This window comes from Salvelinus alpinus, chromosome 13, assembly GCF_045679555.1.
Source record: "Salvelinus alpinus chromosome 13, SLU_Salpinus.1, whole genome shotgun sequence".
Lineage (NCBI taxonomy): Eukaryota > Metazoa > Chordata > Actinopteri > Salmoniformes > Salmonidae > Salvelinus > Salvelinus alpinus.
The window spans coordinates 38141022-38429379 of record NC_092098.1 but is presented as its reverse complement, the minus strand read 5'-3'; the positions used below and the strand labels follow the sequence as shown (position 1 = coordinate 38429379).

The window sequence follows — 288358 nt, the reverse complement described above, 5'->3', positions numbered from 1 at the left end:
GGCACTACGGGGTGCCTGAAGATATAGTGTCTGATCGGGGTCCCCAGTTCATGTCTAGGGTCTGGAAGGCATTCATGGAACGTCTGGGTGTCTCGATTAGCCTTACTTCAGGTTTTCACCCCGAGAGTAATGAGCAGGTGGAGAGCGTGAACCAGGATGTGGGCAGGTTTCTACGGTCCTATTGCCAGAACTGGCCGGCGGAGTGGGCGGAGTTCGTGCCCTGGGCCGAGATGGCACAGAACTCGCTCCGCCACTAACATCTCTCCCTTTCAGTGCGTACTGGGGTACCAGCCGGTTCTGGTGACTTGGCATCAGGGTCAGACTGAGGTTCCTGCGGTGGACGACTGGTTCAGGTGCACGGAGGAGACATGGGAAGCCGTCCGTGTCCACCTTCAGCAGGCTGTGACGCGCCAGAAGGTTAATGCAGATCGCCACTGCAGTGAGACCCCGGTGGTCGCACCGGGGGACCGGATCTGACTCTCGATCCGAAACCTGCCCCTCCGCCTGCCCTGCCGGAAGCTGGGTCCGCGGTTTGTGGGGCCATTTAAAGTACTGAGGAGAGTGAACGAGGTTTTTTATAGGTTACAGCTTCCACCCGATTACCGTATTAACCCTTCGTTCCATGTGTCTCTCCTCAGGCCGGTGGTGGCTGGCCCGCTCCAGGAGTCTGAGGTGCGGGAGGTTCCTCCACCCCCTCTGGACACCGGGGGGGCCCCGACATACTCCGTTCGCTCCATACTGGATTCGAGGCGCCGGGCGAGGCGCCTTCAGTATCTCGTGGAGTGGGAGGGGTACAGTCCGGAGGAGAGGTGTTGGACCCATCTATGCTGCAGGAGTTCCACCATCTTCGTCCGGATCACCCTGCGCCTCGCCCTCCGGGTCGTCCCCGAGGCCGGTGTCGACGCGCGGGGTGGTACTGTCACGACTTCCGCCGAAGTTGGTCCCTCTCCTTGTTCGGGCGGTGTTCCGCGGTCGAAGTCGTCGACCTTCTAGCCATCGCTGATCCTCTTTTCATTTTCCTTAGGTTTTATCTTGTCTTGTATCACACCTGGTTTCAATCCCATTCATTACATGTTGTGTATTTAACCCTCTGTTCCCCCTCATTGTCCTCGTCCTTGTCGGTGATTGTTTGTTTGTAAGCATTGTGCAAGTTATGTTTCGTACCCACTTGTTTTTATTTTGTATATTTTGGTTTTCTGAGTTTTGAGCACTTATTAAACTGCTCCGTTTATACCAAGTTCGATCTCCTGCACTTGACTTCCCTGCCACCAGCACACACCCTTAAAGAGCGATAGTAGTACATGCCAAATTCAATATTTTATTTTAAAAAATATGATTTTTTTTTTATACCTACAGCGGCCCTAAAATTCCAAATCTAATATCTAAATGATCCATAGTATGACCATATCAAAACAATTCCATATGTTAGCTTAGTAGACTTGGGAAAGTTACCAGAATGTTGCTACCCTAATTCTGCTGAAACTCTCACCTCCTCTCTGGGTTTGTCTTCCTTCATTCTCTTGCGAGTCATGTGACCACGGAAGCTGGCCTGGATCTTGGCAGCAGCCTTATTGGCCTCGGGGTCATCCAGGGGGATATCCATGATGTCATCCTCGTGGGTCCTGGGACACCCGTCCTGAGGGGGAAAAACACCGGGTTGGGGTCGGTTCCATTTCAAATGAATTTAACTGGATTTGTTTATTTTTTATTCTCTTTGAAACACCAAGGCCAATGTCAGCTGTTCTCATCCCATTCACTGACTGACTATTGTACAATGTGAAAGCTAGCTTGGGTGCCATGTCTGTCTCTGCTTTAGCCAACTTGTTGCTGTCCAGCCAATCAATGGAAGGCAAATTTTCTGTCATTCTGAATACAGTAACAGATACAGGCTATAAGAAAGCTCATTTGATTTGGCCAACCATCTGTATAGGGCAGATGTAACTTACTGTAGTCAACTATATAGATAGCTCATAAACTTTTAGGTGCTATCTAGCTCTTATAACATGGTTTGATGGTCCGATATTAGAAGTTCAAAAATGTATGGTCTGCATGTAGGAGAGCTGGGCAACAAGTATGGCTATGACTCAAGTGGACCAAATATGCTACTCCAAGTAATGAGGTATCATTTCAAAACAATTTGATACAAATGAAAGTGAAGGACAAATGGTGCTCAAAATTCACTGAAAATAGAAAAAATAAAAGATTGACAAGGGTTAGAACACAGTATAGGTATAGTACATATGACAAGGGTTAGAACACAGTATAGGTATAGTACCAGTACATATGACAAGGATTAGAACACAGTATAGGTATAGTACATATGACAAGGGTTAGAACACAGTATAGGTATAGTACATATGACAAGGGTTAGAACACAGTATAGGTATAGTACATATGACAAGGGTTAGAACACAGTATAGGTATAGTACATATGATAATGGTTAGAACACAGCAATGATGTCGCTCTTGCTGCTGGTGATTCTCTGATCCACCTCTACGCAGACGACACCATTCTGTATACTTCTGGCCCTTCTTTGGACACTGTTAACTAACCTCCAGACGAACTTCAATGCCATCCAACTCTCCTTCCGTGGCCTCCAACTGCTATTAAATGCAAGTAAAACTAAATGCAGGCTCTTCAACCGATCGCTGCCCACACCTGCCCGCCCGTCCAGCATCACTACTCTGGACGGTTCTGAATTAGAATATGTGGACAACTACAATCACCTAGGTGTCTGGTTAGACTGTAAACTCTCCTTCCAGACTCACATTAAGCATCTCCAATCCAAAATTAAATCTAGAATAAGCTTCCTATTTCGCAACAAAGAATCGTTCACTCATGCTGCCAAACATACCCTCGTAAAACTTACTATCCTACCGATCCTTGACTTCGGCGATGTCATTTACAAAATAGCCTCCAACACTCTACTCAGCAAATTGGATGCAGTCTATCACAGTGCCATCTGTTTTCTCACCAAAGCCCCATATACTACCCACCACTGCGACCTGTATGCTCTCGTTGGCTGGCCCTCACTTCATATTCGTCACCAAACCCACTGGCTCCATGTCATCTATAAGTCTTTGCTAGGTAAAGCCCCGCCTTATCTCAGCTCACTGGTCACCATAGCAGCACCCACCGGTAGCACGCGCTCCAGCAGGTATATTTAACCGCCTTTCCTTCCAGTTCTCTGCTGCCAATGACTGGAACGAACTGCAAAGATCACTGAAGCTGGAGACTCATATCTCCCTCACTAGCTTTAGGGTTAGAACACAGTATAGGTATAGTACATATGACAAGGGTTAGAACACAGTATAAGTATAGTACATATGACAAGGGTTATAACCCATTATAGGTATAGTACATATGACAAGGGTTATAACTCAGTATAGGTATAGTGCATATGACAAGGGATAGAACCCAGTATAGGTATAGTACATATGACAAGGGTTATAACCCAGTATACAGTTGAAGTCGGAAGTTTACATTCACTTAGGTTGGAGTCATTAAAACTTGGTTTTCAACCACTCCACAAATTTCTTGTTAACAAACTACAATTTTGGCAAGTCGGTTAGGATAATTTTTCCAACAATTGCTTACAGACAGATTTCACTGTATCACAATTCCAGAAGTTTACATACACTAAATTGACTGTGCCTTTAAACAGCTTGGAAGTTTCTAGAAAATGATGTTATGGCGTTAGAAGCTTCTGATAGGCTAATTGACATAATTTGAGTCAATTAGAGTTGTACCTGTGGATGTATTCCAAGGCCTACCTTCAAACTCAGTGCCTCTTTGCTTGACATCATGGGAAAAACAAAATAAATCAGCCAAGACCTCAGAAAAAGAAATTGTAGAATTCCACAAGTCTGGTTTATCCTTGGGAGCAATTTCCAAACGCCTGAAGGTACCACGTTCATCTGTACAAACAATAGTATGCAAGTATAAACACCATGGGACCAAGCAGCCGCCATACCGCTCAGGAAGGAGACACGTTCAGTCTCCTAGAGATGAATGTACTTGTGCGAAAAGTGCAAATCAATCCCAGAACAACAGCAAAGGACCCTGTGAAGATGCTGGAGGAAACAGGTACAAAAGTATCTATATCCACAGTAAAACGAGTCCTATATCTACATAACCTGAAAGGCGGCTAAGCAAGAAAGAAGCCACTGCTCCAAAACCGCCATAAAAAAAAGCCAGACTACAGTTTGCAACTGCACTTTTTGTACTTTTTGGAGAAATGTCCTCTGGTCTGATGAAACAAAAATAAAACTGTTTGGCCATAATGACCATCATTAAGCACGGGGGTGGCAGCATCATGTTGTGGGGGTGCTTTGCTGCAGAAGGGACTGGTGCACTTCACAAAATAGATTGCTTATTGAGGAAGGAAAATTATGTGGATATATTGAAGCAACATCTCAAGACATCAGTAAGGAAGTTAAAGCTTGGTCGCAAATGGGTCTTCCAAATGGAAAATAACCCCAAGCATACTTCCAAAGTTGTGGCAAAATGGCTTAAGGACAACAAAGTCAAGGTATTGGAGTGGCCATCACAAAGCCCTGACCTCAATCCCATAGAAAATGTGTGGGCAGAACTGAAAAAGCGTGTGCGAGCAAGGAGGCCTACAAACCTGACTCAGTTACACCAGCTCTGTCAGGAGGAATGGGCCAAAATTCACCCAACTTATTGTGGGAAGCTTGTGTAAGGCTACCCGAAGCTTTTGACCCAAGTTAAAGAATTTAAAGGCAATGCTACCAAATACTAATTGAGTGTATCTAAACGTCTGACCCACTGGGAATGTGATGAAAGAAAGAAATCATTCTCTCTAATATTATTCTGACATTTCACATTTATAAAAGAAAGTGGTGATCCTAACTGACCTAAGACAGGGAAGTTTTACGAGGATTAAATGTCAGGAATTGTGAAAAACTTAGTTTAAATGTATTTGGCTAAGGTGTATGTAAACTTCTGACTTCAACTGTAGGTATAGTACCAGTACATAGGCTACAACAGAGACCTGCTTATCCCTAATGATCAGTCTGCACATGTAAAATACGAGAAAATCAACGTTAATAAACTATACCCTAATAAAAAAAAAATTAACTGAATTTTTTTGTGTGCTTATAAGTCAATTTATCATTCTATACCAATAACATACAGTGACATTGGGCATTGTATTGTCATATCATTGTGGAGTGGATAAACAGACTCAGAGCGCATTGTTCACCTCTAAGGAATAGGCTAAGGAACAAAATCCCTTGTCAAAGAAAATAGCTTCCTGTGCTTTGTCTGTGCCTCTCCAGCCAGGTCCTATGGGGACTTGAGTTTCATCTGCACATCTATTTTTTCTTGGCTGTTAGGGGATGACTGTGTCCCAATTGCCATCCTATTCAGTGTATAGTGCACTACATTGACCAGAGCCCTTTTGGCCCTGGTCAAAAGTAATGCACTATATATGGAATAGGGTGACATTTTGGACACAGCTGATGTTTGTTATAGGTCAGAAGCATTCCTTGTCTAATGAAGCTTGCTAGTCAATAATGGTAGTTTACTGAAATTAAAGCAAGATCCTCAGGTGAATTTCATGCCAAGGAATATATTCCTGAGGCCTAAACTATCTGACTTTCACAGAAGTAAATCGATAGGCCACTCTAGTGGGTGATGTTTTTTTCCCATCTTTAGATAATGGCCTCCAACACTTTACCATTGTCTTACATCTGACAAGGTAAAAATATTTCGTTCTACCCCTGAACAAGGCAGTTAACCCACTGTTCCTAGGCCGCCATTGAAAATAAGAATTTGTTCTTAACTGACTTGCCTAGTTAAATAAAGGTAAAATAAAAAATAAAAAAATGGATTCTGCCTGCACGGATCTGTCTCGTATCTCGCGAAGGGTAATGGGATAAATCAAAAGTAGTCTGGCTACAACGGGCTGCCATAACATTAGAAAGTATTACCATCAAATCTGAATACGAGTTCCACGTTCGACAAGACAGATCAGTTTGACGGACGAGCGTCACGGAGGAGTGACGCCATCTGACGAGAGACAATGAAACTTTACTTAAGGACAAAGGCCATAATTCATTATGATACAGTAATAATGCATAATCATTATGCATTATTGATATAAGCACATATTACCCCGTATGATATCTTACCATTATTCCTGATTCATCCTGAATAATCAGCCCTAGGCATTAATGAGTCCGGCGCCGGAAAGAGATGGCTGCCTCGCTTCGTGTCCCTTGGAAAATATGCAGTATTTTGTTTTTTTACGTGTTATTTCTTACATCGGTACCCCGGGTAATCTTAGGTTTCATTACATACAGTCGGGAGGAACTACTGAATATACGATTAACGTCAACTCATCATCGTTCCTACCAGGAATATGACTTTCCCGAAACGGATCCAGTGTCTTGCCTTCCACACAATACAATGGATCTGATCCCAGCCGGCGACCCTGTGCGACGCCGAAAAAGGGGAAAACGTGGCGGTCTCGTGGTCAGGCTTCGGAGACGGGCACATCGCGCTCCACTCCCTAGCATACTACTCGCCAATGTCCAGTCTCTTGACAATAAGGTTGATGAAATCCGAGCACGGGTAGCATTCCAGAGAGACATCAGGGATTGCAACGTGCTCTGCTTCACGGAAACATGGCTAACTCAAGGGACGCTAACGGAGTCGGTGCAGCCAGCTGGTTTCTCCATGCATCGCGCCGACAGAAACAAACATCTTTCCGGTAAGAAGAGGGGCGGGGGGGTATGCCTTATGATTAACGAGAAGTGGTGTGATCATCATAACAACACACAAGAACTCAAGTCGTTCTGTTCACCTGATCTAGAACTCCTCACAATCAAATGTCGACCGCATTATCTACCAAGGGAATTCTCGTCAATCATAATCACAGCCGTATACATTCCCCCACAAGCAGACACGTCGATGGCCCTGAACGAACTTTATCTGACTCTTTGTAAACTGGAAACCACACACCCTGAGGCTGCATTCATCGTAGCTGGGGATTTTAACAAGGCTAATCTAAAAACAAAACTCCCTAAATTCTATCAGCATATCGATTGTGCTACCAGGGCTGGAAAAACACTAGACCATTGTTACACTAATTTCCGCGACGCTTATAAGGCCCTCCCCCGCCCCCCTTTCGGAAAAGCTGACCACGACTCCATTTTGTTGATTCCAGCCTACAAACAAAAACTCAAACAACAAGCTCCCGCGCTCAGGTCTGTTCAACGCTGGTCCGACCAATCTGAATCCACGCTTCAAGACTGCTTCGATCACGCAGATTGGAATATGTTCCGCATCGCGTCCAACAACAATATTGACGAATATGCTGATTCGGTGAGCGAGTTCATTAGGAAGTGCATTGACGATGTCGTACCCACAGCAACGATAAAAACATTCCCAAACCAGAAACCGTGGATTGACGGCAGCATTCGCGTGAAACTGAAAGCGCGAACCACTGCTTTTAACCAGGGCAAGGTGACCGGAAGCATGACCGAATACAAACAGTGTAGCTATTCTCTCCGCAAGGCAATCAAACAGGCCAAGTCTCAGTACAGAGACAAAATCGAGTCGAAATTCAACAGCTCAGACACAAGAGGTATGTGGCAGGGTCTACAGTCAATCACGGATTACAAAAAGAAAACCAGCCCCGTCGAGGACCAGGATGTCTTGCTCCCAGACAGGCTAAACAACTTTTTTGCCCGCTTTGAGGACAATACAGTGCCACTGACACGGCCCCCTACCAAAACCTGCGGGCTCTCCTTCACTGCAGCCGAGGTGAGTAAAACATTTAAACGTGTTAACCCTCGCAAGGCTGCAGGCCCAGACGGCATTCCCAGCCGCGTCCTCAGAGCATGCGCAGACCAGCTGGCTGGTGTGTTTACGGACATATTCAATCAATCCTTATCCCAGTCTGCTGTTCCCACATGCTTCAAGAGGGCCACCATTGTTCCTGTTCCCAAGAAAGCTAAGGTAACTGAGCTAAACGACTACCGCCCCGTAGCACTCACTTCCGTCATCATGAAGTGCTTTGAGAGACTAGTCAAGGACCATATCACCTCCACCCTACCGGACACCCTAGACCCACTCCAATTTGCTTACCGACCCAATAGGTCCACAGACGACGCAATCGCAACCACACTGCACACTGCCCTAACCCATCTGGACAAGAGGAATACCCATGTGAGAATGCTGTTCATCGATTACAGCTCAGCATTTAACACCATAGTACCCTCCAAACTCGTCATCAAGCTCGAGACCCTGGGTCTCGACCCCGCCCTGTGCAACTGGGTCCTGGACTTCCTGACGGGCCGCCCCCAGGTGGTGAGGGTAGGTAACAACATCTCCACCCCGCTGATCCTCAACACTGGGGCCCCACAAGGGTGCGTTCTGAGCCCTCTCCTGTACTCCCTGTTCACCCACGACTGCGTGGCCATGCACGCCTCCAACTCAATCATCAAGTTTGCGGATGACACTACAGTGGTAGGCTTGATCACCAACAACGACGAGACGGCCTACAGGGAGGAGGTGAGGGCCCTCGGAGTGTGGTGTCAGGAAAATAACCTCATACTCAACGTCAACAAAACAAAGGAGATGATTGTGGACTTCAGGAAACAGCAGAGGGAGCACCCCCCTATCCACATCGACGGGTCAGTAGTGGAGAAGGTGGAAAGTTTTAAGTTCCTCGGTGTACACATCACGGACAAACTGAACTGGTCCACCCACACAGACAGCGTTGTGAAGAAGGCGCAGCAGCGCCTCTTCAACCTCAGGAGGCTGAAGAAATTCGGCTTGTCACCAAAAGCACTCACAAACTTCTACAGATGCACAATCGAGAGCATCCTGTCGGGCTGTATCACCGCCTGGTACGGCAACTGCTCCGCCCACAACCGTAAGGCTCTCCAGAGGGTAGTGAGGTCTGCAGAACGCATCACCAGGGGCAAACTACCTGCCCTCCAGGACACCTACACCACCCGATGTCACAGGAAGGCCATAAAGATCATCAAGGACAACAACCACCCAAGCCACTGCCTGTTCACCCCGCTATCATCCAGAAGGCGAGGTCAGTACAGGTGCATCAAAGCAGGGACCGAGAGACTGAAAAACAGCTTCTATCTCAAGGCCATCAGACTGTTAAACAGCCACCACTAACATTTAGCGGCCGCTGCCAACATACTGACTCAACTCCAGCCACTTTAAAAATGGGAATTGATGGAAATTATGTAAAAATGTACCACTAGCCACTTTAAGCAATGCCACTTAATACAATGTTTACATACCCTACATTACCCATCTCATATGTATATATACTGTACTCTATATCATCTACTGCATCTTGCCATCTTTATGCAATACATGTACCACTAGCCACTTTAAACTATGCCACTTTATGTTTACATACCCTACAGTACTCATCTCATATGTATATACCGTACTCTATACCATCTACTGCATCTGCCATGCCGTTCTGTACCACCACTCATCCATATATCTTTATGTACATATTCTTTATCCCTTACACTTGTGTGTGTGTGTAAGGTAGTAGTGTGGAATTGTTAGGTTAGATTACTGTTGGTTATTACTGCATTGTCGGAACTAGAAGCACAAGCATTTCGCTACACTCGCATTAACATCTGCTAACCATGTGTATGTGACTAATAAAATTTGATTTGATTTGATTTGATTTGATGAGTGCATAATTAAACATGATAAGGGCTCATACCTACTTACAACAAGTTATAATGCATTATACCTGTTGACCTGAGTTATTTCAATGATGTGGTCACAAAACAAAAACCAAAAGACGAGGAGTGGTTTGCAAGGTGGTTACCACTGAAATGGCAGTTACATTTGCCAAGACCCATTGTTCAGCTACCAAACACATCTTAGGCGGTATACTATGAGCAGAAACAAGATTGAAGAGGGAATATTTAGGTCAAGTGGCACCCAATATCTTTTTAATATTCAAATAGAATGCCCTGTTGTTGGGCAGAAACATAACAGAAATGTACCCTAGCTCAAAATATCCAAGCTACGTGTCAAGATATATACTTTTTATGTAATTATCAATCATTGACCAAGTCATCTCTGACATAACGGATCTTCAAATTATGCAGGTCAAATGATTGGTGAGAGTTAGTATACAAATTACCATCTGTCTACTCTATTCACAAGCACATGATAGCAAGTCTTCAAATTATACACAGATAATGGAAGTTTCTTGAAAGTCTGGGGTCTTCCTTCAAACACACAACTTTCAAGCCCACACAGTTCAGCAAGGATGAGTTGTGTAACGTACCAACTGCTTCTATCCCTACCGGAAAAAAATGAAAGCCAAACACTTTGCATGAAATCATCCACCCCAACTGAATATATCTCTCTTTGCTCAAATCCCAATAGAATAAGTTGTCAGTGTTGGATTGCTTTTGAAGATCTCCTTTTCTAAAATGATTCACAGAGTGAAGTTCAGTGATTATGCTACACATTATACAGCTGCCATTGTAGCCCTTTCCTGCAGTCAAATGACCTAGTGACCTTATGGATGGAATGTTATTAATAATTTTCATAATTTCATAATGAATAAGAATTATTTTGAAGAGAAAAACGACGAAAATATGGCGTTTCTATGTCAAACAGTTTTGTTATATTTCAGTCTTCTATGATATAAAGTATATAAAGTGTAATATTGGGATGCAAACTCAATATGTAATACATTTCAACTCTATATCTGCCAGGTTTCTTCTTTTTTCAAGCCCATAACCATATGTGTGAGGTGTATACCTTTGTTTCAAAGTAGATTTGTTTAAGACTACCAAGAAACCTGATGTGTGACCCTGATTTAGTCCACTGCAGTAAAAGATTAAGCTGTCATGTTACTATGCCATAGGAATCAAGAATCTACAACTGAACTGGTTACAGTACACAGGGCAGCCTTGTGTACTGTAAAGGCTTGTGCAGACACCAGGTGAAGGCTTGTGCAGACACCAGGTTATGAACTTCGTGGTATTCAACTTAAAGCCTGCAGGTATAGTGCTTTATAACTTGTTATAACAATGTATAAGCCTTTATAATGTATTATAAACAAGGGATGTGTTATGTCTCAATGTGTCCACATTTCATTTAAACTAACTCAAAGTGGCTGGTATTTAGCCAAGGTCCTTGTGAGATGATAAGACATTATAAGGGGTTATACATGCTTATGACAAGTCTTACGATGCATTATACCTGTGTTACACTATATATACACACAAAAGTATGTGGACACCCCTTCAAATGAGTGTATTCAGCTATTTCAGCCACACCTGTTGCTGACAGGTATATAAAATCAAGCACACAGCCATGCAATCTACATTGGCAGTAGAATGGCTTTACTGAAGAGCTCAGTGACTTTCAACGTAGCACTGTCATAGGATGCCACCTTTCCAACAAGTCAGTTCATCAAAAAAAAATTGCATTGGATATATTTACCATATCATATGGAGACAGAAACAAACATTTTACCTTATCATAAGTAGATATAATTGCAAATTATTAAATCCTTCCAATAGAAATGTAAAAAACAATTTAGTTACAAATTGAAATTTAATTAAATGAGTTGACTCTTCACATGGGATGATTTCATTGAATAACAAAAGAAAGGGAATATTGAATAATCTCCAATGATCCATCGCATCTCCCAAAAACGTTTTCAACATTAATCTGTAAAATGAAACTAAAGCTTTGGTTGTCTTCCTCTCAGGCTTCCATGTCTTCTCCCTGGACCTCCTGAATGTCCACCTCTTGAACATCAGACTCTGAGGCCTCATCTTCACTGTCACGTTCCAACCTTGTTGAAGATGGCTTGTTGTCAGGCTCAAAAAGCCTCAAATTTGGCAACCAATATTTCAACCCTTGTATTGGTCAGCCTTTTGCGTGCTTTGGTGTGTATTCCAAACAAGGACCAGTTGCGCTCTGATGCGGCTGATGTTGGTGGGATTTGGAGGATGATGGAGGCAACAGGGGAAAGAGCCTCAGATCCACAAAGTCCCATCCACCAGGTGGCTGATTAGATATGTTGGCACGACTGCCATATTGCATCTCCATCCCAAAGCCCTTTCTTGAAAGTGCACTTTGCCAGACTGCCAAGAACCTTTCCCTCACCCCGGCCAAGGTGGCGAGACACGGTAGTGATGACACCATAGGCCTTGTTGATCTCTGCACCAGACAGGATGCTCTTGCCAGCATACTTGGGGTCCAACATGTACGCTGCGGTGTGTATGGGTTTCAGGCAGAGGTCTTCACGCTTTTTGATGTATTTCAACGGCAGTTTCCTCTGCTTGGAGCAACAGTGAAGTGGGCAGGGCAGTACGGGTTTCTTCACTTACATCTGCAAGCAGAGTCTGAACATCAGACAGGATGGCATTGTCTCCCTCAATCCGTGCAATGGCTACTGCTATAGGTTTCAGGAGTTTCAGGCTGCTTACCACTCTCTCCCAAAACACATAATCCAGGAGTATCCTTTTGATGAGGCTGTCCATGTCGGCAGACTGCGATATGGCCATTTCTTGGAGAGACTCCCTCCCCTCCAGGAGACTGTCAAACATGACGACAACCCCCCCCCCCCCCCCCCCCAATGGGTGTTGCTGGACAGCTTCAATGTGGTGCTCTTATTCTTCTCACTTTGCTTGGTGAGGTAGATTGCTGCTATAACTTGATGACCCTTCACATACCTAATCATTTCCTTGGCTCTCTTGTAGAGTATATCCATTGTTTTCAGTGCCATGATGTCCTTCAGGAGCAGATTCAATGCATGATCAGCACATGCATTGAATCCACTTTAGACCAAGCAGCCTTCATGTTCGCAGCATTGTCTGTCACCAGTGCAAATACCTTCTGTGGTCCAAGGTCATTGATGACTGCCTTCAGCTCATCTGCAATGTAGAGACCGGTGTGTCTGTTGTCCCTCGTGTCTGTGCTCTTGTAGAATACTGGTTGAGGGTAGGAGATGCTGTAGTTAATTATTCCTTGCCCATGAACATTCGACCACCCATCAGAGATGATTGCAATACAGTCTGCTTTCTCAATGATTTGCTTGACTGTCACTTGAACTGTTGAACTCTGCATCCAAAAAATTAGTAAATAAAGCATGTCTGGTTGGAAGGATGTATGTTGGGCGAAGAACATTCAAAAAGCTCTTCCAATACACATAGCCTGTGAGCATCAGAGGTGAATCAGTTGCATACACAGCTCGAGCAAGACATTCCTCAGCATTTCTCTGACTACGTTCCTCCATTGAGTCAAAAAAACTTCTGATTCACAGGGACCATGTGCTGGTGCTATCGATAAGGTGTCTGATTCATCATTTTCACCTCGAATAGAAGTAGAAGGACTTTCGTCAGAGGTTGCTTGTTGTGAGCGCTGAGGGAACTTTATACACTTGGCCAGATGATTCTGCATCTTTGTTGCATTCTTCACATATGATTTGGCACAGTATTTGCAAATGTGCACAGCTTTTCCTTCTACATTAGCTGCAATGAAATGTCTCCACACATCTGTGGCATTTTCTTGTAAAGATTAGATTTTTTTTTGTAAAAAAAACCCAAATACAATTCCATGTACAGATAAATAGTTAAGCAGTTAGATTAAACAACTCCTTTGTAAATGTTGTCAAATTAATCATGTATGGAAACAGGTGAATAAACACTCCTTAGTTAGCAGCCTCAAGCAAGCTAAAACTCACATGGTAGCAAAAACTAACTAGCAGAAATTGTTAACAAGTTATAAATGATTTAAACACACTTTGCTGTAGGCTACTATTTACTAGTTAACAAAAAATGATGTATGTCATATAAAATATATTCACTCCAGTATTGTAATTGTAATCATCCAGTATTGTAATCAAAACTTACCAGAAAGCATGTAGTTCTTGACTCAGACAGTGTAGTAGTGTGGGCTCAATAGCATCTCATTAGTGTGCAAGATCTTGCGAATCAGCTGTACATGTGATGGAAGAGTGCACTGCACATGTGATGGAAGAATGCACTGTGCATGCAGAGGGTTGCAATAGTTTAACCAAAATATTCCACAAGACCTAGAATTGCCTTATGTGTATCCCACAAAAAATATTCACTGATAAAGTTAGCTTATATGATGAATTTAAGCAAAATTCCCCAAATTCCCGTGCTTAACTTCTCATGGAAAATATCCATAAACATTCTGGAAATTTAGCGGAAAGTTTCCGAACACTTTGCCAACTGTAAAGTTTGGTGGAGGAGGAATAATGGTCTCGGGCTGTTTTTCATGTTTTGGGTTAGGGCCCTTAGTTCCAGTGAATGGGAAATCTTAAAGCTACAGCCTTCAATGACATTCTAGACGATTCTGTGGCAGAAGTTTGGAGAAGGCCCTTTCCTGTTAAAGCATTGCAACGCCCCTGTGCACAAAGCGAGGTCCATACAGAAATGCTTTGTCGAGATCGGTGTGGAAGAACTTGACTGGCCTGCACAGAGCCCTGACCTCAACCCCATCGAACACCTTTGGGATGAATTGTAATGCCGACTGCGAGCCAGGCCTAATTGCCCAACATTAGTGCCCAACCTCACTAATGCCTTGTGGCTGAATGGAAGCAAGTACACACAGCAATGTTCCAACATCTGGTGGAAAGCCTTCCCAGAAGAGTGGAGGCTGTTACAGCAGCAAAGGGGGGACCAACTCCATATTAATGCCCATGATTTTGGAATGAGATGTTTGACGTGCAGGTGTCCACAGTTTTGGTCATGCAGTGTATAATGCATTATACCTGCATTACTGCACAAACCAGTCATTGGAGTACAGGTAATACAGTAGTTAACCAAATGTTTGTCCTCATTCTAGCCTGGATTTTCCTGAGTGATTTGCATGTGCCTGTGCTTATTATACCGAAGGTCAGTAAGGTTAACGTTATCTGTTGGAACCAGTCCAAACACAAGATCTTTTCACCACCCTCAATCAAATGTTGGCACCATGGCGATTTTTGGCAGTCTGGCAATTTTGGAAAATGCCAGAATGGCCGGACCATCTTTTATTGGGGTGGGCTGGTCGAAATATTAAATATAATAAATATTAAATCATAATTTAAAAAACAAACATTATGACACTGCCGGCAGCCCATGGACCTGCTTTTTTATGACATTTGAGCAATTTGTCATGATAATCTATATTGAGCATTTGGCTGACCATTGGGGTACAGGCATTGGATTGCGAGTGGCACCGATGAGATGTGGGCTGGTGTAGCTGAATATTTGTCCCAGTCCGCCCATGGTTGGCATTATCATCATGTTTTAGCATAGTTTTAAATCTTTCCAATAATTATTACGCAAATGAACATTGGACTGAAAATGACATACAGCCGAAAACACAGTTTACTAAAACAGTACAAAAACTGTTGAAAATATAAATTACATCTGATGAGTTAAACACATTATCTGTCAACAGTTCTATGCACTACTGATTTGAAATCAATCAAATAATGCCAGTCTGAGCCTGCAGCTGCTCTCCCACCTCCATGATTAGAAGGCTAGCCGAACCAAAGAATTACTTTGTCTCATCATCTCTACATGGATCCGAATTCTTTGTGCAATTTTGTGTTGAGTCTCTGGTCAGCTTTTGTTTTGGAGTAGTTTTCTTTTCATAAACGCACCAAAAACACATTGACTTTGGAACGTCAATTCTGTTGTACGCATTTCGGTGCCTTGGAACGTCATGTCAATGTCTGAATGTCGTTTTATCAGATTGATTTACTATATCCATTAGTTTAACCTGTCTCCCGTTATTTTCATTATGAAATACATCTAACAAAGTAGCCTAAAACGTAAGACTTTAGGTTCAACATTTCAAATTTTGACAAATGTAGCCTAGAGTTCGATACTTACATTTCGACATTCCATTGCGAGAGAATGGAAAATAAAAATCCTATACTGAAACGTAACGTTCACTACTCAGACTTGTTTGATATTTTTGAACAATAAACTTCGTCCTCTTCGTCACGTCTTTCCCGTAACTATTTTACTCCTATGTGGCAGTATGCATGCAAATCGGAATTCATTCTCCAATCAGCTGATAGCACATGAACGAGCTCTGACGTTATTCCTTGCCCTGCTCTCCGAAATCACAAAACATGACAGAAGTGTACGAAAAGGTTGTGGCAATGACTCATGATAGCAATGACGTGTATATCTATTGTACAATGCATTTTCCCTCGTTATCTTCATAATATTACATACTGACAGCCTGTAAATTCCCCACTGGCCAAACCATGTCATTTCAACTTAGAAATGTGGTTAATATTTGGTTGAGATGTTGAACAATGAGACTTCAACCTTTATTCAACCACTCAAAAAGACAGCCAGTAGTTGAATTCCCGACTTGTTATCACTATACATCTAGAAGCACAACCAAATTCCAATGGAAAACAATGTCAGACGTTTGGTTTAGTTGTCATCAAAATGTCTTACCACTGCACTTTCATCCATTTAAATGTACAACAAATGTTCAAATGGATATGCAATGTCAGATATTTTGTATTTTATTACAACAACGTGTTTTCACTAACCTTCATTTAATAGTGCAACCCAGCTAGCACATTATGGTTCCTTGGAAGTTGTGTTTTTGGTTTGACATTGGTTGTGAGAACAAAGCCATAAGTTTCCTGAATGGTAAAACTTAACGTGTTTTCTGAGAACAGAAGTGAAAGTTTTGCCTGTTCTAGGAATGTTTATTTTTAGGTTGCAGGGAGTAGAGGTCTTCTCGAATCCCGAAATTGAGATCTGAAGCGAATTGGATCCGTGAAATCCCCAATCGAGACCGACAAAAATCAATACCCAATCCGATTTGGATCCGAGGTGGACCAGATTCAGCCCAAAATATGTCCCAGACGAGGGAGAATCGGATCCAAATTGGGTCGAAAAATTTTAAAAATCTGTTTTATTGCCACGAAAATGAGTAAAATTGTTTTGACTTGTCTGGCAGTGAACGTCAACAACCACGTCAACAAGCAGAACGGAGCTAGTATGCCGTGTTTTTGTTACGCTTACAAAGCTGTTCATTTTAGGCTATTCAAACAGACCCCATTTCAAAGACAAGCACTCATTAATCAGAACAACAGTTTTCAGCTGTGCTAACATAATTGCAAAAAGGTTTTCTGATGAACAATTAGCCTTTTAAAATGATAAACTTGGATTAGCTAACACAACGTGCCATTGGAACACAGGAGTGATGGTTGCTGATAATGGGCCTCTGTACACCTATGTAGATATTCTATTAAAAATGTTATTTTAATGGACAAACAATGTCCTTTTCTTTTAAAAACAAGCACATTTCTAAGTGACCCCAACCTTTTGAACGGTAGTGTACATGAGGCGTGCCCACAAACTTGGCATTGTTTATTTTGAACGATCAACACACAGTAATCTCAGATCTTCTCTAGGCAAGATTTTGTTTTAATGTTAGTTTTTCACTACATTGCTCATCATGCCCTTGTGATGTTCTGTGTCTGGCTGTGCTAACTAAAAACAAGTGCGAAAATGTGTTATCTTTCACCGTTCTACCTAACAGAGACTTACCCCAATGATGCCAGTGGCTTGTGGCTATCAAGAATTATGCTTGCGGTGACCAAAGATTATCAGAGGGATTTTCAAGCTGAACTGATGGGGAATCCATTTCGACAACTGCTGAGAAATGATGCGATACCATAGTTTTTTTCCTTCACAACAAAATTGAATATTTGCGATTAAAGGTAACGTAACATTAGTTAGCATGCTAGCCTAGCTGGACTTGGTAAGTTAGCTAGTTAGCTAACGTTACTGTCACATTGTATAACGATCGGAGACAGGCGCAGGAATACGAAAATCGTTTTTGGTATTTCTCTACCCAAAATAGCGTACGTCATGAACATGACGGGGACAAAGCCCAAAATAAACATATATATATATATATAACACAGGACAGTAACCCAAACAAAGAGCGAGATGTAAACCTCTAATAAACACACGGGATGAGACCTGTAATAACAATACACGGGACAAGACCCGTAATAACAAGTGCACACTAACACGGTAACACGCAAGCCGATACAACAGAGCACAGGTACTCACAAGACCAACGGGCATGAAACAATAACCAAGGACAATGGCGAACAGAGGGCACACATATAACCATACTAAACAGGGGGAATGTGAACCAGGTGTGCGTAATGAGACAAGACAGTCCAGGGTTGGTGGTAATGATCCAGTTCAGAGACGCCTAGAAGGCCGGTGACGTAGACCTCCGAAGCTGGTGAACGGGATGAGCAGCAGTACCGGGGGAATCCATGACAGTTAATTTTATTTATTTATTTATACCTTTATTTATACAGGTTTTTTCTGTATTAAGAGAGACCTGGTCCAATAGCAGCAGAGGGAACAACGTTTTAGACAAAACAACTAACATACACTAACACAACATTAAACAAAACTATAAACACACATACAGTACAACAAAAATATTGTACATTAAAAACACAAACGTCTTGACTAAAAACAGCTGGCTAAAAACAATTACACTCTTCTATGTGTGATACATCGATGAAGTGTTTAAACTCCACCAACGAAACTAGATCATCACATTTTAAAATGTTCAGGAGAGAATTCCAGGACCACAGAGCTAAGTAACTAAAACTATTTCTACCATGTCCTGTTCTAATTTTTGGTACTGTTAGATGCAAATCAGAATGGGACCGTAATTTATATTTATTTACTGACCTGACTAAAAATGAACAGAGATAAAATGGCATTTTACCCAATATGGCCTTATAAATCAGTGTATACCAGTGAGATCAATAAGATCACCAATGTTGTTGATATACAAAATGAACAACAGTGGGCCCAAAATAGAACCTTGCGGAACACCTGAGCACACCTCTATGGACTCAGATTTACAACCATCCGCCATTACACATTGTGTACGACTTGATAGGTAATTTATAAACCAATCTAGAGCATGACCAGTATTTCCACAACATTTTAACCTTTGCACTAATACAGCATGGTCCACGGTGTCAAAAGCCTTCGACAAATCAATAAAAACAGACACACAATGTAACTTCTTATCAAGAGCACAGTGGATGCCACTTAAAACCTTCAATGTTGCTGAAACAGTGCTGTGGCAAGACCTAAAACCTGATTGCATTCCATTTAAGATGTTGTTTTCTTGGAAGTAGGCCTTTAGCTGCCTACTAACTAAGGACTCCAGTACCTTTGACAGTACAGACAATTTTGATATGGGTCGATAGTTGTCAAGTAGCGAAGGATCTCCACCTTTTAGGAGAGGCAGTACAAAAGCAGATTTCCATAACTTGGGGATTTCCTTTATATCAAGCGTGAGGTTAAAAATACATGTTAAGGGGGGAGCAATGATGTCTGCAGCTAGGTGTAGGAGGCGGGGGTCTAGTTCATCAGGGCCAGAGGATTTTTTAAAATCAATTTCTTTCAGGGCTTTACACACTTCTGAAACAGAGAAGGATGAAAAGGAGAACCTGGTGAAGGAGTGCACAGGGGTGTCAGGTAAATTCATAGGGGGCTCAATTATACCTTTGACCTTTTCAAATAAACTGCCTGCATCTAAAAAATGCATATTCAAGGCTTTCAGAATGGAGCTCCTCTCAGTTACAATCTGTGTATCGACCAACAATTGTTTGGGAAGCTGTGTATCTTTTTTGCACTCCAAACCCTTCACTACTTGCCAAAATTTGGATGGATTATTTAAAATTTGTGATGTAGATTTCAGGTAGTGGCCTGCTTTCAATTTACGGATCATAGCCACACCCATATTTCAAAGATGTTTAAAAGCCTTCCAATCATCTGCCAAACCAGTCCCTCTTGCTTTAGCCCATATAGCGTTTCGTTCCCTTATGATTTCAGTAAGATCCTTAGTAAACCAAGGGTTCTCTCTGCCCTTAATCCTGAATTTTTTTAAAGGGGCATGCCTATTGCATACATCCTGGAATGCGTTGTGGAAGTAAGAAAAGGCTAGTTCAACATCAATGATTAATTCCATTCTATTCCACTCAATGCTAGATACACCATGTAAAAAACCTTGAATATCAAACCGCTTCCAGTTTCTTTTTGTAATAACACGTGGAGATTTCTTAGGAATTTTACCATCTCTCACACAGGCAATAGCACAGTGATCACTTATGTCGTTTGCAAAAATACCAGAAGCATTAAAACGATGGGGAGTATTGGTTAAGATCAAATCAATCAAAGAGGATTGAGTTACAGTCCTGTATTGAACTCTGAAAGCCATCAGCTGAATCATATAACTAGCTAGTTATCTTTTGGATACATACTGTCAATCAATTTAGCTTATGCCATGGTAGTCACTGCTAGACTGATACTTTCAGCAGAGTAAACATGTTTGTTTGTTCATTCTTAAGCTAGCTAATGTTAGCAAATAACAGTCGCTCAATCTGGTAGCCATCTATTCCACCCTTCTCTGGAAAACACTCTGTTATTAAAATTTTTTGAATTGTAACTCACTCACTCTGTTTGTGTGTTGGTAGCAATGGTGAATGTGTATGAATTGTCTCTGGTTGGTTAATTGGATTTCAGTTTGTTAGCAATCTTGCTGCCAATTAATTGACGCTAGCTAACAGCAAGCTGACAATAATGAAATGTCCATGTTAGGTGTGCTAAGCTAGCCAGTCTAACAGAGATCAATACAATTAGTCGGGTGGTTCAATTGTGTATTGTTGTGTGTTTTGGATACACAAGCATGAGGGCGGGGACACACCTTGCGGCTATGGAGCACAACAAGATTGTGGGACAAAAACCAGCAAGGGACACTGAAAGATATAAAATCGAGACAACAACAGTAATGACACAACCACCTCATTCTTCTCTCTGCAGATTCTCAAAACACAATACCAGTGGTGTAAAGCAACTAAGTAAAAATACTTTGAAGTACTACCTAAGTCCTTTTTTTTCAGTATCTATGTTTTACCTTACTTTTACTCCACTTCATTCCTAAAGGAAATATGTACTTTTTACTTTTACCCCCATAAGTTTTCCCTGACACCCAAAAATACTTGTAACATTTCAAATGCTCAGGCAAAACGGTATTATGGTCCAATTCACACACCTACAGGTATAAATATAACCCCATTCACAGGGTTGGTTAACTCCTTAGATTCTTCGGGTCTCCACGGAATTAGGTAAATCTGCTTTTGCACGTTCCATGTTTTTGGAATCACTTACACAATTCATTACATTTGGATTCCCTGCTGCCAGTAGAGCATTTTAAAACCCTGATAATAAATTAGTTCACTGAGGTGTGCAATTGTATTGATTGATTGATTGATTTAGTAACTTGTTTATGGAATCTGTGATGTTGGTGATGTTCTAGTGTAGTGTACTTGTTATTATATATTTTTAAGTCTTTTGCTTTGTGGTCTCAGGGCACCATTGAAAATGAGACCCTGGTCAAATACTGCATTTGTAAATTTGTAAATTATGTCTGAGTGTTGGAGTGTGCCTCTGACAGACACCTTTCTCAATCAATGAGAGAAGACTTGAAAGAGACAAGATGGCAGCGTACACATTATTGGATTACTTCATGGAGCAAAATAAATATATATTTTAATAATGGAGCGTTTTCTAAATTCAAACTGACCCCCTGCAACTGGACACAGACATGTTATGAGACTCCTGTTTCCACAAATCGAGGATGAATCAAATCAAATCAAATCAAGTTTATTTTATAAAGCCCTTCGTACATCAGCTAATATCTCGAAGTGCTGTACAGACACCCAGCCTAAAACCCCAAACAGCAAGCAATGCAGGTGTAGAAGCACGGTGGCTAGGAAAAACTCCCTAGAAAGGCCAAAACCTAGGAAGAAACCTAGAGAGGAACCAGGCTATGAGGGGTGGCCAGTCCTCTTCTGGCTGTGCTGGGTGGAGATTATAACAGAACTATGCCAAGATGTTCAAAATGTTCATAAGTGACAAGCATGGTCAAATAATAATCATGAATAATTTTCAGTTGGCTTTTCATAGCCGATCATCAAGAGTTGAAAATAGCAGGTCCGGGACAGGTGGCGGTTCCATAACCGCAGGCAGAACAGCTGAAACTGGAATAGCAGCAAGGCCAGGTGGACTGGGGACAGCAAGGAGCCATCACGCCCGGCAGCCCCGACGCACGGTCCCAGGGCTCAGGTCCTCCGAGAGAGAGAAAGAGAGAGAGAAGGAGAGAATTAGAGAGAGCCAAGATTTTCAAAATGTTCATAAATGACAAGCATGGTCAAATAATAATCAGGAATAAATGTCAGTTGGCTTTTCATAGCCGATCATTAAGAATTGAAAACAGCAGGTCTGGGACAGGTAGGGGTTCCATAACCGCAGGCAGAACAGTTGAAACTGGAATAGCAGCAGGGCCAGGCGGACTGGGGACAGCAAGGAGTCATCATGCCCGGTTTGCCGTGACGTATGGTCCTAGGGCTCAGGTTCTCCGAGAGAAAGAAAGAAAGAGAGAACGAGAGAATTAGAGAGAGCATACTTAAATTCACACAGGACACTGGATAAGATAGGAGAAGTACTCCAGGTATAACCAACTGACCCTAGCCCCCCGACACATAAACTACTGCAGCATAAATACTGGAGGCTGAGACAGGAGGGGTCAGGAGACACTGTGGCCCCATCCGATGATACCCCCGGACAGGGCCAAACAGGAAGGATATAACCCCACCCACTCTGCCAAAGCACAGCCCCCACACCACTAGAGGGATATCTTCAACCACCAACTTACAATCCTGAGACAAGGCCGAGTATAGCCCACAAAGATCTCCACCACAGCACAAACCAAGGGGGGGCGCCAACCCAGACAGGAAGATCACGTCAGTAACTCAACCCACTCAAGTGACGCACCCCTCCTAGGGACGGCATGAAAGAGCACCAGTAAGCCAGTGACTCAGCCCCTGTAATAGGTTTAGGGGCAGAGAATCCCAGTGGAGAGAGGGGAACCGGCCAGGCAGAGACAGCAAGGGCGGTTCGTTGCTCCAGAGCCTTTCCGTTCACCTTCACACTCCTGGGCCAGACTACACTCAATCATATGACCTACTGAAGAGATAAGTCTTCAGTAAAGACTTAAAGGTTGAGACCGAGTCTGCGTCTCTCACATGGGTAGGCAGACTATTCCATAAAAATGGAGATCTATAGGAGAAAGCCCTGCCTCCCCTGTTTGCTTAGAAATTCTAGGGACAATTAGGAGGCCTGCGTCTTGTGACCGTAGCGTACGTGTAGGTATGTACGGCAGGACCAACTCGGAAAGATAGGTAGGAGCAAGCCCATGTAACGCTTTATAGGTTAACAGTAAAACCTTGAAATCAGCCCTTGCCTTAACAGGAAGCCAGTGTAGGGAGGCTAGCACTGGAGTAATATGATCAAATTTCTTGGTTCTAGTCAGGATTCTAGCAGCCGTATTTAGCACTAACTGAAGTTTATTTAGTGCTTTATCCGGGTAGCCGGAAAGTAGAGCATTGCAGTAGTCTAACCTAGAAGTAACAAATGCATGGATAAATTTTTCTGCATCATTTTTGGACAGAAAATGTCAGATTTTTGCAATGTTACGTAGATGGAAAAAAGCTGTCCTTGAAACAGTCTTGATATGTTCGTCAAAAGAGAGATCAGGGTCAAGAGTAACGCCGAGGTCCTTCACAGTTTTATTTGAGACGACTTTACAACCATCAAGATTAATTGTCAGATTTAACAGAAGATCTCTTTGTTTCTTGGGACCTAGAACAAGCATCTCTGTTTTGTCCGAGTTTAAAAGTAGAAAGTTTGCAGCCATCCACTTCCTTATGTCTGAAATACAGGCTTCTAGCGAGGGCAATTTTGAGGCTTCACCATGTTTCATTGAAATGTACAGCTGTGTGTCATCCGCATAGCAGTGAAAGTTAACATTATGTTTTCGAATAACATCCCCAAGAGGTAAAATATATAGTGAAAACAATAGTGGTCCTAAAACGGAACCTTGAGGAACACCGAAATGTACAGTTGATTTGTCAGAGGACAAACCATTCACAGAGACAAACTGATATCTTTCCGACAGGTAAGATCTAAACCAGGCCAGAACTTGTCCGTGTAGACCAATTTGGGTTTCCAGTCTCTCCAAAAGAATGTGGTGATCGATGGTGTCAAAGGCAGCACTAAGGTCTAGTAGCACGAGGACAGATGCAGAGCCTCGGTCTGACGCCATTAAAAGGTCATTTACCACCTTCACAAGTGCAGTCTCAGTGCTATGATGGGGTCTAAAACCAGACTGAAGCATTTCATATACATTGTTTGTCTTCAGGAAGGCAGTGAGTTGCTGCGCAACAGCTTTTTCTAAAATTTTTGAGAGGAATGGAAGATTCGATATAGGCCGATAGTTTTTTATATTTTCCGGGTCAAGGTTTGGCTTTTTCAAGAGAGGCTTTATTACTGCCACTTTTAGTGAGTTTGGTACACATCCGGTGGATAGAGAGCCGTTTATTATGTTCAACATAGGAGGGCCAAGCACAGGAAGCAGCTCTTTCAGTAGTTTAGTAGGAATAGGATCCAGTATGCAGCTAGAAGGTTTAGAGGCCATGATTATTTTCATTATTGTGTCAAGAGCTATAGTACTAAAACACTTGAGTGTCTCCCTTGATCCTAGGTCCTGGCAGAGTTGTGCAGACTCAGGACAATTGAGCTTTGGAGGAATACGCAGATTTAAAGAGGAGTCCATAATTTGCTTTCTAATGATCATGATCTTTTCCTCAAAGAAGTTCATGAATTTATTACTGCTGAAGTGAAAGCCATCCTCTCTTGGGGAATGCTGCTTTTTAGTTGAAGACAGAATCGCCAAGCTAAGATTGTCGAAAATACCTATCCTGTAACTCCCAGTAATGAATACAAGAACTGTTTGGTTAAATCACATCATCTGGTGTAACAATCTGTAGCTAAGAGAACTGGTGATCAACAGATGATGGGAGAGGTGGTCATGATGAAATTGCCATTCACACAGAAACATACAGTAAGAAAATACAGTATGATAGGTGTAGTAAAGTTTAGGGAATACTTGTACAGCTGTCATGATCAAACTGCCATTCAGCTCCTCTTGAGTCATCTTCTGCTTGAAATCCAGCATAATGTCCAATCTATTGAGAGGAATACAGTTCACGGGATTCTGTTTGTCTCCATCTAGAATCCACTCCAGGAAAAATCCTAGGTGCCAGACATCAACATTAGGGAAGAATAGTTGAACATGCATACATGTGCGCAGTCACAGAGATGACATTTAGCACAATATCTAGCCTAATAGAAAGAAATATGGCATAACCCTCAACCTTTGCACAGTGACCAGACCGTACAAATGTACCTAGGTAGGTAGGCAGACAGTATCTAGCTACAGCCATGTCTATCAGGCATGCTTAGGCAAATCTTTTAATAGTAAAACCAGCTTATCAGTTTAGAATTTACAACAGTAAATTGTACTATTTTTCTCATCACTGTTAGCTAGTAAACTTAGCTAGCTCGCTAGCTGGATAGCCAATACATTTGTTTGGATGTAAAAATCCTATTTTGCGTCATGCCGATCATTTTATGAGAATGAAATGCATCCACGGTCATAATCATAACCAATGTCAACCCTGGTCAATTATGTTACATAGCTAGCTAGTAAAATTATTTGCAGTTGTTTTTGTTACACGTTTGCTAACAAGTTACAAACGTGGAGCGTGGCACATAAATTAGCAGGCACCAGGCTAACTAGCTAGCCAGCTCCAGTCATGCTAACGATTGCTGGTAAACCTAGCTTTAGGTGGCTGGTTGTAACATTGTAGCTTGCTGTTTAGTAACCATATCTACGACTAAAAAGAGTAGAAGTTTTACAATCGAGATACAATAGATCTCCGATTGTAAAACCTCTTCTATTTTTTGTCATAGATATGGCTCACTGTAGTTGTTTAGCTAACTTAGCTAGCTAGCTACCTACCTAAGTTAGCAAGCAGAAAAATTATTTGATTTCCCGCCACTGTAACAGAGTAGTATGTTTGCCAGCAATACACAATATGGGTTTCAGTAGATAAACTAAAGTAAGCTAGATAGCTAGGTGGCTTGCAGGAAAATGTACTTACTTAGTTAGCCACTGTATTTGTCATCTTCCCTCTTGGTGCTGGCATCAGTTGTAGCCGAGCTTCTAGATAAATCTAACCCTTTGTTTCGAATCCTCTTCGCTATTTTCCAGTTGAAACATGTATGATTGCATGTCACCATGTAGCAAATAGAACATAAAAAAATGCTAAATTTTCGAATTTGTGTTGATGAGAGGAATCCCTTGAAGCCATTGCGGTCTGGTCAATTCTTTCAGTTTTGCCCAAAGGATTGTGTTAGTCTCCGCCTCCCTTTAAAAAAAGCTCCCCTTGGGGGAGGGACGGGGCAAGAGCACAAAGCACTGACCCACACAAGTTGTAGTCCCTCATCAATACACCGGAAGCCATCATAGGGTGTATCATTCAGCGCACGAAGCCTAGACCTGCCTTGCTCCTGGGAAATGATGAGTGACACACATCTCACGGACATAGAAATGCCTGAATGATGAAAACAAGCCCAGATTCCCTCAGGGTGAAATTCCCCTTTAAATCGGCTTGAACATCTATGGCAATACTTGAAAATGCCTGTCTAGCAAAGACCAACAACCAACTTGGAAGAGCTTGAAGAATTTTAAAAATAATTATGTGCCAATATTATACAATCCATGTGTGCAAAGCTTTTAGAGACTTACCCAGAAAGACACAGCTGTAATTGCTGCCAAATGTGATCCTAACATGTATTGACTCGGGTGTGTGAATACTTACAGTGCTTTCAGAAATTATTCATAACCCTTTACTTATTCCACATTTTGTTGTGTCACATCCTGAATTCAAAATTGATTAAATTGGGGAGAATATCTGAAATACAGAAATATCTCATTTAAATTTCTCAAATATTACCGTTTTCTTAGTGAGACTTTTGCCGCCCAAAACTCTAACGTCCAAAAAGTGTATAATAAAGAATGTGGGGAATGGTCAGTGGGGAGATGTGGAAAACTAATGTCATATTGTTTTTCATTTTGTGATGTAATTAGAAACTGTATGGACGAAATACTGTAACTTGGAAAGGATACCCCCTTTATCAGTCAAGTTTCCATCCAATGCGTTATGATATGAGCATTTATGTTAAGATAGGAGTGTGATTATAGGAGATAACTTCCAATCATATCCTTTGCGCATTAAGTAGCCACACCCCAGGTGAGGTCAGAAGAGCGTGTGAGACGGACGGAGCAGTCCCCTTTGGCCAGAGTGCATATACACCTTATAATGTTTAATTTGGGAGATGGTAACTCTTTAAACAACCTCTTCCGTTTTGCCCAAAATCTTAATGAGTTAATTGTTACATGATTAATTTAATCGGATAACAATTAAACATAGTTAGTTGATTAAATTAATAACAGTCATCAGATTAATGAAAGTAAAGTCACGACAGTTGTATTGGATTTGCCCCAAACAAAACACTTTGTATTCAGGACAAAAAGATAATTGCTTTGCCACATTTTTGCAGTACTACTTCAGTGCCTTAATGCAAACAGGATGCATGTTTTGGAATATTTGTATTATGTACAGACTTCCTTCTTTTCACTCTGTCAATTAGGTTAGTATTGTGGCGTAACTAGAATGTTGTTGATCCATCAGTTTTCTTCTATAACAGCCATTGAAATCTGTAACGGTTTTAAAGTCACCATTGGCCTCATGGTGAAAATCCCTGCGTGGTTTCCTTCCTCTATGGACCCCTATATCTTTGTAGTGACTGGGTGTATTGATAAACCATCCAAAGTGTAATTATTAATTTCACCATGCTCAAAGACATATTCAATGTCTGCTTTATTTATTTTTATCCATCTAACAATAGGTGAAATTCTTTGCGAGGCATTGGAAAACCTTCCTGGTCTTTGTGGTTGAGTCTGTGTTTGAAATTCACTGCTCGACTGAGGGACCTTACAGATAATTGTATGTGATGTGTATAGAGATGAGGGATCATTCAAAAATCATGTTAAACACTATATTGCACACATGCAACTTATGTGACTTGTTAAGCACATTTTTAGTCCTGAACTTGTTTAGGCTTGTGATAACAAATTAATACTTATTGACTCAAGACATGTCAGCTTTACAATGTTTTATTCATGTTTTAAAATTCCACTTTGACATTATGGGGTATTGTGTGTAGGCCAGTTACAACAAATCTCAATGTAATACATTTAAAATTCAGGCTGTAACACAACAACATTTGGAAAAGTCAAGGGTTGTGAATACTTTCTGAAGGCAAATTAGATATTTCTGTATTTAATTTTCAAGAAATTAGTTTTCACTTTGTCATTATGGGGTATTGTGTGTAGATGGGTGTGAAAAAAATTATATTTAATACATTTTGAATTCAGGCTGTAGCAAAACAAAATGTGGAACAAGTCAAGAAGTATGAATACTTTCTGAAGGCATTGTTGATTTTTCTGGACCAGGTCCAAATCCCCGACACTCAAAGAAGGAGGAGACGGTGCTATAGAGGCCGGAAGGCGGACACCCTGATGAGACTACGGTAGTGAGTGAATAAATTGCATCTACCCTCTGTTCTTTTGGCGAATGTGCAATCACTGGAGAATAAACTGGACAAGCTCTGTTCGAGACTATACGATCAACGGGACATTAACCTTTCACGAGCCTCTACCCCGGGTCCGGGATCACCCCCCACCCCCCCCACACACTGATTAGCATAGCTAGCATAGCTTCACAAGTAGATAGTAGCATCTAAATATCATTAAATCACAAGTCCAAGACACCAGATGAAAGATACAGATCTTGTGAATAAAGCCACCATTTCAGATTTTTTAAATGTTTTACAGGGAAGACAAAATATGTAAATCTATTAGCTAAACACGTTAGCAAAATACACAATTTCTTTGTCCACCATTTTTTCTCTCCACCAGTAGCTATCACCAATTCGGCTAAACTAAGATATTGATAGCCAATAACCTATAAAAAACCTCATCAGATGACAGTCTGATAACATATTTATGGTATAGGATAGGTTTTGTTAGAAAAAAGTGCATATTTCAGGTAGAAATCACAGTTTACAATTGCACCGACCATCACAACACGACTAGAATTACTATAGAGAGCAACGTGTATGACCAATTTACTCTTAATAAAACATTTCATAAGAATAGACAAAGCATAGCAATGGAAAGACCCAGATCTTGTGATTCCAGACAATATTTCAGATTTTCTAAGCGTTTTACAGCGAAAACACAATAAATCGATAAGTTAGCATACCACATGTGAAAACGTTACCAGAGCATCGATTCAAGCCAAAGAGAGCTATAACGTAATCATCGCCAAAATATATTAATTTTTTCACTAACCTTCTCAGAATTCTTCCGATGACACTCCTGTAACATCATTTTACAACATACATATACAGTTTGTTCGAAAATGTGCATATTTAGCCATACAAAACCGTGGTTACACAATGAAAATACTAGGAAATCAAGCCTCAAAATGTCGGACGTCATCTTTCAGAGTGATCTAGTTTAATTGAAAGCTAATCATATACTTGACTAAAAAATACAGGGTTGACAGGAATCGAAAGACACATTAGTTCTTAATGCAATCGCTGATTTACATTTCTAAAATTATCCTTACTTTCTTATACAGCGTTCGCCAAGAGAAGCTATAACAAACAAAATGGCGTAATATGCGTTTAAAATATTTCGACAGAACAACGATTTATCATATTAAATATTCCTTACTATGAGGTGATTTTCCATCAGATTCTTGGGCAATGTATCCTTTCTTGGGTCTAATCTTCTTTTGGTCGATAGATGTCCTCTGTCCTTCGAAATATCCACTAACGATCGAACGGGACCCCGAAACGTGCCCAAAGTTTCAGAGTGCACGACAAAGAAATTCCTCAAAATCGCACTAAACGGATATAAATTGCTATAAAACGGTTCAAATTAACTACATTATGATGTTTTTAACAACTATAACGACTAAAAACATGACCGGAGAAATATCACTGTCTAAACAACCATTTGGAAAGAGGCAAGTCCGATGTTCATCTTGCGTAAAACGCGCGAAGGGAAAGAACGGTACTTCCACGTTTTGTTGTTTTATAGTGGCTCTGATTGCGCAATCGACTCCATTCAAAACGTCATGACGTACTGACACCCAGAGGAAGACGTAGGCAGTGTCGGTTTCTCCATAGCATCTACTGGCACCTTAAAACCGATCCCAGATCAGGGGTAAAAATTTCTGAAATCTGACTCCCTGTCAGGAAAAGTGCTGTAGAAGTAGTTCTGTACCACTCAGAGACAAAATTCCAACGGCTATAGAAACTAGAAAGTGTTTTCTATCCAATAATAACAATAATATGCATATTGTACGATCAAGAATTGAGCACGAGGCAGTTTAATTTGGAGACCAAAAAATGCTAATGCGGAACAGCACCCCCTATAGTTGCAAGAAGTTAAGAACAGTAATATACTATGCTTTTCGGAGTCATGGCTGAATAAGGACATGGATAATATACATCTAGTTGGTTTTGCTATGTATCGGCAGGACAAGAGTCCGGTAAGATCGGGGGATGGTGTGTGTCTCTGCTGGTGCGCGATCTCTAATACTAAGGAAGTCCCAAGATTCTGCTCGCCTGAATTAGAATTCCTCATGATAAGCTGTAGACCATACTATTTACCAAGAGAGTTTTCATCTGTATTTTTCGTAGCTGTCTATTTACCACCACAAATCGATGCTGGCACTAAGACTGCACTCAACGAGCTGTATAGGACCATAAGCAAACAAGAAAATGCTCATCCAGAGGCGGCGCTACTAGCGGCTGGGGATTTTAATGCAGGAAAACTGAAAACCATTTTACCTAATTTCTACCAGCATGTCACCTGTGCAACTAGAGAACAAAGACTCTAGATCACCTTTACTCTACACACACATACAAAGCTCTCCCTCGTCCTCCATTTGGCAAATCTGACCATAACTCTATCCTCCTATTCCTGCATTCAAACAAAAACTCAAACAGGAAGTACCAGTGACAAGCTCAATACTGAAGTAGTCTGACTGTTTTGTATCACACTATTATATGTTCTGGGATTCATCACGATGGCATTGAGGAGTTTACCACATCACATCAGCTTCATTAATAAGGGCATTGATGACGTTGTACCCAGAGTGACTGTACATACATATCCCAAACAGAAGCCATGGATTACAGGCAACACTGAGCTAATGTAACGATCGTCGTCCTCGTCTGATGAGGAATAGGAAAGATCGGACCAAAATGCAGCGTGGTACGTGTCCATGTTAAATTTTAATAAATAAACTGAACACTGCAATAACAAAATAACAAAAGTGAAACAACGAAAATCGAAACAGTCCTATCAGGTGACACAACACAAAACAAGAAACAACTACCCACAAACACAGGTGGGAACAGGCTACCTAAATATGGTTCTCAATCAGAGACAACGATAGACAGCTGCCTCTGATTGGGAACCATACCAGGCCAAACACAGAAATACAAAACATAGAACAAAACATAGAATGCCCACCCCAACTCACGCCCTGACCAAACCAAAATAGAGACATAAAAAAGGAACTAAGGTCAGGACGTGACAGCTAAAGGCTAGAGCTACCGCCTTCAAGGAGCTCTGACGCTCGTCGGACATGTCGGGTTTGCAAACTATCACGGATTACAAGGGGAAAACCAGCCGAGAGCTGCCCAGTTGCCCAGAAGAGCTAAATGCCTTCTACGCTCTCTTCAAGGCAAGCAACACTGAACCATGTGTGAGAGCACCAGTTGTTCCAAACAAATGTATGATCACTCTCTCCGTAGCCGATGTGAATAAGATCTTTAAACTCTTATGGGCAGGTGGGACGGTAGCGTCCCACCTAGCCAACATCCGGTAAAATTACAGAGCCGAAATTCAAAAATACCAAATTCAAATATTTAACAGTCTTGATAATATATGTGTTATACATCAAAATAAAGCTTAATTTCTTGTTAATCCAGCCACTGTGTCAGATTTCAAAAAGGCTTTACTGCGAAAGCAAACCATGCGATTATCTGAGGACAGTGCCCCGCATACAAACACATGAAAATCATATTTCAACCAGGCAGGTGCGCCACAAAAGTCAGAAATAGCCATATAATGAATGCCTTACCTTTGAAGATCTTCTTCTGTTGGCACTCCAAAATGTCCCAGAAACATCACAAATGGTCCTTTTGTTCGATAATGTCCTTCTTTATGTCCCAAAAATGTCAATTTATTTGGCGCGTTTGATTCAGAAATACACCGGTTTCAACTCGCCCAACATGCTTACAAAGTATCTAATAACTTACCTGTAAACTTGGTCCAAACATTTCAAACAATGTTCCTAATCCAACCTCAGGTACCCTAAAACATAAATAATCGATAAAATTTAAGACGGAATAAACTGTTTCTAACACCGGATAAAAACAACGTGAAGCGCGCTCCAGTTCACGTGCACCAAAACAGTAGAGTCCACCTGGAGTGACACTTACAATGAATAGGACTACTTCTTAATTTCTCAAAAGAAAAACATTGAACAATTTCTAAAGACTGTTCACATCTAGTGGAAGTCATAGGAACTGCAACCAGGTTCCTAATAATAAGGGTATCCCATAGAAACCTATTGGAAAATCCTATGACCTCAATTTTTTCCCCCTGGATGGTTTGTCCTCTGGGTTTCGCCTGCCATATCAGTTCTGTTATACTCACAGACATTATTTTAACAGTGTTAAAAACTTTTGAGTGTTTTCTATCCAAATCTATCAATGATATGCATATCCTAGCTTCTGGGCCTGAGTAACAGGCAGTTTACTTTAGGCATGCTTTTCATCCGGAGGTGAAAATACTGCCCCCTACCCAAGAGAAGTTAAACAGGTTAACCACGGTAGTCCCTGTGCCCAACAATGGCAAGGTAACCTGTCTAAATGATTACCGCCCCGTAGCACTCCCATCTGTAGCCATGAAATGCTTTGAAAGGCTGGTCATGGTGCACAACAACACCATCATCCCAGAAACCCTTGACCCACTCCAATTTGCATACTTCCCCAATAGATCCACTGATGAATCAATCTCTATTGCAGTCCACACTGCCCTTTCCCACCTGGACAAAAGGAACACCTACATTGGTTCTTCCTTTAAAAATGACGAGCTTATGCTGCGACTGTTTGTGGTAGATGGTGGCATTCTGTCATTGCACCACATTATCACAAGGGGGAGTTAGAACCATGATCTATCGGTAGTCTAAACTGTAGCAATTAATAAAGCCGTTTTCAGTCTGAGAGTCTCTCCTTGGGCACTAGAGTCCTGCATCAGGCAACAACAACAAAAACTGTCGGTGGTCCTAGAATTAAGCGAGAACTTGGGTAAGTACAATGCGGGAATTTCACTTGACATGTGGACTGACGATTTTCCAAAAAATAGGCATGGTGGGCTTTTGGTTTCTCTCCCTCTAAAAACAGAAATAAATCATTCTAAATAACAAACTGGCTTTATTTACAAATTAGCAAGAATGTCTCACCACATGTTCAAGAATTGCCTTTTTCCCTTTATTCAGATTACAATCGCTTATTCAGATTACAATCGCGGTTATTTGAAACAAAATCATTTCCAAAATATCATAATTTTTTAAAACAAGCCATAGAAAGTTAGTTGCAATTTCAGTTAAAAAAAAATAAGGAACTTGTCTGTCGGCCCTGCATTAAAGACCAAAATTGGTTAAAGAAAATTGTGATAAATAAAAATATATACCGCCGTCTCTATACCATGTAATTTTCCTTTCATAATGCGTCCTTATTTACAAAGCAAATATTATTATTATTAACCCTGCATTATAATTATTTAAAAGACCCTTAGCTCCTGAGTATTCTTAAATCAGGAGACCTACATGTAGAGATGAAAAAAATATTTTTAGATATACTGTAGGCCTACAGTAGGTGACATGAGTCTCACTAGTGTTGAGTATTGTGCTGTTAAAAGTGTTGTAGGTATTTTATTTATTTATTTTTATTGAACCTTTATTTTACTACATAAAGGTCATCTTACTCTGCTGGCGTCTTGACCCAGTTTATGCCCTCATTTGCAATGCAAACCATAACAAATTACTATGGGAATAAATGGAAGTGTAAGGGAGAAAACATAAGGAAATTCTCTGTCGGCCCTGCATGGAGGCCTTTTGAAAACACGTTTTCAAACACTTGTTTTTCACAAGGGCTATTAGCAGGACAATAGACACGATGTGGTCCCAAAAACACCTCTCTGACATAGGGTCCAGCATATCTCTTGATGATGTCATTGAATGTCTCACCAGCTTTGATCCATGCCTGGGCCTGCAGATTTGTCAGACAAATCATTTAGTCGAAACTACAGAACAGTACAAAACAAGAGAACACACATGGTTACTGTTCTGAAAAAAATAATATTATAATAATTATATATATATATATATATAATGTCTTACAGAGCCTTATCTTCAACTGTCTTCTGACTGTGATTAGAGCGATGTTGATTGCCTTTGCCGATCGCTCATCATCTTACCGAGTCCAGCGGCATGTTGCGGTTCATCTGATGAAGGTCACATTGGTTGGAGATTATAAGAGTGCATGGCCGTAAAGGCTAGATCATTTTTCAAACATTCATAGATGACCAACAGGGTCAAATAATATAAACAGTGGTTATAGAGGGTGCAACCGGTCAGCACCTTAGGAGTAAATGTCAGTTGGCTTTTCATAGCTGAGCATTCAGAGGTCAAGACGGCAAGTGAGAGAGAGAGAGAGAGAGAGAGAGAGAAAGAGAATCGAAACACACAGTAACGCAGTAGCGCGTGTTAATGAGTTCCGAGAGACAATCTGTTATTGTCACACCCTGACCGTAGATTGCTTTGTATGTTTCTATTTTTTGTTTTGGTCAGGGTTTGATGTGGGTGGGCATTCTATGTTTTGTTCTATGTTTTGTATTTCTAGGTGATTGGCCTGGTGTGGTTCTCAATCAGAGGCAGCTGTCTATCGTTGTCTCTGATTGAGAACCATATTTAGGTAGCCTGTTTTCCCACTGTTAGTTGTGGGTGGTTATTTTCTGTTTAGTGTTTTCACCTTGCAGGACTGTTTTCGGTTATTCCTATTGTTATTTTGTATTTAGTGTTCAGTTCAGTAGATTAAAGATGAACATGTACCCCGCTGCATTTTGGTCTGACGATTCCTCTTCTTCTTCCGATGAATGCCGTGACAGTTATCCAACGATTAGTTTAATAGCCCGGCTTCTGTAGGTGTGAAAATCCCCCCAACAAGCAATAGCCTACCCGCGTGTGGCCAACTATTTCAGCACTGTTTCTCGCTGCTCTGAGACAAGCAAGACTACTTAATAAACATATACATTTTAAAACAGTTTTTTAAAATTAACCCTGCATTATAGTTGTATAAAAGCCCCTTAGATATTAATTTAGAATCCTCTAATTTGAATTAGATATACTACTGTACAAGGACATTTTATTGGATCTGATAGTATTTTCATTTAGAGATTCCGGTCAACTCTTTCATGTTTCCTTTTATGTCTCCTACCAATTATTATTGGATTATTCACCATGGCAACCATGATATTGGTGCATTTTTGACCAAATGTAAGTCAGAACAAATACTTATTTCATTTTTAGAATATTCCTGTTTCTATTGTTATATGTACATATATGTACATCAAGGCGGTGACCCGTTCCTGTAGGTTCATGCTCTACAACATTCGCAGAGTACGACCCTGCCTCACACAGGAAGCGGCGCAGGTCCTAATCCAGGCACTTGTCATCTCCCGTCTGGATTACTGCAACTCGCTGTTGGCTGGGCTCCCTGCCTGTGCCATTAAACCCCTACAACTCATCCAGAACGCCGCAGCCCGTCTGGTGTTCAACCTTCCCAAGTTCTCTCACGTCACCCCGCTCCTCCGCTCTCTCCACTGGCTTCCAGTTGAAGCTCGCATCCGCTACAAGACCATGGTGCTTGCCTACGGAGCTGTGAGGGGAACGGCACCTCCGTACCTTCAGGCTCTGATCAGGCCCTACACCCAAACAAGGGCACTGCGTTCATCCACCTCTGGCCTGCTCGCCTCCCTACCTCTGAGGAAGTACAGTTCCCGCTCAGCCCAGTCAAAACTGTTCGCTGCTCTGGCACCCCAATGGTGGAACAAACTCCCTCACGACGCCAGGTCAGCGGAGTCAATCACCACCTTCCGGAGACACCTGAAACCCCACCTCTTTAAGGAATACCTAGGATAAGATAAAGTAATCCTTCTAACCCCCCCCCCCCCTTAAAAGAGTTAGATGCACTATTGTAAAGTGGTTGTTCCACTGGATATCATAAGGTGAATGCACCAATTTGTAAGTCGCTCTGCTAAGCGTCTGCTAATTGACTTAAATGTAAATGTCTGTAAATACAAGAAATATGTATGTAGAGGGGTAACTTTCTTCACCAGTTCTGTTACCATTTTGTACAATTGTGTGATTAGCCTACCAGTTGGTGTAACTGTAATGTTAATTCTCTTGAGAGAAATTTTGCTCTTCACAATCACAATATTAAAAACTTTCAAATGCACTCATGAATTAAATCGCTTTAGCCGACATGTTGCGGTTCATCTGATGAAGGATTGACTCGCTCTATAAGCCCAGGACGATAGTAAAACGGGCAATAAGATACACTACAAGAAAGGGAACACACATTTATAACCGTAGAAAACAGTTGCAGGTCGGAGGGCCATCAAGCTTTGTTTAAAGTGCGTGTGGGCGACCTCATGCAACCGCAAAATGTCGCATGAAGCATATACTGAACAGTATTTCTTCATCGACATCTTTATGCTCTCATTAATAAAATAATGATAAAAATACTCTTTCAGAATGCAGATGTATATTTTGTTATGGATCCATAATGAATTACTATGGGAATAAATATCACTGAATGACAGAAATATTGGAACATAGTAGGCTAATGAAGGTAAACAAATTGTTGCTTACTGGAAAACCCCAAATCATCCAATTGTTATAAACTACAGAACAATACAAAATAAGAGAACGCACATGGCTAATGTTCAGAAAATATGTACCGTATGTATATTTATTGGTCATATTGGTCATGGCTCCCGAGTGGTGCAGCGGTCTAAGGCACTGCATCTCAGAGCAAGTGGCATCACTACAGTCCCTGGTTTGAATCCAGGCAGATCACATCCGGCCGTGATTGGGAGTCCCATAGGGAGGCGCACAATTGGCCCAGCGTCATCTGGGTTTGGCCGGGGTAGGCCGTCATTATAAGTTAGAATTTGTTCTTAACTGACTTGCCTAGTTAAATAAAGGTTAAATAAAATAAAATATATATAATATGTCTTACAGAGCCTTTCCATAAGTTCACTCATGTTTCTTCAACTGTCTTCTGACTGTGATTAGAGCGATGTTGATGTTGTGCTGTGAGACCAGCAGATTCCAGACTGCATTGGCTTGAATAGTCTCACTGGAAATGGAATGCAATGTAAAAATGTGCAGAATACAGTAAAGACCAGCAGTCGATTTATTTAAGCATTATTTTTAGCATTATTAGGCCTACTTTACAGTATTGTAGCCTACTCTACCTGTTCATTTTCCTGGGATGTTCGGTGTAACACAGGTGAAAAGCACTGTCCGTGACCATAATCTTTTGCCGACATGTTTAATTATTCAAGGCTCCTTTCTCTTCTCTGTGCTGGAGTTTTTTTAAGAATACTTACTGGAACACCCAAAGTCATCCAGTTGTTAAAATAGGATTTGAAGCAATAGCCTACCCGCGTGTGGTGGGTTGTTTTTAAACTTGTTTTTAAACTCTCGTAAGAATGTTTCAGATGAACTACATGTTAGCTCATTAGATGATTCTCCAATCGAACATGCTCACGCATATAAATACTTAGGCATTTGGATTAATATGGATTTGACGTTTAAAGAGCGTATAGATGTGCTGGTTACAAAGCGAAGATTTAATGTAGGCTTTTTCTACAAAAACAGATCATGCTTTCTCTTAGAGGTAGGAATCAGATTATTCAGTCAACCTTTTTATCTGTTCTTGATTATGGTGATATTATTTATTAACGTGCAGCTGGTACTATTCCTAAACCTTTGGATGCTATCTACCATAATGCCCATTGTTTTGTTACAGGTGACAGTTTTGATACTCATCACTGCATCCTGTATCAAACGGTTGGCTGGACTTCGCTAAAGATCCGTAGACCTCTACATTACTCCCTTTTTGTTCACAAGGCCCTACTTCATAAACTTCAGTTGTATCTAACTTTGCTGTTGAAGTAGAGACACCTTAGTTGCCTAACCTATTCACAGGACTGTTTAACTCTTGAGGTTCCTAGGGTCTCCACCGAGCTAGGTAAATCTGCTTTTAGTTATAATGCACTGTATTGCTGGAACAAAATTAAAAATACATTTAATTTTGATGTTCGGGTGCGTTCGTGCAATTTAAAGTACGAATTGGGGACTTATTTAATATCTTATGAGGGTAGGCAACAACACATCCGCCACTCTGATCCTCAACACAGGTGTTTGTACTTAGTCCCCTCCTGTATTCCCTGTTCACCCATGACTACGTTGCCAAACAAGACTCCAACATAATCATTAAGTTTGCTGACGACACAACAGTGGTAGGCCTGATCAACGACAACGATGAGACAGCCTATAGGGAGGAGGTCAGAGACCTGGCAGTGTGGTGCCAGGACAACAACCTCTCCCTCAATGTGAGCAAGACAAAGGAGCTGATCGTGGACTACAGAACAGGCCCCCGTTAACATCGATGGGGCTGTAGTGGAGCGGGTCGAGAGTTTCAAGTTCCTTGGTGTCCAGATCACCTACGAACTATCATGGTCCAAGCACACCAAGACAGTCGTTAAGAGGGCATGACAACACCTTTTCCTCCTCAGGAGACTGAAGAGATTTGGCATGGGTCCCCAAATCCTCAAAAAGTTCTACAGCTGCACCATTGAGAGCATCCTGACCAGTTGCATCACCGCCTGGTATGGCAACTGCTCGGCATCTGATCGTAAGGCGCTACAGAGGGTTGTGCGTACGGCCCAGTACATCACTGGGGCCAAGCTTCCTGCCAACCAGGACTTATATACTAGGCTGTGTAAGAGGAAGCCCAAAAAATTGTCAGAGACTCCAGTTACCCTAGTCATAGACTGTTTTCTCTGCTACCACACGGCAAGCGGTACCGGAGCGCCAAGTCTTGGACCAAAAGGCTCCTTAACAGCTTCTACCCCCAAGCCATAAGATTGCTGAACAATTAATCAAATGGCCACCGGACTATTTACATTGACACACCCCCACTCCATTTGTTTTGTACACTGCTGCTACTCGCTGTTTATTGTCTATGCATAGTCACTTCACCCCTACCTACATGTACAAATTACCCCGACTAACCTGTACCCCCGCATATTTACTCGGTACCGGTACCCCTGTATATGGACTCGTTATTGTTATTTTATTGTGTTACTTTTAATTAGTTTTTACTTTAGTTTATTTGGTAAATATTGTCTTAACTCTTTCTTGAACTGCGCTGTTGGTTATTAAGGGCTTGTGTAACAGTCCTGACCTGTTTTATGTTGTTTTTATGTGTTTATGGTCAGGGCATGTGTTTTGGGTGGGCAGTCTATGTTATTCGTTTCTATGTTGGTTTTGGTTTGCCTGGTATGGCTCTTGATTAGAGGCAGGTGGTTTGCGTTTTCCTCTAATCAAGAGTCATATTTAGGTAGGGCATTCTCACTGTTTGTTTGTGGGTGATTGTCTCCTGTGTCTGTATGTATGTTCGTACCACATGGGACTGTAGCGTTTGTTTGTTTCGTTTCGTTTCGATGTCGTCTGTTACCTGTACGTAAGTTTATGTTTAGTTATGTAAGTTTATGTTCAGGTCTCGTCAACGTCGTTTTGTTATTTTGTAGTTTGGAAAGTGTTTTGTTTCGTTTCGTGTGCCATCGTAATTTATAATAAAGATGGCTTATTTCCCTCAAGCTGCATTTTGGTCTGAAGATCCTTCTCTCCTCACCTCTTCCGAGGATGAGGAGAGCGACACCCGTTACAGAATCACCCACCAACAAAATGTGACCAAGCGGTATGGGAATGCTCGACGGAGCAACAAGGACTTTTGGACTTGGGAGGAGATCCTGTCTGGTAGAGGACCCTGGGCGCAAACTGGAGAATATCGCTGCTCTCGTGAGAAGAGTGAGGCAGCCACAGCCCAGGAGCGGTGGTTTAAGGAGGCAGCTAGGAGATGTGGATGGAAGCCGGAGAATCAAGCTCGAAACCGGAATTATGAGGGGACACGTCTTGCACGGAAGCCCGAAAAGCCCGTGAGTAACTCCAAAAAATTTCTTGGGGGGGGGGCTAAAGGGTAGTGGGCCAAGGGCAGGTAGGAGACCTGCGCCCACTTCCCAGGCTTACCGTGGAGAGCGGGAGTACGGGCAGGCGCCGTGTTACGCAGTAGAGCGCACGGTGTCTCCTGTACGAGTGCATAGCCCAGTGCGGGTTATTCCACCTCCCCGCACTGGTAGGGCTAGATTGAGTATTGAGCCAGGTGTCATGAGGCCGGCTCAACGCGTCTGGTCTCCAGTGCGTCTCCTCGGGCCGGCATACATGGCACCTGCCTTACGCATGGTTTCCCCGGTTCGCCTACATAGCCCGGTGCGGGTTATTCCACCTCCCCGCACTGGTCGGGCAACCGGGAGTATTCAACCAGGTAAGGTTGGGCAAGCTCAATGCTCAAGAGAGCCAGTACGCCTGCACGGTCCGGTATTTCCGGCGCCACCTCCCCGCCCCAGCCTAGTACCTACAGTGCCTACATTACGCACTAGGCTACCAGTGCATTTCCAGAGCCCTGTTCCTCCTCCACGCACTCTCCCTATAGTGCGTGTATCCAGTTCAGTGCCTCCAGTTCCGGCCCCACGCACTAAGCCACCTGTGCGTCTCCTAAGTCCTGTACACACTGTCACTTCTCCCCGTACTAGTCCTGAGGTGCGTGCCCTCAGCCAGGTGCCACCAGTGCCGGTACCACGCACCAGGTATAGAGTACGCTTTGAGAGTTCAGTGTGCCCTGTCCCTGCTCCACGCACTAGTAGGAAGGTGCTTATCATTAGCCCGGTGCCTCCAGTTCCGGCACCACGCACCAGGTCTACAGTGCGCCGTATCCGGCCAGAGCCATCCGTCTCCCCAGCGCCATCTGAGCCATCCGTCTCCCCAGCGCCATCTGAGCCATCCGTCTCCCCAGCGCCATCTGAGCCATCCGTCTCCCCAGCGCCATCTGAGCCATCCGTCTCCCCAGCGCCATCTGAGCCATCCGTCTGCCAGGAGCCTGCAAAGCCGCCCGTCTGCCATGAGCCTGCAAAGCCGCCCGTCTGCCATGAGCCTACAGAGCCATCCGCCAGACAGGAGCCGCTAGAGCCGTCAGCCAGACAGGAGCCGCTAGAGCCGCCCGCCAGACAGGATCTGCCAGAGCCGCCAACCAGACAGGATCTGCCAGAGCCGCCAACCAGACAGGATCTGCCAGAGCCGCCAACCAGACAGGATCTGCCAGAGCCGCCAATCAGACAGGATCTGCCAGAGCCGCCAGCGAGCCATGAGCAGCCAGAGCCGTCAGAGAGCCATGAGCAGCCAGAGCCGTCAGTGAGCCATGAGCAGCCAGAGCCGTCAGTGAGCCATGAGCAGCCAGAGCCGTCAGTGAGCCATGAGCAGCCAGAGCCGTCAGTGAGCCATGAGCAGCCAGAGCCGTCAGAGCGCCATGAGCGTCGAGAGCCGTCAGCCTGCCATGAGCGTCGAGAGCCGTCAGCCTGCCATGAGCGTCGAGAGCCGTCAGCCTGCCATGAGCGTCGAGAGCCGTCAGCCTGCCATGAGCGTCGAGAGCCGTCAGTCTGCCATGAGCGTCGAGAGCCGTCAGCCTGCATGGACCTGCCAGAGCCGTCCAAACAGGACCTGCCAGAGTCCTTCAGCCGGGATCTGCCCCTTGTCCCGGTGTTGCCCCTTGTCCCGGTGCTGCCCCTTGTCCCGGTGCTGCCCCTTGTCCCGGTGCTGCCCCTTGTCCCGGTGCTGCCCCTTGTCCCGGTGCTGCCCCTTGTCCCGGTGCTGCCCCTTATTCCGGTGCTGGTCCTTATCCTGGTGCTGCCCCTTGTTCTGGTGCTGCCCCTTGTCCCGGTGCTACCCCTTGTCCCGGTGCTGCCCCTTGTCCCGGTGCTAGCTGTTTATTTAGGGGAAGGTAGTGTTAGGGTGGTCAGTAGAAGGGGTAGACAGAAGAGGGGAGTGACTATGGTGGTATGGGGACAGCGTCCTGAGCCGGAACCACCACCGTGGTCAACTGCCCACCCGGACCCTCCCCTGGACTTTGTGCTTGTGCGCCCGGTGTGCGCATCTTGAGGGGGGGGTACTGTAACAGTCCTGACCTGTTTTATGTTGTTTTTATGTGTTTATGGTCAGGGCATGTGTTTTGGGTGGGCAGTCTATGTTATTCGTTTCTATGTTGGTTTTGGTTTGCCTGGTATGGCTCTTGATTAGAGGCAGGTGGTTTGCGTTTTCCTCTAATCAAGAGTCATATTTAGGTAGGGCATTCTCACTGTTTGTTTGTGGGTGATTGTCTCCTGTGTCTGTATGTATGTTCGTACCACATGGGACTGTAGCGTTTGTTTGTTTGTTTCGTTTCGTTTCGATGTCGTCTGTTACTTGTACGTAAGTTTATGTTTAGTTATGTAAGTTTATGTTCAGGTCTCGTCAACGTCGTTTTGTTATTTTGTAGTTTGGAAAGTGTTTTGTTTCGTTTCGTGTGCCATCGTAATTTATAATAAAGATGGCTTATTTCCCTCAAGCTGCATTTTGGTCTGAAGATCCTTCTCTCCTCACCTCTTCCGAGGATGAGGAGAGCGACACCCGTTACAGCTTGTAAGTAAGCATTTCACGATAACGTCTACACTTGTTGTATTCGGCGCATGTAACAAATAATGTTTTATTTATTTATTTGTGGAGAAATGTAACTGTTTTCTGGGAGATTTGTGATGTTTTATTTGTGCTTCACATGAATGTGTTTTGGTATTTCAATGTGTGTATACTGTATACTGAACAAAAATATAAATGCAACATGTAAAGTGTTTCATGAGCTGAATTTAAAGATCACAGAAATGTTCCATACGCACAAAAAGCTTATTTCTCTCACATTTTGTGCACAAATTTGTTTACATTCCTGTTAGTAAGCATTTCTCCTTTGCCAAAATAATCAATCCACCTGACAGTTGTGGCATATCAAGAAGCTGATTAAACAGCATGATCATTACACAGGTGCACCTTGTCCTGGGGACAATAAAAGGCCACTCTAAAATGTGCAGTTTTGTCACACAACACAATGCCACAAATGTCTCAAGTTTTGAGGGAGTGTGCAATTGGCATGCTGACTGCAGGAATGTCCACCAGAGGTGTTGCCAGAGAGTTGTATGTTCATTTCTCTACCATAAGCCGCATCCAATGTTGTTTTAGAAAATTTGGCAGTACATCCAACCAGCCTCACAACCGCACACCACGTGTCACCACTCCACCCCAGGACCTCCACATCCGGCTTCTTCACATGCGGGATCGTCTGAGATGAGCCAACAAGACAGCAGATGAAATGTTGTATTTCTGTCTGTAATAAAGCCCTTTTGTGGGGGAAAACTCATTCTTATTGGCTGGGCCTGGCTCCCAAATTGGTGGGCCTAGCCCCTTCCATGCCCACTCATGGCTGCGCCCCTGCCCAATCATGTGAAATCCATAGATTAGGGTGTAATTTATTTATTTCAATTGATTTCCTTATGTGAAAGTAAAATCATTGAAATTGTTGCATTTTGTGTTTATATTTTTGTTCAGTGTAAACAGTGCCTTCGGAAAGTATTCAAGCCCCTTGACTTTTTCCACATTTTGTTATGTTATAGCCTATTTCTAAAATGTATTAATACGTTTTTTTCCCCCTCACAAATCTACACACAATGTCCCATAATGACAAAGCAAAAACAGGCTTTTAGAAATGTTTGAAAGTTTATTAAAAATATAAACCAAAAATATCACATTTACATAATTATTCAGACCCTTTACTCAGTACTTTGTTGGAGCACCATTGGCAGCGATTACAGCCTTGAGTGTTCTTGGGTATGATGCTACAAGCTTGGCACTGTACACTGCTGCTACTCTGTTTATTATATATCCTGGTTGCCTAGTCACTTTTACCCCTACCCATATGTACATACTGTATTACTTCAATACCTCAACTACCTCGTACCCCTGCACATTGACTCGGTACTGATACTCCTTGTGTATAGCCTCGTTATTGTTATTTTATTGTGTTACTATTTATTTAGCAAATATTTGTATTACTTTTTAACTCTGCGTTTCACTGTAAAGTCTACACCTGTTGTATTCAGCACGTGACCAATACAATTTGATTTGATTGTCTATTTCTTGTTGAATTCTGGGTTGAATTGAAAAACAATAGCTGCTGATGACTTTGCAAATGCTATATAGGCCTATATGAGTGAAATAAGCTATGGTCATACTGTATTTCATTTGCTCTGTTAAGCCTACCCTTTGGAATGAGTTCAATAGCAACAGTTAATTTATTTCATTTTTAAGTGGAATTCTCTCAACAATCATTCTCAAGATAGCACATTGGTAATAGTCAGTGGCAAATATCATAGCTAAGCATGGCTTGGTTAAAATCCTGGATGGGAGACCAAAGGGTAGCTGTAAAAAGATAAATTCTCCAGTAAGAGGTACTGCCCAGCCTATTGTTTTTCTGATAGTGGATATAATGTTGAAGATCTGACGTTGTTTCAAAAGCACAAATTTAACATATTTTATACAAGGATTGTCTATGTTTAAATTTGGATACCATGATGACAAAATCCTGTGGTTGAAATTACCCAGTTTACTTTGATGCCTTTTTAAAATCCAATGTATTTTCCACGTCACAAGACGTTGACAAATTACATTGAAACGTTGATTCAACCAGTTGGTGTCTAGTGGGAAATGTCTGCCAAATACTGTAAATGTCATCATTAGGTAGTTCTATAACTTCTCTTAATTGTCATATTATTACAAAAAACTAATGGATAAACAAAATATGTGGGAAAAGTAACCATTTTAAATAGTGCCCTTTATTCATCTGTTCTTTATGCATCTTATTTGCTGATAAATAAATACAAATTCTCCATGATATTGGATAATCTTAATAAACAGTTATTTATTGCCTTCATCATACTTATACCATACTGTATCTAACATGTCATACTTTGTTCAGGCAGAACAGTACCATAGCAGATGTGAAAACCTTGTTTCCTGTAGGATCTTTCCAGTCTCTGTAGGCTGTTCATCATGAGTAATGTTGGCCCTATGTTCCTCCTCTAACTTCCCTACCATGTGTGTCAGGACCCGGTGCGAGAAACAGTCACTAATAATCGTCAGAACCCAGAAGATGAGGCAGACACAGCAGTACTAGAGATGGTGGTTTAATTAAAGAACAAAATCTTCAGGCAAAGAAACTAAATCCACAATGTCCAAAAATAAAGCCAAAAGACACAAAATGGAAATCCTCCAAAATACAAAAGAAACTCCACAAAGTGGTAAAAAACAGCAGGGAAAAACAAACCTCAAAAGACTACTCAAATAATACACAAGAACTAAACCAGAGAACCTCTGGAAAATCCAACAAGAGAAATATCAGAATAAAACAAGGCTTGGGCTGGGGCTGGGTGCTAACTTACAAACACTGAGCAAGGAACTGAGGAACACACAGGGTTTAAATACTAACAAGGGAATGACCTACAGGTGCAAACAATAATTAGAGCAAGAAAAACAAAAGGTACAAAAAAGGTGCAATGGGGACATCTAGTGACCAAAACCCGAACAGTCTTGGCCAAAACCTGACAGAATCCCCCTCCTAGGAACGGCTCCTGACGTTCCTACCAGCCTTCTCAGGGTGGAGGGTCCTGAACTGACGAATGAGGTCAGGGTCCAGTATGTCCTTGGCAGGAACCCAGGAGCGCTCCTCGGGACCGTAGCCTTCCCAGTCCACCAGATACTGCCAGGACCGCTGCACCCGGCGGGAATCCAGTATCCGGTGGACGGTATAAGCCGACTGGCCACCGATGACACGGGGCGGAGGGGGAGGTCTGCCTGCCGGGATAAGGGGAGAAAAAAAAAAAGTTTTAATAAAGAAATGTGAAATGTTGGATTGATCTTAAGGGATCTGGGTAAGTGCAGGCGAAAAGTAACGGGATTGACTCTCCTGGCAATCTTAAAGGGACCGATGAACCTCTGGGACAGCTTGCGAGACTCCACCCGTAGTGGTAAATTCTTAGTTGAGAGCCATACTCTCTGGCCGGGGTACAGGGTAGGACCGGGACGGCGACGTCTGTTGGCTTGTCGTTGGTACTGCTGAGAGGAACGCAGAAGATTAAGACGTGCCTTCTTCCACGTAAGCCGACAGCGTCTGATGAACCTCGAGGCTGAAGGCACTCTGACTTCTGCCTCCTGGTCCGGGAACAATAGAGGCGCATAGCCAAACTGACACTCATGCGGGGATATACCAGTGGAGGAGGAGCACAAGGTGTTGTGCGCGTACTCGGCCCAAACAATGAATGATGACCATGTGGACAGGTTGTTGGAAACCATGCATCTGAGGGTGGTTTCCAGCTCCTGATTCATCCTCTCAGTTTGGCCATTGGACTCCGGATGGTACCCTGAAGATAAACTGGCCGTGGCCCCTATGAGTTGGCAGAAGGCCTTCCAAAACCTTGAGGCGAACTGGGGACCTCTGTCGGAAACCATATCTTGCGGAATCCCAAAGACTCGGAACACATGGTTAATCACCAACTCAGCTGTTTCCTTGGCAGAAGGTAATTTGGTCAAGGGAATAAACCTGGCCGCCTTAGAAAACCTGTCGATGATGACTAGGATCGTAGTATTACCATGGGACGGAGGAAGGCCAGTAATAAAGTCCAACGAGATATGGGACCAGGGTCGGTGGGGAATAGATAGAGGGTGAAGGAGTCCTTGAGGGCGGAGGTGAGAAGATTTGCCCTGGCAGCACACGGAACAGGCCTTGACGAAAGTGGCAACGTCTTCTTTTATGGTGGGCCACCAGAACTTACGCTGGATGAACTCCAAGGTGCGACCTACGCCCGGGTGACAGGTGAGGCGAGAGGAGTGCCCCCACAGAAGGACTTGGGACCTAGCTGCCTTGGGAACAAACAACCGATTAGCAGGACCTCCTCCAGGGCCCGGTTCGATGGCTTGAGCTTGTTTCACGGTATCCTCCACTTGCCACGAGATCGGAGCCACGATCTTAGCGGCCGGAAGGACAGTCATGTCAGTATCTTCTCGAATGGCAGGAGAGTAGATTCGTGACAAGGCGTCCGGTTTGAGATTCTTCGACCCGGGTCTATAGGTGAGGATAAACTGAAATCGGCTGAAGAAAAGAGACCATCGAGCTTGTCTGGAGTTCAACCGCTTCGCCTGCTGGATATACTCCAGATTTTTGTGGTCCGTAAGCACTTGAAACGGTTGAGAAGCCCCCTCGAGCCAGTGTCTCCATTCCTTCAATGCCATCTTAACCGCTAGGAGTTCACGATCCCCCACATCGTAATTCCTCTCGGCCGGGGTAAGCCGGTGAGAGAAGAAGGCGCAAGGATGAAGCTTCTTGTCTTCACCCCTCTGAGACAGGACAGCTCCAACCCCAACCTCTGATGCGTCTACCTCCACCACAAAAGGTTCATCCGCCGTTGGTAGTGTCAGGATGGGAGCAGAGAGGATGCGCTGCTTGAGTCCTTGGAAGGCCGTCTCAGCTTCTCTTCCCCACAGAAACCTTGTGTTGCCACCCTTGGTTACAGCTGAGAGAGGGGCTGCCACCGAGCTGAAGTTCTTGATGAACTTGCGGTAAAAGTTGGTGAAGCCCAGGAAACGCTGAACTTCCTTAACGGACTTGGGGGTGGGCCAATCCGCTACCGCCCCTACCTTCTTGGGGTCCATCTGGACTCGACCGGGTTCCACTATAAATCCCAGGAATTGTACTCGAGAGGAATGGAATTCACACTTTTCCGGCTTAACGTACAAATGGCTGTCTAGGAGGCGTTTGAGCACTTGTCTGACATGCTTAGTGTGTTCTTGAAGGGAGCTCGAAAGATGAGGATGTCATCCAAGTAAACAAACACGAAGATGTTAAGCATATCCCTAAGCACATCGTTTATGAGCGCTTGGAACACAGCCGGAGCGTTGGTCAGGCCGAAGGGCATCACCGAGTATTCGTAGTGACCATTAGGCGTGTTGAAAGCGGTCTTCCACTCGTCCCCGGGTTTGATCCGCACAAGATGGTATGCGTTCCGCAGGTCAAGCTTAGTGAAGACAACTGCTTCCTGGAGCAGCTCAAAGGCTGTGGCCATAAGGGGTAGCGGGTAGCGGTTACGGACGGTTATGGCATTGAGTCCCCGGTAGTCGATGCAAGGTCGTAATCCACCGTCTTTCTTGGCCACAAAGAAAAACCCTGCTCCCGCTGGCGAGGTAGATGGACGCATGAGGCCTGCTGCCAGAGCGTCCTTGATGTAGGTATCCATAGCAGCTCGTTCGGGAGGAGAAAGGGAAAAGATCCGACCCCTGGGAGGGCAGGTCCCCGGAAACAGGTCGATGGTGCAATCGTAAGGTCTATGGGGTGGTAGTTTGGTGGCCCTCTGTTTGCTAAATACCAGTTTGAGGTCATGGTAACACTCGGGAACTCGGGACAGGTCGATGGATTCTAGAGACTCGGAAGGGGAACTCGGGGAACTCGGGAAGATACAAGTGGCTTGGCACGTAGGACCCCACTGCTTGATAGTGCCCACAGACCAGTCGATGTGAGGGTTATGGCTGTGAAGCCAGGGATAACCAAGGACGAGAGGGAACTCGGAACAGGAGATCAGATGAAAGTTCATCACTTCCTGGTGTTGGGAAACTGAAAGTCGCAAGGGGGTAGTGGCACGAGTGACAAGTCCAGATCCCAAAGGGCTTCTATCCAACGTAGTAATGGGGTCACTCAGAGGTTCAGAACGAACGCCATTCTCTTTCGCCCAGACCCCATCCATGAAGTTACCTGCGGCTCCAGAGTCTACCAAGGCTTGAAGAGAAAACTCGTGGTCGTCCCAGGAAAGGGTAACTGGAATGAGCAGGCGGGAGTTGGATGGATGGGAGGAGGTTATGTTTCCCGTTACAGTCCTCCCAGGCCTGCACGGGAGAGTGCGTTTCCCTGGAGCCCGGTACACGTGGAGCGGAAATGGCCCGGTTTGCCGCAATATAGACAGCATCGCTCCCTCATCCGGCGGTCTCTCTCAGCCTGGGAGATGCGTCCAACCTGCATGGGTTCTGGTGGAGCCAGCGAGGATAAAGGTGGAGACTCGGAGCTGGAACCGATAGGAGCTAGGGTGAGCGGTCTACGGTTGAGTTCTCTCTCTCTCAGACGCTGGTCTATGCGTGAAGCCAACTTGATAAGGGACTCGAGGTTGTCCGGTGGTTCCCGAGTGGCCAGTTCATCTTGGATGGTGTCAGAAAGACCCTTCAAAAAACACACTGTGAGCGCCTCGTCGTTCCAGCCACTTGCTGCTGCCACAGTGCGGAACTGGATGGCATCCTTCTTCTACAACCCCAAGAACCCATCCCAAACGTGAAGCATGGAGGTGGAAACATCATTCTTTGGGGCTGCTTTTCTGCAAAGGGGACAGGACGACTGCACCGTATTGAGGGGAGGATGGATGGGGCCATGTATCGCGAGATCTTGGCCAACAACCTCCTTCCCTCAGTAAGAGCATTGAAGATGGGTCGTGGCTGGGTCTTCCAGCATGACAACGACCCGAAACACACAGCCAGGGCAACTAAGGAGTGGCTCCGTAAGAAGCATCTCAAGTTCCTGGAGTGGTCTAGCCAGTCTCCAGACCTGAATCCAATAGAAAATCTTTGGAGGGAGCTGAAATTCCGTATTGCCCAGCGACAGCCCCGAAACCTGAAGGATCTGGAGAAGGTCTGTATGGAGGAGTGGGCCAAAATCCCTGCTGCAGTGTGTGCAAACCTGGTCAAGAACTACAGGAAACGTATGATCTCTGTAATTGCAAACAAAGGTTTCTGTACCAAATATTAAGTTCTGCTTTTCTGATGTATCAAATACTTATGTCATGCAATAAAATGCAAATTAATTACTTAAAAATCATACAATGTGATTTTCTGGATTTTTGTTTTAGATTCCGTCTCTCACAGTTGAAGTGTACCTATGATAAAAATTACAGACCTCTACATGCTTTGTAAGTAGGAAAACCTGCAAAATCGGCAGTGTATCAAATACTTGTTCTCCCCACTGTATGCTATCTTGGACCGGTCGGTGGGAAACGACGATGGTTGCAGCTCAAAGGAGAGAGAACATTGGGTGAAAAACCCCTTACAAACACTCGGATCCCCTGAGAACCGTTGGGGAGGCGGTAGACGAGGTTCAGCCAGGGGGTTAACTGCCAGGGGCACTTGAATCTGATGAACTGGAGCAGAAGCGGTTGCCGGGGAAAGTCGATCCGAAATCTGCTTTATGGAAGTCAGCATCTCTGACAGAAGTTGAGAATGTCTAGCCATTAAGGCCTCTTGCTGAACCAGTGCAGCTTCGTGGCGTTGGACAGTCCCCTTGTGGTGGGACAGCATGGAAAAAAGATCCTGGGTACTGGCTGCCTCTGGGTTCATTATAATGGCTCAGTGTTTCTGTCAGGACCCGGTGCGAGAAACAGTCACTAATAATCGTCAGAACCCAGAAGATGAGGCAGACACAGCAGTACTAGAGATGGTGGTTTAATTAAAGAACAAAATCTTCAGGCAAAGAAACTAAATCCACAATGTCCAAAAATAAAGCCAAAAGGCACAAAATGGAAATCCTCCAAAATACAAAAGAAACTCCACAAAGTGGTAAAAAACAGCAGGGAAAAACAAACCTCAAAAGACTACTCAAATAATACACAAGAACTAAACCAGAGAACCTCTGGAAAATCCAACAAGAGAAATATCAGAATAAAACAAGGCTTGGGCTGGGGCTGGGTGCTAACTTACAAACACTGAGCAAGGAACTGAGGAACACACAGGGTTTAAATACTAACAAGGGAATGACCTACAGGTGCAAACAATAATTAGAGCAAGAAAAACAAAAGGTACAAAAAAGGTGCAATGGGGACATCTAGTGACCAAAACCCGAACAGTCTTGGCCAAAACCTGACAATGTGGTGTTATGATAATATGCTTCCACATCTTTGTTCATTTCTTTTCTTCTGTGGTGTTATTTTAAGAGCAATCATCACACAACTCCCTCAGACAGTTCAAATACAGTATGGTCTGTCTGAGTGGGCAAATTATCACTTTAACTTCTCACATAATGGAATAAATATTGATGAGAATTGCATTGCGGGAATGGTATGTCATACAGGACCTATGCAAAAAGGTTATATCCAAAGCTTAACTGTGCATAATTAGCCTACAGTGTCTACTCTGTGTGTAAGCATATGCTTTTGTTGAATCGGTTTTCAATTAAAAAAAAAAAATAGAAAGGGTACACATCAAATACAGTGTATGAAATAAAACGGAAGTGACAGGTTCATCCAAATATAGCATTCTCCCTTGAGAACGCAGACAGGCAATATCACTTGGTGATGCTCACGCAATCCCTAGAATTGTGTGAGTAAAGGGGATAGTGTCTTGGTAGTGTCTTGGTCACACAGTATAATATATAGTATACAATAGAACAGCAGTGTTGACTGTGTGTGTGTGTGTGTGTGTGTGTGTGTGTGTGTGTGTGTGTGTGTGTGTGTGTGTGTGTGTGTGTGTGTGTGTGTGTGTGTGTGTGTGTGCTTGTGTGTGTTAATGTGTGGTTGTGTGTGTGTTTATGTGTGGTTGTGTGTGTGGTTGTGTGTGGCTGTGCTTGTATGTGTTAATGTGTGGTTGTGTGTGTGTTTATGTGTGGTTGTGTGTGTGGTTGTGTGTGGCTGTGCTTGTGTGTGTTAATGTGTGGTTGTGTGTGTGTGTATGTGTGGTTGTGTGTGTGGTTGTGTGTGGCTGTGCTTGTGTGTGTTAATGTGTGGTTGTGTGTGTGTTAATGTGTGGTTGTGTGTGTGGTTGTGTGTGGCTGTGCTTGTGTGTGTTAATGTGTGGTTGTGTGTGTGTTAATGTGTGGTTGTGTGTGTGTTTATGTGTGGTTGTGTGTGTGGTTGTGTGTGGCTGTGCTTGTGTGTGTTAATGTGTGGTTGTGTGTGTGTTAATGTGTGGTTGTGTGTGTGTTTATGTGTGGTTGTGTGTGTGTGGTTGTGTGTGGCTGTGCTTGTGTGTAAGGGTTGGACGTGTGGAGAGTCAGTGCAGATAGTCTCTGAGGTGCAGTTCTGAGCAGGTCGACAGCTAGGGTTACCTGTTTAGCAGTCTGATGGCCTGGTTGTAGAAGTTGTCTTGGAGCCTATTGTTCCGAGACCTGATGATCCGATACCATTTGCCAGATAGTAGCAGAGTGAACAGTCCATGCGTGACGGAGTCCTCAACAATCTTCGGGCCTTCCTCAGACGCCGCATGATATTGCTATTGCTTACTAGCCATTTAATAGTTAGAGTCCTATTTCATTAGATAGGAAAATGGCTTGTGGCAGTTAAAACATTGTATAAACGAAGTGTTGAGATTTCACTTCAGGAGGAATTTCTTCACTCTGCAGGTATCCATGGCAACATACTCACAAGAGTAACCCAGTCCCTCATTGTTACCTGCCAATTTCAACAGAGTTTACATCAGATGCCTGGGAAAAATGTTCACATTTGAGAATACAAATTGGTTGAATTGGATTCAAACGGTTTTAGAAACTAGAGAGTGTCTCTCTCTCGAAATGTCAATGTATGTGACAATCAGCACATCCACATTGAACTCACCTTTTCTCAATAGGGGGGCGCCATTTCGACTTTGTAAAAAAACGTTCCCAAATTAAACTGCCTCGTACTCAATTCTTGCTCGTACAATATGCATATTATTATCACTATTGGATAGAAAACACTCTCTAGTTTCTAAAACCGTTTGAATTATATCTGTGAGTAAAACAGAACTCATTTTGCAGCAAACTTCCTGTCAGGAAGTGAGAAATCTGAAATCGGGCACTCTGTTCCAGGGTCAGTTTATTAATTTGCATGTAATCTATGGGTCGACATGCACTGCATACGCCTTCCCCTAGATGTCAGTAAGCAGTGAGAATTGGAATGGGGTGTCTAGGTAGATCTGAGGCAGTACAAAAGCTCTTGGAACCGGGTGTGCAGTCTTTTCAACGTTCGTCATGGCGCAAGACAGACCTCAGGATTGCATTCTGAAAAGCTCTCGTTAATGGCGTTAGATATATCCGGCTCTGATTTTATTCGATATAGGTGTTAAAAACATCATAATGTAGTTATTTTAAACCGAGTTATATCAGTTTATATCAGTATATTGCGATTTTCGGTATTTTATTTGTGCTGCGTTATGGTGAGTTGGACACGTCTTCGCCACATGGCTAATGTTTGCTGCTAATTCCAAAGTTGAAGACGACAATCTACAACCGAGCAACGATTATTCTGGACAAAGGACAACTTGCACAAGATTCTGATGGAAGCTCATCAAATAGTAAGAACTATTTATGATGGTAATTCGTATTTCTGTTGAAAAATGTTAAACTATTATTCCGCCATTAATTTCGGTGCGGTCTCGCTTTAACGCACGCTGTATGTCGTAGTAACGTTAAATTTAAAAATCTAACACAGCGGTTGCATTAAGAACTAATGTATCTTTCATTTGCTGTCCAACCTGTATTTTTTAGTCAAGTTTATGATTAGTTATTGATTAGATTAGGTGCCTCTCCCAAGATTTCTCCTGACATTTTGTTTGCAGTTTGGCTACTATTCTCATTGTATAACCACGATTTGTGCCGCTAAATATGCACATTTTCGAACAAACCATATATGTATTGTGTAATATGATGTTATAGGACTGTCATCTGATGAAGTTTTGAGGTTAGTGAAAAATGTAATATCTTTTGCTGGTTTATTCGCTATCGCTAACGTGCATGAATCAATGCTGCTGTGTGGTTGGCTATTGTAGTAAGCTAAAATAATGCTATATTGTGTTTTCGCTGTAAAACACTTAAAAAATCTGAAATATTGGCTGGATTCACGAGATGTTTGTCTTTCATTTGCTGTATGCTGTGTATTTTTCATAAATGGTTTATGATGAGTATTTATGTAATTCACGTTGGTCTCTGTAGTTATTCTAGCTGCTTTGGTGAGATTTTGTGATGGTGGCTGCAATGTAAAACTATGATTTATACCTGAAATATGCACATTTTTCGAACAAAACATATGCTATACAATAAATATGTTATCAGACTGTCATCTTAAGAAGTTGTTTCTTGGTTAGTGACTATTTATATCTTTATTTGGTCGAATTTGGGATAGCTACCTATGCAGTAAAAAAATGGTGGAGAAAACAAAGTTGGGTCTTTTGCTATCGTGGTTAGCTAATAGAAATACATATTGTGTCTTCCCTGTAAAACATTTTAAAAATCAGAAATGATGGCTGGATTCACAAGATGTGTATCTTTCATCTGGTGTCTTGGACTTGTGATTTCATGATATTTAGATGCTAGTATTTACTTGTGGCGCTATGCTAGGCTATGCTAGTCAGCTTTTTTACTGATGAGGGTGCTCCCGGATCCGGGATGAGTACCAAGTAAAAGTTAATGTGCCAGTGTTGGAACCACAAGTTATTTCTGAGTACAGCTTCTCTTCATTTGGGTGTGAGCGAATCATATCAGTGATATGATATCACCCAATGCACCATGGGTTGTATATGTATCGATCGTTTCCGAGTAGGAGTAATGTTCTTGGATTAGTTCCCTCCTGTCCATATAATTGTATCAATTGTGATCTAAAAGGCAAAACTGTTCCTAAGTCAGCACACCTACTCTGAGACGCTTGATACATATACAGTAGATGGGTTGGTTGTTTAGCAACAAAACCGACGCGTGTTCAACTATGGGGCAAAACAGACGGGGTTGGCTTAGACTGTTGAAAACAAATACATTTGCACATTGAGCACTTGTTGTTTCTAAAATACGTTGTTATAGTTGTTAGCTAGCTAGTGAATTTTTGCTATATTAGCATAGACATGACATCATTGCTTAAGTCGTAAATCGGGAGGTGGGCTATAGAGGGTTATATTGGTCCGCTAATACAGGACTAGTAAAGGCCGAGTGCAGTACCCCTGTGAAAAAAATATTTTATAATGAATATTTATTTTTTATTACGATTTTTCAGGGGGTGCTGCAGCATCCTTAGCACCCCTACTTCCCACGGCTATGCTCGAGACTTTGGCAGAATCTTTTTTAATACCACTCAAATGACACAAATGGCAGGCTACTTTGACACTGACAAACTGAGATCAGGAAAAACGACCTTGTCTTGAATCAATCAATAGCTTAGGCCTAGGAGTGTGAAGACTACAATATGAGGAGGAAATTATAGTCCTAAAAAATGCTTTCCAGTTTCACTGACTCACCAATGATGCGCCGCTCACTGGCGGGTGATGGCCGAAGTGCTGAAATTTGAAATTTGTGACAGTCTCTGCAGTTCTATAGCTATCAGAGATCACTAATTTAGAGAATCTTCGATGCTATAGATGCGTTTCCTTTTACTATATGCTATGGCAGTGTTTTTCGTAGATGCAGTCCACCCATTTTAAAAGTGCACATTCACTTCCACAACATTTGTTCTAGGCTACCAGCATGAAAGATGAACATGCACAATAACACAGGATACCCGTAAAAAAAATCCACTGCCATTAAAATGCAGTAACTCTGCAGTACAATGAAATAATGGTTGTTTAATTAAGGAATGATATCTGGTAGCTTGCTGTGTGTGTTGGCTTATAAAGATCATCTTTTTTTTATGTTAATTGCACTGTTTATTGTGTTGCACATTTTCTTCTGTTCCACTGCCTGCAATTTTGATGTTCTATTATGACTAACTACATTTGTTTTCAGAATTTTACAAATAACACATAGGCCTATGTCTTTTACTTCAATATCCTACTACAATCCACCAGGATTTACAAAAAAAAAAAATTCTACAATTTATTTCCATCAATAATTAGTAAAACATTATTGCACCTGAACTTGAAACTGAGAATATGACAATTATATTTTCCCTTAAAGCTTTTAAGCAATTAATATAATGCGTGCAATAATTACATTTTATTTTCAGTAGCTAAATAAGGAGTTAGGCATATCAGTTCCAGCTAAAACTTGGATTGGAATCTGTGCCTCGCGTAGCAATACATTGTAATTTAAGTAATCTTCTGCTGTATTTTTCGAGGTATCTGTACTTTACTATTTATAGTTTTTAATTACTTTTACTTCATTCAAATCAATCAAATGTATTTATAAAGCCATTTTTAAAAGCACAAAGAAAGGTGAAACAAACCAAGGTGTGACAGTGCCCCACCCCCCCTCTAGGGATGCCACCTGGCGCATACCTGGTTGACCGGGGTGCCGGCAATGGAACTCAGTGATGAGGGCTGGATCCAGGATGTTCCTACCGGGGACAGGAAGAGGTTGAAGGAGGCCAGCCGGAGCTTGCTGAGGAGTCTTGTTCTGAGCACAGACGATGCAGGCGGCGAAGAACGCAGAGAAATTCCAGAACCATGGTGGGCCACCAAAAGCATTGTCGCACAAAGGCCAGGGTCCGACGGGAGCCGGGGTGGCAGGCAAGCCTGGAGGAATGAGCCCATTCCAAGACTAAACATCGCGTTAGCAGGGCACCCCCCCGATTCGGCTGGGAACGCTGGGCCTCACCTGGATCTCTATTCCCCAGACAATGGTAGCCGCCAGGCACAAGGTAAGAAGAATGATCTCAGGGTTCGAGGGTGTAGAAGCGAGGCAATAGCGGTGTGAAAGTGCGTCCGGCTTAACATTCTTAGACCTGGGGCGGTAGGAGATGGTGAAGTTGAACCGGGTGAACAACAGGTCCCATCGAAGATATTCCAGGTTCATGTGATCCGTCCAGACTATGAATGGAAGTTCCGCCCCCTCTAACCAGTGTCTCCACTCCTCCAAGGCCATCTTCACGGCGAGTAGTTCTCGGTTCCCCACATCATAATTCCTCTCCGTGGCGTTAAGGTGATGGGAGAAGGTTCAGGGATGCAGCTTAAGGTCCAGGGCAGAATGCTGGGACAGGATGGCAGTCATAAGGTCGATGCGGAGGAGGCAAAGTGGCCCGGGCCTTGCTGAAAACCTCCTAGGATCCTGAGATCCTGGTACTCCGTGGGAATGCCGGAGAGGTCCGAGGCTTCTTCCGAACCCACAGGAAGACATCCCGGGGCAGGCTACGCCGATTTCAGGCAATGGCCATAGCAGAAGAGGCTCCAGCCCACGATAGTACCAGCAATCCAGTTGATACTGGGATTGTGGAGCTGGAGCCAAGAAAACCCCAGTACCACGGGAACCTGAGGAGACTTGGTGAGCATAAACTGTATAGATTCACTGTGGTTCCAGAACAAATGCAGGTGGATAGGAGTAGCATTGTGGGTGACCCTACATATAGAGCGCCCATCCAGTGCTCTAGCATCCAGGTGGCTGGAAAGGGGCTGAGTGGGGATGCCCACCTCAGACACCAGGGTAGTGTCCATGAAACTTTCGTCGGCCCCAGAATCAATGAGAACACGGAGAGATTTAGACTCGTCACCCCACTCAGAGAAATGACAACTTGTCCGTGTAGACCAATTTGGGTTTCCAATCTCTCCAAAAGAATTTGGTGATCGATGGTGTCAAATGCAGCACTAAGGTCTAGGAGCACGAGGACAGATGCAGAGCCTTGGTCTGAAGCTATTAAAATGTAATTTACCACCTTCACGAGTGCAGTCTCAGTGCTATGATGGGGTCTAAAATTGTTTATACATTGTATACATTGTTTGTCTTCAGGAAGGCAGTGAGTTGCTGTGCAACAACTTTTTCTAAAATGTTTGAGAGGAATGAGAGATTCGATATAGGCCAATAGTTTTTTTTAATTTTCTTGGTCAAGGTTTGGCCTTTTCAATAGAATTACTACTTTATTACTGCCACTTCTAGTGAGTTTGGTACACATCTGGTGGATATGGAGCCATTTATTATGTTCAACATAGGAGGGCCAAGCACAGGAAGTAGCTCTTTCAGTAGTTTAGTTGGAATAGGGTCCAGTATGCAGCTTGAAGGTTTAGAGGTCATTGGAATAGGGTCCAGTATGCAGCTTGAAGGTTTAGAGGCCATGACTATTTTCATGAATGTGTCAAGGGATATAGGATTAAAAAACTTGAGTATTTTCCTTGATCCTAGGTCCTGGCAGTGTTGTGCAGACTCAGGACAACTGAGCTTTGGAGAAATACGCAGATTTAAAGAGGAGTCCGTAATTTGCTTTCTAATGATCATGATATTTCCGTCAAATAAGTTAATGAATTTTCACTCCTGAAGTGAAAGCCATCCTCTCTTTGGGAATGCTGCTTTTTAGTTAGCTTTGCGACAGTATCAAAAATACATTTTGGATTGTTCTTATTCTCCTCAATTAAGTTGGAAAAATAGGATGATCGAGCAGCAGTGAGGGCCCTTCGATATTGCACGGTACTGTCTTTCCAAGCTAGTCGGAAGACTTCCCGTTTGGTGGAGCGCCATTTCTGTTCCAATTTTCTAAGCTTGCTTCAGGGCTCGGGTAATTTCTGTATACCAGGGAGCTAGTTTCTTATGACAATTTTTTTGTTTTTAGGGGTGCGACTGCATCTAGGGTATTACGCAAGGTTAAATTTAGTTCCTCAGTTAGGTGGTTAACTGATTTTTGTACTCTGACGTCCTTGGGTGGGTGGAGGGAGTCTGGAAGGGCATTTTGGAATACTTCACTACATTCCTAAAGAAAATAATGTACTTTTTACTGCATCTATTTTTCCTGACACCCAACAGTACTTGTTACATTTTGAATGTTTAGCAGGACAGGAAAATGGTCCAATTCACACACTAATCAAGAGAACATGTGGTCATCCCTACTGCCTATGATCTGGTGGACTCTCTAACACAAATGCATAGTTTGTAAATAATGTTGGAATGTGCCCCTGGCGATCCATAAATGTTCAAAACAAGAAAATGTTGCCATCTGCTTTGCTTAATATAAGCAATTTGAAATGATTTATACTTTTAATACTTAAGTATATTCTAGCAATTAAATTTACTTTTAACACTTGAGTAGATTTAAAACCAAAGACTTTTTGAATTTTACTCAAGTAGTATTTTACTGGGTGACACTTTTACTTGAGTCATTTTCTATTATGGTATCTTTACTTTTACTCAAGTATGACAATTGGGTATTTTTCCATCACTGTAAACATTGACAGTTTCTCAAAATGTAAACAAAAAACATATTGATAGTGAAGTGGTACTCCCTGTTCTCCTGCATTCTTAATAAATGTTTCTAAGTAAAGCAGCGCTTTGTTAGGGAGAAAAACGTCAAGAAAAGTTTTGCTAGCTAACTAGCTAGCTGGCTAATTTTAGCTAGCTAATTATAGCTCTCTGGCTAATCCTCCAAGGACATTGTAAGTACATTTTTACCTGTTGTTTCTAGCTAGGTAGCTAACGTTTTGACATTTTGATATCTGTTTAGTCAATGACAGTAAATGTGTGTAGCTATGTGTGTGTTTCTTTCTCTCTGTGTGTGTGTGTGTGTGTGAGTGTGTGTGTGTGCATGAGAGAGAGATGATAATGACAATAACTATAGAAAAGGTCTGTACTTTTTGGGTAATACGGACTTTCAGCTCCCTCCAAAGATTTTCTATTGGGTTCAGGTCTGGAGACTGGCTAGGCCACTCCAGGACCTTGAGATGCTTCTTACGGAGCCACTCCTTAGTTGCCCTGGCTGTGTGTTTCGGGTTGTTGTCATGCTGGAAGACCCAGCCACGACCCATCTTCAATGCTCTTACTGAGGGAAGGAGGTTGTTGGCCAAGATCTCGCGATACATGGCCCCATCCATCCTTCCCTCAATACGATGCAGTCGTCCTGTCCCCTTTGCAGAAAAGCATCCCCAAAGAATGATGTTTCCACCTCCATGCTTCACGGTTGGGATGGTGTTCTTGGGGTTGTACTCATCCTTCTTCTTCCTCCAAACACGGCGAGTGGAGTTTAGACCAAAAAGCTCTATTTTTGTCTCATCAGACCACATGACCTTCTCCCATTCCTCCTCTGGATCATCCAGATGGTCATTGGCAAACTTCAGACGGGCCTGGACATGCGCTGGCTTGAGCAGGATGACCTTGCGTGCACTGCAGGATTTTAATCCATGACGGCGTAGTGTGTTACTAATGGTTTTCTTTGAGACTGTGGTCCCAGCTCTCTTCAGGTCATTGACCAGGTCCTGCCGTGTAGTTCTGGGCTGATCCCTCACTTTCCTCATGATCATTGATGCCCCACGAGGTGAGATCTAGCATGGAGCCCCAGACCGAGGGTGATTGACCGTCATCTTGAACTTCTTCCATTTTCTAATAATTGCGCCAACAGTTGTTGCCTTCTCACCAAGCTGCTTGCCTATTGTCCTGTAGCCCATCCCAGCTGTGTGTAGGTCTACAATGTTATCCCTGATGTCCTTACACAGCTCTCTGGTCTTGGCCATTGTGGAGAGGTTGGAGTCTGTTTGAATGAGTGTGTGGACAGGTGTCTTTTATACAGGTAACGAGTTCAAACAGGTGCAGTTAATACAGGTAATGAGTGGAGAACAGGAGGACTTCTTAAAGAAACAGGTCTGTGAGAGCCGGAATTCTTACTGGTTGGTAGGTGATCAAATACTTATGTCATGCAATAAAATGCAAATTAATTACTTAAAAATCATACAATGTGATTTTCTGGATTTTTGATTCCGTCTCTCACAGTTGAAGTGTACCTATGATAAAAATGACAGACCTCTACATGCTTTGTAAGTAGGAAAACCTGCAAAATCGGCAGTGTATCAAATACTTGTTCTCCCCACTGTATATCAACGAATTGGCGAGGGCACTAGAACAGTCTGCAGCACCCAGCCTCAACCTACTAGAATCTGAAGTCAAATGTCTACTGTTTGCTGATGATCTGGTGCTTCTGTCCCCAACCAAGGAGGGCCTACAGCAGCACCTAGATCTTCTGCACCGATGCTGTTGGACCTGGGCACTGACAGTAAATCTCAGTCAGACAAAAATAATGGTGTTCCAAAAAAGGTCCAGTTCCCAGGACCACAAATACAAATTCCATCTAGACACCGTTGCCCTAGAGCACACAAAAAACTATACATACCTCGGCCTAAACATCAGCGCCACAGGTAACTTCCACAAAGCTGTGAACGAGCTGAGAGACAAGGCAAGAAGGGCTTTCTATCCCATCAAAAGGAACATAAAATTCGACACACCAATAAGGATCTGGCTAAAAATACTTGAATCAGTTATAGAACCCATTTCCCTTTATGGTTGTGAGGTCTGGGGTCCGTCCGCTCACCAACCAAGAATTCACAAAATGGGACAAACTGTCACGCTCGTCGGAAGAAGACCAAGGTCAGCGTACATTTTCTTTTATTTAGTAAAATGTCGCCAACAAAACAAGAAATAACAAAAACGACCGTGAAGCTTACAAGGGCTATAGTGCCCCTAACAAAGACAACTTCCCACAATGACAAAAGGGAAAAAGGCTGCCTAAGTATGATTCCCAATCAGAGACAACGATAGACAGCTGTCCCTGATTGAGAACCATAACCGGCCAACACATAGAAATACAAAAACATATAAATCAGAACATAGAATGCCCACCCCAAATCACACCCTGACCAAACCAAATAGAGACATAAAAAGTCTCTCTAAGGTCAGGGCATGACAACATGATTTTTCTCTCCCAGAGCTCACTGGGGGGAGTGAGCCTCCCCGGGGGGAGTGTCACCTGACAGTCCAACCGGCCTCACAACTGCAGACCACATGTAACCACGCCAGCCCAAGATCTCCACGTCCGGCTTCTTCACCTGCGGGATTGTCTTAAAACAGCCACCGGACAGCTGATGTAACTGAGAAGCATTTTGGACTGTAATAAAGCCCTTTTGTGGGGATTTTTTCCCCTGATTGGCTGGGCCTGGCTAGCCAGTGGGTGGGCTTATACCCTCCCAGGCCCACACATGGCTGCGCCCCTGCCCAGTCATGTGAAATCCATAGATTAGGGCCTAATGAATTTATTTAAATTGACTGATTCCTTAAATGAACTGTAACACAGTAAAAAAATTGAAATTGTCAAATGTGATATTTGGCATTTCATTAGGATCCCCATTAGCTGTTGTGAAAGCAGCAGCTACTAATCCTGGGGTTCACACAAAACACAAACATGACATAATACAGAATATTAATAGAAAATAATAGCTCAAAGACAGAACTACATAAAGGTAAAAATGGCACACATAGTCTACATATCAATACATACACACAAAATATCTAGGTCAAATAAGGGACAGGCATTGTGCCTGTTAGCTGCTGTTTTATCTGGGGGGTATTCAAAACCATATTTGCTGTTCATTTGAGCAATTTGAGATGGAAAGGAGTTCCAAGCAATAATGGCTCTATATAACACTGTACACTTTCTTAAATTTGTTCTGGATTTGGGGACTATGAAAATTCCCTTGGTGGCATGTCTGGAGGGGTAAGTATGTGTGTCAGAGGTGTGTGTAAGTTGATTATGCAAACAATTTGGAATTTTTAAAACATTCATGTTTCTTATAAAAAGAAGTGACACAGTCAGTCTCTCCTCAACTCTTAGCCAAGGGAGACTGGCATGCATAGTATGTATATTAGCCCTCTTATTACAATGAAGAGAAAGGTGTGCCGTTCTGTTCTGGGCCAGCTGCAGCGTAACTATGTCTTTTTTTGCAGTACTTGACCACATGACTGGACAATAATCAACGTATGACAAAACTAGAGCCTGCAGGACTTGCTTTTTGGAGTGTGGTGTCAAAAAAACAGAGCATCTCTTTATTATGGACAGACTTCTCCCCATCTTTACAACCATTGAATCTATATGTTTTGACTATGACAGTTTACAATCTAAGGTAACTCCAAGTAATTTAGTTTCCTCAACTTGTTCAACAGTCACACCATTCATTATCAGATTCAACTAGAGGTCTAGAGTTAAGGGAACGATTTGTACCAAATACAATGCTCATGAAAAGAGGAATTTGTGGCGGTGTTGAAGTAGGAAAATGTGATTATTTCAAGCCCTCAGACAATCTGCTATCTGTACACTACTGCAGTATTGCAAACACATTGGCCAAAATGGATGTATGGCCACCTAGTGGTATTAAAATGCAAGGGCAAGAGTAAAGTCCTTCTCAGCAGCGGCATATTTGTTCAAAATAAGTTACATTTCATTATAATTATAATTAACAGGGAGAGAACAACACAGCGATTATAAGGTAAAACCAATCTAAAACAAGTGTAATTTCTATTTATAATTCCTTTATCCAAACGGATTACTCCTTTACACTACCGTTCAAAAGTTTTAAATTATAATTTTTTTAACTAGGCAAGTCACAAATTATTATTTACAATGACGGCCTACAGCAGCCAAACCCTGGTTGGCGTTCTGCATCAGATGACCTTGCCAATTGTGCGAAGCCCTATGGGACTCCCAAACACAGCTGGTTGTGATACAGCCTGGATTTGAACCAGGGTGTCTGTTATGATGCCTCAAGTGCTGAAATGCAGTGCCTTAGACCGCTGCGCCACTCGGGAGCCCAAGAAACAACATAATAGTGAAGACATCAAAACTATGAAATAACACATATGGAATCATGTAGTAACCAAACAAGTGTTAAACAAATCAAAATATATTTCATATTTGAGATTCTTCAAATAGCCACCTTTTGCCTTGATGACAGCTTTGCACACTCTTGGCATTCTCTCAACCAGCTTCACCTGGAATGCTTTTCCAACAGTCTTCAAGGAGTTCCCACATATGCTGAGCACTTGATGGCTGCTTTTCCTTCCTTTTCCAACCCATCTCAATTGGGTTAAGGTCGGGGGATTGTGGAGGCCAGGTCATCTGATGCAGCCCTCCATAACTCTCCTTCTTGGTAAAATAGCCCTTACACAGCCTGGAGGTGTGTTGGGTCATTGTCATCTCTATGGGGTGCCACAGGGTTCACTTCTTGGGCCGACTCTCTTCTCTGTATACATCAATGATGTCGTTCTTGCTGCTGGTGAGTCTCTGATCCACCTCTACGCAGACGACACCATTCTGTATACTTCTGGCCCTTCTTTGGACACTGTGTTAACAACCCTCCAGACGAGCTTCAATGCCATACAACTCTCCTTCCGTGGCCTCCAACTGCTCTTAAATACAAGTTAAACTAAATGCATGCTCTTTAACCGATCGCTGCCTGCACCTGCCCGACCGTCCAGCATCACTACTCTGGACGGTTCTGAATTAGAATATGTGGACAACTACAAATACCTAGGTGTCTGGTTAGACTGTAAACTCTCCTTCCAGACTCACATCAAACATCTCCAATCCAAAGTTAAATCTAGAATTGGCTTCCTATTTCGCAACAAAGCATCCTTCACTCATGCTGTCAAACATACCCTCATAAAACTGACCATCCTACCGATCCTCGACTTTACAAAATAGCCTCCAATACCCTACTCAATAAATTGGATGCAGTCTATCACAGTGCCATCCGTTTTGTCACCAAAGCCCCATATACTACTCACCACTGCGACCTGTACGCTCTCGTTGGCTGGCCCTCGCTTCATACTCGTCGCCAAACCCACTGGCTCCAGGTCATCTACAAGACCCTGCTAGGTAAAGTTCCCCCTTATCTCAGCTCGCTGGTCACCATAGCAGCACCCACCTGTAGCAAGCACTCCAGCAGGTATTGGCTCTGGTCACCCCCAAAGCCAATTCCTCCTTTGGCCGCCTCTCCTTCCAGTTCTCTGCTGCCAATGACTGGAACGAATTGCAAAAATCTCTGAAACTGGAAACACTTATCTCCCTCACTAGCTTTAAGCACCAGCTGTCAGAGCAGCTCACAGATTACTGCACCTGTACATATCCCATCTATAGTTAAGCCCAAACAACTACCTCTTCCCCTACTGTATTTATTTATTTATTTTGCTCCTTTGCACCCCATTATTTCTATTTCTACTTTGCACATTCTTCCACTGCAAATCTACCATTCCAGTGTTTTACTTGCTATTTTGTATTTACTTTGTCACCATGGCCTTTTTTTGCCTTTACCTCCCTTATCTCACCTCATTTGCTCACATTGTATATAGACTTATTTTTCTACTGTATTATTGACTGTATGTTTGTTTTACTCCATGTGTAACTCTGTGCAACTGGGTCCTGGACTTCCTGACGGGCCGCCCCCAGGTGGTGAGGGTAGGTAACAACATCTCCACCCCGCTGATCCTCATCACTGGGGCCCCACAAGGGTGCGTTCTGAGCCCTCTCCTGTACTCCCTGTTCACCCACGACTGCGTGGCCATGCACGCCTCCAACTCAATCATCAAGTTTGCGGATGACACTACAGTGGTAGGCTTGATTACCAACAACGACGAGACGGCCTACAGGGAGGAGGTGAGGGCCCTCGGAGTGTGGTGTCAGGAAAATAACCTCACACTCAACGTCAACAAAACAAAGGAGATGATTGTGGACTTCAGGAAACAGCAGAGGGAGCACCCCCCTATCCACATCGACGGGTCAGTAGTGGAGAAGGTGGAAAGTTTTAAGTTCCTCGGTGTACACATCACGGACAAACTGAATTGGTCCACCCACACAGACAGCGTCGTGAAGAAGGCGCAGCAGCGCCTCTTCAACCTCAGGAGGCTGAAGAAATTCGGCTTGTCACCAAAAGCACTCACAAACTTCTACAGATGCACAATCGAGAGCATCCTGTCGGGCTGTATCACCGCCTGGTACGGCAACTGCTCCGCCCACAACCGTAAGGCTCTCCAGAGGGTAGTGAGGTCTGCAGAACGCATCACCGGGGGCAAACTACCTGCCCTCCAGGACACCTACACCACCCGATGTCACAGGAAGGCCATAAAGATCATCAAGGACAACAACCACCCAAGCCACTGCCTGTTCACCCCGCTATCATCCAGAAGGCGAGGTCAGTACAGGTGCATCAAAGCAGGGACCGAGAGACTGAAAAACAGCTTCTATCTCAAGGCCATCAGACTGTTAAACAGCCACCACTAACATTTAGCGGCCGCTGCCAACATACTGACTCAACTCCAGCCACTTTAAAAATGGGAATTGATGGAAACTATGTAAAAATGTACCACTAGCCACTTTAAACAATGCCACTTAATATAATGTTTACATACCCTACATTACCCATCTCATATGTATATACTGTACTCTATATCATCTACTGCATCTTGCCATCTTTATGTAATACATGTACCACTAGCCACTTTAAACTATGCCACTTTATGTTTACATACCCTACAGTACTCATCTCATATGTATATACCGTACTCTATACCATCTACTGCATCTTGCCTATGCCGTTCTGTACCACCACTCATTCATATATCTTTATGTACATATTCTTTATCCCTTTACACTTGTGTGTGTATAAGGTAGTAGTTGTGGAATTGCTAGGTTAGATTACTTGTTGGTTATTACTGCATTGTCGGAACTAGAAGCACAAGCATTTCGCTACACTCGCATTAACATCTGCTAACCATGTGTATGTGACTAATAAAATTTGATTTGATTTGATTTGTTGTTGTATGTGTCGAACTGCTTTGCTTTATCTTGACCAGGTCGCAATTGTAAATGAGAACTTGTTCTCAACTTGCCTACCTGGTTAAATAGAGGTGAAATAAAAAAATAAAAAAATAAAATGGTTCTGTTGAAAAACAAATGATAGTCCCACTAAGCGCAAGCCAGAGGGATGGCATATTGCTGCAGAATGCTGTGGTAGACATACTGGTTAAGTGTGCCTTGAATTCTAAATAAATCACAGACAGTGTCACCAGCAAAGCACCCCCACACCATAACACCTCCTCCATGCTTTGCGGTGGTAAATACACATGCGGAGATCATCTGTTTACCCACACCGCGTCTCACAAAGACCTGGCGGTTGGAAACAAAAATCTCCAATTTGGACCTCAGACCAAAGGACAAATTTCCACCGGCCTAATGTCCATTGCTCGTGTTTCTTGGCCCAAGCAAGTCTCTTCTTCTTGGTGTCCTTTTAGTAATGGTTTCTTTGCAGCAATTCGACTATGAAGGCTTGATTCACACAGTCTCCTCTGAACAGTTGATGTTGAGATGTCTCTGTTATGTGAACTCTGTGAAGCATTTATTTGGGCTGCAATTTCGGAGGCTGGTAACTCTAATGAACTTATCCTCTGCAGCAGAGGTAACTCTGGATCTTCCATTCCTGTGGCGGTCCTCATGAGAGCCAGTTCATCATAGCGCTTTATGGTTTTTGCAACTGCATTTGAAGAAACTTTCCACGTTTTTGAAATGTTCTGTAATGTCTGACCTTCATGCCTTAAAGTAATGATGGACTGTCGTTTCTTTTTGCTTATTTGAGCTGTTCTTGCCATAATATGGACTTGGTCTTTTACCAAATAGGGCTATCTTCTGTATACCCTCTACCTTGTCACAACACAACTGATTGGCTCAAACGCATTAAGAAGGAACAAAAATTCCACAAATTAACTTTTAAGGCACACCTGTAAACTGAAATGCATTCCAGGTGACTACCTCATGAATCTGTTTGAGAGAATGCCAAGAGTATGCAAAGTTGTCATCAAGGCAAAGGGTGGCTACTTTGAAGAATATAAAATATTACTCCAAATCTTAAAGACGTGTTCATTAAAAGTATATGCCTTTGCTCACTAAGATTTAACAGGACCTGATTAACTGGTCTACCCTACCAAACTCTCTTTTTGGCAGAATGAATGTCCTTCCTCAATTCCAAAATATCCCCTGCAATCTATCTCAGTCGTTTTTTTCAGAAAATGAATGCCAATATATCTAAATATATCTGGAACAATAAGAAACCTAGAACCAAATTTACCAAACTAATTAAGCCGAAGGATTTAGGAGCAGTCTCTTTGCCAAATCTGCAACTATATTACCGGTCTGCTCAGATCAAACACATGATTAGTTGGTGCCTAGACAGACACCACTCACTTTGGGTTTGGATGGAATCAATAGCATGTCATCCAAGTGCATTAGCCTTATCTGACAATTATCTGACAGTACATAATACACTCATAGCTTTGGAAAGATGCAAGGACGTACTTGCAGATTCCAGACCATATATCACTCTGGTCACCGATTGCCCTTAATCCAGACCCAGACCCCCCCCCCCAAAAAAAGGAGTATTGGACTTCTGGACTGGAAGACGAAGGGTATTGCTGACCTTACGTCTTTATTTACTCAGGACACTCTTAAGTCGTTCCAACAGATAAAAACTGAGTTTGACTTACCCAACAAATCTTTTTTTAGGTACCTACAACTTAGACACTTCATAGAGGGTCAGAAGAAAGTTGATGAACTATACAGACTACAAACACAGGAGGCAGATGGTTGGGGTCTTATAATGTTTATTAATCCAAAGGGGTAGGCAATAGAATGGTCGTGGACAGGCAAAAAGGTCAAAACCAGATCAGAGTCCAGGAGGTATAGAGTGGCAGACAGGCTCGTGGTCAAGGCAGGCAGAATGGTCAGGCAGGCGGGTACAAAGTCCAGTAACAGCCAAGGGTCAAAACCGGGAGGACTAGAAAAAGGAGAATACCAAAAGCAGGAGAACAGGAAATCCGCTGGTTGACTTGGAAACATACAAGACAAACTGGCACAGAGAGACAGGAAACACAGGGATAAATACACTGGGGAAAATAAGCGACACCTGGAGGGGGTGGAGACAAGGGCAGGTAAAACAGATCAGGGCATGACAGTTTTCAAATGACTGAAGTTGAAATACTATTTACGAATCCTACTGTTCGGAGAGGTTTATTCTCCGACATATATTCTATTTTATTGAACAGAAGTGCCTCATCCTATGATGCGTTGAGACATGTTTGGGAGAGAGACATTGGACATGCATTCTATCTGCGAAAGGGTCTACCCCAAATGCACCTCCATAAACATCCAATAACTATATTTCAATGTTTTAATAGAACCTACTTTACACCTGTCCACCTTCACAGAATGTTTTCCAATGCATCATTTATGTTTCAAATGTAAACAGGATACTGGCACCTTCATGCACGTTTTTTGGTAATGTAGCAGAATCCAGTCTTATTGAAATTATATTCATTTACACATCCAGAAGATCTTGGGTAGACAATTTGCTTTTTCACCTTATATTCGCTCTACTTTGATTGTAACGTTGTGTTTTGACTCTGAACATCTGTTCAATACCTTTGTTTACTTAACCAAAACAATAATTGTAACTATGGTCCACACCTGAAGTACCATCTGCGAGAATGCGGCTTTCTCAAGCTTCTGCTATTTTACCCCTAGAGAAACTTAACTTTTATTTACACCAGAAATCTGATATATTTAGGATAATCTGGTCTCCATTGTGGTCCTATGTAGAAAACCTATCAGTTGGTGTAGCACTTGCGAGGCACAGCTCAGCATACATTTAAATAATTGGCAAATAATTGTATTTTTATTTTACTGGAGTGATGGTACAGTGACAGCATCTGATGGTCATGGTGCTTTCAAGACTGTCACGCCTGCTCCCGCTCCCCCTCTCTGGCGCTCGAGGGCACCAGGTTGCCCATCATTACGCACACCTGTCACCATCGTTACGTGCATCAGCGCTTCTTTGGACTCACCTGGACTCCTTCACGTTTTTGATTGCCTCCCCTATATCTGTCTATTCCTCAGTTTCATCCCCGTGTGAGCATTATTGTCGTTATGTTTCCTTGTCCAGACGCTGTCCTTGTTTCGTTTCATGTCCATTATTCATTAAATGTTCACTCCCTGTCCTCACAAAGACAACTCGGAATAAAACAAGATCAAATCATGACATCAGTTATCTTCAAGTCGGAAAGTCGGAGCTCTAGAAAGATGCCCAAGTTTCCAACTTGGAATTCCGAGATGGATGACCGTTCAAAAGGATTTTTCCCAGTCTGATCAAATTTTTTTCTGAGTTCCCAGTTGTCTTGAACTCACTGAAGTCAGCTATTTCCGAGTTCCCAGTTGTTTTGACCATGGCATTATTCTCAGCTGTGAGACTGACCAGAGAGGGGACACCTTCTTCCACCTGATGGCGAAACTCAAGTCAAGTCAGCATTTGCCTCATGCACAAATTCATGTTGTTCCTATGACCAGAGAAAGTGAAATATGAATTGATAATTTATATGAAAATAGACATGACGAGCTGCTAATAATAATAAAAACAGAAGGCTTTCAATACACTTGTCTACTCATTCATTGCAGCTGTAGCGCGAGTGGAACTAGGGAGAAGCTAGTTCTGTTTTGTGATAGTGTTGAAAAAAAGTGTTGACAGTGCAGAATAAAAACTTAGGCATGAACTCATTCATAAAAACAGCAGCTCTGCAGTATTCTTTGACAGTCTCTCTGGTCATTGTTTTAAAAGTTACAAAATATCAGGCTAGTATTAAACTTTACTGTGGCCGTGGTCCCTGTAGGCACGGTGATTTGTGCTATCCGATTGGCCAGCGCAGTAGACACACTCGATTTAGCCACAGATCTGCCAAGTAGGCAGAGTTTGTCTTACAGACAAATGAAATGGTTCAGAATGGGAACACTTTGCCTACCCTTAATTTTAGCATTAAAAGACTCCAAAAAATTGCCAATAATATCAGTTCCAGTACCATCGTTGGGCCGCGGGTGTGAAAGATTCAGCAGACTGCTGGCATTACACATCTGGCTAAAAGACTACTGTATCTCTGCTGGAGTCACTTTTATTGATAACTTTGACAACTTCTGGAAACAGAAGATACTCTACAAGAATGACGGAGTCCATCCAAATCATCTTGGCTCCTGGACTCTGTCCACGCATTTCAAGGCTGCTTTGAAACAATGACTGGTAAATGACCCAAGACCAGCTCAGTTAATCCCTACCATTGTGACAATGAGTCTTCATAATGCTGCATCAAATGTACAGTACATGATCTTAGGGGCATTAGCAAACACAATGTAAGTAATTTAATTTATGTACCCCCAATTGCACCAAATATATCTGTTTATCCTACAGTTATTGTAAGCAATAATCATCAGCCTATAAAACAGAGTTACACTGTTAGCACTGAGGCAGTGTGCAATAGTAGGAAGACCACTTTATACAGCTCACCCTGCACTATCAGCTCCAATGTAAATAACATGAGTAAGTCTACCTCTGATAAGCTTCCCAGTAGAGCGTTAAAAACAATCAAGCAACCCAGAAAAGTGCTAAAAATAGCCCATATTAACATATGTAGCCTAAGAAACAAGGTCCATGAAGTCAATAACTTGCTGGTAACAGATTTATATTCTGACTATCTCTGAAACTCACTTAGATAATACCTTTGATGATACATTGGTAGCAATACATGGTTAAAACATCTTCCAAAAAGCGGTTTTCGCTGTCTATATTCAGAACCACATTCCTGTAAAGCTTAGAGATGATCTAATGTTAAATACTGTTGAAGTAATATGGCTACAGGTTCATCTGCCTCACCTAAAGCCCATTCTTGTGGGAAGCTGCTATAGACCACCAAGTGCTAACAGTCAGTATCTGGATAATATGTGTGAAATGCTTGATAATGTATGTGATACCAACAGAGAAGTATATTTTCTGTGTGATTTAAATATTAACTGGCTATCATCAAGCTGCCCACTCAGGAAAACATTTCAAACTGTAACCAGTGCCTGCAACCTGGATCAGGTTGTCAGTCAACCTACCAGGGTATTTACAAACAGCACAGGAATTAAATCATCATCATGTATTGATCACATTTTTACTAACGCTGCAGATATTTGCTTTAAAGCAGTATCCCAATCCATAGGATGTAGTGATCACAATATAATAGCCATATCTAGGAAAACCAAAGTTTCAAAGGCTGGGCCTAATATAGCATATAAGAGGTCATACAAGAAGTAGTGATTTGTAGTGATTCATATGATGATGATGTAAAGAATATTTGCTGGTCTGTGGTGTGTAATCAGGAGCAACCAGACAGTTAAATCCCCTTGGATTGATGAGGAATTGAAAAATTGCATGGTTGAGAGGGATGAGGCAAAAAGTATGGCAATTAAGTCTGGCAGCCCAACTGATTGGCAAACGTACTGCAAATTAAGAAATCATGTGACTAAACGAAATAAAAATTAAAAATAAACTACACTATGAAACAAAGATAAATTATATAAAGAATGATAGTAAAAAGCTTTGGGGAACCTTAAATTAAATTTTTTGGGAAAAAGCCAACTCGGCTCCTTCATTTATTGAATAAGATGGCTCATTCATCACAAAGCCCACTGATATTGCAAACTACTTTAATGACTTTTTCATTGGTAAGATAAGCAAACTTAGGGATGACATGCCAGGAGCAAACCCTGACACTACACATTGAAGTATATCGGACCAAATTATGAAAGACAAGAATTGTACTTTTGAATTCCGTAAAGTCAGTGTGGAAGAGGTGAAAAAATAATTGTTGTCTATCAACAACGACAAGCCACCAGGGTCTGACAATCTAGATGGAAAATTACTGAGGATAATTGCAGACGATTTTGCCACTCATATTTGTCACATCTTCAATTTAAGCCTACTAGACAGCGTGTGCCCTCAGGCCTGGAGGGAAGCTAAAGTCATTCCGCTACCCAAGAATAGTAAAACACCCTTTACTGGCTCAAATAGCCGACCAATCACTCTGTTACCAACCCTTAGTAAACCTCTGGAAAAAAATGTGTTTGACCAGATACAATGCTATTTTACAGTAAACAAATTGACAACAGAATTTCAGCATGCTTATAGGGAAGGACACTCAACAAGCACAGCACATACACAAATGACTGATGATTGGCTGAGAGAAATTGATTATAAAATGATTGTGTGGGCTGTCTTGTTAGACTTCAGTACAGATTCTGACATTATTGATCATAGTCTGATCAATTATTGATCATAACACGTATGTGTTATGGCTTTACACCCCCTGCTATAATGTGGATAAAGATGTACTTGTCTAACAGAACACAGAACACAGTTCTTTAACGGAACCCTATCAAAAATAATCCAGTTAGAATCAGGATGTCCCCAGGGTAGCTGTTTAGGCCCCTTGCTTTTTTCAATTTTTACTAACGACATGCCACTGCCTTTAGTAAAGCCAGAGTTTCTATGTATGCGGATGACTCAACACTATACACGTCTGTTACTACAGCGACTGAAATGACTGCAACACTCAACAAAGAGTTGCAGTTAGTTTCAGAGTGGGTGGCAAGGAATAAGTTAGCCCTAAATATTTCTACAACTAAAAGCAATGTATTTGGAACAAAACACTCACTAAACCCTTGTCACGCCCTGGCCTTAGTTATCTTTGTTTTCTTTATTATTTTAGTTAGGTCAGGGTGTGACATGGGGGATGTTTGTGTGTTTTTGTCTCGTCTAGGGTGTTTGTATTGTCTTGGGGGTGTTTGTAGAGTTCATGGGGTTGTGTTCATTGTAGGTGTTTATGTAAGTCTATGGTTGCCTAGATTGGTTCTCAATTAGAGACAGCTGTCTATCGTTGTCTCTGATTGGGAGCCATATTTAGGCTGCCATAGTCATTAGGTAGGTTGTGGGTGATTGTCTATGTGTAAGTTGCTTGTGTCTGCACTTATTGTTTATATAGCTTCACGTTCGTCGGTTTGTTGTTTTGTTTAGTTTGTATAGTGTCTTTCGTTTCGTGTTCGTCTTCAATAAAAGAAGATGTATCATTATCACGCTGCGCCTTGGTCCTCCTCTCTTTCACCATACGACGATCGTGACAGAATCACCCACCAAAACCGGACCAAGCCGCGTGGTAACGGGCAGCAGCGGCAGCAACAGCAGCAGCGAACACAGGATTCATGGACATGGGAGCAGAATCTGGACTACACTACATGGGAGGAGATAGACAGGTGGGCGATCGACCCAGGGAGAATGCCGGAGCCCGCCTGGGATTCTCTGGAGCAGTGTGAGGAGGGATACCGGCGAATGGAGGCAGCACGGCTGGAAGCCTGAGAGTCAGCCCCAAAAAATTCTTGGGGGGGGGCGCTAAAAAGGAGTGTGGCGAAGTCAGGTAGGAGACCTGCGCCAACTCCCCGTGCTTACCGTGGAGAGCGAGAGTACGGGCAGACACCGTGTTATGCGGAAGAGCGCACGGTGTCTCCTGTACGTGTGCTTAGCCCGGTGCGGTACATTCCAGCTCCACGTATCGGCCGGGCTAGAGTGGGCATCGAGCCAGGTGCCATGAAGCCGGCTCAACGTATCTGGTCTCCAGTACGTCTCCTCGGGCCGGTGTACATGGCACCAGCCTTACGCATGGTGTCCCCGGTTCGCCAGAACAGCCCAGTGCGGGCTATTCCACCTCGCCGCATTGGCCTGGCTACGGGGAGCATTAAACCAGGTAAGGTTGGGCAGGCTCGTTGCTTAAGAGCTCCTGTACGCCTTCACGGTCCGGTATATCCGGCGCCACCTCCTCGCCCCAGCCCAGTACCACCAGTGCCTACACCACGCACCAGGCTTCCAGTGCGTCTCCAGAGCCCTGTTCCTCCTCCACGCACTCGCCCTGTGGTGCGTGTCTCCAGCCCGGTACCACCAGTTCCGGCACCACGCACCAAGCCTCCTGTGCATCTCCAGAGCCCTGTGCGCCCTGTGCGCCCTGTTGCTGCTCCCCGCACTAGCCTTGAGGTGCGTGTCCTTAGCCCGGTACCACCAGTTCCGGCACCACGCACTAGGCCTACTGTGCGCCTCAGCCGGCCAGAGTCTGCCGTCTGCCCAGCGCCGTCGGTACTGCCCGTCTGCCCAGCGCCATCTGAGCTGCCCGTCTGCCCAGCGCCATCTGAGCTGCCCATCTGCCCAGCGCCATCTGAGCTGCCTGCCTGCCCAGCGCCATCTGAGCTGCCTGCCTGCCCAGCGCCATCTGAGCCGTCCGTCTGTCCCGAGCCTTCAGAGCCGTCCGTCTGTCCCGAGCCTTCAGAGCCGCCCGTCTGTCCCGAGCCGTCAGAGCCGCCCGTCTGTCCCGAGCCGTCAGAGCCGCCCGTCTGTCCCGAGCCGTCAGAGCCGTCCGTCAGTCAGGAGCCGCTAGAGCCGTCTGTCAGTCAGGAGCTGCCAGAGCCGCCCGCCAGACAGGAGCTGCCAGAGCCGCCCGCCAGTCAGGAGCTGCCAGAGCCGCCCGCCAGTCAGGAGCTGCCAGAGCCGCCCGCCAGTCAGGAGCTGCCAGAGCCGCCCGCCAGTCAGGAGCTGCCAGAGCCGCCCGCCAGTCAGGAGCTGCACGCCAGTCAGGAGCCGCCCGCCAGTCAGGAGCCGCCCTCCAGTCATGAGCCGCCCGCCAGTCATGAGCCGCCCGCCAGTCATGAGCCGCCCGCCAGTCATGAGCCGCCCGCCAGTCATGAGCCGCCCTCCAGTCATGAGCTGCCCTTCCGTCCGGAGCTGCCCCTCAGTCCGGAGCTGCCCCTCAGTCCGGAACTGCCCCTCAGTCCGGAGTTGCCCCTCAGTCCGGAGCTGCCACTCAGTCCGGAGCTGCCCCTCCGTCCAGTGGCGCCCTCTACGATGGTCTTCAGTCCGGGACTCGCTGCAAGGGTCCTCGTTCCTGGGAGGCCACCTAAGCGGGTATTGACTATGGTGGAGTGGGGTCCACGTCCCGCACCCGAGCCACCGCCGTAGGAAGGCCCACCCGGACCCTCCCCTTCTGTGTCAGGTTTTGCGGCCGGAGTCCGCACCTTTGGGGGGGTTCTTCTTACTCTTCCGTTTCGTGTTCGTCTTCAATAAAAGAAGATGTATCATTATCACGTTGCGCCTTGGTCCTCCTCTCTTTCACCATACGACGATTGTGACAACCCTGAACTTCAACTAAGTCTTGTAATAAATAATGTGGAAATTGAGGAAGTTGAGATGACTAAACTGCTTGGAGTAACACTAGATTGTAAACTGTCATGGTCAGAACATATTGATGCAATAGTAGCTAAGATTGGAAGAAGTCTGTCTATAATAAAGCGATGCACTGCCTTCTTAACAACACTATCAACAAGGCAGGTCCTACAGGCCCTAGTTTTGTCGCACCTGGACTACTGTTAAGTCGTGTGGTCAGGTGCCACAAAAAGGACTTAGGAAAATTGCAATTGGCTCAGAACAGGGCAGCACGGCTGGCCCTACACAGAGAGTGAATATTAATAATATGCATGTCAATCTCTCCTAGCTGAAAGTGGAGGAGAGGTTGACTTCATCACTACTTTTATTTATGAGAGGTATTGACATGTTGAATGCACCGAGCTGTCTGTCTAAACTACTGGCACACAGCTTGGACACCCATGCATACCCCACAAGACATGCCACAAGAGGTCTCTTCGCAGTCCCCAAGTCCAGAACAGACTATGAAAGGCACACAGTACTACATAGAGTCATGACTACATGGAACTCTATTCCATATCAAGTAACTGACGCAAGCAGTAAAATTTGATTTAAAAAACAGATTAAAAAAAACACCTTATGGAACAGCGGGGACTGTGAAGCAACACAAACACTGGCACACACACACACACACACACACACACACACACACACACACACACACACACACACACACACACACACACACACACACACACACACACACACACACACACACACACACACGCACACGATAACATACGCACTATACATACACATGGATTTAGTACTGTAGATATGTGGTAGTGGTGGAATAGGGGCCTGAGGGCACACAGTGTGTTGTGAAATCTATTCTAATGTTATAAAATTGTATAAACTGCCTTAATTTTGCTGGACCGCAGGGAGAGTAGCTACTACTTTGGCAGCAGCTATTGGGGATCCATAATAAATACAAATACAAATACCCTGATGCACAGGGCTTCAAAATCAAGTGCCCCTATCTCCAACAGTGCAACAAAAAAATAAAAAATAAAAAGGAGCAAGCCTTTATCGTTGGTTTTTCAGAAATATTTGGTGATCGAATAGGAATGACTGGATGGTGACCACTGCTGTAGACCATTCCACAAGCAAGTGGAGATGGAAGGGATCTCCAGAGTTAGCCATCTCTGAGACAGTGTCTGATAGGTTGTAATTCTGTAGGTTATCAGAGAAGTGTTTTGTAAAACCCATGAATAACTTCGTAAAACCCACAACCTTCTGATTGGTGGTGTTAAAATGATTTTCATTTTTCAGATTTTTAAGACCTGGAACGTTCTAATCTTGTTGCTGGAAAGTTTACTTTAGATTTTCATCTGTGTGTTGGTTGGTCTGTGAAGTGCTGCTTCTGCAGCTCAGGTGTGCATAATGTAGTGTACCCAAGCACTATAGGGTCTCTGTTTAGAGTCTTTAGATATCCTTTTATATCATGATGCCACAATTTAATGGTACATTTCCACTCCCTGTAAGCACTCCATTGTTACCCTGGTGAAGTATAATCTTACACTCCAAATGTGCAATAAAGATTTGTTGATGCATGACGCTACAGTATAGCATGTTTCCACTTCCTGGGAGCAGTGTTTGTTTGTTGCCAACCTAGAACCGGTAACGAGCTCTAGCTCCAACAGATATCTAAAAACTTTTGACAACTTCAGACACTGCTTTCTAAGTTTTGAGTTTGTGCAATAAACTACTTGAGGGAACTGCTACTTGTAGGAAACGTCTGTCCACTAACTAACCACAGGTTGTTGTTTCACAGTGTTCCGTTATTTCCTTCATATACTTTGAGTTCCAACCAGTCTTTAAGTAGAGGTTTCTTTGATCTCTCTGTGAAACTGCGAATGTGCAGACCGTTGACAAGCAGGTGGTATGGCCTCAACCAATCAAAAGCAAAATAATTAGGTCTCTGAGTGGTTCTTACTCTAGCACACGTTCTGTACCAACTGAGAACTTTAAAGTAACTTTACATGTCTCTTAGGATTTTAGCCAAATTAAATACTAAATCTGAGAGTTGTGTGCGCATCATATTTTAGCTTTATTAGTTGTGGATCATGTCATTTAGAGTGATAGATGGATCAAAATAATTACATTGTTGGGGGGAAATGGTATCTTGTAGAAAGGAAAGAGTTGTGGTTTTGGCACTTGTGAACTGCTTAGTTCTGCAGTGGGTGTTTTCCTCCATCGGACAGGAAGACATGACAGGGAATGTGAGTGTTTGTGTGAGTGTGCATGCGTACTTGCATTCACGATCAGCTAGTGTGTCTGAAAGACATACAGACATACCGGTACACAGAGTCTTTGGCTAGAGGGTGTAGGTCTGCCTGTTCACAATGCTGTTGCCACAAGCTTTCTCTCTCCTAACCACCCTCACCCTCTCTACCCCATTTACCGGTGAGTATTTCTGTCTTATTGTTGCATTTTGGTTGGTGCATCTATTAGTTGTACAGTTCTACAATGATTCATTGTATAAAATTGTAAGTTACAGTAGTATTTCAGGGTGATTAGTCCATTCAGTGGTTTAGTTGTCTGAATCAACATACTGTAACAGTTGAAAACCAGTTATTTATTGACCAGTCAATGTAGATATGAATATTATATTGTAACAGCTATTTGGGTTTGCTTTGTTTCAGTAGCGGTCGGTGCTGTTTTTTATGAGGATGGCCTTATTTCTATTACAGCATATTGGATGACTGTCATTCATATTCCATTCACCCAGCTCAATGTAACACCGATATGTTTATGCTACTACATGATACAAAAATGTTCCCTATACCCATCATGAGGTTGCTTCCATCTGTCACGTTCGCTGGAATAATTATCGAACCAAACTGCAGCGCGATATGGTTTCCACATTGAAAACGCACAAAACAACAAAGAAAGAACGAAACAAACAACGAACCGTTACTACAGAGGTGCTACGTGCACTAACTCAAAACAATATCCCATAAAACACAGGTGGAAAAAATGCTACTTAAATATGATCCCCAATTAGAGACAACGATAGCCAGCTGCCTCTAATTGGGAATCAAACCAAACACCAACATAGAAAAACGAAACTAGAACCCCACATAGAAAATAATAACTAGAAACCCCCCCCAGTCACGCCCTGACCTACTATACCATAGAAAAGCAAAGGCTCTCTATGGTCTGGGCGTGACACCATCTAGCCTATGAATTCAAGTTTACAACGTAGGTGCACAAGTTGTGAGAAAAATGAGAGTAATCAAGGTGACCGACAATTCAATACCGCTTTGCACACTCTTGCCTGCATCTAGCTTATCTACGGTGTAATCAATAGTACAAACAGTTGTAAACGAGAGTTTGTATTGGACAAATTGAGGTACTGTATGTTTATCCCCATTCCGTTTGCTTCCGTTTAAGAAACGTTTTTCAACAGAATCGTCGGAATGAATACACCCCTGTTCACCTGCACACACAGTTCACTTTCAATACAGCGACATACAAACAGCATGATCACTTTTATCATTGTATAATTTTCCCTTCGCTTGTGGACTTCAGTGCACAACAAAACAGCTCTCTGTGAGCAGGCGAAAAAAACTTTCCAAGCCAAACCTTCATACCATAAGCGCTCAACTCTACACACAGCCTACTTCAATGTCACCATATTAGCTAATGTCATAGTCAACATAGCTTAAAAAATGAATGTGTTAGTAAACCCCTTCCTCTGAGGAGCCTTGGTTTGCTTTGGTTGCATTAATCTGGAACATCAACTTTGAACCACTTCCTATAGCTATTTTCAGTACTGGAAGTACGTAAATAGTATGGCCTAATATGGCATGATCTTAATATGGGATGAACTCAAGTTGTTATTACCATTATTTGTATTTTTGTTCATTTCCTTTACTCTCACGTAGTATCATGAGTGTACAGTATCCTGAATATGAGTGAGCACATAACCTGTGTCCTATTTTATTGTGTTAACTTTGGATTGAAAAAAAATCCTGTTTGATTCCGCAGGTGTTAAGGAGATCGTTAGAGCAGCCAAAGGCAGTCCTTCCCACCTTCCTTGTCCCTCACCCTTTGGATTTGATGGCAAAGTTGTTTTTAAATGGACGAAAATTGGAAGTCCTGGCATTATTTGCGAATACAATGTGAATAGAGAAATCAGTTCAGTCGTATCCTGTAAATCTCAATTCAAGGTAACCGGAACACCTCCTGAGCTGTATGTTACAGAGCCAAAGAGCACTGACTCCGGTCTATATACCTGCTTAATATCAAGAGTCATACCACCACCAACCATTGAGGAATCCTCCAATGTCGATCTTCAAGTTACAGGTAATTTATCTCGTTGAAGATATCACTTTATAAACACGTGTTTACTGGTTTTTATGTCTCTAAATCAAAGCATACAGTAGGATATTAGAATTGCATTTAGAGTCTTTTCACTGTCGTTCTAGTTCCAGTGCTATTCTCTTCTGCAGTGCTTCCAGGTCTAGTCCTAGAGAGGCAGAACAGCAGTGATCCTGGCTGCATCCAGCTTCTCTGTACTTTGGAGGGCCTTGACGCCCAGGACGTCAACTTCACTTGGACCCGACAAGGTCAGGATTCACCGGAGACACCGTTGACCAACCACAGCCTCTCTAAACAGAGCAGCTTTCTGACATTGTGCCAATCAGTGTGGAGAGAGGGTGACACGATCACCTGCAATGTCAGACTCTTAGCCAATAACACCGACCTGAGTATCAGACATCCCAAAAGTGAACTAGGTGGGTGACATTCAGACATAATCAATGTACTGTTAAGTAGTGCAGTCTACTTTTAATAGTAATTAACTTCTGCTTTTGTTATTTGTCTCCCTCTAATTCATTGGTTGACTGTTAAGTGTAACCTGACAAGATTCTTGACACACAAGGTCATAGAAAAACTGTGATAAACAGATACTGAACAGTGGGGTTAGCTCCATCAGGTTGTTATTTTGCCCCAAGCTTCACAATCACATATGGCAGGCTGGACACTTTGATTGATGACACTATCTATAACGGTAAATCTCTGACCCTTGATGGTCTTGTTGTTTCAGAGACCTACTATGAGAAGAACCTTCTGACTATCATCTGTGTCAGCACATCCATCGGGGTTGTGGCCATCGTAGCTGTCACCATAAGTATTTACAAATGTAAGTCTTGTAGTCTATTGTGATTTTTTGGTTCAGTGCTTTCTTAAGCTTACACAATTTATACATATTTTTCTATTTACACAAAAGGCCGTGTAAGTTCCGTGGTCAATATTCACAGGCTTGAACATTTGAGGTAACTCTCAAGTCACTCTGGTCTTGTAACCAGTTCACTTTAAATTGTGGTTTGTTGTTTGGATTCACTGGAATCCTGAACAAAGAAAGCAGAAGTGGACCATTAATTACAGACAAAATCTTGGCCACAGCGTCACCTTACATTTCAAAGTGATATTTACTCTCATTGGAGAGAAATTCAGCCCCCTCATACTCAAAGAGGAAATGAAAATACCTTCCCACCACCCCTGCTGTTGACGCCTTTGCCTGCTGTCTTGTGTTGACATCCTGGCTTGTAGGCTACCAATTTATGGACTAAACCACGAATCACATCAGCTTCCATTTTAGGACTCATTATATTATTATATTACATTATATTATAATTTGTAGCTATAGTTGTCTTTCTTTTACCACCACACAATGATAAGTCAGTGTGAATTTTGCATAGCTTAGTTTACAACTGTTTCAGCATATCGAACACAAATCTTGAAGGTTTAAGACTGTATAGTCTAAACTGTCTTTTGTGTTTGTGATTTAACTGGGATTCTATGCAGGGCATGCAACTACAGGTGAGTCATTTTCATTTCCACTAGTCAGCATATGGACTCTGTGAGGTCTCTGCATAGACCTACAGTTCCTTCAGAAAGTATTCATACTCCTTGACTTTTTCCACATTCTGTTGTGTTACAGCCTGAATTTAAAATGGATTAAATTGAGATTGTGTGTCACTGATCTACACACAATACCTCATAATGTAAAAGTGGAATTATGTTTCCAGACATTTTTACAAATTAATAAAACATGAAAAGCTGAAAGGTCTTGAGTCAATAAGTGTTCAACTCCTTTGTTATGGAGTAAAAATGTGCTTAAAGAAATAGGGGGCGCCATTTCCACTTTGGGAAGAAATCGTGCCCAAATTAAACAGCCTCGTACTCTGTTCTAGATCATACGATATGCATATTATTATTACTATTGGATAGAAAACACTCTGAAGTTTCTAAAACTGTTTGAATTATATCTGTGAGTAAAACAGAACTCATTTGGCAGCAAACTTCCAAACAGGAAGTGAAAATTCTGAAAATGGGTCTCTGTGTAAGGCCTTGCCTATTCAATTGCCTTTTATTTATGGATCTGTATGCACTTCATACGCCTTCCACTAGATGTCAACAGGCAGTAGAATGTTGAATGGGGTGTCTAGCTTGATGTGAGACCGAATGAGAGCTTTTGGAGTGACAGGTCCACCATATTGGCAGTATTTTGCTGCGCACCAGAGAGCACCGTATTGTTTTCTGCAATGCGTTTGGTAGACACGACGAAATGCTCCGTCTTGGACGTTATTGGATACATATGAGAAAAACATCATAAAGATGGATTTTCAACTGAGTTTGACCAGTTTATTCAACGTTTATTATGACTTTTGGAATTTTTCGTTCCATGCGCCAAGAGTTCATGGACATGTGCGCTCCATGATCACCATGCTAGCCAAAGTTGCTAATTCGACAGAAGAAATTGACATTCTAAAACAAAACAACGATTTATTGTGGAACTAGGACTCCTTGCACTACATTCTGATGGAAGATCATCAAAGGTAAGAGAATATTTATGATGTTATTTCGTATTTTTGTGGAATATGTTGGCTCCAACATGGCGGAGAATGGCTGGGCACTGTCTCAGATTATTGCATGCTGTACTTTGTACTAAAGTTATTTTTTTAAATCTAACACAGCGGTTGCATTAAGAGCCAGTGTATCTTTCATTTGCTGTACAACATGTATTTTTTAGCAAAGTTTATGATGAGTTTTTTGGTTAGATTACGTGACTGTCCAAAATTTCTCCGGACAATTTGGTGCATTTTGGCGCCATATTCACAATGTAAAACCAGGATTTGTAGCTATAAATATGCAAATTTTCGAACAAAACATAAATGTATTGTATAAAATGATGTTATAAGACTGTCATCTGATGAAGTTGTTCAAAGGTTAGTGATTCATTTTATCTCTATTTGTGGGTTTTGTGAAAGCTACCTTTGCGGTGGAAAAATGGCGGTGTGTTTTTGGATATTGTGGTGAGCTAACATAAATATATGTTGTGTTTTCGTTGTAAAACACTTAAAGAATCTGAAATATTGGCTGGATTCACAAGATGTTTATCTTTCATTTGCTGTACAACATGTATTTTTCATAAATGTTTTATGATGAGTATTTATGTATTTCACGTTGCTCTCTGTAATTATTCTGACTGTTTTGGTGCTATTTGTGACGATGGCTGCAATGTAAAACTACGATTTATACCTATAAATATGCACATTTTCGAACAAAACATAAATGTATTGTATAACATGATGTTATAAGACTGTCATCTGATGAAGTTGTTCAAAGGTTAGTGATTAATTTTATCTCTATTTGTGGGTTTTGTGAAAGCTATGTTTGCGGTGAAAAAATGGCGTTGTGTGTTTGGTTATTGTGGTGAGCTAACATAAATATATATTGTGTTTTCGCTGTAAAACATTTAAAAAATCGTAAATGTTGGCTGGATTCACAAGATGTGTATCTTTCATTTGCTGTATTGGACTTGTGATTTCATGAAATTATATTATATGATATCCCTGTGGCGCTAGGCTAGGCTATGCTAGTCAGCTTTTTTGATGAGGATGATCCCGGATCCGGGAGGGGGGGTCCGTAGAGGATTTAAAAAGTCACATAATAAGTTGCATGGACTCACTCTGTATGCAATAATAGTGTTTAACATGATACACACATACAATTATCTGTAAGGTCCCTCAGTCGAGCAGTGAATTTCAAGCACAGATTCAACCACAAAGACCAGGGAGGTTTTCCAATGGTTCGCAAAGAAGGGCACCTATTGGTAGATGTGTAAAACAAAAAAAAGACATTGACTATCCTTTTGAGCATGGTGCAGTTTTTAATTACACTTTGGATGGTGAATCAATACACACAGTCATTACAAATATACAGCGACCCTTCCTAAGTTGTCAGAGAGGAAAGAAACCACTCAAGAATTTCACCATGATTTTAAAACAGTTACAGAAATGAAAGGCTGTTAGAGGACAAAACTAAGAATGCATCAACAACATTGTAGTTACTCCACAATATTAACATAAATTAGTAAAAAGAAGGAAGCCTATATAGAATACAAATATTCCAAAAAGTAATACTGACAAAAAAAATTGCTAAGAAATAAACTTTTGGTCTTGAATACAAAGCGTTATGTTTGTGGCAAATCCAACACAACACATCACTGAGTACCACTCTTCATATTTTCAAGCATGGTGATGGCTGCATCATATGTGTAGGCCTGTCATCGGCAAGGACTAGGATGTTTTTTAGAATAAAATGAAAGGGAATAGAGCTAAGCACAGGCAAAATCCTAGAGGAAAACTTGGTTCAGTCTGCTTTCCAACAAACACTGGGAGACAAATTCACCTTTCAGCAGGACGAATACTTTCTGAACATATATCAGTATTTCCATACTATGAGGTTGGAATAATACTGTGAAATTGTGAAAATTATTATAATGCCCTTTTAGTGCAAGAGCTGAAATATCAGCCTGTTTTGGTGGAATGGAGTTTTGGCCTGACTGGTGACATCACCAGGCGTTAAATTAATTAATAGACCAATAAGAAAAGGAGTTTCAAACCTCTCTGCCAATAACAGCTAGTTTTCAGTTTTCCCTTCAGACCACTCCCAGACAGTCTTAGCAAAATTGTTGCTTGAGAAATTGCTCTTCGCTAGGAAGCTATTTTTTGTTTATTTTTGACCATTATAATATAAATCAATCACAGTAAGGTTCTTAATTTTTACCCGGAAATGATTTGATATTGGACCTTTAACCTTTAACACGACAAAATGTTATTTTCCATTCACCACATATCAAAATGATGAATCACTTATAGACTTTAGATAAGCGCATTGAAGTTGCTGTGTGTCACACCGGCACTATTTTTGGCAAAATGTTTTGATTTAAGAGGGTTTTAATTAGCCTTTCATGTCCCCGGAACACCAGTTGCCCAATCCTTCTCTAGAAAACAAAATGGGTGGCCCTGAGCTCAGCACAGCTCAGATCAAATCTCAATATGACCTTATAGTTCCCACAAACTTGTCATACAACACAACAGAGGTGTGAAAAATGAAGCTAAATTTAGAGTCACCAATGTTTTTCAAGGGTAGTAAGGTATCAATCAGCCCACATGCAAAATGCAAAATATTGGATACAAATACATTTATGGTGTTACAGCTCTGTTACAGCTCTGTTTAAAAACTGTAATTTAATTTGATTAATCTGTGCTATTTTGCACCCACCACAAAAATGTTACCTGTGATGCCAAACACCTCAATAAGTATTTTGTAACTTAGAGTAGGCAACTATTCAGCATAAGAGTCAACACAAAATGTGATTACTTGATTGGCCTTCTCCCCATGCAGGTCGGCAGAGGACCAATGATGAAGGTGATTCCGTCTCATACAACAACAAGGTGTACGAGAACTTCAGTTTCAGCACACAAACCCAACAGAGACAGACGACCACTGCATCCATCCAGGAACAATGCATTTATGAGAACTAGACAATCTTAATCGCACTTTGACATCCTTGTTCCTCTTTTCATCCGAGTTCATAGATGTGACATTATGACATTGTCAGCAGTAAGATTTAGCTTGATTTCCAAAAAGACAAGGCCTGTAGCTTTCAAATGATATGTCAATTTCTATTTTCTGATTATTATTTTTGGGGGTTCAGAGTTTAACAGATTAAAATACACTGCTCAAAAAAATAAAGGGAACACTAAAATAACACATCCTAGATCTGAATGAATGAAATATTCTTATTAAATACTTTTTTCTTTACATAGTTGAATGTGCTGACAACAAAATCACACAAAAATGATCAATGGAAATCAAATTTATCAACCCATGGAGGTCTGGATTTGGAGTCACACTCAAAATTAAAGTGGAAAACCACCCTACAGGCTGATCCAACTTTGATGCAATGTCCTTAAAACAAGTCAAAATGAGGCTCAGTAGTGTGTGTGGCCTCCACGTGCCTGTATGACCTCCCTACAACGCCTGGGCATGCTCCTGATGAGTTGGCGGATGGTCTCCTGAGGGATCTCCTCCCAGACCTGGACTAAAGCATCCACTAACTCCTGGACAGTCTGTGGTGCAACGTGGCGTTGGTGGATGGAGCGAGACATGATGTCCCAGATGTGCTCAATTGGATTCAGGTCTGGGGGACGGGCGGGCCAGTCCATAGCATCAATGCCTTCCTCTTGCAGGAACTGCTGACACACTCCAGCCACATGAGGTCTAGCATTGTCTTGCATTAGGAGGAACCCAGGGCCAACCGCACCAGCATATGGGCTCACAAGGGATCTGAGGATCTCATCTCGGTACCTAATGGCAGTCAGGCTACCTCTGGCGAGCACATGGAGGGCTGTGCGGCCCCACAAAGAAATGCCACCCCACACCATGACTGACCCACCGCCAAACCGGTCATGCTGGAGGATGTTGCAGGCAACAGAACATTCTCCACGGCGTCTCCAGACTCTGTCACGTCTGTCACATGTGCTCAGTGTGAACCTGCTTTCATCTGTGAAGAGCACAGGGCGCCAGTGGCGAATTTGCCAATCTTGGTGTTCTCTGGAAAATGCCAAACGTCCTGCACGGTGTTGGGCTGTAAGCACAACCCCCACCTGTGGACGTCGGGCCCTCATACCACCCTCATGGAGTCTGTTTCTGACCGTTTGAGCAGACACATGCACATTTGTGGCCAGCTGGAGGTCATTTTGCAGGGCTCTGGCAGTGCTCCTCCTGCTCAAAGGCGGAGGTAGCGGTCCTGCTGCTGGGTTGTTGCTCTCCTACGGCCTCCTCCACGTCTCCTGATGTACTGGCCTGTCTCCTGGTAGCGCCTCCATGCTCTGGACACTACGCTGACAGACACAGCAAACCTTCTTGCCACAGCTCGCATTGATGTGCCATCCTGGATGAGCTGCACTACCTGAGCCACTTGTGTGGGTTGTAGACTCCGTCTCATGCTACCACTAGAGTGAAAGCACCGGCAGCATTCAAAAGTGACCAAAACATCAGCAAGGAAGCATAGGAACTGAGAAGTGGTCTGTGGTCACCACCTGCAGAACCACTCCTTTATTGGGGGTGTCTTGCTAATTGCCTATAATTTCCACCTGTTGTCTATTCCATTTGCACAACAGCATGTGAAATTTATTGTCAATCAGTGTTGCTTCCTAAGTGGACAGTTTGATTTCACAGAAGTGTGATTGACTTGGAGTTACATTGTGTTGTTTAAGTGTTCCCTTTATTTTTTTGAGCAGTGTATATCTGACAATCACCCAAAAACTCTTTCCAAACATTTACTCTAGGCATACATTGGGTGGTTGCCATTGATATCATTAAATTGTATATAACGTTTTCCTCTTGCTGTCCTTTTTAATGTGATATAAAACCTTACTGTGCATGTGTGAATCACTCTGGATAAGAGTGTTTGGGCCAATGACTACTGGTAAATGAATGTAATGTCCTCAACACCTGCTTGGGATTTATTTTGTATGAGATTTACATGTTCTGAATTTTCTAACTTGGAGATGAATAAAGTCAAACCTAATATATCAATCCTGTGGACATTCATTGCTAAATGAACATGTAGGAAACTGATTTAATGTACTGGTTATCTGCGTTGCACCTGCAGATTCATGACTTTTCTTGACTTGTTCTGTTATTACAAGTACACATTGGTTGTTCCAGAAAAGGTTGAACAACTCTGAGTTCCTGTTTTAGTGCCAACATTGGTGTCAATGCTATGGTCTGCTTTCACGTGACTGGAAACAATTATGGGGCAGTCTATCACGTTCACCACTCAGCAATGTTGCTGTCCACTTCTGCAGGCCCCTCAGCCATTTTCGCCATAATTGACTGCCGTATTCTTTTTGATGTGGAGTTTTTTTCACAGTTTTATGACTTTAGCCAGTCTTCAGAGTGAACAACGCATCATTTCTAAAGGTCTCTTTTTGCTCACCAAAGCCACAGAGTATATACAGTACCAGTCAAAAGTTTGGACACAGCTACTCATTCAAGGGTTTTTCTTTATTTTTACTATTTTCTACATTGTAGAATAATACTGAAGACATCAAAACTATGAAATAACACATATGGAATCATGTAGTAACCAAAAGATGTGAAACAAATCAAAATATATACTGTATATATTTTTGTCACGACTTCCGCCGAAGTCGGCCCTTCTCCTTGTTCGGGTGGTGTTCGGGGTCGACGTCACCGGCTTTCACACACCTGGTTTCAATTCCCCTATCATGTTCCCTATTTAACCCTCTGGCATGCATTTCTGTTCTGTCCGTGATTGTTTGTGTCGTTAGTGGTTGTTGTAGGTGCATATGTGTTTGTTATTATTCCTATGTGGAATTTTGCTTGCATTTTGAGTAAACTCCGTTGTTTTGCTCAACACCTGTGTCCTGCGCCTGACTCCGCTACATATCTGCACACAATCGCTGACAGAATCACGGACCTTTCAAATGGAGTCAGCAGGTGCAGCCAGCCCTTCTCTCCCAGTAGAGGAGCGCGTCCAACAGCACGCGACCATGTTACACAGTCTAGGGACAGCCATGGATCGTGTGCTGCAAACAATGGACAGATGGGAGAGAGGAGGTTTTCCGGTCAATCCTACCCCATCACCTCCGCCCGTACCTCAGCCTACACCGATGTCCACCCCTCCATCGTCAGGACCCAGTGGGATTCGGCTCTCGCTCCCAGGAGCGTATGACGGAACAGCTGCCGGGTGCCAGGGGTTCCTACTACAGCTGGAGCTCTACCTGGTGGCTGTTCAGCCGTCCCCTTCGGGCCGCGAGAAAGTGGGCGCCCTCATCTCCTGCCTGACTGGTAAAGCCCTGGAGTGGGCCAACGCCATCTGGGGAAGGGAAGGCCAAACTCTGGATGACTATGAGGATTTCTCTCGCCGCTTCCGGGCAGTCTTTGATCATCCACCTGAAGGGAGCGCGGCGGGAGAGCGATTGTTCCATCTGAGACAGGGGATGAGGAGCGCTCAAGAGTTCGCACTGGACTTCAGAACTCTGGCAGCTGGTGCGGGATGTAATGAGCGGGCCCTGATCGATCACTACAGGTGTAGTTTACGAGAGGACGTTCGTAGGGAGCTAGCCTGCAGGGACACCACTCTCAACCTGGACCAGCTGGTGGACTTGTCTATCCGGCTGGATAACCTGTAGGCCTCCCGCGGACGTCTAGATCGGGGTCCGCCCGTTCCATTACCCAGCACCTTGGATCCAACACCGATGGAGTTGGGAGGGGCTGCTATGAGGGGGACCGGAGGGGGGACCATTACCTGCACCAACTGTGGCCGCAGAGGGCACACTGCTGGTTGGTGCTGGGGTGTTTCTCCTGGAAGTCGAGGTAGCAGGCGGAGCACTGGTGGGTCATCCCAGGTGAGTAGGCACACAACTCACCCAGAGCCCCCTGTTGCACACATGTGGTTACCTATAGAATTTCCTGAGTTTTCCCCGCATCCCCAGCATAAGGCGCTAGTAGATTCAGGCGCAGCTGGGAACTTTATTGACCGCTCCTTGGCACATAGATTAGGGATCCCTATTGTTCCTGTTGATGTTCCCTTCCCTGTACATGCCTTAGATCAGGGGTGTCAAACTCAAATACCCAGTGGGCCAAAATGTAAAACCTGAACAAAGTCGCGGGCCAACATTGAACAAATTAACCTTTTAATATGGACCCAAACAAGTTTTGCTTTAACATTGAATATGGAACAAGCATCGCTTATTACCATACAATATATAATTTAATAGTGGAGACATGCAAAATCGAATTTCAAATGAAAAAACACATCAATGGCATTCATTTATTAAATAAATAAAATGTAAATAAAAATCGTATGCCTCTTTTCTATTTGCAGCCTTCTGATTTAAATACCAAAATAAACTTTTTCCACTGGCTAATAATTTTACAAATAAAATGATAATAAATCAATCAACCATTCAAGCCCATGCCTTGTAGCAAGAAAAAGTGCACAAAGAAAACGTTAATTATTGCACACTGATCTAATCTGATGTGCCCAAGCCAGCACTTTGTGATGTGGCTTTTTTGAACATATTCTGTTGTGAAACCAAACTTATTTTCATCTCCTCTACTTTCTGGCTCCTTTGAGTCATGTCCAGGTCCTTGTATTTGTCAATGGTGTTTCGTTTCATAGTGTCGTCTAATGTTGTACTCCTTACTTACAGCCACGTTGACGCCACAAACAAGACAAACAGGTTTGTCTTTTACATATGTAAACAGATATTCTGCCTCCCACTTGTTCAGAAAGCTCCTGTTTTCTGCCTTTCTTTTCGCCATTTTTGGGAAGGGATAGCGCGCTGACAGTTGTAGCGTCTATGTTGCTATGACTACTGTCACAGAGGAGAGGGCGTTTCTGGGTCCTGTCCTGATTGGCGTGCGAAAACAACAGCAGAGCATTATGGGATTCGTAGTATTAGCGGTGAATGCGCTGTATAATACCGGCGGGCCAGCTCTAGTAGTAATTTGGTATTGTCTCGCGGGCCAAATATAATTACCCCGCGGGCCAAATTTGGCCCGCGGGCCAGAGTTTGACACCCATGCCTTAGATAGTCGTCCTTTGGGGTCGGGGCTGATTGGGGAGGTCACAGCGCCCATTGCTATGAGAACGCAGGGGGATCATGAGGAGAGAATTAGTCTCTTCCTGATCGACTCTCCTGCGTTTCCTGTGGTGTTTGGTCTTCCCTGGTTGGCCTCTCATGATCCGATTATTTCGTGGCAACAGAGGGCTCTCAAGGGATGGTTCTGTCAGTGTTCAGGGAGGTGTGTAGGTGTTTCCTTAGGTGTGGCACCTATGGTTGAAAGTCCAAACCAGGTTTCCACCATGCACATTCCCCCCGAATATGCCGATTTGGCACTCGCCTTCTGTCAAAAGAAGGCGACTCAATTACCACCCCATCGACCGGGGGATTGTGTGATAGATCTCTTGGTAGACGCTGCACTTCCCAGGAGTCACGTGTATCCTCTGTCACAGGAGGAGACGGTGGCTATGGAGACATATGTCACCGAATCTCTGGGACAGGGATACATTCAGCCTTCCGTCTCACCTGTCTCCTCAAGTTTTTTTTTGTGAAGAAGAAGGATGGAGGTTTGCGCCCGTGTATTGATTATCGAGGTTTAAATAAGATCACGGTAAAATACAGTTACCCGCTACCACTCATAGCCAGTATGACCGAGTCATTACACGGGGCGCGCTTCTTCACAAAATTGGACCTCAGGAGCGCTTACAACCTGGTGCGTATCAAGGCGGGAGATGAGTGGAAGACAGCATTTAGCACCACTTCTGGGCATTATGAGTACCTCGTCATGACGTACGGGTTAATGAATGCTCCATCAGTCTTCCAATCCTTTGTTGATGAGATTTTCAGGGACCTGCACGGGCAGGGTGTAGTGGTGTATATAGATGACATTCTAATATACTCCGCTACACGCGCCGAGCATGTGTCCCTAGTGCGCAGGGTGCTTGGTCGACTGTTGGAGCATGACCTGTACGTCAAGGCTGAGAAATGTCTGTTCTTCCAACAGTCCATCTCCTTCCTAGGGTATCGCTTTTCAGCGTCAGGGGTAGAGATGGAGAATGACCGCATTTCAGCCGTGCGTAATTGGCTGACTCCAACCACGGTAAAGGAGGTGCAGCGGTTTTTAGCGTTTGCCAACTACTACCAGAGATTTATCCGGGGTTTTGGTCAGGTAGCGGCTCCCATTACCTCACTGCTGAAGGGGGGACCGGTGCGACTGCAGTGGACACCTGGGGCGGACAGGGCTTTTGGTCACCTGAAGGCTCTGTTTACCTCGGCTCCCGTGCTGGCTCATCCTGATCCCTCCTTAGCATTCATAGTTGAGGTGGACACGTCCGAGGCAGGGATAGGGGCTATGCTGTCTTAGCGCTCGGGTACGCCACTAAAGCTCCGCCCCTGTGCATTCTTTTCGAAGAAGCTCAGCCCGGCGGAGCGAAACTATGATGTGGGGGACCGGGAGTTGTTGGCTGTTGTCATGGCTCTGAAAGCGTGGAGACATTGGCTTGAGGGGGCTAGACACCCTTTTCTCATTTGGACTGACCACCGCAATCTGGAGTACATCCGGGCGGCGAGGAGAATGAACCCTCGCCAGGCAAGGTGGGCCATGTTTTTCACCCGTTTTGTTTTCACCCTTTCCTACAAACCAGGTTCCCAGAACGTTAAGGCAGACGCACTGTCCCGGCTGTATGATACAGAGGAGCGGTCCACAGATCCCACTCACATAATTCCAGCCTCTCGCCTGGTGGCACCGGTGGTGTGGGAGGTGGACGCGGACATCGAACGGGCGTCACGTGCAGAGCCCACTCCACCTGACTGTCCAGCTGGGCAACTGTATGTCCGCGATCGTTTGATCTGTTGGGCTCACACGTCACCCTCCTCTGGTCATCCTGGCATCGGTCGGACGGTGCCCTGCCTTGCTGGGAAGTACTGGTGGCCCACTTTAGCTAAGGACGTGAGGGTTTATGTTTCCTCCTGTTCGGTATGCGCACAGTGCAAGGCACCTAGACATCTGCCCAGAGGGAAATTACAACCCCTTCCCGTTCCACAGCGACCGTGGTCACACCTATCGGTGGATTTCGTGACGGATCTTCCCCCATCGCGATCCTGGTCGTTGTGGATCGGTTTTCTAAGTCCTGCCATCTCTTTCCTTTGCCCAGTCTCCCTACGGCTCTACAAACTGCGGAGGCCCTGTTCACCCACGTATTCCGGCACTACGGGGTGCCTGAGGATATAGTTTCTGATCGGGGTCCCCAATTTACGTCTAGAGTCTGGAGGGCGTTTATGGAACGCCTGGGGATCTCGGTCAGCCTTACCTCAGGTTTCCACCCCGAGAGTAACGGGCAGGTGGAAAGAGTCAACCAGGATGTGGGTAGGTTTCTGAGGTCCTATTGCCAGGACCGGCCGGGGGATTGGGCGGTTTACATCCCCTGGGCGGAGATGGCCCAAAACTCCCTCCGCCACTCCTCTATCAACCTATCACCTTTTCAGTGTGTGCTGGGTTATCAGCAGGTCCTGGCACCATGGCATCAGAGCCAGATCGAGGCTCCTGCGGTGGATGAATGGTTTCGGCACTCAGAGGAGACATGGAACGCTGCCCATGTGCGGCTACAACGGGCCATCAGGAGGCAAAAGGCGAGTGCCGACCGCCACCGCAGTGAGGCCCCGGTGTATGCACCGGGGGATTGGGTCTGGCTCGAAACCTGCCCCTTCACCTGCCCTGCCGGAAGCTGGGTCCGCAGTTTGTGGGGCCATTTAAAGTCCTGAGGAGACTGAACGAGGTTTGTTATAGGTTACAACTCCCCCCTGATTATCACATTAACCCCTCGTTCCATGTGTCTCTCCTCAGGCCGGTGGTGGCTGGTCCGCTCCAGCAGTCTGAGGTGCGGGAGATTCCTCCGCCCCCTCTGGACATCGAGGGGGTCCCGGCGTATACCGTACGAGCCATCATGGACTCAAGGCGTCGGGCGAGGGGCCTTCAGTACCTCGTGGAGTGGGAGGGGTACGGCCCGGAGGAGAGATGCTGGGTACCGGTGGAGAACATTCTAGATCCTTCAATGTTACAAGAGTTTCACCGTCTCCACCCGGATCGCCCTGCACCTCGCCCTCCGGGTCGTCCCCGAGGCCGGTGTCGGCGCGCGTCAAGGGGGGGTACTGTCACGACTTCCGCCGAAGTCGGCCCTTCTCCTTGTTCGGGTGGTGTTCGGCGGTCGACGTCACCGGCTTTCTAGTCACCACTGATCCATGTTTCAGTTTCGTTTTGTTTTGTCTGTATTACACACACCTGGTTTCAATTCCCCTATCATGTTCCCTATTTAACCCTCTGGCATGCATTTCTGTTCTGTCCGTGATTGTTTGTGTCGTTAGTGGTTGTTGTAGGTGCATATGTGTTTGTTATTATTCCTATGTGGAATTTTGCTTGCATTTTGAGTAAACTCCGTTGTTTTGCTCAACACCTGTGTCCTGCGCCTGACTCCGCTACATATCTGCACACAATCGCTGACAATTTTAGATTATTCAAAGTAGCCACCCTTTGACTTGATGACAGCTTTGCACACTCTAGGCATTCTCTCAACCAGCTTCACCTGGAATGCTTTTTCCAACAGTCTTGAAGGAGTTCCCAGTTAGCTTGGGTGCTTGACTGCCGTTGAACGCTGGATCAACCCTACTCCTCGGCCAAAGCATCCAGTGTGTGCTCTGAACGCTCCGAGAGTGAAACGCTCAAAATTTACAAACGGACAATCTGACAACACTCTGGATTTACGAACGCCCAGAGTGCACTCTGGCACTCCAGATTGAATTCACGAACACACCCAAAATCGTAAAATGTCTAGCTAGTCATTTGCTATGCTAACAAGCTAGCAAGAGGTTGAATAGCAACAGCATCAACTTCCGGTAGACAGGCGAAGCACTAGTACGCTCAACTGAAACGATACTGTTCGTTTACAGTATATTAAAATGAACTAATAGTATATAGTATGTAGTATACAGTATGTTAGTATGGGTATTCGAACACAGCTGAGGTGATGTACGTGGGTATTTTTCTGTTTTGCTTGAAAACTTTAACATACCAAAAATGTGCCGGAAAAATCTTGACTGTCACGTTCTGACCATAGTTCTTGTGTGTTTTGCTTGTTTTAGTGTTGGTCAGGACGTGAGCTGGGTGGGCATTCTATGTTGTGTGTCTAGTTTGTCTGTTTCTATGTTTGGCCTAATATGGTTCTCAATCAGAGGCAGATGTTTTGAGTTGTCTCTGATTGGGAATCATATATAGGTGGCTTGTTTTGTGTTGGGATTTTGTGGGTAGTTGTTTCCTGTCTCTGTGTTTTCTCTGCACCAGATAGGGCTGTATCGGTAAGCCAGGTTTGTTATTTTGTTATTTTGTATTTTGTAAGTGTTCACTGTTTAATCGTCATTATTAAATCATGTTGAACACGAGCTACGCTGCGTCTTGGTCCGATCCCTGCTACACCTCCTCTTCAGACGAAGAGGAGGAAGGCTGCCGTTACAGAACCACCCACCAAACTCGGACCAAGCAGCGTAGCAACGGGCAGCAGCAGCAGCAGCGGGACCAGGAGAAATGGACATGGGAGGACGAGCTGGACGGAAAAGGACCCTGGGCAGAGCCAGAGGAATATCGCCACCCCAAAGCATAGCTGGAGGCAGCAAAAGCGGAGAGGCGGCGTTTTGAGGAGCTAGCTCGGCAGCAGGAGCCGGATCTGGGTTACACCACTTGGGAGGAAATAAACAGGTGGTCGGTTGACCCAGGGAGAGTGCCGGAGCCCGCCTGGGATTCGATGGAGCAATGTGCGGAGGGATACCGGCGAATGAGGTTAGCACGACGGAGCGGTAGGAAACCCGAGAAGAAACCCCAAAAATTTCTTGGGGGGGGACTAAAGGGTAGTGTGGCGAAGTCAGGTAGGAAACCTGCGCCCACTTCCCATGCTTACCGTGGAGAGCGGGAGTACGGGCAGACACCGTGTTATGCGGAAGAGCGCACGGTGTCTCCTGTACGTGTGCTTAGCCCGGTGCGGTACATTCCAGCTCCACGTATCGGCCGTGCTAGAGTGAGCATTGAGCCAGGTGCCATGAAGCCGGCTCAACGCGTCTGTTCTCCAGTGCGTCTCCTCGGGCTGGCATACATGGCACCAGCCTTACGCATGGTGTCCCCGGTTCGCCAACACAGCCCAGTGCGGGTTATTCCACCTCCCCGCACTGGTCGGGCGACGGGGAGCATTCAACCAGGTAAGGTTGGGCAGGCTCGGTGCTCAAGGGAGCCAGTACGCCTGCACGGTCCGGCACCACGCACCAGGCCTACTGTGCGCCTCAGCAGGTCAGAGTCGGCCGTCTGCCCAACGCCGCCTGCACTGCCCGTCTGCCCAGCGCCGTCTGAGCTGCCTGCCTGCCCAGCGCCATCTGAGCCATCCGTCTGCCCAACGCCGTCTGAGCTGCCTGCCTGCCCAGCGCCGTCTGAGCTGCCTGCCTGCCCAGCGCCATCTGAGCCATCCGTCTGCCCAGCGCCATCTGAGCCATCCGTCTGCCCAGCGCCATCTGAGCCATCCGTCTGCCCAGCGCCATCTGAGCCGCCCGTCTGTCCCGAGCCGTCAGAGCCGCCCGTCTGTCCCGAGCCATTAGAGCCGCCCGTCTGTCAGGAGCCGCTAGAGCCGTCCGTCAGTCAGGAGCCGCTAGAGCCGTCCGTCAGTCAGGAGCCGCTAGAGCCGTCCGTCAGTCAGGAGCCGCCAGAGCCGTCCGTCAGTCAGGAGCCGCCAGAGCCGCCAGCCAGTCAGGAGCCGCCAGAGCCGCCAGCCAGTCAGGAGCCGCCAGAGCCGCCAGACAGTCAGGAGCCGCCAGAGCCGCCAGACAGTCAGGAGCCGCCAGAGCCGCCAGCCAGTCAGGAGCCGCCAGCCAGTCAGGAGCCGCCAGCCAGTCAGGAGCCGCCAGCCAGTCAGGAGCCGCCCTCCAGTCATGAGCTACCTCTCTGTCCTGAGCTACCTCTCTGTCCTGAGCTACCTCTCTGTCCTGAGCTACCTCTCTGTCCTGAGCTACCTCTCTGTCCTGGGCTACCTCTCTGTCCTGAGCTACCTCTCTGTCCTGAGCTACCTCTCTGTCCTGAGCTGTCTCCTCAATCTAGTGGGGACCTTGGTGAAGATTCCTAGGCCAAGGTCGGGGGGCGAGGGTCGCCACTCAAAGGACGCTAAGGAGGGGGACAAAGACAATGGTGGAGTGATGGCCTCGTCCTGCGCCGGAGCCACCACCGCGGACAGATGCCCACCCAGACCCTCCCCTTGAGTTTTAGGGGGTGCGTTCGGAGTCCGCACCTCAGGAGGGGGGTACTGTCACGTTCTGACCATAGTTCTTGTGTGTTTTGCTTGTTTTAGTGTTGGTCAGGACGTGAGCTGGGTGGGCATTCTATGTTGTGTGTCTAGTTTGTCTGTTTCTATGTTTGGCCTAATATGGTTCTCAATCAGAGGCAGATGTTTTGTGTTGTCTCTGATTGGGAATCATATATAGGTGGCTTGTTTTGTGTTGGGATTTTGTGGGTGGATGTTTCCTGTCTCTGTGTACTCTCTGCACCAGATAGGGCTGTATCGGTAAGCCACTTTTGTTATTTTGTATTTTGTAAGTGTTCACTGTTTAATCGTCATTATTAAATCATGTTGAACACGAGCTACGCTGCGTCTTGGTCCGATCCCTGCTACACCTCCTCTTCAGACGAAGAGGAGGAAGGCTGCCGTTACATTGACTAACCTTTAACCTAACACTAAAGTCTATAGACTTTCTTGGCTTAGTCTTAATCTGAAAAGTATTTTTAGCACCTAACTCACTATTGCTTTATTTCCTGCCTTGATTCTAAATGTATGTTGTTTGTATTGTATATTTTCTTGCCAAAGTAGAGCTTTAAGATAACTCTGTAATGTTATTATTTAAGTCACATAAACTGTACTCTGTTTCAATTCAACCTATAACCTGAGTATCTGCATACTGTTTCACTGTTTTATTATAGTATGTGAAAGGCATTTCTCAAGCTAATATAGATGTTTGTGTATTTTAGAATACAACTACAACTTAGACTGGTGAATCCAGAATGAATGCAACATCCACTAATGTTGATTGAAAAATAGTGAAAATAGCTAATTCTGGATTCACCATGCTAACAACAACTTGGGCTACAAGTTAAACCATTATCAGTAGTTAAACTCAATGGTGAAAAAAATCACATGAGATGAACTGGGCAGTTGGGTCTGTAAATGTCACTGTTGTGTGGTAGACGGTAGCTAGCACCCACCTTCGAGCTAACCTTTCCATGCATGTTTGATACAAGTCACACTTTACGTGCTGTATCTCTTGTAATCACAGGATGTGTAGCTTGAAAAAAAAACCCACTGAAATTAACTGTTGAAGTAACTCTTTTCTTTGTGTCGTTGCTCTTTTTGGACCAGATGTCGGTGTCCTACTCTTCTGCTCTGCATTTGGCAACACTTCAGAGTCTCCACTCAGGTAATTTGAAATGCTTTGACCAAACCTATTCATACATGATACATTTAGAGACTGCACTTACTATGAAAACTTTGGACACTTAAGGTACAGTTTTGTTCTAAGGGGGAGGGGTGGGGGTGGAGTATCGTAGGTCAAATTATAATTTATGATTGCATAAGACAGAATCAGTGCCTTTACAATTGAATTATGAAAATTACGTAACTGAAATGAAAAGTGATTGCTGAGAGACTTGCTGTTTGGTTTTACACTTGTGGTAAATATAGTAGACAGACCCTACATTTATTAATGTAATACATTTGTCCCAGCCAGTATGGAGCTGGGAAGTGAAGTGGCTTAAAATAGTTTTACAATTGTCATGTGTATCACCACCTGAACCAGTTCATCACCTGTTTTCTCAGACTGATCAACACTGGTCTCCTTTTCTACAGGTTTACAGAACCTAACTACACTGTCAAATCCAACAGCAGTCATATTACACAAAGGAAATTCAGTGACGATCCACTGCACCCACAATTTACCCAATGACATTGAAATATTTACAGTAACTATAAAAGGAACAGAGGTGCTGTGCTTTTCTCAGTTTAACAGACAAGAATGGCTGGTGTCGAAGACATGTAAAGAAAGCATACAAATTAATTGGAATAATGAGACTGAAGAGATATTCTTTTTAAAAACTTGGATGCATTTGCTGTTTGTTTTGGTTGCGTTTCACATCATGCTGCGCCCAATATGAATGGTAAATAATGTATGGTGTTATTTTGGAGCCACTTTTGTAAATAAGAATACATTTCTAAACACTTCTACATTAATGTGAATACTACCATGATTATGGTGTCACGCCCTGGCCATAGAGGTTTTTATTCTCTATTTTGTTTTGTATTTCTATGTTTTGGCCGGGTATGGTTCTCAATCAGGGACAGCTGTCTATCGTTGTCTCTGATTGGGAATCATACTTAGGCAGCCTTTTTTCCTTTGGTGTTTGTGGGTAGTTGACTTTGTTAGTGGCACTATAGCCTTAGTAAGCTTCACGGTCGTGAAGTCAGGTTGGCTGAGTCAGGTTGGAGACCTGAGCCAACTCCTCGTGCTTACCGTAGGGAGCGTGGTCCTGGTCAGGCACCGTGTTATGCGGTGGAGCGCACGGTATCTCCAGTGCGCACTCATAGCCCGGTGCGCTATATTCCAGCTCCGCATCGGCTGGGCTAGAGTGGGCATCCAGCCAGGAAGGATGGTGCCAGCACAGCGCATCTGGCCTCCAGTGCATCTCTACGGCCCAGGATATCCTGCGCCGGCTCTGCGCACAGTGTCTCCGGTGAGTGTCCACAACCCAGTATGTCCTGTGCCAGCACCCCGCAGTTGCCGGGCTAGGGCGAGCATCCAGCCAGGATGGGTTGTGCCAGCTCTGCTCTCCAGACATCCAGTGCGCCTCCTCGGCCCAGTGATGATCCATGGCACGAAGCCTCCAGTGATGATCCATGGCACGAAGCATCCAGTGATGATCCATGGCACGAAGCCTCCAGTGATGATCCATGGCAGGGAGCCTCCAGCGACGGCCTCCAGTCCAGAGCCTCCAACGACGGTCCCCAGTCCGGAGCGTCCAGCGACGGTTATATCAGCGACAGCGACAGCTGTCTATCGTTGTCTCTGATTGGGAATCATACTTAGGCAGCCTTTTCCTCTTTTGTCATTGTGGGAAGTTGACTTTTGTTAATGGCACTTGCCCTGTAAGCTTCACAGTTGTTTTTTCGTTTGCTGTTTTGTTGGCGAAATTTACTCAAATAAAAGGAAAATGTACGCTCACGACGCTGCACTTTGGTCCACTTCTTCAGACGAGCGTGACATGCTCACTGTTGCTATTTTACTTGGCTTGATTCTTCATGTGTGTTTGTATTCTATGTGTTTTGCCTAAGTAGAGCTTTAAGATAACTTTGTAATAAAAAGCGTTATACAATGGTATTATTATTTAAGTGTGTAGAAAAAAATCTGGTCAAACATAAACTGTAATTTCTCTGTTTCAATCCAACCTATGACCATGGGTGGGCTGAGTATCTGCATGCTGTTGCAAACGGTTTCAATGTTTTCTTATAGTATGTGAAAGGTATTTCTAAAGCTAATATGGATGTTTGTGTATTTTAGAATACAACTACAAGACTGATGAATCCAGAATGAATGCTACGTTCACTATTGTTGATTGAAAAATAATGAACATAGGAAATTCTGGATTCACCATGCTAACTACAACTAGGGTTAGAAGTCAAATCAAATCAAATTTTATTAGTCACATGCGCTGAATACAACAGTGAAATGCTTACTTACGAGCCCCTAACCGACAGTGCAGTTTCAAAAAATACAGATAAGATTAAGAGATAAAAGTAACAAGTAATTTAAGGAGGAGCAGCAAACAATAACAATATATGCCGGGGGTGTGCCGGTACAGAGTCAATATATACAGGGGGTGCCAGGGGCACCGGTTAGTTGAGGTAGTATGTACATGTAGGTGGAGTTAATTAAAGTGACTATGCATAGATGACAACAGAGAGTGGTAGCGGTGTGGAGAGCGGGGGCATTGTGAAAAGTCTGGGTAGTCATTTGACTAGATGTTCAGGAGTCTTATGGCTTGGGGGTAGAAGCTGTTTAGAAGCCTCTTGGCCCTAGACTTGGCTGTAAGGGGTGCGTAACTGGTGGCAGGGAAGTCAGACGCAGGAGAGCAGAACTAGGTAATAGCCGGAGCAGTTTAATTCCAAAACCAATGGCATCAAGAAAATAACAACTTGGGTACAAAACCCGACGCGCACCAGTCAACATGTGCACAAGCACTTACAAACAAACAATACCACACAAAGACATGGGGGGAACAGAAGGTTAAATACACAACACATAATGAGGGAATGAAAACCAGGTGTGTGGGAAAACAAGACAAAACAAATGGAAGGTGGTAGTCATTTAGGCAGGTTACCTTAGTGTTCTTGGGCACAGGCACTATGGTGGTCTGCTTAAAACATGTTGGTATTACAGACTCGGACAGAGAGAGGATTATTTGTGAGGATAACATTGAGAAGAGTAGCCTTTTCTGGGTGTTTGGAGTCATACCGTGTGGGATTGGTAATAATCTGAGACAGATTTAGGGAGTCTCATTGCTTTTGGACTTGGTCAGGTGGTTAAGGCCTAGCAGGACAAATTCAGACTTAGTGTAAGGGGCCAGGAGAGAACTTAAGGCAGGTAGGGTACAGGCCGGTGCTGATGGTGGACTATAACACCCAGCAACAGTCAACAAAGAGGTATTTGAAAGTTTAATGCTTAAAACCAGCAAATCATATTATTTGGGGACAGACTTGGTGGAGACAACCGAGCACTGAAGGTGATCCTTGGTAAAGAATGCCACTCCCCCACCTTTGGGAGATCTGTCTTGCCAAAAAAGGATATAACCAGAAAGGTTAACATCAGTGTTCAAAACACACTTTCTTAACCACGTCTCAGTAATGACCAACACACGTGCAGAAAACACACGTGCAGAAAACCCAGGCTTTAACAAGAGCATAAATCAGTGAAACAGATTGGGGCTAGCAACAGTAGATGGGCCAGGGTGTACATGCACATTTCCAGATATCATCAGCAGTAATACAATCAGGGCACGGCAGAGGACAGGGAGAGCTCTGCAGTGCTGATTTATGACAGTTGAATGTGCATCAGATGGCAGCAAGATCATATTGTACAGAACTTTCATCAGTTAACATGAATACAAAGCCGGCGAGAGGTGGTTTGAATAGGATGGCAGGCCAAGAATCGGTGTAACCCAGGCCTGGGCAAAGGCCGGACCAGGGGCCATATGCGGCCCGCGACCTGATTCAATACGGACAGCAGAATCATGCTCAGATCACATAAAGAATTTGTGATAGTAACATTTTGAAAAATGTATTTATTATTCAAATGAAAAGCACAATGAATATTCGCCTTTGTGTAATGATTTAACTCCCACAGTTTGTGGGACATTTATTTTGAAGGCACGTATAAATAACAACTGCACGAGGACAGACAGTGACTGACAGGCTGACACACACGTCACAGTTACAAATAGTAGCTTGCTAGAAATTGTGCAAAAATTAGTTTTTCAAAGATTTCACACCCTGATCTGTTTCACCTGTCTTTGTGCTTGGCTCCACCCCCCTCCAGGTGTCGCCCATTATCCCCAATGTATTTATACCTGTGTTCTCTGTTTGTCTGTTGCCAGTTTGTTTTGTCCGTCAAGCCTACCAGCGGTTTTCCCCTTGCTCCTGTCTTTTTTCTATAGTTTTCGTTTTTGCGGTTTTGACCATTGTACCTGCCCTTAGACTGCCTCCTGTTCTGTACCTTGTCACACCGCCCTGGATTATTGACCACTGCCTGCCCTAACCCTGAGACTGCCTGCCGTTCTGTACCTTTTGACTCTGATCTGGATTACTGACCTCTGCCTGCCCTTGACCTGTCGCTTTGCCTGCCCCTGTTCTATTAATAAACTTTTGTTACTTCGACACTGTCTGCATCTGGGTCTTCCCTAAAATGTGAAAGTAATATGATTCTGGCTCGCAATGGCAAAAATATATTCTAATGTGGCCCTCCATGGAAAATAATTGCCCAGGCCTGGTGTAACCAATAGAGATTCAGAGTCCTGAGTGTAGGAACAAACAGGCTGTCCCTCAGTTGGGTAAACAAGCAAGTTCATAGTCAACAAAGCACACAGGAGTCATGAGGCAAATAGCATAGAGCACAAGAACAAAATAGAACGACTTGGGGCTAGCCATTGTAAGTTCAAAGAGTCACTGCCCCAACAAGATAACTTGAGAGAGTAGCTTTCTATGAGTCCAGTAGGCTATAAAAGTATGAGATAAAAGCTTACATAATAAGCTTCACTGCAGGAATGACAGCAGGAATGTCCATCAGAGCTGTTACCTGAGAATGTTATGATAATTTCTCTACCATAAGCCGCCTCCAACATCGTTTTAGACAATTTGGCAGTAGGTCTAACCAGCCTCAAAACCGCAGATCACGTGTGGGGAAGCGGTTTGCTGTTGTCAACGCTGTGTTAACAGAGTGCCCTATGGTGGGGTTAGGGTATGATCATGCATAAGCTATCAACAACGAACACAATTGCATTTTGTCAATGGCAATTTGAATGCACAAAGATACCGTGACAAGATCATGAGGTCCATTGTCGTGCCATTCATCAGCCACCATCACCCCATGTTTCAGCATGATAATACATGGCCCCATGTTACAAGGATCTGTACCCAATTCCTGGAAGCTGAAAATGTCCCAGTTCTTCCATGGCCTGCATACTCACCAGACATGTCACCTACTGCGCATTTTGGGATGCTCTGGATTGGCATGTACGACAGCATGTTCCAGTTCCCGCCAATAGCCAGCAACTTCGCACAGCCATTTAAGAGGAGTGGGACAACATTGCACAAGCCACAATCAACAGCCTGATTAGCTCTATGCGAAGGAGATGTGTTGCTCTGCATGAGGCAAATGGTGGTCACACCAGATACTGACTGGTTTTCATATCTGGTCAAATATACCTTTTTTAAGGTATCTGTGACCATCAGATGCATATATGTATTCCCAGTCATGTGAAATCCATAGATTTGGGCCTAATGATTTTATTTAAATTGACTCATTTCCTTATATGGACTGTAACTCAGTAAAATCATTGAAATTGTTGCATGTTGCATTTATATTTGTGTTCAGTAATACTTTGGATTCACTGGAATCTGGAACAGAGAAAGCAGAAGTAAACCCTTAACCCAGAGACAGATATCTTCTTATATTTCCAAGTGATATTTACTGTCATCGGAGCAAGATCTAGCCCCCTCATGAAGTCAGAGGAAATTACTACCTTCCCACCACCCCTGCTTTTGACGCCTTTGCCTGCTGTCTTGTGTTGACATTCTGTTTTATAGGCTACCTATTTATGGCACTAAACCACAAGTCACATTAGCTTCCATTTTAGGACTTAGTGTGTTATGTTACATGATGTTATTTGAATCACAACTGTTTCATCTCATCCAACAGGAGTCTTGAAGGTTTAGAACTGATTGGATATTCTAAACTACCTTTTGAGTGTGATATAACGGGTTCAATGAAGGCCATGCAACTACATGCTTAATTTTTTATCTCCACTAGAGGTCAGCAGATGGACTCTGTGAGGTCTGTGCATATACCTGTGTGTGAGTCTGTCTTCATTTCAGGACATAATTGTATTTTCCATCACCAATTGACATTTTGAATCAGGACTTTTATACTTTATTTTAGCGCAGCAAATATGCAGTATGTCACACCGGCACCATTTTTGCCACCATATTAGATTTGTGAGTGTTTTAATGATCTTATATAAAAATGTAAAGGTGCAAAATGCAGAATTTGCTCTGTCATTTCCTGGTCATCAAAATAATTAGCCTAATTTCAGGTTTATGTTACAAAACAAGCACTCAGAGTGTAGAGAACCATTATACCATCTAAACCTCTGTGAAATATATTTTAAATAACCATAATAAACATTGTATTTTCAGCTGTTTGAACATAAAACGTGAAGCATAGAAATAGCGCACATAGAACAGATCTACCGCTTCTTAGACTTGCTTTCAATGAGAATGACAGATCTATAACTCACATTTCAGTCCAGATACAAGGCAAGGTTGGGTTGTTTCCGGCACCTGGGCTGACAGTTGTCCAACCCTGCTCTAGAAAAAAATGGCCCTTGAGCTCAGCACAGCTCGCCTCAGACCTTAATATGACCTTATAGTTTCCACAACCTTGTCATGCAACACAACAGAGGTGTGAAATTTAAAGCTGAGAGCCACTAATGTTTTTCAAGGTATCAGCCCACAAGCAAAATGCAATTTTAGTATGAGCTTTATTTAACATGTTGTATGATAGTCTACCAAACACTTGGATACAAAATAGCGTATTCACTTATGGTGGTACAAAATTGTCAGCTCTGTTCAAAAACTGTCATTTGATTTAATTTTATACTTTTCTGCACAGATCTGTGTTATTTTGCACCACAAAAATGTTGCCTGTGATGCCAAACACCTTAACAAGTCTTTTGACACTTAGCAGTAGGCAACTATTCAGCATGAGCTTCAACCCTAAATGTGATTAGTTGATTGGCCTTCTCCCCATGCAGGTCGACAGAGGACCAATGATAAAGGTGATTCCGTCTCATTCAACAACAAGGTGTTTGAAAACATCAGTTTAAGTATGCAAACCCAACAGAGACAGGCGACCACTGCATCCATCCAGGAACAATGCATTTATGAGAACAAAACCATTTTAATCTCACTCTGACATCTTTTTTCCTCTTTTTATTTGAGTTCATAGATATTTGTAGCCTTTAGCCAATTTTCAAATGTGGTAGTAGTGTTGTATGATGCTTTACTATCCCAGATCAAGGTATTGTTGAATCCATCAAACATTGGACCAGTGTGTCTTGAATACTAGCTCACTTGAACATTTCCAAGCTACAGAAATAGTTATTTAGTATATCTGACAATCACCCATAAACTCCTACCCTACATTCACTCTGGAAATAAATTGGATGGTTGCCAGTTATATAATTACATTGTATATAACGTTTTCCTCTTGCTGTCATTTTTAATGTGACATAAAACCTTAATGTGCATGTGTGAATCACTCTAGATAAGAGTGTTTGGGCCAATGACTACTGGTAAATGAATGTAACGTCCTCAACTGCTGCTTAGGACTTATTTTGTATGAGCTTTGCATTATATACATTTTCTGACTTGGAGATGAAAAAGTCAAACCTAATATATCAATCCTGTAAACATGTATTACTAAAAAAAAATCAGGAAACGGGTTTAATGTACTGTTCATCTGCGTTACACATGCAGATTCATGACTTTTCAGTTATATATAAGTACGCATTGGTTGTGCCAGAAAAGGCTTAACAACTCTGACTTCCTGTTTCAGTGTCAACATTGTTGTCAATGCTGTGGTCTACTTTTACTTAACTGAAAACAACTATGGTGCAGCCTCTCACAACCACCACTCAGTACTGTTGTGTCCACTTCTGCAGTTTTCTCCATCGTTGACTGCAGTATGCTTTTTGATGTGGAGTTTTTTTCACAGTTTCATGACATTAGCCATAGTCTTCATAAATTCTCAAGTCCCCTCTGTTCACCAAAGTCAGAGAGAAATGATCTAAAAGGTAGGATAAGAGGGTGTGAGAATTGGAGGAGAGGTGGTGATGCATGTGGGTATTTTTCACATTTTGTTTTATTGGACAAAATCTTAAAACTAATCTTAAAACCTAGCTGCCCATTATAACCTTTCTTGGTCTAGTTCTAATCTGAAAATAATTTTTAACACCTAGCTAACTATTGCTATTTTACTTGCCTTGATTCTAAATACATTTTTATTGTATGTTTCTTGCCAAAGTAGAGCTTTAAGATAACTATGTAATGAAAAGCGTTAAACCATAGTATTATTAAGTGTGTAAAAAGAAACAGATTCACATGAGCTGTGAACCCTCTGTTTCAATCCAACCTATGACCATGGGTGGGCTGAGTATCTGCATGCTGTTGCAAACTGTTTCAATGTTTTATTATAGTATGTGAAAGGTATTTCTAAAGCTAATATGGATGTTTGTGTATTTTAGAGTACAACTACAACTTAGACTGGTGAATCCAGAATGAATGCAACATCCACTAATGTTGATTGAAAAATAGTGAAAATAGCTAATTCTGGATTCACCATGCTAACTACAACTAGGGCTACAAGTTAAACCATTATCAGTAGTTAAACCCTGTCACGTTCCTGACCTTATTTCCTTTGTTTAGTCTTTGTTTAGTTGGTCAGGACGTGAGCTGGGTGGGCATTCTATGTTTTGTGTTTCTATGTTGGGTTTGTTGTTTGGCCTAATATGGTTCTCAATCAGAGGCAGGTGTTTGTCAGTGTCTCTGATTGGGAACCATATTAAGGTAGCCTGTTTGCACTGTTGGTTTGTGGGTGATTGTTTCCTGTCTTTGTGTTCTGCACCAGATAGGACTGTTTTCGGTTTTCACATTTATTGTTTTGTTGCTTGTAGTGTTCACGTTATATTCTTTATTAAATCATGTTGAACACTAGCCGCGCTGCGTTTTGGTCCTCTCCTTCATCCCAGGAAGAAAGCCGTTACAGAATCACCCACCAAACTCGGACCAAGCAGCGTGGTAACGGGCAGCAGTGGCAGCAGCAGCAGCGAAGTCAGGAATTATGGACATGGGAGCAGAATCTGGACTACACTACTTGGGAGGAGATAGACAGGTGGGCGATCGACCCAGGGAGAATGCCGGAGCCCGCCTGGGATTCTCTGGAGCAGTGTGAGGAGGGATACCGGCGAATGGAGGCAGCACGGCGACGTGGTAGAAAGCCCGAGAGACAGCCCCAAAAAATTATTGGGGGGGGGGGCTAAAGGGGAGTGTGGCGAAGTCAGGTAGGAGACCTGCGCCAACTTCCCGGGCTTACCGTGGAGAGCGAGAGTACGGGCAGACACCGTGGTATGTGGAAGAGCGCACGGTGTCTCCTGTACGTGTGCTTAGCCCGGTGCGGTACATCCCAGCTCCACGTATCGGCCGGGCTAGAGTGGGCATCAAGCCAAGTGCCATGAAGCCGGCTCAACGCATCTGGTCTCCAGTGCGTCTCCTCGGGCTGGTGTACATGGCACCAGCCTTACGCATGGTGTCCCCGGTTCGTCAGCACAGCCCAGTGCGGGCTATTCCACCTCGCCGCACTGGCCTGGCTACGGGGAGCATTCAACCAGGTAAGGTTGGGCAGGCTCTGTGCTTAAGAGCTCCAGTACGCCTTCACGGTCCGGTCTATCCGGTGCCAACTCCTCGCCCCAGTCTAGTACCACCAGTGCTAACACCACGCACTAGGCTTCCTGTGCGTCTCCAGAGCCCTGTTCCTCCTCCACGCACTCGCTCTGTGGTGCGTGTATCGAGGCCGGTACCACCAGTTCCGGCACCACGCACCAAGCCTCCTGTGTGTATCCAGAGGCCAGAGTCTGCTGTCTGCCCAGCGCCACCTGCGCTGCCTGTCTGCCCAGCGTCGCCTGCGCTGCCCGTCTTCCCAGCGCCGCCTGCGCTGCCCGTCTTCCCAGCGCCGCCTGCACTGCCCGTCTGCCCAGCGCCGTCTGAGCTGCCCGTCTGCCCAGCGCCGTCTGAGCTGCCCGTCTGCCCAGCGCCGTCTGAGCTGCCCGTCTGCCCAGCGCCGTCTGAGCTGCCCGTCTGCCCAGCGCCGTCTGAGCTGCCCGTCTGCCCAGCGCCGTCTGAGCCGCCCGTCTGTCCTGAGCCTTCAAAGCCGCCCGTCTGTCCTGAGCCTTCAAAGCCGCCCGTCTGTCCTGAGCCTTCAGAGCCGCCCGCCAGTCAGGAGCCGCCAGAGCCGCCCGCCAGTCAGGAGCCGCCAGAGCCGCCCGCCAGTCAGGAGCCGCCAGAGCCGCCCGCCAGTCAGGAGCCGCCAGAGCCGCCCGCCAGTCAGGAGCCGCCAGAGCCGCCCGCCAGTCAGGAGCCGCCAGAGCCGCCCGCCAGCCAGGAGCCGCCAGAGCCGCCCGCCAGCCAGGACCCGCCAGAGTCGTCAGTCAGCCAGGACCGGCCAGAGTCGTCAGTCAGCCAGGACCGGCCAGAGCCGTCAGCCAGCCAGGATCGGCCAGAGCCGTCTGTCAGTCCAGAGCTGCCCCTCTGTCCAGAGGCACCCATCAGTACAGTGGGGTTATTTTGGAGGGTCGCCATTCCGAGGAGGCCAGGGAAGCGGGGATTAACTATGGTGGGGTGGGGGCCACGACAGATGCCCACCCAGACCCTCCCCTATAGGTTCAGGTTTTGCGGCCGGAGTCCGCACCTTGGGGGGGGGGGGGGGGGTACTGTCACGTTCCTGACCTTATTTCCTTTGTTTAGTCTTTGTTTAGTTGGTCAGGACGTGAGCTGGGTGGGCATTCTATGTTTTGTGTTTCTATGTTGGGTTTGTTGTTTGGCCTAATATGGTTCTCAGAGGCAGGTGTTTGTCATTGTCTCTGATTGGGAACCATATTAAGGTAGCCTGTTTGCACTGTTGGTTTGTGGGTGATTGTTTCCTGTCTTTGTGTTCTGCACCAGATAGGACTGTTTTCGGTTTTCACATTTATTGTTTTGTTGCTTGTAGTGTTCACGTTATATTCTTTATTAAATCATGTTGAACACTAGCCGCACTGCGTTTTGGTCCTCTCCTTCATCCCAGGAAGAAAGCCGTTACAAACCCAATGGTGAAAAAATCACATTGGGTCTGTAAATGGGTCTGTAAATGTACATAATGTCACTGAAGGCGTGTTGTGTGGTAGAGGGTAGCTAGCACCCACCTTCAAGCTAACATGAGATTTTGAGCACAGACGCACTAGACTCACACACATTGAACCTGCTCTGTGAGGAAATTGACACGAGAGATGCAATGGTGATATAAATGATAGTGGTTCACATAGCAACACAGAGGACGTAAGTACAGTGCATATCTTGAGGATTTGGATGCAGGTGTCTTTAACTAATAGATATGGTGTATTCAAACAGATTTGTTCATTCCATCTTAATTAAAAAATGTATATTTTAATGTTAAAAATTTTATTATTTTAACTGCACTATGGAAAATCAGTCGAATATGAGAACGGAATGCTTCTTGAACGGGGCAGATTTTGTATTCATCTTCTGTTAAATCTATGCCCTGAGAGACGTGCATATGCTTTAGGTCCACAAGACTCCACACTTCTGTGTCAGAATCTTGCAACAAAAACTGCGATAGAACTGCAATACTCAACATACTTTAATGTCTAGCATTCAAAATAAAATGTATTTAATTTGGAAACTACACAAAAAACATTCCTGTCATTCCATGCATGTTTTCAGTGTTTGATACAAGCCACACTTCACGTACTGAACCTCTTGTAATCACAGGATGTGAAGGTTGAAAAACTACTGAAATGTAGTGTTTAAGTAACTATCTTATCTTTGTCGTTGCTCTTTTTGGACCAGATGTCGGTGTCCTACTCTTCTGCTCTGCATTTGGCAATGCTTCTGAGTCTCCACTCAGGTAATGTGAAATGCTTTGACCAAACCTATTCATACATGATACATTTAGAGACTGCACTTACTATGAAAACTGTGGACGCTTAAGGTAGTTTTGTTCTAAGGGGGAGGGGTGGGGGTGGAGTATCGTAGGTCAAATTATCATTTATGATTGCATAAGACAGAATCAGTGCCTTTACAACTGAAATATGAAAATTATGGAACTGAAATGAAAAGTGATTGCTGAGGGAATTGCTGTTTGGTTTTACATTTGTGGTAAATATAGTAGACAGACCCTACATTTATTGACTTAATACATTTGTCCCAGCCAGTTTGGAGCTGGGAAGTGAAGTGGCATAAAATAGTTTTACAATTGTCATGAGGCGTATCACCACCTGAACCAGTTTATCACCTGTTTTCTCAGATCAACATTGATCTATTTTTCTACAGGTTTACAGAACCTAACTACACTGTCAAATCCAACAGCAGTCATACTACACAAAGGAAATTCAGTGACGATCCACTGCACCCACAATTTACCCAATGACATTGAAATATTTACAGTAACTATAAAAGGAACAAAGGTGCTGTGCTTTTCTCAGTTTAACAGACAAGAATGGCTGGTGTCGAAGACATGTAAAGAAAGCATACAAATTAATTGGAATAATGAGACCAGAGAAATCTTCTTTTCACTGATGAAGCTACAGATAAATGATTCTGGACTTTACTCTTGTGAAGTGAAAAGAGCTGCACCTCCACCTGCACAAGTTTTCTCAAAAAACATAACTATTTGTGTAACAGGTTAGTGATCTCTGTCACGTTCCTGACCTGTTTTCTCTTGTTTTTGTATGTGTTTAGTTGGTCAGGGCGTGAGTTGGGGTGGGCATTCTATGTTATGTGTTTCTATGTTTAGGTTCATTGTCTGTTAGCCTTATATGGTTCTCAATCAGGGACAGGTGTTATTAATTTCCTCTGATTGAGAATCATATATAGGTAGGCTGTTTCACACTGTTTGTTTGTGGGTGAATGTCTTCCGTGTCTGTATGTATGTTCGTACCACACGGGACTGTAGCGTTTGTTTGTAGTCTGTACCTGTTCGTGCGTTCTTCGTGTATTTGTAAGTTCTCATGTTTTAGGTCAGTCTACGTCGTTTATTTGTTTTGTAGTTTGTTAAAGAGTTTTCGTGTTTCGTCGTTCCGTTAATAAATTTCATTATGTATTCATCACCCGCTGCGCATTGGTCCGCTCATTCACCACAAGACGACCGTTACAATCTCAAATACTTGTTAGAACTACAATCTACATGTAAAACCATTATGACCCTGTGATCACATGATATGTGAATGCTACTTGCCTCCAAATTGAAAATAATTTGTCTACAGTTTAAACTCTTTGTTTACACTTATTTCTGCATCGGCAACTTTCTGTTTGTGCATCCAGCCCCTCCTGCAGTGTCTGTGTCTGACGTAAAGGAGCCCAGTAGTGGACTTCCTATGTTGCTGTGCTCCTCTCAGGGGTTTTACCCAAAGACCATAGAGCAGGTGTGGTTTAGAGATGGTCAGCTCCTCAACACCAGACTTTCAGATAGGCAGAGAGAGGACAACACAGATGGTTCCATCACCGTCCACTCCTACCTGCCTCTGTCTTCAGGACCCAGCAAGGCTGGCCTCTATCTCTGCTGGGTCAACCACTCTTCCCTCAGCCACCCCATCACTGTCAATCACACAGTCATGTCCAATGGTGAGAGCTAAGTGTTAATAAATCAGGATTACTAGTTGACAATGTATTCGGTTGATTTCTATATCTATGTAATATAATGTTGGTGCTCTACACAACTTTTCCATAATATCTTGTGATAGAGTATACTCAAAGTATTGGGACACTGACATATTTTTGTGGTTTTGGCTCTGTACTCCAGCACTTTGGATTTGAAATTAACTGTTTAGAAATTACAGCACTTTTTGTACATTGTCCCCCTATTTTACAGGACAAAAAATATTGGGACAAATTCACTTACATGTGTATTCAAGTAGTAAAAAGTATTTGGTCCCATATTCGTATCAAACAACGACTACATCCAATTTGTGACTCTACAAATTTGTTGGATGCATTTGCTGTTTGTTTTGGTTATGTTTCAAACGGTTCACCCGATATGGATGAAAATACCCTCAGATTAAATCTGACAATCTGCACTTTAACCTTATATTCACTGTATAATTTCAAATTCAAAGTACTGGTGTACAGAGCCAAAACAACAACAAATGTGTCACTGACCCAATACTTTTGGAGCTCACCACCATTCAATCACCATTCTAAGAGGATGGGGGATCCATTTTTCAATATACTGATCTAACTTCTATTCTTTCTGGCAATAATTATGTTTTGGGGTACTGTATGTCAATAATTATTTCTCATTATTTAATGAATATCACACACTTTCCCTGATGTTTTTTAGGTTTCCCAGTGAGTTGGCTATTTATTGTGGTCAGCATTGGAGCAGTCTTGATTCTAGTGGTCCTTATCGTCATGATCTTCAAGTGTACACATTTCAGTGAGTAATTAGCTTTCCTGTTTCGCATGCTTGACATCGTGATAGCATGATATGATATATTAAAGATGCACTCTGGGATCTTAAGCTCAACAAATTCATAACATATTGCACGAATGAGGTTTGTAACATCACACAAATTGCTAAATTCATATGATATAATACGAATTGCAAAATTCGCAACATGACACAAAATGTATGATGTTGTACACAATTGGATGACGTAGTACACAAAAAACAGGGACCCGTTTTGGCTCGTGAGCACCACTTTCAAACTACTGGCTGAAATTATACAAGAGTTTGAGAGTGCATCTTTAAGTATCAAGCACTAGATGTGTAATGCATTAGAAAACAGTAAAAAATGTTATCTATTAGTTCACATTTCCAATTACAGTACAAGTCATAAACATACAGTAATGTTTGGGAGTCAGGCTTTTTCTAGGGGAATTATTTGTGACATATTTCCCAATCGAACATATTTTGTTACAGTGCATTTGGTCCAGTTTATCAATGTCAAATTGATTTTTGTCCAGAGAGAGTCAAACACCTTTTTCCTCTTGGAACATCCCAAGAACCTGTCCACACTGTCTCCTCCGTGACTGAGAACATCATCTACTCAACACTGGGAGACCATCATCCAATCACTCTCTCCACTGCTATACCAACATAGACAAGGGATCAACAAGCAGTACTGTACCAATAGGGCCATAGACAGTACCACCTGATGTACCAAATCCTAGGATGGGATCCTAGCTGCAGATGAATCATGTAGGACTTTCTCAGAACCACCATGTTTGGAACACTTGACTGGGGAATACAAAAATATGAATTTGCTTGTAGGCTATTTATTCTAATGATGTGTATAAAAACAATTTGATGTTGAATGGTTGTCCAAACTGTAATGCCTCTTATGTTAATCTCAGATAATCCAGTGACGACTGTCATTGATACCAGTAATAGTCTCTCTATGTCTGGGTAGCAGCCCAGTACAATTCCTCCTCCCAGCTGCCCACTGCACTGAGGCTAGGAAACACTGTCACCACTGATAAATCCATGATAATTGAGAATTTCAATAAGCATTTTTCTACAGCTGGCCATGCTTTCCACCTGGCCACCCCTACCCTGGTCAACCACTGCGACCTGTATGCCCTCGTTGGCTGGCTCTCGCTTCATATTCGTCGCCAAACCCACTGGCTCCAGGTCATCTATAAGTCTTTGTTAGGTAAAGCCCGCCTTATCTCAGCTCACTGGTCACCATAGCAGCACCCACCCGTAGCACACGCTTCAGCAGGTATATTTCACTGGTCACCCCCAAAGCCAATTCCTCCCTTATCTTACCTCATTTGCACACATTGAATATAGACTTCCTTTTTCTCTATTGTGTTATTGGCTGTTGGTTTGTTTATTCCATGTGTAACTCTGTGTTGTTGTTTGTGTCGCACTGCTTTGCTTTATCTTGGCCAGGACGCAGTTGTAAATGAGAACTTGTTCTCAACTAGCCTACCTGGTTAAATAAAGGTGAAATAAAATAAATACACAAATAAAATTTAAAAAGTGATATGCCATTAAAAAACATATTACAGTTTATTTCCGTGAAATGTATTTTTGATGGAGACCTCCCTTAGAGAGCAACTTGTATAAACACAGCATACTATCATACATTTAGGACATGTAGCAACAAAGCAATATTTATTTTTTTGTGTAAATTTACAGTATTACTGGATGCGGAACCATATAATAGTAGAATGAAAAGTACGTCGGAAGCATTTTTGTGAAGCTCTCTCTTTCATGGACTTTCGCTGACAATCAAAATACTGGAGTAAGTGGATTAACTTTTAAATTTCTTTTGTATTGAATCTTTGATTTCTATTTCCATGAAGTGTCTTGTCAGTAGGGTATTGATGTTGGATGTATATCCATTAGTAATGAAGTGAAGATGACAAGTTAGTGTGATGATGATTGAAGTGATGATGAAACAGCCAGCTTGTCACTAACATCCGGAGGCTCAGTTAGCTACGTTAGCTAGGTAAATAAGGTTGTGTAATGCATATTCTAGTTATTGCATTGTCGTTGTCGACACCTTTTCCATAAACACGTTTGTCTGTTTTGTCAGCTACCTGCTTCGTATTTTATATAAGGTTGAATTTTGCAATAGCTAGTTAGGTAGGCTAGCAAAGTTACTACCTAGCAAGCTAACTAGCAAGCCTGTACAGGGGGTGTAATTATCGTGTAATAGCTAACCATATAATTATATCCTAGCAAGCTAGATAACTACTTTTACAACTCGCCAATAAAGACATTGGATTGCTAGGTAATTTCTGAGGGCTGAACGTACTCAACTATCTACAGTTCTGCAATGGTCGATATGCAATGTACTCTGTACTTGCATGTACTGTTTATTTACTTATGTCTCTGATGGGTTTGGTGTTTGACTGTATTTACAGTTGATGTTGGCCAATTTGTCAGCCATGATGACCCATGGGTTTAAGAGCAGTAAGCAAGACTTCATATTTGGACCATGGAAAGTGACTGCAGCAAAAACCCACATTATGAAGTCTAAGGACATTGAACGGTAAACTGTTCCAAGTATTTTGCCGATTTTTGTGTCAGACTAAACTTTTTCTTTAATGTTGTCTGTTTAGTATTCTTAAGGTTTAGTCTACATTGGGGAGCTTGTTTATCGACTTGGTCTTACTTTAAATATTTGCACACCAACATTAATCATTCAAATCTTGTCATTGAGGTTAGTTGTTCAGGTTTCAATCTTGACAGTTTTGTCCCAGGTTAGGGGAGGAGATGCACATGCCCTCACTCCCAGAGATGCTGTTTGGGGACAACGTTCTACGCATTCAGCACACAGACGGCTATGGCATTGAGTTTAATGCCATCGATGCCCTTAAGAGGGTCAACAACATGCAGGACTCTGTGAAAGTGGCCTGTGCACAGGAATGGCAAGAGAGCAGGTACAACCACTATCATAATACCACTGTGATAACACTATCCACCTTCATTGTCTATATGCTTGTGAAATAAAAATTTGCATTTTTAAATTGTTTCGATAAAAAGTGTTGAATAATCAGTCAATTACCAGTCCCGTTATGGAGAATGGATCTGAGACTGTTGTCATGTGGTTGTATTCCCAGGGCCGATTCTGAACACTCCAAAGAGGCTGTGAAACACTACGACTGGACATATACCACAGACTACAGAGGCACTTTGTTAGGAGAGGACCAGCAGATGAGGGTGAAAGGCCTTTCAGTTCACACTGTGGATACAATACAATATCACAAACAAACACATTACAAAATAAGGGGCAAATCTTAATTTGAATTTAAGTCAAAATTTAATTTAGTCTCACATTGATACATGATTAAATGTATATTTGACATACAGTACCGGTCAAAGGTTTGGACACACCTACTCATTACAGGGTTTTTCTTTATTTGTACAATTTTCTACATTGTAGAGTAATAGTGACGACATCAAAACTATGAAATAACACATATGGTATCATGTAGTAACCAAAAAAGTTAAACAAATCAAAATATTTTATTTGAGATGCTTCAAAGTAGCCACCCTTTGCTTTATGAGGTAGTCAGCTGGAATGCATTTCAATTAACAGGTGTGCCTTGTTAAAAGTTTGTAGAATTTCTTTCCTTAATGCGTTTGAGCCAATCAGTTGTGTTGTTACAAGGTAGGGGTGGTATACAGAAGATAGCCTTATTTGGTAAAAGACCAAGTCCATCTTATGGCAAGAACACCTCAAATAAGCAAAGAGAAAGGACAGTCCATCATTACTTTAAGACATGAAGGTCAGTCAATGTGAAAATGTCAAGAACTTTGAACGTTTCTTCAAGTGCAGTCGCAAAAACCATAAAGCGCTATGATGAAATTGTCTCTCATGAGGACAGCCACAGGAAAGGAAGACCCAGAGTTACCTCTGCTGCAGAGGATGAGTGAGAAAGGAATTCGATTCCTATGTGTTCGTTAACCAATTTAATTATAACAAAGCAAACACTCTGTCCATTTCTAAGAATTTGTAAGATTCTTATTTGCATAAAATAGACAAAGACCAGCCACCAAATTAATCAATAGCTTTATTCTCGAGAGAGCTCTACTCAAAATACCATGTACATTAGTTTATATATCACACATAGCGTCCTAAAATGTCCCTCCTCTCCGACAAAACAAAGCTGATTCCAAAGTCCATTCCAACACACTAACCCACATACATTACACACTATATCTGGATTATCTCCTGAAGTCTCACCACACTTTATTACCACTTAGCTGACAGTTCCAGTCCCCCCCAGATACGGAAAACCTGGAGGGGCTCTCGCTGTCTTGTCTTATCTCCACATAGTTATAGCTGGGTCGGTTCAAACATAGGTTAATGATCCACTTAGTTTTCTTTAGGCACACACATACATTCCTCTCTTCCCATGTACATGCTACATAACCTCTTTCTTATGAACTAACATTATTTATCAATATAGAAAAACAGGGTAGAATTCAATTAGTTCTACTTAAATGTATACATCGTTTAGTCATTTATTCATAAAATTCATAACAATGAGTTACCAGCCTCAGAAATTGCAGCCCAAATAAATGCTTCACAGAGCTCAAGTAACAGACACATCTCAGAGGAGACTGCGTGAATCAGGCCTTCATGGTTGAAATGCTGCAAAGAAACCACTACTTAAGGACACCAATAAGAAGAAGAGACTTGCTTGGGCCAAGAAATGTGTGCAATGGACATTCGTCTGGTGGAAATCTGTCCTTTGGTCTGGTGAATCCAAATTTGAGATTTTTGGTTCCAACCGCCATGTCTTTGTGAGATGTGGAGTAGGTGAACGGATGATCTCTGTGTGGTTCCCACCGTGAAGCATGGAGGAGGAGGTGTGGGGGTGCTTTGCTTTGCTGGTGACACTGTGATTTATTTAGAATTCAAGGCACACTTAACCAGCATGGCTACCACAGCATTCTTCAGCAATACGCCATCCCATCTGGTTTGTGCTTAGTGGGACTATAATTTGTTTTTTAACAGGACGATGACCCAACACACCTCCAGGCTGTGTAAGGGGTATTTGACCAAGAAGGAGAGTGATGGAGTACTGCATCAGATGATCTGGTGTCCACAATCACCTGACCTCAACCCAATTGAGATGGTTTGGGATGAGTTGGACCGCAGAGTGAAGGAAAAGCAGCCAACAAGTGCTCTGCATATGTGGGAACTCCTTCAAGACTGTTGGAAAAGTATTCCAGGTGAAGCTGGTTGAGACAATACCAAGTGTGTGCAAAGCTGTCATCAAGGCAAAGAGTGGCTACTTTGAAGAATCTCAAATATAAATATATGATTCCATATGTTATTTCGTAGTTTTGATGTCTTCACTATTAATCGACAATGTAGAAAATTGTAAAAAAATAAATTTAAAAAACTGTCCAAACTGTTGACTGGTACTGTAAGTGGAAGACAGGATTCACCCCCAAGTCATTGGCTGCGTTTCAGGTCGTCTATATTGCAAACGCCTGCCAGATCTCTCGGTGATTAACATATCAACTAACCACACCATATGGTGTGTCAGTCTCTGACGCCCGACTGCACCGTCAATGATGTGGAACACAACCATCGGCTGATGCAATGCAACAACTGCAATATAGTACGCCTGGAAAGCAATTTTTCTTTCGCATAGGCATAATATTCATTATCTTATCTCAAGCTGACTATTGCCTTATTCATTAGGAATCAAATTGAGGCAAACATGCCGAAACAACGAGAGACCTACCTACCTGAATGTGTCCAATAATTAAAAAAAAAAAAAATTCTGTTGCAAAACGTTTTGTTTTTTGCTACGGTTTGCACTAATAAATACACCTCTTTCTTCCATCAGGCGACAGAAACGTTGGAGCGCATCGACATGGAGAAGCTGAAGGCTCGAGAACAAATCATGTTCTTCGATGACGTGCTGCTGTTTGAGGACGAGCTTCACGACCACGGCGTGTCCATGATCAGCGTCAAAATAGTGAGTGCCACTTTCAGACAGGAACTGACACTTTATGATGATGCACATTCGCCTCATATGATGTCTGTGGCTGTGTGACAAGCACCAAAGGACATTTTCTTGCGGGGGCTGTAAGACTAGGAATAAAAAAAGCCTTTTTATATTCACCTATAGTACTTATGTTTAATGGATTTTCTTAAACGCTTGCATCATTTGTTCTGAGGAGATTTTGAAGAATGACTTACTCTCTTGTTACCCACTTATGTGTGATACAGAGAGTGATGCCCACCAGTTTCTTCCTGCTTCTGCGGTTCTTCCTGCGAGTGGATGGAGTTCTGATCCGGATAAATGACACGCGGCTCTATCACGAGGCAAGTGTGACTGGGCTTTCCTGGGAAATGGCAATCGATTAACGGTAACCACCAGAATGGATGTGCATTGGAGTCAAATTCTGTGGATAACTTTAGAAGGAAATGGACATCACTATGTAACTTCAACTACATAATGGCTATGCCTACTTATGAAATTACTCATCGCTTACAAAGGTTTTCTTTACAGACTGGAAAGAATTACATGATCAGAGAGTTTAGCACTCGGGAAAGCAAAATTTCAGAATTGAAGGTGAGATTTTTCTTCTCTGTTTGAAAAGTACATGTGTAGCGGAAGTCCGCTGGCAAGTCAGAGCAAGCTCAGCATCGTGCAGTGACATCACTAAAATATTGTCCAAAACATTCATGCTACATGTGTATATGTCACTGTGCAGCTGATGCAATCATACCACTATTGTAAATGGAGAACAATTAGTCAATGGCAATATCTAGAAAAGACAACGGCATTTAGTTTCTCTCTCTTTGCCTTCCAGAACGTCCCTGCTGCTCTGTATACTGACCCCAACGAGATCGCCCAGCACTTAACTCTGAAGCTGACCGAGTGCGAGAAGTTGGAGTTCCCTGAGACAGGCCCCCATCCAGGGGACACAGAGGCCCCCCAGTGATGGAGAGCAGGCTGGGTCCTGTGATTGGACATCAAATTCTCCTGTCTGGACTTAAGATGAGCGTCGGCCAACCAGGGCAGAGTTCATCCTCCCTCCGCTCTACAAAGAAATACATTGTTTTTTTAAAACCCGAAAAACACTGCACCTGCCTCCCTACACAGGAAAAACAACAGTTAATGGAACTTAATTTTGGCATTTTCAAGTGGCCTCTTATTTTTTGCTTTATTTCACATTTCGTCAACGCAAATATTTTGGTCGGAAAATTGTGATAATTGCGTCTTTTATATTAGAACTCCACATAATGGGTTTGTTGAATTCCACATAACGTAGTCTGATATTTGAATGTTGTGCTATGTTAAATACACCCAGACTTGGTTTGGCTATCACAGAAATAGCTATTATAGAGATCCATTCCTCATGTTATCAAAATGTTGAAAGAGCCAGTGTAAATAAATTAACTTTTTGTATGTGTTTAATCTTTTACTGGACATTGGATCTTGATTAGAGGAGAGCTCACTGCTGAAGTCGAGGAGCCCCTCTGTTGTGCATCTCACTTTAATGACATCTCACTACCTTTCCCCTTTTTCAAACTAAGATTTTGATCTAGCTAGCTGTTGTAATAGAACGGTCTCCTTACAGAACCTGCTCAGCTCTGCTTGTTTTATTGTATTCAAGATAAATGTCAACTAATAAAAGTCTTTAGCCTTAACATGCCAACATTAAATGTTGTAATACATTTTATTGTAGTTGTTGCGTATCATTTCTGTATTGAATACAATTTCGAAATAATCCACACTAGAGACATGAATCACCAGAGCGGAATGGAAAGTACTTGTTTACCTTCGGACATTTTATGCTGCAGGACAGAACACCATTCTCACATGTGTAGCTATCAAACCAAGCTGATTTGGGCAAAGGGAAAGTTTATAGCTAATATGTGTTAAATCCGAATGTGGGAACATAAGCAAAACAGGTAATGTTAGCTATGTTTTAGCATTATATAACGTTAGCTACAGTTTGCAAGCTAGCTAACGTTAATCAACGTTAGCCCATAAGCTATGCTATTAGCTAGCTAACATGTATCTAAAGCTTGCTACAGTAACTACATAACACCAAGTATTTGCTATCGAACGGGCTATTCCAACTGCATAACTTCACCAAGGGCACTGTTAAGCTTAATTTGATATCAATGCAAAATTGAAACTGCTAACTAGTTATCTTCTAATCTAATGCCACTGATGTAACGTTAACGTTCTCTATCAGCTAAAGATGCCCAGGAACGGAAGAAAAGCAGCAGCCGGAGATGAAGAGGTCGCTCCCAAACATAGGAAAACAGACTCCAATGGCGTCCCCTCTCCTTTCTGCTTCGACACCCCAGACACTGTCTTCCAGAGCATAATTTCCCCAGTGGGACAGGAGGAATTTTTCACTGACTACTGGGAGAAGAAGCCCCTCCACCTCCAGAGGTCTGACCCAGGCCTGGCCTCCTACTACAAGTCTCTGTTCCAGCTCTCAGACCTGAAGGGGCTGTGCGCCCAGGGCCTGATGTATGCCAGAGACCTCAATGTGTGCCGCTGCGTCCAGGGCAACAAGACTGTGTTGAACAAGGAAGGCCGTGTCAACTACAACCAGCTCAAGAAGGACTTCAACCAGAAGGCCACCATCCAGTTCCACCAGCCTCAGAGGTTTAAGGTGAGAGTAGTGGACATGTGTTTATCCACAGTGTTTTGTACTCCTGAATCGTGGGTTCTGGTCTGTGATAGTATGAAACACGAGAACATGTTTTGTGCCTACTGAACTTGACTCTGCTCCTGTAGGGCCACAGTATGTGGGGAAGGGTTTTGTCCCAGTCTAGCATTATTACCTTCACACCTGATTCAGCTTGATTGTATTAATTATGACTGTTGATCAGTTGAATAAGGTATTATTAGATCTTGGCCTGCCAAAACTGCATCCCTGTAGAAAAAGGAGTGACGGTCCTAGTTAATGCAGCACTGTGGCAGTGGCTCTGTGGTAACAGAAAGGGACTGGTAGTGACAGATATCCTTTAGCTAAGATGTTGTTTAGCTCAGATTCAGATTTGCCTATTTTAAATTTGAAAGCCTTGAACTAGGATATGTTGGTGAACACAACAGGAATTAAAATCTATTGCACAGAAATATCTGAAGATCTTGATCATTCCATATTTGTGCAGAGCTGAACCCAATACTATTCTATTTGGAGATTCTAAGATGCCAGCTCTCTAACTAACTGTGTGTCTCCAGGACGAGTTGTGGCGGATTCAGGAGAAGCTGGAGTGTTTCTTCGGCGCTCTTGTGGGCTCCAACGTCTACATCACCCCACAGGATTCCCAAGGGCTACCCCCACACTACGACGACGTGGAGGTACAACACTGAACTGGCCCCAAAATGGTCCACATCAGGGTAGTGTTCAGTGGGAACCAAAACATATCATAGCTACCCATAAGAAACTAAAATTTGTACTTTACGTTTCAAATAATTTTGCTACGGTGTTCCCTACTGAACATAATCCTGGCTGCAACGTTTGTAGTATAGTTTGAGGGTTAGACAATATTTAATAATGTTTTACCCACTTCATATATATATGCTGTATTCTAGTAATCCTATATAACTACTGCTGTACATAGCTTTCCTATTCATATACTGTCCATACTGTCTACACACCATCATATATATATATATACTGAACAAAAATATAAACGCATCATGTAAAGTTTTGGTTTCATGAGCTGAAATAATGGATCTCCGAAGTTTGTGTTGTACATATGTGTTTACATCCCTGTTAGTGAGCATTTCTCCTTTGCCAATATAATCCATCCACTTGACAGATCTGGCAAGCTGATTAAACAGTATGATCATTACACAGGTGCACCTTGTGCTGGGGACAATAAAAGTCCACTTTAAAATGTACAGTTTTGTCACACAACAAAATGCCACAGATGTCTCAAGTTTTGAGGGAGCATGCAATTGGCATGCTGACTGCAGGAATGTCCACCAGAGCTGTTGCCAGAGAATTGAATGTTAATTTCTCTACCAGAAGTGTCGTTTTAGACAATTTGGCAGTAGGTCCAACAAACCTCACAACGGCAGTCATGTGTATCCACGCCAGCCCAGGAGCTCATCCAGCTTCTACACCTGCGGTATGGTCTGAGATGAGCCACCCGGACAACTGATAAAGCTGTGGGTTTGCACAACCGAAGAATTTCTGCACAAACACACAGACCATCTCAGGGAAGCTCATATGGGTGCTCATCATGCTCTGGAACTCTGAAACTTCACACAGCCATTGAAGAGGAGTGGGACAACATTCCACTGCCCTCAATCAACAGTCTGATTATCTCTATGCAAAGGAGATGTGTCACTCTGCATGAGGCAAATGCTGGTCACAGCAGATACTGACTGGTTTTCTGATCCATACCCCTACTTTTTTTTATTTTTGGTATCTGTGACCAACAGATGCATATCTGTATTCCCAGTCATGTGAAATCCATAGATTATGGCCTAAAGAATGTATTTCAATTGACTGATTTCCTTAACTGTAAATCTTTGAAATTGTTACATGTTGCTTTTATTTTTGTTCAGTGTATATATTTATATTCTGGACACAGACATGGCTCATTATGCTATTTCTTCATTTCTTTCTTAGAATTTTGGGGATTTGTGTGTATTGTTTTGTAATGTTCGTTATTACTGTTTGAGCTAGAAACAAGTATTTTGCTGCACTTGCGATAACATCTGCTAAATATGTGTATTTATCCCCAGGTGTTTATCCTCCAGTTGGAGGGCGAGAAACATTGGCGTCTGTACAGCCCCACGGTGCCCCTGGCCAGAGAGTACTGCGTGGAGCTTGAGGAGCGCATCGGCAGCCCCACACACGACATCATACTGAAGGTACGTTAGGAGCAGGGTGAAGCTGCCCGTAATCTGGGGTCGGTTTGCATTTATTGGGGGAAATTGCGACATACATTTTGGGACTTTTAAATTAATGATATATAGTCTTGGCCAAAAGTTTTGAGAATGGCACAAATATAAATTTTCACAAAGTCTGCTGCCTCAGTGTCTTTAGATATTTTTGTCAGATGTTACTATGGAATACTGAAGTATAATTACAAGCATTTCATAAGTGTCAGGCTTTTATTGACAATTACATGAAGTTGATGCAAAGAGTCAATATTTGCAGTGTTGACCCTTCTTTTTCAAGACCTCTGCAATCTGCCCTTGCATGCTGTCAATTAACTTCTGGACCACATCCTGACTGATGACAGCCCATTCTTGCATAATCAATGCTTGGGGTTTGTCAGAATTTGTGGGGTTTTGTTTGTCCACCCGCCTCTTGAGGATTGACCACACGTTCTCAATTGGATTAAGGTCTGGGGAGTTTCCTGGCCATGGACCCAAAATATCAATGTTTTGTTCCCCGAGCCACTTAGTTGTCACTTTTGCCTTATGGCAAGGTGCTCCATCATGCTGGAAAAGGTATTGTTTGTCACCAAACTGTTCCTGGATGGTTGGGAGAAGTTGCTCTCAGAGGATGTGTTGGTACCGTTCTTTATTCATGCCTGTGTTCTTAGGCAAAATTGTGAGTGAGCCCACTCCCTTGGCTGAGAAGCAACCCCACACATGAATGGTCTCAGGATGCTTTACCGTTGGCATGACACAGGACTGATGGTAGCGCTCACCTTGTCTTCTCCGGACAAGCTTTTTTCCGGATGCCCCAAACAATTGGAAAGGGGATTCATCAGAGAAAATGACATTACCCCAGTCCTCAGCAGTCCAATCCCTGTACCTTTTGCAGAATATCAGTCTGTCCCTGATGTTTTTCCTGGAGAGAAGTGGCTTCTTTGCTGCCCTTCTTGACACCAGGCCATCCTCCAAAAGTCTTCGCCTCACTGTGCGTGCAGATGCACTCACACCTGCCTGCTGCCATTCCTGAGCAAGCTCTGTACTGGTGGTGCCCCGATCACGCAGCTGAATCAACTTTAGGAGACGGTCCTGGCACTTGCTGGACTTTCTTGGGCGCCCTGAAGCCGCCTTCACAACAATTGAACCGCTCTCCTTGAAGTTCTTGATGATCCAATAAATGGTTGATTTAGGTGCAGTCTTACTGGCAGCAATATCCTTTCCTGTGAAGCCCTTTTTGTGCAAAGCAATGATGACGGCACGTGTTTCCTTGCAGGTAACCATGGTTGACAGAGGAAGAACAATGATTCCAAGCACCACCCTCCTTTTGAAGCTTCCAGTCTATTATTCCAACTCAATCAGCATGACAGAGTGATCTCCAGCCTTGTCCTCGTCAACACTCACACCTGTGTTAACGAGGGAATCACTGACATGATGTCAGCTGGTCCTTTTGTGGCAGGGCTGAAATGCAGTGGAAATGTTTTTTGGAGATTCAGTTCATTTGCATAGCAAAGAGGGACATTGCAATTAATTGCAATTCATCTGATCACTCTTCATAACATTCTGGAGTATATGCAAATTTCCATCATACAAACTGAGGCAGCAGACTTTGTGAAAATTGATATTTGTGTAATTCTCAACTTTTGGCCACGACTGTACAGTGCCTTCAGAAAGTATTCAGACCCTATGACCTTTTCCACATTGTGTTACGTTACAGCCTTATTCTAAAATGGATTAAATGAAGTGTTTTCCTCATCAATCTTCACACAGTACCCCAGAATGACAGAGTTAAAACAGATTTTTAGAAAATGTTATTTACATAAGTATTAAGACCCTTTGCTATGAGACTTGAAATTAAGCCCGGGTGCATCCTACTTCCATTGATCATCCTAGATGTTTCTACAACTTGATTGGAGTCCACCTGTGGTAAATTCAATTGATTGGGCATGATTTGGAAAGGTACACAACTGTCTATATAAAGGTCCCACGGTTGACAGTGCATGTCAGAGCAAAAACCAGGCCTTGAGGTCGAAGGAATGGTCCGTAGAGCTCAGAGACAGGATTGTGTCGAGGCACAGATCTACATGGCCAGGCACGACTCCAACACCATCATTAAGTTTGCAGACAACACAACAGTGGTAGGCCTGATCAACAACGAGACAGCCTATAGGGAGGTGGTCAGAGACCTGGCCGGGTGTTGCCAGAATAACAACCTATCCCTCAACGTAATCAAGACATAGGAGATGATTGTGGACTACAGGAAAATGGAGGACCGAGCACGCCCCCATTCTCATCAACGGGGCTGTAGTGGAGCAGGTTGAGAGCTTCAAGTTCCACATCACCAACAAACTAGAATGGTCCAAGCACACCAAGACATTTGTGAAGAGGGCACGACAAAACCTATTTCCCTCAGGAGACTGAAAAGATTTGGCATGGGTCCTCAGATCCTTAAAAGGTTCTACAGCTGCAACATCGAAAGCATCCTGACAGGTTGGATCATTGCCTGGTATGGCAACTGCTCGGCCTCCGACCGCAAGGCACTACAGAGGGTAGTGCGTACGGCCCAGTACATCACTGGGGCCAAGCTGCCTGCCATCCAGGACCTCTACACCAGGCAGTGTCAGAGGAAGGCCCTAAAAATTGTCAAAGACTTCCGCCACCCTAGTCATAGACTGTTCTCTGTTACCGCATGGCAAGCGGTACTGGAGCACCAAGTCTAGGACCAAAAGGCTTCTCAACAGCTTTTACCCCCAAGCCATAAGACTCTTGAACAGGTAATCAAATGGCTACCCGGACTATTTGCATTGTGTTCCGCCTTTGTGGTAGAGTGGCCAGGCGAAAGCTACTCCTCAGTAAAAGGCACATTACAGCCCACTTGGAGTTTGCCAAAAGGCACCTAAATATTCTCTGGTCTGATGAAACCAAGATTTAACTCTTTGGCCTGAATGCCAAGCATCACGTCTGGAGGAAACCTGGCACCATCCCTACGGTTGAGCATGGTGGTGGCAGCATCATGCTGTGGGGATGTTTTTCAGCGGCAGGGACTGGGAAACTAGTCAGGATCGAGGCAAAGATGAACGGCGCAAAGTACAGCGAGATCCTTGATGAAAACCTGCTCCAGAGCTCTCAGGACCTCAGACTGGGGCGAAGGTACACCTTCCAACAGGATAACTCCCCTAAGCACACAGCCAAGACAATGCAGGAGTGGCTTCGGGACAAGTCAATGTTCTTGAGTGGCCCAACCAGAGCCTGGACTTGAACCCAATCGAACATCTCTGGAGAGACCTGAAAATAGCTGTGCAGCGACACTCCCCATTCAACCTGACAGAGCTTGAGAGGATCTGCAGAGAAGAATGGGAGAAACTCCCCAAATACAGGTGTGCCAAGCTTGTAGCGTCATACCCAAGAAGACTCGAGGCTGTAATCGCTACCAAAGGTGCTTCAACAAAGTACTGAGTAAAGGGTCTGAATACTTATGTAAATGTGATATTGCATTTGTTTTTATTTTCTTTACCAGTATCACAGACTAGACTCTTTGGTCCTGTAAAAACTTGCTATATGTCAAATATTGTGTGCTTGGAAAATAAAGAAATGTGACTCTGGATGACAACATGATGATGTTTATTTCTAATAGTAGGGCTGTTTTCCTAAAGAAGTTTTACCCGCTTCGTGTTTTGTTTCCTTGCCACGATACTGAGTATCGCGCTACTGATGTTGTCCCGGCCCAACTATAAATGCCTCATGAGCTTAGATTAACTGTCATACACTATCAGAACCCAACATGTAAGCCTGTTTTACTTCATTGTTTGCAAACAATGTAATTGTAAACAAACACTGTGTAGCTTCAAAACAAGTTTTAACCATTTTAATACCATGGACGGTCAGTCCTTGCATCCATAGCTTTGTCTATGAATTTGACCAAAACTGGCAGGGTGGCCATGCATTGATATTGTTTGAACTGCAGATTGCCACTTAAAGGTTAAGCTTGAGAGAAAGGAAGCTGATCCTAGATCTGTACCTAGGAGAAACTTCACCCCAGAGCACGTACTTTACACACAGCACAGGGTCAGCAACATGGGTCCCAGGGACAAGGGTCAAGCACTACTGAGCTTTAGTGAGAGAAAATGCATGAGAAGACACACTTGTCTGATAACAAGTACAACCAACCGGCACCATTAATTCACCAACTATTGGTTCTGAATCACAAACCTTTTTGTGCTGTGACCAGGCTAGAGCTTTAGGGGTTTCCTGTCGACTAAACAAAACCAATGTCTCTCTAGGCAAGACCAGTCAAAGGCCACAACCCGAAAGTAATCCGCAGTAGTGCACTTATGAGTCTTGATCCACATTTGGAAAATGCTTCATTGGAGTATTTTTGCAACATAGTGTGGCTTGAGCTATTTGAGGTTAAGTGAGGGGGGTGTTTGTTCTTTCTTTCCATAGGCAGGTGATCTGCTCTACTTTCCCAGAGGAACCATCCATCAGGCGGACACCCCCGTGGGAGTGGATCATTCTACCCACCTGACCCTCAGTACCTACCAGAACACGTACGTGAGACTCACTGTGGCACCTAAGAAATTGATGCCAGCGACCCTCTGGTTGCGAACTCATTCCTTGAAAAGTAATACGCGCAATGCTCACTATTAAAAACCTGATATTTTATTTATACAGCTATTAGTATCATGATGTTTCAGCCATCAATGGCCTTAGTCAGAATTTGCCAACTCGTAGCCTGACAGATCTTCCCCTGGGTTTCGAACTGGCTATACCTCTCTAACCTCAACGCTATCTCAGCCCCACCACTTCTTCATTCTCTAATTTGAAACAATGGAAATTCATAATCTTGATGTGTAAAGTTACTTCAACTTTTTTCACCTCAGGTCATGGGGAGACTATCTGGCCAACGTGTTTCCCAATTTCTTGTATGACTCCCTAAAGACCAGTGACATCACCAGGAGGGTAGGCATGCCCAGGAGAATCTTGATGGTGAGATCCACCTCCGTACTCTGTTCCAACACTTAAACATTTCATCCTTCCTTCTGTCCTTCCTTGAGGGAAACACTCATCTGCCATGGTCAGATTGGTGAATGTGAGTGATAACTTACAGTTCAGTGATTTACCTAAAGGAGGAATAAGGAATTTGCACTGAACGATGAGTTGAATGTTTAATGTCTAAACTTTAGTTGTCACTATGGTTGCATGTTCTGCTAAATTCTGCAATTTCGTTTCATCATAGAAATTACAATGTATGCCTATTGAAATAGTGGCCTATCTGTGTAGTTCAGTCTTATCTACTGCTATCTATTAAGCACTATAACATTGTGTCTGTACCAGGGAGCCAACGCAGCCCCAGACACAAGCAGGCAGTTGGCCTCATTATTGAGGAGCGTGGCAGATCAGATGGAGAGGGGTGAACACGAACTCCGTGCCGGGGACATGAAGAGGGACTTTGCCCTCCACAGACTGCCACCTTACACACCAGAGCAAGATGACATCACATCGTCAGGTGTGTCTTGCTGAATAATATTTAAAAGTCCAATGAGTAGAATGTTTATTACAGACAGTGTGTTGCCCATAGAATGTGAAACAGTAACTGGCACAGCCATATTCTGAGATATAAATGAATTTGAATGAAAAATGGACAGTGGTGTTTTTCTACTAAGAAGTGATGTTTCTGTACAGACTACAGATATGCATTTAAATAGTGATGTGCATTGATACTTTAGAATACACCTCTTAAGTTTTTCTGACAGACTTAACATATTTGTTAACATCTGTCCGGACGCTTGCTGAATCTGAGCTAAGCAGGGAGAGTAACATTTATAGTAAGGTCTGGAAAATAGGCATTGAATATGGATAGGTACAGTATCGCTAGCCACTTTGTTCGGGATCTGGGTCTTTCTATAAATAATGGGGCCAATGTGTGACATTGGGATCAAAATTTTAAACTGGTTTGAAACAAATGATTTTCCATGCAGCTCATGTGTACTTAGAGGAATATATGCAAATTGATCCATAACTCCACCTATACAACATAGGCCTAGGACTATACATCCTTTAAGCAGGGTTCATACAGACATTGGCAAGTCAAATTCATGGACTTTATCAAGCACTTAATTGTAAGGACATCAATGTTATACAATTGTGCGGCAGGTAGCCTAGCGGTTAAGAGCATTGGCATTGGGCCAATAACCGAAAGGTTGCCGGTTTGAATCCCCGGGCAGACTGAAAAATATGTCTGTGCCGTTGAGCAAGACACTTAACCCTAATTGCTCCTGTCAGTCGCTCTGGATAAGAGTGTCTGCTAAATGACTAAGATGTAATAATTTAGATTTATGTACAGTTGTAGTCGAAAGTTTACATACACTTAGGTTGGAGTCAATAAAACTTGTTTTTCAACCACTCCACAAATTTCTTGTTAACAAACTATAGTTTTTGCAAGTCGGTTAGGACATCTACTTTGTGCATGACACAAGTAATTTTTCCAACAATTGTTTACAGACAGATTATTTCACTTATAATTCCCTGTATCACAATTCCAGTGGGTCAGAAGTTTACATACACAAAGTTGACGATGCCTTTTAAACAGCTTGGAAAATTCCAGAAAATGGCCAATAAGTGGCCAATGTCATGGCTTTAGAAGCTTCTGATAGGCTAATTGACATAATTTGAGTCAATTGGAGGTGTACCTGTGGATCTATTTCAAGGCCTACCTTCAAACTCAGTGCCACTTTACTTGACATCATGGGAAAATGAAAAGAAATCAGCCAAGACCTCAGGGGGAAAAATTGTAGACCTCCAAAAGTCTGGTCCATCCTTGGGAGCAATTTCCAAACGCCTGAAGGTACCACGTTCATTTGTACAAACAATAGTACGCAAGTATAAACACCATGGGACCACGTAGCCTTCATACTGCTCAGGAAGGAGACGCGTTCTGTCTCCTAGAGATGACGTACTTTGGTGCGAAAAGTATGAATAAATTACAGAACAACAGCAAAGGACCTTGTGAAGATGCTGGAGGAAACGGGTACAAAAGTATCTATATCCACAGTAAAGATGAGTCCTATATCGACATAACCTGAAAGGCTGCTCAGCAAGGAAGAAGCCACTGCTCCAAATCCGCCATAAAAAAGCCAGACTATGGTTTGCAACCAGCTCTGTCAGGAGGAATGGGACAAAATTCACCCAACTTATTGTGAGAAGCTTGTGGAAGGCTACCCAAAACATTTGTCCCAAGTTAAACAATTTAAAGGCAATGCTACCAAATACTAATTGAGTGTATGTAAACTTCTGACCCACTGGGAATGTGATGAAAGAAATAAATGCTGAAATAAATTGTTCTCTCTACTATTATTCTGATATTTCACATTCTTAAAATAAAGTGGTGATCCTAACTGACCTATGACAGGGATTTTTTACTAGGATTAAATGTCAGGAATTGTGAAAAACTGAGTTGAAATGTATTTGGCTAAGGTGTATGTAAACTTCCGACTTCAACTGTACATGTGGCTCTGGGAAAAAATTAAGACCACTGCAAAATTATCAGTTCCTCTGGTTTTGTTTGGGTGAAATGAACATTTTTGTTATTAACTTCTGACAACATTTCTCCCAAATTACAAATAAAAATATTGTCGTTTAGAGCATTTATTTGCAGTAAATGACAACTGGTCAAAATAACAAGAAGGATGCAGTGTTGTCTGACCTCGAATAATGCAAGACAACACAATACTAATGTTTTAATTTAGGAAGAGTTCAGAAATCAATATTTGGTGAAAATCTGGGTTATTCCAATCACAGCTTTCATGCATATTGGCATGCTCTCCACCAGTCTTTCACATTGATGTTGGGTGACTATGCCATTCCTGGTGCAAAAATTCAAGCAGCTCGGCTTTGTTTGATGGCTTGTGACCATCCATCTTCCTCTTGATCACATTCCAGAGGTTTTCAACAGCTGTAATAAGTTGTCCAGCGTAGGAAATCCTCACTGGTATCCTAGTTTATAGAAAGACCAGTCACCATCTTGCTGAAACCAAGCCTTTTGGAACCAATGCTTGCGCTGTAAATAATAAAGGAAGGAGACTTATTCCATGGTCAAAGCCTGCTCTTGTAGATCTGAAAGATTTAACTCAGTAATATGGTACCTGTCATGGCCAAAGGCGAAGAAAGCAGCACAAAACTTTAGTACCTTCCTTCAGAACCAAGAGTATTAAGTTTCAACTCCCGAGTTGCGCAGCGGTCTAAGGCACTGCATCTCAGTGCTAGAGGCGTCACTACAGACCCTGGTTCAATCCCGGGCTGTATCACAACCAGCCGTGATCGGGAGTCCCATAGGGCGGCGCACAATTGGCACAGCTTCGTCCGGGTTACGGGTTTGGCCGGGGTAGGCCGCCATTGTAAAATAAGAATTTGTTCTTAACTGACTTGCCTAGTTAAATTAAAGGTTAAAAAAAATATATATAATAAGTAACAAGAGTATTAAGTAACTAATATGGTACAACTTATAGCTATCCAATCCTTTCAGAGCTACAAGAAGTTCCCAGGAGGAGTTTAATGTGCAATTGGGCATGAGTGTACATGTATTAGCCTAGGTCCTTCTCTCTAGTTCAAATCTGTGTGTGTCTGTGTGTGTGTTCTTCACAGCTGGAAAGATGCCTGCTTTAGAAGATACGGTGTGTCTGAGGTTTAAAGACCACATCCTGGTGTCTTTAGAGACGTGTCAAAGCTCATCAGTAAGTGCCTTCAGTTGTAACAGTTTACATACACTGCTCAAAAAAATAAAGGGAACACTTAAACAACACAATGTAACTCCAAGTCAATCACACTTCTGTGAAATCAAACTGTCCACTTAGGAAGCAACACTGATTGACAATAAATTTCACATGCTGTTGTGCAAATGGAATAGACAAAAGGTGGAAATTATAGGCAATTAGCAAGACACCCCCAAAAAAGGAGTGATTCTGCAGGTGGTGACCACAGACAACTTCTCAGTTCCTATGCTTCCTGGCTGATGTTTTGGTCACTTTTGAATGCTGGCGGTGCTCTCACTCTAGTGGTAGCATGAGACGGAGTCTACAACCCACACAAGTGGCTCAGGTAGTGCAGTTCATCCAGGATGGCACATCAATGCGAGCTGTGGCAAAAAGGTTTGCTGTGTCTGTCAGCGTAGTGTCCAGAGCATGGAGGCGCTACCAGGAGACAGGCCAGTACATCAGGAGACGTGGAGGAGGCCGTAGGAGGGCAACAACCCAGCAGCAGGACCGCTACCTCCGCCTTTGTGCAAGGAGGTGCACTGCCAGAGCCCTGCAAAATGACCTCCAGCAGGCCACAAATGTGCATGTGTCTGCTCAAACGGTCAGAAACAGACTCCATGAGGGTGGTATGAGGGCCCGACGTCCACAGGTGGGGGTTGTGCTTACAGCCCAGCACCGTGCAGGACGTTTGGCATTTGCCAGAGAACACCAAGATAGGCAAATTCGCCACTGGCGCCCTGTGCTCTTCACAGATGAAAGCAGGTTCACACTGAGCACATGTGACAGACGTGACAGAGTCTGGAGACGCCGTGGAGAACGTTCTGCTGCCTGCAACATCCTCCAGCATGACCGGTTTGGCGGTGGGTCAGTCTGGTGTGGGGTGGCATTTCTTTGTGGGGCCGCACAGGCCTCCATGTGCTCGCCAGAGGTAGCCTGACTGCCATTAGGTACCGAGATGAGATCCTCAGACCCTTTGTGAGACCATATGCTGACACATGCACATTTCAAATCAAATCAAATTGTATTAGTCACATACACATGGTTAGCAGATGTTAATGCGAGTGTAGCGAAATGCTTGTGCTTCTAGTTCCGACAATGCAGTAATAACCAACAAGTAATCTAACCTAACAATTCCACAACTACTACCTTACACACACACACAAGTGTAAAGGGATAAAGAATATGTACATAAAGATATATGAATGAGTGGTGGTACAGAACGGCATGGCAGATGCAGTAGATGGTATAGAGTACGGTATATACATATGAGATGAGTACTGTAGGGTATGTAAACATAAAGTGGCATAGTTTAAAGTGGCTAGTGGTACATGTATTACATAAAGATGGCAAGATGCAGTAGATGATATAGAGTACAGTATATACATATGAGATGGGTAATGTAGGGTATGTAAACATTATATTAAGTGGCATTGTTTAAAGTGGCTAGTGGTACATTTTTACATAATTTCCATCAATTCCCATTTTTAAAGTGGCTGGAGTTGAGTCAGTATGTTGGCAGCGGCCGCTAAATGTTAGTGGTGGCTGTTTAACAGTCTGATGGCCTTGAGATAGAAGCTGTTTTTCAGTCTCTCGGTCCCTGCTTTGATGCACCTGTACTGACCTCGCCTTCTGGATGATAGCGGGGTGAACAGGCAGTGGCTTGGGTGGTTGTTGTCCTTGATGATCTTTATGGCCTTCCTGTGACATCGGGTGGTGTAGGTGTCCTGGAGGGCAGGTAGTTTGCCCCCGGTGATGCGTTCTGCAGACCTCACTACCCTCTGGAGAGCCTTACGGTTGTGGGCGGAGCAGTTGCCGTACCAGGCGGTGATACAGCCCGACAGGATGCTCTCGATTGTGCATCTGTAGAAGTTTGTGAGTGCTTTTGGTGACAAGCCGAATTTCTTCAGCCTCCTGAGGTTGAAGAGGCGCTGCTGCGCCTTCTTCACAACGCTGTCTGTGTGGGTGGACCAATTCAGTTTGTCTGTGATGTGTACACCGAGGAACTTAAAACTTTCCACCTTCTCCACTACTGACCCGTCGATGTGGATAGGGGGGTGCTCCCTCTGCTGTTTCCTGAAGTCCACAATCATCTCCTTTGTTTTGTTGACGTTGAGTGTGAGGTTATTTTCCTGACACCACACTCCGAGGGCCCTCACCTCCTCCCTGTAGGCCGTCTCGTCGTTGTTGGTAATCAAGCCTACCACTGTAGTGTCATCCGCAAACTTGATGATTGAGTTGGAGGCGTGCATGGCCACGCAGTCGTGGGTGAACAGGGAGTACAGGAGAGGGCTCAGAACGCACCCTTGTGGGGCCCCAGTGTTGAGGATCAGCGGGGTGGAGATGTTGTTACCTACCCTCACCACCTGGGGGCGGCCCGTCAGGAAGTCCAGGACCCAGTTGCACAGGGCGGGGTCGAGACCCAGGGTCTCGAGCTTGATGACGAGTTTGGAGGGTACTATGGTGTTAAATGCTGAGCTGTAATCGATGAACAGCATTCTCACATGGGTATTCCTCTTGTCCAGATGGGTTAGGGCAGTGTGCAGTGTGGTTGCGATTGCGTCGTCTGTGGACCTATTGGGTCGGTAAGCAAATTGGAGTGGGTCTAGGGTGTCCGGTAGGGTGGAGGTGATATGGTCCTTGACTAGTCTCTCAAAGCACTTCATGATGACGGAAGTGAGTGCTACGGGGCGGTAGTCGTTTAGCTCAGTTACCTTAGCTTTCTTGGGAACAGGAACAATGGTGGCCCTCTTGAAGCATGTGGGAACAGCAGACTGGGATAAGGATTGATTGAATATGTCCGTAAACACACCAGCCAGCTGGTCTGCGCATGCTCTGAGGACGCGGCTGGGAATGCCGTCTGGGCCTGCAGCCTTGCGAGGGTTAACACGTTTAAATGTTTTACTCACCTCGGCTGCAGTGAAGGAGAGCCCGCAGGTTTTGGTAGGGGGCCGTGTCAGTGGCACTGTATTGTCCTCAAAGCGGGCAAAAAAGTTGTTTAGCCTGTCTGGGAGCAAGACATCCTGGTCCGCGACGGGGCTGGTTTTCTTTTTGTAATCCGTGATTGACTGTAGACCCTGCCACATACCTCTTGTGTCTGAGCTGTTGAATTGCGACTCGATTTTGTCTCTGTACTGGGACTTAGCCTGTTTGATTGCCTTGCGGAGAGAATAGCTACACTGTTTGTATTCGGTCATGCTTCCGGTCACCTTGCCCTGGTTAAAAGCAGTGGTTCGCGCTTTCAGTTTCACGCGAATGCTGCCGTCAATCCACGGTTTCTGGTTTGGGAATGTTTTAATCGTTGCTGTGGGTACGACATCGTCAATGCACTTCCTAATGAACTCGCTCACCGAATCAGCATATTCGTCAATATTGTTGTTGGACGCGATGCGGAACATATTCCAATCCGCGTGATCGAAGCAGTCTTGAAGCGTGGATTCAGATTGGTCGGACCAGCGTTGAACAGACCTGAGCGCGGGAGCTTGTTGTTTGAGTTTCTGTTTGTAGGCTGGAATCAACAAAATGGAGTCGTGGTCAGCTTTTCCGAAAGGGGGGCGGGGGAGGGCCTTATATGCATCGCGGAAATTAGTATAACAATGATCTAGGGTTTTTCCAGCCCTGGTAGCACAATCGATATGCTGATAGAATTTAGGGAGTTTTGTTTTTAGATTAGCCTTGTTAAAATCCCCAGCTACGATGAATGCAGCCTCAGGGTGTGTGGTTTCCAGTTTACAAAGAGTCAGATAAAGTTCGTTCAGGGCCATCGATGTGTCTGCTTGGGGGGGAATATATACGGCTGTGATTATGATTGAAGAGAATTCCCTTGGTAGATAATGCGGTCGACATTTGATTGTGAGGAGTTCTAGATCAGGTGAACAGAATGACTTGAGTTCCTGTGTGTTGTTATGAGGATCACACCACTTCTCGTTAATCATAAGGCATACCCCCCCGCCCCTCTTCTTACCGGAAAGATGTTTGTTTCTGTCGGCGCGATGCATGAAGAAACCAGCTGGCTGCACCGACTCCGTTAGCGTCCCTTGAGTTAGCCATGTTTCCGTGAAGCAGAGCACGTTGCAATCCCTGATGTCTCTCTGGAATGCTACCCGTGCTCGGATTTCATCAACCTTATTGTCAAGAGACTGGACATTGGCGAGTAGTATGCTAGGGAGTGGAGCGCGATGTGCCCGTCTCCGAAGCCTGACCACGAGACCGCCTCGTTTGCCCCTTTTTCGGCGTCGCACAGGGTCGCCGGCTGGGATCAGATCCATTGTATTGGGTGGAAGGCAAAACACTGGATCCGTTTCGGGAAAGTCATATTCCTGGTAGGAACGATGATGAGTTGACGTTAATCGTATATTCAGTAGTTCCTCCCGACTGTATGTAATGAAACCTAAGATTACCTGGGGTACCGATGTAAGAAATAACACATAAAAAAACAAAAAACTGCATATTTTCCAAGGAACGCGAAGCGAGGCGGCCATCTCTTTTCGGCGCCAGAAGTAGTCACATTTGTGGCCTGCTGGAGGTCATTTTGCAGGGCTCTGGCAGTGCACCTCCTTGCACAAAGGCAGAGGTAGCGGTCCTGCTGCTGGGTTGTTGCCCTCCTACGGCCTCCTCCACGTCTCCTGATGTACTGGCCTGTCTCCTGGTAGCGCCTCCATGCTCTGGACACTACGCTGACAGACACAGCAAACCTTTTTGCCACAGCTCGCATTGATGTGCCATCCTGGATGAACTGCACTACCTGAGCCACTTGTGTGGGTTGTAGACTCCGTCTCATGCTACCACTAGAGTGAGAGCACCGCCAGCATTCAAAAGTGACCAAAACATCAGCCAGGAAGCATAGGAACTGAGAAGTTGTCTGTGGTCACCACCTGCAGAATCACTCCTTTTTTGGGGGTGTCTTGCTAATTGCCTATAATTTCCACCTTTTGTCTATTCCATTTGCACAACAGCATGTGAAAATTGTCAATCAGTGTTGCTTCCTAAGTGGACAGTTTGATTTCACAGAAGTGTGATTGACTTGGAGTTACATTGTGTTGTTTAAGTGTTCCCTTTATTTTTTTGAGCAGTGTATTTTACCTAGCTGCTCTTGGACTAAAGTGTGTGTTTGTGTGTGTTTAGGATGGGTCGGTATCGTTGGTGGTTGATGTGATGCACTCTCTGAGGAACAGAAGGGAGAAACACATGATGGGACAGAGTGGTGATGATGATGATGATGATAGTGGTGGTGATGATGATAGTGGTGAAGAGGAGGAAGATGCACCCTCTGAGGTAACCTGGCACATTTTGCATAGACAATGTATTTAGTTGACAATACAATATTATGTATGGATATAGGATTTTAGTTAAAGTACCTCTACCATTTGGATATTATATAGGATTCTTAAAGTAGATTATACACTGCCAGTCAGCCAGGATTTGAATGGTTTATGAATGAAGATGTTTTTGTTACTGTAATTCATATTGACCCTCATCAAAGTATTGAATCAGAAGCTATATGTCTGTAGATAAGGCCCAATTCCTGATATTTTGATTACACAGGCAAAATGCATTGTCATGTCTGAAGCTGTTTGTAAAGTTCTGTCTGTCGTCGTATCTCTCCGCCTATCTCCTAGACCCCCGGCATGACCTTCCCCTTCGAAGACCTCCCGGCCATCAGGCAGCTGCAGGCGGGACAGCCCATCCCTGTGTCTCAGCTAAAAAGGCAATTGGACAATGACAAAGTCCAGATGGCCCTGGTGCTCTGGTCGGAGGGCCTGCTGGAGGTGTGCTAATACCCCAACAGCAATACTCTGACACCAACAACCACTGCTTTCCATTTGGTCACACAATAAATCAAGAGTCCTTTATTCTACGGTTTACTTCATCTCGTTTAAACGTGTGTGTGTGTGTGTGGTATGCGTGTGTGTGGTGTGTGTGTGTGTGTCTGTTTCCAGATCTGAAACACAATATTACATTTACAGTTAACACACTATCGACTGGAAACGCATCAAATACATCAACATTGCTTGGGCAAAGCGGGGGAGTAGACACAGGGATGTGGTTTGCTCGATCTGAGTGCTCACAGGCTCTTAACACCCCCAGAGCTTCCAATGCAAAGTGGCTGTATGCAAACAGACTTTCTTGGTTCCACAGGTACACTGTAGTTGAAGAGATCTGTGAACTTAGGCTGGATGATATGTGTTCTGAGGAGAGCAGCAGTTATCAGACCTGGCCTTTCTGCCACCCATGCATGACAAAAAACATTTCCCCCTTCCCAAAAAAATAGAATAGTCCCAGTAAGCAAGTTTGAAAATATTTATTTTCCAGAAGTTGAAGTTAGTTTCAATTTAGGTTCTGAATGAAAGTTGAAACCTGAACCAAACAAAGAAGTATATAGCCCAAATCAAGGCTTGTCCAGACTGGACAAAATGTAGACGTCTATGATTGGTTCAGATTTGGTCAGGACTAAAAACCAATGTGGAAATCTAGGCCGGTATGGACAGGACCCCAAAAATATGTCAAAGGCATCGGTCTGTGTGTACTGGGGTGTAGCCTACAGTGTCTGCCTGCAATTTAATTTTATGAATGCCCATCAATGTGGTAGGCGTAATGTTTGTAAAACACCAAAAGCTGCAAAAAATACGCCTAAAAGACGTCTGCGTCGGTCCTTGCTTACACTAGGGTTTAGGCTGCATGTCTGGTTGCAGTGGAATTTTATGAATGCCCATCTGCGGTAGGCCCACCGTTTGTTAAACAGGCCGTTGCATTGGCTTTAGTCCCGATTCCTGTGACGAATGAATCTGGCTATTTATAAGATCAATATCAGCAGCTACTCAACGTTATCAGGAGTTATCCTGGGCCTATTTGCAATGAGAATCAATGTGTGTACACAGTGGGAAATGCAGATGTATTTTATTTTTCGCTATGTTCATAAAAAATGGATGGATACAAACTTGAAACCATCATGACTACTTAGCCCACGGGGTGAACCCTCACAAAAAAATTGTTATGAAACTGCAGTCGACTGGTATTTTGGACGCAGTGATTGCAGAATACCTGCAGTTACACTGCAAAATTACTGCAGTAAAACATTATTTTGGACGCAGTATTTGCAGCATACTACAGTTAGTCATACTGCACTCTGACTGCAATCTTTTTTCGTAAGGGAAACTCCTGGACCGCAGTTGTGAGTAGCCTGATTGTCCATTTTACTTTGACATGTCCTGTTTTTGGGGGATGTTTGTTAATATTTTTTTTGATTGGGTGCCATTTAGGTTAGGCTATTTGATCGGAGAAACCTGCATGATGTAATCTATATCTGCTACATGATTTATGTTAAAATATTTTGGGGGGATGACAAGTTGGTGAAGCCTCGCGTCTCCAATAGCACCCTGGAGAGGCGTGCTCGGAAAGGACAAGCGAAATATTTTGCGCTATTGACAGTGACCACTGCTTATCACAGGACGGCATCAGCGCTCACCTAACAAGCCCACATGCCACCGGTTGAGCTAAATCGTCTTTGTTTTTTGCCAAAATAATGTGAGGTTTTATGTTGTTGGAGTTGCGTCTTGGTCAGTTCAGAAATGTCCGCCCTCGTCAATCTTCGCTTCGACGAGAAGGGATGAGCTCGACAACCTCGCTCTAAAAGATTGGCCGCTTCATGGACGTAGGCGTGAACCTATTCAAGTAAGTAAATACAAAAAAATTTAAGTATTTTTAGCTAGCTGTGTATGCTATTGAGCTGCTTGTTAGCTAGCTAGCCAACTTTACAGAACTAACTGAAATATCACCAACTAACGTTAACTTCATATTAGCTTGTTATCTTGACGTTTGCCTATTTATCATTGTAAATTAAATATTCATGCTCCAAATGCATTTGTACTGAACAAAAATATAAATGCAGTGTTGGTACCATGTTTCATGAGCTGAATTAAAACGTTCCAGAAATATTCCATATGCACAAAAATATTATTTCTCTAAAATGTGCACAAATTGTTCACATCCCTGTTAGTAAGTTTTTCTCCTTTGTCAAGATCATCCATCCACCTGACAGGTGTGGCATTTTTTATTTAAAAAAGGCAATTTAAATAGCCGATCATTACACAGGTGCACCTTGTGCTGGGGACAATAAAAGGCCTCTCTAAAATGTGCAGTTTTGTCACACAACACTGCCACAGATGTCTCCAGTTTTGAGGGAGCGTGCAATTGGCTTGCTGACTGCAGGAATGTCCACCAGAGATGTTGCCAAGTAATTTAATGTTAATTTCTCTACTATAAGCCGCCTCTGTTGTTTTAGAGAATTTGGCAGTACGTCCAACCGGCCTCACAACCACAGATCCTGTGTAACCACGCCAGCCCAGAACCTCCACATCCGGCTTCTTCACCTGCGGGATCGTCTGAGACCAACCACCCGGACAGCTGATGAAACTGAGGAGCGTTTCTGTCTGAAATAAAGCCCTTTTGTGGGGGAAAACCATGGCTGGGCATGGCTCCCAAGTGGGTGGGACTATGCCCTCCCCTGCCCAGTCGTGAAAGCCATAGATTAGGGCCTAATTTATTTATTTAAATTAACTGATTAAGTAAAATTGTTGGAATTGTTGCATGTTGTGTTTATATTTTTGTTCAGTATAGATAACAGCAATGGAAGAGGGTGAAAGGATTTCCTGCTTCAGCTGTCTTAAAAGGGTGTAGGTAGACTAGTTAATATAGGGTGGGATGACAATATGAAAATATTCTCCAGTTTTAGTCCCTAGAGAGGAAAACTGAAGACAGACAAAGAGATAATAGTCAGGGCTGTCTAATTGTAATAAAGTGAAGCCTGTTTCTTTGTGATGTCTGTCCTCACATATGGAGAGCTGTGAAAGCATGTCTGCAGATGAAGTGTGCCCCTTGTCATTGTACAGTGCATGTCACAAGAGACTTCTGGCACATCGTTGTATGCCTTGGGTTGTATGTGCACTTATGGTAGCAAATGTTTTATTCAACAATACATTTACAAGTCATACACAACTTAGGCTACAAACGTATTACAACTGTAGCAAGACGATCCTCCTCCTGGAGGTGTGCAGGCTTCTGTTCCAGCCCAGCACTAGCACACCTGATTCAACTTATCAAACCTAATGAGTTTATGATAATGTGTATTATTGCTGGGCTGGAATAGAAGTCTGCTTACCCAGTAGATCAGGGAATGGAGCAAGGTTGATCACCTCTGGTATGGACTTTTTTATTCATCTGAAATTATGTTCACTAAGATGTCTAATATTTACAAACAAGTTAGATTATTTGTACATTTTTTTTATTAGGTTTTTATTCATTCAATGTTGATTCATTGAAGTGTTTAACTTGTTTTGATTCTTAACTTAAAATCATTATTCAAAATGAACGAGTGTCAATGTTCATTCATCACAGATCACAATTCTGCAATAAAAAGGTGTGAAGGGGATCAGTCTCTAATTTGTCTGTTTGTTACTTTCTCAAATTACATTACCTTTTTGTCCAGTTGTGAGCTCTCCAATTGGTTTTATTTGATTGTCACTGTCTCAGGATATCAGCCATGTGAACACATTTAGCAGCTTATCATAGTGACATGCATCACCAATGCAGCCAAAGGCCTTCAGTATGATGGCATAACTGGCCTAATGGGCATGTGCAATCAATGTGCCCCTTGTCATTGTACATCTGAAGCAGAGAATAGCTAGACTCACACAACATTTGCATATTGACATTAAATTGTTTACTGCAAATGCAACACTTGTATAGTGCAAATGAAACCCTTGTATTCTAGGTACAGAACTGTATATGAAAATAAGGAGCTGGCAATTTGTAGGCTAATGAAAAATGTCAAAAGGAAATGTGGCATGGGGAGCGTTGTAATTCTATCTTGTTTATTTGCTGCGAATGATTGTAGAATACAGATACAAAATCAGAAGGTCAATGGCATGGAGGATTGCAGAGATGTTGATAGTGGGTAAAGAGAGATTTGCACAACAATGTTTGCAAGTCAAAGCCACTATCCTTTACCCAAAACCCATTCATGTATGTAGGCCTATGTGTTTTACAGGAAGTTGGCTATAATCGTCAATGTCATGACACCAGTATAATGAAAGAGCTATAATATGAGAATCAAGATACCATAATACCATTGGTGGCATATTACATGGACAATTCATGCTTAGTGTATCATTTACAATGTTTTTAATTTATGTTACTGGTGATTTCTATCCTTTGGTGGGACATTTCACAATTTCAGTGTTGAGGTTTAGGTTGCTCGATGTTCATAGCTAGCTAGCAGCACAAGCAAACATTGTTGTGCAAATCTCTCTTCACTCAGCATCAACACCAACAATCTCTGCAATCATGCTTTTGACCTTATGATTTTGACTCTGTATTCTAGCAAAGTAAAACCATATAGAATTGGAAAACCAGACACAGCGTGGATTGGCTTTCCTCCATCTCTTTTGGTTGTGATTGCCTAGAACTATGTTTCATGAATGGAAGACTTTCAAGCAAACATCTGCTCAATAAGAAGGGTTCGCCAGCTCACCTTCCCACAATCCCCTGCCCATTTCTTCGAGTGCTCCCGTTGAAATTAAATGGGGCGGGACTTCGTTTGGCAAATTCGGAAGTGGTGGAAACCCTACGTAATGAGCGGGCCGGTCCTGGCAGTTATGCATGGACAGGCCCATAACTATACAGAGGAAGGCTCTTTAGGGGCCACGGGATGTTTAGCAGTAGACACTTGAGTTAGGGTCTTATCACTGAGTCAATTTATTATGGCTGCTACCGATTCTCTACCCTTCTCCAGAAGTGTGCACTCGTTCACTCCCCCTTATGTGTTGTCAACCTTGTAGTGAAATGGCTCGCTGCTATACAGCTGCAACGGCGCCATCTAACGGAAAAGTAGCAACCACACAGCTTGGCAGTGAGCCACAAAACGTGGTCTGTCTCATTTACCTTATTGGCCAGAATTAGCATGCATTTCGTAGTGTTGTACAAGGGGTTTGAAACTCTTTACGATTGATTACAAAACAAATTGTCAATATTTTCTACCGGTGCAGGCAAGACAGTGTGAAGGTAATTCTAGTTTTGAAAATTTGTTTCAAAGATACAAAATAGTTATTTGTAAATGGGCTGTTGTGCCATTTGTTTACATGAGAAAATTGCAATTTGAAATAAACTGATACAATTGTAACTCAATTCGTTTACAATAGAAACTCTTATGAAACTATATAGGCCTAATTGAACTCATACAGAGACATTCATTATGAAATAGGAAGTAGTCTACTTTTGTTATTAGAAAAATGTAAAGCCCATTTAGGTAACCTATGCTGGACACAGTGTTTATTTTTGAAGTCCATTACATCCCATCAAGATGTTGAAAGTAACAGAATTATGGGGCAACCAACCATCCACTACCAATTGCCATGAATGTCCAGCTAGGCTACTATTCCCCCTCACTTGAAAAGTGACCCATGTTCAAACCTCAATGCAACCAGAGGCAGACTTTAGGCCTACTTCTAACAGCATTGTAAGGACTGAGAGGGAACCACTGGAGTGGAGCTTGAACTAACAATCCTGCAGGGTAAGCGTACATTCCTCAGTGCTGTAAAGGTCCACTCCAGACATCTTGGCAATGGACTAATAATGCACAGACTGGTTATCATGACATCATGTACAGTGCATTCGGAAAGTATTCAGACCTTTCCCTTTTTCCACATTTTGTTACTAAAATAGATCAAATATTTTTTTACTCATCAATCGACACACAATACCCCATAATGACAAAGCGAAAAACAGTTATTTTTCAAAAATTTTGCAAATGTATTAAAAGTATTCAGACCCTTTGCTATGAGATTTGCAATTGAGCTCAGGTGCGTCCTGTTTCCATTGGTCATCCTTGAGCTGTTTCTACAACTTGATTGAAGTCCACCTGTGGTAAATTCAATTGATTGGACATTATTTGGAAAGGCAAACACCTGTCTATACAAGGTCCCACAGTTGACAGTGCATGTCAGAGTAACAACCATGCCATGAGGTCGAAGGAATTGTCCGTAGAGCTCCGAGACAGGATTGTGTGGAGGCACAGATCTGGCGAAGGGTACCAAAAAAGGTCTGCAGCATTGAAGGTCCCCAAGAACACAGTGGCCTCCATCATTCATAAATAGAAGAAGTTTGAAACCACCAAGACTCTTCCTAGATCTGGACGCCCGACCAAACTGAGCAATTGGGGTGAAGGGCCTTGGTCAGGGAGGTGACCAAGAACCCGATGGTCACTCTGACAGAGCTCCAGAGTTCCTCTGTGGAGATGGGAAAACCTTCCAGAAGGACAAACTTCTCTGCAGCACTCCACCAATCAAGCCTTTGTGGTAGAGTGGACAGACGGAATCCACTCCTCAGTAAAAGGCACATGACAGCCAGCTTGGAGTTTGCCAAAAGGCACCTAAAGGAATCTCAGACCATGAGAAACAAGATTCTCTGGTCTGATGAAACCAAGATTGAACAGCCTGGAGAGTGGAGACCCCACCAACACTTTTTAGTTCACTCACTGTCGATTTTTGAGAAGCAAGCACATCAACAATAGAATACCAGGCATCCATCTGGGATCTCCACACTACAAATGGCCAAGAAGAGACAACACATTTCATTTAACCAACACAATAATACATGCATCTTTATTGATCCATTACCAAAAAAAAACCATGGCTGTTTTCATGTTATCTAGAGTGTTGGTTATCTAGAGTGTTGGTGACTGTAACCGTTGCCACGTTTACTGACACCTGCCATATTCAATGTGTGTTGAGCGTTGGTAAATTCATCAGTTATTCTGCGCTCTGGCACGCTCTGACGAGAGTGCTCTGAAATCGGAGTAGATAGCCAGAGTGCATTTACGAACGGACCCTTAGTATTGATGGGAAACCGAAGCTTTCTTAAAGCTACGTGTCCTTTCACCAAATTGTTGCTGAAAAAACGGTTCATTACTCAGAGCATCATTATCTGTTCATAATATTCATTAGTGACATCTGCTGGTCAGCAATAAATAGCAGCGTGTGATGTTCAGATATACGTTTTTTTCCTCCGCTGTTTTCATACATACTCCGTGGCGCAGCGATAAGTCGTTGGCCTTACACAGAACCCAAACTGGCTGCGCGCGTGCGCCATCGTGCATACATTTATTTTGTCTCCCTACACCAAACGCGATCACGACACGCAGGTTAAAATATCAAAACAAACTCTGAACCAATGACATTAATTTTGGGACGGGTCGAAAAGCATTAAACATGTATGGCAATTTGGCTAGTTAGCTTGCACTTGCGACCGGCAAAACAGTTAGTCTTTCAATCACTCATGTGGGTATAACCAATGAGGAGATGGCACGTGGGTAACTGCTTCTATAAACCAGTGAGGAGATGGGAGAGGCAGGACTTTCAGCGCGATCTGCGTCAGAAATAGAAAGGAGTTCTATTTTAGCATCGCAGACGCTCGTTGGCGGGCAATAATTGAATAACATGGATTTCTAAATTTATTTTGCAACGTGTCCGGTCTGGTCAGCATGTTAGTAGTTTATAATCAGTTGGAATACTAGGTTTACATCATGCTTCCCCTTTTTTTGCCTTGAAGTTGACTATTTTTCAAAAACTGAATCTATGGCATTATTTAGGATGCTTAAGACAGAAGCTTTTACTATACTAAATAAAACAAATTATTTAAACATTTGCATAAACATATTATTCTCTAACATAAACATAAATATATAGCCAATTTTATATAAAATCATGAAAACAGTAATAATGCAATTTAGAAAGTAATATTTCATGATCAACCGTGTCCAACGCTTTGGATAAATGTAAAAAAAAAAGATTGTTGTTCAGGGCTGTAAAGATTTGATCCACAAGTTGCAAAAGAGCCATATCTGTGGAGTAGTTTTTACGAAAACCATATTGGTGCTCATATAGAATACAGTGTCGATTTAAATGTTTCAACATTCTCTTAATCACCAATTTTTCAAGGATTTTAGAAAAACATGCCAGTACAGATATTGAGCAATAATTTGTAAAAGATCTGGGATCGCAAGATTTATAGAGGTGAATAACTTTGGCAATTTTCAAATCTTTAGGAACAATAACAGTTTGCATTGATTTGGTGGAGATATATTTTAGAGGCTCAGTAATCGAGGAAGACACTGATTTCCCCAGAGGAACCAATCTCGTCATGACCTGCTGCTGATATCTTAAAGTTAACAATTATCTCCATCACCTCCATTACATCAGGAGGATCAAACTGAAGAGAAGGGAAATGTCCCTTAATGTAATACAAAGGATTTCCATCAGTTTTTTGTTTGACAGAGAGGAACCTACATTCACAAAAATGTTACACAATTAACATGAAATAACATCAGGATCACTGTAGGTCCTCTTTTCAACAATAAATTGAGATGGAATAGTTGTAGATGTCTTTTTATTCAAGAGTTGATTGAGGATTTTCCAAGTTGACTTTATTATTTAAGGATTTTTGGAATTTGTTTGTAAAATAATTTTGGGGGGATATCCAAAGTAGATGAGTAAATTTGTTCTTATACTTTTTGGAATTTGCATAATTTATACAGGATTTTAACTGAGGATTTTTTAAAACCGGTTGTAAACCAAGGTTTCCAGAACCCATCTGCTGTTCTCTTACGTGATTTAACTAAAGGAAAGCTGTGGTAAAATACAGAATTGAAAGATGTGAGGAAAGTATGGTAAGCAGACTCTATATTATCAATAAGGGTGGCAGATGAACTGGTCACTCTTGTGGGCTTATAGATGAGGGGATACAGATAGCTGGAGTATAAAGTATTAAAACATCAGATGTCAGTGAGTGGTTCTTACTTTTAAATAAGTTTATGTTGTAGTCACAAAATAGAAAACAAATCTAACCTTCATTATTAATCAAATCCAAAGTTGATGCGAGGATATCAATGAAGCCTCCCGAGTGGCGCAGCGTTTTAAGGCACTGATCAGTCCTAGAGGTGTCACTACAGATCCGGGTTCGATCCCGGCCGCGACCGGGAGACCCATGAAGCGGCGCACAATTGGCCAGCGTCGTTCGGGTTAGGGAATGGTTTGGCCAGATGGGATGTCCTTGTCCCATTGTGCTCTAGCGACTCCTTGTGGCGGCTGGGTGCATGCACGCCGGCTTCGGTTGACAACTGCACGGTGTTTCCTCCGACACATTGGTGCGGCTGGCTTCCGGGTTAAGCGAGCAGTGTGTCAAGAAGCAGTGCGGCTTGGTTGGGTTGGGTTGTGTTTCGGAGGACGCATGGCTCTCGACCTTCGTCTCTCCTGAGCCCGTACGGGAGTTGTAGCGATAAGACAAGACAGTAACTACTAACAATTGGATACCATGAAATTGGGGAGAAAAAGCGGGTCAAAACATTTTTTTCCCCCATTTTTAACAGGTATGGAGGCAATGTTGACGGAGTCACAGCAATGAATTGGCATGAGATCACATTTGTTAAGTTTGAGAGTCAATACAGAGGCCATTGAAAATGTCTTGATTCTGTCAATAGCCAAGGGAATAGCCGCTCTATACTTTAGGAAAAGGGCAGTATCATCTGCAAATTGACTGATATTTATATCTTTACCAAAAATACGTATCCCTTTTAAATTCTCAGATTTGTTAAGAAATACGGCTAGTAAATCTGTGGCTAAAATAAATAAAAGAGACGAGATTGGACAACCATGGTAGAGTTAGGCCTACAAAAAGACGCCATTACTATTTATTTATATTGACTGAAGACACACAAGCAGAACAATTACCTCTTTCTCCAGTAGAGGGAACTAAAGGTGTCTCTTCAGATTCAATACATTGACCTATTTGTGTGTCTGTGAACTCTGAACATTAGTCTTATTTTTTTGAGAATATCTACACTTTGACATTACTCAGGTCAGGTTTATGGCTGATACAGCGAGACATGGAGATACTTTTCACTGTTTATTTCAGAGCCATACAAAGCTATATATGGCTCTGGATTATATTAAATATATAAAAACATTGCGTCATAAAATGTTAGTTTCTTCTGTTCCTGATAAGCATGATGTGTGATGAATCACAGTTATTCCATTATTCCAGTGTGTTCATAGGTCCTATATGCCCATTTGTGTAACACTGGGGATTTTTTTCATCAATGCGTTTGGGAATTGTATTTAGTCATTTGCACAGTATTTCTCCACAACATTTTTTTGTCATCATCTGTAAAATCGACTTTTAAAAAGTGTTTTCTTTTGAGAGTTGATTGACTGTTCTTTTAAATTGCGTCACTTCCTCAACGAAGGGGGTGGGTCTTTGAGTGTCACCTAATATTTCCACTATAGTAGATATTACAGCCATAGCTGTAAACTATATCGTAAAATATCTTATTGGTCTTAATATAAAGTTAGCAGTGTGGTTAAGGTTACGGTTAGGCTTAAAATCATATTTTAACAAGAGAAATTGTAGAAATAGGCGGGGTTTATGACTTTGTGGCTGTTGTAACTAGTGACGACCCTTACCTAACCGAACGAAAATAACAAACATTCGAAGTGAACGACAGAGAACGGTAAGTGGAATCGAATTATATATATGTCAATGGTCTGACGGCGCAGGTATATTTCCCGATGATTATTGTTAAGGACCATTGTTTTAGGTTACAATATATTCCCTAAATCATAGCTACAGTAAATGAGCATGTATGTCCCCGTAGTATTGTACAAGTAGCCTACAACCTGTTACTTCAAGCACATATCATTGTCGCAATCAAAGAATAATCCATTGATCATATCGATTTATACAGCTTGGTTTCAAAGCAATGTAGTTTGATGCATTTTGGGTGTTTTTATTCACTGTCGATTTTTCTTTTTTGGAGTCATTCTGATTTCGGGGAATGTTTTTCTCAATTCAAAAAATTTGCTACGGCACAGCATGAAAACCGGTTCAGAATACAGAAACGTATAGAACTGTGCAAGTTTTCTATACATATATATTTTTAAATCCCCAATAACTTTACTTGAATAGTTTATTCAAGTAGAATAGCAAGTTTTCTAACAATGTAGGAAATCCCCTGCAATTACGTCACAGTCACATTGGCCACGTTCAAGAATGATTAACTAATTGTTATATCTTGTTCTAATGCCCCCGACCCCCCCCCCCCCCTATATTACGCGTTTGGGCACAAAGGTGTTGTCATGGCAGCTGTGCGCATGACCCCTACCCCCTTCTTCTCCCATAGGCCAACCATGTACTCCGCTCTTCATTAATATACCCTACCGAAAAAAATTAAAATACAAAATAATAATAAATATACATGCATACATATACCCTACCGGTAGTCTTTTGTAATGGAAGTCGTGCTCACAGGCTATAGGAGATTATCGTTCAGTTTTGTCACATGTAACCTTGACATCCAAAACCTGTTTCTGTTGTGTCCTTATGATATGGCATATGCTCATGTTTTGAGGTAGTAGCCTATGTTTGAGCATACAGTAAGCCTAGTGGTTACAGAATAATGTTCACTTTGTCAACAAGTGTGTTAAAGAATTTGAGTTATGCTCTTCAATAATAACTGGAGTTATCTCAAGTTTGGCTGACTTGTCAAGGCAAGCAGGCTATGGTTGTGGTTTAGAACCCCAAAAATCACATTGCTATAGTCTATTTTATCGGACAAACTTGAAAATACCAGCCAAGATCGCTTGGTAATGTACCTATAAACTAATGTTGCACCTGTAGTACCACTGTCACTCTTTTGGCCCTTACAATGAGCTAAAATACCCATGACTATCAGGGCTAATCTTCCTGGATTCATACTCAAACACAAAGTTATCTCAGTGTAATCCCAGTTTGCCATCAGAAGCACCTGATCTGGGCTATTAGGAGACACTTCTTTGATCCCAGGTGTATCGGAGATTGAAACCAGAGGGTCTCTGATATGGGAAACCTTCTCTAACTGGACTTCACACAGGTTCTTGACAGAACCCTGTCTGTATGGTGTCATCATGTTGTCTCAGACGGCTCAGGGCTGGGAACAAACCACTTGAGATATGCCTACTGGTTTATTGGCTGTTTTACACTACTGAGCCAAGCTTAACTGCGCTGGCCTGGTTACGTATCCACCATAGTGCTGGAAAGGGCAAAGTGAAAATAAAATAATTGAGTTAGGCTAGTTCTGTATGGTTCGAGTCAGCATGATGGTGTGAAAAGGGTAGGTTGTTAGTTCAGATGGGTCCAGGCCAGAGAATCAGTTTGCAGACAGACAGAGCTTAACCCAACCAGATAGCGAAACCGATAAGTCTGATCATTTAGGAAGCACTGTAAGAATCCGACACCTGCTCAGACACCTGTGTCCTTACGAAAGGGATGACAGATCTCTAACTTCATACCTGGAGAGCCACTGAGAGTGTAGGCTTTTGTTCCAGCCCAGCAGAAACAGACCAGGCCTTGATTCAACTAATTGTGGTTCAGAGTCAGACTGAAGACCATCATTAGTTGATTATTTGAAATTGAAAAAAAATATTGCAGCAAATACTGCATCCAAAATGTGTAACTGCAATTACTGCATCCAAAATACCACAGTCGACTGCAGTTACTGCCCTTTTTACTGCAGTTTAAAAAATGAAATCTTTTTTTGTAAGCTTTCACTAAAGCCTGTGTACCCAGTAGCACTCCATGACCATTGGAGTTGGAGAGAGTGTATGGACTTTTCTTTTGACTCAACAAATAGACTGTTGCGTAAACCTTATGCAGGCTAAGTGAACCACAAATGTTAGAGATCAGTGATTTCTGTCAGACTAGTATTAAATCAAACGAGAGTTCAACAGGATAGGTTAAAGAACATTAGAGTAGAGTGAATCATTGTTACTTCTATTGAAAAGGTCATTATATATCTATGGTTACTTCATTGAGATGATGTCACAATGTGGAAGGATAATGGGGTCACTCTTTTAGCTCATGTGACACGCGCTCTCTTTCTTTTTCTCCCCCCCTCTTGGGCCCTCTCTCTCTCCCTAAGCCGCAGTGTACCAGGCCTGTGCTGCGTGAGCCCCTGGCACTGCCTCCTCATCCACCAGGCTGCTCCTCATCCACCAGGCCTGGCCGGTGCCAGAGGGGGAGAGAGACAGCACCTCCTCACAACACTACAGCCCAGAGGTGTCTGCCTGTGGTCCACACCAACTTGTGGCCAACTTGTGGCCTGTGGTCCACACCAACTACCCCTAGAGGAGTCATATTTGTGAGTCAATATTTCAAACATTCTCTGCTAACCTTAAGTCAATGTTTTGGTAAGTGAACAAGATTTGACTTGTTAGCATGTATGCTAGCAGTAGACAAGTCAGTTGAAAGGGCATGTAACTAAAGCCATGTGCTTTATCTGTAAAGTCCTATAGTAGCCTCTATATGCTATACCAAGTGTTTCCAAGTCTGATTGGCATAGACATGTGGTGTACCCAACAAGTCCTACTGTACTTTGTAACCATACCCCTGGGTGTAAGCCTCTCACTCTCTCTGATCAGACAGTTGGGGCCATGGAGTCCTCTGATGAAGAGGAGGGGCGCACCTTCGTCCAGGTGGTCAGTGAGAAGTACAACCCAGAGAATTTCCCATACTGTCGTGGGAACGGCATGGGTGTCGTGGTACTGTCTAGTTCACAGGGGTCGCCCATCAAAGGTCAGAGATTAAGGTGTTATAGATCCGTAGCTTATGCTGCCTTCAAATTCTCCTCGCAAGTAGGAAATACGAGGTTCCGACTGGACAACAACCACTTCCGAGTGGTAATGTTGGAGATAATTTTACACTAGTTGTGACGATTATAAAGCAAATACATTTTTGACATTGTCAAACTTATCAATGTAGATAGTGTAGCTAGTTTGACCATATTGGCAACGTTAAACAAGTTAGCTAACTTTATCATTACCAATGTTAGCTAGCTCCTCTAGCTAGATAAAATCTCATTGTTTGAGGAATTATTCTGACTTCAAAACCACTTGAACACAGTCATGTCGGACTTATGACTTCATAACTGTGAAGTTTCCCAGTTCCGACAAGCATTTGAAGGCCGACTTAGTGCGCTGACTTTGAGTAATAACTCAGGGATATGGTGGCCTATGCATCTTTTCTCTGTAGCATTTGTTATGTTACCTGCTAAACTGAGTTGGTGGGTGCGATGTGATTTATAGTCTAATGAACTGAAAAAGTTGTTATTTCTAAAGGTAGAAGAGTCAAGGGCCATACTTTACAGCCTACTTTCTGTTTTACAAAAACACCTGAATTAAGCAGTAATAACTCCATGTAGGCTTACTTGCATGTGTTATACAGGGAAATCACACAAGTTATCATCTTCTAGTTACCCAGGAATACTGTAAACTCCATGTAGGCCTACTTACACTATATCCCTTATATAGGGTATCTACACATCATGGGTCATTCTCTAATGCCTTAGCGCCCCAAGGATACTGCCTATGTAGTGATGCCAAAATAAGTAATGACAATAAGTGATACCAGGTTGTTGTCCCCTGTAATGTGAATGTGATTCTTATTGATGGTACAGTTTGATTCAATAAAGAACAATTATTCACTAGAAAGATTGTTGTCTCGCTCCAGATCGTCTGAACCTGCCCAGTGTGCTGGTCCTGGACGGTTGTGGCATCAGTAAAGCTGGGGACAAGGCTGAGGTGGCCACCTTCTGTGCCCACGTGGTGGAGCTGGACCTGTCCCACAACCAGCTGCAGGACTGGGGGGAGGTGGGTACTGTAGTTCTTCTTATCCTCCTCACCCTTGCTACCATGTTATGCACCATCTATTTATTAGCAGCTAGTTATTAGCACGAAGGCTGGCAGTACACGGCCAATATTACACATTTTTCATTGTTTTCATAATTTTCAGAGATTGTTAACTTTTTTGATAAAAGTTTGCCTTATTTTCTACACATCTAAGGTGTTGTTTTATCTGGACAGTTTTTTAAAAGTCCAATAGTTGGTTATTTGTCATGTCCAGCACCTCTTGGCTAGCATTAAAGAAGCATGTAGCAAATGGACAGTGTCCACTACCATAGCACGCAAAACAAAACGGCACCAAAAACAATTAGTGTCATTGAACAAACAAATCCAACAAACAAGACTTTCATCTGTCAATCAGTGCCAATGCCCACATAAAAAATAGTACCGTTTACTATAGTAGTACAGTTTACTATAGAATTATATAGTATTCTGTAGAATACTGTAGAATACTATACATCATGAGTCATGTATACTACTGAATACTATATAATTCTATAGTAAAATGTAGTCATTAAAACTCGTTTTTCAACCGATCCACAAATTTCTTGATAACAAACTATAGTTTTGGCAAGTCGGTTAGGACATCTACTTTGTGCATGACACAAGTACTTTTTCCAACAATTGTTAACAGACAGATTATTTCACTTATAATTCACTGTATAACAATTCCAGTGGGTCAGAAGTTTACATACACTAAGTTGACTGTGCCTTTAAACAGCTTGGAAAATTCCAGAAAATGGTGTCATGGCTTTAGAAGCTTCTGATAGGATAATTGACATCATTTGAGTAAATTGGAGGTGTACCTGTGGATGTATTTCAAGGCCTACCTTCAAACTCAGTGCCTCTTTGCTTGACATCATGGGAAAACCAAAAGAAATCAGCCAAGACCTCAGAAAAAAATTGTAGACCTCCACAAGTCTGGTTCATCCTTGGGAGCAATTTCTAAACGCCTGAAGGTACCACGTTCATCTGTACAAACAATAGTACGCAAGTATTAACACCATGGGACCACGCACCCGTCATACCGCTCAGGAAGGAGACGCGTTCTGTCTCCAAGAGATGAACGTACTTTGGTGCGAAAAGAGCAAATCAATCCCAGAACAACAGCAAAGGACCTTGTGAAGATGCTGGAGGAAACGGGTGCAAACGTATCTATATCCACAGTAAAATGAGTCCTATATCGACATAACCTGAAAGGCCGCTCAGCAAGGAAGAAGCCACTGCTCCAAAACCGCCATAGAAAAGCCAGACTACGGTTTGCAACTGCACATGGGGACAAAGATCGTACTTTTTGGAGAAATGTCCTCTGGTCTGATGAAACAAAAATAGAACTGTTTGGCCATAATGACCATTGTTATGTTTGGAGGAAAAAGGGGGAGGCTTGCAAGCCGAAGAACACCATCCCAAACATGAAGCACGGGGGTGACAGCATCATGTTGTGGGGGTGCTTTGCTGCAAGAGGGACTGGTGCACTTCACAAAAGAGATGGCATCACGAGGAAGGAAAATTATGTGGATATATTGAAGCAACATCAAGACATCAGTCAGGAAGTTAAAGCTTGGTCGCAAATGGGTCTTCCAAATGGACAATGACCCCAAGCATACTTCCAAAGTTGTGGCAAAATGGCTTAAGGACAATAAAGGCAAGGTATTGGAGTGGCCAAAGCCCTGACCTCAATCCTATAGAAATTGTGTGGGCAGAACTGAAAAAGCGTGTGCGAGCATGGAGGCCTACAAACCAGTTACACCAGCTCTGTTAGGAGGAATGGGTCAAAATTCACCAAACTTATTGTGGAATGCTACCTTAAATGTTTGACCCAAGTTAAACAATTTCAAGGCAATGCTACCAAATACTAATTGAGTGTATGTAAACTTCTGACCCACTGGGAATGTGATGAAATAAATAAAAGCTGAAATAAATCATTCTCTCTACTATTATTCTGATATTTCACATTCTTAAAATAAAGTGGTGATCCTAACTGACCTAAGACAGGGAATTTTTACTAGGATTAAATGTCAGGAATTCTGAAACTGAGTTTAAATGTATTTGGCTAAGTTGTATGTAAACTTCCGACTTCAACTGTACATGCCAAGTGTAGACTAATATATTGTGCTCCATACAAGTTATAGAAAAAGAGCAGTAGTGCTGAACCTAGCCGTTCAGACCCCAGTCCGACCTACTTTTTGCTCTTTTAGTATTTGTTCAGGAGGTTTCCTTGAAGAAAGACCCAAAAAGATAACAAAAAATAAAACTATAGTAAATACTACAGGAATTCAAAACCGGTCAAGGTGTGTAGAAATGTTCGATGTAAAGTATAAGGCTATATACACTGCTCAAAAAAATTAAGGGAACACTTAAACAACACAATGTAACTCCAAGTCAATCACACTTCTGTGAAATCAAACTGTCCACTTAGGAAGCAACACTGATTGACAATAAATTTCACATGCTGTTGTGCAAATGGAATAGACAAAAGGTGGAAATTATAGGCAATTAGCAAGACGCCCCCAAAAAAGGAGTGATTCTGCAGGTGGTGACCACAGACCACTTCTCAGTTCCTATGCTTCCTGGCTGATGTTTTGGTCACTTTTGAATGCTGGCGGTGCTCTCACTCTAGTGGTAGCATGAGACGGAGTCTACAACCCACACAAGTGGCTCAGGTAGTGCAGTTCATCCAGGATGGCACATCAATGCGAGCTGTGGCAAAAAGGTTTGCTGTGTCTGTCAGCGTATTGTCCAGAGCATGGAGGCGCTACCAGGAGACAGGCCAGTACATCAGGAGACGTGGAGGAGGCCAACAACCCAGCAGCAGGACCGCTACCTCCGCCTTTGTGCAAGGAGGTGCACTGCCAGAGCCCTGCAAAATGACCTCCAGCAGGCCACAAATGTGCATGTGTCAGCATATGGTCTCACAAGGGGTCTGAGGATCTCATCTCGGTACCTAATTGCAGTCAGGCTACCTCTGGCGAGCACATGGAAGGCTGTGCGGCCCCACAAAGAAATGCCACCCCACACCATGACTGACCCATCGCCAAACCGGTCATGCTGGAGGATGTTGCAGGCAGCAGAACGTTCTCCACGGCGTCTCCAGACTCTGTCACATGTGCTCATGTGCTCAGTGTGAACCTGCTTTCATCTGTGAAGAGCACAGGGCGCCAGTGGCGAATTTGCCAATCTTGGTGTTCTCTGGCAAATGCCAAATGTCCTGCACGGTGTTGGGCTGTAAGCACAACCCCCACCTGTGGACGTCGGGCCCTCATACCACCCTCATGGAGTCTGTTTCTGACCGTTTGAGCAGACACATGCACATTTGTGGCCTGCTGGAGGTCATTTTGCAGGGCGCTGGCAGTGCACCTCCTTGCACAAAGGCGGAGGTAGCGGTCCTGCTGCTGGGTTGTTGCCCTCCTACGACCTCCTCCACGTCTCCTGATGTACTGGCCTGTCTCCTGGTAGCGCCTCCATGCTCTGGACACTACGCTGACAGACACAGCAAACCTTTTTGCCACAGCTCACATTGATGTGCCATCCTGGATGAACTGCACTACCTGAGCCACTTGTGTGGGTTGTAGACTCCGTCTCATGCTACCACTAGAGTGAGAGCACCGCCAACATTCAAAAGTGACCAAAACATCAGCCAGGAAGCATAGGAACTGAGAAGTGGTCTGTGGTCACCACCTGCAGAATCACTCCTTTTTTGGGGGTGTCTTGCTAATTGCCTATAATTTCCACCTTTTGTCTATTCCATTTGCACAACAGCATGTGAAATTTATTGTCAATCAGTGTTGCTTCCTAAGTGGACAGTTTGATTTCACAGAAGTGTGATTGACTTGGAGTTACATTGTGTTGTTTAAGTGTTCCCTTTATTTTTTTGAGCAGTGTATTTAAAGGTGCACTCCACCATTTCAGTTTGTGACAAAACAAGCAATTATAGTGTAGAGAATCATTGTACCATCTAAACCGCTGTGAAATATATTTTCCATAACCAAAAATATTGTATTTTCAGCTATGGTGTACAAAAGTAAAAGACTATAAAACTGAATGTAATAATGGGAAGCATATAACTAGCGCACGTAGAAAAAATCTACTGTTTCTTAGACTTGCGTTCTATGAGCATGACAGATCTATAACTCACATTTATATGTGGGTCACCCAAAAAGTTACATATTGCTGTTTCAAAGGTTTAATAGAGCGACATAGACAGGTATATGCAAATGAGAAAACAGATACCTTCCTCTAAGGGGTTCGCAGGGCAGACCTATACGCTCTTGTATTATCTTTTTGCGCTTTCAGCCTTCCATGCCTGGGGCCAAAACATTAAATCAAGGCTGAGACCTAGGGTTTGAATAGACTATACATTTCAAATTTCTTAATTGCTTAAGGACACCATGACCTAGTTTATGGTTCAAGGGCCCAGGCCTTCCAATCGGGAATGTTCATCAGTATATCGTTCTTAACACAGTACACTACAGTGTATACAGCTTCTACCCCAAAGCCATAATACTGCTGAACAGTTCATCAAATGGCCACCTGGACTATTTGCATTGACCCCTTTTTTTTCTTGCTCTGGCTCTATGCACACTCACTGGACTCTACCCTCACATTCACACATGCTACTTTGACACTCCAGCACACACTACATACGTTCTCACACACACACACAAGTGCATATTGATGCCACAGACACACTTTCACATTCCACATATGTTGCTGCTATTCTACATATTTATTATCTATCCTGATTGCCTAGTCACTTTTACCCCTACACACATGCAATGTTCCCTCAAAGCTGCACGCGCACCTTTGACCAGAACTGGCCGCGCACCTCCTCCAGGACTGCCACGCAGAAGAAATGCGATGCGGCACAGAGACGCACGAGATTGAACTTCACTGAGTTCGCCCCATTAGTTTGCACTATATTATCAACGTTTTTTCTGTGGTCGAATCAATGTTATATCAGCCCCTTTTAAATGAAACAAACCAAAACCAATGTTATTTTGTGTTACTATTTAATTTTTTATTTTTTTGCTCATCCTTCTTTTTTAACTCTAAGTTATAGCGAAAGTCTACACCTGTTGTATTTGGTGCATGTGACAAATACAGTGTGATTTGTGTATAATATCTCCAATCTGTCTTTTGGGTTGCCAGATCTGCACGATTGTGTCTAACATCCCCAACCTGGACTTCCTTAACCTGAGTATGAACCCTCTGAGTGGGATTGAACTGGAGCCAGGCCTGGCTGAGGTGTTCTCCCGAGTCCGCCGCCTGGTCCTCATCAACACGCGTGTCACCTGGGACACGGTACACACACTCACACGCCAGACCCCTGAGTAAGTCATGACAGATAGTGGACTGTGAATCACAAACCAGACACATGGCACACGTGAATACAATTTGCTGCCTTTTAAGAAGTGTAACTTGGTCCAAAATATATTTTTAATTTCACCTAATTTTAACATTGTCATAAAGAGGACATGTTCAACTTCATAAACACGGTTTTCAATCTCAAGAGGTACAAAAAAAGCACTAGTACGTGCCTGTTAAGTGCCAAATAAAGTACCAGGGTTGACCTCACCTGTTTTTACACTATGATTTGACTATTACATGTTCAATGTTTGTTCTGAAAAAAAAATATTTAAAAGGTATAGTTATACAGTATTAAAATGAGAGATCAGTTCACGTAACAGCGATGACCATAAAACGAGGAACAAATGAATCACTAATCGCATTAAATAAATAATCATTTTCAGAAATTACTTTGTCAAAGCAACACAATAACTATGGCTTTACAATGATGGTAAAAACCCGGATACATTTTGGGATTAAGTGGGTTGAAACTTCCTAGAAGTGGCACAGGGTTGACATGTCAAAATGCAGAACTTTATATATAAAAAATTATATCTGTTTATTGAATTCTCTGTGTGGTCTATATTAAAGGGCACTTCATTTAACATAACAGGTTTTTAAAATTCAATATTGGTGTACAAGTTTTACTTAAAATATCAAAGGGATGCAAAAGTCACTCTTTGTGGAACGACCCAGCTACCTCTGATTCTCATACTATCTCCCCCTGCAGATTGGAGGAGCTCTTCCTTTGTCTGAATGATTATGACCAGGTTGCTGAGTCCCCAGTCCCCTGCCCTTCCCTGCGCCTGCTCCAGATCACAGACAACCAGCTACAGGAGTGGAGTGAGGTCCGTAAGTTTGGGCCGATGTACCCGTGCCTGGACACCCTGGTGTTGTCCAACAACAGACTCAGCTCTGTGGAGGAGGACACACCTCAGGACACACTGCAGCGCCTGTTTCCTAACCTGCGCAGCATCAACCTCAACAACTCAGGTTTGCGAAGGGAGTCTCATACACATGCAAACACACACACACACACAGGTGCGCACACACACAAAGCAGGAGCATACCTAAGTGATAATGCTCGAGAAGCCGGTGTTTGGAGGATATATTGGCATGGGTGTTGTTAGGCTGGAAAACCGGGCCAATATATCCTCCAAACACCGGCTTCGAGGGCATTACCACTTTTTTACAATGGGTTACCAACATATTCAAATAAAGATTTAAAATATGTTCATATTTTAAAATATATTTGATAAATTTATTCATAGTATTTCATCCTTCCACAAGATATAGTCCCAACACAAATCTAGGGTTGCTACTCAAGCCGGCTGGTCTAACATTCTATTGGTTCGTTTGCCAGAGATGCGACCCAGTCGTTCATTTTAAATGTTCTATTGCCATACTGGCTGCCAACGTTCTTATCCCTTGCTTGCTAGTCAGCCAACTACGGCTAACTTACAGTGACGTAAAACAGTGCAGCCAGAATAACAGCAAAGTAGCTGCATTTGCGTTGGTTTAAGCTGTTTTCTTGTGACATTTATTTGGATACATCCGTAACAATGAGATAAAGATGCGCGATTTCGCCCGGCGTAAAAAATTTGCTCTCTCGTCCGGACACTTATTCAGAGGAGTTAGCCAACAACACAACCACTTAAACTGAAGATGGAAAGACAGCAAACTAGCTGCACTTTTTTGTTTTACCTCTTTTCTATTGATAGTTCTTTGTACAGTCATGGCCAAACGTTTTAAGAATGACACAAATATTAATTTCCACAAAGTTTGCTGCTTCAGTGTCTTTAGATATTTTTTTCAGATGTTACTATCGAATACTGAAGTGTAATTACAAGTATTTCATAAGTGTCAAAGGCTTTTATTGACAATTACATTGATGTTGATGCAAGGAGTCAATATTTGCAATGTTGACCCTTCTTTTTCAAGACCTCTGCAATCCGCCCTGGCATGCTGTCAATTAACTTCTGGGCCACACCCTGACTGATGGCAGCCCATTCTTGCATAATCAATGCTTGGAGTTTGTCAGAATTTGTAGGTTTTTGTTTGTCTACCCGCCTCTTGAGGATTGACCACCGTTCTCAATGGGATGAAGGTCTGGGGAGTTTCCTGGCTATAGACCCAAAATATTGATGTTTTGTTCCCTGAGCCACTTAGTTATCACTTTTGCCTTATGGCAAGGTGCTCCATCATGCTGGAAAGGCATTGTTCATCACCAAACTGTTCCTGGATGGTTGGGAGAAGTTGCTCTCGGAGGATGTGTTGGTACCATTCTTTATTCATGGCTGTGTTCTTAGGCAAAACTGTGAGTGAGCCCACTCCCTTGGCTGAGAAGCAACCCCACACATGAATGGTCTCAGGATGCTTTACCGTTGGCATGACACAGGACTGATGGTAGCGCTCACCTTGTCTTCTCCGGACAAGCTTTTTTCCGGATGCCCCAAACAACAATTGGAAAGGGGATTCACTTTACCCCAGTCCTCAGCAGTCCAATCCCTGTACCTTTTGCAGAATATCAGTCTGTCCCTGATGTATTTCCTGGAGAGAAGTGCCTTCTTTGCTGCCCTTCTTGACACCAGGCCATCCTCCAAACGTCTTCGCCTCACTGTGCGTGCAGATGCACTCACACCTGCCTGCTGCCATTCCTGAGCAAGCTCTGTACTGGTGGTGCCCTGATCCCGCAGCTGAATCAACTTTAGGAGACGGTCCTGGTGCTTGCTGGACTTTCTTGGGCGCCCTGAAGCCTTCTTCACAACAATTGAACCGCTCTCCTTGAAGTTCTTCATGATCCGATAAATGGTTGATTTAGGTGCAGTCTTACTGGCAGCAATATCCTTTCCTGTGAAGCCCTTTTTGTGCAAAGCAATGATGACGGCACGTGTTTCCTTGCAGGTAACCATGGTTGACAGAGGAAGAACAATGATTCCAAGCACCACCCTCCTTTTGAAGCTTCCAGTCTATTATTCCAACTCAATCAGCATGACAGAGTGATCTCCAGCCTTGTCCTCGTCAACACTCACACCTGTGTTAACGAGAGAATCACTGACATGATGTCAGCTGGTCCTTTTGTGGCAGGGCTCAAATGCAGTGGAAATGTTTTTTGGGGGATTCAGTTCATTTGCATGGCAAAGAGAGACTTTGCAATTAATTGCAATTCATCTGATCACTCTTCATAACATTCTGGAGTATATGCAAATTGCCATCATACACACTGAGGCAGCAGACTTTGTGAAAATTCATATTTGTCATTCTCAAAACTTTTGGCTACGACTGTATATATCCATAAAAATGATGCTGATTCATGAGTTCGACTGGCTGAGAAAAGTTGCATGCCTGTGTCTCGTCCCAACTCCCGAAATGTTCATTACTATGGAGGGACATCTGGTGATTGAATTTGAATATTTGAACAATGTTGCAAATGTCGGAGAGACAGACGGCAAGGTTTATACAAATCTCCGCTGTTGAAAACAACAATGTGAGATAATGTCTAGATACTTTTTTATAGTGGTGATTAGACAGCCTGGCTGGGCTGATGAGACAGTGGATTGCTCAGTCAGATGGAACAGAGAAAATAGGCATTTTAACGTCATAAATTTAGCTGGTGTTAACTTGTGGAATAGACACCTTCTGGAATGCGGTTTCAATCTACATTCAGGATTAGACCCACCCGTTGTATAAACACAAATATCCCTCTTTCCTCTACCTAATAACTCTCCATCCACTATTCCTGTTTTCCTTCCCTTTTCTCCTGTTCTTACTCCTCTGCTTCTGTACCTTTTTCATGCAGGACAGGGAACCCTACTGAGAAGAGCTCAAGTTCTGTTACATTCCAATGTATTTTAACACTACGTTTTAAAGGCATTTTACCCCCTTATATAGGCTAAATAAATGAAACTAATATACACACTCATTCAATCACTGAAAGAGCCCTCTATGATCTGTCTGATGTGAAAATAGATTAGGACTATGTATTGTATTGTACTACTTCTGTACGCCATACTCAATACTGTATCCTGGTCTTCCATAGAGAATGAGTGCTGATCATTTCCGTATCCGTGGGTGTGTGCATGCATGCGTGTGTTTGCACATGTGTGTCCTAAAGGGCTTAACCGATGGGAGGACATAGAGAGGCTGAATTTCTTCCCTAAGCTGGAGGAGGTGAGGCTGATGGGGATTCCCTTACTGCAGCCTTACACCAACAAAGAGAGACGCAGCCTCACTGTGGCACAGTGAGTACACACACACACACACATTTACATTTTAGTCTTATCCAGAGTGATTGAGTTAGTGCTTCATCTTAAGGTAGCTAGGAAAGACAACCACATATCACAGTCACAATAGCAAGTAAAAAAAATTCTTCAATAAATCAGCTATCGGCAAAGTCACTACTAGTGAGAAAAGGCAAGTACAGGTGTTAGTGCAAGTACAATGGTAGGGTGTTAATAATTTATTTGTTTGAGTTGGGGGGGGGGGGGGGGTATTCAAGGTTCACACAAACACAATTGAATACACACCTGTTTGATTTGTGTAAATGTGTCACACACACTCATAATCTTTGTCCTTTTGCAGGTTGCCATCTGTGACTGTGTTGAATGGGAGTGTGGTGACGGAAGGAGAGAGGGAAGACGCTGAGAGGTTCTTCATCAGACATTACCTGGACTGTTCTGAAGAGACGCTGCCTCAGAGGTACTGTTGACACACATACACACTCCAGTCTGTTGAGGTAGAGCTACTGTATGTCAGAGGAACTGTAAACACACGCACACATTTTTCTTCTGATAAGAACAACCTCCATCTGGTTCATAATAGCACTAGCATTCCTCTGAGACAACAACCTCAACAGCGGACAGGAATCACTTTGAGTCAGTACCTCTCAGATACCGCCTACCTCTCTCTGCTTATGTTAACACTCCCCTCAGTGTTCTAACGCACCTGACATCCCGTAACATATTGTCATCTCAGGACTTCCCATGATGGGAATTTTATTGGGGGGGGGGCATGCATAAAAATGAATTGGCCCACGCTTTTTGCCAGCCACATTCCACTTAACCTTAGGAGAATGCGAGGGAAGGGTTTTCGGGGGGGAAAGCGCGCTCCCTGACTGGGGGAAAGTAACCTTTGCGAGACAATGGCACCAGTCACTGCCTACTCAATGACTTCTTTGTGCCTCTGAATACTCAGATCGGAAAACCGATACACAAGGTGGCAGGTAGATTATTTTTTTGACCTCCTCCTCCTTCACTCGTTCATTCGCTCTCTCTTTTCTTTTCCCTTAAGGGGGGAGATTGAGAGCTTGAATCATTTCCCTGTGTAACCAGACCTGTTGTAGCTCGGCTCTGTGTGAATATTGTCCTCCTAATTATGTGGGGAAAGTGCCTTTTTTGGTGGGGGGGTGCTTGGGTTTTCTTTTTCTCTGCAGGTGTGTTTCTGCCAGTGGAACAATGACTCCAAACCAACACAGCGTCCCCCACAGTGTCTCAGATTAATCAGGGTACTGCAATGGAAGTGTTTCAAAGCCGCAAACCGCTTTCTTGGTTTTCTTTTGCTCACTTTTCCTCTGTTTAATTATATTTCTCTCTCTCTCTCTCTCTCTCTCTCTCTCTCTCTCTCTCTCTCCTTGCTTTTAAACAGCATTTACTTGCTTTTGGGTCTTACATGCTGACCAAACCGGACGCACGCACGTTGATTTTGTTCACCCACACCAGAAGAGATCACGACACGCAAGTTGAAATATCAGAACAAAATATCAAAACTCTGAACCAATTATATTAATTTGGGGACAGGTCAAAAAGCATTAAACATTTATGGCAATTTAGCTAGCTAGCTTGGTGTTGCTAGCTAATTTGTCATGGTATATAAAAATTGGGTTGTTTTATTTTACCTGAAATGCACAAGGTCCTCTATTCCCGACAATTAATCCACAGATAAAATGGTAAACCTAATTAATCTCTCGTCATCTCCTTTTAATGCTTATTTTTCTTCTTTGTACTTTATATGGCGGTTGGCAACCAACTTTACAGCATTACTACAACCTACCGGAGTGTGGACCTAAGTTCATCTTTCATTCACCCACGTGGGTATATGCTCCTAAATCCAATGAGGAGATGGCATGTGGGTATATGCTCATAAAAAACAATGAGGAGATGGGAGAGGCGTGTTGAGCGTCACAAATAGAACCAATTTGTATTTTAGCGCCTGGCCACGCTGACGCCCGCGAACAGCGTGGTTAGCCTGTTTCTTTGAGCGGGGGGGATGTGTGTGTGTGTGTGTGTGTGTGTGTGTGTGTGGGGTGTATGGTTTTGAGCTGACCAAGGCTGCTGCGTGTGCACGAGTGTGTGTTGGATGTGGACAGGACTTAGGCGGCCGGGCTATCCCCTTTCGGGTCCAGAGTAACCCATGCCTGCCCCCGGCTCCCCTCAGAGATCAGAGCCTGGGGAGCGGGTCACAGCCTTCCAGGTGAACACTGGTGAACACGGCAGCCTGCACAGATTTGACAGACAGCTGCCTTTGAATAACCGTAGCCTTGGCTTAGTCTCTCAGTCTTAGTCATAGCTATAGATATACAGATCACCTAAAAATAATTTATTATTATACTAATACAATTGCTCAGAGAAAGAGATTCTGTTTGCAATACTGTAGCACCCTCTCCTTGCGAGGATAACGACACAGCCTTTTTCTACAATGTTTTATGAGATTGGAGAACACGTTGGGAGGGTTCTTAGACCATTCCTCCAAACAGAATATTTCCAGATCCTTGATAGCCTTCGTCTGCTCTTAAAGACTGCCCTCTTCAATTCAAACCACAGGTTTTCAATGGGGTTCAAGACCGGAGACTGAGATGGCCATTGCAAAATGTGGGTTTTGTGGTCAATTAAACACTTTTTTTGTGGATTTTGTCTTGCTGCAAGACAAACGTGTGGCCAAGTGTCAGTCTCATGGCAGAGGCAACCAGGTTTTTGGCTAAAATGTTCTAGTACTTAGTAAAGTTCATGATGGCGTTGACCTTAAGGGCCCCAGGGCCAGTGGAAGTAAAACAAAAATTTATAAAAATCCCCATAACATCAAAGATCCACCACCATATTTTTGTATGAGCTACTTTTCTGCATATGCTTCTGTTTTTCAACACCAAAACCACTGCTGTTGTGCGTGGCCAAAGATAAATATTTTCATGTCAACTGATCATAGTTTGGAGTTTGATAAACGGAATTGGCACTTGGATTTGAACCAGTGCTATGGTCAGGTGACATGAAAATAGAGCTCTTTGGTGGTCGTAAGCGGCTTTCTGAAACAGCTTGGGAAGATTGAAACGATGCGAGGCTGGAGAGTGGAGAGACTGGGGAGGCTTGGGGTAAGGAGAGAGAGGGGAGGGGTTTACAAGAGGGGTGTGGTGTGGAGAGAGGAGTGCACTTGAGGTAAGGAGAGAAAGAAGGGGCTACAGAGGGGTCTGGGTAAAGAAGGGGGGGTTATATAGAGGAAGGGGCTTGTGATATGTAGAAATGGGGCTGGGGTCATTATTAAGAGACAGAGGAAGGGGCTTGTGATATGTAGAGATGGGGCATGGGGTCATTATTAAGAGACAGAGGAAGGGGATTGAGGGCATACCGGGGGAAGTGAGGAAATGCAACGTAACACAAACCTTTTAGCATGTCATCTCTCAACCAGGCAGCTGAGGAGGATTAAAGAACAGGGAGTGAGAGAGGCATGAAATGCCAGACGATAAGTCCCTAAGAGATCTAGGGTAGATACAAGGTAAGGTATTAGCCCCAATACTTTTGGCCGTGTATAGAAACACGGGTATTAAATGAATGCCACAGCTTTTTTTCAGGCACCACACTAAGCTAGGACCATTAAAAATGGCATTTAGCGTTACCATACCTCCATTATCTCTCGCAATTTTATACAGAGGTGTACGAGTGGTTAGTTACCACATTAAATGAGACCTTTAAGTGAGAGTAGAAATGGGCTTCTCACAGAATGGCACTTTGTGCACTGACTGGGGCCTTGGAGTAGAATTCCCATGGCGGTGGCACACACACGCACTGAAACCCTGGCCAGGCGGGGTTTTGAGGGTGGGAAGGGGAAATTGCTTTGATTGGCCCAGATGGTATATTAGCTTTGAAAAGAGAAAGGCTTTTTCTCTGGGATTTTATTTAATCGTTCCTTATCTCTACCTCAGTGTTCCCTTGAGGGTTGGGGGGGGCTTTCTCACGGCTGAGAGAGGGGTAGAGGGTTCACTGTGTTTTCCGAACGAGCACACCACTCTTAGCGAGCACACACTCATTCACTAACACATTTGTCCCAACTTACCCCCACAGTGTTAGATAAAGCATTTTTCTTAGATGGCGATTAGACTATTAAAAACTGCAAACCTTTTCACTGTTTTTGCTGGTGTTATCTTGCAGATATATTCATTGTGTATTAAACTGAAAAAGAATATGCTTGTTTGAGAGTACATCACAACGTCTGCAAAACATGTGGGATTAAAATGGTCTGTTTCCCATAATGTAGAGTGCTTTCAGAAAGTATTCATACCCCTTGACTTATTCCACATTTTGTTACAGCCACGAATTCAGAATTGATTTAAATAAATAAAAATTCTTCACCATTCTATACACAATTACCCCATAATGCAAAGTGAAAATTTGTTAGTATGAACTTTTGCAAATGTATTGATAATTAAATACGGAATTATATAATTTACATAAGTATTCACAACCCTGAGCGAATACATGTTAGAATCACCATTGGCAGCAATTACAGCTCTATGTCTTTCTGGAGAGCTTTGCACACCTGGATTGTACAATATTTGAACATTTATTATTTAAAAAATTCTTCAAGCTCTGTGAAGTAGGTTGTTGATCAGTGCTAGACAGACATTTTCAAGTCTTGCCATACATTTTCAAGCCGATTTAAGTCAAAACTGTAGCTAGGCACCTCAGGAACATTCAGTGTCGTAAGCAACTTCAGTATATATTTGGCCTTGTGTTTTAGGTTATTGTCCTGATGAAAAGCTGATGTCTCCCAGTGTTTGTTAGAAAGCAGACTTTTCCTCTAGGATTTTGCATGTGCTTGACTCTATTCGGTTCCTTTTATCTTAATAAACTCCCTAGTCTTTGGTGATGACAAGCATTCCCATAACATGATGCAGCCACCACCCTGCTTGAAATATGAAGTGGTACTCAGTGATGTGTTGTTGCCCCAAACATAAAGCTTTGTATTCAGGACCTAAAGCTAATTTCTTTGCCACATTTTTTAAAAGCTTACTTTAATGCCTTATTGCAAACAGAATGCATGTTTTGGAATATTTTTATTCTATACAGGCTTCCTTCTTTTCACTCTGTCATTTAGGTTAGTACTGTGGAGTAACTACAATGTTGTTGATCCATCCTCGGTTATCGCTTATCACAGCCATTAAAGGACGCCTGTATCTTTGTAGTGACTGGGTGTATTGATACACCATCCAAAGTGTAATTAATAACTTCACCATGCTCAAAGAGATATTCAATGTCTGCTTTTTTTAACCCATCTACCAATAGGTGCCCTTCTTTGCGAGGCAATGGAAAACCTCACTGTTCTTTGTGATTGAATCTGTGTTTGAAATTAACTACTCGACTCGGGTACCTTACAGACAAGTCTATGTGTGGGGTACAGAGATGAGATTGAATTGAATTTATTTTGGCTAACAGACATACAACAAAATGTACAATGTGGACCCAGAGGATATCACTTAAAATTATTAATTAAAACGCTTGTTTCCAACGTGGTCCTCGATTGGCAAATACAATAACACAAAAAATGAATAAAAGGATAGACAAAATTACAAACGACCATAAATACATTCATTTATATTGACATCCTAAAAAGTGGCACTATTCACTGCACTTTTCCCTAGCCTTAAAAATCAACCATATTCATTTCACATTTCAACCTTAAAAAACAATCTTCATTGCACATCATACCTATCATTCAAATAAATACACCTGACCAGCAGTAGGGGGCGCAAGGGGCAGTGGAGTGGTTTCTCTTACTTACACCTTGCCCAAACCGGCTGCGCGCGTGCGCCACCGTGCATAAATTTATTTTGCACCCCCACACCAAACGCAGGATCACGACACGCAGGTTAAAATATCAAAACAAACTCTGAACCAATGACATTAATTTGGGGACAGGTCGAAAAGCATTAAACATGTATGGTAATTTAGCTAGTTAGCTTGCACTTGCTAGCTAACGTTAATTTGTCCTATTTAGCTAGCTTGCTGTTGCTAGCTAATTTGTCCTGGGATATAAACATTGAGTTGTTATTTTACCTGAAATGCACAAGGATCTCTACTCCGACAATTAATCCACACATAAAACGGCCAACCGAATCGTTTCTAGTCATCTCTCCTCCTTCCAGGCTTTTTCATCGTTTAAATTATATGGGGATCGCATCTAAACTTTCATTGTATTACCACGACTACCTGCAAAACAGTTCGTCTTTCTATCACCCACGTGGGTATAACCAATGAGGAGATGGCACGTGGGTACCTGCTTCTATAAACCAATGAGGAGATGGCACGTGGGTACATGCTTCTATAAACCAATGAGGAGATGGGAGAGGCAGGACTTGCAGCGCGATCTGCGTCAGAAATAGGAATGAGTTCTATTTTAGCCCTTGGCATCGCAGACGCTCGTTGGCGTGCGCAATAATTGAATAACATGGATTTCTAAATTTATTTTGCGACGCTCGCGCACGCGACGTGTACGGTCTGGTCAGCATGTTAGACAACCTTGTCCAAATGAAAAACCTTTGCCTGCTTTTTAAAGCTTATACTTTTTCTTTGCTTGATCTCCAAGGGAAGGCTATTCCATAGACAAATGCCTGTATGAAAAAACGTGCTCCTCGCAGTACTGTTTACTCTTGCGATTTTACAAGACATAACACTAGCTCTGGTATTGTGACTGTGTTGGTTAAAGACCCATATCAATGTGGTTTTTCATATAGCCTGAAGCACGATAATTTAAGATGTCAAACATATGATTAAATTTAAGTTGGTCCACTCTGCACTTCAAAGGTAACAAGCCCACCTCTCAGAACTCCTGTACCCCTATATGTGTCCTAGAGGGGACATTAAGCATATAACTGATAACATTATTTTGCATGACCAGCATTCTCTTTTTCAACTTTGTTCATAGCCCACTATACCAAGCAGAGCAGGCATAATCAAAATGAATCAAGGTTGAGACCAGCAGTTTCTTAACTTTAATGTTAAAATATCTAGTGTTATGATTTAAAAAATGTAAATTTGTACACCATTTTAGAAATAATTTTACCAGGGATTGATGTAGGGACAGACCATGATAAGGTACACTTGTTTTAGATTCACTCTCCTTGCCTGCACAGTTTACCTTTTATCTTGTCAGCCCTAAGCAATCTAAGTTTTGTTCCAAACAAAATCGATTCAGTTTTTCCTAAATGTAGCGACAATTTGGTGTCAGTCAGCCAATCTCTAACAAAATGCAAATCCTTACTCAGGGTCTCCTCTATGTAAACTGTATCCTTCCCTGATACCAGTATGGCTGAGTCATCAGCATAAAATAGTAGTTTACACTTTACTGTTTCTGGCATACCATTAACGTATATAAGAGGGGCCCTAAAATTGATCCCTGCGGTATTCCACAGGATATTTCTTTGGCCTCTGACAGAACATCACCAACATTACATACTTGTGTTCTGTTGTTCAGATAAGACCTATACCAATTCACTGCTCCATCATTTAGACCCATGCATTTTCACTTTCATCAGGAGAATATCATGGTCCAGTGTCAAATGCTTTCTGCAAGTCTAACATGACCATACCTGCATAGTTCCCCTTCTCACTTTCCTGCTTGATGCGGTCAAAAAGGTGGATAAGGCAAGTATCAGTGGAATGAGCTGTTCTAAAGCCAGATTGGAGTTCATAAAGAAGTTTGTGCTTGAAGGTATCCCTCAAGTTGATTTTAAAAACAAATCTCTCAACAACTTTGGATAAGGTGCTGAGGATCGACACAGGCCTGTATTTTCCTAAATTTGTCTTACTGCTCTTCTTGTGGAGTGTAACCACCCTGACTATTTTGAGATCATTGGGAAATGTACCAGCACTAATAGAAAGGTTTACAATATGTGTTATCATTTTAGCAGTGACACAAGCGCTATCCTTTATGAATCTTGCAGGAAGGTTATTCAGCCCATTTGCTTTGTTTGTGCTCATTAAGCATAGTAGATTGGAAACTTTGTCCTCTGTTACCATGCATGGCTCAAACATACCTTTGCTATGGTAAAAGTTGTTAATGAAAGACTGGCCATAGTGTCCAGAGCAGTCATAGCATAAAACATAATCAATATCCAGGCCAATATTACAGGATTTTACCTTATGGGGAGTTTGAGCCAATGTTCTTAAATTTACCACAGTTTACGAGGCTGGTGTAAGTTGTCATTAACAATGTCTATATAATGTTGGGATTTGGCCTTATCCGTTTTGTATCTTGCCTATAGTTAATATAACCATCATAATCGTTTTGTAGATTTGTCCTTTTGAATTTGGCCAGGTAGCGATCCCTTTTCCTTATGAGGTCTAAGATCTCGGAGGTGATCGATTTCTCTGACCACTGTTTGATTCAAATTTGTTTCATCGGAGCCAGAGAGTCGAGTGCAGACAAACAGATCTTTAAATAGATACCAAGCTTGATCAACATCACAGGTTAGTACATGAGACCAATCCAAATTCCCAAGTACTTCTACAAAACGTTCCTTTAAGTATTGTTTCATAGACTGTACCTTCATGTAGTTATTACCTGGCTCAAGCAGCATTTTGGATTGCTTACAGGTACAGTAGGTTACCATATGATCACTAAAACCAATATTTAAAAGTCCTGACTGACATATGTTCTCTTGGTCTGATACAATAATCAAGTCCAAAGTTGATTTACTGTCAATACTCACCCAGTTTGGCTCAACAATCAGTTGTTTCAGTCCAAATAACTGATTAAAGTTATATAGGGCATTTACTTGTGTACTGTTCTTAGGTGATAACTGCATATTTGTATTAAAATCACCAAGCAGAATACATTCCTTATCAGCAAATACATTGTGATCACATCGATTCAAGTAAATTCTAGACATTATTCTGCTCAGGAGGCCAATAGCAGACACCAACAGTGACAGGACGACATTTAGGAAGAAGTATATCTACCCATGCAACTTCAATACCTATTTTCAGTTATAAACAAGGGTTAAAAAACACTTAATACCTAGTAAAAACACACCGCCACCGTTTCGGTGAATTCTATGAATGCTATAACCCGTTAGCTCAACCTCATTGTCCTCAATTGACCCATCAAGACATGTCTGTCACAGCAACTATTGCAGCCCAGGTGTTAGAAGCGAGGAGTTTTAATTCCTCTCATTTCGGTTGCAGGCTCCATGCGTTCACATGGATACAGTGAAGTCCTCTCCGATTAAACCAGTCAAACATGTCATTTTCTGTCCCCACTACTGACAAGTCGACTATCTCATCTAGATTGCACTCATCATCCCTGCTTGTGTCCAGCAACCCAATGTTTGGCACCGCATTTAAGCAGCATACATTGCAAACAAGTTAAATGTTACTTTGAGACTTTACAGGTTCATTATATGACAAGGGTTGGATATCTCCACACTTTATGTGAACAAACAAATCACAAATGTCACAGGCCACCGCTTTTGAGTTCTTCGGTCTTACCACAGTTTGGGCATCGTTTTTTAGCTTGTTTGGACCAGGACAGCGGTGTATATTGCCACAGAGTAGCAGACTGAAAGTAGCAAGCAGCTAGAGATGGTCATTAAAAGATAATCTTAAACACTTATTGCAACAGAGTGAGTCAATGCAATGCAACTTATTATGTGACTTGTTAAGCACATTTTTACTCTTGAACTTTATTTAGGTTTGCCATAACAAAGGGGTTGAATACTTATTGACTCAAGACATTTCAGCTTTTCTTTTTTAATTAATTTATACAAATTTCTAAAAACATAATTCCACTTTGACATTGTGTCACTGGCCTACACATAATACTTCAATCTCAATTTAATCAATTTTAAATTCAGGCTGTAACACAACAAAATGTGGAGAAGGTCCAGGGGTGTGAATACGTTCTGAAGGCATTTGGAAAGTATTCACACCCCTGGACCTTCTCCATATTTTGTTGTTACAACCTGAATTTAAAATGGATTAAATTGTCTTTTTTCCCCCTCATCAATCTACAAACAATACCCCATAAGGACAAAGCAAAAACAGATTTTTTGAAATGTTTGCAAATCTATTAAAAATAATAAACGGATATCACATTTACATAAGTATTCAGACCCTTTACTCAGTACTTTGATGAAGCACCTTTGGCAGCGATTACAGCCTTGAGTCCTCTTGGGTATGACGCTACAAGCTTGGCACACCTGTACTTGGGGAGTTTCTCCCATTCTTCTCTGCAGATCCTTTCAAGCTTTGTCAGTTGGATGGGGAGCGTCGCTGCACAGCTATTTTCATGTCTCTCCAGAGATGTTCGATCTGGTTCAAGTCCGGGTTCTGGCTGGGCCACTCAAGGACATTCAGAGACTTGTCCCGAAGCCACTCTTGCATTGTCTTGGCTGTGTGCTTAGGGTCGTTGTCCTTTTGACAGGCGAACCTTCGCCCCAGTCTGAGGTCCTGAGAGTCTCTGGAGCAGGTTTTCATCAAGTATCTCTCTATACTTTGCTCGGTTCATCTTTGCCTTAGTCCTGACTAGTCTCCCAGTCCCTGCCGCTAAAAAACATCCCAGCAGCATGATGCTGCCACCACCGTGCTTCACTGTAAAGATGGTGCCAGGTTTCCACCAGATGTGATGCTTGGCATTCACGCCAAAGAGTTCAATCTTGGTTTCATCAGACCAGGGAATCTTGTTTCTCATGGTCTGAGAGTCTTTAGGTGCCTGTTGGCGAACTTCAAGCGGGCCGTCATGTGCCTTTTACTGAGGAGTGGCTTCCGTCTGGCCACTGTACCATAATGGCCTGATTGGTGTGCAGAGATGGGAGAACCTTTGGGAAGGAAACCATCTCCACAGAGGAAATCTAGAATCTGTCAGAGTGACCATCGGGTTCTTGGTCACCTCCCTGACCAAGGCCCTTTTCCCCGATTGCTCAGTTTCACTGGGCGGCCAGCTCGGGAACTTTTTATATAGACAGGTGTGTATCTTTCCAAATCATGTCCAATCAATTGAATTTACCACAGGTGGACTCCGCTGAAGTTGTAGAAACATCTCAAGGATGATTAATGGAAACAAGATGAACCTGAGCTCAATTTCGAGTCTCATAGCAAAGGGTCTGAATACTTATGTAAATAAGGTATTTCTGTTTAATTTTTTTTATTCATGTGCAAACATTTCAAAAAATCTATTTTTCACTTTGTCATTATGGAGTATTGCATGTAGATTGCTGAGGATTCTTTTATTTATTTTATCCATTTTAGTATAAAGTTGTAACGTACCAAAATGTGGAAAAAGTCAAGGGGTCTGAATACTTTCCGAAGGCACTGTATATACAAGAGTGCCTGTCAAATGACCAATCACCACTATTCTCGAACGAATGACCAATCCCAACCTCCCATCCATCCTGTCCTATCTCAAAAGGTACCACGTCCTGGTGTCCAAGTACGGGCAGCTTGCCCCGTTGGCAGAGGTGGACCTGCGTCCGCCCTGCACGGCCACCCTGGAGGTGCGCTGGGGCGAGCGGACGGAGGAGCTGAGCCTGCGGCTGGAGCAGACGGTTGGGGAGCTCAAGAAGGAGCTCAGGGCGCTGGTGGGGCTTCCAGCCAACGGCATGCGACTGTACTACATTGCCCGCGAGCTGGGCTCTGCACTGGGACCTGAGGAGATGAAGTACGGCAGCCGGGCACTCCACTCGTACATGATCCAAGACGGGGATGAGATCCTGGTGGTGCCCAAAACCAAGAGCCGCACCATCTCATCCACCTCCTCAGACTCCTAAGAAGTGGTGTGTGTGGAGGACTCAGAACTTAATTACAGACTGACCAGCTTCTGGCCACCAACTTTCTATGCAGTCTCTTTTTTTTTAATGGTTTTATTCTGTTTCCTAAAGTACATTGATTGTAAAGATGTTTATTAGCAAAGCCTCTTACTGTATACACACACGACTCACACATGTATGCTACACGCACACTATCACACTGAGGGGTCAAGTTATGGCTAGGTGCGAAGCACCGCTATTGTCACCACTGTGATTTTCCATTGCGTTTGGTCTGTCAAAAGAGAGCACAGAAGAGTGTTTTATCAGAAATATTTATGGTTTTTAAGTTAATGTTAACACAATAGCATAGTCCCCCTCTCTCCCACTCAGTCTTGAACCACGTGCTTCAGATGTCCTGAGATAACCTCTGAGTCAGAATTGGAGGGTGGTGCACTGAGAGACTTGCTCCATTGAGCTTTGAGGATAATAGAGCTTGTGACACAGAGACCACACGGAACATCACTGACCTCAACTCACACAGGTGACCTGGCGGAAAGAGGAGGAGGGGAGGTGCACTGCGCTCAGGTTGCTTCAGGTCGTCTTGCTGTCTGTTTCCTCATGAATGGAGCAGCTCTCTACCCCCTTGCTGAGGGGAGTGGGGATGGGATGTGAGGGGGAGTGGGTGTTGGAAGGAGAACCCCAGGCCAACCTCACTGGGTAACCACACACCGGCCACTGTGTCACGGTCACTTCCTCTGTGCTTGGATTTCAATTGGTTCGCCCAACAGGCTGTGGCCTTCCTCACCTCTCTCTATCGCTCCCTCTCTCGTCCTCTCGCCCCGTCTCACACCTGCACTGGAACCAGTGTCCATTGTTTTAGTCGACCCTGGGTCAATGATGCACCCCCAGAATTTGTGCTCTCCCATTGGTGCATTTTGTCCAATAGGTGTCTTCTGATTCAGAGACATTCTCCAATTGGCAGATAGATGTGAGAAATGACCAATGGGAAATCACATCTTGTTGTTGCCCAGTCCTATGGTTCATTTCACTCAACGTTTGCATCAGGGAGAGGTTATCTACTCTTATAGATTGGAGAAATCAGTAAACCAAGGTGAACCACATACTGGGTTTATTTACCAATTACTCTACCAATTACATTTCCCTTTTTAATCTAAATTCCTCTGATGTTTTTACGTTACATATTATGTGGAAAAACTTAAGAAAATAACGTTTGCAAAAGCTGAATAAACGTGACTATCTGTCACAGCTAGGCTTTGTTTAAATAACTGGAGGACTTTTGTCCTTTGGGAATTATTTTAGGTGAATCTCAGGTGCTTCTTGATCCTTTAATATGTTGTGTTTGCATGATTGGTAATGGTAAAGTGTGTAATACTGTATGTGGGCTGGGATCATGGATTTTTTTTAGTGGGCCATTTAATATTTGGGATTGCATGGACTTTTAACAAATTAGAGGGACCTACGCTAAAAGTGTATACTATAGTACATATGTGTTTATCTGATGTTACATTAAGTTATTGGAGGATGATCAGATCGATAACTATTGTTTAGTGATTAAGATTTTTTCTGAAAGCATCAATGCCTCCAGTAAAAAAAAAAAATGTTATTTTGTCTTTGGCTAAAATCAAATTAAATACACACAAATAGATCATTTATGTACCAATGTTTTCCTGCAGACTGTTAAATCTGACTTCGTAGCACTGTAATTCACTTCTGTCTACAACCTTTTACCATCGCCTTGATATCTGGAAATAAATGTTTTAGATACTTTGGTTTTATGAGGACGTTTTGCTTTATTATGGTGATGTTTTATGGTTTTCTCTTTTATTTTGGCAATGCTTTATTTTACAGCCCTATTTCACATCCTATTTACCTAGAACTTCTTGTATTACGTGATAACAATGGATATTTTCTGCTACTTACTGTATGTACTTCAAGGAATTCAATATAGTTGGTAACTTCCACCAAATGGTAGAAGTGTTCTTTGTATCAATGAATGCCAAAGAAACCAGGAGGAAATTGTTATATAATTAGGTTTGTTTTATATTATTTACAAGTAAATATTGGACTAAGGAATAAAGTATTGCGTGTTTCTTTGACTTTTTAAATGAACTGTATGCTAACATAAAGAGGCTAAGGACCATATCGTCACATGGTTGTTTTTAATGTTTATTTTTTATTTCACCTTTATTTAAACATGTAGGCCAGTTGAGAACAAGTTCTCATTTACAGCTGCGACCTGGCCAAGATAAAGCAAAGCAGTGCGACAAAAACAACAACACAGAGTTACACATGGGATAAACAAACTACAGTCAATAACACAATAGAAAATCTGTATACAGTGTGAGAAAATGAAGTAAGGCAATAAAGGCCATAGTGGCAAAGTAATTACAAGTTAACAATTAACACTGGAGTGATAGATGTGCAGATGAGGATGTGCAAGTAGAAATACTGGTGTGCAAAAGAGCAGAAAAACAAATATGGGGATGAGGTAGGTGGGCTATTTCCAGATGGCCTGTGTATAGCTGCAGCGATCGGTAAGCTGCTCTGACAGCTGATGCTTAAAGTTAGTGAGGGAGATATGTCTCCAACTTCAGTGATTTTTGCAATTCGTTCCAGTCATTGGCAGCAGAGAACTGGAAGGAATGGCGGCCAAAGTAGGTGTTTGCTTTGGGGATGACCAGTGAAATATACCTGCGGGAGCGTGTGCTATGGGTGGGTGTTGCTATGGTGACCAGTGAGCTGAGATAAGGCAGAGCTTTACCTAGCAAAGACATATAGATGACCTGGAGCCAGTGGGTTTGGCGACGAATATGTAGCGAGGACCAGCCAAAGAGAGCGTACAGGTTGCAGTGGTGGGTAGTATATGGGGCTTTGGTGACAAAACGGAGGGCACTGTGATAGACTGCATCCAATTTGTTGAGTAGAGTGTTGGAGGCTATTTTATAAATGACATCGCCGAAGTCGAGGATCGGTAGGATGGTCAGTTTTACGAGGGTTTGTTTGGCAGCATGAGTGAAGGATGTTTTGTTGCGAAATAGGAAGCCGATTCTAGATTTAATTTTGGATTGGAGATGCTTTAATAGGAGTCTGGAAGGAGAGTTTACAGTCTAGCCAGACACCTAGGTATTTATAGTTGTCCACCTATTCTAAGTCAGAACTGTCCAGAGTAGTGATGCTAGTCGGGCGGGCAGGTGCGGGCAGCGATTGGTTGAAGAGCATGCATTTAGTTTTACTAGCGTTTAAGAGCAGTTGGAGGCCATGGAAGGAATGTTGTATGGCATTGAAGCTCGTTTGGAGGTTAGTTAACACAGTGTCCAAAGAAGGGCCAGATGTTTACAGAATGGTGTCGTCTGCATAGAGATTGATCAAAGAGTCACTCGCAGCAAGAGCGATATCATTGATATATACAGAGAAGAGAGTCGGCCCGAGAATTGAAACCTGTGGCACCCCCATAGAGACTGCCAGAGGTCCGGACAACAGGCCCTCCGATTTGACATACTGAACTCTATCTGAGAAGTAGTTGGTGAACCAGGCGATGCAGTCATTAGAGAAACCAAGGCTGTTGAGTCTGCCGATAAGAATGTGGTGATTGACAGAGTCGAAAGCCTTGGTCAGGTCGATGAAGACGGCTGCACAGTACTGTCTTTTATCGATGGCGGTTAAGATATCGTTTTGGACCTTGAGCGTGGCTGAGGTGCACCCGTGACCAGCTCGGAAACTGGATTGCATAGCGGATAAGGTACGGTGGGATTCAAAATGGTCGGTGATCTGTTTGTTAACTTGGCTTTCGAAGACTTTATAAAGGCAGGGCAGGATGGATATAGGTCTGTAACAGTTTGGGTCTAGAGTGTCACCCCCTTTGAAGAGGTGGATGACCACGACTGCTTTTCAATCTAGAATTCTCAGACGATACGATGTAAGCACTTCCACTGACGATTTTGTAAACGCTGCCTGCTTCAAATCCAGCCAATGCAGCTCCATTTCATAGGCTGCAGTAGCCTTGTGGGCTCGGTAAGGTAGACACGTCAGGTCCATTCCACAAACCTAGGTTCTCTCCTGCATTCATGTTTAAGCTGCAGCTATGTTTCCATTCCATAGGTGTCAGGTGTTGGGTTTCTGGGGATTCCCCTCTCTACTCCCATCCTTCACTTCCCACCAAAATGTATTTAATCCGGAGCCTATGAGTGGTATAGCTATGTCCACCACCACAAGACCCCTTCTCAAGGCAACTCCAGTGCAACACTATCCCGGTGAAGGGTGTCAACTGGAACTCAAGACCCATTAGGGACTTCAGATTAGGGTCAGAGGTGCTTCTCATATCCCAAATGGGTCCACATTTAGTGGGATAGAGGTTATACAGGTCTGGGTGTGACTTGACAACTCTGTGGCATCTGAGGATATTCACAGACATGTATCATGTCACGTCATACCTTATTCCCTTCTATCGAAATGGGAAACCTTCCTCCTCAGGTGCATTCTCGTTGGCCTCTCACCTTTGTAAATTGAGTTGTCGGTTCCTGATGCAAATGATGTATGCACTCTTGTTGGCTGGTGTCTTTCTAACTATTCTTGTTGAGCCGTGTCTGCAAGACCTATCAAATTGTATTAGTCACCTGCGCCGAATACAACAGGTTTAGACCTTACAGTGAAATGCTTACTTACGAGCCCCTAACCAACAATGCAGTTTAAATAAAAATACGAATAAGAAATAAAAGTAACAAGTAATTAAAGAGCAGCAGTAAAATAACAATTGCAAAACTATATACAGAGGGGTACCGGTACAGAGTCAATGTGCGGGGGCACTGGTTAGTTGAGGTAAAGTGTACATGTAGGTAGAGTTATTAAAGTGGCTATGCATAGATAATAACAACAGAGAGTAGCAGCGGTGTCAAAGGAGGGGGGCATTGCAAATAGTCTGGGTGGCCATTTGATTATGATCCACTGGCTTTAGGTAAGTCATCATTTATAGTTTTGACTGATCGGAAGTATTGCTTTCCTGACCTGCTGTTTTGTGGGAGTACTGAAAAAGCCAACTAATGCAGTCACCACCACGGAGCTCAAGTCTTCCAACTGGAGCCAGTCCCACAACCGCCTGGATCACTGCAACAACTTGGCTGCAAAATAATCAGGCTTAATTGGTGTCACCCAGCCTGGAGGTGCCGAAAGCTCCTCCTCCCCTCACTCCCCATCCTCCAGGCATGGTGTGACTGTGAACCACATGAGACACATTTGGCTGATGCCATCACGACCTCCCTCAGCCAATTCAGCTGGCCGGCTTTAAATCCCAACTTCCAGCCCCAGCAGAAGCTCTGTCACTAGGCAGGGGTTTGGGCTGAGGTCTCCTTGGCCTGGGCCTTCTCTGACTGGAGCACCAGGCCCACCAGTTCCAGTTCCTCCACAGAGGGAAGTCTAGGCTTCTGGAGACAAACAGGCTGGTGATGGGGTTACCAGGCTGTGAAAACGAGGCTGCCCCGCTAATGCAGGGTCACGCCGAGGTTGGGAGGTGGTGGGGGGTGAGTTGTTGCGTTACCTCTTCACGCCCTTGTCCCGTATCTAAGACCTGGCCGGGCAGGCGGTATCCTGATCTCCCCCATTGCATTATGGAGCTGGACCAAGGGCAGTTTGGGCTGAACGGAGCCCATTGTGTGCCCAGGAGAAGGAGTCTTTAGGGAAGGTGGATTTGGGTTACCACAAGGAGGTTCTACATTGTGGAGGAAAGAAGAGGAGAGGAGGGCAAGGCCAACTGCTGGGCATAGGGGGAGGTTAGAGTGTTGATATGGAGTGGCCCCCTCTGGGGATTGGGTGACTTGCGCTGAGCTCACCCAGAATCCATTCCAGGATAAAAAATAAATAAAAAAATGGGGGGGGGGGGGGGTCAAGCTTGATGGGCTCTCCAGAACTTCTGATGTTTGATACGCCCGACTTTGTTCTCACCTGTCACTGTGGTCCCACATAAACGGTTGATGTAATGCTTTTTTACTTATTGAGGTAACTGGATCAGTCCGTTTCAACCATGACTGTTTTATTTTCTCAACTTTTTTACAATTGAAACGACAATCAGACCATTTAGTCATAGGTCAACCTCCTTAGCAAGACTATGTTCCTGGAAATATCTATGCCCTCCTGTCCTCCATTTCGGCATAGATGTGTACACACCTTACATGGGGCAAATATGCAGTGTCACCTCAGCTGAGCTCAGTATGTAACAACCAATTTGATTATACAACACTGTCCCCATTCCCAGTGAGCTAAATGGAGAGGGAGCGACCATTATCCTCTCACTATCATGTCCTTGTTGTCTAAAGAATTTTGTTTGGGCAGATGAGAGTGTGAGTGAGTCCATGCGAGAGAGAGAGGTTCAAGTGAAAATCAGGCCTATCGTCCCCATCTCAATTTCTCCCACTTCTCCTTGTCCTCGACATTTCCCAAAACACTGACCGCTAGCACAGGAGGATCCCGGTCCCGGCAGGCCCACTGGGATCATGTTGTTTTTTGTCCCCTTTTGTGTGTCGCTCTCTTTCACAGGTTGGTTAAGAGTATGTGCATTTTACACAACAAGGTATGGGAGGTGTAAAAGAATCCTCCACAGAGAGCCCCTACACTGGTCAATGGGAGCCCCGGGTCGACCCTCAGTCCTGCAGCCTTTCACACATCCTGCTCCCACCTCTCCAGTTACCTCCACTGTCCCCCTTACAACAAAGACCTGACTGACTCCCCTCTCCTTCCCAGACCCTATCAGGACGCATCCACCTACGATTTCCCTTATGCCTAATCTCTCCAGGATCTATGGAAATGAGGTGCGCTGTGTGTCCCTGTAAATGAGGCCGTCCCTAATTAAAGAGAAGCACACAGTGTGTTCTAAGTGACTCATGTTAATTCTGTAACTCAAACTACCCAAGGTCTTGAAAAAGCAGGGTTTTAGTCTGTGTGTTTCTCTCTCTCTCTTTGTGTCCATAAAATAACCCAGAGTGAGACTGGGCTGCTTTGGCTGGGTCTGAGTCACTCCGGTAGAAAGCTTTAGCCATACATAGACAGACCCTGTCGACAGGGCTGATGGGGGTGATCAGGGCCCAATCCAAGGGGCTGACATTTATGTCCAAAATCCTATTTGTTTAAACCGTTTTGCCTTCCATGCTTGGAGGGAAATAAGGTCTAGTTTCAATATTTTGCCTTTGCTTGTGTAGTCTTTCCTCCCTCATTTACAGGATCTCTTATTTGCTCTCTCCCTCACTTTCTACACACTCTCTCTCCCTCTTTCTGCACTCTCAAAGTCCCCCTCCGCACTTTCCCCTTTCCCCAAACACTGATTTCTGATTAAGTTGAACACTATCCCCGGTAAAATTTGCACCTGCCTCTTTTAGTAAAGTTCCTTCCAGAGCTTCGGCAGGGGCTTACACTTTCTCTGCTTCTCTCATTCAAGTATTCTCTTTCTCCCTGCTCCTTTTGAAATCCATTGGATGCCCTAGGCGAGGATTCGGCTGTTTTCTGGGACTCCCATTATTACAGTACCGTTAATCCTGCTGGAAGTGGACGAGAAGTGCTCCTCTGTTTGGATGTCCACCCCCCTCCTCCCCTCCCACCATCACCACAACAACCACCACCCCTCAGTCTTTCTCCAGTCCTCTCCTCACTTCTTTTAAACTCTGTGGATGTTCCCAGCTGGATGGAACACAGCTGTGTACTGGAGGCAGCCTGGTGAGAGTGGTGAGGAGCTAAATGTCCATCTTCTGAAAGCAGGTGAGTGGTCAATCTATCTACCTCTTCCTCTATCTCTCTTTCACTCCAGCAGGTGCATCACCGACTAGTGGACAGGTAAGGTGCACCTGAATCTGACTCCTGGATAGGTGTGTGTTTGTACTTGTTTACCCTTGGCATCTCATAGCTTTTTGAAGATAATACAGGAGTGTGTAACATGGTGGATAATCCCTGTTACTGATAGATATGGTGTATACAGCATTTAAGGTATCAGGGCATTTCACCCATTTCAGCTCTTAGGAAATATGGACATGAGAGTATAGAGGACGTCATATTGCTTAATGAGCATGTGTATGGTGATGTCTCACAGGGAAGATGACGGAGCTATCCTTGGCATTTGGTCTTGGAATAATGTAATGCCTTTCTTTCATTAGTTAATACTGTATTAAGATTATATGTTCAATGTTATAACATTGCCTACTGCTGAGCATCTGGCAATATAGTTTGACTTGACAAGTATGTGCTAATGAAGATGTGTGTTTAGAAGTTAACCAGTCTGTCGTTTTAATAGAATTTCAGTAACATTAGCCAACAGTCCCTAATCTACTTGTGTCTTCAGATACATGGCAACAATTATGCTATATTTGAATGTTCTGCTAGCTGTATTATTTCATGATTTGGATACTCCTACAATTGTTTTTGTTCTATTAGTTGCAGCTAGAGTAAACTCCTCCTGATACAGTCAGAAGTTAAGGGCACTGGAGTGTGAGCCCAGAGAGGTTGTGTTTACACCATTAGAAGAGCTCTTTTTTTGAAAGTGCAGTCCCTGAGTGCATTCCCGGGCTTTATCTCCATTGTTCTGTTGGAACATTATGGAGTAAATGTCTGTCAGATAGCGTGGGGGGAACTGAAGGAGTGAAAATAGCAGTTGTGGTAATCTCTGTGTTGACAAAGCATGACGACAGGGCGATGACTGAACGATGATCCCCTCTCACCAGGGTCCACTAACCTTGGCACACCTGAACACAATTTACCATCAGGCTGAATACTGTACACGCATTAAAGAGATGACAGTGAAGATTTGGGAGAGACATACTTCATTCACATCACATTCCCCAGAGATCACATTGAGGATAACTGGGCACACCACATCATTTCAACATGAACATTTGGGTAATATTTGGTTGAGACGTTGTTCAATGAGATTTCAACCTTTATTCACCCACTCAAAAAGACAGGTCAGAAGTTTGTTGAAATCCCATTGTGTTATCACTGGGCTTTCAACCATTTAAAAGCACAACAAAGTTAAAATGGAAATACATTTTATCACTGTGCTTCATCTCATAGCACAACTAAATGACCTGAATTGCAGTTGAGATTGCATTAAAAGTACATAATGCAAGTGATCCAAGCTGTTTGAGATTCTGCGCATATTATTATAGCAGTTGTGAAGATCTCCACAGACCAGCGACCTGCATGCTATCTTGATTATGATTACATAAGAAGTTACTGTAGGCTTAACTCAAAATGTGGCCATGGATGTGTTACTCATTTTAATGTTGAATAAATACTGTTACATTAGTTTGTAAGATAGCCTTAACTTTTTATGTGAATCCAACATCAATTATTAATTTGTAGATTAACTGAATATTGATTTCTGTTTGGTTGAAAACGCAACCAAATATCAACATTTTAAAGGATATCCAACATATCAATTATTTATTTGTAGACAAGATGGAATTAAAGCAAGACTAAGTCACTGGCACAGATGGAACTATCCAAGCAGAAGATTAATCTCCTTCAAATGTTGGTAATTGGTTGTGTTGACAACCAAACACAATTCAATATCAAGTCTGTCTACAAATGAATAATTGATGTTAGATTCATGTCTCCATCTCAACCAAAAATCTGAGTTAAAGAATTGGACTACATTTAAGGACTAAACTTACATTTTTGGTTGAGATGGAGACGTGAATCCAACATATTAATGATTTACTTGAAGATAACATTTGAAATCAACCAAAGCTTGAAACTTTAGGCCTATATGTATTGTCTGTTTTCAATTGAAATGAAAGCTGTTGATGACTTTGCAAATGCTATAAAGGCCTCATAAATAGTATCATTGATGATATGAGACTTATAAAGTATGGTAACATTTAATTTGCTTTGTTAAACCTACCCTTTGGAATGACTTCGATAGCTGGTGGTGCCTCCACTCATCTCACCCCAGTCTCTCGGTGGACCCACTCTTCTCACGTAGAGCCCCCCCCCCCCCAGCCGCTATACATAAGGGATAAACGGCAACATTCTGTGCATTACCTTGGAATAATGGACAACGCAACGGGACGAGGTGGAGCCCAGTCCCTTTGCAGAGTTAATTTTTCCAAGATAATGTACAGAACAGAGGCGTTTATCGTTAAATAAAGGTAAAAATGTCTTTTACATTTTTTTTTAAATAAATCACGCTTATTCCACATTTGCATAAGAAAATAATATGAAAGCACTAGTTTACCGGTATAAATACTTTTTTAGTTTATATTTTTTATAAGCAACAGGAGGGACCAGAGAAATTCATGTTCATCACTCACCATGTTAGGTCATCAGATGCTCCAAAAAAAAGTATCTTCAAAAATTTATTAATGCTAGTTAGCTAGCTACGTTTTTTCCTTGTTGGACCTGCGTTTACAATGTATCCAATTTTGGTTTGTGTGGTTGTTGGTTTAGCTTTCTGTAACTTGTAGCAAGTACGGCCTGCATGTGAAGGTGCTTATTGTGTCATGATTGCAAGGTGTCCCAATGTCTTTTCCAACTGTCCCAATATCTTGTTTTAATGTACATTCTAACCAATCAAAAACAACCATTCAATAATGCTGTGGTATAATTTAATTTAATTCACAAGGTATTACAAACTGGCCACAGTATTTAAGTGTCAGTCTTTCTCCAATTCATTTACAATGACATAATCCACATATTTTTGGTACGTTAGGGGAGGAGTAGGAGCTTAAAAGCCCTAAAAAGGCATAACGCCTCAAAGTACAAATACAGTTGAAGTTGGAAGTTTACATACACTTAGGTTGGAGTCATTAAAACTCGTTTTTCAACCACTCCACAAATTTCTTGTTTACCAACTATAGTTTTGGCAAGTCGTTTAGGACATCTACTTTGTGCACGCTTTTTCAGCTACTTTGACACAGGTCATTTTTCCAACAATTGTTTACAGACAGATTATTTCACTTATAATTCACTGTATCACAATTCCAGTGGGTCAGAAGTTTACATACACTAAGTTGACTGTGCCTTTAAACAGCTTGGAAAATTCCAGAAAAGTATTTCATGGCTTTAGAAGCTTCTGATGTTGCTTGACATCAGGGGAAAATGAAAAGAAATCAGCCAAGACCTCAGAAAAACAATTGTATACCTTCACAATTCTGGTTCATCCTTGGGAGCAATTTCCAAACACCTGAAGGTACCACGTTCATCTGTACAAACAATAGTACGCAAGTATAAACACCATGAGACCACGCAGCCGTCATACCGCTCAGGAAGGAGACACGTTCTGTCTCTTAGAGATGAACGTACTTTGGTGTGAAAAGTGCGAATCAATCCCAGAACAACAGCAAAGGACCTTGTAAAGATGCTGGAGTAAACAGGTACAAAAGTATCTATATCCACAGTAAATGAGTCCTATATCGACATAACCTGAAAGGCCGCTCAGCAAGGCAGAAGCCACCGCTCAAGAACCGCCATAAAAAAAAGCCAGACTACGGTTTGCAACTGCACATGGGGACAAATATCGACTTTTTGGAGAAATGTTCTCTGGTCTGATGAAACAAAAATATAACTGTTTGGCCATAATGACCATTATGTTTGGGGGGGGAAAGGGGGAGGCTTGCAAGCTGAAGAACACCATCCCAACCGTGAAGCACGTGGGTGGCAGCATCATGTTGTGGGGGTGCTTTGTTGCAAGAGGGACTGGTGCACTTCACAAAATAGATGGGATCAAGAGGAAGGAAAATGATGTGGATATATTGAAGCAACATCTCAAGACATCAGTCAGGAAGTTAAAGCTTGGTCTCAAATAGGTCTTCCAAATGGACAATGACCCCAAGCATACTTCCAAAGTTGTGGCAAAATAGCATAAGGACAACAAAGTCAAGGTATTGGAGTGGCCATCACAAAGCCCTGACCTCAATCCTATAGAAAATTTGTGGGCAGAACTGAAAAAGCGTGTGCGAGCATGGAGGCCTACAAACCTGACTCAGTTACACCAGCTCTGTCAGGAGGAACGGGCCAAAATTCCCCCAACTTATTGTGCGAAGCTTGTGGAAGGCTACCCGAAACGTTTGACCCAAGTTAAACAATTTAAAGGCAATGCTACCAAATACTAATTGAGTGTATGTAAACGTTTGACCCACTGGGAATGTGATTAAATAAATAAAAGCTGAAATACATCACTCGCTCTACTATTATTCTGACATTTCACATTCTTAAAATAAAGTGGTGATCCTAACTGACCTACGACAGGGAATTTTTACTCTGATTAAATGTCAGGAATTGTGAAAAACTGAGTTTAAATGTATTTGGCTAAGGTGTATGTAAACTTCCGACTTCAACTGTAAGTATTGCTTTATGTAATTTGTGTTCTTGTTAAATGTTTGCTCAGCCTACATGTTCATACGTTTTATATACAGTGGGGCAAAAAAGTATTTAGTCAGCCACCAATTGTGCAAGTTCTCCCACTTAAAAAGATGAGAGAGGCCTGTAATTTTCATCATAGGTACACTTCAACTATGACAGACAAAATGAGAAAAAAAAATCCAGAAAATCACATTGTAGGATTTGTAATGAATTTATTTGCAAATTATGGTGGTCAATAACAAAAGTTTATTTCAATACTTTGTTATATACCCTTTGTTGGCAATGACAGAGGTCAAACGTTTTCTGTAAGTCTTCACAAGGTTTTCACACACTGTTGCTGGTATTTTGGCCCATTCCTCCATGCAGATCTCCTCTAGAGCAGTGATGTTTTCTGGGCTGTTGCTGGGCAACACGGACTTTCAACTCCCTCCAAAGATTTTCTATGGGGTTGAGATCTGGAGACTGGCTAGGCCACTCCAGGACCTTGAAATGCTTCTTACGAAGCCACTCCAGGACCTTGAAATGCTTCTTACGAAGCCACTCCTTCGTTGCCCGGGCGGTGTGTTTGGGATCATTGTCATGCTGAAAGACCCAGCCACGTTTCATCTTCAATGCCCTTGCTGATGGAAGGAGGTTTTCACTCAAAATGTCACGATACATGGCCCCATTCATTCTTTCCTTTACACGGATCAGTCGTCCTGGTCCCTTTGCAGAAAAACAGCCCCAAAGCATGATGTTTCCACCCCCATGCTTCACAGTAGGTATGGTGTTCTTTGGATGCAACTCAGCATTCTTTGTCCTCCAAACACGACGAGTTGAGTTTTTACCAAAAAGTTATATTTTGGTTTCATCTGACCATATGACATTCTCCCAATCTTCTTCTGGATCATCCAAATGCTCTCTAGCAAACTTCAGACGGGCCTGGACATGTACTGGCTTAAGCAGGGGGACACGGCTGGCACTGCAGGATTTGAGTCCCTGGCGGCGTAGTGTGTTACTGATGGTAGGCTTTGTTACTTTGGTCCCAGCTCTCTGCAGGTCATTCACTAGGTCCCCCCGTGTGGTTCTGGGATTTTTGCTCACCGTTCTTGTGATCATTTTGACCCCACGGGGTGAGATCTTGCGTGGAGCCCCAGATCGAGGGAGATTATCAGTGGTCTTGTATGTCTTCCATTTCCTAATAATTGCTCCCACAGTTGATTTCTTCAAACCAAGCTGCTTACCAATTGCAGATTCAGTCTTCCCAGCCTGGTGCAGGTCTACAATTTTGTTTCTGGTGTCCTTTGACAGCTCTTTGGTCTTGGCCATAGTGGAGTTTGGAGTGTGACTGTTTGAGGTTGTGGACAGGTGTCTTTTATACTGATAACAAGTTCAAACAGGTGCCATTAATATAGGTAACGAGTGGAGGACAGAGGAGCCTCTTAAAGAAGAAGTTACAGGTCTGTGAGAGCCAGGAATCTTGCTTGTTTGTAGGTGACCAAATACTTATTTTCCACCATAATTTGCAAATAAATTCATAAAAAATCCTACAATGTGATTTTCTGGATTTTTTTTTCTCATTTTGTCTGTCATAGTTGAAGTGTACCTATGATGAAAATTACAGGCCTCTCTCATCTTTTTAAGTGGGAGAACTTGCACAATTGGTGGCTGACTAAATCCTTTTTTGCCCCACTGTATGTGATGTATACTATAACCATGTATTCATACTATGAGTCTTCCATATCTATGGGATTTCCACCGCCCTCATATGAATTGTCTGCTAAAATGTTTTATCTGGTTCTTCAATGAGAGACCGAACAAACATGGTTAACTTTGATTCTATACAAGTAAACACCAACAAAATCCAACTGATTACATAGAATGTGCACAGGCTTCATGATGGCAAAAAAAGCATAAGGTTCTTGAATATTTAAAGAGATTGTCAGTAGATGTGATTTTTATGCAAGAGCTAAACCTCAAAAAAGGATAAATGTAATATTTAAAGAGAATCTTGTTGGAGAGGCCTATGCTGCTACCTACTGTAGTAACAGCAGAGGTGTAGGCATCCTGATAAATAGGAATACACCTTTTTCCATTACTGTATATCCCAGCATACATACCAAGAAGGACATTTTCTAATTTGAAAATGGGAGGAAATATTTCCTCCCAGGTGCAAACCTGGTGTTTTTAGATATAATTCAAGCTATATTAGATCAACCCCAGACTGGAACTATTATTTTAGCAGGTGATCAAACCTTTAGCAAGTTAGACAGATATGGCAATAAAAAAAGTGAAATTCAAGGAACCTCCAGAGGCTGAACATTTTCATCTCTTCAAATATTTTACAGGATACCTGCAGATTATTATTCCCAACTACAAAAGACTACTCCATTTTGTCTCAAAGTAAGGAAAGCTATTCAAGAATTGGCTACATTTTGATTTACAAAAATGCACTCAACAACATACTGGGTTTTAAAATACATGATACGGTGCCTTTGGAAAATTTGCAGACCCCTTGACTTTTTCCACATTTTCTCTCTCTCAGTAATCTACACACATTACCCCATAATGACAAAGCAAAAACAGGCTTTTAGAATTGTTGCTAATCTATACAAAAAATGAACAGAAATACCTTATTTACGTAAGTATTCAGACCCTTTGATATGAGACTCGAAAGTGAGCTCACGTTCATTCTGTTTCCGTTGATCATCCTTGAGATGTTTCTACAATTTTATAGGAGTCCACCTGTGGTAAATTCAATTGATCGCACATGATTTAGAAAGGCACACACCTGTTTTTATAAGGTCCCACAGATGACAGTGCATGTCAGAGCAACAACCAAGCCATGAGGTCGAAGGAATTGTTCGTAGAGCTCCGAGACAAGTTTGTGTCGAGGAGAGGCACAGATCTGGGGAAGGGTACCACAAAAGGTCTGCAGCATTGAAGGTCCCCAAGAACACAGTGGCCTCCATCATTCATAAATAGAACAAGTTTGGAACCACCAAGACTCTTCCTAGAGCTGGCCACCCGGCCAAACTGCGCAATCGGGGGAGAAGGGCCTTGGTCAGGGAGGTGACCAAGAACCCAATGGTCACTCAGATGTTCATAGAGCTCTAGAATTCCTCTGTGGAGATGGGAGAACCCTCTAGAAAACCATCTCTGGAGCACTCCACCAATCAGGCCTTTATGGTAGTGGCCAGACGGAAGCCACTCCTCAGTAAAAGGCACATGACAGCCCGCTTGGAGTTTGCCAAAAGGCACCTAACGACTCTCAGACTAAGAAACAAGATTCTCCGGTCTGATGAAACCAAGATTGAACTCTTTGGCGTGAATGCTAAGCGTCACATCTGGAGGAAACCTGGCACCATCCTTATGGTGAAGCATGGTGGTGGCAGCATCATGCTGTGGGAATGTTTTTTAGTGGCAGGGACTCAAATCAAATCAAGCTTTATTTGTCACATGCGCCTAATACAACAGGTGTAGACCGTACCGTGAAATACTTACTTACAAGCCCTTAACCAACGGTGCAGTTAAAGAAGAGTTGACCAAATATTTGCCAAATAAACTAAAGTAAAGAATAATAAAAAGTAACACAAAATAACAATAACGAGGCTATATGCAGGGGGTACCGGTACCGATTCAATGTCCAGGGGTACAGGTTATTAAAGGTAATTTGTACATGTAGGTAGATGTTAAGTGACTGCATAGATAATAAACAGCGAGTAGCAGCAGTGCATAAAACAAATGGAAGGGGGGGGGGGGGGGGGGGGTGTAAATAGTCCGGTGGCCATTTGATTCATTTGTTCAGCAGTCTTATGGTTTGGGGGTAGAAGCTGTTAAGGAGCCTTTTGGTCCGGACTGGGAGACTAGTCAAGATCGAGGCAATGTGCAAACATTTATAAAAACCTGTTTTTGCTTTGTCATTATGGGGTATTGTGTGCAGATTGATGAGGGTGGAAAAACAATTTAATACATTTTAGAATAAGGCTGTAACGTAACAAAATGTGTAAAAAGTCAAGGGGTCTGAATACTTTCTGAATGCACTGTATAGTGATATTGGATCATTATCCTGTATCATGCTTAATTGTACCCACAGAAAATACACTTAGTGACAGAATATGGAGAATGAACAGATTGCATCTTCAAGACCCAAAAGGTATTAAATATGTAAATGAAAACAAAAATACATTTTGCATTACAGATGTAGACATAGAGGACAGAGAAAAGCTGACCCCCGACATAATTTGGGATGCTTTTAAGGTATCCTTTAGGGGAATGATAATCTCATACTCTGCAAAAGTTAAATCTGAGTTAGTGATTTATTTGTATTTAATTTCTATCTTAGAAAAAATATAACAAATCTTTACACGGTAAAGAAAATAATACAGTTTCTGAACTTAAACAGGAATATGATATTTACTTTTGAAGAGAGCCAACAACTTCAGGTTAAACTCAAAGAAAGCATACTATTTTATGCCAAATAAACCTGGTAAACACCTCACAGCCCTCACAAAATGAGTACACGCCAAACCAGTTTATAATTTTTAAAGATACAAATGCTTTAATTAAGAAACAACAATGTCAGAGTCATGTCTTAAGTGTAAAACTAACAATAACTCAATAATTAATAACTTCTGCGAGTGCTATCAAGTCCAAAAGTTAAAGGCAGAGTTAGAAAGTTGGATGTCAGAAGTTTGACAATGTAAATTGACTTTTAATCCACCCATCTGCATATTTCAAGACATGGCAAATGGGGGTGGACAATATTTGACAATATTATTTTTGTGACATACTGAAGATGCTCTTACTTAAATACTGGGAGTCAAATGATACTCCAACGTTAAGAGAATGGAAGAATATAATGCTTCATTATTTAAGACAGAAATAAAATACAATTTGTCATATGGGGTAGAGTCTTACAAGTATTAGAAACAACACTGAGTGTGGATGTGATGGGAACTTGGGTCTGCGCAAGTGTGACGTCAAAAAAATAAAATACAATATATCAAAAAAGGAATGACTTCGATAGCAACAGTGAAATATATTCATTTATTAAGAGATCTCTCAATAATCATTCTCACAATAGCACATTGTTAGTAGTGACAAACCTAAACCAGGGCTTGGTTAAAATCCTGGATGAATCGCCAAACAAATAGCTGTAAATAGATCAACTCTCCAGTAGGATGTGCTGCCTAGCCTATTGTTTTTTATCTGATAGTGAATATTACATTGAAGATCTGACATTGTTTCAAAGGTACAAATTCAACATATTTTATACAAGGTTTGTCTATGTTGAAAATTGGTTACAATGATGACATAATCCCGTGGTTGAAATTCCACCAGTTTACGTTGATGACTTTTTTCAAATCCAATATATTTTCCACATAGATTCCACGTCACAATATGTTGTAAAATTACTTCGAAACAATGTTGGTTCAACCAGTTTGTGCCCAGAATGTTGCATATGATACTGTATCTCTCATTCTTAGCAAAAAGGTCAAGAGCCACATTAACTAATACATTAAATTCAAATTTACATAGATCTAGTTTTATAAATGAATGTTTTTTAAACTATATCTACAAACGCTTAATTTGGATTATGTAGAACAACGGGCATGGATATCAATTAACATTGTCCATTATGAATAAAACATGCTATTCTCTGTGATCACTTTCAAAGGCAATTAAAAAAACACCTATGCAAAAAAAGTACCTTGAGTTTTGGTTTTTCAAATCAGTAATGAAGTCCCCTTTGGGACTTTCTCCAAACGTCTTACATACACAAATCAGAGTGGACACAACGTTAAATGGTGTTTTTACATTCAATTGACGACAACCATTGAATCAACATGCAGCTACCATTCAATCAAATGTTGAATTGAATTAGATCAGGAATTTTCCCTTGGATGGACTTGGCTGTACATTCTGGTTTGGCAATGGGAAGCCGGCCAAGCCAGGCACCGACGCAACCCCAGAGGGCCACAGTAAGAACCCTAGCAATTCAAGCCTGCTCAATTAAAGCCATTAGGGCTCCACTGTTTACGCTCCCCTCTCTTTAGCCAACAAGACATGGCTCCCAAACAGACGTGGTAATGAGCTCCCAGGCCCAGCTCCCATCAAGGAGACTCTGAGGCGGAGAGGCTTGGGTTGGGCCGCAGGGTCCATGGCTTTGAGAGGGCACAGCCCCACCGTGGTCCACTCACACGGGACCGCAAGGCGAATGTGATCCTGACACATTGTTCCTGAATGCATAATGGGGCCTTTTCAGGGCTCCTTTAACGGGGATAGGGGGGACCTCCCAAGGGAGACATGGGAGACTGATTTTAAAGAAGTTACGTGTCGTCGTCGTCGACCGGCTGGCCGGTACTCCCTTGCTCCCCAGTGCTCTTGTTAAATGCTCTTGTTTATGAGAAGTTGTCTCTGTGAGTAATTTTTACCCTTCTTTGGTATCAGCCTCCTAGAAGACATAGGGTTCTAGTTGCTGGCGCTGTTGTTCATGAGGTTTTGGGGGTCTATGTGTAACGGATGTGAAATGGCTAGCTAGTTAGCGGTGGTGCGTGCTAATAGCGTTTCAAATCGGTTACGTCACTCGCTTTGAGACCTTGAAGTAGTGGTTCCCCTTGCTCTGCAAGGGCCGCGGCCTTTGTGGAGCGATGGGTAACGATGCTTCGTGGGTGTCAGTTGTTGATGTGTGCAGAGGGTCCCTGGTTCGCGCCCGGGTCGGGGCGAGGGGACGGACTAAAGTTAAACTGTTACATATGGCTATGGAAGAATCTGAAAAACTCAATCAACAAGCCCTTCCTGAATAACTCTCGTTAAATGCTTTGTCCTGAATTAACTATTCTCACTCTCATTGTCCCCAGTGGACTTACTTCAATCCCCTCTTTCTCTTTCCTCCATCTAGGATGCTCAGGCCAGGCACTCCAGTCATTCTGTTCCACCTCTTTAGCTTCTTTACTCAGAGAGAAGGTGAGTGACGTGGATCCCATTCTGATTCACATGTTTTCTGTATCTTATATAGAGGTATCAGAGCAAATTACTCAAGGACCACTGTCTTATAGACCGTTATGAAAGAGTGAAAGTTCAGTATGTTTAGAAGGCATAAGTTATTTTCCCTTTCTTTCTGGTTAAACAAGCAAGACATTGATCTTATCTTGATTGAATTCTCCTAAATGTCTCAGATGACATGAGTAGTCTATCTAAAAATTTGACCAGTTGTTCTCCCTTCTTTGCTAGATCTGTTACAATTGTCTCCCTCCTTCTTCCTTCAGCTCTTTCTCAAGAGATCATGTACCCCTATGGGCCCGTCCACCGAGATCTGGAGACACCCAAGATGGATGATGGAAGTTCCACTGAAATAATTATACTCATGCCATTCATTTTCTTTAATAACCCCTATCGCTCAATCTATGTAAGCTCCTATATACCCTTCTTTCCTTCAATAACGGCAAATATCTCAGAGAAATGTTAATCCACCATATCATTCACCTAACCATTAATTGTTCTTTTTATCATAAATCTGTTCATCAACACATCAATCGGGACCGTGCCTCCCTCTCAATCTCTGCAGGTCAACAACAACGGTGTGATCTCCTTCAACGTGCAGGTGAGCCAGTTCACCCCCGAGGCCTTCCCCCTGAGTGACAGCAGATCCTTCATCGCCCCACTATGGGCAGACGTGCACAACGGCATCCGCGGAGATGTGTACTACCGCGAGAGCGCAGACCCAGAGTTACTGGAGCGGGCCTCACGAGACATCCGCAAGTACTTCAAGAACATGCCCACCTTCACAGCCACCTGGGTCTTCATCACAACCTGGCACCAGGTCACCTTCTACGGAGGCAGTCAGACCACCCCGGTAAAATAACCACAATCACTAATCACAGGGATTATTATGCTCCACACTCAAAACACCTTTAGGCACACGCACAAGAAAAGAGATGGTACCTGAATTGGTGTTCTACAGTATGTGGCCTTAGTTGACGATGGCCACTGACATTACCATTTATCCCAGAAGAAATGTAAAAAATCATGTGTGTCTGTGATCTTTAGCCAGAACTGAAGGTAAATGTTCATATGTTGTTGCCTCAAATAGAAATCTCATTGAACCTCTAGGTAAGTATTTGTTTAGTCTAATAGGTGGTTATTTGTTTAGGTTAAAAGGTCAGTTCTGCCAGGTGGTGAATCTTTGTTTAGTCTCACTCAGTGTTTTTCTTTTCTCTCTCTTTGGGCTCATATTGAACTTACTATACCTGCATATTCTCACCTCTCTATAGGTTAACACGTTTCAGGCTGTATTGATATCAGATGGTCTGTCATGCTTTTCCATGTTCAACTATGGAGAGATCAACTGGAGCACAGGCACTGCAAGTGGAGGAGACCCTCTGACTGGTTTAGGTGGAACCACAGCACAGGTAGTCCAATCATGATAACCTACATATACCACCAACGGCACACATCAAACCAATCACATTTCCCTATGTACCACCCCTAAAACACATCAAACCAACCAACCAACCATGATGTCCCATATACCTCCCCTAAAACCATATCAGACCAATCATGAAGTCCCACCTATGACCTCTAAAACACAGAAGGCCAACTCCCCAGATATAGCTCAAATACAGCAGACCAATCTTGATGCCTCCCACCTCTAAGTAAGTGATAACCTCCTTGCTTGCCTTTCCCCATCTCTCCCATTTCCAGTCAGGTTTTAATGGAGGAGACATTGGTCACTTTCTCAACCTGCCTGGGTCCCGCTCCAATGACGTGGTTGAAATCGAGCAGACGACCAATGTTAACCTGCCTGGCCGCTGGGTCTTCCGTATAGACACTGCCCTGATAGACCCAGCCAATGGCTGCAGTTACAATGGTGAGTATGAAGTGGAACATAACAAAGACTTGACACAATGGACCAATATCTAGGTTCGGGAAGACCCCATAGTTATTAGGAATGTCCATATCTTCTCCTAGGGCGGTTCTATCGCCGCGGCGAGATCTTCTGGCTGTCTGACCAGTGCTCCCAGCGGTGCCGCTGCCTAGACATGGACAACGAGGTGCTCTGCCAGGAGGCGCCATGCGGCCAGCTGGAAACATGCGAGCAGCAGGAGGGTGCCTTCTACTGCCAGCCCACGCGCACCAGCACCTGCGTGGTTTTCGGTGACCCACACTACCATACCTTTGACGGCTTCCTCTACCACTTCCAGGGCACCTGCTCCTATTTGCTTGCACGGCCATGCTGGGAGGTGGCCGGCCTGCCCTTCTTCAGCGTGGAGGCAAAGAACGAGAACCGCGGCGTGGCCTCCGTATCCTGGTTGAGGGACGTTACTGTGGAGGTGTACGGCCACCGCGTCACCCTGCCTAAGGGCAGCCAGGGCACTGTACAGGTGAGGCTAGGTACATAACAGTGTTCTGATCACGTAGTTTGACAGGTAAGACCAGCAGATTCTGTGTACCGCTCTATTGGTTATCGAATATTGTGTTTACGTGGTACTAAACTCCATAATCCGCCCTGAATCTACTAGCTCTTTCTTTTCCAGGTGGATGGGCTGGTAAAGACACTGCCAGTCCAACTCCAGCTGGGTGCGGTCAGGGTGTACCAGTCAGGTGTTGCTGTCGCCCTGGAGACCGACTTTGGCCTCCTGGTGTCTTACGACGGGCAGCACTATGCCTCTATCTCCCTGCCCAGCTCCTACTTCAACAACACATGCGGCCTGTGTGGTAACTATAACGACGACCCTGCCGACGACCCCGTGCTGCCCGACGGCTCGCTGGCCGAGAGCGTGGTGGAGCTAGGTGGCAGCTGGCGAGCAGAGGACGCTGACTGGCGCTGCACGGATGGCTGCGCCCAGAACTGCAGTATCTGTGACCCGTTGACCGAGGCGTTCTACTTCCGCCCGGACTACTGTGGACTCATCAACAAGACAGACGGGCCTTTCAGGGACTGCAGGGCAGTGGTGGACCCCACGGCCTTCGTCTATAGTTGTGTCTACGACATGTGCAGCAACAGGGACAACATTACCACCCTGTGTCAGGCCATCCAGGCCTATGCCTTAGCCTGCCAAGCCCTGGGGGTCACTATACGACCCTGGAGATCACGCACCTTCTGTGGTAGGTGCTCTTCTGTCCCACATGTATCTATATGTCGGGGTAGGAATGGTTTTGTTTGGACATGAAAGGGACTCATAGCTACTTATCCCTAAAATAAAGATGTAACTTGCTGTTTCTGTTAGATGTGGTTAATATTGCTTACTCCAACAGCTGTCTTGCCCCCACAATATCATAATACAACTTACAGTAGTAATCATTTAACACATAACAGCATAACAATGTTTCATTAATATAATTTGTATTATAACATCCTCTTTCTCCTTTGATTTGCTGCCAGCCCTGACATGCCCTGAGTCCAGCCACTACCAGGTGTGCACCAGTGCCTGCCCGGCCTCCTGCTCAGACCTCACCGCTCACCTGTACTGTGCCCACCCCTGCACCGAGGGCTGCCAGTGCGACCCGGGCTACGTGCTGAGTGGCAGCCGCTGTGTCCGGCGGCAGGACTGCGGCTGCGAGCGTGACGGCCTATACTACCCCCTCAACGACACTTTCTGGGCGGGCCCCACTGGCGAGGCCAGAGAGTGTACCCTGCGCTGTGTCTGTGGGCCCAACGGCGAAGTCTCCTGCTTCAACGACTCGTGTAGAGAAGGCGAGGTGTGTGTGGCGGAGGTCGGCCTGTTGGGTTGTTACCCCCGCAGGGAGGGAGTGTGTTCTCTGGGCCAGAACGCTGTGACGGCCTCCTTCGACGGGGCCTCCATGCTCTTTCCGGACGACAGCTCCTACTACCTGCTGAGGTCGTGTGGGCCGACGCCGGCCAACGTGTCGGCTGTGGAGGTGAAGATGGGCCGGCGGTTGGTGAACAAGGGTCCGGCCTGGATGAGGCCCGTGGTGGTCAGGGTGGCCAACCTGGAGGCCCAGATGGGTGGATCGGACTTTGACACAGTGAAGGTCGGTATTTTAGCCTGGTGCTCCAGTCTGTTTGTGCTATCGCCAACTTTTCTCTGTGTTTGTTCATTGTCATGCAAAACATACAGTATGGGACCAGGCTATTTTGGTACTACCTCAGTCTTATGATTGAGAGAAAACGTATGAGTCTCCAGACAGATAAAGAGATCTATAAAGATTCTGTTGAAAATGTATTCAGAAAGCATCAGTATTGTGGGCCTCGTTGCCGGTCGGTTTTCCAGACCTAGGCTAACTTTACTTCTGGACTAAGAATCACTTCCAGTGGAGAAACTCCATTTAACATAATTTTACACCAGGGGTAGGCTAAATATGAGTCTGGGAAACTGGCCCTGAAAGTCTAATGTCATCATGCGATACCTTTCTCATGCTCAAAGTAATTTAGCTGGAATATGTATATCCCAACACTACATTACAGTGATTGAATGTTGCTGCTGGGTAAATCTATTTGAATTAAATCGCTTTTTGGCAGCACCCATTTTGATTTGAATGAAACCTTCCATACATATTTGCCAATGGTAGAAGTGCTCAGAAAGGGACATATTGGAGATAAAGGTGCTCAAAGTTGACCTATTTTTTATACCCCACAATGTCATGTCGTCATCACTGGAAAAGATAAACGGTTGAGATTGATTTAAAAGCTTACAAACAGGGTTGTCAAACTATTTGATCATTTTTCTTGGACATGTTTTTTGTCTTTTTTTTAACCTTTAACATCAATTATCTAAAAATGCATGAACTAGAGTTTTCATATTCGCATATGTTGTAGCTTACACTTCATTTTACATCATCACCTTGTGTTGTGCTCGCCATCGGTTGCTCTCAACAAGCTCTTGAATATGGGTGTCATGCTCAGGATGGGTGTCATTTACAAAAATGTTAATAACATTTACATTTCAACTTTCAAATGGTACCACAAAGATGGTTGGAGGTCCACACATCAGAGAATGTTGACTTGGATGGGAATATCTTTTGTTTCAAATAATACTGTCAATCTTCCATAGGAAACCTATTGAAATCATAGAAATATAGATAATAGAATAGACATGACCATTTAAGTTGACATTCAACGGTGGGTGATTCGGCGGCCATCTTTGTTGTAGTAATTCGAAGTAAAAATGTAAATTCAATTTCAATGGTGTACTAGCTAAATTGCAGTTGTCTGAAGGGATAGGTCCAATTTATGAATTACATTTCTATGATCGAAATGACACCCACCCTGTATTCAAGAGCATGTTGTATCAACAAATGGCAGGCACAAAAAAAAACTCAGATGATGTAAAGTTGTAGTCTAAGCTACAACATACGCGAATATGAAAACAATCAGAATTGACACATTTTTAGATAATTGACATTTAAGGTAAAATAATGCCATATGTGTGTGTATATATATATACACACACATATATATATACTTGAAATAAATTATTATATAATAGTTTGACAAACCCATTTTTTTTTACTTTTAAATGATATCAAACTCAACCATTTATCTGGGTCTCCCGGGTGGCGCAGTGGTCTAGGGCACTTTTTGTGCTAGCTGCGCCACCAGAGTCTCTGGGTTCACGCCCAGGCTGGGCTGGGTTCGCGCCCAGGCTCTGTCGCAGCCGGCCGCAACCGGGAGATCCGTGGGGCGACGCACAATTGGCATAGCGTCGTCCGGGTTAGGGAGGGTTTGGCCGGTAGGGATATCCTTGTCTCAGTATGTAAAAAAAAAAATGTAAAAAAATGTATGCACTCTACTGTAAGTCGCTCTGGATAAGAGCGTCTGCTCTTGGCCGGTAGGGATATCCTTGTCTCAGTATGTAAAAATGTAATAAAATGTATGCACTCTACTGTAAGTCGCTCTGGATAAGAGCGTCTGCTAAATGACTAAAATGTAAAATGTAAATGTATCTTTTCCAGTGATAAAGACATGGTTGTCTCAGGGTATGGTGGGATATGCAAAATGGTTCAACTTTGAGCACCTTTATCTCCTGAATGTTTTTGCATTCAGGTCCAATAAGTAACTTCCTGACCACTTCTTCCATGGGCAAACATGTATGGAAAATCTTGTTTAAATCAAAAAGGATGCTGTCAAAAAGTGATAGAATTCAAATGAATTTACCCTGCTATTACCAGTCTGTGACACAATGTTATGATGTCTCTAATTCCCAGCTGAACGGTGAACCGGTACTACTACCTTATATCCACCCTCTGGAGACCCTGATGATCTACCGCGCCCCGGGCAACGCCACTGTGGTGGAGTCCAGCGGATTGGTCCTAGTCCGCTACACCCGCCAGGGCTTCCTCAACATCTCCCTCTCTACCCTCTTTTACAACGCCACCTGTGGCCTGTGCGGCCTCTTCAACGGAAATGCCAGCGACGACCTCCGTCTACCCAACGGCCGTCTGGCCGAATCCCCCGAACTCTTTACTGAAGGCTGGCGGGCCATCGCTGACGACCTGACATGTAACGGCGATTGCGACGACCTGTACCGCATGTGCACGGACCTGCGGCTCTACCAGAGCCCATGGATGTGTGGCAACATCAACGACCCGGGGAACAGCTCATTCCTGGCGTGCCATGGTGCCGTCAACCCCTCGCCGTTCTTCCGGAACTGCCTGTACAACATGTGCGTGCGTGAGGGAAACCGCTCGGCGCTCTGCTCTTCGCTGCAGGCGTATGCCTCAGCCTGTCAGGACGCCCAGGTGGGCCTTGCCGCCTGGAGGAGTGCTACCAATTGCCGTGAGTTAGTCCCCCCACCACCACCACCTTGGAATGTTGTTGAGTAATTGACTAACCATGTATTTTTCATTTATGAACCACGCATTGAATCTGCTAATTCTGAATTTCCCTTTCTCTTGTTTCTGTCTCTGTTCAACATCTGTCTTTATCTCTCTACTTTTCTCTCTTTCTTTCACCATCCCACTTTCTTTCTCATCTCTCTCCCCCACCTTTCTCTCTCTCCTTCCTGCAGCCTTGCCCTGTCCGGAGAACAGTCACTTTGATGAGTGCACTAGCGCATGCCAGCTGACCTGCGCCGGCCTTGACGAGCCCGACGAGCCGTGCCCACTGCCTTGTCAGGAGGGTTGCCAGTGCGAGGAGGGCTTTGCGCTGCGCAATGGCCAGTGCGTGGCACGCAGTGACTGCGGCTGCCTCGATCTTGGCAGCCGGCAGCTGACCACCAACCAAACCTTCTGGACCGACTGGGAGTGCAAAGAGCGCTGCTACTGCAACGGCTCGGACAACAGCGTCTACTGCACGCTGGCACCATGCGGGGAGGGCGAGTACTGCCAGGAGGGCCTTGAGGGCCTCTACTTCTGTCAGCCGCGCACCGAGGCGCTATGCGTTGCCGCCGGTTACAGCCACTTTCTTCCGTTCGGTGGTGTGCCCTTCGAGCTACAGAGCAGCTGTACCTTGAGGCTGGCTACGACGGCGTGCAACGGCGGGGTGGTGGAGGAGGATGATGGGGATCAGAGCCCCGCCACCCAGCCTGGGACGAGCAGCAGCGCCACCTTCCCTCACTTCAAGCTGTCAGCCCGGAACGAGGAGAGGGACACAGGGCAGGCCATCTGGGTGAGAGGGTTCGTCTTGGAGGTCTACGGCTATGAGATTGAGGTGTCTCGGAGCTACAAACACACCATCACGGTGAGTGGATTATACCCTTTTCACACTACCTCTCCATCCTGAACCAAACTGTACTGGCTCTGATATATCACATTGTCCTTTGTGAAATGCTCAGTAAAGCTTGGTTTGGTTTGAGTCAGTAGTGTGAAAACTCTTAGGCACAGTCAATCTTGCTAGACTTTATTAGTAAGAAACACCTGTGGTAAGTAATGGGAACATGCCAATAATCCTACCAATGCCTTTCAGAGAATCCAACTGAAAAGTGACAGGGGAAATGTGTTCTTATTATGTCTTAATTTCAGTGCGTATTCATCCTTCAAATGTGACTGATGTATTGTGAAGGTCACAGTGGTTGGACGTGTAAGGGAGAGTTATTTGCTAATCAAGCCTATAGAATAACGGAGCAAAGAGTGAATTCCTCTTTGATTGGCTCAGGGTGGATCTTATTTCAATCAACATCTTTTATCGGGCTGGATTGGGCTCAGAGGAACGGCTGACCTGAGCGACATTTGGAAAGGGTTCACAAACCAACCCAAAGATCTGAGAAAAACCACAATACACACACTTGATCCTATACTCACACTTACACCCACTAGATATAACACACACACACACACACAAACAAACAAATACAAACAAACAGACATACAGAGGCATCATGACCATAGGGGGCACAAGGGCACGTGCCCCATTATATTTGTCCTGTTAAACAAAACAAAAATATATATATATACACATACAGTACCAGTCAAAAGTTTGGACACCGGCTCATTCCAGGGTTTTTCTTTATTTTTACTATTTTCTACATTGTAGAATAATTGTGAAGACATCAAAACTATGAAATAACACATATGGAATCATGTAGTAACCCAAAAAGTGATAAACAAATAAAAATATATTTGAGATTTGAGATTCTACAAATAGCCACCCTTTGCCTTGATGACAGCTTTACACACTCTTGGCATTCTCTCAACCAGCTTCACCTGGAATGCTTTTCCAACAGTCTTGAAGGAGTTCCCACATATGCTGAGCACTTGTTGGCTGCTTTTCCTTCACTCTGCGGTCCGACTCATCCCAAACCATCTCAATTGGGTTGAGGTCAGGGGACTGTGGAGGCCAGGTCATCTGATACAGCACTCCATCACTCTCCTTCTTGGTCAAATAGTCCTTACACAGCCTGGAGGTGTGTTGGGTCATTGTCCTGTTGAAAAACAAATGATAGTCCCATTAAGCACAAACAAGATGGGATGGCGTATCGCTACAGAATGCTGTTGTAGCCATGCTGGTTAAGTGTGCCTTGAATTCTAAATAAATCAGACAGTTTGCCCTGACAGCTTTGCACACTCTTGGCATTCTCTCAACCAGCTTCATGAGGTAGTCACCTGGAATGCATTTCAATTAACAGGTGTGTCTTGTTAAAAGTTAATTTGTGGAATTTATTTCCTTCTTAATTCATTTTGAGCCAATCAGTTGTGTTGCGACAAGATAGGTGTCGTATACAGAAGAACGCCCTATTTGGTAAAAGATCACATCCATATTATGGTAAGAACAGCTTAAATAAGCAAAGAGAAACGACAGTCCATCATTACTTTAAGACATGAAATTCAGTCAATCCGGAAAATTTCAAGAACTTTGAAAGTTTCTTCAAGTGCAGTCGCAAAAACCATCAAGCGCTATGATGAAACTCAGGGAGTTAGGAAAGCTAAGGCTAGCTTTTTCTAGCAGAAATTTGCATCCTGTAGCACAAACTCAAAAAAGTTCTGGGACACTGTAAAGTCCATGGAGAATAAGAGCACCTCCTCCCAGCTTCCCACTGCACTGAGGCAAGGAAACACTGTCACCACCGATAAATCCACTATAATTGAGAATTTCAATAAGCATTTTTCTACGGCTGGTCATGCTTTCCACCTGGCTACCCCTACCCCGGTCAACAGCCCTGCACTCCCCACAGCAACTCGCCCAAGCCTCCCCCATTTCTCCTTCACCCAAATCCAGATAGCTGATGTTCTGAAAGAGCTGCAAAATCTAGACCCCTACAAATCAGCTGGGCTAGACAATCTGGACCCTCTCTTTCTAAAATGATCTGCCCGAAATTGTTGCAACCCCGGTTACCAGCCTGTTCAACCTCTCTTTCGTATCATCTGAGATTCCCAAAGATTGGAAATCTGCAGCGGTCATCCCCCTCTTCAAAGGGGGAGACACTCTAGACCCAAACTGCTACAGACCTATATCTATCCTACCCTGCCTTTCTAAGGTCTTCGAAAGCCAAGTTAACAAAAAGATTACCGACCATTTCGAGGTCCAAAACGATATCATAACCGCCATCGATAAGTGACATTACTTTGCAGCCGTATTCATCGACCTGGCCAAGGCTTTCGACTCTGTCAATCACCACATTGGTTTGGTTTCTCAAATGATTGCCTCGCCTGGTTCACCAACTACTTCTCTGATAGAGTCCAGTGTGTCAAATCGGAGGGCCTGTTGTCCGGACCTCTGGCAGTCGGCCCGAGGTTTCAATTCTCGGGCCGACTCTCTTCTCTGTATATATCAATGATGTCGCTCTTGCTGTTGGTGATTCTCTGATCCACCTCTACGCAGACGACACCATTCTGCATACTTCCGGCCTTTCTTTGGACACTGTGTTAACTAACCTCCAGACGAGCTTCAATGCCATACAACTCTCCTTCCGTGGCCTCCAACTGCTCTTAAATGCAAGTAAAACTAAATGCATGCTCTTCAACCAATCACTGCCCGCACCTGCCCGCCCGTCCAGCATCACTACTCTGGACGGTTCTGACTTAGAATATGTGGACAACTACAAATACCTAGGTGTCTGGTTAGACTGTGAACTCTCCTTCCAGACTCACATTAAGCATCTCCAATCCAAAATTAAATCTAGAATTGGCTTCCTATTTCGCAACAAAGCCTCCTTCACTCATGCTGCCAAACATACCCTCGTAAAACTGACCATCCTACCGATCCTCGACTTCGGCGATGTCATTTATAAAATAGCCTTCAACACTCTACTCAACAAATTGGATGCAGTCTATCACAGTGCCACCTGTTTTGTCACCAAAGCCCCATATACTACCCACCACTGCGACCTGTACGCTCTCGTTCGCTGGCCCTCGCTTCATACCCGTCGCCAACCCACTGGCTCCAGGTCATCTACAAGTCTCTGCTAGGTAAAGCCCGCCTTATCTCAGCTCACTGGTCACCATAGCAGCACCCACCCGTAGCACGCGCTCCAGCAGGTATATCTCACTGGTCACCCCCAAAGCCAATTCCTCCTTTGGCCGTCTTTCCTTCCAGTTCTCTGCTGCCAATGACTGGAACGAACTGCAAAAATCACTGAAGCTGGAGACTCATATCTCCCTCACTAGCTTTAAGCATCAGCTGTCAGAGCAGATCACAGATCACTGCACCTGTACATAGCCCATCTGTAAACAGCCCATCCAACTACCTCATCCCCATACTGTATTTATTTATTTATCTTGCTCCTTTGCACATCTACCATTCCAGTGTTTAATTGCTATATTGTAATTACTTCGCCACCATGGCCTATTTATTGCCTTACCTCCCTTATCTTACCTAATTTGCACACACTGTATATAGACTTTTTAAAATGTATTTATTTATTTCTAATAAAAGAAAATCTACTGTATTATTGACTGTATGTTTGTTTATTCCATGTGTAACTCTGTGTTGTTGTATGTGTCAATCTGCTGTGCTTTATTTTGGCCAGGTCGCAGTTGTAAATGAGAACTTGTTCTCAACTAGCCTACCTAGTTATATAAAGGTGAAATAAATATAAAAAATAAAACTGGCTCTCATGAGGACCATCACTGGAAAAGGAAGACCCAGAGTTACCTCTGCTGCAGAGGATAAGTTCATTAGAGTTACCAGCCTCAGAACTTGCAGCCCAAATAAATGCTTCACAGAGTTCCAGTAACAGACACATCTCAACATTAACTGTTCAGAAGAGACTGTGAATCAGGCCTTCATGGTCGAATTGGTGCAAAGAACCCTCTACTAAAGGACACCAATAATAAGAGATTTGCTTGGGCCAAGAAACATGAGCAATGAATATTTGACTGGTGGAAATCTGTCCATTTGGTCTGAGTCCAAATTTCCGCTGTGTCTTTGTGAGACGCAGAGTTGGTGAACGGATGATCTCTGCATGGAGGAGGAGGTGTGAGTGTGCTTTGCTGGTAACACTGTCAGTGACTTATTTAGAATTCAAGGCAAGCTTAACCGCATGGCTACCACAGCATTCTGCAGTGATGCAGCTGAAGTCGGAAGTTTACATACACTTAGGTTGGAGTCATTAAAACTCGTTTTTCAGCCATTCCACAATTTCTTGTGAACAAACTATAGTTTTGGCAAGCCAGTTAGGACATCTACTTTGTGCATGACACAAGTAATTTTTCCAACAATTGTTTACGAACAGATTATTTCACTGTATCACAATTCCAGTGGGTCAGAAGTTAACATACACTAAGTTGACTGTGCCTTTAAAACAGCTTGGAAAATTATGTCATGGCTTTAGATGCTTCTAATAGGCAAATTGACATGATTTGAGTCAATTGGAGGTGTACCTGTGGATATATTTCAAGGCCTACCTTCAAACTAAGTGCCTCTTTGCTTGACATCATGGGAAAATCTAAAGAAATCAGTCAAGACCTCAGAAAAGAATTGTAGACCTCCACATGTCTGGTTCATCCTTGGGATCAATTTCCAAACGCCTGAAGGTACCACGTTCATCTGTACAAACAATAGTATGCAAGTATTGACACCATGGGACCACGCAGCCGTCATACCGCTCAGGAAGGAGACGCGTTCTGTCTCCTAGAAATGAACGTACTTTGGTGCGAAAAGTGCAAATCAATCCCAGAACAGCAAAGTACAAAAGTATCTATATCCACAGTAAAATGAGTCCTATATCGACAACCTGAAAGGCCGCTGAGCAAGGAAGAAGCCACTGCTCCAAAACTGCCATAAACAAAAAGCCAGACAACGGTTTGAAACTGCACATGGGGACAAAGATTGTACTTTTTGTCCTCTGTCCTGATGAAACAAAAATAAAACTGTTTGGCCGTAATGACCATCGCTATATTTGGAGGAAAAAGTGGGAGGCTTGAATGCCAAAGAACACCATCCCAAACATGAAGCATCATGTTGTGGGGGTGCTTTGCTGCAGGAGGGACTGGTGCACTTCACAAAAGAGATGGCATCATGAGGCAGGAAAATTATGTAGATATATAGAAGCAACATCAAGACATCCGTCAGTAAGTTAAAGCTTGGTTGCAAATGGGTCTTCCAAATGGACAATGACCCCAAGCAAATACTTCCAAAGTTGTAGCAAAATGACGTAAGGACAACAACGTCAAGGTATTGGAGTGGCCATCACAAAGCCCTGACCTCAATCCTATAGAAAATTTGTGGGCAGAACTGAAAAAGCGTTTGCGAGCAAGGAGGCCTATAAACTTGACTCAGTTACACCAGCTCTGTCAGGAGGAATGGTCCAAAATTCACCCAACTTATTGTGGGAAGCTTGTGGAAGGCTAGCCGACATGTTTGACCCAAGTTCAACAATTTAAAGGCAATGCTACAAAATACTAATTGAGTACATGTACACTTCTGACCCACTGGGAATGTGATGAAAGAAATAAAAGCTGAAATAAATATTATTCTGACATCTGTCAGAGTTGTGTGTATAGGTGGCAGGGAAGTCAGTCGCAGGAGAGTTAAACGGAGTGTAAATGGAGACTTTTAATAAATGGCCACTTAACATGCTCCAAACACGAAAATGTACATACATAAAATAAACATGGGTACGAGGACCCGTCGCGCACCTATACACCAAGAAACAACACTTGACATAAAACAATCTCTGACAAAGACATGAGGGGAAACAGAGGGTTAAATACACAAGAGGTAATGGATGGGATTGAAAACAGGTGTGTGGGAAGACAAGACAAAACCAATGGAAAATGAAAAATGGATCGATGATGGCTAGAAGACCGGTGACGTCGACCGCCGAACACCGCCCGAACAAGGAGAGGCAACGACTTCGGTAGAAGTCGTGACAGTACCCCCCCCCCCCCTGACGCGCGGCTCCAGCAGCGCGTCGACACCGGCGACGACCCGGAGGGCGAGGTGCAGGGCGATCCGGATGGAGGCGGTGGAATTCTTTTAACATGGAAGGATCTAAAACGTCCTCCACCGGAACCCAGCATCTCTCCTCCGGCCCGTACCCCTCCCAGTCCACGAGGTACTGAAGGCCCCTCGCCCGACGTCTCGAATCCAAAATGGATCGAACAGAGTACGCCGGGACCCCCTCGATGTCTAGAGGAGGCGGAGGAACTTCACGCACTTCAGCCTCCTGGAACGGGCCAGCCACCACCGGCCTGAGGAGAGACACATGGAACGAGGGGTTAATACGGTAATTAGTGGGCAGTTGTAACCTATAACATACCTTGTTCACTCTCCTCAGGACTTTAAACGGCCCCACAAACCGCAGACCCAGCTTCCGGCAGAGCAGGCGGAGGGGCAGGTTTCGGGTCGAGAGCCAGACCCTGTCCCCTGGTGCGAACACCGGGGCCTCACTGCGGCGACAGTCTGCGCCAATTTTCTGGCGCCTTATGGCGCGCTGAAGGTGGACGTGGGCTGCCTCCCAGGTTTCCTCAGCGCGCCGAAACCAATTGTCCACCGCAGGAGCCTCGGTCTGACTGATGCCAAGGAGCCAGAACCGGCTGATACCCTAATACACATTGAAAAGGAGTGAGGTTAGTGGAGGAGTGACGTAGCGAGTTCTGGGCCATCTCTGCCCAGGGCACGAACTTCGCCCACTCCCCCGGCCGGTCCTGGCAATAGGACCGCAGAAACCTGCCCACATCCTGGTTAACTCTCTCCACCTGCCCATTACTCTCGGGGTGAAAACCTGAGGTAAGACTAACCGAGATCCACAGACGTTCCATGAACGCCTTCCAGACCCTTGATGTGAACTGGGGACCCCGATCAGACACTATATCCTCAGGCACCCCATAGTGCCGGGAAACGTGTGTAAACAGGGCCTCTGCAGTTTGTAAGGCCGTAGGGAGACCGGGCAAAGGGAGGAGACGACAGGACTTCGAAAACCGATCCACAACGACCAGGATTGTGGTGTAACCCTGTGAAGGTGGAAGATCAGTCAAAAAATCCACCGACAGGTGCGACCACGGCCGTTGAGGAACGGGTAAAGGTTGAAGCTTACCTCTGGGCAGGTGTCTAGGAGTCTTGCACTGGGCGCACACCGAGCAGGAGGAAACATAAATCCTCACGTCCTTAGCTAAAGTGGGCCACCAGTACCTCCCATCAAGACAGCGCATCGTCCGACCTATCCCAGGATGACCAGAAGAGGGTGACGTGTGAGCCCAATAGATCAATCGGTCGCGGACAGCAGACGGAACGTACAGACGACCAGCTGGACACTCAGGAGGAGAGGGCTCTGCACGTGACGCCCGCTCAATGTCTGCGTCCAGCTCCCACACTACTGGCGCCACCAAACACGAAGCTGGCAGTATGGGAGTGGGATCCATGGACCGCTCCTCTGTGTCATACAGCCGAGACAATGCGTCTGCCTTGACGTTCTGGGAGCCTGGTCTGTAAGTAAGAGTAAACAGAAAACGAGTGAAAAACATGGCCCACCTTGCCTGGCGAGGATTCAGTCTCTTCGCCTGCCGGATGTACTCCAGATTGCGGTGGTCAGTCCAGATGAGAAAAGGGTGTTTAGCCCCCTCAAGCCAATGCCTCCACGCCTTCAAGGCTTTTACGACAGCTAACAGCTCCCGGTCCCCCACATCATAGTTTCGCTCCGCCGGGCTGAGCTTCTCCAAAAGAAAGCACAGGGGCGAAGCTTCAGTGGCACACCCGAACGCTGAGAGAGCACTGCTCCTATCCCAGCTTCGGATGCGTCCACCTCCACTATGAATGGCAAAGAGGGATCCGGATGAGCCAACACAGGCACCGAGGTAAACAGAGTCTTCAGGTGTCCAAAAGCCCTGTTCGCCTCAGCCAACCACTGCAAGTGCGCCAGGCCCCCCTTTAGCAGTGAGGTAATGGGAGCAGCCACCTGACCAAAACCCCGGATAAACCTCCGGTAGTAATTGGCAAACCCTAAAAAACGCTGCACCTCCTTTACCGTGGTTGGAGTCGGCCAATTACGCACGGCTGTAATGCGGTCGCTCTCCATTTCCACTCCTGAAGTGGAAATCCGATGCCCTAGGAAGGAGATGGATTGTTGGAAGAACAAGCATTTCTCAGCCTTGACATATAGATCATGCTCCAACAGGCGACCAAGCACCCTGCGCACCAGGGACACATGCTCGGCGCGTGTAGCGGAGTATATCAGAATATCATCGATATACACCACTACACCCTGCCCCGTGCAGGTCCCTGAAGATCTCATCTACAAATGATTGGAAGACTGATGGAGCATTCATCAACCCATATGGCATGACAAGGTACTCATAATGACCTGAGGTGGTGCTAAATGCCGTCTTCCACTCATCACCCTTCCGAATACGCACCAGATTGTACGCACTCCTGAGATCCAATTTTGTGAAGAAGCGTGCCCCGTGCATTGACTCAATAACTGTATTTATCAGAGGTAACGGGTAACTATATTTCACCGTGATTTTATTGAGACCTCGATAATCAATGCACGGGCGTAAACCACCATCCTTCTTCTTCACAAAAAAGAAACTCGAAGAGGCGGGTGAAAAGGATGGCTGAATGAACCCCTGACGCAGGGATTCAGAGATATATGTATCCATAGCCACCGTCTCCGCTTGCGACAGGGGATACACGTGACTCCTGGGATATTCAGCGTCTACCAGGAGATCTATCGCACAATCCCCCCGTCGATGGGGTGGTAATTGAGTCGCCTTCTTTTTACAGAAGGCGATAGCCAAATCGGCATATTCTGGGGAAATGTGCACGGTGGAGACCTGGTCTGGACTTTCCACCGTAGTAGCACCAACGGAAACCCCTAAACACCTACCTGAGCACTCTCGCGACCACCCCATGAGAGCCCTCTGGCCAAGAAACAGTGGGGTTATGACAGGTTAACCAGGGTAGGCCTAGCACCACAGAATACGCAGGGGAATCAATAAGGAAAAGACTAATCTTCTCCTTGTGACCCTCCTGCGTTATCATATACAAAGGTGCGGTGACCTCCCTGATAAACCCTGACCCTATTGGTCGACTATCTAAGGCATGAATAGGGAAAGGCATATCCACAGAAACAATAGGGATCCCTAAACTATGAGCTAAATTTTTATTAATGAAATTCCCAGCGGCGCCTGAATCTACTAGCGCCTTATACTGGGAATGCAGGGAAAAATCCGGAAAAGTGACAGAGACAAACATTAGTGCGACAGAGGGCTCTGGATGAGAATGGTGCCTACTCACCTGGGGTGATGCCAGAGTGCCCTGCCTGCCTTCTCTATTCCCAGAGGAACCAACCCGGCACCGACCAGCAGTGGGATCTCTGCGATCATAGATGGTGCTCGAGCGGGAACCCCCTCCGGTCTCCCTGCGCACCATCCCTCCCAATTCCATAGGTTCGGGAGAGAGGGTGCGGGAGGATGGAACAACCAGACCCCGATCTAGACGTCCACGAGTAGCCAGCATGTTGTCCAGCCTGATGGACATGTCCACCAGCTGATCGAAGTTGAGGGTGGTGTCTCTACAGGCCAGCTCCCGACGGACGTCCTCGCGTAGACTACAACGGTAATGGTCGATCAGGGCCCTGTCGCTCCATCCAGCGCCGGCAGCCAAGGTCCTAAACTCCAAAGCAAACTCCTGTGCACTCCTCGTCTCCTGCCTCAGATGATAGAGGAGCTCACCCGCCGCTCTGCCTTCGGATGGGTGGTCGAATACCATTCGGAAATGGCGGATGAACTCCTCAAAATGGTCCAACGCCGCATCCTCCTCTCTACACACAGCGCTGGCCCACTCCAGGGCTTTCCCGGTGAGGCATGAGACGAGGGCGGAACTCTTCTCACGGTCCGATGGTACTGGAGAGACCGTGGCCAGATACAAGTGCAGTTTTAGGAGAAAACCCTGGCAGCTGGCAGTATCTCCATTGTATCCCGTGGGTAGGGATAAATGGATCTTGTTATTTTCAGGAGGAGAAAAAGCGTTCAACGGAAATACCGGTAGTGGTGGTGGAGGCGCTGGAAAAACTTCCTGTCTCTCCCAGCGGTCCATATTCTGGACAATGCGATCCATGGCAGCGCTCAGACTGTCAATCTCCTCCGCTTGTTCCATGACGCGTTCCTCTACCTCCATGAGCGAAGTGTCTCGTCCTGCTGACTTCATAGTTTTGGGTCAGAGATTCTGTCAGAGTCGTGTGTATAGGTGGCAGGGAAGTCAGTCGCAGGAGAGTTAAACGGAGTTTAAATGGAGACTTTTAATAAATGTCCACTTAACATGCTCCAAACACGAAAATGTACATACATAAAATAAACATGGGTACGAGGACCCGTTGCGCACCTATACACCAAGAAACAACACTTGACATAAAACAATCTCTGACAAAGACATGAGGGGAAACAGAGGGTTAAATACACAAGAGGTAATGGATGAGATTGAAAACAGGTGTGTGGGAAGACAAGACAAAACCAATGGAAAATGAAAAATGGATCGATGATGGCTAGAAGACCGGTGACGTCGACCGCCGAACACCGCCCGAACAAGGAGAGGCAACGACTTCGGTAGAAGTCGTGACAATTTCACATTCTTAAAATAAAGTGGTGATCCTAACTGACCTAAGACAGGGAATTTTTACTATGATTAAATATCAGGAAGTGTGAAAAACTCTGTTTTAAATGTATTTGGCTATGGTGTATGTAAACCTCTGACTTCAACTGTACTTCATTCCATCTGGCTTGCGCTTAGTGGGACTATCATTTGTTTTTCAACAGGACAATGACCCAACACACCTCCAGGCTGTGTAAAGGCTATTTGACCAAGAAGGAGAGTGATGGAGTGCTGCATCAGAGGACCTGGCCTCCACAATCCCCCGACCTCAACCCAATTGAGATGGTTTGGGATGATTTGGACCGCAGATGAAGCAAAAGCAGCCAACAAGTGCTCAGCATATTTGTGAACTCCTTCAAGACTATTGGAAAATTATTCTAAGTGAAGCTGGTTGAGAGAATGACAAGAGTGTGCAAAGCTGTCATCAAGGGAAAGGGTGGCTATTTGAAGAATCTCAAATATGAAATATATTTTGATTGTTTAACACTTGTTTGGTTACTACATGATTCCATATGTGTTATTTCATAGTTTTTATGTCTTCACTGTTAATGTAGAAAATAGTACAAATAAATAAAAACCCTTGAAAGAGTAGGTGTGTCCAAACGTTTGACTGTGTGTGTGTGTGTGTGTGTGTGTATGTATGTACACTACCGTTCAAAAGTTTGGAGTCACTTAGAAATGTCCTTGTTTTTGGAAAGCACATTTTTTTATCCATTAAAATAACATCAAATTGATCAGAAATACAGTGTAGAAATTTTTTATGTTGTAAATGACTATTGTAGGTGGAAACGCCAGATTTTTTATGGAAAATCTACATAAGCGTATAGAGGCCCATTATCAGCAACCATCACTCCTGTTTTCCAATGGCAAGTCGTGTTAGCTATTCCAAGTTTATCATTTTAAAAGGCTTATTGATCATTAGAAAACCGTTTTGCAATTATGTTAGCACAGCTGAAAACTGTTCTGCTGATTAAAGAAGCAATAAAACTGGCCTTCTTTAGACTAGTTGTGTATCTGGAGCATCAGCATTTGTGGGTTCGATAACAGGCTCAAAATGGCTAGGAACAAAGAATTTCTTCTGAAACTCTTCAGTCTATTCTTGTTCTAAGAATTGAAGGCTATTCCATGCGAGAAATTGCCAAGAAACGGAAGATCAAGTACAACGCTATGTACTACTCCCTTCACAGAACAGCGCAAACTGGCTTTAACCAGAATAGAAAGAGGAGTGGGAGGCCCCGGTGCACAACTGAGCAAGAGGACAAGTACATTAGAGTGTCTAGTTTGAGAAACAGACACCTCACAAGTCCTCAACTGGCAGCTTCATTAAATAGTACCCGCAAAACATCAGTGTCAACGTCTACAGTGAAGAGCCGACTCTGGGATGCTGGCATTCTAGGCAGAGTTGCAAAGAAAAAGCCATATCTCAGACTGGCCAATAAAAAGTAAAGATTAAGATGGGCAAAAGAACACAGACACTGGACAGAGGAACTCTGCCTAGAAGGCCAGCATTCCTGATTTAGTATGACTAGCTTGCTAAAGGTTTGCCTGCATTGTTTAAATGTGACTAAAAGAGGAGCGATATGTAAACACTCACTTTTCTGTGAAAATATTAAGTAACTAATGTTAGGGGAGCAAAAGTAGCATATTTCACTATGGACTAAGCTAACAGGTTAATTTCCACCACTCACGGACTACACCCACCTTCCTTTGTGAAAACTTGGGTGACACATTATAACCTGCCCATGGACTGCGGTTGAAAATTATCTGGCTGGCTAAAACCGGAATTTTTACTGAAACGTTGATTAATGTGCACTGTCCCTGTAAAAATAAATTAAATTAAATTAAAAACTAAACATGTTGTCGCCCTTTTCTCTCTCCTGTCTTTCTTTTCGTTTTTGGAAGCTAGATTTTTCTTTAGGAAGCGAGACATGATACTCCTCACTCGCAGCTCACTGCTAGCAAGTACCGTTCCCGCCCGGTTTGGGGGCAGGACCGAACCATTTCATGTAAACAGAGGCTCTCTGGATGTTTACTTTTAGCCAAAAACAAGAAAAGAAAAATAAACCGTTCGTTTTATTAGTACATTGTAAATAAAATATTATATTAATGATGATAGGTAAAAAAAAATCAATATGAAATTATTAACCTCATGTTCTAATAATTTTTCAGGGCCCCTGTCAGTCACAGGCCCTTAGAATCATCTTAACTTTCCCCCCCTATACAGCGTCCCTGCACACACAGACACACAGCCATGACTCTCTCTCATGTTATCTCCTAGGTGAATAAGGAGCGTCTATACCTGCCTCTGAAGCTGGGACCAGGGAAGGTCCACATCTTCACCTTCGGCATGCAGCTGGTGTTGGAGACGGACTTTGGCCTGAAGGTAGCCTTTGACTGGAACACCCTGCTCCTGCTCACGCTGCCCAGACGCCTCTACAACGCAACCTGCGGCCTGTGCCAGGGCATGCCACTCTCGTCTCCGCCCACCTTCACCACCAACGACTGGGGCATGGCCTGGGCCGATCGGGACACCTTCTGCCAGGTAGGATGCGGCGACTCGTGCCCACGTTGCGGATTGGTCGAGAGAGGCCTCGGCGCCGTCGACGCCCCTCTCCTTGTCACGGATGTCAACGTGGAAGGTGGGGCACAAAATGTCGAGGGAGGAGGCATCAATGTTGAAGGCGGGGGCTACACGGGAATCCGATTCCACCTGGGTGACGGGCTGTACGTATTTGTGGAGCCCGAGGCAGTGCGTCTGTGCGGGCTGATCGCGGACCGCGGTGGTGTGTTTGCACGCTGTCACAGCAAGGTGTCGCCAGCGTTCTTTTACCAGAGCTGTCTGCAGGACACGTGCCTGGACCAGGGCGCCCCAGAAACTATTTGCAACTGGCTGCAGATCTACACCAGCACATGCCAGACCCAGGGGGTGCGCGTGTTAGGCTGGAGAAGTGACACGCCCTGTGGTGAGCACAATAATAATTGAGGCTCACATGGGACTACACTTCAATAGAAATAGCCTACTAGATAATAATAACTTATACTTTCACAAATGTTACATGGAGTTTTCAGTCATATTATTAAGGAAGAGATGAATCACAAGCAGGAGCTTTATGTAACCCCTCCTATACAATGACATACATTGTCACATGAACAGCTAACTAATATTTTGTTCATATCTATTCTGCGTCTACCATCCACTAAATGCACCCAGACTTGTAATCTGTCCAGAGTACCAGTGCCAGGTAATTGAAAAAGGTTTATCATGTCTGTCTAGTGCACTACTGTACATAAGGAATAGGGTGCCATTTTGGACTTAACCCACATCTTCGTTGAGGACATGATTATTTGTCTCCTTCCTCAGTGCTGACGTGCCCAGCCAACAGCCACTACTCTGGCTGCATGTCAGTGTGCCAGCCGCAGTGCGCCCCAGCCCGAGGCCAGAGGGAGTGCACCCAGGACTGTGTGGAGGGCTGTCAGTGTGACCAGGGCTACGTCCTCAACGGCAAAGGCTGCATCCTGCCCCAGAACTGTGGCTGCTACACGGACGGCAAGTACTATGAGGTGAGTCAATCACACAGACAGTAGTCTCTCTCCACTGGTGGTGATATCCACTGGTGGTGAAGAGGGTTAATGATCTGGTTGGAGATCCTAACATTGCAGGTCCAATCCCACATATTTTTTTAACCATGTTTCTTTAAAAACAAAACAACAGTGAAGTTGAGGCACAGATATACTCTACTGAAAGAGAGGATGTCTTTATTTGGTCCAGACTAGGTGTTATGTCAGCATTCTTATAGGAATGTTCTGTGTACCCTTGCTTTAATTTTTAGGAATGTTACCACAACAAAGCAAATCTCTTATAATGTACTGTTCCCAAACTGTAAATCTCTTATAACACACTGTTATTAAATGTTTTGAGAACCTTTAAATAACTCAAAGGATTTTCTGTCAACATTTTTGCAACATTAAATTCGTATTTTGTGCACACTGATACAAACATAATGTTAATGTCAGCACATCTGGATCGGTTCCCATAACACTAAAACTATCTCTTGTCATATCCCCACAATGTTCCCACAACCTAAAGAAATGTTTTACGAACTTTTAAAGAACATAAAACATTTGGTCTTGTTTTTTTGCACCCTAAACAAAACATTGTATAATCTGCACAACTCAACAGTTTTTTGTGTTTTGGGAACATATCTTTTGTGATGTCCCCACAATGTTCCCAACACTCTTCCCACAACCTAATGAGAAATCAGGAACCTTTAAGGAACAGACTAAATGTGTTCTGGGAAAGTTATTGCAACATAAGGAGAATGTTTTATAAAAACATTATGATCATCATCATGACTAAACAGTTTTTGTGTTTTGAGAAAATTTGCTGGAAACTTTCACAGAACAAATTTTGGTTGGCTGGGAAAATGTTACTGGTAGATTGTTTTTACACTTCTTGGAAACCTAATGAGAACTTTGGGGCAAGGTTCTGTGGTGGTTGTTACAGATGTGCACAACATTTTAGTGAATGTCAGGAGAACATTCCAAGGATATCTTATTTAAAACATTTTTATTTTGTATTTTCATCAAAAACATTATTAGAATGTTTTGGGGATGTTATCATCTTAATGTTAGATAAAAAACCCAACTAGAGCTTAATGGGGATCTTAGCTAATGTTCTGGGAATGCTCCCAGTATGCTGGGTAGTTAGCTTGAGATTTCAATTATGTTTGGTGAGAGTACACAGACACTACTTAATGCAATTAATTGTCTGTTGTGTGAACTGAACATTATGGAATGGAATGGCCTTTGAAATCCTCACCTAGAGGTTTAAATATTGAAACATTAAAACTGCACATACACTGCTTTCAGAAACTATTCACATCCCTTGCCTTTTACCAAATTTTGTTGTGTTACAGCCTGAATTTAAAATTGATTACATTTAGATTTTGTGTCCCTGTCCTACATGCAATACTCCATAATGTCAAAGTTGAGTGTTTATACCTTTATTAAAAATTAAAAGCTGAATTTCTTGAGTCAATAAGTATTCAACCCCTTTTTTTATGGCATGCCTAAATAAGTTCAGGAGTAAAAATGTGCTTAACAACTCACATAATAATTTGCATGGACTTACTGTGTGTGCAATAATAATGTCTAACATGATTTTTGAATGACTCCTTCATCTCTGTACCCTACAATTATCTATAAGGTCCCTCAGTCGAGCAGTAAATTTCAAACACAGATTCAACCACAAGACAAGGGAGGTTTTCCAATGCCTCACAAAGAAGGGCACCTATTGGTAGATGGGTAAAAAAAAGCAGACATTGAATATCCGTTTGAGCATGGTGAAGTTATTAATTACACTTTGGATGGTGTATCAATAAACCCAGTCACTACAAAGACACAGGCGTTCTTCCTAACTCAGTTGCCGGAGAGGAAGGAAACCGTTCAAGGATTTCACCATGAGGCCAATGGTGACTTTAAAATAGTTACAGAGTTTAATGCCTGTGATAGGAGAAAACTGAGGATGGACCAACAACATTGTAGTTACTCCACAATACTAACCTAATTGAAAATAAGGAAGGCTGTACAGAATACAAATATTCCAAAACATGTATCCTGTTTGCATCAACGCACTAAAGTAATAATGCAAATAAATGTGGCAAAGCAATTCACTTTTTGTCCTGAATACAAAGTATTCAGCAGCAGCAGTTTCTGTAGTGTAGTGGTTATCACATTCGCTTCACACGCGAAAGGTCCCCGGTTCGAAACCGGGTGGAAACAGTGCTCTTTGACACATTCAGTAAGAACTGTATTTATAACAGAGAATAGTTGCTTTCATAAATGCCTTATTTACAACTTGTAAGTCGCTCTGGATAAGAGCGTCTGCTAAATGACTTAAATGTAAATGTAAAGTGTTATGTTTGGGGCAAATACAATAAAAAACATTTTAAAAAAATAATATTTTACCTTTATTTAACTAGGCAAGTCAGTTAAGAACAAATTCTTATTTTCAATGATGGCCAAGGAACAGTAGGTTAACTGCCCTGTTCAGGGGCAGAACGGCATATTTTTACCTTGTTAGCTTGGAGATTTGATCTTGAAACCTTTCGGTTACTAGTCCAACGCTCTAACCACTAGGCTACCTGCCGCATTACTGAGTACCACTCTCCATATTTTCAAGCATAGTGGTGGCTGCATCATGTTATGGGTATGCTTGTAATCATTAAGGACTGGGGAGTTTTTCAGGATAAAGACACGGAATGGAACTAAGCACAGTCAAAATCCTAGAGGAAAACCTGGTTCAGTCTGCTTTCCACCAGACACTGGGAGATAAATTCATCTTCCAGCAGGACAATAACATAAAACACAAGACCAAATCTACGCTGTAGTTGCTTACCAAGAAGACAGTGAATGTTCCTGCATGACCCAGTTTTGACTTAAATCTACTTGAAAATCTATGGCAAGACCTGAAAATGGTTGTCTAGCAATGATCAACAACCAATTTGACAGAGCTTGAAGAATTTTGAAAAGAATAATGGGCAACTGTTGCACAATCCAGGTGTGGAAAGCTCTTAGAGACATACCCAGAAAGAGTCACAGCTGTAATCGCTGCCAAAGGTGCTTCTACAAAGTATTGACTCAGGGGTAAATGAGATATTTCTGTATTTCATATTCAATACATTTGAAAACATTTCTAAAAACATGTTTTCACTTTGTCATTATGGGGTATTATGTGTAGATATATATATTTTTTTAAGTAATCCATTTTGAATTCAGGTTGTAACACAAAACATTTAGGAAAAGTCAAGGGGTATGAATACTTTCTGAAGGCACTGTATTGTCATAACTTATGTTTCTCTTCGCCAGCCCAAACAACTGTTCTGGAATGGCGACTGCACCAAGCGCTGCCAGTGCATCGGCCGCAACCTCATCCAGTGCGACCCGCGCCGCTGCAAGGCCGAGGAGGAGTGTGCCCTGCATCACGGTGTGCGCGGCTGCTTTGCCCGGCGCTCGCAGCACTGCGTGGCATCCGGCGGCGGCGTCTTCAGGACCTTTGACGGGGCGTCCTTGCGCCTGCCTGCCTCCTGCTCCTTCGTGCTGTCCACCAACTGCCACAAGCTACCTGACCTCTCCTTCCAGCTCATCGCCAACTTCGACAAGTGGAGCACGCCAAACCTCACCACCATCTCCCACGCATACCTCTATATCAACGAGGAGAATATACTGATCTCCGGGAGCACTGTGAAAGTGAGGAGAAAAGAGTGATGGAGATGGATGGTTGATAGATTAATAGATTAATTAATAAATGGATGGATGAGTATTAGCATCACTTTATAATGTTTATTATGAAAAGAATGCATGGGAAATGTGTGTGTTTGTATTAGTTTGAAGTTAGATGGTGAGTTATGTGTATAGTTATTTTTGTATGTGTACTTAAAGTCTCACCACGTCAATGCACGCATGAATCTCCGCTTTCTCATCCTCCTCCTAACCAGGTGAACGGCACGCCCGTATCGGTGCCATTCGTCACGGGTTTAATGACACGCGTCTCCACGTCGGAGGGCTTCCTGGTCATCGACACACCACAGGACATCCAGGTGCGCTACAACCGCTTCAACACGCTTAGTATCACCATGGGCCAGCGGCTGCAAAACAAGGTTTGTTGTTTTCCTTATGGTTGTAGAGCATTATATAAGCTTTATGTAATGCATTATATGGTTATTGTAAAGCGTCTTTAGGTTTTAGAAAATAACTGTGAGAGCTATAAAAGAGCTATGTATTATTATTATTCAGGTGTGTGGCCTTTGTGGCAACTTCAACGGAGACCCCACTGACGACTACATCACCTCCCGCGGGAAGCCAGCCATCAGCGCCCTGGAGCTGGCCCAGAGCTGGAAGACCAATGGCATGCAGAATAGGTGAATAGGAGAGGAGGCATGGGACGTGGTGACATGGAAGAGATAGACAGTCGTTAAATTGACAGTAACATTTTTTAAAATGTTTTTGCTTATCACACCTAGGGTTTTGTTGCTTCCTCCAAGCTGTTTTTAAACTTGTTTGCTGGTTATTTGGCAGTGTCCAGAATCTTCTAGGATTTCTAGAGAATGTTGTGGTGCTAGTTTAAACAGATTTGTGCATTCAAAAGCGTGGATGGATCTTTCCATCTCAACCTCTACCTACCATCTCTTCTCCCTCTCCCCAGCTGTGACGAGACCCAGTACGTGGCACTGGCCCAGTCGTGCGAGAACACGGCCGTGCTTGGCCTCCAGGGCGAGGAGGGGTGCCAGAAGCTCACCCAAATGAAGGGCTTCTTCCAGCCCTGCCATGGCCTGCTGGACCCCAGGCCATTCTACCAGTCCTGCTACCTGGACGGCTGCTACAACCACCGCAAGGCCCAGGTGTGCGGCTCGCTCGCTGCCTACGGCGAGGCCTGCCGCTCCCTGGGCACGCTCACCACAAAATGGATCGCGCAGGAGAACTGCTGTAAGGGCACGGGATGGGGACGGTCATGGGGGCATGGTGAAAGAATGGCTTTCTGGAGGAGGGTTACAAAGGGAGGCACAAGGGTGAATATGTACCAATTTGTGCAGTTTGATAAAATAATATTTAGAACACTCTAAGAAACAAAAATTAAAATGTAGACCTTGAAGACAGTTCTATAGCTTTGAAAAATGTTTTCCCTCTAAGAGTTCTGCAGGGGTAAGTCCTTCGACCATTATTGTTCCTACTAAACTGTACATGCTACCAATGGGCGATGTAACACACAAACATATTGTGCAATGGCTTTCATTGTTTCAAACTTGAGCTACGGTGCCTTCAGAAGCTATTCAAACCCCTTAACTTATTCTACATTTTGTTGTTACAGTCTGAATTCAAAATTAATCTCACCCACCTACACAAATAGCAAATTGAAAACATGTTTTTAGAAATGTTAGCAAATTTATTTAAAATAAAATATAGAAAAATCTAATTTCCATAAGTATTCACACCCCTGAGACAATACTTTGTAGAAGGACCTTTGGCGGCGATTACAGCTTTGAGTCGTCTTGGGTATGTCTGTATCAGCTTTGCACATCTGGATTTAGGGATTTTCTCCCATTCTTCTTTGTAGATTTTCTCAAGCTCTGTTAAATTAGATGGGGAGCGGCAGTGAACAGCAATCTTCAAGTCTTTCAAATCAAATCAAATCAAATTTTATTAGTCACATACACATGGTTAGCAGATGTTAATGCGAGTGTAGCGAAATGCTTGTGCTTCTAGTTCCGACAATGCAGTAATAACCAACAGTAATCTAACCTAACAATTCCACACTACTACCTTACACACACACACAAGTGTAAAGGGATAAAGAATATGTACATAAAGATATATGAATGAGTGGTGGTACAGAACGGCATGGCAGATGCAGTAGATGGTATAGAGTACGGTATATACATATGAGATGAGTACTGTAGGGTATGTAAACATAAAGTGGCATAGTTTAAAGTGGCTAGTGGTACATGTATTGCATAAAGATGGCAAGATGCAGTAGATTATATAGAGTACAGTATATATACATATGAGATGGGTAATGTAGGGTATGTAAACATTGTATTAAGTGGCATTGCTTAAAGTGGCTAGTGGTACATTTTTACATAATTTCCATCAATTCCCATTTTTAAAGTGGCTGGAGTTGGGTCAGTATGTTGGCAGCGGCCGCTAAATGTTAGTGGTGGCTGTTTAACAGTCTGATGGCCTTGAGATAGAAGCTGTTTTTCAGTCTCTCGGTCCCTGCTTTGATGCACCTGTACTGACCTCGCCTTCTGGATGATAGCGGGGTGAACAGGCAGTGGCTTGGGTGGTTGTTGTCCTTGATGATCTTTATGGCCTTCCTGTGACATCGGGTGGTGTAGGTGTCCTGGAGGGCAGGTAGTTTGCCCCTGGTGATGCGTTCTGCAGACCTCACTACCCTCTGGAGAGCCTTACGGTTGTGGGCGGAGCAGTTGCCGTACCAGGCGGTGATACAGCCCGACAGGATGCTCTCGATTGTGCATCTGTAGAAGTTTGTGAGTGCTTTTGGTGACAAGCCGAATTTCTTCAGCCTCCTGAGGTTGAAGAGGCCCTGCTGCGCCTTCTTCACAACGCTGTCTGTGTGGGTGGACCAGTTCAGTTTGTCCGTGATGTGTACACCGAGGAACTTAAAACTTTCCACCTTCTCCACTACTGACCCGTCGATGTGGATAGGGGGGTGCTCCCTCTGCTGTTTCCTGAAGTCCACAATCATCTCCTTTGTTTTGTTGACGTTGAGTATGAGGTTATTTTCCTGACACCACACTCCGAGGGCCCTCACCTCCTCCCTGTAGGCCGTCTCGTCGTTGTTGGTGATCAAGCCTACCACTGTAGTGTCATCCGCAAACTTGATGATTGAGTTGGAGGCGTGCATGGCCACGCAGTCGTGGGTGAACAGGGAGTACAGGAGAGGGCTCAGAACGCACCCTTGTGGGGCCCCAGTGTTGAGGATCAGCGGGGTGGAGATGTTGTTACCTACCCTCACCACCTGGGGGCGGCCCGTCAGGAAGTCCAGGACCCAGTTGCACGGGGCGGGGTCGAGACCCAGGGTCTCGAGCTTGATGACGAGTTTGGAGGGTACTATGGTGTTAAATGCTGAGCTGTAATCGATGAACAGCATTCTCACATGGGTATTCCTCTTGTCCAGATGGGTTAGGGCAGTGTGCAGTGTGGTTGCAATTGCGTCGTCTGTGGACCTATTGGGTCGGTAAGCAAATTGGAGTGGGTCTAGGGTGTCCGGTAGGGTGGAGGTGATATGGTCCTTGACTAGTCTCTCAAAGCACTTCATGATGACGGAAGTGAGTGCTACGGGGCGGTAGTCGTTTAGCTCAGTTACCTTAGCTTTCTTGGGAACAGGAACAATGGTGGCCCTCTTGAAGCATGTGGGAACAGCAGACTGGGATAAGGATTGATTGAATATGTCCGTAAACACACCAGCCAGCTGGTCTGCGCATGCTCTGAGGACGCGGCTGGGAATGCCGTCTGGGCCTGCAGCCTTGCGAGGGTTAACACGTTTAAATGTTTTACTCACCTCGGCTGCAGTGAAGGAGAGCCCGCAGGTTTTGGTAGGGGGCCGTGTCAGTGGCACTGTATTGTCCTCAAAGCGGGCAAAAAAGTTGTTTAGCCTGTCTGGGAGCAAGACATCCTGGTCCTCGACGGGGCTGGTTTTCTTTTTGTAGTCCGTGATTGACTGTAGACCCTGCCACATACCTCTTGTGTCTGAGCTGTTGAATTTCGACTCGATTTTGTCTCTGTACTGAGACTTAGCCTGTTTGATTGCCTTGCGGAGAGAATAGCTACACTGTTTGTATTCGGTCATGCTTCCGGTCACCTTGCCCTGGTTAAAAGCAGTGGTTCGCGCTTTCAGTTTCACGCGAATGCTGCCGTCAATCCACGGTTTCTGGTTTGGGAATGTTTTTATCGTTGCTGTGGGTACGACATCGTCAATGCACTTCCTAATGAACTCGCTCACCGAATCAGCATATTCGTCAATATTGTTGTTGGACGCGATGCGGAACATATTCCAATCCGCGTGATCGAAGCAGTCTTGAAGCGTGGATTCAGATTGGTCGGACCAGCGTTGAACAGACCTGAGCGCGGGAGCTTGTTGTTTGAGTTTTTGTTTGTAGGCTGGAATCAACAAAATGGAGTCGTGGTCAGCTTTTCCGAAAGGGGGGCGGGGGAGGGCCTTATAAGCGTCGCGGAAATTAGTATAACAATGGTCTAGTGTTTTTCCAGCCCTGGTAGCACAATCGATATGCTGATAGAATTTAGGGAGTTTTGTTTTTAGATTAGCCTTGTTAAAATCCCCAGCTACGATGAATGCAGCCTCAGGGTGTGTGGTTTCCAGTTTACAAAGAGTCAGATAAAGTTCGTTCAGGGCCATCGATGTGTCTGCTTGGGGGGGAATGTATACGGCTGTGATTATGATTGACGAGAATTCCCTTGGTAGATAATGCGGTCGACATTTGATTGTGAGGAGTTCTAGATCAGGTGAACAGAACGACTTGAGTTCTTGTGTGTTGTTATGATGATCACACCACTTCTCGTTAATCATAAGGCATACCCCCCCGCCCCTCTTCTTACCGGAAAGATGTTTGTTTCTGTCGGCGCGATGCATGAAGAAACCAGCTGGCTGCACCGACTCCGTGTTCATTATCTTTCCACAGATATTCAATGGGATTCAAGTCTGGGCTTTGGCTGGGCCAATCTAGGACTGCTTTGACTGTATGCTTGGGGTCAATGTCCTGTTGGAACATATACTAAACAAAAATATAAATGCAACATGCAACAATTTCATTTTTTTTACCGAGTTACAGTTCATATAAGGAAATCAGTCTATTGAAATGAATTCATTAGGCCCTAATCTATGGATTTCACATGACTGGGAATACAGATATGCATTTGTTGATCACAGATGCCTGTAAAAAAAGTAGGAGCGTGGATCAGAAAACCGGTCAGTATCTAGCGTGACCACCATTTACCTCATGCAGTCTAGCATGACCACCATTTACATCTCCTTCAAATAGAGTTGATCAGGCTGTTGATTGTGGCCTGTGTAATGTTGTAGCAGTGAAACACACTGTTGTACACGTCGATCCAGAGAATCCCAAACCTGCTCAATGGATGACATGTCTGGTGAGTATGCAGGCCAAGGAAGAACTGGGAAATTTTCAGCAGCCAGGAATTGTATACAGATCCTTGCGACATGGGGCCATGCATTCTCATGCTCAAACATGAGGTGATGGTAGCGGATGAATGGCATGACAATGGGTCTCAGGATCTCGTTACGGTAGTTCTGTGCATTCAAACTGCCATCAATAAAATGCAATTGTGTTCATTATCTGTAGTTTATGCCTGCCCATACTATAACCATGGAGCACTCTGTTCTCAACATTGGCATCAGCAAACTGCTCGCCCACACGACGCCATACAAGTGGTCTGCGGCTGTGAGGCGAGTTGGACGTACTGTCAAATTCTCTAAAAAAACTTTGGAGGAGGCTTATGGTATAGAAATTAACATCAAATTCTCTGGCAACAAAGAATGTGTTGTGTGACAAAACTGCACATTTTAAATTGGCCTTTTATTGTCCCCAGCACAAGGTGCACCTGTGTAATGAGCATGCTGTTTAATCATGTTCTTGATATACCACACCTGTCAGGTGGATTATCTTGGCAAAGGAGAAATGCTCACTAACAGGGATGTAAACATATTTGTGCACAAAATTTGAGAGAAATCTTTTTTGTGCATATGGAACATTTCTGATATCTTTTATTTCATCTCATGAAACATGGGATTTATATTTTTAATTTTTTGTTCAGTGTAAATCTTCGCCCCAGTCTAAGGTCATTTGCACTCTGAATCATCATCTCATCAATGATTTGCATGTATTTGGTTCCATTCATTGTACCCTCTATCCTTACCAGTCTCCCAGTCCCTGCTGCTGAAAAGCATCCCCATAGATTGATGCTGCCACCACCACGCTTCACAGTAGGGATGGTGTTAGACTGTTAGACAGGTAATGAGTTGTGCACAGTTAAGGAACATTTTTGTCTCCTCAGACCACAGAATCTTTTGCCTTATGGTCTGTCTTTCACATGACTTTTTGCATACTCCAGGCGATCAAAGGAAATTGGATGCACCTGAGCTCAATTTGGAACATTACATTTACATTTAAGTCATTTAGCAGACGCTCTTATCCAGAGCGACTTACAAATTGGAAATCATAGCCAAGTGGTGTTAATACTTTATTTCATTTTCAATACACTTGCAAAAATGTCAAAAAATTACTTTGTCATTATGGGGGTATAATGTCTAGATGGGTGAGATAAAAATACATATGATCTATTTTAAATTCTGTCTGTAACACAACAAAATGTGCAATAAGTCAAGGGGTATTAATACTGAAGGCACTTTATATACGGGTAACTTGAGCTTGGAGCATGTGTTAATGTCTGGGGGGTTTGCAGGAAAATGTTTGTTACATTTATAAAACATAGCATTAGGCTCTTCAAGAATAACAGTCAGTACAGTTGGTTGGATGAGGTGGTGTGACAGCTAACATTTTGCCTGGATCTGTCTTTAGCAGAATGGATCTACGACCCCTGTGCAGGAGAGATCTGCACCAACAACACGTGTGAGCAGGAAAACGGGGGAGACCTGTGTGGCTGCCCCGAGCTGCCCAACAACGCTGGGGGTGAGTGTGTGGAGGGAGGGAGGGGGTGGTGGTGGTAATCGTTAGGCTATACAGGATAAATATATATTTTATCTCTGTTTATTTTTAATCTTAATAATTTATTTATCCAGCTCAGTCTTATTTTGATCAAACCTTTTACAAGAATACATTGGTCGTGTTCATTAGGCATGAAATGGGAGTACTATTTGGTATTTTATTAGGATCCCCATTAGCTGTTGGGAAAGCAGCAGCTACACTTCCTGGGGTCCACGCAAAACATGAAACACTGCATAATACAGAATATTAATAGACAAGAACAGCTCAAGGACAGAACTACTTGAATCCTGACTGGTTGCATCACTGCCTGGTATGGCAACTGCTCGGCCTCTGACCACAAAACACTACAGAGGGTAGTGCATACGGCCGAGTACATCACCGGGGCCAAGCTTCCTGCCATCCAGGACCTCTATACCAGGCGGTGTAAGAGGAAGGCCCTAAAAATTGTCAGACTCCAGCCACCCTAGTCATAGACTGTTCTCTCTGCTACCGCACGGCAAGCAGTACCGGAGCGCCAAGTATAGGTCCAAGACGCTTCTAAACAGCTTCTACCCCCAAGCCATAAGACTCCTGAACATCTAATCAAATGTCTACCCAGACTATTTGCATTGCCCCCCCCCCCCCCCCATTCTACGCTGCTGATACTCTCTGTTATTATCTATGCATAGTCACTTTAATAACTCTACCTACATGTACATATTACCTCAATTACCTCGACACCGTTGCTCCCGTACATTGACTCTGTACAGGTACCCCATGTATAAAGCCCCGCTATTGTTATTTACTGCTGCTCTTTAATTATTTGTTATTCTTATCTCTTACTTTTTGGGGGGGTATTTTCTTAAAACTGCATTGTTGGTTAAGGTTTTGTAAGTAAGCATTTCACTGTAAGGTCTATCTATACCTGTTGTATTCGGCGCATGTGACAAATAAGATTTGATTTGATTCAAGTTTGAACACGACCCAAGCCAAAGTCTAGCAACTGTATTCAAGTTAGCTACCGTAGTCTTATGATTTTCAACCCCTGTGTTTTCCCACTAGACGAGGATGACATCATCCAGGCAGAGGTGACGTGTAAGCATGCCCAGATGGAGGTGTCCATCTCCAAGTGTAAGCTCTTCCAGCTGGGCTTCGAGCGCGAGGACGTGAGGATCAACGACCAGCACTGCCCCGGCATTGAGGGAGAGGACTTCATATCCTTTCACATCAACAACACCAAGGGCCATTGCGGCTCCATCGTACAGGTAACTAACCACAGATCTAGGATCAGTGGATAATTATTAAAACCTGACCTTAATTTTTAGGGGTGTGATAATACAGTTGAAGTCGGAAGTTTACATACACTTAGGTTGGAGTCATTAAAACTCGTTTTTCAACCACTCCACAAATTACTTGTTAACAAACTATCGTTTTTGCAAGTCGGTTAGGACATCTACTTTGTGCATGACACAAGTCATTTTTCCAACAATTGTTTACAGACAGATTATTTCACTTATAATTCACTGTATCACAATTCTAGTGTGTCAGAAGTTAACATACACTCAGTTGACTGTGCCTTTAAACAGCTTGGAAAATTCCCCAAAATGATGTCATTGCTTTAGAAGCTTCTGATAGGCTAATTGACATCATTTGTGTCAATTGGAGGTGTACCTGTGGATGTATTTCAAGGCCTACCTTCAAACTCAGTGCCTCTTTGCTTGACATCATGGGAAAATCAAAAGAAATCAGCCAAGATCTCAGAAAAAAAATTGTAGACCTCCACAAGTCTGGTTCATCCTTGGGAGCAATTTCCAAAGGCCTGAAGGTACCACGTTCATCTGTACAAACAATAGTACGCAAGTATAAACACCATGGGACCACGCAGCTGTCACACCGCTCAGAAAGGAGATGCGTTCTGTCTCCTAGAGATGAACGTACTTTGGTGCGAAAAGTGCAAAACAAAAAGTATCTATATCCACAGTAAAGCAAGTCCTATATCGACATAACCTGAAAGGCCGCTCAGCAAGGAAGAAGCCACTGCTCCAAAACCACCATAAAAAAGCCAGACTACAGTTTGCAACTGCACATGGGGACAAAGATTGTACTTTTTGGAGAAATGTCCTCTGTCCTGATGAAACAGAAATAGAATTGTTTGGCCATAATGACCATCGTTATGTTTGGAGGAAAAAGGGGGAGGCTTGCAAGCTGAAGAACACCATCCCAACCGTGAAGCACGGGGGTGGCAGCATCATGTTGTGGGGTTGCTTTGCTGCAGGAGGGACTGGTGCACTTCACAAAATAGATGGCATCATGAGGCGGGGAAATTATGTGGATATATTGAAGCAACATCTCAAGACATCAGTCAGGAAGTTAAAGCTTGGTCGCAAATGGGTCTTCCAAATGGACAATGACCCCAAGCATACTTCCAAAGTTGTGGCAAAATGGCATAAGGACAACAAAGTCAAGGTATTGGAGTGGCCATCACAAAGCCCTGACCTCAATCCTATAGAAAATTTGTGGGCAGAACTGAAAAAGCTTTTGCGAGCAAGGAGGCCTATAAACTTGACTCAGTTACACCAGCTCTGTCAGGATGAATGGGCCAAAATTCACCCAACTTTTTGTGGGAAGCTTGTGGAAGGCTACCTGAAATGTTTGACCGAAGTTAAACAATTTAAAGGCAATGCTACCAAATACTAATTGAGTGTATGTAAACTTCGGACCCACTGGGAATGCGATGAAATAAATAAAAGCTGAAATATGTCATTCTCTCTACTATTATTCTGACATTTCACATTCTTAAAATAAAGTGGTGATCCTAACTGACCTACGACAGGGTATTTTTACTCTGATTAAATGTCAGGAATTGTGAAAAACTGAGTTTAAATGTATTTGGCTAAAGTGTCTGTAAACTTCCGACTTCAACTGTATATCTGACCCTATATCAGTGATCTCCTTCTACATTAACAACACCAGGGGCCACGTGGCTGTATCGTAAAGGTTGCCACAGATCTGTAGTCAGATTATTTTACCTTTAATCATAACTAGTCATTATGGGGATTGAAAAATATCTGATCCTGGAGCAGTGGTTAGTGCTACTTCCACCTACTGGTGGCAAACACATGCCGTAGGCTTGTGACTCATCCCCAAGGGGCAATAGGACTTAATTTTATTGGTGAGAAACTGTATAGCCAATAGGGTAGACCTGTCATTTCCTATCGCAAGGGCCAGTAGTGCTCCATGTTACTGATGAACTCTCTTCCCCGACCAATAGGCATACTATACTTACTGTAATGATGTTTATTGTCCTGCATATCTGCCATTTATATTTTCTACCAGTCCAACAGCACACACATCATGTACAAGAACACGGTGTGGATTGAGAGCGTGAACAACACTGGCAACATCATTACCAGGGACAAGACCATCAACGTGGAGTTTTCCTGCGCCTACGAGCTGGACCTCAAGATATCTCTGGAGACCGTGCTTAGGCCCATGCTCAGGTTAGAGGACCTACTCTTTCTCAACTTTCCCCAAATTCCCAGGTTTTCCAAAAATCCCAGTTGGAAGATTCCAAGAATCAGAAGGGAAATCTAAGCAGGAAATCTGGAATCCTCAAATCATAACTTCCTGGGAATTTTGGGAGAGTTAGCGGAATTTTTCAACCCTACTGTGATTGTTTTCAATTAAAATGGTCAAAAGAAACTAAAATAGCTTCTTGGCAAAGACTAATTTCTCAAGGAAGAATTTTACTAGGACTGTCTGGGAGTGGTCTGAGTGGGAAGGGGAAAACTGAAAACTACCTGTTATTGGCAGAGAGGTTTGGAACCCTTTTTCTTATTGGTCTATTAACTAATTTACCACCTGGTGATGTCACCAGGTAGCTCAAAACTCCATCACACCAAAACAGGCTGAAATTTCAGGCAGTCTTTTTAAACAGCTTTTACACTAAAAGGGCATTATCATTTTCACAATTTCACAGTATTATTCCAACCTCATAGTGTGGAAATGTATATAAAACACTAGAAATCAAGTTTTTGACTGCACTAGGCCTTTAAAGGACAAGTTCACTTTTTTTCCCTTTTTTTTATCAAAAATGTATTTGGCATGTTATAGAAATGTCCAGACACTTTTTTTTTGCGATTTCACTTGGTTTGGAGAAACTTGCCCACCAGTGATATACCTTCTCATGCTCGTTGTATGTTCATGTTGTACACATGAAATTGTGTCATTACAACTTTATCCGCAACGTTATAGCATTCCGTTGGTCTCAAGCGATACTTCTCCGTGTAGCCCGTGCATGCATGTACAGAAAAGTACTGCTCCACACAAGACCAATGTTTTCCATCGCCTGACTTGTTATAGAGTTTATTCAATGATATCCCTCAATGATATCCCTCACCTTCTCTCCCCCTTCCCATATCTCTCTCTCCCTAAACCCTTTCTCCAGTGTGATCAACCTCACCCTCCCCACCCAGGAGGGTAACTTCATCACTAAGATGGCACTGTACAAGAACTCGTCGTACCACCAGCCGTACCGCGAGGGCGAGGTGGTGCTGAGCACACGGGACATCCTCTTCGTGGGGGTGTTTGTGGAGGGGGCCGACGAGAACCAGCTCATCCTTATCGTCAATATGTGCTGGGCCACGCCGTCCCGCTACAGCAGCGACCGGCTCCGCTACATCATCATAGAAAGAGGGTAGGCTCAAAATAACATACCACATGTCTGCAGCCAAAATAGCACCCTATCCCCTATAAATTGCTCAAATGACAGACAAACGGATGGACAGACGTTAGGAACAGACGTTAGGTTGTATTGTACGAAAACAAAGGACCACACTAACTTCTCTTTCTTTATCTATGAAGTTGTCCCAACATCAAGGATAACACCATAGGCATGGCTGAGAACGGGGTGTCCCTCACCTGCCGCTTCCACGTCACAGTCTTCAAGTTCATTGGGGACTATGACGAGGTCCACCTCCACTGTGACGTGTCGCTGTGTGACCACGAGATCAATGCCTGCAAAGTGGTGAGGAGACCCTGAACATGGAGATGAACACTGAATTAAATCCGGAACCAGTTTCATCTTTGTCCAGTTTTTATAAGCGGCAAATGATAACAAATCTAACATGTTGTGAAGCATGCTTAGAATAGCTAAGCTTACAATGGCTATGTTATGCCAGCTTAATACAAGTGTGTGTGTGTGTGTGTGTGTGTGTGTGTGTGTGTGTGTGTGTGTGTGTGTGTGTGTGTGTGTGTGTGTGTGTGTGTGTGTGTGTGTGTGTGTGTGTGTGTGTGTGTGTGTGTGTGTGTGTGTGTGTGTGTGTGTGTGTGTGTGTGTGTGAGTGTGTGTAGAACTGTCCCCACAACAGGAGGATGTACACGGACTACAGCAATCACAAGGAGCAGATCCTCACTGTAGGACCCATCAGAAGGAGAGGTACAGATCAGTGTTGCCCTAGTGTGCGTGCATGTATGTGATGCAGACATGTCGCCTTAGTGTATGCATGCACTTGTGTAAATACCAGTATGTGTGCGATTCACAATTTTGTGTGTACTTGTGTATATTAGAGTCGGACTGGTGTGAGGTGGGGAACGGGGGCTGTGAGCAGATCTGCACCAGTAAAGGGATGGGAGCTGTGTGTAGCTGTGTGACTGGGATGCTGCAGAGGGACGGAAAGAGCTGTAGAGGTAAACACACATCCTTTACATTGCTATATGGGTGATTCTATGAATAAAGTGCCTTTTAAGTATTGTAATTTTGTTTAAAAAAAAATACTATTTCACATCATTTTAACCTTCTTCGTAACAATATTATCCCATCTCAACAGTGTGACCGGAGTTGCAAAATTCCGGTAACTTTCCCAAAATTCCCAAGTTTGCCAGAAATCCCAGTTGTAAGATTCCTGGAATCAGAAGGGAATAAGCGACAAAATTGGGAATCCTCAAATCTAACTTGGGAATAACTTGGGAATTGTGCAAACAAAAATGCACATACACTCTACGAAGGTTGGGGTCAATTCCATTATAATTGACTGAATTGAAATGGAATTTATCCCACGCACTGTACTGTGGGCACACACTCTGTCTTCATTTTGAAGGTACTGTACTTGCAAGTAAGTGATGTGTAGAGGAAGTCCTGTGTAGCTCAGTTGGAAGAGCATGGCACTTGCAACGCCAGGGTTGTGGGTTTGATTCCCACGGGGCACCAGTATAGGGAGAAAAAAATATATGAAAATGTATGCACTCAGTACTGTAAGTTGCGTCTGCTAAATGACTAAAATGTCAAATGTAAACGTAGAGTGTGACAAGCACAAAGAGTATGCACGTGACTTCCTCGTTCAATATTTTACAATCGTTTTTTTTTTTTTTACAGTATTTACAGTACTTTTTCCTCTGGTATTAACTTGGTGTTTGCTAGGAAAAATATGTGGTATCAATGGTTACTTTCTGGTACTTATTCAACACAATTGGTAACTACTTGTTACCTAATGATAACCAGTTGTGCTTGTTTTAATCAATCCTCAACAAACGAGCACGTAAATCATTAATACTGTGTTATTAACATGTTACCGTCTATTTTTAAGTAATACCTGGTCATTTCAGTACCGTAAAGTAAGTGCTACCAAAAAATTATGTTTACGTCCAAAGGCGCACTGGGGTTCTCTTCTTTCTCATCTGACCAGGTGTGAAAGTACGGGACCTCCTATGTGTGCACATGCTTAATCATAGAATTACATTTAGAATCCCTATTAACTCAGTAGGATCTCTGTGGGCCTAGTCGTAAAGATTTATAATTTAACTCTTTAAATGTATTACATTTTATTGTGGCATTAACACAACCAGTCTTGATGTTTTTAGTCACTTCAAAGAGGCTCCTTTACTAGGCTACCCGTGCACGTTCATTCACTAGAAACATATATCCAACCTCCAAGCAGTGGTGAATGGAAAGAGACATCTGTTACTCAAACACCACAAAGTGTAATGACATTTTGTCATTAGGCCAGAATTTATGTATCCACTACTGTCCGCGTGCGTCTCGGTGTCTAACCACACTGCATGTTAGGGCGTAGACTATACCAACCGTTTACTTGTCCATTCACTCATTTTTCATGCCTCTGACATGTGGTAGCCTAATGATAAATAGTGGTGTAATAGCCTCCAGTTTTCTTGACATTTGGTTTTAATTATTGTGATAGGCTCATGTTTTACCAGTACGGCGTAGCCCCACTATTTATTTTGCTGGGACGCCGTACTGGACCACCTTACTTTCACCCCTGCATCTGACCCTTTATTCTGTCCTTCATAAGACAACCTTCTTCATTTCTTTTTTATTCCCTCCATCCAGCTGTCAGCTCCAGCGTTGACCTACGACCCCTCATTCTCCCTCTGGCCCTTAGCACGGTGGTCTCCGTGCTCCATGCTCACTCACACACTTCTCTCTTCTCCTAACACTGGAAGGACAGTCAGAGAGAGAGGAGGGAGAGAGAGACAGATAAAAAGAAAAGAGGAGAGCAATGTAACACGAAATAACAGCAAAATATAGAACAGACAGCTACACTTCCTGCTCACTGTCACAGAGAAATCCACAGCAACCAATCACAGAGACAAGAAGCCCTTCCCTCTGGATGGACTTAACAACAACAACTCAAGGCCCTGGATCACAACAACAACAACAACTCACAAGGCCCTGGATCACAACAACAACAACCACAAGGCCCTGGATCACAACAACAACAACAACTCACAAGGCCCTGGATCACAACAACAACAACTCACAAGGCCCTGGATCACAACAACAACAACTCACAAGGCCCTGGATCACAACAACAACAACTCACAAGGCCCTGGATCACAACAACCACAAGGCCCTGGATCACAACAACTCACAAGGCCCTTGATCACAATGAAAAAAGCCCCCCCAAAGAATATTTTTACTCACATAAACTTTAGCTAGACAGAAGAAAGTCAGTATATTTCATTTAAAAAACAGCTTAGTGAGTTAGTATTAGATAAAGCGTTTTTTTATGAGAGGTGAGGGCATAGTTTGCCCTACATTTATCTTTGATGGCAAAGCTTGGTTTCCAAAATGATTAAAAAATATATTTTATCATTATTTATGTGTGAAGTCTAAGGCTGTGTATGTGAATCGATTACCTGTTCCCCACTCAGCCCCTTATCCCCTACTCTGAAAATATTGAATGAGTCTCAATAACATACAATGTGCTGGTAGATGTGCCTTGACTGGTCATGTCACACTGCCATTCTACTTGCCTACTCATGTGCCAGCCTCAATCAGAAACAGTTCTAAAATAATTTCTATGTTCAAAATGATACTCCTAGAAACATTTGATTGAAAAATAATGAATATTGTGAAAGTTAAATTACTTCTCAAAAAGTTTTTATTTTGTGCACAACATACATTTTGTAAAAACCGATGTAGGTCCAGTTCTCCAGACCGATATCATTATGAGCAAAAAAGCAATGTGACCTGTGTCAAAATGCGCCTACCTAGGCTACTGTTATCGGCATATGAAATAAGCAATGTTTTTGTACAATGACAAAGAAAGAAGCTCATCCCACTCCATATAGCTAGCAATAACAATTTATGTTAGAAAATATTGGAGTATCTCATAACATTTTCATTATGTACAAATGTATACTGAACAAAAATATAAACGCAACATGTAAAGTGTCAGTCCCGTGTTTCATGAGCTGAAATAAAAGATCCCAGAAATGTTCCATATGCACAAAAAGCTTATTTCTTTCCAATTTTGTGCACAAATTTGTTTACATCCCTGTTACTGATCTTTTCTCCTTTACCAAGATAATCCATCCACCTGACAGGTGTGGCATATCAAGACGCTGATTAATCATCATTACACATGTGCACCTTGTGCTGGGGACAGTAAAAGGCCACTCTAAAATGTGCAGTTTTGTCACACAACACATTGTCACAGATGTCTCAAGTTTTGAGGGAGCGTGCAATTGGCATGCTGACTGCAGGAATGTCCACCAGAGGTGTTGCCAGTGACTTTAATGTTAATTTCTCTACCATAAGCCGCCTCCAACGTCGTTTTAGAGAATTTGGCAGTACATCTAACCGGCCTCACAACCGCAGACCACGTCTATGGCATCGTGTGATCAAGCGGTTTGCTGATGTCAATGTTGTGAACAGAGTGCCCCATGGTGGGGTTAGGGTATGGGCAGGCATAAGCTATGGACAACGAACACAATTACATTTTATCAATGGCAATTGGAATGCACAGCGATATGAGATCCTGAGGCCCATTGTTGTGCCATTCATCTGTTGCCATCACCTCATGTTTCAACATGATAATGTTGCAAGGATCTGTACACAATTTCTGGACGCTGAAAGTGTCCCAGTTCTTACATGGCCTGCATACTCACCAGACCTGTCACCCATTGAGCTTGTTTGGGATGCTCTGGATCAACGTGTAAGACAGTGTGTTCCAGTTCACGCCAATGTCCAGCTACTTCGCACAGCCATTGTCCAGCTACCAATGTCCAGCTACTTCGCACAGCCATTGAAGAGGAGTGGGGCACCATTCCACAGGCCACAATCAACAGCCTGATCAACTCACGCTGCATGAGGCAAATGGTGGTCACACCAGATACTGACTGGTTTTCTGATCCTCACCCCTACTTTATTTATTTATTAAGGTGTCTGTGACAAACAGCTGCATATCTGTATTCCCAGTCATTTGAAATCCATAGATTAAGCCTAATGAATGTACTATAATTGACTAATTTGCTTTAATGAACTGTAACTCAAAATATTTTAAATTGTTGCATGTTGCATTTATGTTTTTGTTTAGTATACATATTGTTAGTACAGGCTTTTTTGTTGTGAAATTGTATGACTTTCAATTGGCATTTCAATATTGAGTTTCATAATTAATTGACCCAAAAAGGCAGCAAGACGAGGCAATTATCCCATTTTAGAAAAGCAATACAATTTCAAGAATAAACTGAACAGCTCTCATAATTGACCATTGTGTCCGTTTTGTCTCTTCAAAAGTTCCACATAAGCCTACATGCATTCATGCCTCAATGATTTTATAAAACCATAAACTTAATTAATATGCTAAACGTAGGCTATGTGAAAGAGCTACAAATGTTAACATGCTTGCTGCTAATTTGGGGTTGTATAGTTGTGCAATAAATAGGCGCGAATTTGGACTACAGACGAGCGTGTGCATGAGTATCCCGTCACCAAGTCTAAAATACTTTAAAAACGAAATTAGACCTAGCTACTGTAAATGCATGCAATGTACACAGTTTAAGGATACGGCAACTTTACCGATATCTTGATGGAAGGTGGAATATGTTATATATAATGTGCACATATAGATAAGCGCAAAATAAATATTGGTTTGACATCGACGCAGAAGCTACATTTGCGTTTTGGACACTGCAGAAAAGTGAAGACTTCGAAGGTGAGAGAGAACCTACTTTATGTAGTCTACTGTACAGTAATAGCTTATTGCAATGATGTAACTGGCTAAGCGTAAATCTAACGTTGGTTACCGACTGTCTTTAATCCCGGTTCCATGTAAAAGAGCATGGGTGGACAAGACTACTGATGCTATGATACTTTTTAACCCCCTCCAATGTATTGCACCTACTAGGCCAGCTGTCTTCCCAACCTGCAGACTATGTTTATTGCACCTACTAGGCCAGCTGTCTTCCCAACCTGCAGACTATGTTTATAGCAACTACATAACTACAGCAACAGGGGTTTGTTTGAGTTGATTTTGATTTATGCATTAGCAAAAATTCCATTGGCAGCAAATGGATTTCCTTGTCAGCCGTGTAGTTATGTAGCCTATCAAATGTGCACGTTTGTGACTACCACAAAAATGGATCAGGTGTTCCATTCTCCATTAGTGTGCCTGTGTTCTACTTCCTCTTTCAATTGGTATTGTGTGTGTGTGTAAGCTGAGAGGAGTTACACTGCTGTGAGATTCAACCTCACATGTGTTTGTATTTGTGTGTGTGTAGCATGTAAAGTGAGCGTGTGTTCCTTCTGTCCATCCTACACACATCTTGTTGAACACAGCAGATCTGATTTAGAATGTAACTGACAGCTCTATTGGCTACATTTTAGGGGGGTCCAGCTCCTTTTCCTCGGACCAATACACTGACGCTCTTGTTTCCTTCCTCCCTTCCAGTCTGCATATCCCTCCCTGCTGACCTCTCCTCTCCAGGATGTCTCAAGTGTCCTCCACCCCCAGGTACAGCCCTGGCTCCAGCCTCCTGGGCCATTACAGTGCCTACGAGCCCACTGTGGGCTACCCCCTACGGGGACCAGAGCTTTGGTGGGGGCGCGTGTTAACGCCAACGGGGAAAGTAGAGGTCTCTTGCCGTCCTGTCTGGCGTACCTCACGGTGTCCACCTTTCCCCTGTCCAGCCGGCATCGCTTGGTCAGCCAGACACCCAAGACTTGGTCTCTATGGGGCTGTCCAGCCGCCCACCCTGCCAGCAGAGGACTGATTCCAGCCAGTGCCGAACACTATAGCTCTTCGTACTGGGTCTCTGAGGTGATTTAGTGGGGCGGAAGTACTGAACATGTTCTATGCACATCCAGGGACGGTGGAACAATTCTTTCACAGGATGTGCAGGATAATAGTTTTTTTGTTGCCTAGTTTTTATATTTTTCGCCATATAGTTTCCAACATTTGGCAGGCTATTTCTTTGTCAATTTTCCTATAATTAGATTCATGCAGCTTATTTTCTGACCTAACTTGTTGCCCTAGAATACTAAATAAAGCGGTGCTCAGTAGGATCTAGTTGACATTGATAAAGTTTTCTTTCATTTCTGCTTCTCTCATTGAGGGAGGACGTTTAGGGACCGGGGTGAAAATGCAATAACAGCAGAAATATTTGTTCTGTGCAAAATGTCCAAATTACATCAGTTTGACCGGTTTTAAGGAAATGAAAAGCTGTGAAGATGATAAAACATGTTTCTGATAAGATTTCAGTTTGTCTTGGATGCAGAAATAAAGAAATCATATTTCTCCACTCCTGTTCCTGAGACTAAATGTACATTTGGTGTATCATTTTACTGCAAGGATATACTTACTTCTGCAGGAGTTATTATTATATTAGAATACATGTGAGAGGTTATAGGCCTACAGTACATGTACAGATTTCAGTTAGGCCACTATTCCTAATCTGAACATCAAAAGTGAGCAGACCAGGGTGTTCGGCCGCATCTGCCACAGCCCTACTTCCGCCATCTCATTGCACATTTGTGATAGTGGGTGGGTGAGTGAGAGAGATACTGATAGCGATATTCATAAAAATACAGTGCCTTCAGAAAGTATTCAGCCCCTTGACTTTTTCTACATTTTGTTACGTTACAGCCTTATTTTAAAATGGATAAAAAACATTTTCCCCTCATCAATCTACAAACAATAACCCTAAATGGCAAAGCAAAACCAGGTTTTTAGAATGTAAAAAAAAAACTGAAATATTACATTTACATAAGTATTCACACCCTTTACTCAGTACTTTGATGAAGCACCTTTGGCAGCGATTACAGCCTCAAGTCCTCTTGGGTATGACGCTACAAGCTTGGCACATCTGTATTTGGGGAGTTTCTTCCATTCTTCTCTGCAGATCCTCTCAAGCTCTACCAGGTTGGATGGGGAGCGTTGCTGCACAGCTATTTTCAGGTCTCTCCAGAGATGTTCGATTGGGTTCAAGTCCAGGCTCTGGCTGGGCCACTCAGGGACATCCAGAGACTTGTGCCGAAGCCACTCCTACATTGTCTTGGCTGTGTGCTTAGTGTCGTTGTCCGGTTAGAAGGTGAATCTTTGCTCTGTTCATCTTTCCCTCGATCCTGACTAGTCTCCCAGTCCCTGCCGCTGAAAAACATACCCACAACATGATGCTGCCACCACCATGTTTCACTGTAAGGATGGTGCCAGGTTTCCTTCAGACGTGACACTTGGCATTCAGGCCAAAGAGTTCAATGTTGGTTTCATCAGACCAGAGAATCTTGTTTCTTATGGTCGGAGAGTCTTTAGGTCCCTTTTGGCAAACTCCAAGCGGACTGTCATCTGGCCATTCTACCATAAAGGCCTGATTGGTGGAGTGCTGCAGAGATGGTTGTCCTTCTGGAAGGTTCTCCCATCTCCACAGAGGAACTCTGGAGCTCTATCAGAGTGACCATCGGGTTTTTAGTCACCTCCCTGACCGAGGCCCTTCTCCCCCGATTGCTCAGTTTGGCTTGGCGGCCAGCTCTAGGAAGAGTCTTGGTGGTGTCGTGTCTTTAGTATCATTAAATGTGAAGACTGTTATTTTATCAAATCAATTCTCTGTAATTATTATTATATGATTAAAATAATAATGTAAATGTAATTAACTAGGAAGTAGGGGCAGCAAGGAAAATCTTCAGATTACAAAGTTATAATTTTCCGAATATAACTCTTCAGATATTTTAATATCTGATCAACTAGTCTTCTATTAATGAATTATTCTTTACCTTACGTCAGTCTCATTCCAAACGTCGTAAATTGTTGGTTATCTGCACGAACCCAGTCTAGACTATGAATCCTCCATACACCAATTGGCTTTATCATTTATTTACTAACTAACTAAATAATCACAGAAATGCATAACAAACAAACAGTAGATATTGGTTACTAACAATGATAGGGAAGATCCCATAGTGGGCTAAACCGACATGACGGCTTGGTATACAAAGAAAAGGGGATGTGGACCGATAAGGAGTGGGAAAGACAAAATGGATCACTACACACAGTGGATATTTATATTCTTTGAAATGCTAATCCTTTGCACATGAACGCTCGCTCATTCGGGAATAATTGCAATCGATATATTTACGCCCATATGTCGTTGTGGTCTTCTCTGTTGGAATCGTCGGTCCGTCTGCGGGAGAGTCAGTTCATCAGAGAGTCTGGTTACTCATGGTGGTAGCTCTATCGGCGGCTCCTGATAGTGTCTATTTAATGGATACGTCAGGCATCCATTGTTCTTAGAGTAGATGTTTCGGCGGTTGTCGGTATTCGCATCCCAGGTTTACATCATTTCTAGCTGCAGTCTAGTAATTAGTATCTAATATTTGCTCTTATTCTGTAGGAATCGATATTCACAGAGTTGAACCATTTCCAGCCGTGTAGCCAATGCGCCACCTGGTATGGATTTCTAGTCTTGGTACTCAACCATTGCAACCACAGCTCACGCTGAGGGTTTTCTTAGTCTGAAGAGGATTTCATCAGGAGGGGGTTTTATTCATAACCATAGAAAAGGGCGGTTCCATGACGCCAGATCATGTCTGTGCTCACGGGGGCGTGGCCGCTGACTAGTTAAACTTTACAGGGAATTACATAATTTCACAAATAGTTTCATCTTTACTCATTCATTTTATACAAGAATTAGATGCAAACCCCATAATTGAGAAGTGTACACATTCAGAGAGATAGTTATGTGTGTTTCCTGTCCTCCATGATGTCACCAAATGAAACACACTCGTCATACCTGTCCCTTAAGTGTCCACGGATCATTCCCACAAGTGGACATATAGTTTAATTCCCCCATTTTGGGGATTTAGGAGTTTGGCCAAGTGAAAACTTTTGTTCACTCTGTGGTGTCTCTCTCTGCATGACCAGAGATAACAGAACCTGGGTGTAGGAGAGAGTGAGAGAGAGGGGGAAGCCACGATCTACACCCAGAAAGGGCCACGACATGACAGTGGTTCCAGACTTGTTCTATTTAAGAATGATGGAGGCCACTGTGTTCTTGGGGACCTTCAATGCTGCAGACATTTTTTCGTACCCTTCCCCAGATCTGCGCCTCGACACAATCCTGTCTCGGAGCTCTACGGACAATTCCTTCAACCTCATGGCTTGGTTATTGCTCCGACATGCACTGTCAACTGTGGGAACTTATATAGACAGATGTATGCCTTTCCAAATCATGTCCAATCAATTGAATTTACCACAAGTGGAGTCCAAGTTGTAGATCTCAAGGATGATCAATGGTAACAGGATACACCTGAGCTCAATTTCGAGTATCATAGCAAAGGGTCTGAATACTTATGCAAATAAGGTATTTCTGTTTTTTATTGTTAATACATTTACAAACATTTCCCTTTTTTTTTTTTTTCGCTTTGTCATTATGGGGTATTGTGTGTAGATTGATGACGAAAAACATTATTTAATACATTTTAGAATACGTAACAAAATATGGAAAAAGTCAAGGTGTCTGAATACTTTCCGAAGGCATTGTAAATACATCATACTCTAAGAGCCAATCTGTAGTTGATTCCTAGTGCCTTTAAAGTGGCACATCAGATAAAGGTAAAGATAGCAATACGACTTGGATGTTCCATGGTGGCATAGGGTACGAACTTTGCTTGCCATGCCTCTTGGCCCTCAAGACAGGGCTGGTGGTGAAAGCAAACAGAAGGACACTGAGTTGAAATAATGAGGTATTTATGCAATTCTCACTGTACACCACTAGATGGCAACCTTCCCTATGTACAGCAGAGGGCAGCAAATTACTATTTTATACAGTGGCAGGTTCTCCTCAGGATATTTTAACAAGATGGTGCTGCTGAGTACGTCGTTTTTGAACACCTGTAAATGCTCTATTAGGTGTGGTTTCTGGCCTTGAATAATAACAAATAAAGTACCATTTCCTAGTTTACATAGTGGTGCAGTCAGGCCAACAAAGTGGCGCAGCTCCCATCTTACATTCTTTGGGGAGAACCCTGGGTAGTACCAAAGTAGTAGAGACTAAAGAGCGCTGAACAACTTCAACCCTTCAACCCACACAAAACGCCCATTGATACCAACGTATGATTTCCGCCAAAATTTGAGTTATGCGCAATTGCGCATGTCTCTCAAGTTAGGATTCAACCGTGTATTGTAAGAATCTAGGCAGGTTTTAATGACTGTTCAGCCCCACATTTTGAATCTCCTGAAAATAATTAGTCAATTGTGAGGAAATTACATTTTTATTCACCTCACTGACCTCAATTGTAAATGTCCATGAAAGACTGGAATGATATGCAAAACAGAATGCAAAGCTGTCACTACATTTCTGCTCACAAAATGTTCTGACCACATTATTATTCACATTATTACCTACTATACAGAGGACTTAGAAACCCCTCACTGTATTAGAGAACTACATTCAAATCACCTTTGATTGATGTGATGTTATTTAAATGTAACATTCTAGGTGAGACAGGGTGTGCTCTTTCCCCCCAACCCTCTCTCTCTCTCAGATATGAAGTGATTTGTGTTGACTGTTGATATACCACTGTTTTGAATATTCTGGCCTTGCCTTACGTAAGCGTGTGTGACCTGGGGAGGGGCCACTACTTCAGAATGACAACAAGACTGAGATCTATAGACTGTAGACATTCAGCCTCTGCCATAGTCATGGTAGATTGCATTTATACAGGGTTTTATACAGCCTTTTCATAGGTTAAGTGGAGGCAGTTCACTGTGTACTTTATGTCCAAAGTAGGTACGTTTACTTGGTTTCAAAGCAATTTTTTTAATTGTAAGGGAAGACTGGCCTCATTCACAGTGACATTCACAACAACATGTTAGCCTATTCCACCTGGTTGTATTATCATCAAGTGACATTGAGCTACTTACTATGAGCTGAATTTAATGTATGAGTTTGCCTTGATGGAGAGGTTAACTAATGGTTGTTTGGATATGGGGGGATGTAGTGGTAAAATATAGGTGGATAAACCCTGAGCACTGTGGGTCAATAGGTGGGTAAACCCTAAATAAAAACTCTAGTGTAAGAGGTGGGAGAACCCTATTCACAAAATAAGGTGTGTCTACCCCCTCTACATCAGTGGTTATTGGGTGTTTGTTGTTTGTGTTGGCGGTATGACTATTAATCCATATCTTCCAAGTGGCCAATGTGAGTCATCTAGCCTGATCTAATGTTGTGCTGTCTTGTTTGGTTTCCGGGGTGATGATACCTCACCTAGTAGAAGTACAACAGGATTCCCTGGTAGGGCTTTTCCCACAGAGGCTTCCCTGGAATTATTGTAATGTATACTAAGGTGTGCTTGTGTGTACATCACTATTATTGTGTGTGTGTGTGTGTGTGCATGCAGCCATGCACCCATATGCATATTGCCAAGTTTGCATTACAGTCTTAATGCTTACGTGTGTTGTCAATTAAGATTTTTACTGCATTTTTGTAATGTTTCTGATTTTACAACCATTCTTAGAGACCTTATCATCAATGAGGCACATTCTGTCTTTACTGTTGTAGGTTCCAGTATTTCCAGAGACACCGCACCTCTTCCTTTTCCTTCACAGAGAAGGACTGAGAGCATAGTCATGTTCATTAGGCACCAAATGGAAGAAACCGACTGAAAGTGTGAGCACTACTTGGGTTATGAGAAATGCTCATTTTCGTTGGCGTGACATTTTTTTTCTCCGTTGCATGCCCTAATGAATACGACCCAGGATTGTCACCAAAATGAATAATGTTTCCATGATAATTTTTTTACAGAAATACACTATATATACAAAGTATGTGGACACCCCTTCAATTGAGTGGGTTTGACTATTTCAGCCACATCTGTTGCTGACAGGTGTATAAAATCGAGCACACAGGCATGCAATCTCCATAGACAAACATTGGCAGTAGAATGGCCTTACTGAAGAGCTCAGTGACTTTCAATGTGACACCGTCATATGATGCCACCTTTCCAACAAGTCAGTTTGTCAAATTTCTGCCCTGCTAGAGCTGCCCTGGTCAACTGTAAGTGCTGTTATTGTGAAGTGGAAACGTCTATGAGCAACAATGGCTCAGCCGCAAAGTGGTAGGCCACACAAGCTCACAGAACGGGACCGCCAAGTTCTGAAGCGTGTAACGCATTCAAAATTGTCTGTCCTCGGTTGCAACACTCACTACCGAGTTCCAAACTGCCACTGGAAGCAACGTCAGCACAATAACTGTTCGCTTCATGAAATGGTTTTCCATGGCTGAGCAGCCTAAGATCCCCATGCCCGAGCAGCCTAAGATCCCCATGCCCGAGCAGCCTAAGATCCCCATGCCCAATGGCAAGTGTTGCCTGGAGTGGTGTATAGCTTGCCGCCATTGGACTCTGGAGCAGTGGAAACGCATTCTCTGGAGTGATGAATCACGCTTTACCATCTGGCAGTCTGACTGACAAAAATCAAATCAAATCAAATCAAATTTTATTAGTCACATACACATGGTTAGCAGATGTTAATGCGAGTGTAGCGAAATGCTTGTGCTTCTAGTTCCGACAATGCAGTAATAACCAACAAGTAATCTAAGCTGGGTTTGGCAGATGCCAGGAGAACACTACTGTCCCAATGCATTGTACCAACTGTAAAGTTTGGTGGAGGAGGAATAATGGTCTGGGGCTGTTTTTCATGGTTCGGGGTAGGTTCCTTAGTTCCAGTGAAGGGAAATCGTATATAATGCTTCAGCATACAATTAAATTCTAGACAATTCTGTGCTTCCAACTTTGTGTCAACAGTTTTGGGAAGGCCCTTTCCTGTTTCAGCATGACAATGCCCCGTGCACAAAGCGAGGTCCATACTTGACTGACCTCAACCCCATCAAACACCTTTGGGATGAATTGGAACGCCGACTGTGAGCCAGGCCTAATCGCCCAACATCACTAATGCTCTTGCTGCTGAATGGAAGAAAGTCCCCGCAACAATGTTCCAACATCTAGAATTAAGCCTTCCCAGAAGAGTGGAGGCTGTTATAGCAGTAAAGGGGAGACCAACTCCATATTAATGCCCTTGATTTTGTAATGAGATGTTCAAAGAGCAGGTATATACTTTTGGTCATATAGTGTATATTGAGTTCCCACTGTATGCTGCCTCTAAAATATCTTTGTCATTTAAAATCTGTGTGAGCCTTCAGCTTACCTTACGCAGAGAGATCTTTCCTGGAGTGACAGTGATATTCTGATATTTGTATTGCTAATTGGTCTTTTGACCAGCTCTGAAAAAGATCTGATGTGAAAAGATAAAATATCAGAATTGGGCTGCCTGTTCAAACGCAGCCAAAGTTTGTTCTGGTACACTACAGTATATTGATGTGGTGAGGTGACATCAGTAGGGTGAGGACTGGCGTGTTCAATTGTGTGGCTTGAATCGCACAAAGCACACAATTGAAGGGGGGGGGGGGGGGGCGTGCGTGCGTAATCTTATGTACAGTGTGTGTGTGCATATACACATAGACGAGTGTGTGCGTGTAACCGTGTGTGTGTGTTTGCATAGACGTGTGTGTGCGCGCGTGTAATGTTCTGTACTGTGATTGTGTGTGTGTGTGTGTGTGTGTGTGTGTGTGTGTGTGTGTGTGTGTGTGTGTGTGTGTGTGTGTGTGTGTGTGTGTGTGTGTGTGTGTGTGTGTGTGTGTGTGTGTGTGTGTGTGTGTGTGCGCGTGTGTGCGTGTCTGTGTGAGATCAAAGACCTCTCACTTACGACACATATCCATCCAATCCTACCTGATTCATCAACAAACTACAAGTTACGTGGCTGTGGCATTGGACTCTGCCCAGCGCACACTTAATGACCAGGCCACCCAGCTAGAAGCTGTAAACTGTACCTGTCTCCATGGAGGTCTGTATAGAGCTGTTAAGTTTACAAGGACAAATCAAGGACAATTGCTGCTGTCCTCTGCACTTTTCTGTGTTAAACTAGCTATATAGATTGATGTCAAGGCCAATGGGTTCTCCTAGGATGACGGCTTCTAGTCTAACTATCAGGGCTCATTCATGGTTCCTTTGTGTGTGTGTGCGCGCCTGCGTGTGCATGCGTGTGACCATTAACCTGCTCTTAATGTAAATGTCCACCTCTGACAGAACCCAGAGAGACCAGAGACTGGTGAGGTCCATATGTAATCTAGCATGTATGCAATGAACTGCCCAGACACCTAAATGCTCTCGCCTAAATGCTCTCGCTATCTTACCTTCTTGTACAAAAGCTGAAGGACATACGCACATCCAGGTACTTTTTGCAGGTGCTGGAGTTATAGGTGAATTCATTAAAAATGAAAATGAAAATGCAGCACACTGCTGCTCATGCTCCTAGGTTTCGACCCATAGGTCTTCATCAGCCATCTATATCGGTATGAAAAGCTAAGGGTCTCAGCAGTGTTATAATAAAACTAGCTGGGAGCATGAGCAGCAGTTTGCAGCATTTTCCTTTTTATTTTTCATGTCTTTCCTTCTTACAAGAAACCGTTTGTTTTTACCTGGTGTTTACTTGGAAATTATTTGGTACAGCCTTATTACCTCATGATTACCTGCTTAAATTCCTTTCGATTGCTGTGGGATTCAGTGAAACAAGTATGAAATAAACCACTTGGTTTCAGGTAGTTTCCTCAATAAGCACCAGAAAGTAATTGATTCTCTCACTTTCTATATTGTCTTTTCTTTATCTCTGTCTTATCCTCTTTCTCTCCTCTCTCTTTCACTCGCTCTCTTTCACTCGCTCTCTCCATAAAGAAATTCAACAGAAAGATCATCAGAGACTATGTATTGCCACGTTCTGTAAGTTGCACATTATATCATAAAGTCAAAATTAATAATTTAAATGCATGAGACGCCCAAAAGCCGCCCTATTGGCTGGTAGTAAAGGTGCTGACACTCATCAACCAATCAGAACCTCGGGACCACAACCAGCTGATGTGCCACCTTAAAGTGTGGTATTGTGGGAGATTACTTTGTAGCAATAGGGGTGATTGACAGCAGGCTGGGAGCAGAGAGCAGAGTGGGTGGTGGGGATGATGTCAGAAGACTAGAGACCTTGTGATGAGGAACTGTGGGCTGCTTCTCAATTGGCACCCTATTCCCTAGATAGTGCTCTACTTTTGACCAGGGCCCATAGAGATCTGGTCAAAAGTAGTGCACTAAATATGGAATAGGGTGTCATTTGGGACGTAGTATGTGATATTATCAAATGCATTCTTCACAGTTCACCACAGGCCAGACTCTGGGTTACTGTTGCAAAGCACAGGAATAGCACAGAGTACAACATGTTTTGGGTAAGCAGCAGGGCAGATCTTTTACACGCCGATCCACACATTCTACCATTCCAGTGTTTAATTGCTATATTGTAATTACTTCACCAGCACGACCTATTTATTGCTTTACCTGTCTTATCCTACCTCATTTGCACATGCTGTATATAGATTTTTCTACTGTATTATTGATTGTATGTTTGTTTATTCCATGTGTAACTCTGTGTTGTTGTATGTGTCGAACTGCTTTGCTTTATCTTAGCCAGGTCGCAGTTGCAAATGAGAAATTGTTCTCAACTAGCCTACCTGGTTAAATAAAGGTGAAATTAAAAATAAATTAAAAATATGCCTGCAGCTAATGTCTCTTTTTATGAAGAGGAGTTGAAAAGATATCTCTTCAAGGTCTCGCCAGGGCATTTGTGATTGATGTTTAACATCAGTTTGTTTGGTGGAAGCGGTGTTTATCCTGTGTGTGTGTGTGTGTGTGTGTGTGTGTGTGTGTGTGTGTGTGTGTGTGTGTGTGTGTGTGTGTGTGTGTGTGTGTGTGTGTGTGTGTGTGTGTGTGTGTGTGTGTGTGTGTGTGTGTGTGTGTGTGTGTGTGTGTGTGTGTGTGTGTGTCTACAAGGTGAAAACCAGACTTGTGCTAGTTTAAGGCACAGGAATTACACAGTCAGACAGTCAGATGTCTTGAAAGAAATGGCAAGAGAGAACAGAGGTGTTAAGGTGACACTTTGCTGAGTTGTCTCTCCCATAGTAACTTTTATGCCAGTGATACACATACTGCAATGTGTGTTTTCTGGTCCAGCACAAAGATTTGACAGGTTTGCTTAGTAGGAATGCACATTTGATTTTCATGCACACACCACACACAAGGTCCTTGAAAAATATATACCACACTTTACTTAGTCAGCCATTGATTTGCAATTGGCTAGTACAAGGGTGTCAAGATCCAGAGGGCCATACTGAAAATGTGTTATATTTCCTCACAGTCCAAATTTGCAAAACATGGTAATCTATCCATTGTTTTTGGAATTTCCAATGCACTGTCTCGATTTTTTTTCTGTAATTGTTAGCGAGCTGTACAGAGGGAAGAGACTCAAATGTAGGTCCATTATCATGTCTACACTGTTTAAATTTGGTTTTGGTCATTGAGGTCATTTTCCACCAGAATTTTGTATTTATTTATTTTTACACACACTGCTTGGCATCAACACGACATGAAGCAAGTCTCATTTTATCCTATTGCCAAACACTCTTGGATAATATCCCAACTTTAGCCCCAAACTGACCGGAAGACTTTAAAAAAAACACCTCAAACAGACTGTTTAATAAATGTTTGCTATTTCCTCATAGAACATGATGTCATGTTAGCTCATTGGTTGAGCTGGCTAATCAGCGGTCTACTTGTATGACATTTAGGACCGGTAACTCAAGTTGAAGGCCAACCGGGGCAGTGCAGGCTGCCTTTAGCAACTATTGTAAATTATCGTTATAACTTCTTCTGTGTGTGATTTTAAAATAATCGGTTCAAGGACATACATCTAGTCTATTAGAGGCAATTATTGGTACCATGATTGTCTTCAAATATGACTCGGTACCGGTACCCCCTGTATATAGCCTCATTATTTTATTTTTGCTCATTTCTTTTTTACTTTTGTTCATTTAGTAAATATTTCCTTAACTCTTATTTTTCTTAAAACTGCATTTTTGGTTAAGGGCTTGTAATTAAGCATTTCACGGTAAGATCTACACCTGTTGTATTCGGCGCATGTGACCTATACAATTTGATTTGATTTGTTTCTTAACGTTCTCTGAACTATTTGAGAACATTTCCAATGTGAAAGCAGTTGGAGAATGTAAATGTAAACATGTTTTTACTTTTAGGAAACGTTCTGTTAAAGTTTTTTTTTGTGAAGTTCCTTAAATGTGCTGAAAATGTTCCAAAGCCAAGCAACTGTTCTGCACCATTCCCAGAAATTGTGGGAAGGTTGTATGCAAAATAACCATAGGACAACCACCCTCACACCATGCTCTAATAAAAATATGGTTCTTAGAACGTTATGTGCTTGCTTGGCTATTTCGATCATATTGTAGTTAAAAGTCATATTTCATAGAAATCAGGAAACACTGGACAGTTACTTTTTTTATGGAATTGTTGAGACGAAAACACACTTGGGTGTGTATATACACACACACACACACACATTTCTTGTTAGTAGGTGAACAAGCACTATGAGGACAAAGACACACACACACACAGTGATGCAGGCACGCAACAAGTGACATCGAGTTTGTTCCTAGAGGTTGTTGTGGACACACGGGTCTATTCCATGGCAGTCTGAGAAACACTGCTCTTAAATCTCTCTCTCGCTCTCTTGCTCTCTCTCTGTCGCTCTCCACCCACTCCACTCTCTCATTCATCTCTTTTCCCTTTCATTCATTTCCTCCCTACTTCATTCGCCCCCTCTAGCTCTTTTTCTCTCGCTCTCTCTCCCTCTCTGTCCATCCACCTCTCTCGGCAACAGTCCAGAGGTGGAGTTCATCCAGCACAATGGGTCACATGCCCCCATGACTGTGCCCCCCCTATTAGCATTTGTTAAGAGCTTAATGCTCTAACACCACCTGTGTATGTGTGTGTGTGTGTGTGTGTGTGTGTGTGTGTGTGTGTGTGTGTGTGTGTGTGTGTGTGTGTGTGTGTGTGTGTGTGTGTGTGTGTGTGTGTGTGTGTGTGTGTGTGTGTGTGTGTGTGTGTGTGTGTGTGTGTGTGTGTGTGTGTGTGTGTGTGTGTGTGTGTGTGTGTGTGCACTGGTGTGTGCGCAGCACTTTAAACCCCATTCATGTTATGTAACTATTAATAGCCGGCCGGCAGCAGCTGACTAGACTTTTACCGGCGTAATTGAGGCCTGAATCCCTTCGGATTTCCTCTCTGAGTCAAAGATATACTTCGGCCCCCTACCATATTTAGTAGCATATACACCAGTGCCACCAGAACAGCTACCTGTTAAAGGCCCACTCTGGGATCTTTACAACCGTTTATAAACATGCACCTATATTATGCAGTTTAACAAGGGCTTCAGGCACCCCAAAAATCGGAGGGGGCACAAAGTACTTGAGGATGGCTAGGGGAAGGGGGTTTGATGTTAAATACTGTTGAAGTAATATGGCTACAGGTTCATCTGCCTCACCTAAAGCCCAATCTTGTGGTAAGCTGCTATAGACCACCAAGTGCTAACAGTCAGTCTCTGGATAACGTGTAAAATGCATGATAATGTACAGTACCAGTCAAAAGTTTGGACACACCGACTCAATCCAGGGTTTTTCTTTATTTTTACATTGTCGAATTATATTGAAGACATCAAAAATATTAAATAACACATATGGATCATGTAGTAAACAAAAAAGTGTTAAACAAATCAAAATATATTTTATATTTGAGATTCTTCAAAGTAGCCACCCTTTGCCTTGATGACAGCTTTGCACACTCTTGGTGTCACGCTCGTCGTCCTCCTCGTCTGACGAGGAGTAGTTGGAAGGATCGGAGGACCATAACGCAGCGTGGTATGTTTTCATCATGAATTTAATAAACAGAGAACACTGAACAAACTATACAAAACAATAAACGAACAACGAACGTGAAGCTATATAAGAAATGTGCTGACACAAGCAACTAACATAGACAATCACCCACAACCCACAATGACAAAACAGGCTACCTAAATATGGTTCCCAATCAGAGACAACGACTAACACCTGCCTCTGATTGAGAACCATATCAGGCCAAACACAGAAACAGACAAACTAGACATACAACATAGAATGCCCACTCAGATCACACCCTGACCAAACAAAACATAGAAACATACAAAGCAAACTATGGTCAGGGCGTGACACTTGGCATTCTCTCAACCAGCTTTATGAGGTAGTCATCTGGAATGCATTTCAATTAACAGATGTGCCTTGTTGAAAGTGAATTCGTGGAATTTCTTTCCTTAATGCGTTTGAACCAATCAGTTATGTTGTGACAATGTAGGGGTGGTATACAGAAGATAGCCCTATTTGGTAAAAGACAGAGTCTATATTATGGCAAGATATAAGCAAAGAGAAACAACAGTCCATCATTACTTTAAGACATGAAGGTCAGTCAATGCAGAAAATTTCAAGAACTTTCTTGAAGTGCAGTCGCAAAAACCATCAAGCGCTATGGTGAAACTGGCTCTCATGAGGACCACCACAGGAAAGGAAGACCCAGAGTTACCTCTGCTGCAGAAATTGCACCCCAAATAAATTCTTCACAGAGTTCAAGTAACAGACACATCTCAACATCAACTGTTCAGATGAGACTGCGTGAATCAGGCCTTCATGGTCGAATTCCTGCAAAGAAACCACTACTAAAGGACACCAATAAGAAGAAGAAGAAAAAAAATGGCGCCGACAGATAGGGCTGCCGTGCTTCTATCTCTTAGGAGACTTTGCAGTATTTTTTTTGGTGTGTTATTTCTTACATTATTAGCCCAGAATTGTTTTTGTGTTATTACATACAAGTTGGGAAGAACTTTTGGATATATTTTGATTTGTTTAAAACTTTTTGGAGTTACTACATGATTCCATATGTGTTATTTCATAGTTTTGATGTCTTCACTATTATTTTAGAAAATGGTAAAAATAAAGAAAAACCCTGGAATGAGTAGGTGTCCAATCTTTTGACTGGTACTGTACATATATGAAACAGTATAGCTTCCGTCCTTCTCCTCGCCCCTACCTGGGCTCGAACCAGGGACCCTCTGCACACATCGACAACAGCCACCCTCAAAGCATCATTACCCATCGCTCCACAAAAGCCCTGCAGAGCAAGGGGAACAACTACTTCAAGGTCTCAGAGCGAGTGACGTCACCGATTGAAACGTTATTAGCGCCCCCCCCCCCCCCCGCTAACTAGCTAGCCATTTCACATCGGTTACATATACATATAAATAAATACATATAAATACATATATATATAAATATACATGTCTTTTTAAAAATATATTTTCCTTTATTACTTTCTAACCCTACCACCCCTCCCCTAATTGGAGAAAACTAGTGAACAACTAGTAAAAATGTCCTGTCTTAGGTCAGTTAGGATCACCACTTTATTTTAAGAATGTGAAATGTCAGAATATTAGTAGAGAGAATGATTTATTTCAGCTTTTATTTCTTTCATCACATTCCCAGTGGGTCAGAAGTTTACACACACACAATTAGTATTTGGTAGCATTGCCTTTAAATTGTTGAACTTGGGTCAAACATTTTGGGTAGCCTTCCACAAGCTTCCCACAATAAGTTTGGGGAATTTTGTCCCATTCCTCCTGACAGAGCTGGTGTAACTGAATTAGGTTTGTAGGCCTCCTTGCTCGCACACACTTTTTCAGTTCTGCCCACGAATTTTCTATAGGATTGAGGTCAGAGCTTTGTGATGGCCACTCCAATATCTTGACTTTGTTGTCCTTATGACATTTTGCCACAACTTTGGAAGTATGCTTGGGGTCATTGTCCATTTGGAAGACCCATTTGCGACCAAGCTTTAACTTCCTGACTGATGTCTTGAGATGTTGCTTCAATATATCCACATAATAGATGCCAGCTATTTGTGAAGTGCACCTGTCTCTCCTGCAGCAAAGCACCCCCACAACATGATGCTGTCACCCCCGTGCTTCACGGTTGGGATGGTGTTCTTCAGCTTGCAAGCATCCCCCTTTTTCCTCCAAACATAACAATGGTCATTATGGCCAAACAGCTCTATTTCTGTTTCATCAGACCAGAGGACATTTCTCCAAAAAGTACGATCTTTGTCCCCATGTGCAGTTGCAAACCGTAGTCTGGATTTTTTATGGGGATTTTGGAGCAGTGGCTTCTTCCTTGCTGAGCGGCCTTTCAGGTTATGTCGATATAGGACTCGTTTTACTGTGGATATAGATACTTTTGTACCCGTTTCCTCCAGCATCTTCACAGGGTCCTTTGCTGTTGTTCTGGGATTGATTTGTACTTTTTGCACCAAAGTACGTTCATCTCTAGGAGACAGAATGCGTCTCCTTCCTGAGCGGGATGTTTATACTTGCGTACTATTGTTTGTACAGATGAACGTGGTACTTTTAGGCATTTGGAAATTGCTCCCAACGATGAACCAGACTTGTGGAGGTCTACAATTTTTCTTCTGAGATCTTCGCTGATTTCTTTTGATTTTCCCATGATGTCAAGCAAAGAGGCACTGAGTTTGAAGGTAGGTCTTGAAATACATCCACAGGTACATGTCCAATTGACTCAAATGATGTCAATTAGCTTATCAGAATCTTCTAAAGCCATGACATAATTTTCTGGAATTTTCCAAGCTGTTTAAAGGCACAGTCAATTTAGTGTATGTGTAAACTTCTGACCCACTGGAATTATGATACGGTGAATTATAAGTGAAATAATCTGTCTGTAAACAATTGTTGGAAAAATTACTTGTGTCATGCTCAAAGTAGATGTCCTAACTGACTTTCCAAAACTATAGTTTGTTAACAAGAAATTTGTGGAGTTGTTGAAAAACGAGTTTTAATGACTCCAACCTAACTGTATGTAAACTTCTGACTTCAACTGTAGTATATACATTTTATGGATACAGTCTATTTTACAACAGTTCTATTTTGTTTGTTTTTACTCCTGTCCTTCCTCTACCCTCAACCTCTTCCATCTATTTTTTATGTCCATCCGGTTGTATTTGCCATATCTTTCACACTGTGCTCTTTCACCAAAGTTCTGAACCTATATACGTTTTTTAGACACAATATGTTTTACATTGGTTATATTGTTGTTATTAGTTATTAGTCCCAACCTTCAGCTCCATTCAACCCCTCCCATCTATCTCTTAACACCATCCATATTGGATTTCTATTTGTCATACATTTTTCAACTGTGCTGTGATGCTTCACAACAGTTCTGAACCTTTCTATTCTCATAGTTTCTACAGATTGTAAATTAAAAGTAAACCTTTTAGCTAAAAGTATTATTATTTTATTGATTGACTAAATATGACTTTTCAGATCACCCAGTGACTTAGAAATGTACTTACAGTATGTACAGAAATAATGTACAGAAATGTATTAAACAGTATAATGACGTACTGGATCCATTGATTCTTGAAGAATATATCTTAGAAATGCCTCATGAACTACATTTCTCCAGCACTCAGCTTTATAGCAAACCAAGTGGTGAGGCTGGCCATTTAGTGTTTTAATTTTTTTATATATATTTTTTTACAGAGTTGACCTCCCTGTCTGTCGGTAGAGGAATTAGCCTGCAGATATGGCTGGTGTACACAGAGTTCAATGGTCTATTTTACGTTCCTTTTGGTTTGACTTGAGATGTACTTTACCGGAGTCAGGTTCATAAATGATGAAGTGGATGGCGCCGAGGTAATGTTGCAGCCTGAGAGCAAGGAGGGACAGAGTTTCGCTTTCATACTGTACTTTCAGGCTCATTCCAAGGTTAACTATGTCTATTCTGGCTGTGGCGTTTGCATAGACTCAATGAGTTAGCTCTGTCTATATTTCTGTCCTGAAAACAAAGTAGCTGTGAGAGACCCTCTATATGAGGGATCATCAACTAGATTCAGCCGTGGGCCAATTTTCTTTCTTGAGCGGATGGTTGGGAGGCAGGAACATAATTACAAAGAATTTGTAGACTGCAAATTAACCATGCTGAAGCCCAAACAGACATAATATTTGACTAAAATAATAATTTCAAACCTTGCTTACATTTGTATACAATCAAGTGTCTCACTATTATGTGTGGGAATATATGGAAACAGATTTCCAATATTAAAATCACTTGGAGCTGATTTCCTGGTTTTCTTTTTATAGTCTTATGTCCGGCATCGAACACTATATCGGCATTGCCTGGATCTTTCATTTAAAGACCCTTGCTCCCTTCGGTCTCAGCGTGGTTTGATCTGAAGCCAATCTTGTGATTATTGTGTTTTTGCTATCCATTGTAAATAATGTTTGTAGGCCTATGTAGCCAAATTGAATTTATGATCATATGTTATCCGTTCATGATTTTTTATGTGTTCTATTTATATCTGTAAATCAAACAATTAAATCAAGCCACAGCCAGCCATGATTACAGACACCTGTGTGTTCTTCAATAATCACCAGCTGTGTGTGCGTGTCCGACTATCCGTGTGCACATATGTCCTGTGTTCACTAAATGCCAGCCGTGTGTGTGTGTGTGTGTATTGGGAGCTATTTTAGGGTCCCCCAGAGCAGTCTGAGTCACTGCAGTGGTCCCAGTGACGTCATTGTCTGTCTACTGTCTAGGGCTTATCATCCTGATTCTGTTAGTATGGAGACATTACACTGGACACAGAGAGTTGAAGCCATGCTATCTCTCTGTTTCCTTCCCTCCCTTTCTCTCTCTCTCTCTCTCTCTTGCGCTCTTTCTCTCTCTCTCTCTTTCTATCTTTCTCTCTCTCTTTCTCTCTGAGCTAATATGCAGCATATTTTCTGGAGATGTGTCAAGGGAGACTGTCAGCACTCTAAACAAAACGTATCTGCGCTCAATGTAGGGTATGAGTAATTTGCTATAGCTTGTAGAATGTTTCTCTGTTTTCGTGATCATTGATCATTGATCGTGCATCAGCAATATCAGTGAAGGGAATTTAGCTGACGTTCTGAACCTTCTTTCTCAATAGCAGTTTTACATTCCTAGGACTGATCACCCCTGCAGAGGTCCAGACAAATGTTGAAATCTTGCGGCTCGATAGGTACCCCTAGCTAGCTGCATAGACTCTGGTCAAAAGTAGTGCACTAGGCCTTTATAGGGAATTAGGTACCATTTCGGTCGCATACTATATGTTTTCCTCAGCTGGTTGGTAAAGTCGTGATCTTCCACCTCTGGCAGGGGCCAGGAATGTTGCTGGTAATAGCTCTGCCATCCCTCCCCTTCCCCCTATCTAGCCCATCCTTGTTGAATGTTTCCCTTTCTTGAAGCTTCTTGAAGCTTCAAACAGGTCGAACAGTCGCGGCAGTGAGGGAATATTAGGCATGCAAGACTGCGTCGTTGCGTCCCAAATGGCACCCTAATCCCTATGGGACCTGGTCAAAAGTAGTGCATTATATATGGAATATGATGCCATTTGGAACTCAGACAATGACTCACAGGCAGTAAATAGGCAGTTCTGTGTTACACATCTCTGATGTACACAGAGACCTCACTAATAGGGAGGGAGTTTATGGCATAGGCCTGTACTATGTAGAGGTGCTAAGATCACTTGATACACATTTAGAAAAAAAGGTGCCATCTAAAACCAAAAAGGATTCTTTGGCTGTCCCCATAGGAGAACCCTTTGAAGAACCCCTTTTGGTTCCAGGTAGAACTGTTTTTGGTTCCATGTAGAACCCTTTCCACAGAGGGTTCTCCTATGGGGTCAGCCGCAGAACCCTTTTGGAACACTGTGTATATAGGTAATCGTCTGCCCTCTTGCCTGCTAGTAAACACAGTTTCTCCTAGTTCTTATATAATAACATTTCACAAGAGGAATGAACTGGCCAGTTCCATGCTGCTTACGTAATGACATGCAGAAAAGAGAAACTTTGCTTAAGATTGGTGGTCAGAGTGCTCTGTTTTTTGGCTGTTGTGTTTTGAGAGTGGATGTATTACTTTTTCTTACACCCCCTCTAGCTGGTCGGATTCTGTGTACATATTGAATGGGAACTCAGAGTGATGATGGGTTCACTAGCCTATGTGTGCAGGGCCAGCAAGGAGCAGGGTCATGTTCATTGGGTACCAAACGAAATAATACTTTTTGCTACGCTGTGCCCCAATGAGCACAACTCTGGTACAAATTTAGGATCTTAATTTAATAACCCTGTTGCTGGAGAACTTTCCAGGAAATGTTAAACTTGTAATGTGTTTGTTGTTTAAAAAGGCTTCTGAAGTTTGTAATTTCCACTTAGAAATGTCAGACTTGATTTTTTTTAAAGGCTTCTGAAGTTTGTAATTTCCACTTAGAAATGTCAGACTTGACTTTCCCTTCTGAAAAATGTATCAACCCCTACAAAAATGTCAATTTAATAATTCACATTTCCTGTTCCTGCAGGATTATTTTCCTGCTGTAGCAAACTGGCTCAAATTAAGATCCTACATCTTTATGCCTAAAATTTGCTGGCATAATAAAATTGTCTGTCACTTGAAGGAAGATGAATCCAGGGAAAGGGTTTGATTGGGTAATGTGTTACATTGCTCTTACTGTACGCCAGGATAGTGTTTAATAGTGCCTCACCAAAACCTTTTGGTAACGAAAAATGAAAACAAGCTTTCTTATTGGTCGGATTTAGGTAAGTCCCTCCCTGTTTCGGGCTATTTGCTTCCTATTGGATGTGACCCAGTTTTGTCATTCATTCACAATATTCTAGAGAATCACATGGCAATGCTTGAGGCTAGACCAATTGTTGCTCTAGCTTGCTACATTTGCAAGCAACAACACGTTGGATGTTATTGACTTCTGATTTATTAATGACATAAGCATGACATAATGTTGTCATACCATGTAATATGGGTTTTACTTATACGGTCATTACACTGTTATTAGGCATTATGTGGTCAAGCTAAATTCACCTGTCAAGATGGAAGAAGCCAATGCTGTATGGCAAAGTATTAAAATGGATGGATGGGTAGATTGTTCTATAGCCTACAGAAACAGACAGATCGTGCTTTTCCATATATGGTCGTTATTTTCCACCACCCTGTCCCCTATCCTCCTCTCAGTCCTCATCCTTCTTCCCCCCACCCCCTCTCCCATTTCATCATCGTCCTCTGTGAATGTTGAGAAGGTCTTGTCCTCTGCTGTTTGACGTCTCTCTCAACCACTGCTCTCAACAAGCATGAGACACTTCGTGACGTCTACAGAGTCTGAGGGGGCGTGTGCACATTGTAGTAAAACGAAAGTGCACACCGACTCGATTATTCTTCAACCCACACTTAGAGAGGTGGAATCACATAAAACCGAATCGGTCTCAGTCAGCAGGCAGTGAGTGATATTCCAGATTGAGTTGCGGGTCTGTTATTCTCGTAAGCAAGGTCTGCTATATTGTTGTTGTTTTTACTGCAAATCGCAACTATTTATCACCAGAGCCTGTTTTATGTCTAATTACGTGTTTCAAGGGATTCGAATTGAACACTTTGTCATCTCAATCAGAATTTGTTTTTTAATTAGGGGGGAGATGAACAACGTCACGCAGGACTACTGTTTCAGTCGCAGTAAACAACTTTTAACCATCGCCACCGCAAATTGATTATAGGCCTGTAGTCTGCTATTACACCGCCGCTACACCGCCATCATGCCTAGTCTGCGACAGTCTTACACCGTGACGGTGCCGGAGGAGTCGCCGGCAACCGCTTTCCCGTTCCTAAAGACGGACCTGCGCAGGAAGAGTCCTCCAATGTCGCGGTCAATGTTGATGTCCACATTTGTGGGTCTGCTTATCAATCAAGCCAAGGTGAGTGCGCCTATTCGGTCTGCAAGCAAAGGGATATTCAGGTAGTCTATGCACTACATATGTGGAGTGCCCGTACCGTAAATTGTATGGGCACGCCACATCGATCACACTGTCAGTCGATTTTGTCAATTATGGGCCGATTTGATATTGACAATAACATGGATAGATTTGTTTTAGTTACAGGAGACATTCCCATCCAAAAAATAAGCCCAGTAAAGGATAATGTTGGCAGCTAAACGTACTTACATAATAACATAATAATGCCACTTATAATCTGTGAGCAACAGATTAAATGTGTTATGAAATTGCTTTTAGAGATTGAGGATTTTTAAACTGTTCATTCCATGTTGGAACTTGGAATCTTTTCGGCTCCGTGGCTTTAATAGTTATTGATTTTCCAAAGCTAAAGTAAAGTAATTTTAAGTGACGCACCTCTAGGTTGAATAGGCAGGCCTACAAATTATTTCGACATCTGTGATAATAGAATATAATTACAATATGTGTGGTGGAATGATGTAACCATACTCAGGCCAATTTAGGCTCAGGTGATTTATGTTGTTGCTTTGTTTACAAAGGTGGATGTAAATAGGGTATGACGGTATAGGAATCGTTTCAATCCAATAGGAAAAGTTTTCACATTGTGTTCAAGGCATCCAGCATTGAAAACCGCGGAGCGCTCAAGCCAGCTGCCTGCTTGTCACGGTACTCGTACTGTAACCTCGCGCAGTTGATTTGGTTACGTAATCCGGCTTTCAACAGTTTTGCTATGAGCGTTCTCTACCCTGAGGAGTGTGTGCACTGCTGGCCATAATGCATATCATTTAGGCATACCTCCTTCCGTTCCAGCTGTTCTTTTCTGGCCCTGAATGTAGGCTACGCTTTACAGTACAGGACATTTGTGAGGATACTGATTCATATGTGCCTTTACCTCCAATGTGACATGCAGACTATCGTCTACTGTAGAGAGAATAATTAGGCCTAAAGAAAAAACATAATCTGATGTAGCGCTGCCTATTTAAACAACACTGAAATCCTTCTTGAAAAAATATATATTTTTAAATATATCTAGGCCTAAATGTAAATGTATTATAAATGTAAAGGCCTGTATAATATGCCACAACATAAACAGGCAGGAGAGCAACATCAGCGGCCGCATTTATCAAGCGTCTGAGAGTAAAATTGCTGATTTAGGATCAGTTTTGACTTTAAGATCATAATGAATAAGATTACATGGGCCTGATCCTAGATCTACTGTGAGACGTTTTAAGAATATGGGCCCAGGAATCCTTACATGAACCCTGAGTAAATGACAGGATGACCTCTAGTGGACAAACCAAAGGCTCACGGTGCTTTATAGCTGCCTGTCTAGCATTCCTTCTATCAGGCAAGTTCTCAACACAAAACCTCACAATGAAACACCAAACAAACCACCATTCATAATCATTGCCCTCAGTGACGGCTTGTCCTTGAAAGTATACACTTGATAAAGAGCAGTGTTTTACATCACAGTGTTCCCTGGTTGATAGAGGAAAGCCCTGTCAGCACTTGTGGGCGAAGATAGCCTGATTTGTCGATTGTTGCATAACCGCAACACACATTAAGAACACTGTTAGCACTAACAATTAGGGCGTGACATTGTGTAATGACGTTTGAGCGAACACCAAGATAAGGAATATCAGCCTTTATCTCCAGGAAAGTCTCACCTTATCTGATGTACAGTACGCTGTGGGTGATAGGGCACATGGATTCTCAGAATGGGCTGAGGGCCTAATATATGGATGTCCTTTACGGGGAGAGCAGAATGTTCCATTGAATAACGGTAACACAACATTATCACCGCTTCAACAACATCAATGGTTGTAATACATTATCACTGCTTTATCCACCACAGTTTTGGTCTCATTGGTATGAGCTGTACAGTCAGCCTACAGTGTGTCTGCTGGGTGGTGCTACAGTATGAAGCGAGGTGTGTTTGCATGTGTGTCCCAGTCACAAGTTGTTTGGCTGTGACCAGTCCTGCACAGTAAGGCTGGAACACAATGTTCTCCCTACTCTCATACTTTCAATCTGTGCCAACCAATGGAATGACTTCCTCCCCAATGTAATGACTTCCTCCATTGGCCGTCAGCCAATCAGGGCCCTTATTGTTGGACCCACCTCCATGTCCCGAGTGAGCCACATGCCGACAGAGCCCATTCTCCACAGGCCTCTCCTCAGTAATCACTGTACTAGTGTCCCAGTGTCCTGGCTCCGGTGCTATTTGTACCCAGGTTGTGAGGAACTGGCCTGTGCATGCTGCTCAAGCCATATGCTCTGTTTCAGCGCTAACAATGCAGTGTGGACCCAGACACACCCTCTGATTGGCCATGTGCAGCAGCGCAGTCTCTACTCAGTACTCACACTCCAGCTCAATGAGAGCTTGACCTCTAGAGACAAGGCCTACACTGTGCTGACAATGGAAAGTGAACTATGAGAATTATGAGGCATTTGGTACCTGTCTGGTTGTGAGAAGTGGCATTGTGGTGCTATGTACTGTACAGTATGTGGAGTGGTTTGGTCTGGGACGGAATAGTCACTGACTCATGTTTCAGACTGCATTCACAGTGTGCATGTCTATGGCATGTGTGGACGTTTGTTTTAGGCCTGTATGTGCCTGACAATTTTTTTGTGCTTGCTTGACTATCTGTGTGTGTGTGTGTGTGTGTGTGTGTGTGTGTGTGTGTGTGTGTGTGTGTGTGTGTGTGTGTGTGTGTGTGTGTGTGTGTGTGTGTGTGTGTGTGTGTGTGTGTGTGTACCTGCTTTTAGGCCTGTGTGTGCTTGACTATTGTGTGTGTGTTTGTACCTGCATGTACATGTGATACCACCCCAGTCCCGTCAGCTGTGGCGTCAGGTGGGTGCTGCCGTATACCAGTTTAGGTGTTTCATTCATCAGCAGATGTACAGTACCGATGCGTGGCTTCCCTCCCCACATGTTACACTTTCACCAAACCCCCACCCTAACCTGGACTAGCCTACATAGAACACTAGATGAATGTGTAATATTAATATGTAACTTCCAAGACTTTCCGTTCCCCAGAAATGTCCCTGTACAGCAACGTGTATTACAGGGACACTGTATAGAGTAGGTTACATGTAGCAGTAAGCTTGGAAAAGCAGTATTATCCATTAAACCTGCTTAACCCTGCACTGGTTTAAACCAGTATTCAGAGAATACTAAATTAACACATTATCCCTTTAACTTTGCAAAATATATGTATTTGGCCTCAGTATAGGCCATAAATGAAAAATGTATGTTCGCGTGACTTAAACTTTGATATATAATGCATCCGACACATCTTAACCAGCCTGTTTAGTTGCCTAATTAGAGTAAACTAATTTTGTATTGGAATTTGCATAGACTTAAAAAAAATAAAAATAAAGTTTTTTTTAAATGATACATGAATTTATGTTATGACTGCTTAATTTACTTATAATGGAAGATAGGCTTAGTTAAATGAGGACTGATATAAAATATTAAGAAAATATGATACATTTGTGTGTCAAAATTATGTTTTAGAGGTCACCAACAAATTGTGGTAAATGAGGTTCGGTTTTGCTCACATTCACTTCCTTGAATGTGTGTTGGAAAAAATATGGGAGTCCGATAATGAAAACCATATGATTTTACTAAATGGCATTTGTTGAGATGATAAAATATGACAAACAATACCATGGTATTACCATAGTATTGCTATTAGTATCTGTCCTGAACAACAATAGCAATATGGAAGAGATCAGGATATAATTGATCTTTGCCCTGGTGCTAATGCAGGCCTGATAAGTCAGGTTTTGTTCTTTCAGTTCTTGAGCCACAGATGGTGGTTATTTGTGTTTTGGTCATGACAAGCAGCCTCCCTCACCCAACGTCTCACAACGTCACAAAGCACAACCACTCATGACGTAGCTACCACGTGTGGCGTACTCTGACCTCAAGGCAACGATACACTCTGACCATCAAAAACCCTTCAGACAAGGTCACACCACTCCAGTGAACATCCAACCATAGCCACGGGAAGTAGGGGTGCTGAGGGTGCTGCAGCACCCCCTGAAAAATCTGGGATAAAAATTAAAAATTAATGAAAAAATGTATTTGAAAAAAAATGCAGTCTGTAGCACGGCAATTTTTTTTGTTTGTTGTTGAACATTTACCAGTCCTGTATTAGCGGACCGATATAGCCATCTGTAGCACAGGCAATACAATGGTATGTGTTTGGTCCTGTGTCCCTTTAAGTTGCCATGTATCAGGGACTGAGTGAAGAGGGATTTCTGCCTTGCTCTAACCTGTGTCTCCCTGTCTTTGTCTCAACAGAACTCCAAGAGTCCTCAAGGCCTAGTGGGACTGAGAAACCTCGGCAACACAGTGAGTAAACCATTACATCCGCCACTAACACAAGTCTGTTTTTACACTGTGCTTATGTCTGGTTAGTAGCAGATCTGATGTCCACTCTTTGGAATATCTATCCCTGTCACTGAAAAGTGTGCACTTCTAGTCTAATAAATATTCCCTCCTTTTTCTCTCTCTCTGTCTCCCCCTTGTCTCACCCACTATTTTCTGGTGTAGTGTTTCATGAACTCGATCCTGCAGTGTCTGAGCAACACTCCTGACCTGAGGGACTACTGTCTGAGGAACACACACCGCACCGAACTCAACAACAACTGCAGAGCCAAGGCTGCTCTCATGGAGGGTAAGACACACTACTGCTCCAACTGGTTGCACTTTACTTAAGCCTGCAGGTATAATGCATGATTAGAATGACATTAGAAGGATCTTACCAGCTGACCAATTCTGGAAAATTTGACAGTGGACCAGTGCTGAAAAAAAGAAAAGGACAAAATGGTGTAAAAAAAGCACTAATCATGTTTATGCAACATAATAATCAACTAAGAATATTTACAGAACCACCTACGGGTCACTATAATACTGACCTCTAATTTGTAACAACCTGTATGCTTAAAACGTACACAAATTGTGTCTTAAGTTGATTTGAAACATATAGGTGAACAGTAACATATATGGTGAACAGTAACAGTAGTTCTGTCTACTACCTGATTGATATTCTTCACATGGCTCCTCTCCCCTGCAATGTGACCTCTGCTTAACAGTACAATGACTAAAAGTGGTCTCATTTTCTTTCCTCTCTCTCTCTCTCTCTCTCTCTCTGTCTCTGCCACGCTCTGTCTCTATCTCTCTCTCTCTCTCTCTCTCTCTCTCTCTCTCTCTCTCTCTCTCTCTCTCTCTCTCTCTCTCTCTCTCTCTCTCTCTCTCTCTCTCTCTCTCTCTCTCTCTCTCTCTCTCGCTCTCTCTCTATCCCTCTGTCTTTCCCTAACAGAGTTTGCCAAACTCACTCAGACCCTATGGACGTCAGTCAGCAGCGAGGCCATCAGTCCCTCAGACTTCAAGACCCAGATCCAGAGATACGCGCCCAAATTTGTGGGATACAAGTAAGTCTATTCAGAAAAGGGCTGTGGTCTGATCTAGTAATTCTATTTCTATGGTCATAAGTGTGCTGGGAGAACGCGAGTTCATTTAATGTGAACTTTCTTAACAATTAAAAATGTCATCGTACTTTCCCACCCCTCTCTCTCGCTCTCTCTCTCCATAAGGCAGTAATGTAGACACATCTTTTATATTAATTTCTCATTTTGTGGCTGTGGTTGAAATAATGAGCTTTTGAAAGTAAACAGCTCTCTCTCGCTCTCTCTCCCCCATCTCTCTCTCTCTCTCTCTCTCTCTCTCTCTCTCTCTCTCTCTCTCTCTCTCTCTCTCTCTCTCTCTCTCTCTCTCTCTCTCTCTCTCTCTCTCTCTCTCTCTCTCTCTCTCTCTCTCTCTCTCTCTCTCTCTCTCTCTCTCTCTCTCTCTCTCTCTCTCTCTCTCTCTCTCTCCTCCAGTCAGCAGGATGCTCAGGAGTTCCTGCATTTCCTATTGGACGGCCTCCACAACGAGGTCAACAGGGTCACAGTGCGGCCCAGGCTCCCGTCCGAGGACATTGACCACTTGCCGTAAGTCTCACCTCCCGTAGCACCAACCCAGGAGCATGTTAATTAGTTTGAATCGTTTTGAAACAGAAAACGACAATTAGCATTTCTTAGTCTGTTTTCTTCTGCTTCGTGCCTCATGAACATCAAATCAAATCAAATTTATTTATATAGCCCTTCTTACATCAGCTGATATCTCAAAGTGCTGTACAGAAACCCAGCCTAAAACCCCAAGCAGCAAGCAATGCAGGTGTAGAAGCTGTGCCGGGTGGAGATTATAACAGAACCTGGCCAAGATGTTCAAATGTTCATAAATTACCAGCATGGTCAAATAATAATAATCACAGTAGTTGTCGAGGGTGCAGCAAGTCAGCACCTCAGGAGTAAATGTCAGTTGGCTTTTCATAGCCGATCATTAAGAGTATCTCTACCGCTCCTGCAGTCTCTAGAGAGTTGAAAACAGCAGGTTTGGGACAGGTAGCACGTCCGGTGAACAGGTCAGGGTTCCATAGCCGCAGGCAGAACAGTTGAAACTGGAGCAGCAGAACGGCCAGGTGGACTGGAGACAGCAAGGAGTCATCATACCAGGTAGTCCTGAGGCATGGTCCTAGGGCTCAGGTCCTCCGAGAGAGAGAAAGAAAGAGAGAAAGAGAGAATTAGAGAGAGCATACTTAAATTCACACAGGACACCGGATAAGACAGGAGAAGTACTCCAGATATAACAAACTGACCCTAGCCCCCCGACACAAACTACTGCAGCATAAATACTGGAGGCTGAGACAGGAGGGGTCAGGAGACACTGTAGCCCCATCCGATGATACCCCCAGACAGGGCCAAACAGGAAGGATATAACCCCACCCACTTTGCCAAAGCACAGCCCCCACACCACTAGAGGGATATCTTAAACCACCAACTTACCATCCTGAGACAAGGCCGAGTATGGCCCACAAAGATCTCCGCCAAGGCACAACCCAAGGGGGCGCGCCAACCCAGACAGGAAGATCACGTCAGTGACTCAACCCACTCAAGTGACGCTCCCCTCCTAGTGACGGCATGAAAGAGCACCAGTAAGCCAGTGACTCAGCCCCTGTAATAGGGTTAGAGGCAGAGAATCCCAGTGGAGAGAGGGGAACCGGCCAGGCAGAGACAGCAAGGGCGGTTCGTTGCTCCAGAGCCTTTCCGTTCACCTTCACACTCCTGGGCCAGACTACACTCAATCATATGACCCACTGAAGAGACGAGTCTTCAGTAAAGACTTAAAGGTTGAGACCGAGTCTGCGTCTCTCACATGGGTAGGCAGACCATTCCATAAAAATGGAGATCTATAGGAGAAAGCCCTGCCTCCAGCTGTTTGCTTAGAAATTCTAGGGACAATTAGGAGGCCTGCGTCTTGTGACCGTAGCGTACGTGTAGGTATGTACGGCAGGACCAAATCGGAAAGATAGGTAGGAGCAGGCCCATGACCTTGACATGTTCTCCTAGGATTAGACATGCCTAGACATGCCTCATGATATTCAGGCTGTTAACTGCCTTTGTAATGAGTCATGTTTTATAGTTGTTGTTTTTTAACCAAAACTGGGTACCTCAGATTACAGTCCCCTGGGATCTGTATTAGAGAGGAGTCTGTCTGTTCTAGAGGAGCTTGTTTGAATGTAAACTGATGTGGGATCTGTGTTTGTCTCCTCCACAGTGACAATGAGAAAGGGAAGAGAATGTGGAACAAATACCTAGAGAGAGAGGACAGCAAAGTGGTCGGTAAGTGTCTGAGTGACTGAGAACAAGTGTGTATATTACAAGTGTGATTTTCATTGTGTGTAATAGTGTATCTGTTTCTCTGTATAGATCTGTTTGTGGGCCAGCTGAAGAGCTCTCTGACCTGCAGTGAGTGTGGTTACTGCTCCACTGTGTTCGATCCATTCTGGGACTTGTCACTACCCATCGCTAAGGTCAGTGTACGCACTCACACTCACATGCAGGCACACACACACAGTGAAAAAGCTGTGTCTAACTGAGGGTGTTTGTGTCCACAGAAAGGTTCAGGGGAGGTGAGTCTGACAGACTGCATGCGACTCTTCACTAAAGAAGACGTACTGGATGGAGATGAGAAACCGGTAAGGGACTATTGCTATTGGTGTGTGTCTGTCTGTTATTTGAGTATTTGGTATTAAAAATACTTTTCCTGTGTATTTGAGTATTTTCAAATGCACAGCCCAACAAGTAATTTTATTTGAGTATTTGAATGGTTATTTTTTTTTACCAAATAGTCGACCAAATTGTATTTAAGAGAATTTTCAATTACTATTTTCAAATAACTGGTTTAAACTCATGGGAGTGTATTTGAGTCTGTGTATTTTAATGTTTCAAATTCTTCAAATTCAAATTTCCAAATACATTAACATTTTCAACTACTTTCTGAATACTTACTTTGAATGTATTTGAAAGTAATTGAGATATTGGAAATAGTATTTGAACCCAGGTATGTTATGTGTGTTTGTGTGTGTGTCAGTGTGTGTTTCCAGATGTAATGACTAACCCCTCTCTCTCTCCTCCTCCAGACATGCTACAGGTGTAAAACCAGGCGGAAATGTACTAAGAAGTTCACCATTCAGAAGTTCCCTCAAATCCTTGTGCTTCGTATCCTTTCCATTACTTCATATTAGTGTCCCCATCATTGGTTCCCCCAACAATTAAGTTACTTCCAATCTAGTAGTAATAAGTGTAGTAGTAATAGTTTTAGTAGTAGTAATAGTTTTAGTAATAGTAATAGTTGTTGTAGTATAACTTTCTAGTAGTAGAAGAGTAGCAATAACACTATAACCAGATACATAGCTAGAATGAATTGTCATTTTCAAGGAACTTTGGAGCCAAAGTTGTTGAAATTTTATATATTTCAAAAGGTGTATTAAAAGTTTATGGTTCTGGCTTCTGGGGTTAACCTATGTAGCCAGCTGCCCTATGAAAGCCAGGTAGAGAATTGCATTATAGCAATGCTACAACGCTATCAATATATATCAATATCTAGCTATACTACTATGCTATCAATAGCCATTTATGCCATTATGCTTTCAATAGCTCTATGCTTCAGCTGTCCATGTGCTTGTCCTTGACCGAGCCCCTGTCCCAGACCTCAAGCGCTTCTCAGAGAACCGTGTTCGAACTAGTAAGCTCTCCACCTACGTCAACTTCCCCCTCAAAGAGCTGGACATGAGAGAATTTTGCTCTGAGAACAGCAGTAAGTAGTACACTCACACACTCAACAAACAAGCACTCTGTCTCCTGCTACTTTGATATTGTATTGGTTTTCTTTTTAGAAATGCTTTCAGGGCCATTTCTAAAGAGTCTTGTACAGATAAGATGTTTATTGACTGGCCTGATATAAGTACTGACTGGATCATCTGGCTTCATTGAACTCAGAACACACACACACACTACCGCCCAGTTGAACTGACTTGCTTTGTGGGCTCCTGCTACATGTCATGGACATATGGGCTACATAAATATGGATGACATATGCAATGAGCCTATTAGGCCTGTGCCTGGGTCTGATGGTTGATGTTTGAGCCTTGCTCTGTGGACTGCATACAGTATACTATATGTTTATACAGTAGCCCAGACTTGCTTTGTGTACAGTCAAGATAACCCATCCTCTTTATAAATCAGGCTTAAAACAGACATTGTTTTTCAATTATGTTAGGGGACTGTTGAAACTGAATGCATTAGTGATGTCAATGACATAACACTCATCTTTGTCTCTCTATCTCTCTCTCTGTGTGTAGTGAATACAGTGTATAATCTCTATGCCGTGTCCAACCACTCTGGGAACACGCTGGGTGGCCACTACACAGCCTACTGCAGGAACCCAGCCCTTGGGGAGTGGTACAGCTACAATGACTCCAGGTATGTAATGATACCATGATGTCATATACATATACACTGAGTATACAAAACATTACGAACACTTTCCTGATATTGAGTTGGACCCCCTTTTGCCCTCAGAACAGCCTCAATACACAAGGTGTCAAAAGCATTTTACAGGGATGCTGGCCCATGTTGACTCCACTGCTTCCCACAGTTGTGTCAAGTTGGCTGGATGTCCTTTGGGTGATGGACCATTCTTGATACACAAGGGGAAACTGTTGAGCATGAAATACCCAGCAGCATTGCAGTTCTTGACACACAAACCAGTGTGCCTGGCCCCTACTACCATACCCCATTCAAAGGCACTTAAATCTTTTGTCTTGCCCATTCACCCTCTGAATAGCACAAATACACAATCCATGTCTCAATTGTCTCAAGGCTTAAAAATCCTTCTTTAACTTGTCTCCTCCCCTTTATCTACACTGATTTGAAGTGGATTTAACAGGTGACATGAATAAGGGATCATAGCTTTCACCTGGATTCACCTGGTCATGGAAAGAGCAGGTGTTCCTAATGTTTTGTACACTCAGTGATTAGTTCTATATATGTGGGTTTGTCTGTATGTCTATAACAATGCTCTGATTAACACACATTTCTTCTCTGTGTCCTTACAGGGTGAGCCCCATGTCATCCAGCCAGGTCCGCAGCAGTGATGCCTACGTGCTCTTCTATGAGCTGGCCTCCTCCTCTCATTCACGCCTGTGAAGCTACATGTCATGGACATATGGGCTACATAAAGCCTGGCAGCCTGGTCATATGGATGACATATGCAATGAGCCTATTAGGCCTGTGCCTGGGTCTGATGGTTGATGTTTGAGCCTTGCTCTGTGGACTGCATACAGTATACTCTATGTTTATACAGGAGCCCTTGGCACTATGGATTTAGCTTCAGCACATAGGCTGCACTGTACTGCCAGGATACAGAGATTGAGTTGTGGTTCAACCATCTTCCGGGGACATTGGGAAGAGCATTGGGACAATGGGAAGGCCCTTCCCAGCTAAAAACATGTCCTCTAAATATTATTGAAAGTCCCGGGGACGTGTGTGCGTGTGTGCGGTCACCATGCAGACGGCGAAGATGCCTCTCTGTGCACTACAACGAGGACTGTATGACCCCACGCCGGAGTTGTCATTCGTTTCAAGGTCACCACTGAGACATGAAAGACTTTATCACTCCGACCTTCCGTTCTGTAAATGATTCTATTTAAATTAGATGTCATCATATCTGTGACTTTAGAGATGGGATGACTCTCTAGCACCATCTGTTGGTGTGCTGTGGTTGTAGGTTTTGCACAACCTCATCTTCCTCCCTTTCAATAGGACTGTGTGTGTGTGTGTGTGCGTGCTGTGTGTGCATGTGTGAAAGAGAGAGACAGAGAGAGCGGTCCCTCTCCAACTTCAAACTAGTGGTGGAGATATCATGCCATTGAAAAACGAGATTGAGAGAAACTACATCTCTAGCTATGTTTTTTATGACTAAACGCGTACTTTTGTATTTATAAAACAACAAGGTGAATGTAACTACTGTTGTTCTAATTATTAAAATATCACTATTTTTCAAGTTTCAAGTATTATTGTCATGTGCACAAATATTGTGAAATGCCTTCCTTGTAAGCTTGTAAGTAGAACAAAAAGACATGAGAAATAGAAACAAGAAGAACACCAGAAAGTAAGTAAGTTACATACAGGGTCAGTTCTCGGGTCAGTGACATTTTTACAATGTGCAGGGATGTGCAGGGATAATGGACTAATTGGGGTAGACATGCATAAGAGTAAGGTAACTAGGAATCAGGATATATGATAAACAGTGGCAGCAGTGTAAATTATGATTGCATGTGCATGTATGTTATGTATGTATGAGTAAATTGTGTGTGTGTGTGTGTGTGTGTGTGTGTGTGTGTGTGTGTGTGTGTGTGTGTGTGTGTGTGTGTGTGTGTGTGTGTGTGTGTGTGTGTGTGTGTGTGTGTGTGTGTGTGTAGAATCCTGTGAGTGTGCATTGAGTCAGTGAAAAAATAAAAGGGTCAATGCAGATAGTCTGATAGTTAAAAAATTAAGAACACCTTCCTAATATTGTATTTGCATTCAGAACAGCCTCAATTCATCAGGGCATGGACTCTTCAAGGTCTTGAAAGCGTTCCACAGGGATTCTGGCCCATGTTGACTCAACAGTTGTGTCAAGTTGGCTGGATGTCCTTTGGGTGGTTGACCATTCTTGATACACACAGGAAACTGTTGACCATGGAAACCCAGCAGCGTTGCAGTTCTTGACACAAACCTTTGCACCTGGCACCTACTACCATACCCTGTTCAAAGGCACTTAAATGTATTGTCTTGCTCATTCACTCTGAATGGCACACATACACAATCCATGTCTCAATTTTCTCAAGGCTTAAAAATACTTTAACCTGTCTCCTCCCCTTCATCTACACTGATTGAAGTGGATTTAACAAGTGACATCAATAAGGGATCATGGCTTTCACCTGGAAGGATCAGGAGTTCTTCATGTTTAGTGCACTCAGTGTAATCCAAAATTGTATTTCAACACATTCACTAATTTGAAACAATTACTTTTTGAAGTAACAAAATGCAGATTGAATCACATAGATTTTTGTTAAAGTATGTTAAATGTCTGTAAATGAATTAAATATTTAAACAAAAAAAGTGCTCAGTGTTTTTCAATGTTTGTTTGTAAAAGGCTTAAAAACGACAAGAATAATTCATTCAAATAGTCTAACCTGCGTTCAAATATTATTTGAAGCCTGTGTCAGGTGTTGGCAGGGTGTGCAGTGCACGTTTGGGGCAAGCTCAATCAACCAAGCACAGCTGAAGTATTTGTAATGATTTAAAATAGTTTTTGAACACAGGGTCTTATTTAGTGTTAAACGTAGTAAAATGTAAACATGTTTACAATGAAAACTAGAGTTTGTTATTGGACATGTTCAGTTAGTCCCTAAACTGTTTTGGTGGGTATTCGTCCGTTTGGTGTCTAGTGAATACGATCGTGGTCTGTTCAAAACTAGGGCTCACAATTGTGTCATTTTCTATCTAATATGCAAACACACCTGTTAGGTCTGGGAATTGCCAGGGACCTACCAATATGATATTATCATGATACTTAGGTGCCCGACACGATATTTATTGTTATTTTCAAGGCTCTATATGTATTGTGATTGGATACTGCGATTTTATTGCGATTCAATGTTCCAAATATATTGCTCACCACGTCTGCTGCAGAGGGAGAAGAGAGAGCCATGGGAATGGGAGTCATGGGAATAAAAGTACAAGAAAGCTGTTGGCTCATCATTTAAAAAGATACCAGAGTTCAAATCAAATCAAACTGTATTTGTAACATGCGCCGAATACAACAGGTGTAGACCTTTCCGTGAAATGCTTACTTACAAGCCCTTAACCAACAGCGCAGTTCAAGAAGAGGAAACACTGTGCGATGTTTAACGGTGAGAATCGCAGAATGGTGATTTTACTAAATGACTGAAGAGTTTGACTGTGTGATATTAGGTGGCTTCTTGTGTAAATATTTTCCGTCTGGATTTTAATGATGGAGTATCAAGGTACTATGATGTAACTGAATGTAATTTGGTGTGGGGAAATGTCTTTGAACAGAGTGTTTTCTTTCTTCCCTCTTTCTATGTTTCTTGAACCAAAATGAACCAAAATGAATAATGAATGTATGTGTGTTATATTAAACATAGAGGAGGAACCAAAATGAATAATGAATGTATGTGTGTTGTATTAAACATAGAGGAGGAACCAAAATGAATAATGAATGTATGTGTGTTATATTAAACATAGAGGAGGAACCAAAATGAATAGTGAATGTATGTGTGTTATATTAAACATAGAGGAGGAACCAAAATGAATAATGAATGTATGTGTGTTATATTAAACATAGAGGAGGAACCAAAATGAATAATGAATGTATGTGTGTTATATTAAACATAGAGGAGGAACCAAAATGAATAATGAATGTATGTGTGTTATATTAAACATAGAGGAGGAACCAAAATGAATAATGAATGTATGTGTGTTATATTAAACATAGAGGAGGGAACCAAAATTAATAATGAATGTATGTGTGTTATATTAAAAATGGAGGTGGGAATAAAATGTTGGCAAGCAATAAACATTTCAGAACAACTATGGCTGAATTATTATCCTTACACTTTCAAAAATACTAGTCGAATAAAACATGGGAGAGATGACGAATTTTGGCAAAGAGATTTATTTATAGACTAATACAAATCAGTAGCGGATTTGGGTACGAGCGACATGGGCAGCTGCCCTTTGCTGCATCTTGCCGGAGGCGGCACGGGACGCCCCCGGGTGCGGGCGGGCGCTGGTGCTGAAGGTGGGGGTTGAAACAAATACCTTGAACACTTGAAACAAATAACCAAACCGAAAACTGCAGACTAAAATACTTTATGCTACTAAGATCAGTGAAATGTAGGCTAAACTGACAACGGAGTGCAGAGCAGAAATCTCAACTAGCAAGTAAGTTGCAGCAATGAAGAACGCGAAAGGGGGGGAGAATTCTGTCATGGGGGAGATTTTCGGCACAACACAGGTACCGAGTCAATGTGTGGAAGTACAGGTTAGTCGAGGTAATTTCTACATGTGGGTAGGGGTGAAGAGACTGCATAGATAATAAACAGCGAGTAGCTGCAGTGTAAAAAAAACTAGTGAGGGGGTGTCAATGTCAATAGTCCGGTTTGCATTTCAATAATTGTTCAGCAGTCTTATGGCTTGGGGTAGAAGCTGTTAAAAAGCCTTTTGGTCCTAGACTTGGCGCTCTGGTACCGCTTGCCGTGCGGTAGAGAGAGAGAACAGTCTATGACGTGAGTGACTGGAGTCTTCTGACAATTTTTGGGGCTTTCATCTGACAACGCCTAGAATTGACAGTTGAAGTCGGAAGTTTACATACACCTTAGCCAAATACATTTAAACTCCGTTTTTCAGAATTACTGACGTTTAATCCTAGTAAAAATTCCCTGTCTTAGGTCAGTTAGGATAACCACTTTATTTTAAGAATGTGAAATGTCAGAATAATAGTAGAGAGAATGATTTCAGCTTTTATTTCTTTCATCACATTCCCAGTGGGTCAGACGTTTACTTACACTCAATAAGGATTTGGTAGCATTGCCTTTAAATTGTTTAACTTCGGTCTAACGTTTTGGGTAGCCTTCTACAAGCTTCCCACAATAAGGGCTGTAGTGGAGCGGGTCGAGAGTTTCAAGAATTTTGACCTATTCCTCCTGACAGACCTGGTGTAACTGAGTCCGGTTTGCAGACCTCCTTGCTCGCACACGCTTTTGTTATGGCCACTCCAATACCTTGACTTTGTTATCCTTAAGCCATTTTGCCACAACTTTGGAAGTATGTTTGGGGTCATTGTCCATTTGGAAGACCCATTTGCGACCAAGCTTTAACTTCCTGACTGATGTCTTGAGATCTTGCTTCAATATATCCACATAGTTTTCCCGCCTCATGATGCCATCTATTATGTGAAGTGCACCAGTCCCTCCTGCAGCAAAGCACCCCCACAACATGATGCTGCCACCCCCGTGCTTCACGGTTGGGATGGTGTTCTTCGGCTTGCAAGCCGCCCCCTTTTTCCTCCAAACATAACGATGGTCATTATGACCAAACAGTTCTATTTTTGTTCCATCAGACCAGAGGACATTTCTCCAAAAAGTACAATCTTTGTCCCCGTGTGCAGTTGCAAACCGTAGTCTGGCATTTTTATGGCGGTTTAGGAGCAGTGGCTTCTTCCTTGCTGAGCGGCCTTTCAGGTTATGTCGATGTAGGACTCATTTTTTGTACCCGTTTCTTCCAGCATCTTCACAAGGTCCTTTGCTGTTGTTCTGGGATTGATTTGCACTTTTCGCACCAAAGTACGTTCATCTCTAGGAGACAGAACGCGTCTCCTTCCTGAGCGGTGTGACGGCTGCGGAGTCCCATGGTGTTTATACTTGCGTATTATTGTTTGTACAGATGAATGTGGTACATTCAGGCATTTGGAAATTGCTCCCAAGGATGAACCAGACTTGTGGAGGTCTACAATTTTTTTCTGAGGTCTTGGCTCATTTCTTTTGATATTCCCATGATGTCAAGCAAAGAGGCACTGAGTTTGAAGGTAGGCCTTGAAATACATCCACAGGTACACATCCAATTGACTCAAATTAGGTCAATTAGCCTATCAGAAGCTTCTAAAGCCGTGACACCATTTTCTGGAATTTTCCAAGCTGTTTAAAGGCACAGTCAACTTAGTGTATGTAAACTTCTGACCCACTGGAATTGTGATACAGTGAATTATAATTTAAATAATCTGTAAACAATTGTTGGAAAAATTACTTGTGTCATGCAGAACGTAGATGTCCTAACCGACTTGCCAAAACTATAGTTTGTTAACAAGAAATTTGCTGAGTGGTTGAAAAACTCCAACCTAAGTGTATGTAAACTTCCAACTTCAACTGTAGGTCTTGGATGGCAGGAAACCTGGCCCCAGTGATGTAACAGGCCATACGCACTACCCTCTGTAGCACCTTATGGTCAGATGCTGAGCAGTTGCCATACCAGGCGGTGATGCAACCGGTCAGGATGCTCTCAATGGCGCAGCTGTAGAACTTTTTGAGGATCTGGGGACCCATGACAAATCTTTTCAGTCTCCTGAGGGGGAAAAAGTGTTGTCGTGCTCTCTTCACGGCTGTATTGGTGTGTTTGGACCATGATAGTTTGCTGGTGATGTGGACACAGAGGAACTTGAAACTCTCGACCCGCTCCACTACAGCCCTGTCAATGTTAATGGGGGCCTGTTTGGCCCGTCTTTTCCTGTAGTCCACGATCAGCTCCTTTGTCTTGCTCACATTGAGGGACAGGTTATTGTCCTGGCCCCGCAGCTTTGTGAATGTTGACCTGTTTAAAGGTCTTGCTCACATCTGCTACCAAGAGCATTATGACACAGTCGTCCGGAACAGCTGGTGCTCTCATGCATGCTTCAGTGTTGCTTGCCTCGAAACGAGCATAAAAGGCATTTAGCTCCTCTGGTAGGCTCGCGTCACTGGGCAGCTCGCGGCTAGGTTTCCCTTTGTAGTCTGTAATAGTTCTCAAGCCCTGCCACATCTGACGAGAGTCAGAGCCGGTGTAGTAGGATTCAAGCTTAATCCTGTATTGATGCTTTGCCTGTTTGATGGGTTGTCTCCTTGAAAGTGGCAGCTCTGGCGTTTAGCTCGATGCGGATGTTGCCTGTAATCCATGGCTTCTGGTTGGGGTATGTACGTACAGTCACTGTGGGGACGACGTTGTCGATGCACTTATTGATGAAGCCGGTGACTGAGGTGGTATACTCCTCGATGCTATTGGATGAATCCCGGAACATATTCCAGTCTGTGCTAGCAAAACAGTCCTGTAGCGTAGCATTCGCGTTATCTGACCACTTCCATATTGAGCTAGTCACTGGTACTTCCTGGTTTAGTTTTTGCTTGTAAGCAGGAATCAGGAGGATAGAATTATGGTCAGATTTGCCAAATGGAGGACGGGGGAGAGCTTTGTATGCATCTCTGTGTGTGGAGTAAAGGTGGTCTAGAGTTTTTTTCCCTCTGGTTGCATATGACATGCTGGTAGAAATGAGTTGAAACGGATTAAGTTTGCCTGCATTAAAGTCCCCGACCACTAGGAGCGCCGCTTCTGGATGAGCATTTTCTTGTTTGCTTATGGCCTTATACAGCTGGTTGAGAGCGGTTTTAGTGTCAGCATTCATTTGTTGTGGTAAATAGACGACTACGAATAATATAGATGAGAACTCTTTTGGTAGATAGTGTGGTCTACATCTTATCATAAGGTACTACCTCAGGCAAGCAGACTTCTTTAATATTAGACATTGCGCACCAGCTGTTATTGACAAATAGACACACATCCCCGCCCCTCATCTTAAGAGATGTAGCTTCTCTGTCCTGTCGATGCATCGAAAATCCCACCAGCTCTACATTATCCGTATCGCCGTTCAGCCACGACTCGGTGAAACATAAGATTTTACAGTTTTTAATGCTAGGATAATCTTGATTGTAGATCATACATTTTATTTTTCAATGATTGCACATTGGCGAATAGAACGGATGGCAGTGGGGTTTTACTCACTCGCCAAGAATTCTCAGAGGGCAGTCTGACCTTCGCCCCCTTTTTCGCCATCTTTTCAGTATATCTTTAGCGTCAGACTCCAGGTCGAGGTGAGTAATCGCTGTTCTGATGTCCACAAGATATTTTCAGTCATAAGAGACGTTAGCAGCAACATTATGTATAAAATAAGTAAAAAAATTAGTTTCAAACAACACGAAAAAAATAACAAAACAGCACAGTTGGTTAAGAGCACGTAAAACGGCAGCCATCCCCTCCAGCGTCATTCTTTCAGTTTTGGCGCAGGTACAGCCAACTAGCGCAAACATAATACTCGATATGGTCAAAAATAATATTCCAATATGTCACTGTATCGATTTTTTCCTCCATCACTAACACCTGTACAGTATCTACAGTAAATGGCTTTGATTAAAAGAGCAGTCTTCTTCACCTGTGCCAACTATGCACTCTTAACGGGACAGTTCGGCAAAATTACATATTTGTTTCCTTATCTTGAAAGCAGTTTATGGATAAGGAGGGACTCTGTAACGAAATACACCGGGAGTCAGGAAGCAGGTGCAGAAGGTGAGTTTAATAAAGAAACGATGCAGATTAACAGAACATGACAATCGTACAGAACGTGAGAGAAACAATACTACCTAGTGACTGCTGTCGACTGAGGGCTAAACAAAGGGAGAGTAATCAAGGAGATAATGATGACCAGGTGTGCATAATGATGGGGCGCAGGTGTGAGGTGGTTAGTAGACCACCGAATGTCGAGCGCTGGAGAGAGAGAGTGGGAGTAGGCGTGACACTCCAAATTATCTTTATAAATGGATTTTGTTGCCCTGTTAACCATTACTTTAAACAATTCAGACTATTTAAGGCCTATTCCCTAATTCAGAAAGCAACAAAGCGGCAGCCCGGCACTTGGAGCTACGGCATGGGGTTGGAACATTCAGAGATGGAGCTGTGGATGTCTAGTCAGATTGCATTATTTTGCTGTTAATACAATCTCATTCATAATAACACAATTAAGCCAAAACTGATCCTAGATCAGCACTCCTACTCTGAGACGATTTGTGAATACGGGCCATGAGGTCAACATGAGAAGTGATGTTGGTTAATTCTTTAGCCACTGGAGGGTGTTGTCTCCACTAATATTGTCTCATGGGATATTAACTGTGTGTGGGTGTGTATCCTTCAAGGTTATTCAAGTCTAAGTCCTCTCAGTAGCAGTAGTTTGGCCCAAACACAGTGGACAGTTTTGTTTGGGGATTATTTAAAGGTAACCTCAATGAAGACACAGATAGATAATAATTGGACAAATAATAATAATCAATGAATAGTAACAATTAACAGGACACTACAGTAAGAAATTAAGACAATAATAAAATAGTGAGAAAGACACAGATAGCGATGTTATTGCTCTGGTTGGTCATTCCACTGTGCTGCATGCGTTGTTTGGAGTTTTTCTCTGTACTCTGAGGTTGCTCTTACAGAATTCCATGTACAGGGTTTCAGTTGGGTGTTTGTCTCATTTGTAGGTGTGTGTATGTTCTCAGTGACAGGGCAGATTAGGTTCCCAGGCTAAAACAGATGATCTGTTTGTGAGGAGCCCAATTTGTGAGGAGAAGAAGGATAGAATTATCTAGCCTGGTCCTGGCTGGTGTGTCAGGGGTAACACTACCCCGTAAGCCTCTGCCCGAACCCAGAGGCCACCACACACCTCCTGCCATCATTGACATGGTGGCAACATAGTGGCATTACTGTGCCCTGTCATCCCTCTCTGAACAAGCCTCCGCATAATTTATACCAGCCTTCCTTAAGTGCCTTCAAAATATTAAAGTTTATCCTGTCCTGCCCTGTCCCATCCTAACCTAACAGGGCATTTTCTGTTGAAGTCCTGCTACAGTAGGTTTCCAGTGGTGGTCAACATATTTCCATGAGTGGTAGTAGCTGTTTTACCTGTTTTAAGTTCACATCCTTTCTCTTCCCTCTTTAAATCTCTTGGTGCTCTCTGTCCCTTTCTATTACCCTTTTCAGTCTCTCTCCTCTGGCTCCCTTCTTTATCTCTTTCAGTGCTCTCTCGCCTTATGTCCTACCCTTTCTGTCCCTCTCTCTTCTTCTCTCTCTCCTCCTCTCTCCCCTCTTTTACTCTCGGTTTTCTTTCCCTCGATCTTTCCTGGTTTATCTGTCTCTCTCATCCTCCTCCCTTCCTCTTTTCTTCTCCCTCTCTCTCCCTCTTTCCTGCCCTCTCTTGGTGCTCTCTATCCTTTTCTCTCTCCACCCTCTTTTACTCTGTCAGTGCACTCTCTCCCTCTTTCCAGCCCATTCAGTATCTCTCTCCCTCTTTCCAGCCCATTCAGTCTCTCTCTCCCTCTTTCCAGCCCATTCAGTCTCTCTCTCCCTCTTTCCAGCCCATTCAGTCTCTCTCTCTCTCTCTCCTCTCTCTCTCTCTCTCCCCCCAAGGCTGCTTAGAAGGTTTAGTTGAACAGGATGCTGTGCTGGATTAAATTGGATCCTGTTTAGAAAGCAGCTGTTCAGTGTAGGGTGATTTTCTTATGGGCTGCTCGGTTAGGAGCAGAGGGAGAGAACGAGGGAGCGGGAGAGGGATGTTGCTCCTTTCGCTGCTGCCTCTCTTTCTGTGCATTAGACGCTACTTTACCTATAGGGCTCCGCATTTGATCTCACAAGGAGCCCCTTCAAATCGATATAGACCTTGAAGGATGCCTGCGCGCGCACACACACACACACACACACAAACTCAGTCACTATACATTACTCTACACTGTATATATTGTATACACACACTTGGAAAAAGCTGCATATCACTTTCTCACTGCTCGGCTGCGTAAACACATTATATGCCGTTTCTCACAGAAAATATGATCACACACACACACAAGCAACCCCTCCACCCCACACACACATACTCCATATGGCCCCAGCACGGCAACACACACCTCTGGGATATTAGTGGTAACGTACATCTGTGCTGTTTCACTGTGTACCCTCCCACTCTGGCTAAACAGGGTCTGTTGACACTTCCATAACTAATGACCATGTCGTAAACCCTCTCTGGGCTGATCAGGGCTAAAGTCCATGCTGCTTATGCAGTGACGCAGCCTTGGACTAACAGAGACGTATGATAGACTTCTAAAACCTCTCTTTATATCTTTCTTTTGTTCTCTCTCTTTCTCTCTCAACATGGTTGGAGTATAATGCCTTATGGTCTGGTTACTGACTCTGTACTGATACCCCTTGTATATAGCCAAGTTATCATGACTCATTGTGTATTTATTCCTTTCGTTATTATTTAAATTTTTTATTTCTATTCTTTTTCTCTCTGCGTTGTTGGGAAGGGTCCTTAAGTAAGTATTTCACTGTTAGTCTACACCTGTTATTTACAAAGCATGTGACAAATAAAATGTGATTTTATTTTATTTATTATGCATTATAAGACTATGATGTCTTTGTAGCATCTCATAGCGATTTTGAGTCTGTAGAAAAATTGCCACATTGAAAGACATACACTACCGGTCAAAAGTTTTAGAACACCTACTCATTCAAGGGTTTTTCTTTACTTTTACTATTTTCTACTTTGTAGAAAAGTAGTGAAGAAATCAAAACAATAAAATAACATGGAATCATGTAGTAACCAAAAAAGTGTTAAACAAATCAAAATATATTTTAGATCTGAGATTCTACAAATAACCACCCTTTGCCTTGATGACAGCTTTGCACAGTGTTGGCATTCTCTCAACCAGCTTCACCTGGAATACTTTTCCAACAGTCCTGAAGCAGTTTCCACATATGCTGAGCACTTGTTGGCTGCTTTTCCTTCACTCTGTGGTCCGACTTATCCCAAACCAACTCAGTTTGGTTGAGGGATTGTGGAGGCCAGGTCATCTGATGCAGCACTCCATCACTCTCCTTCTTGGTTAAATAGTCCTTACACAGCCTGGAGGTGTGTTGAGTCATTGTCCTGTTGAAATACAAAAGATAGTCCCATTAAGCCCAAACAAGATGGGATGGCGTATCGCTGCAGAATGCTGTTGTAGCCATGCTGGTTAAGTGTGCCTTGAATTCTAAATAAATCACAGACAGTGTCACCAGCAAAGAACCCCACACCATAACACCTCCTTCTCCATGCTTTATGGTGGGAAATATACATGCGGAGATCATCCGGGTCATTCTCATGAAACCATTAAAATACCATGGCAGTAATGATTTTAAATATAAAACATGCAATTTAGTAATATAACAAAATATCATAATAAAGATAAATGTTCTCTACCTTGCACAAAGAGTAATTTCAACATAGGAATTAATTATTTTTCTATTTTATTGCATTCCCTGCTGAAATTCTCATTACCGCAATGTGTCCAGCTCTGTCTGAATGTATGTTATGTTGAAATTTAAGCAGAGTAAAATGAAAATATTCTGAAAAAAATTAATGGATGTTCTACTAGATGTTTTCAAATGACAGAAATATTAATATATTAACTGAATATTCATGTATAATAATAAAAAAGTAGTGTCCATGACTGATGTTCTCATCCTCTGCAACATTTTTGAAGGACTGTTTACACACACAGAGAATTTTAAATAAAGTTTGATTTTGAATGAAGAAAGACATCTGCCAGTACCTTCAAGATGGCTACCAGGTAAGCAGATCTCTTTATATTTCTCCAGTTAATGTAACGATCTTCTTCATCTGATGAACAGGAAGGATCGGACCAAAACGCAGCGTGGTAGGTGTTCATGCTTTATTGAAAACTAAATACAAAATAACAAAGAGAATGAACGAAAATCGAAACAGTCCTGTAAGGTGCAACAACACAAAACAGAAAACAACTACCCACAAAACCAACATGGTAAATGGCAACCTAAATAGGCTCCCCAATCAGAGACAACGAGAAACAGCTGTCTCTGATTGGGAACCAATTCAGGCCACCATAAACCTAAAATCCCCTAGACCATACCAAATCCCCATAGATAGACAAAACCCCTAGACAAGTCAAAAACCCTAGACAAACAACCCTTGTCACACCCTGACCTAACCAAAAAATAAAGAAAACAAATATAACTAAAGTCAGGGCGTGACAGTTAAAAGTTAAACATTCTCTTGTCAGACTGTGTACACAACAGTATTAATTATCATTACCAATACAGGTAGGTTTCCACATTTAGAAAAATTTTAGATTTGAAATTTTCTATGAAAATATCCTTCATTAATGTCTAATTATGTACATTGAGGAAAAATTGCTTAGTCATCATGTCTTCTCTATTGTTAGCAAAACATGCTAAGGTTCTTCATCCTCTGCATCACCATTCTCACTTACTGCTGCAATTTAAGGCCAGTTGCGGTAGAGAGAACTTCTGTTTCGGTAATGAGAATTTAATCATACAGACTAACTATTAATTTAAATATTATTTACTAACTGTTCATATTGTGCTTTATGTCCTGTTTAATTGCAGACAGTCAGCAAGGGACAAAAAGAAAGCTTCAGCGAAGGCTAGGCTGACAAAATACATATATGCTAATTACCCTTGCTGTAACCTCTCCAACCCCTAACATCTCTCTCTCCTCCCTTCTGTACTCTTCCAGCAGTTCTGGGTTGGTGTGAACTTTTTTTCTGAATTTTGCCAGCGTCTATAGGAAGACACGCACACACACACACACACACACACACACACACACACACACACACACACACACACACACACACACACAATCAGTAAGCCATTTAGTTTGTACTATAGGATGCCACACATAGTGTGTAACCTATTCAGTCCCTACTATGTGTACACACAGACACACACACACAGTCTGTAAGCTATTCAGTCTCTACTATAGGATAACGTGTCCATAACAGTAAGACTTTTCCCATGTTTTGAGACATGCTCATTTCATGTCATGCTTCCTTCCCAGTTCCAAATATCAAAAACCAACTCAAAATTGTAAAATCAAGAAAACTCAAGATCTGACAAAGAAGCAACATGAAAAGAAGAAAAAACAATGTCAGGAAAACTCAAAAAGTTATTACTGAAGAAAGAAACAGCTAAAAGCTGTATTGGACATAACACCACCAAGACAGGAAGATTATACACTGCAACATGTTCAAGGAGCAAATAAAGAAGTTATTCAAAATCTTCAAGAAGACACAGCCTCCCCAAGAGAACAGCCATTCTCACCTCAGCAGGTAAATGTCCCTGCCATCAACTCAACTCCTAAAAGAAGAGAGACATCTCTACAGACACCAGGACCAATGAAGACATCTACCCCAAAGGAATCACCCAAAAAGAGGAACAGAAAAAAGAAAACACTATCAAAATTGAGGTCAAAGTTGCGTTACAAAGAAGAGAAGCTGCTGGAGAGGACCAATGAGATGGTCATCCTAAAGAAAAGACTGAAAAGACTTGAGATGATGGCCAAGAGGAATCAGGTAATTGTCAACATGGAAGGCAGAGAGGTCCAGAAGAAAACTTCAAAAAGAGATCATCAGAGAACATTACCCAATAACAGCCAGAGAAGAGTAATGCGCAAACTTGGTAGCTGCTTCCTTCATCAAAATGAAGTCTCCACTGTAATAAATGGGAAATCCTGAGAAATTCAGAAAAAAGGCCAGATATTCCGTAAGAGAGCCTTAACGGACACTATCTTCATAGAAGATTTCTGTCTGATAAGGCATAACCTTTCCAAGCCTCAATTATTTAAACTTAAGCCATTATGGATTGGCCAGCGAAGAGTCACAGACAGAGAACATGTGCTTGCAAAACGCATGAAAACTTTGGCTTGAAGATAAAGAAGCTGCACCAGCTTGGGGTCATCATCCCCAAAAGACACTGTACAGGCCAGTGTGTGTAGTGACGATGACGTGCTGTTCTAATGTTTTTGTATGTGTTGTTTTTATGTGTTCTCTGTTTTCAGCCTACAGTGGCTTGCGAAATTATTCCCCCCCATGGCATTTTTCCTATTTTGTTGCCTTACAACCTGGAATTAAAATAGATTGTTGGGGGGTTTGTATCATTTGATTTACACAACATGCCTACCACTTTGAAGATGCAAAATATTTTTTCTTGTGAAACAAACAGGAAATAAGACAAAAAAACAGAACTTGATCGTACATAACTATTCACCTCCCCAAAGTCAATACTTTGTAGAGCCACCTTATGCAGCAATTACAGCTGTAAGTCTCTTGGGGTATGTCTCTATAAGCTTGGCACATCGAGCCACTGGGGTTCTGCCCATTCTTCAAGGCAAAACTGCTCCGCTCCTTCAAGTTGGTTGGGTTCCGCTGGTGTACAGCAATCTTTAAGTCATACCACAGATTATTAATTGGATTGAGGTCTGGGCTTTGACTAGGCCATTCCAAGACATTTAAATGTTTCCCCTTAAACCCCTCGAGTGTTGCTTTAGCAGTATGCTTAGGGTCATTGTCATGCTGGAAGGTGAACCTCCGTCTCAATCTCAAATCTCTTGAAGACAAACAGGTTTCCCTCAAGGATTTCCCTGTATTTAGCACCATGCATCATTCCTTCAATTCTGACCAGTTTCCCAGACCCTGACGATGAAAAACATCCCCACAGCATGATGCTGCCACCACCATGCTTCACTGTGGGGATGGTGTTCTCGGGGCGATGAGAGGTGTTGGGTTTGCGCCAGACATAGCATTTTCCTTGATGGCCAAAAATCTCAATTTTAGTCTCATCTGACCAGAGTACCTTCTTCCATATGTTTGGGGAGTCTCCCAAATGCCTTTTGGCGAACACCAAACGTGTTTGCTTATTTTCTTCTTTAAGCAATGGCTTTTTTTTCTGTCCACTCTTTAGTAAAGCCCAGCTCTGTGGAGTGTACAGCTTAAAGTGGTCCTATGGACAGATACTCTAATCTCCGCTGTGGAGCTTTGCAGCTCTTCAGGGTTATCTTTGGTCTCTTTGTTGCCTCTCTGATTAATGCCCTCCTTGCCTGGTCCGTAAGTTTTGGTGGGTGACCCTCTCTTGGCAGGTTTGTTGTGGTGCCATATTCTTTCAATTTTTTTAATAATGGATTTAATGGTGCTCCGTGGGATGTTCAAAGTTTCTGATATTTTTTTATAATCCAACCCTAATCTGTACTTCTCCACAACTTTGTCCCTGACCTGTTTGGAGAGCTCCTTGGTCTTCATGGTGCCGCTTGCTTGGTGATGCCCCTTGCTTAGTGGTGTTGCAGACTCTGGGGCCTTTCAGAACAGATGTATATATACTGAGATCATGTGACAGATCATGTGACACTTAGATTGCACACAGGTTGACTTTATTTAACTAATTATGTGACTTCTGAAGGTAATTGGTTGCACCAGATTTTATTTAGGGGCTTCATAGCAAAGGGGTGAATACATAAGCACGCACCACTTTTCTGTTTTTTATTCTTTAGAATTTTTTGAAACAAGTTATTTTTTTCATTTCACTTCACCAATTTGGACTATTTGTGTATGTCCGTTACATGAAATCCAAATAAAAATCTATTTAAATTACAGGTTGTAATGCAACAAAGTAGGAAAAATGCCAATACTTTTGCAAGGCACTGTATGTATGTTATGTACTTTTGAAGCACTACAAAATGAAATTGATTGAACTTGAATCCATGATTGTGCCAATATTATCAAATTTATTTAATCAACCTCATTTCCGAAACCTATGTATCATTACCGCAACAGGTGTTCATTTAATGTTAATTTAATTAATTGAAAAATAGTAGTTTGCTTTAAAATGCATGTGCAGAATCTATACATTATGTTCTTTCAGGATTGCCACATCATTATGAAAATATGTCAGGTTTCAATGAAATATCAAAAATATTAGGTTGTAGATTGCGGAAGGTGTTGCGGTAATGAGAGAAATCAGTCAAAATCAAATAATGTTCATTTAAAAAATATATATTAATTCAGAGTTTCAAGTAACGGTGCATGACTGTTAATAATCAATTTTAAAAAATTTGAAAATGTATCAGCTTTCCTAATGGTCTTGACGCTTTCAGATCGTTGCAGTAATGAGATTTTTAAGGACTTGTTTTGGAAAATATGTTCAAAAAGGTGTTAAATTGTCAGTAAATGTTTTTAAATGAATGCTCACAAACACTTCAGACCCTGTTATTAATGACTTCAAAGGAAATTTGTTGATGCAAGTCTTTTTAAAGATTTCATGTCTGAAATCTTTGAAACCAAGATTTCGTCAGAATCACCCATCCGTTCACCCACACCGCTTCTCACAAAAGCACAGCGGTTGGAACCAAAAATCTCCAATTTGGACTCCAGACCAAAGGACAAATTTCCACCGATCTAATGTCCATTGCTCGTGTTTCTTGGCCCAAGAAAGTATCTTATTCTTAATGGTGTCCTTTAGCAGTGGTTTCTTTGCAGCAATTTTACCATGAAGGCTTGATTCACACAGGCTCATCTGAACAGTTGATGTTGAGATGTGTCTGTTACTTGAACTCTGTGAAGCTTTTATTTGGGCTGCAATTTCAGAGGCTGGTGACTCTAATGAACTTATCCTCTGCAGCAGAGGTAACTCTGGGCCTTCCATTCCTGTGGCTGTCCTCATGAGATCCAGTTTCATCATCTTGATGGTTTTTGCGACTGCACTTGAAGAAACTTGACATTTTCCCTTTTGACTGACCTTCATGTCTTAAAGTAATGATGGATTTTTGTTTGTCTTTGCTTATATGAGCTGTTCTTGCTATAATATGGACTTGGTCTTTTACCAAATAAGGCTATCTTCTGTATACCACCCCTACCATGTCACAACACAACTGATTGGCTCAAACGCATTAAGAAGGAAAGAAATTCCACAAATTAACTTTTAAGAATGCACACCTGTTAATTGAAATGCATTCCAGGCGACCACCTCAAGAAGCTGGTTGAGAGAATGCCAAGAGTGTGCAAAGCTGTCATCAAGGCAAAGGGTGGCTCTTTGAAGAATCTCAAATATAAAATATATTTTGATTTGTTTAACGCTTTTTTGGTTACTATGTGATTCCATATGTGTTATTGCATGGTTTTGATTTCTTCACTATAATTCTATAATGTAGAAAAGAGTATAAATTAAGAAAAACCCTTGAATGAGTAGTTGTTCTAATACTTTTGATTGGTAGTGTAAGTTCATCACAAAATATGATCAAGGACTTAATCATATTCATAACACTTTACATGCTTAACTTCAGTAGGTTTATTTGACAGGAACAATGACATTGTCTGCTTTCTTTTCATCTGGGTGCATAAAGGGTCTCAGAGTAGGAGTACTGATTAATTCATTAAAATGTACCTCACAAAACTGCCCTAGAATAAGGGCCCTGTAGTCCCTTTGCAGAGACATGTAATAATGCATTCTATATGCTGGCTTGTCAGTGTGAAAACAGGTCAGTGGGGAGTCTATTACAGAGAGGCATCATTCCTGTCTGCAGTCTATCAGGCCTGCAGTGTTTGTCAGATTTCACTTTGGTTGCATCTAAAATGGCATCCTATTTCCTATAAAGTGCCATTTTTTTTTACCAGGGCCCCTGGCCAAAAGTAGTGCACTGTATAGGGAATATGGTGCCATTTGGTACAAATGTAGTGCACTATATAGGGAATCAGGTAT

The 288358-nt window shown here is 43.1% G+C and overlaps 6 protein-coding genes and 3 long non-coding RNA genes across 16 annotated transcripts; all 9 read left to right on the top strand.

Moving 5' to 3' along the window:
* Window positions 1–78547: 78547 nt before the first annotated feature.
* LOC139537643 (uncharacterized) lies at window positions 78548–88226 on the top strand. 5 transcript variants are annotated; one of them, XM_071339186.1, is made up of 5 exons: window positions 78548–78731; window positions 80319–80636; window positions 80759–80899; window positions 81379–81474; window positions 86028–86385. In XM_071339186.1, exons 1-5 carry the CDS (start codon window positions 78671–78673, stop codon window positions 86165–86167), a joined length of 756 nt encoding a protein of 251 aa, XP_071195287.1. In that variant the 5' UTR covers window positions 78548–78670; the 3' UTR covers window positions 86168–86385. The 5 variants fall into 5 exon arrangements, with proteins under 5 accessions (XP_071195287.1, XP_071195289.1, XP_071195286.1 ...); XM_071339188.1 differs by having other exon boundaries at window positions 78552–78731; window positions 80783–80899; XM_071339185.1 differs by lacking the exon at window positions 86028–86385 and adding an exon at window positions 82140–82400 and having other exon boundaries at window positions 78552–78731; window positions 80783–81067.
* Window positions 88227–98608: 10382 nt separating this feature from the next.
* Window positions 98609–100513, top strand: LOC139537641 (uncharacterized). The gene is made up of 2 exons (XR_011667576.1): window positions 98609–98716; window positions 99145–100513. It is a non-coding gene; the product is annotated as an uncharacterized lncRNA (long non-coding RNA).
* A 9597-nt stretch (window positions 100514–110110) lies between these two features.
* On the top strand, window positions 110111–111359 carry LOC139537640 (uncharacterized). The gene is made up of 3 exons (XR_011667575.1): window positions 110111–110211; window positions 110743–110800; window positions 111226–111359. It is a non-coding gene; the product is annotated as an uncharacterized lncRNA (long non-coding RNA).
* A 3698-nt stretch (window positions 111360–115057) lies between these two features.
* Window positions 115058–121060, top strand: tiprl (TIP41, TOR signaling pathway regulator-like (S. cerevisiae)). Of its 2 annotated transcripts, none has more exons than XR_011667573.1 (8): window positions 115058–115142; window positions 115768–115895; window positions 116107–116286; window positions 116467–116566; window positions 119215–119346; window positions 119601–119740; window positions 119884–119946; window positions 120188–121060. XR_011667573.1 is itself a non-coding variant. In XM_071339182.1 (8 exons), the coding sequence occupies exons 2-8, from the start codon at window positions 115771–115773 to the stop codon at window positions 120317–120319; spliced, it is 828 nt and encodes a 275-aa protein (XP_071195283.1). In that variant the 5' UTR covers window positions 115058–115142; window positions 115768–115770; the 3' UTR covers window positions 120320–121060. The 2 variants fall into 2 exon arrangements, 1 of the variants encoding a protein (XP_071195283.1); XM_071339182.1 differs by having other exon boundaries at window positions 119601–119696.
* A 72-nt stretch (window positions 121061–121132) lies between these two features.
* On the top strand, window positions 121133–138838 carry riox2 (ribosomal oxygenase 2). Its single transcript, XM_071339181.1, has 10 exons — window positions 121133–121292; window positions 121583–122011; window positions 122584–122703; window positions 124102–124230; window positions 128683–128786; window positions 129120–129225; window positions 129574–129745; window positions 132880–132968; window positions 138111–138260; window positions 138605–138838. Exons 2-10 carry the CDS (start codon window positions 121589–121591, stop codon window positions 138761–138763), a joined length of 1452 nt encoding a protein of 483 aa, XP_071195282.1. The 5' UTR covers window positions 121133–121292; window positions 121583–121588; the 3' UTR covers window positions 138764–138838.
* A 1481-nt stretch (window positions 138839–140319) lies between these two features.
* LOC139537639 (uncharacterized) lies at window positions 140320–142413 on the top strand. The gene is made up of 2 exons (XR_011667574.1): window positions 140320–140657; window positions 141268–142413. It is a non-coding gene; the product is annotated as an uncharacterized lncRNA (long non-coding RNA).
* Window positions 142414–149279: 6866 nt separating this feature from the next.
* tbcelb (tubulin folding cofactor E-like b) lies at window positions 149280–177210 on the top strand. Of its 3 annotated transcripts, none has more exons than XM_071339178.1 (9): window positions 149280–149544; window positions 151990–152208; window positions 152489–152642; window positions 153576–153715; window positions 158897–159078; window positions 159825–160087; window positions 163209–163335; window positions 163676–163792; window positions 174764–177210. In XM_071339178.1, exons 3-9 carry the CDS (start codon window positions 152501–152503, stop codon window positions 175119–175121), a joined length of 1329 nt encoding a protein of 442 aa, XP_071195279.1. In that variant the 5' UTR covers window positions 149280–149544; window positions 151990–152208; window positions 152489–152500; the 3' UTR covers window positions 175122–177210. The 3 variants fall into 3 exon arrangements, with proteins under 3 accessions (XP_071195279.1, XP_071195280.1, XP_071195281.1); XM_071339179.1 differs by having other exon boundaries at window positions 149294–149544; window positions 152493–152642; XM_071339180.1 differs by having other exon boundaries at window positions 149295–149544; window positions 151996–152208.
* A 5203-nt stretch (window positions 177211–182413) lies between these two features.
* On the top strand, window positions 182414–239165 carry LOC139537635 (alpha-tectorin-like). Its single transcript, XM_071339176.1, has 26 exons — window positions 182414–182858; window positions 194338–194402; window positions 194705–194844; window positions 195004–195291; window positions 195710–195847; window positions 196140–196305; window positions 196407–196819; window positions 196973–197543; window positions 197821–198431; window positions 200604–201174; window positions 201407–202077; window positions 215141–215825; window positions 216224–216423; window positions 219730–220110; window positions 220359–220520; window positions 220657–220781; window positions 221066–221346; window positions 226998–227108; window positions 228186–228388; window positions 230460–230623; window positions 231571–231819; window positions 231987–232149; window positions 232476–232560; window positions 232692–232811; window positions 234469–237580; window positions 238316–239165. The coding sequence occupies exons 2-25, from the start codon at window positions 194339–194341 to the stop codon at window positions 234570–234572; spliced, it is 6666 nt and encodes a 2221-aa protein (XP_071195277.1). The 5' UTR covers window positions 182414–182858; window position 194338; the 3' UTR covers window positions 234573–237580; window positions 238316–239165.
* A 19995-nt stretch (window positions 239166–259160) lies between these two features.
* Window positions 259161–271166, top strand: LOC139537634 (ubiquitin carboxyl-terminal hydrolase 2-like). The gene is made up of 12 exons (XM_071339175.1): window positions 259161–259672; window positions 264021–264071; window positions 264273–264396; window positions 265042–265153; window positions 265601–265711; window positions 267378–267442; window positions 267530–267633; window positions 267718–267798; window positions 268243–268321; window positions 268812–268919; window positions 269464–269584; window positions 270220–271166. Exons 1-12 carry the CDS (start codon window positions 259514–259516, stop codon window positions 270308–270310), a joined length of 1206 nt encoding a protein of 401 aa, XP_071195276.1. The 5' UTR covers window positions 259161–259513; the 3' UTR covers window positions 270311–271166.
* The last annotated feature ends 17192 nt before the right edge of the window (window positions 271167–288358 follow it).

Coding starts and splice junctions, on each gene's coding strand:
- tiprl (XM_071339182.1), top strand. CDS start 115,771: ATGTTGGCCAATTTGTCAGCCATGATGACCCATGGGTTTAAGAGCAGT. Junction 115,896..116,106: donor AAGTCTAAGGACATTGAACG/GTAAACTGTTCC, acceptor GTTTTGTCCCAG/GTTAGGGGAGGAGATGCACA. Junction 119,347..119,600: donor CCATGATCAGCGTCAAAATA/GTGAGTGCCACT, acceptor TGTGTGATACAG/AGAGTGATGCCCACCAGTTT.
- LOC139537643 (XM_071339183.1), top strand. CDS start 78,671: ATGCTGTTGCCACAAGCTTTCTCTCTCCTAACCACCCTCACCCTCTCT. Junction 80,637..80,758: donor TGTCGATCTTCAAGTTACAG/GTAATTTATCTC, acceptor CTGTCGTTCTAG/TTCCAGTGCTATTCTCTTCT. Junction 81,475..86,027: donor CACCATAAGTATTTACAAAT/GTAAGTCTTGTA, acceptor CTCCCCATGCAG/GTCGGCAGAGGACCAATGAT.
- LOC139537634 (XM_071339175.1), top strand. CDS start 259,514: ATGCCTAGTCTGCGACAGTCTTACACCGTGACGGTGCCGGAGGAGTCG. Junction 264,072..264,272: donor TGAGAAACCTCGGCAACACA/GTGAGTAAACCA, acceptor TTTCTGGTGTAG/TGTTTCATGAACTCGATCCT. Junction 268,920..269,463: donor ATTTTGCTCTGAGAACAGCA/GTAAGTAGTACA, acceptor CTCTGTGTGTAG/TGAATACAGTGTATAATCTC.
- LOC139537635 (XM_071339176.1), top strand. CDS start 194,339: ATGCTCAGGCCAGGCACTCCAGTCATTCTGTTCCACCTCTTTAGCTTC. Junction 195,848..196,139: donor TAGGTGGAACCACAGCACAG/GTAGTCCAATCA, acceptor TCCCATTTCCAG/TCAGGTTTTAATGGAGGAGA. Junction 220,782..221,065: donor ACCAATGGCATGCAGAATAG/GTGAATAGGAGA, acceptor CCCTCTCCCCAG/CTGTGACGAGACCCAGTACG.
- riox2 (XM_071339181.1), top strand. CDS start 121,589: ATGCCCAGGAACGGAAGAAAAGCAGCAGCCGGAGATGAAGAGGTCGCT. Junction 132,969..138,110: donor AGACGTGTCAAAGCTCATCA/GTAAGTGCCTTC, acceptor GTGTGTGTTTAG/GATGGGTCGGTATCGTTGGT. Junction 138,261..138,604: donor AGGAAGATGCACCCTCTGAG/GTAACCTGGCAC, acceptor CCTATCTCCTAG/ACCCCCGGCATGACCTTCCC.
- tbcelb (XM_071339178.1), top strand. CDS start 152,501: ATGGAGTCCTCTGATGAAGAGGAGGGGCGCACCTTCGTCCAGGTGGTC. Junction 159,079..159,824: donor CTCACACGCCAGACCCCTGA/GTAAGTCATGAC, acceptor CTCCCCCTGCAG/ATTGGAGGAGCTCTTCCTTT. Junction 160,088..163,208: donor CATCAACCTCAACAACTCAG/GTTTGCGAAGGG, acceptor TGTGTCCTAAAG/GGCTTAACCGATGGGAGGAC.